This window comes from Ornithorhynchus anatinus, chromosome 18 (assembly GCF_004115215.2).
Source record: "Ornithorhynchus anatinus isolate Pmale09 chromosome 18, mOrnAna1.pri.v4, whole genome shotgun sequence".
NCBI lineage: Eukaryota > Metazoa > Chordata > Mammalia > Monotremata > Ornithorhynchidae > Ornithorhynchus > Ornithorhynchus anatinus.
The window spans coordinates 6,861,061-7,131,536 of record NC_041745.1 but is presented as its reverse complement, the minus strand read 5'-3'; the positions used below and the strand labels follow the sequence as shown (position 1 = coordinate 7,131,536).

The 270,476-nt window shown below is 44.4% G+C and overlaps 4 protein-coding genes across 11 annotated transcripts in view; 3 read left to right on the top strand and 1 right to left on the bottom strand.

Annotated features, from left to right (window-relative positions):
* LOC100080601 (trefoil factor 3-like) overlaps nucleotides 1-18,528 on the top strand; it is a 22,480-nt gene extending 3,952 nt beyond the window's left edge. The window contains exons 3-5 of the mRNA XM_016227350.3: nucleotides 11,165-11,273; nucleotides 15,906-16,052; nucleotides 18,515-18,528. Coding sequence (XP_016082836.1) covers nucleotides 11,165-11,273; nucleotides 15,906-16,052; nucleotides 18,515-18,528 — 270 coding nt within the window. The remainder of the gene's footprint in view (nucleotides 1-11,164; nucleotides 11,274-15,905; nucleotides 16,053-18,514) is intronic.
* An 8,547-nt stretch (nucleotides 18,529-27,075) lies between these two features.
* Nucleotides 27,076-198,913, bottom strand: ABCG1 (ATP binding cassette subfamily G member 1). 6 transcript variants are annotated; one of them, XM_029083363.2, is made up of 22 exons: nucleotides 198,889-198,913; nucleotides 189,930-190,069; nucleotides 185,692-185,840; nucleotides 155,284-155,399; nucleotides 151,082-151,221; nucleotides 140,532-140,644; nucleotides 130,408-130,665; nucleotides 128,429-128,541; nucleotides 106,246-106,489; nucleotides 53,903-54,020; nucleotides 50,556-50,688; nucleotides 49,637-49,687; nucleotides 43,950-44,095; nucleotides 42,452-42,575; nucleotides 41,503-41,617; nucleotides 39,076-39,260; nucleotides 38,817-38,918; nucleotides 37,897-38,065; nucleotides 36,316-36,416; nucleotides 35,604-35,762; nucleotides 34,550-34,668; nucleotides 27,076-33,591 (listed from the first exon to the last, which is right to left on the bottom strand). In XM_029083363.2, exons 9-22 carry the CDS (start codon nucleotides 106,463-106,465, stop codon nucleotides 33,363-33,365), a joined length of 1,971 nt encoding a protein of 656 aa, XP_028939196.1. In that variant the 5' UTR covers nucleotides 106,466-106,489; nucleotides 128,429-128,541; nucleotides 130,408-130,665; nucleotides 140,532-140,644; nucleotides 151,082-151,221; nucleotides 155,284-155,399; nucleotides 185,692-185,840; nucleotides 189,930-190,069; nucleotides 198,889-198,913; the 3' UTR covers nucleotides 27,076-33,362. The 6 variants fall into 6 exon arrangements, with proteins under 6 accessions (XP_028939196.1, XP_028939199.1, XP_028939201.1 ...); XM_029083366.2 differs by lacking the exons at nucleotides 155,284-155,399; nucleotides 185,692-185,840; XM_029083368.2 differs by lacking the exons at nucleotides 151,082-151,221; nucleotides 155,284-155,399; nucleotides 185,692-185,840; nucleotides 189,930-190,069; nucleotides 198,889-198,913 and adding an exon at nucleotides 141,402-141,478.
* Nucleotides 198,914-199,807: 894 nt separating this feature from the next.
* Nucleotides 199,808-213,400, top strand: ZBTB21 (zinc finger and BTB domain containing 21). Of its 2 annotated transcripts, XM_039914635.1 has the most exons (3): nucleotides 199,808-199,955; nucleotides 205,866-208,776; nucleotides 209,001-213,400. In XM_039914635.1, exons 2-3 carry the CDS (start codon nucleotides 205,879-205,881, stop codon nucleotides 209,019-209,021), a joined length of 2,919 nt encoding a protein of 972 aa, XP_039770569.1. In that variant the 5' UTR covers nucleotides 199,808-199,955; nucleotides 205,866-205,878; the 3' UTR covers nucleotides 209,022-213,400. The 2 variants fall into 2 exon arrangements, with proteins under 2 accessions (XP_039770569.1, XP_028939189.1); XM_029083356.2 differs by having other exon boundaries at nucleotides 199,809-199,955; nucleotides 205,866-213,400.
* Nucleotides 213,401-219,022: 5,622 nt separating this feature from the next.
* Nucleotides 219,023-269,717, top strand: C2CD2 (C2 calcium dependent domain containing 2). 2 transcript variants are annotated; one of them, XM_029083406.2, is made up of 16 exons: nucleotides 219,053-219,194; nucleotides 219,453-219,877; nucleotides 226,275-226,373; nucleotides 238,918-239,037; nucleotides 240,408-240,512; nucleotides 243,066-243,188; nucleotides 243,837-243,960; nucleotides 245,413-245,521; nucleotides 249,064-249,128; nucleotides 249,748-249,875; nucleotides 252,534-252,708; nucleotides 254,078-254,191; nucleotides 257,157-257,284; nucleotides 258,023-258,332; nucleotides 261,228-261,264; nucleotides 265,234-265,319. In XM_029083406.2, the coding sequence occupies exons 2-15, from the start codon at nucleotides 219,605-219,607 to the stop codon at nucleotides 261,251-261,253; spliced, it is 1,899 nt and encodes a 632-aa protein (XP_028939239.1). In that variant the 5' UTR covers nucleotides 219,053-219,194; nucleotides 219,453-219,604; the 3' UTR covers nucleotides 261,254-261,264; nucleotides 265,234-265,319. The 2 variants fall into 2 exon arrangements, with proteins under 2 accessions (XP_001511393.2, XP_028939239.1); XM_001511343.5 differs by lacking the exon at nucleotides 261,228-261,264 and having other exon boundaries at nucleotides 219,023-219,194; nucleotides 265,234-269,717.
* The last annotated feature ends 759 nt before the right edge of the window (nucleotides 269,718-270,476 follow it).

The window sequence follows — 270,476 nt, the reverse complement described above, 5'->3', positions numbered from 1 at the left end:
GCCTCAAAAAGTTTCCAACCTGGGCTAGACAGAGCAAACCAAGAAAAATACTGGACATTACACCAGCAGTGAGAAATATAAAAAAAGATTTGTGAGTTCATGAAGGGCAGAGAACTGTGTCTCAAAGATGGTTAGCATAACATCGTGCTTGTTCAGTACATACGACAAAAATAATTATTTTTTTAATCAGGCAAATTGGTTATTTGGCTTGGAGGACAGAGCCTTGGAATCCGAATCCTTACCAGTCCCTGTGCAGACCCGCTGTTCTTGTCTGATCTAGTCAAGAGTTTGGCTGAATGCTTGTCTGTTGTGTGGCTTTTTGTGGAGCACCACTGCCCTCCCCTGGAGGGAACACTCAGCCTCTTCAGCGTGTCCCTGCCCACCACAAGGCAGAAAATGTAGACATTTGAGGAGGGAGGGCGTTCTAGGAGGCAGGACGTGGGCTAGGGTTCAGCGGTGAGAAAGGAAAGACCGAGGCACAGTGAGAAGGTTAGCATTAGAGGAGTGAAGTGTGCGGACTAGGTTGTAGAAGGATCCCATGCTCCAGCCCACGCCACCACACTCACTGGCAAATCTAATCATAATTGTTATATTTGTTAAGTGTCTACAATGTGCCAGCCTCTGTTCTAAGCATTGGGGAAGATACAAGATCATCAGGTTGGCCACACGGGGCTCAGAGTCTTAATCCCCATTATAGAGAAGAAGGAACCGAGGCACAGAGAAGTGATTTGCCCAAGGTCACCTAACAGACAAGTGACAGAGCTAGGGGTCCTTCTCATTCCCAGGCTAGTGCTCTATCCACTAGGACACGCTGCTTATCTCATCTAGGCCAGGGGCTAGGAGCTCGCGCCCTACTTTTCAGCAAAGATTTAGCGGCTGCAAGTTATGAAGGGACTTTCGAGTTGCCCAGATTGCAAGGATTTTACCAAATTTGCAACAACTCATTTAAGTCACTGAGGTATGACCCAAGGGGAACCATTAAAATGGAACAACTCATTACAGGAAATGAACAGAGCACATAACCTGCAGTGTCTAGTCTGCTTTATCGCTAATCTACAAATATGCCCTGCCAACATCAATGCTAATTAGTTCATTTCTACTGTGTGTCGTATCCTGCTCCCTTTCAGTGCATTTCTATAACCCCCCAAATGCTTCCACGGATTCCGGTTCCTGTGGGTACTAAATACCTCATGTCCTTCCACTTACTCCGGCTGAGGGCAAGGGTCATGTCTTAGCAGCTTGATTGTATTGTAATCTACCAAGTGCTTAGAACAGTGCTCTGCACACAGTGAGCACTCAGTACATACCATTGATTAATTGCTGATTCTAAAGCCAGACATTTCAGAAACTCCAACTATGCTGACACCTGCCTTTCCCATCCTTTCTTTGCATTTAGGGTATTCCCAGAAGCAGCAGTATGGCCTAATGGATAGTACACGGGCCTGGGAGCCAAAAGGACCTGGGTTCTAATCCCTGATTTGCTACTTGTCTACTGTGTAATCTTTACCTCTCCACTACCTCATCTGTAAAATGAGGATTAAGATTGAGTCCTATGTGGGACATGGACCGTGTCCAACCTGATTAGCTTGTGTCTCCCCCGGGGCTCAGTCTGGTGCCTGGCACAGAGTAAGTGCTTAATGAATATGATTCAAAAAAGAATTCTGCCTGAGAGCAAGGACAAGGTGGGAGGAGGAGTGGGGGGCAGGGTCCCTAGCAGCACACAAGTCTGGATGTCCCTTTTGCTCAACTCCCTTTCCTCTACCCCACCTTCCCAACCTCACCTCCCAGGACTGGACAGAGGACCAACCAGCTGAAAACTGCATGGCTAAGTATAAAACTGGACAAATGACCAACTGAAACATCCCTTTATCCACTTGGGTTTTCCCAAATGCTGCTTCAATCCGTGGACAGACTTGCTTTCTGATCCTCCAATATCCTTCTGTCCTCTCTCCCAAATCTCTCTTTCAGATGCCTCCGTCAAGTCTCTCTCCTCCAAACCTTTCTTAATGCTGATGCCTCATTAGTGCAGTAGGTAATGCATCAGTCTTATAATCTGAAGGTCGTGAATTTGATCCTCACACGGAGCACCTGGAATCTTTTCCTCTGGACTGTCACCTCCTTATGGGAAGGGAACATGCCTACCAACTCTGATATACTGTACTCTCCCAAGAGCTTAGTACAGTGCTCTGCACCTAGAAAGTGCTCAATAAATACCATCTTCCTCCCTCTCCCTCCCTCCATTCACATCCCGACCCCCGCTTCCTTTGGAGTATTACACTCTGAGTCCACTCAAATTCAATCTCACTGGATGACATCTTTAATAATATGAAAATAATAGTATTTGTTAAGCGCTTACTATGTCCTAAGCACTGTACTAAGCTCTGGGGTAGATACGAGCTAATCACGTCCCACATAGGGCTCACAGTCTAAGTAGGAGGGAAAAGAGATATTGAATCTCCATTTCGCACATAAGGGAACCAAGGCAGAGAGACAATATGTGACCTACTCAAGTCCTTTGCTCAGGAATGCGCCCAACTAGTAAATATTCCATATTCTTAGTGGGTAAGCAATCAACAATAGCTGTCTGACCGTACTGACAAAGGTTTTAAGACTTTTGCAGACAAGGGGCCACAAAAGAATTTAGTCTGGTTATTACTACACCTCTTGATTTATGGGTTTGCCTGCCAGCACTCAAAATAATGCCACTAGAAATATTCAGAAGTGGGTACATAAGGTAATAGCTAAATCGAGAAATCAACCTTCTAATGCATTTGGCAGCCTCATGTGATTGTTTCAATTTTGCTTCTTTCCTTAATAATTAAACACCTAAAACGTTAAGTATGTAAAGGCAATGATATCACCTCCTTTGAAACCCCTGAGCTTGGACGGAGTGTGACTAAGCACGAGATCGAGGCTCATTTGTTGCCCATCATGAGCAGGGAGCTGTCCGGAGGAGAGACTCCATGTCAAGTACTTATACCTTTGGGACTGTCACCACTGGCTGTGTAAACTGGATCAGGAAGAGGAAAGGAGGAGAGAAGGTGAGTAACAATTCTAGGGGGAGTGTGTGGAAGAGAAACATCCCCTGAGCATTCCTAGCCTGATACCAGAGCTCTGAGGTCAAGGAGGAGGGAGGAAGGAGTGAGATTGACCAGTGGGTGCTTCCACTCCAAAGGTGAGCCTTCCCCCGACCCATTCTCCTCAGGGCTCTGGGGTCTCTGTCAGAGGAAAAAGCACTATTGGACTGGATGAGAAAACCCAGCACAGGGGGGTAAAAACTGCAACAGCTGGGAGAGAGCACACACAAGACTAACAAGGGAGAAAATACCACTGTCAAGAAATACCAGCCCCCTCGGGCACACGGGGAGAAAAACCAGAGACTAAATTAAAAGATTCCACTCTACCGGACAGCAAGACACTGTCAGAGGAGAGCAAGAAGCTACTGCCTCATAGATGCCAACACAGCCTTCGGAAAAAGTGGGAAAGGGAATTCAGGAGCCCCTGAAGGGAAGCTAAAAATAGGTCCAGAAATCACTATCCTGACAAGACAGAAAACACCTTACTTCTTGCCCTGGTCCTATAACCACAAGGGTTAAAACACAATCAAGGCCAGACTGTCCCCTAGTGGAGAGCAGTCCCTCCAGCCAGCGAGCCATGCACTTTCCCTACTCCCCAACTGCCCTCTGTCTCCTCCTGTGTCTCTCTTCTGACTCCATCTTGCCTATACCTCTTTGGGTTTTATCTGCTTCTTTCTCTGTGTCTTAGAATTTCTCTCTGGTTGCCATTATGGCTCAGTCTCTCTGCGTCATTGTCCCTCCTCTCTGTGCCTCAGTCTCCACCACTCTGCCTGTCTCTGGGTCTCTACTTGTCCGTTCCGGTCCTTCTCCAGGGTGCCTCTCTACCTCTGCAACGGCCCTGCCTCTTTCTGTCTCTGAATGTTTCCATCTTGGTTTCTGTCTCTCTGCTCTCAGGGTCTCCGTCTCTTTGACTTGTTCTCTGCCTTTGTCAGCGTCCTGTCAATCTGCCTCTATCTTTCTGTTTTTCCCCTCAGTCTTTCTTCCTCTCAGACTGGCTGCCTTTTCCTGTCTCTGTCTGTGACACCTCTCTGTTTCCCTTTCTCCTTGCTTCTGTGGGTTTTCTTGTCACCTCTTTGGAGAGCCAAGCAATTCCCCTATTTCCATCTGCCCTGCTGCTCCCAAGGCAGACAGTATTCAGCACAGAAACAGAGTTCCTCGATCCATCCCTTGTGGCGGGGGAGACTATTTGCTTTGTTTCACTGTTTGCTGGGTTCCTCTGATGTTTGCTCTTTCTAACCTGGAGAACTCTGGGTGTTGGTAATCTCACCTGCCCTTTTCCTTACCTCCCCCACCTCCAGTGTAGACAGAAGCCTTAAAGGGGAGGGATTGCAACCTAGCTACACCAGCAGTAATAATAACAGTATTTATTAAGCACTTACTGTGCAGAGCACTGTATTAAGTGCTGGGAAAGACTACAGATTTGGGAATTAGACACAATCCCTGTCCTTCCAGGGAGGAAATCACAATCTAAGTCTTTTATGAATGCTTCTGTACAAGAAACATACAGCCACAGATGGTTCCTGAGAGTTAATTCAGTCTTGGACACCCAGAGGTTTGTTTTAGGACTGCAAACTAGGAACAGGATGTTTGAAGAGTGACCTCAATGTGTGAAAGATAAGTCTCAGGGAATTGAAAAATCACATTAAAAAGTGACAGCACAGCCTATTTCTTTTCAGATGCCAAAAAAGCACTTGTCCTTTTCTTCAGGGGAGAAGAATCTGTTCCTATGGACCCAGAATCAGACTCTTTCAATCACTCGATGGTATTTGAGTTCTTACTGTGTGCAGAACACTGTGATAACCACTTGGGAGAGTACAATACAACACAGTTGGTAGACACTTTCCCTGCCCACAATGTTGCTAAAGGTAGTGCTTTGAGGGGGAGAAGGAGGTGATGTAATTGTACGAGAGAAGTGATGATGTTCAGCAAATATTCGCTAGAAGCAATGTACTGTAATGAACACCTAGGAAATACAACAGAAGCACAAGACACACTCTCTGCCCAGGAGACAAAGATAGCAGGAACACAGTCCATTTAAAAAAGTCATTTTCAACATGCCATACTTATTTAGGGCTTTCTCCTGGCCTGTGATAGGCAGAGAAGCAGTGTTGCGTAGTGGACAGATCACGGCCTGGGAGTCAGAGGGCCTGAATCCTAAATCCTGGCTCTGCCACTTTGCTGTGTGACCTTGGGCAAGTCACAATTTCTCCAGGCCTCAGTAACCTCACCTGCAAAATGGGATTGACTGTGGGCCCCAAGTGGGACATGGACCGTGTCCAACCTGATTAGCTTGCATCTACCCCAGCATTTAATACAGAGCCTGATGCATAGTAAGCACTTTAACACCACAAAAAATTTAAAAAAGGGAAAGAGAATTAAGTGGGTTTGGGCAAGAGCTACTTGGGTGACAGTCCTAACACTACTTGATTTGAGCTCTCCTATCAGACAGCAAGTAGCAGTGAATTATTGTTATCATTAATCAGCATTTGAGTGCCTCTTTGTGTTTTCCTTAAGTCTTTATTATAGTGCTATCTGCAAAGAGGCTATAAACTAGAGGCAGTCCCTATCCACAGAGAGTTTACAATCGAGGGAATAAAAGATTAGAGACCAAGCATCCGCTCTGAATGCCTGGTCTCAGTTGCTAAACTCCACTGCAGGAACAAAATGGAAACTGAGACTTGCAATCTTTGATGCCCGCAGCGGGCTCTGTAGAGGCGGTCTTTCTGCTGAGCCCAGCCCCCCCGAGAGGACCCAATCAACTGTTGAAGCCACAGGACCTTTTCTGACTAAACACTGTGTTCCAAGCGAATGTCCCATTACATTCCAACAGAATGCCTGTTGTTCTGCAGAGTACAACCAGGGGCTGGTACCTTGGAAAATGAAATCTGTTAAATTTGCTTATATGGTTGCTTTGGCTACCGTTACTTGCCAGTGTAAAGTGTGATTTCCTGGTAGCAAACAATGGGTTTCACTCACCTCAGAAACTGACTACACCAGGGGCTAATATTTATATCGATCAGTTCCAAGAAGTATTTCCAGGGACTCAGTAAGCATATACCCAGCGTGGCTCGGTGGAAAGAACACGGGCTTAGGAGTCAGAAGTCTTGGGTTCTAATCCCGGCTCCACCACTGATCAAGCTGTGTGACTTTGGGCAAATCACTTCACTTCTCAGTGCCTCTGTTCCCTCATCTGTAAAATGGGGATTAAGACTGAGTCTCAATTGGGACGACCTGATTAAACTGTATCTACCCCAGTGCTTAGAACAGTGCTTGGCACATAGTAAGCGCTTAAGAAATACCACCATCATCATATACACACACATGTGCTATCTTGTTGGGTCCACAGCATCAAAGTTGCACTTAGAAATCTCGGTCATTAGATCGTTGCAATACTGCCCATCATAGTCAGTTGGGCAGATCAACTTGGATTTTCCAAGTTAAGGAACTCGGGCAACAGATCCCATAGAAACCCTTGAAGAGGAATTGTAAAAATACTAATTGTGGCATTTGTTAAATGCTTATTATGTGCTAAGCACTAGGCTCAACTCAGATTAATCAGGTCAGATAGAGTCCCTGCCCTCACAGACCAAGAAGGAGGGAGAGCAAGTATTTAATCCCAATTTTACAGGTGAAGAAACTAAGGTAGAGATGTCAATTGAGTGGCCCACCAGATAAATGGTGGGGTCAGGATTAGAACCCTGTCTCCTGACTCATCATCATCAGTGATACTTATTGTGTGCTTGAGAAAGTACACCAGAAGCCAGTGTAAAGTTCTTTCCCCCCTAAGTGGAGTAGGGATACAGGTATTTATTAAGCTCCCACTGTGTGCCATACACTGAACTAAACACTGGAAAAAGTGTCGCAGAAATATGAGATGAAGAGCTTAACAAAAGAGGCAGACAAAAAATATATTTACAAATAGAATAATCGGAATAATTGACTAGACATGATCCCCTTATATAGATCTTACTATATTCTCCCAGCCACTTAGTACAGTGCTCTGCACTCAGTAAGTGCTCAATACCACTGAGTGACTACTTAAGAAAAATATAAATGCTCAAATACAGAATTATCAGCTGGATTGATATAACTCAGCATGTTGGGAGTTACTTGGAGTGCGACCCTCTTAAGCCGACCTACTCACTTGTGCCTCACTCTCCTCTCTCTTGCCAAATTCCTGCTTCCCTTCTACTTATACCTCCCTCCCCCTTCATATCTGATAGACTATCACTCCACCTTCAAAGCCCTATCTGAAGCCCATCTCTTCCAGGATGCCTTCCCTGATTAATTTCTCATCTCCCTACCCTATTTCTGCCCGTTCAGAACTTCCACATCTCTTAGACACTTGCATCCTCACCTCCCTGTCCCCCATAGCATTTTTGTCCATCTCGTTAAACTGTTTTCTTTGCTGTACTTGTAATTAATTTTTCTGTCTTCCCTGTTAGACTGTAAGTCTTTGAAATCTACTGTACTTATCCAAGCACTTAATTCAGTGCTCTTGCCAGAGTGCCTGCTCAACAAACACTACTGATAGATTTTTTTTTATGGTATTTGTTAAGCACTTACTATGTGCCAGGCACTGTTCTAAGTCCTGGAGTAGGTACAAGTTAATAAGGTTGAACACAGTCCCTGCCCCACAACATGAAGCTCACATTCTTCATCCTCATTTTACCGATGAGGAAATTGAGGCATAGAAAAGTTAAGTGACTTGCCCAAGGTCACTCAGCAGACAAGTGGCATAGCCTGGATTAGAACCCAGGTCCCTCCAATTCCCAGACCCATGCTCTATCCATTAGGCCTGGCTGTTTGAAGAAGACAGACCTTGAATGGCACAAATACATTAGTGCAGCAAGGATCCAACCTTATATGCAAATGACATGAAAGGAAGTGTCAGTCACATGACAGGATCTGTAGCCACACTTGTAAGCATGGAAAGGATTTCTCTATTCGTAGTGTTTTCAAAGGCCAAGGACAGTTACACACAGAAATTTAGAAGTAAGGGGTCTTAGGTGGACATCCCTAAACTGTAGAATGGGTGCCTAGCTGAGTATCGGTCAACCAGACATCCTGTTACTTGGGTCAGAGGCAGAGCCTACAACTGCGTGGAGCAATGGTCTGACCTAGTAATGGCACTGCTTATGTCCTTATTCTGCTCCTGCTTCCGTCTTTTCACTTAGTCTGGCTATCCCTAAGACAAGGATGGTTTGGACTTTTTTTTTTTTATAGTAATTCAGGGGATAATTATTGGGGGCTGGTTAATTTGGGCAGAAACAAGATTTCAATTTCAAAATGTAAATTACTTCAGGCTTGTTCTACCTTCTCCTTTGATGACAAACCCGCAGTAACATCTGTGTGACAGATGGCTCTTTGTCAGCATCACTCTTGCTTGGCATTGGTAAACGAAGCAAGTGGCAAAATGAATGATCAATGACATACCTTCTATTGGCAAACAGATCCACATGTGTTAAGGCAACCATGTTTAATTCAAGGTAGCGGGCTCTGCTGTCGATTCAAAGCTTAACCTCTCAATCTAGGGTTTCTGGACTGGAGTCCTGGAGCAAGAATTCATTTATTCAATCGTATTTATTGAGCACTTACTGTGTGCAAAGCACTGTATTAAGTGCTTGGGAGAGTACAACCAAATTAGCATATATGTTCCCTGTCCACAATGAGCTTACACAGTCTAGAATGAGCACCTTCCCCTGACAGAAGATGAAAAAACCTGACTCTTGGGACCAGTTACCCAATGAAAATCCAGGGTCATTCTGGTTGAGAGGGAATATTTCTCCTCATGACATATTTGGGCACATTTTAATATGAAAAAGAGTTATGGATTACAGCTTGGTACACAGAAAGAGCTTAACAAATACCATTATTATCATTATTATTAAGGCAGCTCGTTGTGTGCTCACCACAGTGGGTTCTAATCCTGACTCCTCTGCTTGTCTGCTGCATGACCTTGGGCAAGCTGCTTCACTTTTATGTGCCTCAGTTACCTCATCTGGAAAATGGGGATGAAGACTGTCGGTTGTCCCATGTGGGACAACCTGATTAATAATGGTGGTATTTAAGTGCTTACTATGTGCAAAGCACTGTTCTAAGCACTGGGAGGATACAAGGTGATCAGGTTGTCCCACGTGGGGCTCACAGTTTTAATCTCCATTTTACAGAAGAAGTAACTGAAGCGCAGAGAAGTTAAGTGACACGCCCGAAGTCACACAGCTGGCAAGCAGCGGAGCTGGGATTAGAACCCATGATCTCAGACTCCCAAGCCCGTGCTCTTTCCACTGAGCCACGCTGCTTCTCTCTTCGCTGATTACCTCGAACCTACCCCAGTGCTTAGAACAGTGTTTGGTTATGTAGTAAGTGCTTGACAAATACCATCATTATTATTAATAATAGACATTTCCTGCCCATAATGAGTTTAAAATCTAGAGATGAGCTAGCGTGCAGGTGTTGAACTGGGAAAAGTTAATCAGCATGTATAGTATGATAGAGAAGCAGCGTGGCTTAGCACTTGTGTAGATAGACGATCATCAAGTTTGATGCAGTCCCTGTCCAACATGAGGCTCCTAGTTTTAATTCCCATTTTACGGATGAAGTAACAGACACAGAGAATTTAAGGACAATGTCCCAGGTCACAAAGCAGACAATTCATTCATTCAATTGAATTTACATTAATGTCTGTCTCCTTCTCTAGACTGTAAGTTCCTTCTGGGCAGGGAATGTGCCTGTTTGTTACATCGTATTCAGTTCAATCTTATTTATTGAGAGCTTACTGTGTGCAAAGCACTTTACTGTTGTACTGTATTCTCCCAAACGCTTAATAAAGAGACACATTCCCTGCCCATATTGAGCTGTCTACTCTCCCAAGCGCTTAGTACAGTGCTCTGTACACAGTAAATGCCCAATAAATAAGATTAACTGATTCAGAGAGCAGAGGGGCTCTGAGGCAGCTTCTCTCTGCCGCCTACGCCAAAAGCCTGGCTGGGCATCCACGGGGGCTGTAGCCCGAGTTCCTTGGCCGGAGGCCGCTGCTGAATCGTGTGCGTGGCAGCAGGGCGATTGTTCTCTATTTAAACTTCCCAAAGAGAGTTGGAATGCCTCAGTCACACCTGCCACAGTTATCAGCACTGATGGCCTGAACGACACAATGCCTTTTTGGTATCCTGGTCTCAGGGCGTTGGGATATGTTTTTATTGCAGCCACAGCAGATGGGCCTGATGCAATATTCCATAAACACAATGCCTGTAAAATAATCACCTCCTGCACTGAGGCGATCAATCCTTGCTGACTTAACAGAGCAACTTTTTTTTGCTAAAGTTCTCAAAGCATCCTTCCCCGTCCCCCCACCATACATACCTCCATCCTTAATAGGGGTTCTGTGAAAAAGGTAGTGAGTAGGCAGAGGGGCTCCATTGAAAAGATGGGGAAACAGAGGCAGGGAAAGATTCACTGGATAGCTTCATAACACCCTGATAATTCTCAGTCTATTCTGCGTGGAGTTCTGTAAGCGGGGTAGCCATGTCATATTCGGAGTATTGTGTTTAACCCACCCTATTTTAAACCTTTGTATGCCTCCATAACTATAATTTTGCTTAGGTGTGATTTCCTATAGAAGAAATCTTGATTTGTTCAGTCCGTTTTTACAGGCCTCTGTAAAACAAGAGGGCTTTCTTTCAAAAGGATCCTCAAGTCTGTGATACAGCCACAGGGATAGAACTTCACCCCATATTTAACCTCAAAGCGACCTCTTTTTTTAAGTTTGCTAGGAAATGAGAATTTGTGAAAATAGCTGGGATTTAAGCCAAGCCCTTCAAGTTACCTTCACAGATCTTCTAGCACCAAGATAAAATGCACATGACAGATTTTTCCTTTTGGGGAACGTAAATTCTTGCAGGACCACTAACTTGAGGTGGAATTAAAAAAGCACCAAGACAAATAGGTGGAGGGAGGTTATGAAGAGAAATGCCCTCCCAAGATAAACATTATTGAAAATGACTATGCAAACACCAGGGGTATAAATAACTCACCTGAGGATTTTGCACCTTAGGTTATATGATTCCCCACGAATTTGGGATCTGAAGGCTTGGGTGAGAGGGTGGCAAGTGACAATGGAATTCAAAGGCTTCTGGTTCTTGGCCATTGTCCTAATTTCAGGACTCTCGCGCACTTCTACTGAATACGTCGGACTCTGTAAGTACCACTGCACCTTCTCGTTTCCCAGGGGGACAGCATTGCTCTCATCATAAAGAAAATGAGGGTGGGACAAAGGAAGATGGGCAGAGGGGGAGGGATAAAAAGAAACTGGAAATGACTTAAATGGTCTCTAGGCAAAATGAAACTGTTAACAACTGAAACAGAGTATTGGAAAAAATGACAGTTCCATTTCTCTGGGCTTAAATTAACTTGAATCAATTTGGTGGTTCAAATCTATAAAGTCTGCAAATGAAAAGCAACGATTCCAGGATCAGGCTGCTTCCAAGATCAGGGCCAGGTTATTTCACAGACAGGTGCCATGTCTGTGGCAGCACCAGGAGACGATGTTACTGCAGTTTGCTAAAGGCATCTTACTCACTCCTTGCTCCTTTCCCACCTCACCCCATCTTGCACACTTCACGCCTCTCAAGCTGCTTGCTTCTCATCTCTGTCAATGCCCACCTGCCCTCCCTCCTGCCTGGCGCTCCCTCCCCCTTTTCATCTGACAGATCACTGCTGGAGGCACCTCAAAGGCAGGCAGGGATCACATCTACCAACTCTAGTGTACCCTCCCAAGTGCTTAGCACAGTGTTCTGCACAGAGTAAGTGGTCAGTAAATACCATTGATTAATTGAAACTAAAATCCCATCTCCTCCACTCTCGTCTCCCCACTCTATTGGAGAAGCAGCGTGGCTCAGTGGAAAGAGCATGGGCTTTGGAGTCAGGGCTCATGAATTCGAATCCCAGCTCTGCCACTTGTCGGCTGTGTGACTGTGGGCAAGTCACTTAACTTCTCTGTGCCTCAGTTCCCTCATCTGTAAAATGGGGATTAAGCCTGTGAGCCCCACGTGGGACAACCTGATTCCCCTATGTCTACCCCAGCGCTTAGAACAGTGCTCAGCACATAGTAAGCGCTTAACAAATACCAACATTATTATTATTATTATTTCCCCTACTACTGGCACTTGGGCACTTACACTTGACCTAAGCACTTGGATATTCACTCAGTAGTATTTATCGAGCGCTGTGTCCAGAGCACTGTACTACACACTTGGTAGAGTACAATACAACAATAAGCAGGCACATTCCCTGCCTACAATGAGTTTACAGTCAAAAGGACGAGCTTGCAGTCTAGAGGATAGTCACATACCTTCAGAGTATACTCTGTACCTTATTTCTTCCCCCTGCCTTAAGTGTATTTTAATGTTGGTTTCTCCCACTAGATTGTAAGCTCCAAGAGCACATGCATCCTACCTACTAAGCCTACTATACTCTCCCATGCACTTACTGCAGTGTCATGCACACACACAGTAGGCGCTCAGTAAATGCTACTGCTGGATTTCATCCCTACAGCAGAGCATGTGTGGGGTGATGCCCCACAGCAACAGGAGAACCCAGGAGACCTGAACCAAGCAGGAAACTGAGGCCGAGGGGGGGGCCCACCTGCAGCCCCGAGGAAGGGCTGTGAGCTCGGAAACTGCTCCCCTCCTTCTCTCCCCCTCCCCGTCCCATCCGGCCCGGATAAGGGGCTCCCACTATCCCCTCTCCCTGCTCCCCTAAAGTGGCAGCTTAACGTTAACTTCCACCACTAACCTGGAAGGAAATAAACAATTGAAATAAAACTGACATGCTAATTTTCTTTATTTTATCCTTATTATGCTGTACTATGGATCCATCACTACTTCCTGGGACCCTAGAGACACTAGGCCTACAGCTCTTCAGAGCACATTCGATAAGAATAACAACAATTGTAAAGAGCTCCCTAATGTGCTAAACACAAGATAATCCAGTTGCACAGTCCCTGTCCCGCCAGGGGCCCACAGTCTAAGTGGGAGGAAGAACTGGCATTTAATTCCCATATTAGAGATGAGGAAACATGCAGAGAAGTGACTTGTCCAAGGTCACATGATAGGCAAGTGGGAGAGCCAGGATCAGAGCCCAGGTCCTCTGAATCGCAGGGCCAGGCTCTTTCCAGGAGACATGTGGCTACTGGCCTCTTTCTCAAACACTGCTCCTTATCCCAGGCACTCTGGGATTGTCATAGAATTATTTTGGAGACCCTGAATTTGACTGAATTCCTTCCGGTTGCTGGTCACCTACAGAGTACCTACCTAAACACCCCTGGGCCGCTGGTCTTAGGATTCGGTAATTAAATAAAATGCCCAGTCTTTCTCCTGCAACACTAGTGTGGCCTAAGCCAGCACACAAGAATCCTGGACTCCCCTCTTCATGTTTTTACTTAAGTCCATCAGCAGCAACTATTAAAATATCTAAAATAGAAAGCCAACGTGTAGTTTCCTGGTGGTAAAGCCTCGGGTTTGTCCTTCTGTCAGCCCACTCCTGGACTAAATCAGAGGTTTCTTTATTTTGAAACTGATAAGAAGGCAATGCTCATCTACCCGCGCGGATTTGTGACCTTTGGGCATTCAGTATTTGCCCCCTCATCACTATAAGCTATAATTTATAAATTTATATTAATGCCTGTCTCCCCTTTAGCCATAAGCTTGGTGCAGAGTTGCCTACCAACTCTATTGTATTCTCCCCTGCACTTAATACTGTGCTCTGCACAAAGTGCTCAATAAATACCATTGATTGAATGATTCTTCTAATCTCAGTGAAAGGAGCAGACCTAGTTTACCTGTGCTACATAAGCAAGGGTACCAATAAGGACTTACCCAGAAAAGGTTCTCTGTGGGAGTTTGCAGGACCTATACCAAGGCCGGGCATTAGAAAGAGAGAGAGTGGACACAAGTGTAGCTGCTGATAGAGCAGTACCAGCCAGGGGCCAGATCAGCTGACCATTAGACTATCAGTATAAAACCAGGCAAATGGCCACCCATCCCCATCTCTCAACCTGCTCCCTACTCAGAATTCCGGCACCCCGGGGTTCCCAAATTCCAGCCATGCTGGCAAGATGAGGTTCAACTGCTCTGCTTGGCCTGCCTGGTCAGAATTTGGGGCAACCCTTGGCACAAACGTGTATAGACCATTTCTTTTAATATCGCTTTGTGTTGGGTCTGGGTGGAAGAATGGTCCTGAGGCCTGTGATAGTGCTCTCTCCAAAACCTAGGAAGGAAACATATTCTATGGAAGAACCGTCTGGTGGAAAGAGTCCAGGCCTGGGAGACAGGGAGCCTGGGTTCTAATCCTGGCTCTGCTATTTTCTTGGGCCGTGATTTACTTCTCTGTGGCTGAGTTTCCTCATCTATAAAATGGGAGATAAGATCCCTGCTCTCCCTCAGACTGTGAGTCTTGAGTGGGATAGATTTTATCTGATCTGATTATATTATTATTGATCCAATTATCTTTTATCTGTCCCAGTGCTTACTACAGCACTAGGCACACAAAGTATTTAAAACACCATCATTAAAACCAGCTGTAGGTTTAGGCTGCAGAATCCTTTTACCAGGGCATGACCTAATTCCCCCCAAAATATGACACTGCTGTTGTTCGGTTGCCTCAGTGTGGAGAGGTGTACACACACACACACACACACACATCGAGGAATGGCTTCTGGAAAGGCAGAGGCAGTGTGACCAGTTACTGCAAAGGTCAAACAGGTCAACACAAGGGCCAGCCTTTTTGGGTGTCCAGTGTGACCTGAACTAGGGTAGCTACAAACTCAGTGTAGAATAATGGGGCGTTCTGGGTGTCTCTGATGGAGCTATGAGAAAGAGAGAAACTTGCAGGCTGAAGCAGAAAAGGACCCTCAGGGGCAGAGCAAGGAGGGCCGGGGGGGAGCACTGACCTGCCCACCCTGCTCATCAACATCATAGAATTAAACGCAAAGCATGACCGTTCCTCTACTACACTGGCAGGGTCCAAAGCTGAGAGATTTTTCTTTTTGATGGTACTCATTAAGTGCTTATGTTGTAGGCACTGTACTGAGTGCTAGGGTAGAGACCAGCTAATGAGGTTGGGCACAGTCCCTGTCCCACATGGGTGCAACAGTCTTAATTCCCATTTTACAAATGAGGTAACTGAGGCACAGCGAAGTAGCGACTTACCCAGCGTCACACAACAAGCAAGTGGCAGAGCCGGGATTAGACTCTCAAGCCCTTGATCTTTCCACTAGGCCACAATGTCCTGTCTTGAGTAGTGGAGTGGCTTTGCTTCTGTAATTTCCCCTCATTAATTATTGACAGAAGACCACCTTTGCAGAGGAAGTGCAAAGAGGGGATTGGATGGGGGTGGCAGACAGACACAAAGCAAAAGGAGCAGTGTGGCCTAGTGGACAGAGCATGGGCCTGGGAGTCAGAAGGCCTTGGGTTTCAATCCCAGCTCCCCCGCAAGTCTGCTGTGTGACCTTGGGCACGTTACTTCATTTCTCTGGACCTTAGTTACCTCATCTGTAAAATGGGGATTAAGAGTGTGAGCCTCATGTGGTACAGGGACTGTGTCCACGCTAACTTGTATCTAGCCTGGCACATCGTAAGCACTTAAGTATCATAATAATTATAATGTAAAGTAAGCAGGAAGCTCCTTGTCCTGTAGACTGTACATTCCTTGTGGGCAAAGAGTTGTGTCTACCAGTTCAGTGGTATTGCACTCCCCCAAGCGCTTAGCACAAATGCTCCACCCAGTCCCACTGACTGACTGTTTGATGGCCTCACTCGCCCTGTGTTTCAGCCCCTAACCAGTGCGCCGTCCCACCAAATATGAGAGTGGACTGTGCCTATCCTGGGGTCTCCCCACAGCAGTGCAACAACAGAGGATGCTGCTTTGATTCCAGCGTGCCCGAGGTCCCCTGGTGCTACTCTCCGCTCCAGGAAGAAGGTAATGGGAGCACAGGCCAGGAATGGCCTGAACCTACCTGGGATAGGAAGTGGGGCCCTATTGGTTGAGCACTGGGGGCAGTGGGAGTTTGAGGTACCGTTGTTCATGGTACTTGTTAAACGCTTACTGTGTCCAGCACAGTTCTGAGTGCTTGAGGAAGATATAAGCTAATCAGATTGGACACAGTCCATGTCCCACAAGGGACTCACAATATAAGTCAGAACTTGGTACATCCCCATGCACCCCAACTCTAAGGATTGTTTTCTAAAGTTCTTTTTCCTCAGAGCACAACACAGAAACACAAAGTTTTCAGCCACTGTGAGATTGACTCTACATCTTCTGTCGAATAGCAGCATGGCTCAGTGGAAAGAGCCCGGGCTTGGGAGTCAGAGGTCATTGGATCGAAGCCCGACTCTGCCCCTTGTCACCTGTGTGACTGTGGGCAAGTCTCTTCACTTCTCTGTGCCTCAGTTCCCTCATTTGTAAAATGGGGATGAAGACTGTGAGCCTCACATGGGACAACCTCATTCCCCTGCATTTACCCCAGCGCTTAGAACAGTGCTCTGCACATAGTAAGCACTTAACAAATACCAACATTATTATTAATAGCCCTCTCTCAGAGTTTTACCCACCTGGATGCAAATATCAGGACACTTGGCAAACGATGCAAGGGCAATCTTTTTCCATCAGTCTGAAAGAACACTTGAGCCCTGTGAAATGGCCCTCAGTAGTCCTATCTTTGAGTCCGGGGCACAGGGAACAAAGTCCTCCTTCCCATTTCACCTGTGATTGAAAAAAAATAGCAATTTATCTAGGACTAGAGGATAAGACATCCAGCTTTAAAGACTTGGTTTACTGGACAGATGTTCTGAAAGGAAATGGAAAATATCTACCCTGACTTGCCCACACCCTGGGGCATGTGAATAGCCCCCTCAGCAGTCTCCCCAACTCCACAGGACATCATGGGGAGAGTTTTTATCCTGTCAGTTGGGTGGGGTGCAGGACTAGATTTCAGACACTTCCTCTGGGAAGATGAGTCCATAACAAAACATTTCTCAATATGGGACAAATTACTTCTTGCACCCGATTTCTCTTTTTCTGAGCTTACTCCTTCAACCTTAAAAGTGTACATGGGTGTTGAGATGACTTTTGTTCCCTTTTAATCCCTAATTATTTCTGCCACCATCTTTTCCGGCATCTTCCCTTTAGCCCTACACCAATAGCTAAACTTCCTGCATTTCCATTCCTCCTCAGAAATGAGTTCCAGTGCACACCCTTGCACTGGCCTACTCGAAAGGGTGCAGGCCTGGGAGTCAGGAGATCTAAGTTCTAAGCCTACTGTCCACCTTCTTCCTGCTAAATGACCTTGGACAAGTCACTTAACTTCTCAGCGCCTCTGTTTCCTCATCTATAAAAAGGGGATGAAATACCTGCCCTCCATCCTTAGGCAGTGACCCCATGCAGGACAGACACAGTGGCTGATTTGAGTATTTTGTATCCGCTCCAGCACTTGACACACAGTAAGCGCTTATATCCCACAATTATTACCATTACGATTGATTGCTCAGACCCTGAGAGATGGTTCACTTTGTTATTTTGTAAGAGCGCCTGCTTTCATCTTTAAGACTGAGAGGAGATGGAGATGGGGAGGAAGAAGGGGGAAGGAAGGAGGAAGGGGAAAGAGGAAGGACTGATTTCAAGTGGGGTCTTCTCTGTCATCTTCATCCCATGATGCCATCTCCCGCAATGTTTCTAATAATAATGTTGGTATTTGTTAAGTGCTTACTATGTGCAGAGCACTGTTCTAAGCGCTGGGGTAGAAACAGGGTCATCAGGTTGTCCCACGTGAGGCTCACAGTTAATCCCCATTTTACAGATGAGGTAACTGAGGCACAGAGAAGTGAAGTGACTTGCCTACAGTCACACAGCTGACAAGTGGCAGAGCCGGGAGTCGAACCCATGAACTCTGACTCTGAAGCCCAGGCTCTTTCCACTGAGCCCCGCTGCTTCCCCTAACAGAACACGGCCTGGGAGTCAGGAGGTCATGGGTTCTAATCCCAGATCTGCCACTTGTCTACTGTGTACCAACTGAAGCTTCTTGGAGAGGCTCCTTATACCATGCTGTGCAGGTGGGCAAAGCAGAGTTGGTACTAAGAAAAGCATCACTCCTGCCCCTGACTGAGAGGGTCGAAGGACAGTTTGGCCTTTGATATAGCACCTGTGTAAGCAGGGCTCCCTCACCTGCTTTATCTCTCACCATATGGCAATTGAAAATACCTGGAGTTTAGTAAGTGGGTGTTCTCCCAAGGTGGGAGGCGGCACTACTGCTTGGGGAAAACAAAATGATTACGGGTCTTATCTTTAAACATGGCTTTGGCGGTTGGCATCGGCTGTTGCCCAGGGAAGAATGCCGCCTGGTGGATGTGGATGAGAAAACTGATGGCTCTTTGTTTTGTTTTCAGAATGCATATTTTAAAGAGACTCATTCCTCCTGAAAATCTTCCACTGTGAAAATAATCCATCTACATTCTCTGCTGATTCCAGAGCCATTTCGGCTCTCATATTTTCACCCTTTTCTTCAGAGCATTGACTTGGGAAAAAAGGAGTTTCATATTTCATTTGGGGAGAACGTGTTTAAAAAAAAATAAATAAATAAAGGAGGCAACCTTAGCATTGGATCATGCTTGATTCTTCTCTTCCCACCGGGTGCTTTTCCCTCTCTTATAAAGATCTGGTTTTACCAGGTCTCCTCAGTGGGGTAGGGAAGGGAGCAGGAGTTATTGGCAATATGACATTCAAAGGAGCAGAGATGCCGTTACTAAGCCTCCTTATGAAAAGCAACGAAGTCTAGTGGAAAGAACAGTACAGGATGAGACCCGGTTTCTAATCCCAGCTCCACCACTTGCCTACTGCGATCTTGGGCAAGTTACTTAACTTCCTCATGTCTGTTACCTTCATCTATAAAATGGGGATAAAATACCTGTCCTCCCTCTCAGAATGTAAGTCCCATGAGGGGCAGGGATGGTATCTGTTTGCATTGTATTGACCCCAGTGCTGGCCCCACGGTAACAAACAACAAATATTACAACGATAACCATTATTATTATGGGGAGAAATGCCTCCTGAGAAGCCAAAGTCAAAGAAGTCTTCCAAATTAACAACTCGGATAGTAAAGAAGGGTTTGGGGTAGTGTTGCAAAAAGCTACTTTCCACAGTGTTTGGCACTACAGTAAGCATGTAAATACCGCTGGTATTACTGAGAAATATCACTTGAGAAGCCAAATGCCATAAAAGGAATTCTGAATATTAACAACACAGACAGTAAAGGGCTCAGGGTAATCTTGCAGAAAGCTCCCCACTAGAGTAGCACAATTTCCCCTGGCCCCCACATTGAGAATACCATATTTATGATATGGTATCACCTGGCAAAGAAGGAAGCTGGCCAGGGAAGCCTGTGGTCCAGGATTTGTACTTTGCAAGGTTGGTTCAGTGGAAAGGGTGTTTGGGGGTACATTCAAAGGAAAGAAAAAGAAAACTGATGCAATGAATCCAATTGACCGAATCAGTTTCTCAGATGAAATCTTGCTTCAGGACTTTCCCTATGAAATCCCAGCAGCTTCTTAATTTCCACCCTCATCCTCATTTAAACAAAGCCCAAATTGCCACTCACTAAACCTGACCAGTCTCCACAAAAGGGCCTACTGCCTTGCTGGCTTGAGTTAAAAGTCAACTGAATCTGTCTTATTAGATTTGCTTCTATTGCATACATTGAGTCGGACTCATAGCACAGATTTCCAAAAGTATTTTACTAGAACTCAGGTATCTCTCAAAAGCACACTGATGCCACCACTTACCAAAAATAGTATTTTCATGGGGCTTGGGCTAATTAGCCTAACGCTTCTCTCACAGTGGAGAAATGAAAGGTAACTATTTCTACCCCCAAAAGGCCCGGTGCTCTCTTTTAGATGCTAATGTAGAATTTAAACATTAACCAAAAGCACTTTAACCACAACGGATCTATGTCATACGGTTGATTATTAATGGCCGTCTCCAAGGACACACACTTGCACTTTGTGAAAACTCACATCTCTATTTCTCATGCCTTTTCTCAAACTTACCTGATTCACTATTGCAATGCAGGCAAGTGAAACTGACACCTCAGATCCCAGATGAAAATGTGGAATCACTAGGAGAGTATCTAATCCCGGCTCCACCTCCTGTCAGTTGTGTGACTGTGGGCAAGTCACTTAACTTCTCGGTGCCTCAGTTACCTCATCTGGAAAATGGAGATTAAGACTGTGAGCTTCATCTGGGACAACCTGATTACCCTGTATCTACCCCAGCGCTTACAACAGTGCTCGGCACATAGTAAGCGCTTAAATACCAACATTATTATTAATGGAACACAAATCGTCTTTGCTCTTAAAGAGGTGTGGGTGCCAATACATGTTAAAGGCTGCTGCTATTGCCAATAAACATGCTGATACTAAGATTGTAGTTATTATTAATAGCAATTATAATGTTTTTTTAAAAAAACCCCAACAGTTTGCACGTCTCGACAAAAGCAACAACATTCCCCAAGACCAATTCCCAGATCCCTCGGCCACCGCTCCGGCCTCCAGCGGGAAAGATCCTGGAAGCCGCGTTTAGTGACTGAACGGCGCCACCTAGTGGAATAGACGAGCGGCGCAGGGCAGGCTTTCGGCCTTTCCAAGGACTTCAAAGCGTAGCCCCAGGCGTCCAACAAATAGCCCGCGTCCAGGGCACGTGCTTCAAACAAAAAATAAACCCTCCAGGGAACAACCCGAGCCAAGGGGCTCTGCTCCCCACAACGGGAACTAAGAGGCCGAATGGGCCCGTGCGGAGAGACAGAGGATGGGCTATGTTGGCGATTCCTCTCACTCTCATTCCTTCAATAGTATTTATTGAGCGCTTACTATGTGCAGAGCACTGTACTAAGCACTTGAAATGTACAATTCAGCAACATATAGAGGCAATCCCCTGCCCATTGACACGGGCTTACAGTCTGGGCTTAGTTCACATCAATAAATAATAATAATGTTGGTATTTGTTAAGCACTTACTATGTGCAGAGCACTGTTCTAAGCGCTGGGGTAGATACAGGGGAATCAGGTTGTCCCACGTGAGGCTCACAGTTAATCCCCATTTTACAGATGAGGTAACTGAGGCACAGAGAAGTGAAGTGACTTGCCCACAGTCACACAGCTGACAAGTGGCAGAGTCGGGAGTCGAACCCATGACTTCTGACTCCGAAGCCCAGGCTCTTTCCACTGAGCCACGCTGCTTGACGATGATGATGTCATTTGTTAAGCGCTTACTATGTGCCATGCACTGTTCTAAGCGCTGGGGTAGATACAATAATAATAATGATGGTGGTGGTATTTGTTAAGCGCTGACTAGGTGCAAGGCACTGTACTAAGCGCTGGGGGATACAAGGTGATCTGGTTGTCCCACGTGCGGCTCACAGTTTTAGTCCCCATTTTATTGATGAGGTAAACTGAGGCCCAGACAAGTTAAGTGACTTGCCCGAAGTTACACAGCTGGCAAGCGGCGGAGTCGGGATTCGAACCCATGACCTCTAACTCCCATGCCCAGGCTCTTTCCACTGAGTCACGCTGCTTCTCCAACAAGGATACAAAGATACATGGTAATGAGGTTGTTCCTCGTGGGGCCCATGGTCTTAACTCCCATTTTATGGATGGGGATTTTACAGATACGGAGAAGCGGCGGGGCTCAGTAGAAAGAGCCCGGGCTTGGGAGTCAGAGGTTGTGGGTTCTAATTCCGCCTCTCCCACTTAGTCTGCTGTGTGACTTTGGGCAAGTCACTTAACTTCTCGGTGCCTCGATTAACTCATCTGTAAAATGGGGATGAAGACTGTGAGCTTCATCTGGGACAACCTGATTACCCTGTATCTACCCCAGCGCTTACAACAGTGCTTGGCACATAGTAAGCGCTTAAATATCATTATTATTATTACAGATGAGGTAACTGTGGCATAGTGAAGTGACTTTGCCCGAAGCCACACAGTTAAGTGGCAGAGCTGGGATTAGAACCCACGACCTCCGATTCCCAAGCCCGTGCTCTTTCCACTGAGCCACGCTGCTTCTCAGCACAGACTCGACAGAACGATAATAACTATGAATAATAATAATAATAATGAGACGTTGGAGGTTATTAGAAAATCCCAGCAGTGGACAAAGCTCCTCCTCCAGCTCCAAGCCCGTGCTCTTTCCACTAAGCCACGCTGCTTCTCACAACAGACTCGCCAAGATAATAATAATTAATAATAATAATAATGAGACGATGGAGGTTATTAGAAAATCCCAAGAGTAGACGAAGCCCCTCCTCCTGCTTCAAGCCCATGCTCTTTCCACGAAGCCACGCTGCTGTTCAGCACAGACTCGACAGGACGATAATAATAATTAATAATAATATGATGAGAAGCAGCGTGGCTCCGTGGAAAGAGCCCGGACTTGGGAGTCAGGGGTCATGGGTTCGAATCCCGGTCCGCCACTGCTCAGCTGTGTGACTGTGGGCAAGTCACTTCACTTCTCTGAGCCTGTAACCTCATCTGGAAAATGGGGATGAAGACTGTGAGCCTCACGTGGGACAACCTGATTACCGTGTATCTACCCCAGCGCTTAGAACAGTGCTCTGCAAGTAGTAAGCGTTTAACAAATACCAATATTATTATTATTATAAGAAGATGGAGATTATTAGAAAATCCCAGGAGTGGAAGAAACTCCTCTTCCTGCTCCAAGGCCGAGCTTTTTCCCCTAAGCCACACTACTACTCTGCATAGATTCGACAGGATGATAATAATGATGATTAATAATAATAATAATGAGACGATGGAGGTTATTAGAAAATCCCAGGAGTGGACGAAGCTCCTCCTCCTGCTCCAAGCCCATGCTCTTTCCACTGAGTCACGCTGCTGCTCAGCACAGCCTCGACAGGACGATAATAATAATTAATAATAATATGATGAGAAGCAGCGTGGCTCCGTGGAAAGAGCCCGGACTTGGGAGTCAGAGGTAATGGGTTCGAATCCCGGTCCGCCACTGCTCAGCTGTGTGACTGTGGGCAAGTCACTTCACTTCTCTGGGCCTCAGTGACCTCATCTGGAAAATGGGGATGAAGACTGAGCGCCTCACGTGCTGATTACCCTATATCTACTCCAGCGTTTAGAACAGTGCTCTGCACGTAGTAAGCACTTAACATTACCAACATGATTATTATTAAAAGAAGATGGAGGTGGTTAGAAAATCCCAGGAGTGGACCAAACTCCTCCTCCTGCTCCAAGCCGGTGCTCTTTCCCCTAAGCCACACTAGTTCTCTGCACATATTCGACAGGATGATAACAATAATAATAATAATGAGACGATGGAGGTTATTAGAAAATACCAGGAGTGGACGAAGCTCCTCTTCCTGCTCCAAACCCGTGCTCTTTCCACTAAGCCACGCTGTTGCTCAGCACAGACTCGACAGGACGATAATAATAATAATGAGGCGATGGAGGTTATTAGAAAATCCCAGTAGTGGATGAAACTCCAAGCCCGTGCTCTTTCCACTAAGCCACGCTGCTGCTCAGCACAGACTCTACAGGACGATAATAATTAATAAGGAGACGATGGAGGTTATTAGAAATCTCAGGAGTGGACGAAGCCCACGCCCGCGCTCTTTCCACTAAGCCACACTGACGCTCAGCACAGACTCGACAGAATGATGATGATGATAATAATAATAAGATGATGGAGGTTATTAGAAAATCTCAGGAGTGGACGAAGCTCCTCCTCCAGCTCCAAGCCCGTGCTCTTTCCACTAAGCCATGCTGCTGCTCAGCACAGACTCGACAGGACGATAATAATAATAATGAGGCGATGGAGGTTATTAGAAAATCCCAGTAGTGGATGAAACTCCAAGCCCGTGCTCTTTCCACTAAGCCACGGTGCTGCTCAGCACAGACTCTACAGGACGATAATAATTAATAAGGAGACGATGGAGGTTATTAGAAATCTCAGGAGTGGACGAAGCCCACGCCCGCGCTCTTTCCACTAAGCCACACTGACGCTCAGCACAGACTCGACAGAATGATGATGATGATAATAATAATAAGATGATGGAGGTTATTAGAAAATCTCAGGAGTGGACGAAGCTCCTCCTCCAGCTCCAAGCCCGTGCTCTTTCCACTAAGCCATGCTGCTGCTCAGCACAGACTCGACAGGACGATAATAATAATTAATAATAATAAGGAGACGATGAAGGTTATTAGAAAATACCAGGAATGGACGAAGTTCCTGCTCCAAGCCCGTGCTCTTTCCCCTATACTACGCTACTTCTCAGCACAGACTCGACCGGACGATAATAATAATTAATGAGACGATAAAGGTTATTAGAAAATACCAGGAGTGGACGAAGCTCCTGCTCCAAGCCCGTGCTCTTCCCACTATACCACGCTACTTCTCAGCAGAGACTCGACAAGACGATAATAATTAATAATAATGAGACGATGGAGGTTATTAGAAAATCCCAGGAGTGGACGAAGCTGCTCCTGGCCCGGCCCTCTGTGCGACGCCTCACCTGCGGCAGCCCCGAGGCCTGGGGGTGAAGGATGTCCGGTCCTGAGGCAATGGCGGGATGTGTGAGGAGAGGACAGCTTCCCTGCCCCCCGAGGCCCCTCAACTTCTAGCAGAAGCGGAACCCACCTTGGTGGGCGTTGGAGGAGCGGGTTGTGGGGCCAGCGGGTTTGAGAAGGAGAGCGCCTGAGGTAAAGTTTCCAACGCCCCTGCGGGGCCTGGCTTTGTCCCCGTCGTGGCCGCTGCTCTCCCACCATCCTCCGCGGCCCTTGCCCCCCCTGACAGAAAAATGCTGAAAAATCCCTTCACCTCCCTCATGCCTTAAATCCCTTGAAGGCTTCTCCCTTCCTGGGCTCCTCTTGTTAATCGCAGCGAGCTCAGGTGACCCGTCCGCCCTCCTCCACAGCTCGCTGGGGAGTGGGGGCAACTGAGGCAGGTGAGGCAAATTGGCATCGTTATAGGGCAACTGGGGGATCAGCTGAGCCCCAACCGCCTCCTCGCCCAGAGGCTCCGATGGGATGACATTATCCCGTCCCCACCCTAGACTCTGAGCAGGGAATTGTCCCCTTCTGCTGTAGTGTACTTTCCCAAGCGTCGCTTACTCCACTGCTCTGCACACAGTAAGCGCTTAATAAATACTCTGTTCCCTCTACCCACCTTCACCTCTCCGCAGCTAAACCCTCTTCTCCCCCCTTTCCCTCTCCTCTCCCACCCCCTCAGCACTGTACTCGTCCGCTCAACTGTATATATCTTTATCACCCTATTTATTTTGTTTATTTTGTTTAATGAGATGTACATCACCCTGATGCTATTTAGTTGCCATTGTTTTTATGAGATGTTCTTCCCCTTGACTCTATTTATTGCCATTGTTCTTGTCTGCCCGTCTCCCCCGATTAGACTGTAAGCCCGTCAAAGGGCAGGGACTGTCTCGTTCTGTTGCCGACTTGTACATTCTAAGTGCCTAGTACAGTGCTCTGCACATAGTAAGGGCTCAATAAATACTATTGAATGAATACAATACGATCAAATGAATGAAATGAGAGGCCTCTGGAGCATCCGGATGGGAAAGTCAAATTCCCCAATGACCCCTTACCTTTCCCACCCCCATACACGTGTGTGTGTCTCTATATATACATATATATATATACACGTGTGTGTCTATATGAAAATATAGACACACACAAGCTCCAGTTCCCTTGAAATTCCCCTAGTGGTATCTGGAGTTAAAGCTCAAGGTACTACTAGGGAAACTTCAAGGAAACTGCTGAACTCATTTCTGCTTTTTATCCCCAACATGGTACTTCTTGGATGCAAAGGGATGCTGATCTATTGTACTTTCTTTTTTTAACATTTTATTGGATTTCTCCCGGGATACAGACCTGAAGTCAGCAAAGGCTTTAATAAGAGCAGGTTCCACAGAATTTCCTGACACGTCCTGGAACGTGAAGAGCGGCTCCAAGCTGAACTATACTGAATGAAGGATAGGCCCGCGAAGTGTGTTCGCCCTTAATTGTGTGTATGCTCCCACTTTTGTGTTCACACACACTTTTTTTATGGTATTAAGTGCTTACTGTGTGCCAGTCACTCTCCTGAGCACTGGGATAAATCAATCTGTGGTATTTATTGAGTACTTACTATGTTCAGAGCACTGTACTGAGCCCTTGAGGGAGTACAACAAAATTAGTATGCACATTCCCTGCCCCAAATGAACTCACTGTCTAGAGGGAACTTTTACAAATTAATCGGGTTGGACGTGGTTCTATGCCGCAAAGGGCTCACAGTTGTAATCCCCAATTTACAGATGAGGTAACTGAGGCACAGAGAATCTACCCTAATGCTTAGTACAGTGCTTGGCCCATAGTAAAAGCATAATAAATACCATAAAACAACTTATATTTTCTGGAAGCCATACCTGAGGTGATAGCCTCCCTCAGAACAGCCAGAAGAGTGAGCTCCCTCCACAGCACTTAGAAAGGATCCAGATTCCTTCAATTCAGAGAGGGAAACTCCTGGAGGCCCTCCAATCAATCAATCAGTGGTATTTATTGATCATTTATTATGTGCAGAGGACTGAGAGAAGCAGCGTGGCTTAATGGGAAGAACATGGCCTTGGGAGTCAAAGGACATGAAATCTAATCTCAGCTCCACCCCTTGTCTGCTGTGTGACCTTGGGCAAGCCGCTTAACTTCTCTGGGCCTCAGTTACTTCATCTGTAAAATGGAAATTAAGATTGTAAGCCCCATGTGGGACAACCTGATTACCTTGTCTCTATTCCAGGGTTTCGAACAGTGCTTGGGCCATGGTAAGCACTTAAATACCAACATTATTATTGCTAAGCACTTGGGAGAGTACAATACAAAAGAATTACCTCCATCCACATCCAACCTCCAAGGCATGTGAAGTGTGAACAGAGAAAAAAGCAGAAGTCTGAAAATAATAATGTTTTATTTGATTCTGTCACATTATCATAAATGTCTATTTTCAGAAAACAAAGCCCTAATCTGGAAAAGGTGCACGTACAAATCTTCTACCAGAGTTAACTATACAGAAATATACAAAGCATGAACCATCTTTTTTTTAATATGTAGTTAGAATGCCCCACATCCTAAAGTTGTTCAGGTATATTGTTCCAATGAGTACAAGCTACAGAGGTAACAAGCGACCTGAAAGAGACAATGTTATCTTTACATATATATATATATAATATCTACAACAGTGCAAATATAACACAGCGTGCAAGCAGCAGAAAGAGAACAAAGTTGATTCAAAGAAATGCAGATGGCATCATAAAAACAGGTATTATGTAATTATCAGAGATATACAGTATATGCACACCTTTGCACGCTGATTAAAAAGTTTACTTGCATTGACTCTTGCTTTTTTGGAGGAGGGACAGAAGAAAACTCAAATTTTAACTCCTAACCAAATCAAGTATTTCACTAAAGAGCTCAACTGGGATCAAGTATTGCACCCATAATTCTAAAATAACTTAAGGAGACAGCGTCAGTTACATCCACTATGTTTTGAAACATACATGGTCATTATTAAAAATGATCCTTCCCCACCTCTAAGAGGGAGAATATAAGTGAAACTTCATAACTTTAATTTTCAATAGCAGTTTAGATGATAAAGGCTTAAAAATTGCCAACATCTTAGCCCCCCAAACTTCTTAAAATAAATCAATCAGGGGCTAAACTCCCACAGCCCAATTTCTTGCAGAGTGACCAGGTTCCATTGCCTATTCAAAAACTACAACAAAAAAGGTACCATGATCATTAAAAAAGCATTTTTGGAAATTTCAGGGCATGACGGCTTTGAGCTAAAAATTTGTCTATCTGCTGGTCCTATGGAGTTCAGGTTCTGTCTCTGAGCCTTGAGACCACTCTCCTTTGGCAGTTAGTGGGGGATTGATAACACCTGCCCTCTCAAAGTGTAATGAGCTGAGTGAGAGAACCTGGATGCAAGCCCCAGGATTTCTGGCAGATGAGGGCAGTAAAAGAGCCAAGAGGACACTGGGTTGGTCTTAATGATGCACTCCTAATCCACATGGCTGGGGAAGGACTCCTTCTGATGAAAGACTCCTTTCTCTTCAGCCTCCATTTTCCCACCTCATCATTGCCCACCCTGTTTCCTGAAATCTATTAGCAGGTCCACACAGAACATACAGAGACAAAGGGTGAGGCCATAGAGATCTAGCCATTAGACCCAATTTTTTCAGTGAAGAATTCAGCTGGATGTGTAAAGGACAATGATGTACACACTCATCTAAACTATTACAATTGGGCTCTGGGGGTGGGCAGTGGTTCACCTATTGGAGATAACCTTTCAGGGGTCCTTTCATGGCTAGGATCGAATACTTTTAGTTTCATAGAGCAAGCTATGAATGGGATGGTCTGCTGTTCCCCAGCACTATACAGTCATCATAATGGCCCCTCGGATGCTATTACATTGAAGTAATGACATTTGGCATTAGGTAAATGATGACATCAAACCTTTTATGCAACGGAAAAGTAAGTTTGTCTGGGACTTTCATGTTCTTAGCTGACCTTGCGGAATAAAAAGTGGTATACAAAATCATGTATTCACGTCTCCAAAGATCACGTCTGAACCAAAAGAATCCAGTGGAGCACAGCTCAAAAGGACCGTCAAGTTTACGCTTGCCATCTCTTAAAAATGAGACTCGCGGGTACCATGCTCATTCATTGTAGAGCCGGGGAAGAACAGAGTGTGTCAGTGTGTTTCAGTCTGTTTCAAATGTAACATTTCTATGCTTTGTTTGGTCTAGGAGTAGCAAATATATTTCTTGGTTTACAATCAAATGTAAATATTCATGAAATATTTCACAAATCTCCTGAATTCATGCTTTTTCATGCAAGAGGTTTTCTGCCTCGGTGGACAGCTGTGGAGGGTTGAAATCAGTCCAGTTCTTTTGGCTGCCTATTCCACACTGGGTTACCCAAAGGGTAGTGCCTCCCTGTCCTCCTACCCCATCCCACCCCCTTGTTCTGTAAAGAAAAGCTTCTTCTAGCACTACATCAGGATGAAGTCACCGGTCCATATGGCCCCAGTCTTCTAGACTCACTGGTATAGGTGCATGATAAGGTTGAATTCCTCGGGGGCATAGAGCATTTCTAACAACTCTGTTGTGGTGTACTCTCCCAAGGTGTTAGTACGGTGCTCTGCCCACAGTAAGGCCTCAATAAATACCACGGAGTTATCACGGGTCTTATGATGACTCAGTGACATTTCTCCCCATAAAATCCAAAGAACGGGCTTGTCCCTCAAGCAACAACTAGTTTTGATGATGAGAAGACCAGAAAAATGGATGTTCTGCATCACCAGAGCCCACTGGTACAGGACAGAAATGTTTCCCTCCTTGCACTGAACTGGAATGACTCATCCCGATGAATGAGCAGGACCGCTGGGTGGGGAACGTGTCTATCAACCTTGTTATATACGACTCTCCCAAGTGCTTAGTACCGTGTCTGTACTCAGTAAGCACTCAATAAATACCACTGATTGACCATTGTAATCTCAGGGAGAAGAATCAGGGGGAAAATGTGGAATAAGCTGGCATACCCTGGTGCAAATCAAAGTCCCTATCCTCATCAGTTTTGAGGATCTTCAACACAAGACAGGAAGGTATGGAAGTTAGGGTTGGGAATCTGAGGAAGAATAAGAAATATTCAGAGCGTGTGTAGAGGGCTGTACTAAGCCATTTGGCAAAGTACATAACAACAATTCTAGATATGGGGAATTTTTTTTTTAAAGTAGAATATTTTTTGGTTTGACAATCTTGCCGTAACAATTTAACTGTTGCCTTCTCAGGCACACAGAAAGAGAAAAGGAGGCCAGGAGGTTCTATAACAACATTCAGAAAAGGAAAAAAAAGGATAATAAAGAAAAAAGAAATCCCATTGAGGTTTTCAATTTGGGAATAACAGTGGTGAGTTTCAGAAGAAATGCCTTATTGGTTAGTTAAGATGTTATGGTATAGCATTAGAAGGAAGTGTTAAGTAAAGAACAATAAACTGGTTCAAAAGAAACATGCACTTGGACAACCAAACAATATAGGATGATATTAGCAAGGCCACATCTTCTAAAAATCCCACTACACTGAATGCACATCAACAAAATCAAAGGACTGACAAATCCTATCTCAGATAAAACAAGAAAGTTAGATTACAGGCTGAGGCTTCAGTGAAATGGGGAAAGAAGTACAGGTAAAAAGCGCTGTCACCAAAATGTCCTGGGTAGACAAGCTAATCATTATTTCTGAGGTTTGCCCATTTCCAACAAGCACCAAACTGCAGAAACCTGATGAGTAACACTGAACTAAGTTATTCTTCACAATTGATTTCTAACTTGACGATACTTTATATTTCAGTTGGCTATCTCTAACAAAATACTCTCAAACAATACTGTTCACATTTTGAATTCACATCTATGTTTCCTCTACCAGTCAAAGTCTACCAGCAAAGCCTTGCCCTTCACCCTGGGGGACTGTTTCTGGCTTTTGTAAAGGAAAACCAAAGGACCTTCTGCATTGTCTTCTAGGTTACAGACTGCAGAACACCCACAGAAGAATTATCTTGCTCAACTTACTGCCCCAAATCAGCAATGATGCACATTAAAATCTTTCATCATTCCAAAGCAAAGCATTCTAGAAAAATGACCTAAAGCAATCTGGGAGATGAACAATGAATTTCTTCTTCCTAATACTGTTTGTGTTTTTTATCAGCTTGAGATTTCTCAGGCCAAAATCAGATTCTCTAACTCCAGCAACCTCTTGAATCCGAGTCTACTTTTGCCAAAAAACAAAGGGTTCACTTTGGTTGTTTTTAGCCAACAAACTTAAACTCGGTCCCTTAAAACAACCTCCTGGGTGGAAAGGTGATCTTCAAGAATTTGCAAATCACACCTGCTGTAGTAAAATTAGACTTCCCCAATTCTCTAAAAGAATCAACATTTTTTTTCTATAGCTATTAAGATTACAGGGCCTGGTGTCTGGTATTTTGAGGATTCTGGAAAAAACACAAAGAAGTGGGTGGTGATTTAGAGCTGTGTTGTGAGTCGTCACCTGGCTTTTGGAGGGCCTGTGATACAATTACTACCAAAGCTAAGAGACGCCTCAGCCACGTCAGAGAGGGAAAGGCAAGCAAGATAGCACAGTGTGTGTTGGAGAAGACTCAAAGGGGCCTTCTTTGGCTCAGGATCAGGATTCTGCTGAACCAGGCCCAGTGGAGTCTCAATCTGGCCCACAAGAGAGGCAAAGCTGACCACCTTGCTAGAGTCTGCTCTTGGGTAAAATTACCTAAACTGGAAAGATCATCTCCGAACAAATCCACTGTCCTGTGGAAAATGCTTGCAGGAAGCAGTCCTGCTTTAAAGGGGAACAGTATAGTTGCATGCAACATTAGGAGAGACTCCCAGTCCCTGCTAGATTAAAGTTTACTTTGATGTGAATGTTCACCCCTGTGATGGCTAAGGGGGTTAGGCCAAGAGATGAGAACCTAAAGAGATGATAACTATTTCATTCTATTTATTCAAGGGCTCAGAGAGCACTAGCTCTCCTGGGACCTGTTTTCCACTCTGTGGTTTGAATCAGGCCATGAAATCACATAAAGGATTGTCTTTGATTTAAGGAAACATTGCCAATGGTCAGAAAATACCTGAATGTTTTTAAAGAGTCCGTGCCATCCGAGAAAGCAATCACTCATTCAAACTTTTGGACCTTGGAGTGTAGTTTTACCAACAGAACTGGCACATGAAATGATAGCCTGTGCCTTAGGCAGGCAGGGGCCTGAGCCCAACTTGCCCACTGATGATGGGCAAGACTAAGATGCAATACAGTGTGCCAGGACAGGAGTTCTGCTACTTAGCCACTCAGCTGGGATTCTGACTTGATGCTGTCCTGGGCTGGGCAAGGGAGGGCACCACCCCTGGTTTCATTGCTGGGCATCAGACCAGCTTACTGCCCCTGTCTTCTTGCCCCTCGAGTGTCCACCCTGCATATAGGTTCTGACAAAATGAGAATATCCAATGCTGGGTAGTAAAACCTTGACTGGTATAATGTAAATGCCTTAGGTAGGGATGTGATTGAGTCAATGTCTAATATTTTAGATTTATATACCTTTAGTTACTCCTACAATAGGGGTGTCCAAGGTTTAACTTTCACAGTTTTCAATGACACTGACCTCTGAGAGCGAACTTTTCTAGTTGCATTGGAGGTAGTTGAAGTAGAAGAAGGTGAACAAAGAAAGAGCCATCAACCTGAAGGATAGCACACTGGACCATGACACGCTTTCCTTTTAGATGCTAGGAGGTTTAGCAGTTGAAATAAAAATCAAACTCTCTGGAGGATAAAATACATGGAGGGAACTAACCAAGTTGTATCTTTATATCCCTAAGTTTTGAAAAAATTTTGATCCTCAGTGCTTTCCATAATTTGTTTTAAGCATGTGGCTCAAAGTTCATAGTCATCACTGTGAATTTGTGTTTTTCACCCTATGGCAAGTTATGACTAAGTGAGACCAGCTCATTGAATAAAATGCCAGAATCCTTTGGACAGTCAGAGTTAGATTCTTTGCCCTGAATAATGTTTCCCCAATGGAATTAAAAAGACACTTTTGTGGGAACATTAACGCAGTCTTCACACTTTCAGCTTGGAAAGTGACTCCTTGTGGAAACAGTTGCCAAGAGACAGACAACCTTAGAAAGATGAAACTCTGAGTGATTAACTAGAAGAGACAAGCCCCCCATCTCTGTATCTGGTCCCCGGTTTATGACATGGTGACCCTTCAAAACAGAATCACTTCGTGAAAAGGTCACTGTATAAGTCCACTCCCAGACTAAAAGTTCACCTCGTTAAAGAAGGACTTTGCAAAAACAAGGAAAAAAAAGAACAAAAACCCCACCCAACTTCCCATCACCGTGCAAGGTGCACCATGTTGGAGTTTTGATTCTGCATGGTAAAAATTCCCTTCTCTGTCTTCTTCCTAGTTAAAGCTAGAAAGGGCAGTGGAGGAGAGAGCGGCCCGGCCCAAAGGGACTGATTAGCCGAACACTAGACATCCACAAACCCAATATGGTTTCTAGGAGTTGGGTCAGGACAGTTGCTGAGGAGCTGGCACCGGCCTGCCCCGTGAGACAATTTTAACAAGTGCCTTCTATTGCGAAGTCTACTTCTCTCCCTACTGGAATTGGGTCCTTTTTACCTCTCGGCCCGGATTTTGTACCTCAGGACAAAATAGGCAATGAGGCGCAGGGAGATGAAGAAGATTCCAAGTACAATAAAGTCCAGGTAAAGTTTGGCATTTTCCACATCCAATTCTCGCAGGATGGCCTCTGACTTCTGAAAGTGGCAGGTTTCGTCTTGGTCGCAGTGAAGATCTTCTCGATCCAAGCCATAGATGGAGAGAATTACGCCCTCAAACCCATACCTGAGAAGAAGGGTAAGGATGAATGGAGAGTATGGATTACCACCACGCAACAAATGACTTTCTACACATTCTGGCTAATCTGAAGTCTTAGACACAAAGCCAGTGGGTGGAGGACATATTTCAGGGTGTGTTCCACCCACTCTGTTCCATTTTTCCTTACCTTGAGTGCTTTGGATGCCCCTCTAAGTCCTTCCCTTCTGTGCTTTCCTGCCCATAACGAAGATTAATCAATATGCCTTAATCCAGCAGAACCTTCATATTGTTTTTAATTATGGAGGGATAAAACTCGAGACCTTGGGAAGTATACCCTCCCTGTCTTTATTTTCTGAGATTTGGTGTTGCACAATAGCTGAAATTGCTTCATGTCCCACAGCATTGTCCAATGGGCAGTAACACACACTCTGAAAAGAAAGCCAACGGTCTCTAGTTTCTTGGGCCTGGAGAGCAGACAAATAGCTGAAACTGTACCTCTCTCATTCCACCTCATTCCTTGCCTCCCACTCGCCCACTTCAGGATAGTCCTACTTGAATGAATTTTCTAGAAATGAATAGTTTGTTTCTAACTTATAAGTCATGGGGAAGTTGTCTCAACTTGTATTACAAAATCCCGGAGGAACTAATCTATCCATGTAAATCACGGACAAAGGAAGGTGCAGTGAAGTAAAGACCCTCTTGTACCACTAGGATCCTGACCCAAATGTTTTTTGGGGGTGGAAAGGATTTTTTTAAAAAAGAAACAAACATTAAAGCCCTTTGATTTCATCTCTACTATTTTTCCACTCACATCCCTGTCGGTGTCCCAAAGGGAGGGTCTGACTGAGAGGACCAGTCTATTACTGATGTCCAAGAAGGGATTATGGCTGGTTTGAAACACTGCAGCAGTCAGTAATTATACAGAAAATTAAAGAGGGGAGGAAAGACAGTGAAGTCACAGAGCAGCTGGTTCCACATTCATTACCTGACATAGGAAATGTAGGACATCCACTGCAGGTATGCTGGAATTGTGTCAAAACTGACAAAAAATCCTGAGAAAAGGAGGACCGGGATGGCTGTAACAGGACCTACAAATGTGGCCACCTGGAAAAAGAGGAGGGGAAAAGGGAAAGAGATGAGTAGGTATCCATAGAACGGGTTGAGCCTACCTTAACCACCATCTTCTCTTTGCAACATGGTGCTGGGGGAACCACTTTCTAAATCACAAGAGAGAATAGATATTCCAAAGAACAGGGCTAGACAGAGAGATCTTAACAGTATTCAGAACAAAAGCATTTAAATGCTGCTTTGGTTCAGTCATTATCAGAGTGATCTCTTACACTTCCTTTTTCATCCTGATTTAAAAATATATATTTAAGAGAACTGTGGTTTCTTGGCTATTATAGTGCCAGGATTTATTCTTTGACATGCTCTTCCTGCAGATTTCTAAAGCCTCCATCTCAAATACCCTGATAATGGGTTTTGGGGGATGTTGTGAGCATGCTTAAACTTGCCTCCATCTTACAGCTAAGACAGGGTTCCGTTCAGAGTCACCAGCAGATTGACTCTTGAGATTGATGAGACCTAGAGGGAATGAGTGGTAGGGCCATGGATGGTAGGAGTATTTATTGAGGTTCTACTGGGTTCGACACACTGTACTAAATACTATTAATTGATTAGAAGAGGAAGGCTGTCTGATCAGCCATGGTGGACCCTCTTGTCCCACCAGGAGTCCCCTCACTCTGTGATGCTGGGGAAACGCCCAGTTCAAAGAGTTAATAATAATAATGTTGGTATTTGTTAAGCGCTTACTTTGTGCCGAACACTGTTCTAAGTGCTGGGGTAGACACAGGAGAATCAGGTTGTCCCACGTGGGGCTCACAGTCTTAATCCCCATTTTACAGATGAGGTAACTGAGGCACAGAGAAGTTAAGTGACTCGCCCACAGTCACACAGCTGACAAGTGGCAGAGCTGGAATTCGAACTCATGACCTCTGACTCCGAAGCCCAGGTTCTTTCCACTGAGCCACGCCCAATACCTGTAATGATGTGGATGCTGCTCCAATCAGGAGACCCAAAGATTGAGCCACCAGTGACGTCATCGTCCCCAGAGCTGCAAACAGGACAAAGCGCAGGGCATCAGATGGCTGGGAAGTCATCCAGTACACAATACTGCAATAGGCTACAGGAAACATGATCTGAAAATGAAAATACGGCCTTTAGTTCACACAGACTAGTGTCTTGAAAAGTTAATAAAACGCATGTTTCCCATGCTAGGTTGAATTCCCATTTTTAAATGAATATGACCTAATTAAATCACATCTGTTTTCTAACTCCACTACTGAGACATGATGGTACTTCTTAGCCTGGTCCAGCCAGCAACCACATCCTGTCAAATCTCTCATTCCCAGTTGCTGGGAACTGGGGAAGATCTCACATGGTTCCCTCATAAAAGCCAAAGCAGGAAAACCAGCAAAATTCCATGTCCTTTCCCATGGTCTTTATTTCCTCTTCCCTCAGTCAAATCCCCAACCCTGAGGTACTGCTGTCTAAAATCAGCCAAGCAATCAATCAATCAAATTTATTGAGTGCCTACAATGTGCAGAGCACTGGACTAAGCACTTGGGAGAGTACAAGCCCAAAATAATTCAACATTTTCCATCCTTTCTGTATTTATGGAGGTGTGGGTGAAGCGATGAAAGAATGCCAGGTTTCCCCTGAGAACAAATGTCCTCTGTGTGCTTAACTTACCTGAAAGGGAACATCGGCCATGGTCTTGGCTAGGTAGTAGGCTTTCAGACTGTACCAATAATTCAAATGTTCTCTCAGAAAAACACCCATCTCAAGAGGAACTAAGTAAAGGATAAAAATTAGAAATCAGATATGGTAGGGAAGGATGCAGAGCAAGTATTCAGTTCATGGATGTCTAGAGTAGGGTTTGTGAACCTTAGATTCACTGCTATCCTAAGGCTCTGAAGGTTGTAGTTCAAGTCAGCCTGAGCGGTTTAACTAGACTTTAAAAAATTTACTTCTAAATATCAATGATGCATCAATAGCAGTGAGCCTCAAAATCCCAAAGCCTATGAGTGTTGCATGGCACTGCTACATTTTAAATTTAAATTTCTACCTGTCCACAGCCTGATGGTTTACCAGATTCTTTTCAAGGTATTTGTTAAGCTTTATTAAGCCATACTAAGCACTGGGGTAGATACAAGCTATTCAGGTTGGAAACAGTCCATGTCCTACCTGGGGCTCATAGTCTTAATCCACATTTTTACAAATGAGGGAAGTGAGAAACAGAGAAGTTCAGTGTCTTGCCCAAGATCACACAGGCAGACAAGTGGCAGAGTCCGAATTAGAACCCAGGACCTTCTGATTCCCATGCCTATGCTGTATCCACTAGGCCACAGTACTTCTCTAACTTTTTTTACTAATCTATTCTCTAATAATGCTTTACTAATTTTCGTATCTGGAACAACCCTATGTCTCCGATTCATCCCACGACCTGAAATGCCATTTTAGTTTCCAAAGAAAGTAGGGACTGGGGAGAAGAGTAGAGAGAGAGGAGCTGTCCTGTTCACACCTCATTACTGAGGTTACTCTGGGCAGAGCTGGGTGAAAACCATCATCTAAACAAGACACCACAAGCACATAGCTCCAGTCAAAGCGATTCATTCCCTGGGTGAGCACTGCACTCACATGATGAGTTGAAAAACTATCCCTCCCCACTTCAAAACCTGTTCTCAGGGGACACATAAATATCATGAAGTCATTTAAGAGGCAATGTTGCTCAGTGGAAAGGGAGTCAGAAACCCCAGGCTTTGGTTCCAACCGTGTCACTGGCCTCTTGGGTGACTTTGGGGAAATCACCTAACCTCTCTGGGCTTCAGTCTCTTCATCTGTAAAATGGGGTTGAAATAGATTCAGGGTCACGGAGGAAAGAAGAGGGGGACAGGGACTATCCAATTTAATGGCACAGTGGATAGAGCATGGGCCTGGGAGTCAGAAGGTCATGGGTTCTAATCCCAGCTCCACCACTTATCTGCTGCGTGACCTTGGGCAAGTCACTTAACTTCTCTGTGCCTCAGTTCCCTTATCTGTAAAATGAGGATTAAGACTGTGAGCCCCATGTGGGACAGGGACTGTGTCCCATCCAATTTGCCTGTAACCATCCCAGCCCTTAGTACAGTCCCTGGCACATAGTAAGTGCTTAACAAATACCATAATTATTATTATCATCTTGCATAAATTAAGTGCTTAATAAAAGCCATAGGTACTATCAGGAATCACAAGAAGTTCTGGGTCAAAATGCTGTGGATGGAAGGTACTTACATGTGAGGACGGTGGGCATGAGAGCAGCGAACATGAGAAACAACATGGAGAAGAACAGGAAACCAGAGTTGCTCAGGACTTTCTTAGCCTCATTTCCAATCCCTAAATATAGCAAGCCTATGAGAAGTCCAATTCCAATGTGGGATGTGATCCGCAAGTGTGTCAGGACCTGCGGGCGAGCACAGTTCGTGTTGGGAATGTTATTCCAGGGATTCTTGGGAGTCTATGAAGCACGGTCCAAGAAACCTATTCTGAAATATTGGCTTCTGAGTGCTGGAAGAGTATGCCACTCCCTAGAAGCTGGTCCTTTACGGCCTAGATCAACAGCAACACTTCCTAGTTTCCTCACCTTGGACAGTTCCTGAAAAATCAACCTCAAACCTCCCCTCTCCCTCCACCCCTCTGCCCCCCAAAATCCTAGCTCTTATGGAGACTGGGAAGACCCGGTGAACTGACCAGTCCTGGAAACCACAGCAGGGGCTTCCCGTGGGTGCGGAGTGGCAGAAAGGAGAGACGTTTCCTTGGTCTCACCCATTTCAGAAGGAGCTCTGAGCAGGTGTTCTGATCTGTCCTGCTAAGGGTTGCACTGGAGAAGTGCAGGGAGGGATGGGGAAGGCCAAGAGGTAGGGGAAGAACTGACCACGCAGAAGAGGTGGCTTGGATGGGAAGGGAGCTGACTGACGATGGCTAGAAAATGAGGTAGACAGTGCTGACAGAGTAGCAGGCAGGGCACTGGTGAAGAGGTTGTGCCCAACTCTGTGGCAGTAGCCTCCGGGCTTCCACCCCCAAACCCAAACCTCTCCCAAAGTCCCCGCCAGAGAAAATGCTGCCTGGAACCAAGCTAAGGCTAAGGCACGCAGACCTGCTGAATAAACGGTCGGAGGCTCCTTAAGAATATAGGTACTGACACAAATCCTTACCGAGTCTCTCATGATGCTGAGAAACGTCCTCTTGAAGAGGATGCAGAACTGGGTGAGGCAGCTGGCCGAGAAGCTGTGGCAGCCTTCGGTGGAGGTGGAGTCCTGAGGGGGCAAGGGCAGAGAGACCAGTCAGGCCCTCGGCAGAGCCGCGGCCCGCCTTCGCTAAGAGACTCTGCAACTTCATCTCATGCAGCGGGATGCAAAACCCAACCCGTCCCGCGCCCGCCTTGGTTTGGTTTACCCCCGCGATTCGCATTACCTTTCTCAACCCCTTTATTCGTTTTGCTTGCTTTACCTCTTCGGAGGGCCGGTGCCAAAGGAACGGATTCAAGTCGGGGTCGCCCCCCAGGTCTCGCTTGAAGTCTGTGTCGCACATACCCTCCCTCACTGCTCGCACCAGGCGACTGTTCTGGTCACCGTATTCGCCGGAGGCGACTTCCATGACTGCACAGAACATTGAGAAATAGTGAGTTAGTCCCAGGGACCATGGAAGGGGGCTCACCGTCTGCACAGTATTAATGGTCCAAGCACTCCATGGCTACCCAGGAGGAAGGCATGTCTTAGTGGGGGAAGCGGGCATGCACACTTGAAAGTTTATACACCGAGACTTGGGTTTTAAGAAAATACAGGATCATAATGCTGAGATATCAATCAATGGTATTTCTTGAGTGCTTACTATGTGCAGAGCCCTATAATAAGTGCTTTAGAAAGGTAGTAATAATAATGATGGCAATTGTTGGAGTGCTTACTATGTGCCAGGCCCCGTACTAAGCACAGGGGTGGATACATGCAAATCAGGTCGGACACACTCCTTGTCCCACATGAGGCTCACAGTCTCAAACTCCATTTTACAGATGAGCCGCCTGAGGCAGAGAGAAGTGAAGTGACTTGTCCAAGGTCACATGGCAGACACATGGCAGAGCTGGGATTAGAGCCCATGACCTTCTAAGTCCCAGGCCCGTGCTTTATCCATTTGGCCACGTTGCCATTTGTGGCTGCACTATGTCAACCACATCCCACTTGTCCAGGAAACATCATCTTAGACTGCTGCATTGGACTGAGCTGGTTCGCCCACACAGAGCTCCCACATTAGAAAACCTCCATAAAACGAATGTGGGGAGGAGGAGTTAAGGTGGTTCACATTTCCTTAGATGCAGTACTGCTGTCAGGGTCAGATATAAAGCCATGATCTGCTAGAGTGAAGAGAGAAAGGATTCCTAAGAGAGAGGATCCCAGAGAAGATCTCTGGGAGATCTAAGAAGGAGTTGTTCAGAGTTTGGACCCCAGTTTCTAATCATTATCTGACATCCTGAAGGAGCTTGGACAAGATAAAGTGTCATGGATTTTTACATTATTTTAACAACAAAGCAAGGGCAGCTTGAAGCCAGAGTAGAAGCTGCCAGATAATAAAAAATTATTCAGAGAAATGGCTGGGAGAGGGATGGTGGTGCAGGAAGCCCGGCGTGGGTAGGGACTGTCTCTCTTTACTGCTGAATTGTACTTTCCAAGTGCTTAGTATAGTGCTCTGCACACAGTAAGTGCTCAATAAATACAATTTAATGAATTGGTTTGAATGATTTCTAGAAAAAAGCCACCATAAAACCAGGTATTTCGTTCTCTGCCACTTCCCTGCCTGCCTGCGTCGCACTATATGGAGTGAGACTGCAGCCTAAATCGTTACATCTTTTCAAACCCACTCTAAGAGTAGTCATTGTTGGAAAAAAAAATCATTAGAAATGATCTTCTCAATTACCAACACACCCAGCTAACAGCCATGAAATTTCTGAGAAAGAGAGTTAACCGAAAATAATACCAACCGAATCCTTGGGCACTGACAGGGACATACAAAAGAAGCAGATAATTACTTCAATTAGAACGGAAATAAAACCTGCCCCTCTCACAGAGGATTACTAGTGTATTACTAATAAATGACTATTAAGTACTTGCCCAGAGTACTCTGCAAGTCCATAATAATCACAGGGTAAAGAACCTGGCTTTAGGCAAAAAGTGGGGATGGTTCCCCTTGTGGGCTGCTTTATTAGAAGCAGCGTGGCTCAGTGGAAAGAGCACGGGCTTTGGAGTCAGGGCTCATGAGTTCGAATCCCAACTCTGCCACTTGTCGGCTGTGTGACTGTGGGCAAGTCACTTAACTTCTCTGTGCCTCAGTTACCTCATCTGTAAAATGGGGATTAAGACTGTGAGCCCCACGTGGGACAACCTGATTCCCCTATGTCTACCCCAGCCCTTAGAACAGTGCTTGGCACATAGTAAGCGCTTAACAAATACCAACATTATTATTATTATTAGTCGAATATTACATGCACCACTTCCAGTTAAATGTTCACTGACATTTCCCTCGGGAGGAGGAAACTCTTTGTAACTAAGTTTGGAATCAGGTCTTTTGGGGTGCTAAGTTTCCAGAGCTCCCTCTAAGTCTGAAATTTCTCTGAAACTTCTCAATTCCGAAGTATTTCCATTTTAGAGAGAAATGCGCCATTACTACAGCTCGCTTGCAATTCCACCACAAGATGGCACTTTAGGCATTCAGACACTCTAAAAGTCCTCTCACTGGCTCTGAGGCATCCAGGCAGTTGTTAAAATTGAGAAGAACCACCTCTCCTTTTCTGTTCTTCTCTGCTAGTCAGCAGTGAAGGAAGGAAAGGTAAGGTCATCCTGTGGTACTTACCAAAGTCTGCTGGGTTGTGGTAGGTTGGACAGTTCAAACCCAAATCCCTTAAGTAAGGGACTAAATTGGACACTTTTCCCCGATAGACACACTGTCCCTGGCTCAGGACATAGAGCTGAAAAAGAAAAGGGGGTGGTGTGAAAAAAGAAGACCTTGGGTGAGTACCTGTTTTCCCATAAGGCAAGGGGGACCCGAGTCTGGTTCTCCCCTTGTAAAATACCTCTTGGGTGAGAAGGTTGAAGCAACTTCACAAGGAATCAAGAAGACGGTGTGGTCATAGAAATATCAAGAGACTGGAACAGAGAAGGCCCAGGGCTTGGTCCAGTGAGAAGTGTCCAAGGGTAGAGGGCAGTGGGAAGTTGAGGGCGAGGAAGTCATAAAGACCGGAAAAGGTTGGTACCGTCAGTTTAAGTTTCATTTCTAAGACAGCAGTCAGTTTTGACTTTCTTGGGAGGAGGCTGTGACCTTTAAGCTCACCCCTGTTAGGTGGGGAACTCAGAGAGTAGCTTCTCCTTGCAAAATTTTACCTCAAATTTTACATCTCGGCTTCTACTCAAGTATAAAAGCAAAGACTATTGCACACCAAGGGCCTCTTCCCCGGATCATGCTAGAAGGCAGGGTGCCTAGGATCTAGATCTAGCGTGAGAAGCCTTGAAAAGCCTGGACTTTGATCAAGGGATTGTCCCTCCCTCTTCCCCATCTTCTCCTAGAAACACTGTCAGTCAGCACTCTGTCAAAGCAATCTGCCTGGTCCCAAGAAGCAGAAAAGTCCCAAAATATTTCCAGTCACAGTCATCTACAGAAGGTCTTTTGGCTCTTCCAGACTGGGAAGGGAGTCGTGTTTGAGAGTTGCTATTTAGGGAAGACCTCAAATGGTCCACTGCCCGTATGATTTATGAAGATCCCTCCCTCACCCAAATAGCCACTCATGAGGCAGAACCCCTCGTACCTGATCGAAGAGCTCAAAGAGCTTGGCACTGGGCTGATGGATGGTGCAGATGATAGACCGGCCTCCCTGAGCCAATGCTTTCATCAGGGAGACCACCTGGAAACAGGATGCACTGTCCAGGCCACTGAAAGTGAAGGACAGAGGATGAGGACCCTAATAGCTCACTGTTCCCCACCCACCCCAAGACTTCTTGGAGTGGATGGGTTCTCCGGAGATCCCCTAGGATGGCCTGGCACCCTGCCTGTGGGGCTTTGGAACGTGCGCCAGTGTTGCGATTCTCTCTCCCTGACCACCCTGGAAGGGTTTTCTGGCCAGGGAGTATCGTGTCTCCTATTTCTCACTCAATTTCTTTTCAATTAAAATAATGGTGCTTCATAACAAACGACAGAAACTGAGGGACCGATATTCTTCCTGCTGACAAGATGAATGACGGGGAGAACCCACAGTGATCCTGGCACCAGGACACTCCAGCAGCTTGATGAGCTTGAGTAACTTCCCCCCAAATCTACCAGGAATGGAATTCTAATATTCCAGTCATCCACGCCCCCGTGGTGTGCATCGTTAACAGTGGTAGCAGGCTCGCCAAGTGCCAGGGAAGAGGGAATATTGGCCCTTGAGCCTCCACTGGCCACTTTCCCCTCCTGTCTCCCATCTCCATTTCCTCTTCACTACATGCACTTCAATTCCTTTAGTGACAGGATGATTCAGTCAGGTCCCAGACAGGCAGTCCCAGGGAGTTAGCCAACCGACCCGGATCGATATGGTGTTTTTGCTGGGGATGCTATTTGAAATGGTCCATTTCATGTTTTTATAAGGTTTTTAACAGCTTTCTATTAAAATTTAACTAGAATTTGGAGCCAGCTTCTCTAAACGTTATCTGTCAGAATCAAACATGGAGTAGAGGAGGGCTGGAGGCTGGCAGTGCCTAGTTCCTTCATTCCATAAGCAAATAACCTTGCTGCCTGGCTTCCACCACCCCACTCCTCCGTTCCTTGATTCCTTCTCAACTGGGGCTGCAATATGGACCAAAAGGGAGACCCAATTATAATGAAATCACGTAATGTCCCCCAGCCACCTGAGCCAAGTCCTTTGAGATGAAAACTCAATGAACAACTTAAAACCTTTTTCTTAGGCTAGTTAAATGCCAGGCAGCCTTTGGATAGAGGCAGGTGAATGCTAGGAGAAGTTTAGGACCCATCGGGGCCATATGGCGGGTGGAATTGGTGCTTTGAGACAAGCAGTCAACCCTTTCTTGCTTAGTACTCTCCCAAGTACTTAGTACAGTACTTCGCACACAATAAGCATTCAACTTCTAGACTGTGAGGCCGTTACTGGGTAGGGATTGTCTCTGTCTGTTGCTGAATTGTACTTGCCAAGCGCTTAGTAGAGTGCTCTGCACACAGTAAGCGCTCAGTAAATACGACTGAATGAATAAATACGATCCTATGAATGAATGGTTTCAGTGCTCCTTCATCACTTACGGTCGCTTCACTCTTACCTGGTAGGCTCGTCGAAGAACATGACAGGTGGGTTGTTGACCAATTCCAGAGCAATAGCAAGGCGCTTCCGCTGGCCCCCAGATAGACTGCCAGTTCTGGTATTGGCACAGGCCAGCAAACCCAGGGCAGTAAGAATCTCCTTGACCTAGGAAAACCAAGGCACCGGGGTCATTAGACGGTCACCATAAATGGCCCTCATGCAACAAACAACATCTATTTTGGCAGAAAGACGGATATCAAGATTGATCTTTGAGTTATCTACCTGAGCTCTTCTCCAGGTCAGTTCTCACCCACTTCTATAAATTCAGTTCAGAATTGTGCATATTCATCCATAATATCTATCCATTATTGTCCATCAAAGCTGGTACACATTTTTGTACTGGGCACATTTTCTCCTCTCCTGTCACCTTATCTGAGGTCTTTCAACAATGTACAAAGTTCTGGGCTTTTAAAAAAACCAATACCACCTATTTTTTGTACATATAAGGCCAGTAGAATCTTAGAGTTGCCTCTCTAAGGCCCAGGCAAGGGAAAACTGACATGCCTTTTTTAGCAATAGAAGTAGCAGTTAGTTGTGCCACAATTTGGTGCAAAATACAGTCCTAGATGCTGGTGGGGTAGTAGAAGACAAATGTAATTAAACATCCCTTACAGTCTAAGAGAGAGGGAGAAAAGATACTTTCATCCAAAGTTTACATATGAGGAAACTGAGGCATACAAAAGTTAAATGACTTGACCCAGATCACACAGCAGGCAAGTGGTGAACTGGAATTAGAAATCAGGTCCCCTGACTCCCAGGCCCATGCTCTTTCCACTAGGGCATGCTGCTTCTCACTCAATGTATTTATTGGACACCTTGTGAGTGCAAGTGCTGTTCTAATAATAATTATGGTATTTGCTAAGCGCTTACTATGTGCCAAGCACTGTTCTAAGGTGCAAGGTAATCAAGGTAATACAAGGTAATCAATGTCTCACATAGGGCTCACAGTCTTAATCCTCATTTTACAGATGAGGTAACTGAGGCACAGAGAAGTGGCTTGCCCAGCAGACAAGTGGCAGAGCCAGGCTTAGAACCCACGTTCTCTGACTCCCAAACCTGTGCTCTTTTCCCTAAGCCACAATGCTTCTCTAAGCATTCTAAGCATTTGAAAGAGTACAAAGGAAGCAAGACAGCTGCTCCCTGCCCTCAAAATGTTTACAATCTTGTGGGAGGAGTCCATGATCTAGTGGGAAGATCTTGCAATCTACCACTCTCTTCCAACTCCCCTGTTGCTTTACTGCCTTGATCTACATTTCTAGCCATGCCCGGGGCCAAGCTGGGGACAGAGGTGAGACAACTCCATCCTGAGGATGTTGATCCTGAGGGATCCCGTTAATGTCAGGGAATGAAAAACACAGTCTCCTATTAATCCTGCCCACCTTCTCCATCAGGCTAATCCATCATCTGTCATGGCACTCTTTCATTGATCTATTTTCTTGCTAATTGTTTATTCACCTGCCTTTATTATTTATGTCTACTACACTGCTCTTAACCATGCCCTATTCTGTCAAAAGTATGATTTCTGTCTCTTCTTTTGGACTGCAAGCTTTTCGGGGGCAGGGATCACATTTTTTGCGGCGTTTGTATGTTTTCCAAATATCTAGTTCTCTGCTCTTTCCAGGAGCTCTCAATAAATACCGTTTTATTACACATTGTTTACTGGGAATTTCAGTAGGTAAATAAGTTTGCCAGGGACAGAAGAGAAGCTTGTGTCAAAGCAGATATTGCATAACTGATAGGACTGTCTGTGCCCTGGAAAAAGAATATTCACTAGGGTCTCCTGAACAAGATCCAAGTCCTTGATTTGTTGGGACTCAGTTCTCTGAAGAATGTGATGAAATGAGACCGGCCTTGCGCAGTTCTCAGAATCCAGAGTGGGTGCTGGGGGGGGGGGGAGGAAGAGAAAAGGGAGGGAAGAAAGGAGGGAGGAAATACGTATGTGTGTGCATGCATGCATGTCCGTGAACTTGCACTTACGAGCACATACACATCCCTCATATTTGAAAGGGATTTCAGGATTCTGGGGCGAGAGGAGGGCAAGAGTACTTCAAGGGAAGAGACTGCAACTCAAACCTTTCTCCTAAGTCTGATTATTAGACCAATCGAAAGCATTCATCTTGAGCCAAGTGCTTTTTCTTTCTAACCCTTCAATTAGTCACTTCAGCATTATGTAAAGGAGAAAGAAAACGAGAACAAAGGAAGCCTAAAGGTTTCCTTTCCCCCATAGATCTACACTCAATTTCGTCAGAATCCTTCTCTCCAGCAGTCTCTGAGGTGAAAGTGAAGCTTCAGAGACACCCCAACTCCTGTCCTTCATGTGCACCGTTAAGAGATAAAGAAAGAAAAACAAAATCAATGGGCCATGTTAGTTTATGCAGTTAGAAACTTTAAGCCACCCCCTTAAATGCTTAATCAATCAGTGGCATTTATTGAGTTCTTCTTGTATGCAGGACACTGGACTAAGTGCTTGGAAGCATACACTATAACAGAGGTAGTAGACATTTTCCCTGCCCACAAGCTGAAGGGATCTTTTTTGGGTCTGCTTCAGTAGCCTTGAGCTGCTGACATGAACACCTAGAGCATTTCCTTCTGAGCGAACACACTGAAGAGCTTCCGGTGTAGGCAGCTTTTCTGGGAAACAGGAGGTGCAGGCAGAACACATTCTACTCTGGGTAACAGTGTCTCCCTCTATTGTGTCCCTTAAGGACACAAACAGCTGGGGCGTACCTATTTACCCTGGACAGGAGATTTGGAGGAATGGCAGGTCGGGAGGGAGAGAGGAAGAGGAAAATGATTAAAGGACCTGAAATCCATGACTATCTCTTTGGAATAGGTCCACTGATACATGAATGGCAAGACTTCAAAGGAGCCTTGAAGAAAGGTCTTGGCCAGTAAACACCAACCATAGATGTCACATTAGTGAGTCGGCTCCACCTTTTCTGCTACAATAGGCAACATTCCCCAAAACAACAGGACCTCCTGGATCCATCCAAACTTGGTCAGTCCCATGATTCCCCAGAAGGAGAAAAATACCATTTCCAGTTATCGCCTTCAGCCATGACTGAACGACACAGATTTGGGGGTGAGAGTTCTTGCCGCAGAACAGCTAAGAGCAAAGTAGATGAATACTGTACTTAGCCAACGCACAGTCTGTAGGCACATAGTAGGGCCGTTTGAGAGAATGCATCCTTCTCGTCACAGGGAAACCAATGCTTACTCCTACCCGGAGGTTTCGGCAGTAAAAGCCACGTTGTTCCTCCAGCTGGGATCCCTTGTTCTTAGTCCTGAATCATAGATGATAAAATACAGGCACGTACTATCTGGCTTGCAGATAAGCTGGTCCCATGGCTACCTGTGGGCCCAGTGAGCAGTTGTTGATCTCATTTCCTAGATAGCAACCTCCGCCTTACTGAGGGCTGGATATTCAGTTAGCCAACACCGGCTGCCAGAAGCAGCACCTAGCAGATGTCAGATGAGGCAGTCTATACTGACAGAAACATTTGTTGAGAAGCAGCATGGCCTAGTGGATAGAGTATGGGCCTGCTAGTCCAAAGGACCTAGGTTCTTATCCTGGCTCCACCACTTGTCTGCTGTGTGACCACAGGCAAGTCACTTCACTTCTCTGTGCCTCTGTTACCACAACTGTAAAAAGGGAATTAAGATTGTGAGTCCCATGCAGGGACTGTGTCCAATCTGATTAGCTTGTATGTACCCCAGTGCTTAATCCAGGGCCTGGCACATAGTAAGTGCTTAACAAATACCATTTAAAAAGAAGGATAGAGACAGAGAGGGAGAGAATCTGCCTGCAACTTGAGAAATCATTTTTTCAGTGGAGTTCACAAGTGCACACTTTTTTCAATAAAACCCACTTGTGGAGGCGAGTATTCATGCTGCTACTTACAGAACGTGGTCAATTTGGAAAAAGACGAGAGGGGCCTGCTGCCCCACTGTATTTATGGAACACATTTGTTCTAATGAACTCCAAGTGGTGGGCAGACGTTATCTAATTTAGCTTTACAACATCCCCATAAGGAGGAAAGGGGTGGGAAGGCTCAGTCCCATCACTCGGGAAGCTAGGAAACTGCAGCCCAGAAGAGTGAAGTCACATGCCCAAGATCAGACAGCTGGAAAGGACCTGGAGAGATATCATAGACTGTTTCCCAGAGAAGCTGCATGGCTCAGTGGAAAGAGCCCGGGCTTAGGAGTCAGAGGTCATGGGTTCTAATCCCGGCTCTGCCACCTGTCAGCTGTGTGACTTTGGGCAAGTCACTTAACTTCTCGGTGCCTCAGTTATCTCATCTGTAAAATGGGGATTAAGACTGTGAGCCCCACGTGGGACAACCTGATTAACCTGTACCTACCCCAGCGCTTAGAACAGTGCTCGGCACATAGTAAGCGCATAACAAATACCAACATTATTATTACTCCCCAATCTGAATGACTACATCCTGTTTCTCAAAGGGAAGAGATGCTGCCTTGGTAACTGACAATCCCTCATTGACCTGATATTCTTCCTCAGTCTAACCTAAATCCTTCATGCTCCAACATAATTCCCTTTTGTTTGGTTGTCAGTGGAAATAAAAGAAGAGGTGCTCACAATCTCTGTACAGCAATCCTGCATTCTTGGACTGCTTTCAGAGTCACCTCTCAGTTTCTTCTCTTCAGGAGAAAAAAAATCCCAAGTCCACTAGCCTTTCATCATAAGGCTGATTTTCTCTCCTCTGAACCTTCTCTCCATTCGTAAACATGGCTGCGCCCAAGGCCAAAGTAAAGGTGTGGGCCATGTTCAGAATAATAGGAGATTTACTTCAAGGTTCGTTCATGCTCTATTCATGCATCTCTGTCAGCATTGTGCCTGACGTTAAAAAAACAAACCCACACAGAACTAGATCGATGACTGAGATTCAGTTTGCGATCTGCTATGATCTATGGATTTCTTTCTACCCAGCCTGCGTTCTCCAATTTAAACACTACCATCATATTTGATTCCGAGACGCTCTGCCACAGCAAGGACAGCTGCCTTTCGCTTGAATCATGCATCAGTCCCTGTCACATGTACCTTCATACTCCTTGAACTTCACCCACACAAAGACACTGGGATGAGTTGCGAATCTAACTCACGTTTTAAAATCCCCCATAATGAAAGGGAAAACCCACCACTGAACCTTGATGCAAGACATGGGCATTTGGTCTTTTACATAAAGGAGTCACTGTTTGTATTTCCTCCTTACAAGTTAACATATACCTACTGGGTCCATTCAGTGCCATTTTGGATCAAACACTGAAGGGTCTGATTTTGCCCTTGATTTTCCACCCTCTATACAGGGAAGCTGTGCCTTTTCGTCCAAAGGTCTAACTGGGCCTAAAGATATGATAAAATGGCCTAGTGAACTTGTACAAGTCGTCAGCTTCTCTGAATCTCAGTTTCCTCAACTGTAAAATGGGGATTACATATCTGTTATCCTCTTAGACTGTGAGCTCCATGTACGACAGGGACTGTGACCATCCTGATTATCTTGTATGTACCCCAGGGCTTAGTACGGTGCCTGGCACACTGAAGTGTTTAGTAAATATCACAATTATTAGTATTACTATTATTCCTGATTCCACAAGGCAACCTGGAAGAGGAAGAGCAGACATACTCACCATCTCCCGTCTCCCTTCATCTTTCTCTTGAAGTTTCAGATGCGCTGACACCTAAAACAGAAGCATGTGGTTACCTCTTCAGGAGCTATGGATGAGTCTCTTGGAGACAGGGTGAGCAGCAACGAGGGCCAAAATCAGCTGTGATGAAATGACCCCATACATGGCGAGCCCAGAAACTGGAGGACAAACTTGGGTCAACAGTCAGGTGTACATGAGTAGCAAACTAGGAGCTCTCCCTGATTACCCACACAGTTACCCAACCTTCCCATTCATTGTTGTGCTGGACCACAGCAGGGCAATAGTGAACCTTTGGGGCAGTAGGAAGCTGGCACAAGTTTCAGGCTAACCTCCCAAAGGCCCAGTTGTTGGCACCAAAACCTGGATTTGGCAACATACATCTCAGGAGCCCCAGAATTTGTGCAGCACAGAAAAGTTCACAGGATAATCTTTGAAAGGGCTCAATAGGATCAGGACTGTGGGTCCCACATTAGCCAGCTCAGTCACATAAGCACAGACTTTCCTGTGCCTCAGTTACCTCCTCTGTAAAATAAGTCAGTCAATCGTATTTATTGAGTGCTTACTGTGTGCAGAGCACTGTACTAAGCGCTTGGGAGAGTACAATATAAGATCATCCCAGCATTCAAAACAGTGCCTGGCCCATAGTGAATACTTTAAAAATACCAAAAGACAGGTGAATTTCACAATTGGTGGCATCCTCTTAGAGCTAGCATGACAAAAGCATTCTCCCCTCCACCCCCATTCACTAAGACATAGGAAAAGTTCCCAAGTGGCTGGTGTATTTCTCCATTTCTGAACATTTACTCCCTGGGGGATGAGGATGATGCTGTGGGCTCACTGGCTGCCTTCCCACAGCCTTACTCATAAACCTGGGGTCTGGGGATGTGGGCTGGACACTCACCATCATGGCCTCCTGGATGGTGAGGTGAGGGAGCAGCATGTCATCCTGCATGATGTAACAGGACACCTTGCGGAAGCAACGCAGGTCTCGGGGCTGCCCATTGATGAGGACGGTGCCCTTCATCCCCGTCTCTCTGGAACACAAATGGGACAAGGATCCAGTCAGCCACACACAGCAGCCGATTCCATATTGGGCCGCTCTTGCCTCGAGGGCCCAGGGACGCCCATGGCACCTGCTGTTCCCTGGGCCCCAGGCAACCGAGACCCTCAGGCCAGAAGGGCACGGGAGATACTAGAACGCTCTGCAGCCAGTTGGAGAAGGAAATTAAAGGGAGAAAGTACAGAGAAGATCACTGTTCACAACAGAAAGACATCTGCAGTCACACACATTACAGTCTTCAAGTTAAATGTTCACCGGTGCTTTTCAACAAGGGCCATTATGTTCCTCTAGTGATTCTTCCTGCCCATCCCGGGCAACGTGGCAAGAATCACTGAGAATCAGTGTGGCGTATGGGAAAGAGCATAAGCCTGGGAGTCAGAGGTCCTGGGTTCTAAACCTGGTTCTGCCACGTCTGCAGAATTCCCTTGGGCAAAATCTCAACTTCTCTAGGCCTCAGTTGCCTCTTCTGTAAAATAGGGATTATGACTGTGAGCCCCATGTACGACATGGACTGTGTTCAATCTGATTATTTTGTATCTACTCCAGCACTTTGTACAGTGCTCTTAGCACACAGTAAGTGCTTAACAAACACTATCAAAAAAACCCACAGGAGTTTGTGCATTATGAAGGCAGGATGAAGGTAACCTGTTCACTTACAGGTTTACTTTAGATAAATGTTGAGTCTTCTGTGTGAAGGGGTAGTTTGTTGTTACAGTTTATTCCCAGCTAAATGTTGATTTACTCTTCCATTTTAGGAATATTAGCTATTCTTCTTTCCCATCAGAACGCCTACAGTGATATAGATTGGGGAGAAATAACACCAAAGTGGTCCACTTTTTTTTGAAAGACTTTCAATCCAGAGGAACACCCCCACCCCATCCCCCATGGATTTTACACTACATTTTGCTCTAACAGATGCTTAGTGAACATTTAGCCATGAGCTGCATACTGAGGTTTCCATCGTAACTGTCCTGGGCTCATGAATAATGTCTCCAGGGGCTCAAGACATCTGACACTGAACAGGTACAGAGAAGCAGCATGGTGTAGTGAAAAAGGGCATAGGCCTGGGAGTCAGAGGACCTGGGTTCTAATCCTCTCTCCACCAATGCCTGCTGCGGGATCTTGTGCAAGCCACCTAACTTTTCTGGATTTCAGTTTCCTCCTCTGTAAAATGAGGATTCATTACCCATTTTTCCTCCAACTTAGACTCTGAGCCAGTCCCATGTGGGACAGGGACAGTGTCCGACCTGATTATCTGGTATCTACCCCTGTGCATAGCACAGGGCTTGGTACACAGTAAATGCTTAACAAGTACCACTATTATTATTATTCTCATTATTCAGAATATTTCATAGGAAAACAGGAGTGCCTTCTCTCTCTAAATGCTTCGATCCAATCACCATGTGCTATCCCTGAGGGTGGAGTTGGCAGTGTGGCTTCTTTGGGACTTAGACTGGTTTGAAAATATATATAAGGAAAATGAAGAACTGGATCCTGAGGTCTAATCCAGGTCAGTGGGGGGCTCTTTGCCCAGGGCCCTGTGAAAGAAATTAGGATCTGACTGTCCACCAACCCCTACCCCAGAGAAGTTTTAGTTTCCAATTTGACTCTCTGTCAAGGTTTCAATCATGGCAGTGCAACAGGATAAGGGGACTCCTTCCAGAAGAAAATGGTCAGCTACAACCCATTGTTTCTTTCTGGCCAACAGGCATCCTGCACTCACCTGGAATCACTGGTGCAGAGACGTGGTGCAACCGTGTCATTCTCAATACTACTGAATAAGTACCTGTGTGTGTACTAGACCCTTGGGGAACACATAAGAAAACAACAGGAATCCTGCCCCCCAAAACCAAACAACCTAGAGGGTCTGCCTGTAGGCAGAAATCAGCAAATATGCTTGGGTTGAGAGTGAGAGAATCCAATACCACAATAGACACAAGTGAATAAACAACAACGCTTGAATCCTGAGGTGGCTGATGAGATCAACCATGGAATGCTTTCTGGAGGAGGTGCATGGTTCTTACTCACTGGAACTGACCTACTTACTAGATGAGTATACTGTTCCTGACCGATTGTTCCAGACCTTTCCTTCAGCCCCACTGCCCTAGTTGTATTTTTTCCCCTCTGGAGTCTTGGAAGAATAGAGGTAAAACATTCCCGCTTGTGTGGATGCTAAATTGCTTTCTAGAGCTTAAATAGTGACTCTTAAGTGCAAATGTTATAACTTGGGACTATGCCCTACTCAGATCATGACAGAGTGACAGTGGGTTTTGCAGGGTTTTTTTTGTTTGCTCTTTTTTTATAATATTTGTTAAGCACTCTCTATGTGACAGGCACTGTTCTAAGTGCTGGGGTAGATGAATCAGAGTACTGTTTAGTGCTTACTGTGTGCAAAGCACTCTACAAAGAGCTTGGGAGAGTACAATATAACAATATAACAGACACAATTAGCTTACAATCTATTGTCTAGATACAAGGAATCAGATTGGACACAGTTTGTGTCTCTAATGTAATCCCCATTTTACAGTTGAGGTAGCTGAGGCACAGAGAAGTTAAGTGACTTGGCCAGGGTCACAAAGCAGACAATCACTAGGCCATGTTATTTCTCTAGTTTTTTTAACCTAATGTTCAGCCTTGAGAAGTTAACGTTCAAACCTTGTGCCAAATCAGTCAGGAGACTGGATCTTTTTCTCCTGGTCCTTAAATCAAAGAATGGTGATTTGTTTTGTGTTTGGTATTGGTATTCTACTTTCTAATGTTAACTGATCTGGTGAAAATTGCAATTTTGCAACAAAAAGGGAGCGATCTCCAGACCATTTCAATACTTCTGAGGATTTTGTTTTCTAGAAATTCAGAAAATTCATATTTATGATACCTCTGACTTTAGTTTTCCTAATTCCACACTAAAGAGTCAATCAATCAATCAGTAGCATTTATTGAGCACTTACTGTGTACAGAGCATTGTACTAACCACTTGAGAGAGTACAACAGAGTTGGTAAACACACTCCCTGCCCACAATAAGCTTTCAGTCTAGAGGTTGAGCTTAGAATCGGGAGGATTAGATAACTCATGAGTGAAAACCACAGAGTGCGTCTAGAAACATCTCATGGTAAACTGGGTTCACTTTATTCTAGAGACATTTACTAGATTGTTGGACAAAAGGTCCTCCTGCTGCTGTTGCACTAACCTGTAGCCTGCCAGGATGTTCATGAGGGTAGATTTTCCGGCTCCAGAAGGACCCATGATTGCAACAAGCTCTCCGCTGCTGAACCGCCCCGAGATTCCTTTCAAGAGGGTCTTGTACCCTGAAAGAAAACAGAAAACCTGGTCTCAACCACCACTGACGCTTGTGTGTTATTTAAAGTACACTGGGTGTGTACATCTCTCTCTCTCACACACACACACACACACACACACACACACACACTCTTTCTCTCACAGCAGATGAATTAGTCCCCAAAATCGCTGCCCCACAGTATGGAGAAGTTATCAACACTGTGGCCAACTTCTGGAACAAAATGGGTAATGCCCATGCAACATGATAGTTCCTGCCAGGAATGAGGGACCCTGATATTTCTTTAAGTGGTTTTCTTTGCCCTTGAATTTCAGTAGCATGGGAGTTGCTTCCAGGGCAATTTTCAGTTCTAAGCATTTATTCTCTCGATTATTAAAAAAACAAAAACAAAAAACAAACAAAACCTCCTCTGGGTTGCTGTGGATAGACATAAACAAGCAATCTTCATTTTGCCAAACAGAAATGGTTTAAAAACTCAGTGAAGAGCAAAACTGGGAGATACCATATTTTAAAAACAAACAGCTGGAAGTTTTTCCACGTCTCCCATCTATATAACACTTAATGGAAAAGGTATTCTTGTTCCTCAAAATGTCAAAGGGGTAGCAAAGCAACCTCTTCACTGGATTTGAAGGGGGGGCGGAGGAGGGGGGCGGGCAGGGAGCCGGACCGACTGTAAGACGGACTGTTTTCCTTCTAATTCCCCCTACCTGCACATCCAGCATTTGCCTTCCCTAGATCCCAGAGAATTTTGGCATGAGAATAGATTGCAACTCCCTACCCTTCTCCAGTCTTCCTAAGAAGACAAAGCCTACTTCTATTTCTCGTTCCAAGCCTAGGTGCAGTGCCACAGATTTCAATCAATTAATAGTATTTATTGAGCTGAGTGCTGTACTAAATATTGCTGTACTAAATACTTGGGAGAGTATAGTACAACTAAGACATGACCCCCTCCTTCAGGGAGTTTACACTCTAGTGGTTTCTAATGGAAGTCCCCAAGAGATGCTCAGAGGAATGAAGAGCACAGGGCAAGGCAGGAACCTGCCCCATTATCCTGCCTCACTACTGAGAGCGAATGTCACTTGGGCAGTGTTGGGGAGAGTTTCTATCCAGAACATCAGGCTGGACCAAAAAGCAACAGGTAAAATAATCACAAAAATAATTTATGGTTAATAAGTACCTAATAGGCTAGCACTCTCTCCCTATCATGAATTGATGGTAGAGGATGGAGTTCTACTTTCTGCCAACTTGTGAGGTCTTTGTGGGCAGGGATTGTGTATACCAACTCAACTGTATTGGACTCTCCCAAGCACTTAGTACAGTGCTCTGTACACTGTAAGTGCTTAATGAATACCATTGCTCAATTGATTGCTTTCATTTCTATTTATCAGAAGGAGTAATTCCTACTGTCTTCATTCTCTCATTGGATGACCTACGATTTTTTTTTAGGGTATTTGAGCACTTACTATGTGCCAGGCACTGTACTAAGTGCTGGGGTAGATGCATGTTAATCAGGTTGGACACAGTCCCTGTTCTACATACAGCTCACCATCTTAATCCCCATTTTAGAGATGAGGTAACTGAAGCAGAGAGAAGTGAAGCGATTTGCTCAGGGTCACATGGCAGACAAGTGGCTAAACGAGGATTAGAACCCAGGTCCTTCTGCCTCGCAGGTCTGTGTTTGACGCATTAGGACACACTGCTTCTCTGACAAGGATGAAAGGTCATAACTGTGCAGTTCTTGACAAAGGATTGGGAATACATAGTTTGCAGTATGCTGCCAACTGGATACATCTATGACATTAAGAAGGGAAAATTAAAGACACCAATTCCAGACCATAGGGATTGGGGCTCATTAAAGGCTTCAAGCCTACTGAGACTTAAATTCAAGGTTACTTCCAAGCAAAAGCTTGCTTTCTAAATAATGTTGAGAGCTGACCTCCAGTTAACTTCCACTTTTAAAACCAAAGCTGCACTGTACTTGGATGGAAAACCCCTAGCTATCACTGGCTAATTGGATTCTCTTCATAATCTGCAATCCTGACTGCAATCCTTTCAACTCAAAATTGGGAGCAGCTCCTTGCCCTCGAGTACCCTGGGGTGAGGTTTGAAAGGCCCGGGTTCCACTAGTTTTTTTTACGGGAATACTGAACAGAACAATTTTGTTAATAATAATAAGAATAATCATATTGATGATAATGGCATTTATTAAGCACTTACTATGTGCTAAATGCTTGTGTAGTTATAAGATGATGAGATTGAACACAGCCCCTGTCTCACAAGGCAGTCAAGATCTCTGAGATAGGGAAATCAGGTGCTTTATCTCCAATTTACAGGTGAGGAAACTGAAGCACAGAGAGGTTAACTGATTTTCCTAGGATCACAAGACAGGCCAGTGAGAGAGCTAGGACCAGTACAGTATTTTTTTAAGGGTTTACTATGTGTCAAGTGCTGTAGAGAAGCAGCATGGCTCAGTGGAAAGAACCCAGGCTTGGGAGTCAGAGGTCATGGGTTCGAATCCAGGCTCTGCCACTTGTCAGCTGTGTGACTGGGGGCAAGTCACTTAACTTCTCTGTGCCTCAGTTACCTCATCTGTAAAATGGGGATTAAGACTGTGAGCCTCATGAGGGACAACCTGATTACCCTATATCTCCCCCAGCGCTTAGAACAGTGCTCTGCACATAGTAAGTGCTTAACAAATACCAACATTATTATTATTACTAGGACCCAGGTCTCCTGACTCCCCACCCCTTGCCCTTTCCACTAGATGATAACATCACAGCAATCAATCAGCCATATTAATTGAGCGCTTCCTATTTGTGGAACACTGTATTAAGCCCTTGGGAAGGTACAATTAACAGAGTTGGTAGACACATCCTCTGTCCACAGCGAGCTCACTATCTAGAGGATGTCAAGCCTTCAAATTTTAGTTGACATTTGTAACCCTGAAAGTAAGAACTACCCTAGTGTTCTAAGATCTTACAGCTGCTTGAGCTCCTATTTCCTCAGCTTTATGAAAACAGTGTTCAAGGAACCCCCAGTAAAACTGCTAGCACATTCAGAGACAACATTAGGGAGAACCTGGACTAAGACGGGGAAATCCTAAATGAAAATTCCCCTCGATCACTGACTCTTTGGGACCATGGTCAATCACAGGACCTCTCTGAACTACTGGGGACCAGCCTGTAGACCTGGGACACTAAAAATCATCAGCACGGTTCTGGTGGAGAGAATTTAAGAAAATTGACTGGAAAATCATCTTGAATTCTTAGAAAAGCATCGTGTGATGTCCACACACTAGTATAAAGTGAGAGATAGGCCTCTGGATTCATCTATACATTTCTCTAAGGTCCCATTATTTAGAGATATAGGCATACACACCCCATATATCAAAAGTTGGAAGAGAGGTGATTTTCTACTTGCATGATTCCAATATGTAAGTCAGATTTGTGTAACTGCTTATTCACCTGCTTATCTTATATATGCTGACCCCGCTCTGCTTGCATCACCATAAACAAACAGGGTTAAGGGTTGCTCCTTAATGAATCTTACTTGATGATTTAAAACAAGCAAAGCCCTCCAAGTACACAGAGTATTAGGTATCCAACTGCTTTCGTTTCAAACTCTCCTTCCAGGGGAAGTTCTTTGGACAAAGAGCATCAGGAAAAGTAGAGGGTGGGTTTTCCTTTCCACCGCTGAAATCTGGAAGGCAGTGGTGGCATACAGACCAATAGGACTTACTGCAACAGAGAAAGGAGAGGCTCTTTTTGAGCAGAACTTCGAGACGATTGGTAGTCCAACAGCATCAGGCACTGCAATCAACTAACATGACAGCACTAAGAAGGATAGTCTTTGAGCCGGCACACTGTGGTCAAGGCAGTGGGTCCCTACTGCTCCCCCCGGGCTCCACACGCTGTCACTCTAATAATAATAACTGTGGTATTTGTTAAATCCTTACTGTGAACCAGGCACTGACTGTACTTAACACTGGGGTGGATAGAAGGAAATCAGGTTGGACACAGTCCCTGTCCTGCATGGGGTTCACAGTCTTAATCTCCATTTTTACAGATGAGGTAACTGAGGTCCAGAGAAGTGAAGTGAAATTCCAAGGCCACAGCAGGCAAGTGGCTGAGTGGGATTAGAATCCATGACCTTCTGACTCCCTGGCCTGACCTCTATCCTGTAGTGTCTTTGAATATGAACGACAACTACACCGACACATGCACATTTCTCCAGTTCTTGCCAGAGGGTAAGCTCCCTGAGGGCAGACATCATGTCTACTAACCCTACTGTACTCTCCCAAGTGCTTGGTACAGTGCTCTGCACAGAGTAAGAGCTCAACAAATACTATACTAAATAAATGCTGAGAAGCAGTGTTGCCCAGTGAAAAGTTGCAAGCCTAGGAGTCAAAGGACCTGGGTTCTAATTTTGACCACCACTTACCTGCTGTGTGACCATGGTTACTCCACCTAACTTCACTGTGCCTCAGTTCCTTTGTCTGCAAAATGGGAGTTAAATACCTGTTCTCCCTCCTTAGACTGTGAGCCCACGTGGGGCTCGATTATCTTATATCTACCCCAGTGTTTAGTATGGTGCTTGGTGCACAGTAACTACTTTAATACCACAATTATTATTCTCCTTCTTACTACTAATTATCCCTCCTATAACAAGGGAGTTTTGCTCTTGGCAAACCCCATGGTCACAGCATACATACTGCCATGCCAAGTGTTTGACACCTAGTAAGTGCTTAACAAATACCATAAAAAGAGGAAACATATTGCCAGTTTGGATGCAATCATCAAGGAGAAATCTATAGAAGCAAAACAAGGTATCAGTAGAGAGTTAAAACATCGGGTCTTTGCATATCCCAATTATCTCCTTGTATTTTTTTTTCCCCAATGCGTAATACAGAGCTATCTATTGAGTAGCACCTCAATAAATCCTATTGCTGGATTCATTTACTGAGCTGTGTTCTGCCCTTCTATTTGGGTGCACTGTAATAATAATTACGGTACTTGTTAAGTGTTTACTATGTACCAAGCACTGATCTAATTGCGGGGGTGGATAAAAGCAAATCAGGTTGGACATACTCCCTGTCCCCCGTGGGGATCACAGTCTCAACCCCCATTTTACAGATGAGGTAACTGAGGCCCAGAGAAGTGAAATGACTTCCCCAAGGTCCCAGAGCAGACATGCGGCGGAGCTGGTATCAGAACCCAGGTCCTTCTGACTCCAGGCCTGTGCTCTACCCCCTAAGTCAAGCTCCTAAATGCCTGGACTGTCGCTAAACCCAGGAAGAAGTTCTACTGCATTGCTGGAAAACCAAACAGGAGCCCCACCCTGAAGGGATGGTCGGCCAGAAAGAGCGGGGATGAAACAGATGGCAAGAGAGCAGATCAGGTACTGGGCAGGGAAGGGAAGTTGTAAGCATTTCCCCAGTGGTTCTTCATATTCTGGAGGAGTATTTTCAAGAGCTTTATTTACAGCTCCTCTTCCACTCCTTTCCTTTCCCACGTAGGAGAAAGACGGGCTGAGAGAAACAGGAGGGAGGGGGGAGAAGGGAAACAAAGACAAGAGAGGAGAAAAGCAAAGGGACTTGCAAGTAGCCCTAGTTACAGCTCTGGCCCGAGATGTGACGGTGCTCAGATTACCTCCTGGTGATTAGAAAGCCACTCCTTCCCTTGACCCCACCTAAAAGCACAAACTCTGAATCAAAAAACTAAAACATGGATTCCCAGCAAGTACCAGTGTCCTCCTCCCTCTCCTATCCCTGCCTTTTCCACTCTAAGAAGTAGTAATAGTATTTATTAAGCACTGTTTGTGCGCGGAGCACTGAATTAAGCACTTGGAAAGAATACAAAGGTGGATATTGGAAACAGACCCTGTACCTCGGGGACGGAGGGTCACAATCTAAAAATATGAAGGGAGTATGAGGATTGGTGACAGATACATAAAGGGAGACTAGAGCACTGGGGCCCCAACATTTTCCCCTGCCCTCCCTTTCAGAGGGGAGTATATGGGTTTGGGGCTGGGCCACCACAGTCAGGACACTATCCACCACGCAACGATGCTTTTACGCAAATGCTCCGGCTAACCGTAGGGACTACAGCCCTCTGCGTATGAAACCACTGCACATTAGTAACAGTAAACTTTAAAAATAAAGCCAAGGGCCCACTTTCAGGCCCCATTTTCAGTGGGGGCAACATGAGCCCCACCACCCTAGTCTTGTTACTTTCATCTGAAACATATAATTGAACCGAAGTCTGCTATGGATTTTCCAGTCTGGAATGGGGCCTGGGAGGCAAGCATTGGATGAACTCCATGTCTCACAGGGTGTAATCATAGGTTAAGAAGGGAGCCCAGAACTGCCCCAATCTGAGTTCTCACCTAGAAACCCCAATGGCTAATTTTGCCCTTGGGAGTAATGTTACAAGAAAGGATAAAAATGGAATTTGTTTGAGACTACGAAATGTCCCTCCTCCCTCAAATCTGACAGATGGGTCCCTTCCCACCTGCACAGCCCTTCTAAAAGATCTCCTCTTTCAGGAGGTCTTCCCTGACTGAACCCCAACTCATCTTATCATCCCACTAGAGCACCTGGGCAGGAACCGTTGATTTAGTCCACTTCTTTCTTTCTTTGTTATGTTTATTTGTTCTACTTGATCCTATCCAAGGTATACTGACTGGGCTGCTGGTCTTAGCAAAAGTACAATATTGAATTGGAGGGCAGGGACCCTATCTTATTCAATGTTCTCCCAAATTACTAGAGAAATGTTTGGCACACATTACATCCTGAAGACTGACTGACATCATTTGGAGAATGACATTATTTTACATGTGTGTGAAATATACATACATACATATAATTTAATGTCATACATGTGTATGTATATATAATCATTCCCGATCTTATTATAATAATAATGGTATTTGTTAATCGCTCAATATGTGCTGAGCACATATATACATATGTATATAAGAGAAACTGCAATTTTAGAAGCCTGCCCTATCTAAGATAGACTATTCTCATTAGATTATATCATTGTCACCTACTGGAACGAGGCCCAGAAAAGTCCTCCAGCAAATCAGGAATAATTTTTCAGGCCAGAAATGCCAAATCTTGCCTTCTGAATTTGGCAACTGTCAAACTTAGGGGAAACACTGTTTCTGTCACAGTTTGAGATTTTTTTGAAACAACGGAGATAAAGGCACCTGCTCCAAAATTACAAGGCCACCAGGTCCAAGCTAGAAGCAGTATATATACACCCAAGGAATTCACTCAAGAGATCATCAGCAAAGAGCAATAGCTTTAGTACCCTATGTCAATTTTTTTTTATTTAAGCATTTATTGTGTGCCAGGCACTGTTCTAAACGCTGGGGTATATATATATATACATACAAACTAATCAGGTTGGACGCAGTCCACGTCCCACTTGGGGCTCACAGTCTTAATTCCCATTCTACAGATGAGGGAACTGAGGCACAGAGAAGTTAAGTGACTTGCCCAAGGTCACACAGCAGACAAGTGGCAGTGCTGGAATTGGAACCCAGATCCTTCTGACTCCCAAGCCCGGTCCAACCCTTAGGCAACACTGCCTCATACTTCTTCTATTGAACCTGCTTAGCATTCAGAGGGGCCCATACTAAAACATTACTGAAATCCCCACCAACACTGGTTCAACTCTAGATCAGAGGCAAGGCTGAGCCACCGGGGCATTGAAATGAAGGCCACCTTAAGACAACAAAAAAACCACACCCCAGCACTCTGTAAACACCACCTACTCTTTTCTCTTTGCAGGGAAATTGAAGAACCACTCTCCTACGAATTACTAAATAAATGTCAGCCCTGATTACCTTTCTCTTCTCAGTTGACTCTCACTTGAAAATCTGGAGATGTTGTTGGACTTCTCACATGAATGCTGATTTTTGCTTTAAAAATCATTCAGTCATACAGCCATCAATGGCTAATAGTACCCGATTAAAATGCTTTTATTCCCCTTGAAATAGCTACGAGTCCATACCTGTTGGTGTTTAAATTTCAGAATTACAGATCTAGTAGAATCCCTAATATCCTAGGGCTAGAGGGGGCTGACTCTGGGCAACTGTATAATTAAACCACTAGGCCAGGTGGTTGCCTAACCTTGTCTCAGAGATCTCAACTACCTCCCTTGGCAGGAAACTGCACTGTGCTACCACACTATTAGACATAAGGTCTTCCTCCTTCCCAACCACAACGTTTCTGGCTTTGATCACGTTTCCTCCATTGGCCCTTGGTGGGGAGGGAGAAGGGCTGGGTGGCACCCTTATAAACCCTCACCTTGGAGAATTTCTAATGCTGTATTTAGTTTCTAGGATTCAGGCACAATTCTGCATGCCCCCCGGCTCAGGCACTGCACTGGGCAAATGGGGTTTTTTTGGTTGGAAGGACTTCTTCCCTACCTCCGGACCATTTATCCAAGCTCCCAGTGGCTGCTGCTGGAGTTCTCCCACTCTGGGAGAGGGATGAGAGCGGAGAGCAGGAGGGGAGAAATCCTCAGGTGCCCTACCAATCCTTGCTCCTTTGTCAGCCCCCAGTGTTCTCTGGCCCTTGCTTTGGGTTGCCTCTGTTCTGCAATTTCCATTAGAGGGCTGGAATGAGGGGGAATAGGATGAAGATCACAAGTGTACGTCCTTCGGTAAAAAATAAAATGCTGGAGTCTTCATGAAATGTGGGGCCGTGAAGGAGATTACGGTGGGGTGCACAATGTATTGCCATTTTTATGATCTTCTAACCTCTGCCCTCAGATTATAAACTCCTCGAAGGCAGGGACATGACCTATTACTCCTACAGAATGTCACCTGAGCACTTATTACCATGCTCAATACACAATAGGAACTGAACAAATGTGATTGATAATGATATGACTTCAAGATGGTCGTTAAGTCACTTTAGTTTTCATTTCTCTAAAGCTTCAGAACACAAATGATTCGGTATTTTTTTTACAGTATGTGTTAAGTACTTACTATGTGTCAGGCACGGTACAAAGCATTGGAATAGATACACTATGTCCATGTCCCCATTGGGGCTCTCAGTCTTAATCCCCATTTTACAGATGAAGTAACAGACACAGGGCAGTGAAGTGACTTGCCCAAGATCACACAGCAGATGAGTGGCAGAGCTGGGATTGGAACCCAGGTCCTTCTGACTTCCAGGCCAGTGCTCTATCCACTAGACCATGCTGCTTCTCAAAGGACCTATTTTCCCATCCCTTCTATCATTCTGGTCTCCCTTCTCTGTTTCTCCCCACATCCTTTGGAGAGGATGTGTTTAACCTGTTTAAGTTAGAGCTGATCTATACATGTTGCACTCCTGTTGCTATGTAACAATATTTTTTTTTAATATCAGCACAGCCTTGAAGACTCATTCAGCTGTTCCTACGGTCCTGAATTTTTTTCTACCACACTTGGGCCTATCGAGCCTTCAAACAATCCCTCAGTCAATCAATGGCATTTACTGAGCACTTACTGTGTGCAGAGCACCCTACTAAGTGCTTGGGAAAGTACAAGTATAGAGTTTACAGTCTAGACGGGGAGGATAAATTAAAATAAATTACAGCTTGGGGAAATGGCAGAGTATAAGGATATATAAGTGCTGTGGGAGTGGATTATTTAAGTGCTTTAAGGGGTGCAGACCCAAGTGTGTAGGTGACTCAAAAGAGGGCAGAGGGTGAAGAAGGTGGGGAAATGAGGGGTTCATCAGGGAGGGCCTCTTGGAAGGGCTTCTCTTACTAGGGTTTTGATGATGGAAATAGTGGTGGGTACTGGGCTTAAATTGTATATTTTTCATCCCTGAACACACTTCCTTGCACTTATCCCTGTTGAGGTTGTGTCCCCTGATGAAATCTTTTAGTCTGGGGGCAGGTGGGTAGGCTAAGGTCCAAGTGCAGCCATAAGAGAGCTGGGGTTCATAGTTGAGCAGCTGTGAATCATGGAGCCTACCAATAGAGTAAACTGTTCCCTTCCTTCTCTACTTTCCCTCCCTCCATCTTGCCTTCCACACAAACAAATTGGGAAAGCTTGAGAGCTAGAAGAATCTGTTCTTCTCTGTTCTTACCAAAGAGTGATATTTGCTTTGCTTTGTTTTTTAACTTTGAGTTAAAATTACTCTACTGTGTCTCAAGAACGCAACAAGGAATCCTGCATTGATGTAAAATAGCTCTGTGGCAACTCCACAAGACACCTTTTTCCATAGTGCATCATTATGTACCCAGATGAGCAGTTAAAGACCTCTGGAGCAGTTACTCACTAAGACAAGAAGATGGATGGCTTTGAACAGAACAGCATCCAGGCAGCCGGCAAGGAAGAGAATGGGCTAAACTGTTTACATTTCCCATTAAGTGCATCACTGTTTGGCTGAGATAAATGAGCTGTCAAAACCCAGCCTACAAAGCCACAGGGTACTAAAAGCAGCAGAATCTCCATCCCTGATAACAAATCATTCATTTTCCCCCTTCCAAGACAACAACCAACCTGTACAGCACTTTACTGACCCACTGGAGACTCACCTCGAAAGAGAAAATGGGGACACGGATTTGGGTGGGGAGGGAGGCAGGAAAGGGCCAATCCTAGACAATGGGAGTGGGCACCATCTTCTGCTGGATACCCCTTCCCTCAACCTTCCCCGTGCACCTCATAATCCACTTATTAGATCACCTTTTTGTGGGGTGCTCGATCCAGCCCCCTGAGAAGTGGCAAATTTAAGTGGGGTTGCAAACGGATCTATGCAAGATTTACTCGGATCTGATCAACAGGTGGGTGTGCAACTATTTAGAGGGCAGGCTTGGTGGTCAGTCCCAACGGTATGGCATTTTGAGATCCCGGTTCCCAAGAGCTGTTAACTCACGCCCTTGGTCTATTCTCTGCCTTTACACTCCAGGAAACCTCCTACCTCCTGAAGGCACACATACACAGCAGTCCAAAATTCCTTTTTCCACTTGACCATTAGGGGCAGATAGGGTCCCAGTTATTCTGGGAGTAATGGCACCTATTGAGTATTAGGCACCACGTGCTTGGACAGATACAGAGGAGCCATGAGACACATTCCCTGGACACATAGCACTTATATTCTAAGAGGAAAAATCCCACCCTAACCCTGCGAGTAAAGCAACGTTATGTATTCATGCCACCTGAAATATGCACCTACCTCAGCAAAAAAATTTGGGGTTATAAATCAATGCCAGAAATGCTGGGAAACTCTACAATTACGACTTACCAGCAAAAACCTAATTTTCAGTCTTCAGTGTACAAAACTGTCTGCCCAAAGGACATCAACCTGCCAGGGGTATTAACTGTTGAGCAGACAATCGAGTGATGTCTGTGTTTGGACAGAGTGTTTCGGTCGAAGCCACGTTGCAATTGATGGGTCCCATTTGAAAAGGGCCAGAATGCAGAATGGATTCCAAAGTGGATTCTGCTAGCGGGCTTGGTTCCCTGCCTGTACAAGGCAAAGGAGAATTGTGTGACAATGCCGAGTTGTGGATACTTGGATTGTGGCTCCTTCACCAAAAATGGCAACATCTTTTCTCAGTTTGAAATGATATATACCTTACTGGCCTCTTGGGGTTCTGACCTTCCCATCACACTGAAAAAAAAAAAAACCCAACCTCCACCTCAAAATGCAAAAACAATTTGAACCACCACCATGATAGCAGGCATCGTAATGTAGCTGTAGAAGGTACTGAGAGCAACTCAGAGGGTTTTAAGGATCTCTAAGTGTTTCACTCCAAGAAGCAGCATCATCCTTTCTACAAAAGAAGGAGAAAAAAAAACAGGGCAGGCATAGGATGCTGTGTTATGTGCCTTATAACAAGCAAAAAGGCCCAGAAACAAGTTCTGAGAGGGTCCAGTCTACTGAAGGCTACTTAAGATGAGAGAGGCACTAAATGCAAGATGGAGAGATGGCAGCAGCTCAGATGAAGTTCAGCAGCACAGCGGCTGGGTGTCTGGGGAAACCTCAAACCAGTCATCTGACTTCTTTGGGGGCTCAGTTTCCTCCCATTGTAAACAAGGGTGATTAATGTCCCACCCTGACCACGAAGCTGTCCCGAGGTTTATCGGTAAGTGCTGTGCCACTGTTTCTGCAAACACTGCACCTGAGTTAGACTGGGCTCATCCTTGCCTTGCCCAAGAACGGGGCCCTGCATCTATTTAACTATCCTGTAGGGATTCTGGAGGAATACTGGGGTGGGAGTGAACTGCACTACACATTTTCTCAATAGCAATTAATTAATCAACCGCTAGCATTTACTGAGTGTTTACTTTGTGCAGACCACTGTATAAGTACTTGAGAGAGTACAGTACAATTCGTAAACATGACCCCTGACTTCAAAAAGCCTGCAGTCTAATGGGGGAGAACAGTCAACAAACTCAAGGATCCCTGGGAATTTAGAACCTTTTCTTTGCACAAACCCCCTTCGCATCTCCCTGTGTTTTAAGCAGTTTTTACAAAGTGGATGAACAAAAGGTTAATTTTCTAGAAGTATTAGAGGGAGAGGGAAAATGAAATGCATGGGTTTTGAGCGAGGCGTGTAAGTAAGAATTGCATGGAACAAGTACTGACTAGCTCTGAAAACAGCAGTCCCCTTTCTTCCTGGCTCTCCGCCTGTCCCACATTTGAAGAAATTCAGTGGCTCCGGTAACATTGCCTTCTTAAATACATCAGATGTTAAACAGTTGGTTCTGATTAGGTGCCTGGATCCTGCCACTTGACTTTAGCTACTTTGGGTTTACTCAGACTGTGAGCCTCTTGTGGCTCCTGATTACCTTGTATCTACCCCAGATTTAAGTAAAGTGCTTGACACGTTGTAGATGCTTAACAAGTACCATTTCTACTGCTTGTTAGCCAGCAGCAGAATAGATGGCAGATTTCACCCCCTGCTCTTTGGCCTGTATCTGTGAAGGTTCTAATGGCTCAAATAAAGATTGGGCGGTAGACTGGATTCGACAGGACTCCTTCTAGCCATGATTTCTCTGCACCTAATCAGAACCAACCATTTAACATCTGATGTATTTAAGAAGAAGGGAATGTTACCCGAGCCACTGAATTTCTTCAAATGCGGGACAGGCAGAAAGCCAGGAAGAAGGGGGGCTGCTGTTTTCAGAGCTAGTCAATACTTGCTCCATGCAATTCTTACCTACATGCCTCGCTCAAAACCCATGCACTTTATTTTCCCTGTCCCTCTAATACTTCCTTCTAGGAAATTAGCCTTTTGTTCATCCACTTTGTAAAAACTGGTTAAAACACAGGGAGACGCAAAGAGGGTTTGTTCAAAGAAAAGGTTCTGAATTCCCACTGTGCAAGAGGATGAAGTAGGTACCGCCCAAGTGACAAAAACCACTTTGCCTTTATCAAGAGGAAGTGTACAAAGTGAAGAAGTTATCATGATATAAGGGGCATGCAGCAAAATCCTGGAGGATATTTTCATCTTGCAACTTCACTTTGGTGAAGTTAGTGAACAACTGATGGGTGAACTGTGGGAGTAGCAATGGGAGTGTGGGGGTGGGAAGTCCAGCCGAAGTTAAGTAACTGTAAGACACTAAGGGAGCAGATTGTAGAATACTGATGAGGCTAGAAAGATGTTTTTGTCCTTCTCTGGCCTCCATGACATCTGAATTAGACATTACATTTCCACTTGACATTGAAACTGACCTATGTTGCTGATTAGGAAAATTTGAAGTAGAGTTGGTGGGCATTTGAAACTCCAGAAAGAGCGTCTTGAATGTGATGTGAACTCCCCATTCAGCAGTCTCCCTTAGGCCTTGGTAATTTAACCACAATGCTCACCTATGGGGTAACTAGCTGTGACAGCCTGCTGGGGAAATAAGACCTCTTACATGTAAGTTTTCCAACTTCAAGGTCTAACAGATAGTGACCTCAACCCATTGGTGGTCCCAGGGGCAGCTGTTAGTGGGACCCTACTCCCATTTTAGCCAGGGGAGAAGTGAGCCCACAAAGCTGGCCTTAGAACACAGTTTCCTCTAGACTGTAAGCTCATTGTGAGCAGAAGATGTGTCTACCAACTCTATTATACTGGACTCTCCCAAGCACCTAGTACACTGCTCTGCACCCAGTATGTGCTCAATAAATATGATTGATCTATCGGAACTACTATTCCATAAACCCCTACTTCACACACAGCAGAAGCCACAGGCAACACCACATTTACCAAGGCATCAAATTCCTGAAAAGGGAAAATCGACTTGAGCCAAATAGACTTCTGGAACTTACTAAGTATATTCCAAAGCTGAACAACACTCCACTCACGGAAAGGTCTCTGAGATCACGAAAATGCCACTGGGTGGGATGAAAGCACTCACAGTGGTTTTTAGACTACTATTCCTATGATGTCTTCTAGAAGAGAATTGTTTGCTTTTGTGTCATTGTGCATCACTGAGAGCCCTGGCAGTGTTCATATAAGTGTGTGAAAATAGCACTGTATAATAATAATAGCCATAATGAGAGCCAGAAGAAGAATAAATGGCCTAGTGTCACCAGCTGAGATAAAAAGCCCAACACAAGCTTCTTTTGGCACAGTACGCCAGAGGGTAATTAATTATGAGGGAAAAGCCACTGGGTGTTGTCATTTTCCTTGATTTTATGGAAGCTGAGGGATAGGAGCTGAGGAGTAACTTTCTAAAACTCAACTGGATGGAGATGAAGAATAATTTACTTAAATGTTTTGTGTTCAAATTCCTGTGTTTATGGGCTCAATACATGTAAAAGGTTTCTTTAGCTAGCTCATGCTTGTGTCCTGCCGTCTTGCCGTCTCTCCTCAGTAGGCCAATCGACAGTATTTATTGAGCAGCTACTGTGTGCAGAGCACTGTAGGCGACATTTGGGGGAATGCTGCCTTTGTACAGTGGAATTAGTAAACACAATCCCTGTCCTCAAAAAACTTACGGGAAAGACCAACATTAGAATATATTACAGGTAGGAGGTAGCAGTAGAGTACAAAGGTGGGTTCATGAGTGCTATCTTACGAGTGTTAAGTGCTAAGTGCTTAACAAATACCAACTCTTTTAATCTGGGGGTGGTAAGTATCCAACTACTTAAATGATGGCAGTTGGTGGGCGCAAGGGGACTGCAGGGCAGGGAAGAAGATTAATCAGGGAAGGTTTCTGGAAGAGATGTGATCTTCAGATTACATCATCTCAAATCTTTTCAAAACCCAACAAACCAACATATGACCCCACAGAATGTACTTATTGGGAATTTGGGAATCACATGTGGAAGTTAGTTTGTATTCCAGGCAGGATGAACTGAGTCTGAACCTACCATACATACAGGTTTACACCAGTTACAAATAGTTAAACTGGCTTCCACAGCAGGTACCTACAGCTTTCCCATTCACAAGGCTGAAATGGAATCTTCAAACATGTTTTGTACCATATTGACGGAAAGGAGTGCTAATCTGCTAGGAATGGAAATTATACCTATCAAAAGGTGGTCTTAGCCACACGACACTGTCATTCCATGTTATTTGCAATATTTCTGAAAGAAGCAGGAAATGGCATTCAGCTGGAGGAATGCAAAGAAAGCAAAGTGGAATGAAAAGTGCACAATACTGCAGGAGGGCTTATGTCATCCAATTTGGGGGAAGGAATTCCATTGTTGCGTAGGTTGATTTGAGATCTCTATGAAAAAGTCCTTCTCTACAAGTTTTCATGAGTGTTGTTTGGCTCTGATTGCAAGGAGCTTAATCTGCACTTTATTGTCCTTAAACCCAGCACCCAGTTGGTGATTCATACACAGTGCTGACAGATGAAGATACTCACATTTTCTGCATAAGTACTCTTTGCTGTGCAAAGAAAGAATACTGTGTACATTAATTTGGGTGCTTATTTACTTGTCACCTTTCTTAAATGCCCACAGTACTTTAAGGGCTTGGGAGATTCTCATCTATCAGTTCAAGATTAAGTTTCTATGGTTTTAGAGCTGCCTTTAGACCAGGCCCCCTGGGCTCCTACATACAGTTGGGAGACTCCTCTCTCTTAGCTCTATTTCTCTGTTTCAAAGTGAATCCAGGCAAATGGTAAAATCTATTATGGAATTTGCTATTGATAAGAAAGGATCTAAGAGAATACAATAACCCAGAGCTAGGAAAGTATTTGTGGCTCTTTCTGTAGGGGAACAACTACAGAAACAAGATATTGCCTTGAAGGAAGAATCTTCTTGGTGTCTGCTTACATTTGAAGTGAGAACTACACTGTAAAACAGTACTGGACTGAAATTTCAACACATCATGCAATGTCACACTGGGTTGCAGTGGTTCTCAAATACCCAGTACCTGCATGCTTTATGAGGACTTTGACATATCCCTAAAAAGGACTGCTGGTCACCAGAAAAGCTTCCTATATATAGTAGATTCCTGGGAAACTGATGTATTGGCCCAATAAGTTCTTTTCAGTTTCTCCAGAAGATGTTGTTTACTTGTAGGTTGTGATTATGTCTCCTGCATCTATTGTATTCTCCCAAGTGCTTAATATAGTGCTCTGCACACAGTAGGTGCTCAATAAAGACCCCTGATATTTACTTTGCTTGACTCATGAGCACCACTTGAGTAAGCGCTCAATAAATGCTATTGAATACTATTGAATGAATGAATGGTTTCAATCTCAGAAACAATGAATGACTTGAGAAATCATCTTGAAAACACTAGAGAAAACTTAAATCCACGGCTGCCCCACCAGAACCATGAAAAGAAGTCTGATGGCATAGCCACTCCTCAATAGGAAGGAAAGCAAAGCAAGGGGCATTTTGCTATATGACTCTGTGGTGACATCATGTTCTTTCTGGAGGAGTAGCAGAAATGGGATTGCAGTGGGAACAGGGCTGGGGTGACTAGTTGAGTGGATGTACAACCCATCTTGCACAAAGGCTACACCCAAAGAAAACCTGAACCCAGCTGTGATAATCTGAGAAGTTGAGACTTGGCCGTGTTTACTATCCTCGGCTGGAAGGCATAAGTGTCCAATGCGCTTGAAGGACTCCTGGTCAAACTCTGTCTTCTCAGACATGCTGGTGTATAGATCCAACACCATTATCAACGGGTCCTTATAACACAAAGTAGGGAGTCCTTGGATAAGCCCCAGAGATTCAGGGTGCTTATCTAACAAAGGACGAGCCAACGGAAAATTGGTTGGCAAAAGGTCTCAAAAGTCCAATCGATTCAAATCTCTGGTCCACAGAGCTGAAGGACAGAACCAGCAAGCCTTAAAGGAAGAGTAAAACTGCACTGAGTTCCCTTCACCCTTAATAAAGGTGAGATAGAAGGAGAGGGGGAAAAAAAGAGTGAGAAGGCAAGAGAAAATGAGAGTCTGTCTGGAAAGTATGTTCATGTGTTTGCTCAAGCCCTTTGCAATCACGCCCCAACCCCCGGCCAAAAAAAGGCTCTGGGAATTCCTCCCTAAGAATGGCCACGGTGAAAGCACTCTAAACCTAACTGTTTTGTAGAGAAACATATGAAAAAAATTAACTTTCTAACCCTAGAAGCTTTTTTATCTTTTTACTCCTTCTAAAGACTCCACCTAAGAGACAAAAGCGAAAACCTACCCAACACAGAAAAACCCACATGTTCCTAGAAAAAAATGGCAGAGAAGAATCAAAACTATAGTGCAGACTCTAAAATAAAAATGAAAATCACTTCACATGCCAGCTAAGCAGAAGGCATTTTCCTAACACTGTGAAATTTTTACACTTCTAAAAGTATAAACAGTATTATTCATGAGCTTCTAAAACATAGAATATTTTTAAGCCACTTAATTAAAAAATATCTCAATCCATCCAACTATTAGAGTTTCCATATGTTAGTTATTAAAACTGTTCTAGTAAGGGATAAATGTCTTTGGGGTAGGTATAAGATAATCAGGTTAGATAGTCTTTGTTCCACATGGGCCTCAGAGACTTAATCCCCAATTTACAGATGAAGTAACTGAGGCACAGAGAAGTTAAGTGACTTGTCCAAGGTCACACAGCAACTGAGGGGCAGAGCTGGAATTGGATCTGACTCCCAAGCCTGTGTTCTATCCACAGTGATTACTGTGTGCAGAGCACTGTACTAACTACTTGGAAGAGGACAATACAACACAGTTGGTAGACACATTCTTTGTCCACAATGAGTTTAGAAAAACAGGCATTTAATCCCAAATCACAGATGAGGAAATTGAGGCCCAGGTCCAGAAAAGTTAAGTGACTTACCCAGGTCACAAAGCAGGCAGGTAGCCAGTGGCATAGCCACCTCTCAATAGGAAGGAAAGCAAAGCTGAATCCCAGACCCATGCTCTTTCCACTAGGCAACACTGCCTCTCTACTCATTGTGGGCAGGAAATGTGTCTGTTTACTGTTACACTGTACTCTTCTAGGCACTTAGTGCAGTGTTCTGCACACACTAAGTGCTCAATAAATACAATTGACTGACTTTTTGATCCAAAACATCAACTTCTCTGAGGCTACCAGGACCCAAAAAACAGAACCATTTGCTGCCACCTCTGTCTTGCCCCAGTGCTGCTGACCACAGAACCCAAAATTCAAAGGGACAAAGAAGGTTTTTTTGTTTAAAAAAAAAGTATTTGTTATGTGCTACGTGGCAGGCACTGTACAAATCAATGGGGTAGATGGAAGCTAATCAAGTTGGACATAGTTCCTGACCCACATCAGGCTCACAATCTGAATCCCCATTTTACCAGTGAAATAACTGAGGCACAAAGAAATGAAGTGACTTGTTCAAGGCCAAACAGCAGACATGTGGCGGAGCCAGGATTAGAACTCAGGTCCTTCTAACTCCCAGGCCTGTGCTCTAACCAATAGACCTCACTATCTGTCTATGCTCTTGCAGCCCATGGTCCTGGTGCAGTATAGGAGAGGGCAGAGTTTATAGCTTGGATATCATCTCCTCCCACCACAGCCTCTAAACCCTCATGCCAAAATTCCTGTCTGATCAAGGGACTCTGTTCTCCCAGATAACGGCATTGGCAACTGAACTCTCTCCATTTCATTTTTATAACTGGAGGAAGGTCAATGCTCTTTTCCAAAGACAGAGAGACAACACTCTCTATGCTCTAGGTAAGATGGCTGATAAAAGTATCCCCATTAACCTGATAAAGTGTGAGTGGAGACTAGAGTGTCCAACACAGAAGGGATTTTTTTTCATGGTGGAAAAATGGGGTTCCACTATCTGTCTTTCAAAAGACAATCAAAAGAGCACATCTATTCCAAATATGTTATTATTGCAACAAGTCCCTGGATCATTGTAGTCATTTCCTGTCTAAGAAGAATAATTTAATTTGTTTGGATATGAAAGATACTATTGGATTTCAAACCAGTGTTCTACTCTCAAAGTCAATTTTAGTAACAAAGCAACAGGGTTTCACATCTATGTTCTTGGTAAAGCGATTTAATCAAACAACATACTCAATACCATTATAACCCAAACCTCCCCATTTTTTCTAACTGCATCTTAATCTTTCTCTTGCCTTTTGCATCGTATTTGTATTTCTAGTCCTCCACTATTCTGTTGTTCCTTTGGTCTCTATCTCCTTTCCTAGTACCCACAGTTCAGCCATAGCCCGCATTTTCAATACACGTTTTAGCTAGAAAGTAATTAGAGAATTAGGGAATGTTCCTTTGACATCGTGAGCCTGTTTGAGGTCAGTGTGCTGTATTATGGAGAAGATGGCACAGGCATGGTGCCTTAAAATGGCAGGAGTTCTATAGCACAATCTTTCCTGAATGTGAGGTTCTGCAAGAACATGACCCTCACGTTACTGGAGAGGTAGGCCTGGTCTTCTCACCACTCTCTTTGGCCTCTCTGCCTTCTCTTAAGTGCTCCTTCACCAGCCCAAAATTATCCCTGCCATCACAAACCTACTGGAGTTCAGCCTCATCTTCAACTGAACACAAAACCATAAGTCACATATGCAGAAGTCACAAGAGTCATTGCCGTGTCTGGGAGAAAGGAGAGTCGGCTAAGTGTTCCTGAGAGCCAGGGTCTGCTTACATACCCCAACCAGAAGTGAATGCTGAAGTTTCCCAAATCAACTGCACCTGTTTTTGCTTACTCCAGCCACAGAAAGGAGTGATGGAAAACAGGGTTCATTTAACAAAAACATCTTTATCCCACAGGTATAAAATTACTGTGTTTGTGCTCCCCAAAATGTATTGAAAAATAGCAAAAATCTGTTCAGGTAGCTTTGGATAGTTTCCAGGACTCAAACTGTGCTCTTACTTCTCCAATTTTCTCTCTCTTACTCCATATTTACATAAATGAAATGTCTCAAAAGACATTTGGGTGCAGAGCAAACCATCCAGATTCCCCTCCAAAACATACTGGAATAGAATGTTAATTGCCATGTTTAGCAAGTGTGTTGTAGGTAAGAGGGGACCACATCTACTATGCATAAAGCTAGAATTTCTACAATGGCGTTAAAATAAGCAGCTTTCTCATCTTTGTCAACCTGGCAACAGCATCAGGGTGCCTACTGAGACTAAACCAACTTCTGGGTCTCCATCCATTTGTAAGAGCCTCTGCTGACCCACATTCACTATTATGGATTAGTGCTTTGGATTGGCTGATAATGATATGCTCGAAAGCTTTGATTCTCACCTCCTGTTCTGAGGAAGAACAGTACTGTACTTTAGAGAACCTGTTACTCCCAGAGGGAATTCCACCCTTCAGATGTTTTTGCCTAATTACCCCTAAACAGAGGGTGGGTAAGAAAGAATAGATTTTTTTTTTTAGCCAGTTTAAGGGAAACAAAATAATTTTAATTTGAAAATGACTAAAGAATCAGCCACTCAGTCTCTGTGAGTACTAAGTATATAGTCACAAATTTAACAAAAAGACAAATGAGGCCCTTTCAAAATCATCATCATCAATGGTATTTGTTGAGCACTTAATGTGGGCAGAGCACTATTCTCACCTCTTGGGAGAATAAGATACAACAGAGTTGGCAGTCACATTCCCTGACAACAGTGAGCTTACAGTCTAGGGAACTTGCTTACACACGGATGAGGCCCTGGGAGAACCCTAATGGAGACCACTGTTTTAGTTCCTGGCAATACAGGTCCAAAACTACAATCTGATCAGTGACTAAGAAACAAGGGATAATTACCTATCTAAACCTTGGCCTATTTTGAGTTTCCATACCATTTTAAGACTAGTGTTTTCTACACAGCAAGTTACGGAGTGATGGGATTGTAATATTCTTGGAAAGCAAACTCTTGAGGGGAAAAACTTTGCTGTTTTTTTATGAACAGTGACTTCTACACTTCATTACATTGTTATTCTGTAAACCTGGGAGCACAAACTTTCATTCAATAATAACAATTATAATCTATATTAAGCTCCTATTGTGTGCCAAGCACTGTAATAAGCACTGGCACTGATAAGTAGATCAGACCCAGTCCCCGTCCCACATGGAGCTCACGGCCTAAGAGTGGGATTCACGATTAGATTTTGGTCATTTCCATTTTCATTTATTTTCCCACATCTTGTTCGAGGTCAAGGTTGTTTCTTTGATTTTTTTTATAGAAAAAAACAGTAAATAATATATTTTTAGACTGCAAATTCATTAAGTAAGAAGTGAATCGAATCATCTTCAACTATCAGTGGTATAGCCTGAAGACCTCCTTTTTGCCCAGCACTGGGGTAGGTGCTGCGGTCTAAATGAAGTGCTGCAGAACCCCTTGTTTGTGTTCAACAACTGATGAGGATAAGAGTAATTCTGATTCAGATTTTGGCAATCTTCATGACAAATACTCACAGGTATGGAAACCAGTAGCTGACGCTTGCATGTGAATCACCTTTATGATATTTAATTCAGAAGATGAAGAGAAGTTAAATGCACAATGGAGAAACCTGACACATTCCCACTAAAAACAATAAAAATGAAATGTTTTCATTATTCCATTTATTGGCTTCTTTGATGTTTGAACTGTGAAATCTTCCCTGCCAGCCTAACCCTCCAAACTTCTGAAATCTACCAACTCTGTTATAGTCTACTCTCCAAAGTGCTTAGCATAGTGCACTGCACACAGAAAGTACTCAAAAAGTCTGGTTAATTGACTGATTAAAATAAAAGGACTTTCGGTTTCTCTGACTGCTACTGTATTTTACCTGCCATTTCATTCCCTCCCTCCAAAGCCCGGCCCACACACATCGCTGTGGAGAGGGAATGAAACAGTCACAGAAGCAGGGGAAATGCCTGCTGGGGCTGCGCCATCAGTGGTGAAGGAGTCTGACCAAAGATCCACCTAGAGCATCTGGCCTGTGAACAGGCCCAGCTGGCAGACTTGGGCAGCAAAGCCTGCAGCGGATACCAAGGCGTCTCTCCTGCCAACTGCCCGCTCATCTGTGGCACTCTGGAATGGTGTCGGCACAATGTTGTTGTCACTTTAGCTCTGAAGGGTGGTAAGGGTAAAATTATTGTGTGCACTGAACTGTGAGCTGCACCTCTACCAGCCTACTCGTTTGGGGTACCCGCCGCCCCAACCAGGATCATGACTGACAGGGCTGAGAGAGTGTCAGTGGCCCCAGAAAAACCTCTATCACTACAGTCACCGCCCCCTCCTCGGTCCCGAAGTCTGAGTGACCGGACCGAGGCTTGACCGTCATTTATGTCGGGAAGCCTCAGCATTTAAGAAAATCGTCAGGCCTCAGGGATCTCCCAAACCCGGCACAGCAATCAAGAGAGACGAGAAGAAAAGCATCAAAGGGGCAAACTCCAGGCCACCGCCGCACTTCAATAAGATGCTATTTAGGGCTTAGCAGAGGAATGGCCATGTGGTCAAATTGACCTTTCCTCCTAGACCTTTACCACTGTGCCAGTGAGACCATCACCTCATCACCGACACCAAGCTTGGCTCTGGGCCCGCTACCTCCCTCTGATGCCCTGGGCTGCCCGGGAGCTGAGACCGACGAACGTTCTTAAGAACAAAGTATGAGGAAAGAGAGGAACTGCAGTAGGCTCCCTGTGGTGTGAAGAAAACTCTTTCCATCAGCATATTTCTGCCAGATGGATGAAAAAGCCCCGCTAAGAACCAACTGTACAGGATTCCTGACACTCTTGCTCAGCCTGAAAGCAGCTTTCACTTTTGAAGTTAAAAGTCAGAAGTGTAAGACACATGGCTGCAAAATGCTCAGCCTCATATGACTTACTCCCTTTTGTCTAGGGTAAAATGATGCTACCATGCTATTAGTCTTAAGACAAGGGCTACCAACTTCTCCCAGTATGCTATTTGGGAATTTTTTTCCACTAGATTGTGAGCTCCTTGAAAGCAGGGATCAGAACTACTAGTCAGACTAGTAGTTCTTACTGTACTCTCCTCTGTTTTCAGCATGGTGTTTTGCCCAAAATAGGTGCTCAACAAATCTTCCGACTTTTTCAAACCTTATAGCAATGTCCAAGATATGAGACTGGGTGATCCAACCAATGTAAATGCAGGTGGAGAAGGATTCATATGTGGAGTTTTTTCATTGGTTTTCTCAGCTCAACAAGGCGAGTGGATTATGAGGACTCAATAGTTTACACTGTATTTAGTTCAGGAAAAGAGCATCATAACATATACATCCCCCTTTTGGAAAACAGACTCTGTTTCATCCAGGCCTGGAGGAAGGAAGAAGAGAGTGGGGTACATAACCCAGGACCCAATCTGTGTGCCCTAGTGGAAAGAACCGAAGCCTGGGAGTCAGGGGACTCAAATTCTAATCCTGGCTCCGCCACTTACCTGCCGTGTGACCTTGGGCCAATCACTTTACTTCTCTGTCCTTCAATTTCCTCACCTGCAAAATGGAAATTGATTACCTGCTCTCTATCCCCCTGACACTGTGATCTCCACGGGAGCTCAGAACCGTGGCTGATCTGACTGCACCTACCCCAGTGCTTAGTACATACTAAATGCCTCACAAATATCACAATTACTATTATTATTATCTGGTCTGTTGGTATTAGTCAAGTGGGAAGTTTCCCCATAACATAAACAATAGTGCTTTGTACCTAAGGCCTGACTTTTCAAGTAAGGAGTCGCAGTCCGAATAGCCTTCATCTATCTGACTTAAAGTAACCTGGTCGACACAATGGCTCCATCACCTGACAAACCCAGTCTCTGACGTATAGGAGTTGAAGGGCCTCGCCCAAGGCATTACAGCCGGTCACCTGTGGGGCTAGGAACCTCACTCCTCCCCTGTGGGTGATATCTACTAGCCCACAGCTACCACCTCTCCCTACCAGCCGGGCCTGTTGAAACATTTCCATCCACCTGTCACAAGGAATCTGTGTCCCATTCGTAACTCTCATGCCTCAGGACTCTTGGTTAATTTAGAACATTCCTCTATTGAAGGGAGGCACTTGTAAGAAGGGTGTTGACCGCCACACTTTTGAACAATTGTTATAAGCCTGTGTGAACTGATTTAACGACATATTTATCAGGGCCATTTAAACAGTAGTTCCCTGACCCAACCGGAGCTGGTATGTCAGTGGAATGACTTCAAGAATGGCAGCCCCAATTCTCTGTATCCCTGCCATGTTCCTTTCACCCATATAGCTGTTTTTACTGAGGAAACCTCACTGTGGTCTGACTGTGGAGTTGTTGGTTCGGCCTCAGCTTCGACTCCTCAGCTTTCATGGCTCTAACAGAGCTGTCCCTCCCATTCCTCCTCAGATTTAAACTGGAACTTGGTCTCGGCCCCGTTGGCTCCCGATTCCCTTAAAGAAATGTTCATTTCTCCTTTCCTTATTAGGGGACTTTCCAGTGTTCTGCGGTGGGGCAGGATACCAGGCTGCTGCCCTGCAGGGGCCGGCATCGAGAAGCAGCATGGCATAGTGGATAAAGGGCAGGCCTGGGAGTCGGAAGGTCATGGGTTCTTAATCCCAGCTCCACCACTTGCCTGCTGTGTGACCTTGGGCACGTCACTTAACTTCTCTGTGCCTCAGTTACCTCATCTGTAAAATGGGGATCGAGACTGAAAGCCCAAATTGGGACAGGGACTGTGTCCAACCCAATTTGCTTGTATCCAGCCCAGTGCTTAATACAGGGCCTGGCACTAGTAAGACTTTAACAAATACCATTATTATTATTATTATTTAAAATCAGCCTTCCCCAGAGTAGGAGCTTAAGATGATGATTTTTTAAAATGGGCTTCACCCTCCCTTTCCCCCTCCCCGACTTTAAGGAAGACTTTTAGTTACGTACTAGTTCACCTCAAGGCACAGACAGCATTGTGCAGGTGCAGTATTTTAAAACTACGACAACTACCATTTCCTAAACACTGGGCCTGACACCAGTCCCCTTTCTCTCATTTTTATTTCCTGAGGGACAGGGATTGTGTCAAATTCCCACCTGCATATTCATTCCCAGTTCTTAGTACAGTGCTCTCTGCACACCGTAAGTGCTTAATAAACACTATTTAAGAAAAAACCAACTAACCTCCCACCTTTAAACAATGGACATAGCTTTGCAATTATTCCTTCCCTGATTCTTGAGAAATTTTCTCTGATATTTTCCCTAGGATCCCTGGAGTTCCTGTGGGACACTGAGGTTTGGCTGTGGTAAAGGTGCTAAAGAAAGGGGCTGGAAAGGGGCATAATTGGATAGATCAATGGAGTGGAGCAGACAGGGCCATGACAGTGAGGCAGCAATAGATTTTGCCCAGCTCAGGGGTACTGATCCCAGTTTAGGGAATGAAAGGTTGCCTGAAAATATCAGAGGATCAACTGTGATCCCGTGAGTCTCTAAATGAGGATGCTGCTGACTTTGTGGTTCCAGCTTTGCTGGGTTTCCTGGGAACTGCTGATCTTTTGTTAGGCACCCGCAAACCAATGCACGGAATGTGTAACAGCTTGGAATGATTGCTAAATGCAGAGGTAACTCCAGGTCATGGATTCTCAAACTCTCTGATCCCATGACATCAGCATTCACTCCTGCCCCAATATCACCACTCCGCATGAAGAAAAAGTAAGTCAGGGTTGACAAGGGAAGAAGGAGGCTTACATCAGTGAGGCTCACTGGGAGGGAAATGAACTACAATGGGGTATGATGAGGGATGGTGTGAAAAATGGAGGACCAGGAACTCTGAAATGGCTAAGGGAAAAAGGGGAGAAATGCCCTCCCCTAATGGGGTAGGCAGGCGAGGGCCGTGGGAAGAGTGCTGCCAAGAGAGGAGTTGGGGGAGGAGGGGAAACAGAGGGACCACATGCTGCCATAAACAAAACAGCTGCTTGGCGATCTGCAGCTTGGGCCTTCAACCCCTACTCAGAATTTCTCTGAATTTTCAGTTTGAAAAATCATCCTTTCGGTTGAAAATGGAGATTTCTATTTTCTAAGGAAGCCTTAAGTAGAGATGCAGCCTGGGACTGGAAATTGAGATGCAGTTTCTAATTCCAGTTCTGATTCTAGCCTGCTGCGTGACCTTAACCTCTCTGGGCCTCATGTGCAAAACTGGACAAGAAACCTGGCCTGGCTCACTCTCCCTCCTCATATCCAACAGACAATGACTCTCCCCAACTTCAAAGCCTCACTGAAGCCATATCTCCTCCATGAGGTCTTCCCTGACTAGGCCCTCATTTCCTCTTCTCCCACTCCCTCTGTACTGCCCTGATTTCTTCCTTTATTATTATGCACTTCTGTACACATATCTGTAATTTATTTAATGTCTATTTCTCCATACAGACTGTAAGCTCGTTGTGGGCAGGGAATATGTTTACCAACTCTGTTATTTTGTTATATTGTACTCTCCGAAGTGCTTAGTACAGTGCTCTGCACACATTAAGTGCTCAATAAATACGATTGATTGAATGGTTGATTGAGATCAATTCTTTCTATTTCTTAGATTGTAGACCCCACGAGGAAGAGAGACTATGTCTAGTCTGATTATTTTAGATTTTACGCCAGTAAGATTGTTCTTGATACCTAGAACACCCTTAATGACCTAATAATAACCTATTTTATGCTAAATGAACTACTGCCATATATAAATTGTCACCACTTTCCAAAATGACTGAACCCAAATCTTCCAACTGGCATAGGACAGGTTTTCATTTGGGCACAGTAATACCAAAACATGGGCTGGTTCAAATGTTTGACAGACTTCATCTCATCCATGTTTTTTTTTATGGTATTTGTTAAGGGTTTACTATTTGTCAAATATTGTTTTAAGGGCTGGGGTAGATACAAGTTAATCAGGTTGGACCCAATCTCTGTCCTATATGAGCACTGTTCTAAGTGCTGGGATAGATACAAGGTTATCAGGTTGTCCCAAGTGGGATCACAGTCTTAATCCCCATTTTACAGTTGAGGTAACTGTGGCACAAAGGAGTCAAGTGACTTGCCCAAAGTTACACAGCTGACAAGTGGCAGAACCAGGATTAGAACCCACCACCTCTTATTTCTAAGCCTCAGCTCTTTCCACTAAGCCACGATGCTTTTCTGGTTTACCCACCCTGGTGGAGGTGTTAATGGAGTAAACCCAAACAGGAGGGGAAAGGAAGAAGCAAAAGGCCAAGACCAGGAAGATCTAGACTGGATACATCCTCTCTCTGGTACCCTATTTCAAAGTCCTGAAGGTGGAGTCAGGTAATGGAACTCAGTGAAAAGTAGCAGGTTTTGCCTCATTAGGTGCTCCATCGCTTCGGCTCTCTACTCTACCCAGAGGCTACTGCAAGAGAGAGAGGGAGTATGTAGGGGAAAGAAATATCTGAGGAGGGAAGATAGAAGAAAGAAAAGGTACTGAGTTAGGGAGTAAGTGGGAAGGTGAAGAATTCAGGTAAGATTTTGAGAAAAAGGATGATAATTTCTAGAAAAAGTTGAAAATCCATGACATAGCTCATCAACTCAATAGATAATCAGGCTCCAAATATTTGAGTTGGCCTGCAGGGTCTCGGGCCCAAATTAAGTACATGGATTGGGGAGGGTGAAAGGGAACTGTAGTGCTCTGAGTTGGTTCCCCTTCCTAGAGGCCAGCCTCCCACCCCAGAACTGCCACTTCCCTTCCTCCCCAACACTACCAGGATGATTTTTTATATTTTTAGTCCCAGAAGGGGGTCCAAAGTTGTGGTAAGAGAGAGGGAGAAAAGGATCCCAGGAGTAACTGTCTAACCCATTAGAGTGTAAGCTGCTGCTGGCAGACAACATGCCACTTTCTTTTCTAGTGCCCCAGTGCCTACTACAGTGCAGTGCATCAAGTGGGTACTCAATTAAAAACTACTTCTATTCATGAGTGCCCACACCTTCAGGATCCAGCTTGCAGATTAATTGGCTCAATGGTCCAGCTCTTTATGTCTCATAGAACCTTAGTCCGTGAGTGGAAAGACCTCACACCCTGCTTTTCCTTTTTTTTTGTATTTGTTAAGTGCTTACTACATGCCAGGCACTGGACCGAATGCTGAGGTAGATACAAGCTAATCAGGTTGAACACAGTCCCTGTCCCTCATGGGGCTCACAGTCCTAATCCCCATTTCACAGATGAGGTAACTGTGGCATAGAGAAGTTGTGATCTACCCAGGATCGCACAGCACACAAATGGAGGATCCAAGATTTGAACCTAGGTCCTTCTGACTCCCAGGCCCATGGCTCTATCCACTACACCACTCTGCTCCTACTTACAAAAAGAATCCTGTTACTCAAAGTCACATTTTAGTTGGAAAGCAATTAAGTACCCTGTTGTACTCCCCCAAATACTTAGCACAGTGCTCTGCAGAAAAAGGATTCCATAAATACTCCTGACTACAAGCAGCAGTTTTTTTCCCATTCAGAATCACTGGCTTGTGAAGGAGGACGGGGAGGGTCAGGGAGGGGTGCAGGTGAATTCACCTGGTTTACTCAAATTTGAATCTGCCTGGGATTACTTCTCTCATCTATTTTCCTATGACAAAGCCTATCTGATCTGGAAGTACCCAGAGCCTGGCTCTCAAACCCCACAGCTCCTTTGATAACCCATGTCCTAGCTAATCTCTTGTTCTTGCAAGCCTATAAACTAACAAGGTCCTACACTCTAACCCAGTTGTCAAAACGCCATATAAGAACTAGGCTAGCTGATGGGTCAATTAGATGCCAAAAAGGATTTCAGCATTCTTCTTTCTCAGCCACAAACAGACAGGGAGGGAACATTATTCTGTGATTTGCTTTTCTTTGAATGGTTACTCATCTTGGCCCACATGATCCTGCCACCTATTCATACAGTCAGACAAATTCCTCACTAAAAATAACGCTTCCTTGATTAGACTAAGATAAGGACTAAATCTGCACCTCCTTAAAACAGTTTAACTTTGAGAGGGCACTTCTGATTTAATATTCATGAGCTTGAACCCTAGATTCCCTGTTGAGAGATAAATTCAAAGTAACTCCCAGAAGTGCCAGAAGAGTCCATTGTTGGGTAGGGATTGTCTCTATGTGTTGCCCAACTGTACTTCCCAAGCACTTAATACAGTGCTCCGCACATAGGAAGCGCTCAAAAAATATGCCTGAATGAATGAATGTGCTTGGTCCTTAGATACCATCGAGGCTGAAGAAAAAGACAGTGGGGATGGTGAAGGGGCAGGGGGATAGGGGAAGGGAATGAGAAATGTTTTCAGTATTTTTTGGTAGGGCACAGTAGACTATAACCTTCACCTTCTGTTTTATACTCAATCATGCCCAATTCTTAGCCAATTCCTCTTAGGACTCTGCGATCACTCTCAGCTTGTTCTAGGAAATCAGATTGTGAAATCCTGAGAGCTAGGGCCTCTTCTGAGTCACAAGAGCAAGGCTTACTGTGACAGCCACTCTTATTTCTCCCTCTGCTGCCTAGAGAATAGCAGCCAAGGTAATTTCTCATTCCAGTTACTGAAGTTTCAGGTACAGCACCAAAAGGCACTTCACTTTCATTGGCTCCAAATGCATTATTTCTTTAGATCCTCTCAGACATGAACAAAGCCTCTCAGGCAAAGTCAAATACTCAGGCACAAGTGAATGACTCCCTTTAAAGGTGAAGGGGAGTCCCTCATGGACCACTAGTGTAAGAATGTGACTTCACTGGGAAGGAATGAGATGCCCCAGTGAGATGCCACTACAGGACACACAGTGAGGCTGTCAAGAGTTTGCTCTCCCAGGGCTCGAAATGGAACAAAAATCCCTAAAAAAAAAAGATACCCCAAAGATCCTGAGCCTGTGCCTTTCTTCACTGAGATTTCATATACTCTACTGAGAATGTTTTCCCCATGGCTTAATAATAATTGGGACATTTCTTAATAATTTATTTATGTGCCAAACACCATCCTAAACTCTGGGGTGGATAGAGGTTAATCAGGTTGGACACAGTCCATTTCCCGCATGAGGCTCATAGTTTAAGAAGGAGGTAATGAATCCCCATTTTAGAGATGAGGAAACCGAAACACAGAGAAGCTAAGTGACTTGCCCAAGATCCATAGCAGGTAAGTGGCAGGCTCTTGTGACTCTGCCACATTGTGTCTCTTCTTCTAGACAGTGAGCTCATTGTATTAATGTGTCTACCAACTCTGTTGTACTTTACTCTCCCAAGCACTTAGTACAGTGCTCTGCACACAATAAGGGCTCAATAAATACAATTGATTAGAACTCAGGTCCTCTAACTCTTTGGCCTCAGCTCTTTCTTTAAGCGAGGCTGCCTTCATTTCTTATTCAAGTACAGGGTTCATGTCCAAAAACACTCTTTGCTTTCCCTTCCCCAACAAAAAAAAAAAAACCACCCCCAAAATTTAGCAACTATATTTATGTATACATGGATAAAATAACCATCATGCTGTTTGAACATGCTTTTGTGAGATTTTTAAAATGAAAATAAATCCCAGTCTTAGCCCTAGTCCTGCATTTCCAAATCAACACTCAAGACTATAAACTCACTGTGCTCAGGGAATGGGTGTTTTTTATTGTCATATTGCACTCTCCCAAGCACTTAATACAGTGTTCTGCACAGAGTAAGTGCTCAATAAATATGACTGAATGAATGACCACTTGCCAGATCTCCACTCAGCATTCCTATTCTGGTTTTCACACATTCCAACAGCAAGTTGGAAACACGGCCAGTGTATCACAACAGGAAACTCATAGTGCTAGTGGCTGCTCACAGGTTGATAATTTATTTCAAATCTCATTTTGCTTTAACATAAGCAGAAAGTTACTCTATTCACAAAAAGGGTCATCATAAGTTTGAAGGAAAACACGTGGGGAAATTAAGATATATGGTGGTAAGTTTTAAAACAGAAGAATATTGCTAAGGCCTACAGGAGTGAGAAAGGAAGCCCATGCCCCATTTAACTGTTAATTCATGTCAAGAACTTAATCGATTAACCAATCATACTTATTGAGCCCTTATTATGTGCAAGAGCACTGTACGAAGAGCTTGAGAGAGTATAGTATAGAAGATTTGATAGAAACACTCCCTGCCCATAATGAGCTAACAGCCTAGAGAGGCAGACAGACATTAAAATAAATAAATTACGCATATGAACAAAAGTTCTGTGAACCTGAGGATGGGGTAAATAAAGGGTGCCAATCCATGTGCAAGAGGGATGCAGAAGGGAGTAGGGAGAAGAGGTAATAAAGGTTTAGTTGGGGAAGGCCTTTTGGAGAGATGCAATTTTAATAAGGCTTTGAATAAGGGGGAGTGAATGTCTGTTGGATATGAAGGGGGAAGGAGTTCCAGGCCAGACACAGGACACAGGTGAGAGGTTTGTGGAGAGACAGACAAGATCAAGGTACTGTGAGTAGGTTGGCATTAGAGGAGTGAAGAGTTTAGGCTGGGTTATAGTAATAATAATGACGGTATTTGTTAAGCACTTACTATGTGCCAAGCACTGTTCAGGGAATTGAGCTAGAAGAGGGAGAGATGATTGAATGTTTTAAAGCCAATGGTAAGGAGTTTCTGTTCAATGCAGAGGTGGATGGACAATCACTGGAAGTTCTTGAGGAAATCAACACACTTCACAAAGCTATCGATAGCAATCATAATTTCCCCACTGCACAGACAGAGAAACTGAGGCACATGGGGACAAAGGAGTAAAAGATGATCTCTTTGGAGAAGCACAAATAAGCCAGTGAAATTCCAGTCTCCCCAGCTCCCCTACTTTCACTGAAGCTCTCCTTACTGCCTCTTTTCCTTCTCTGAAACTGAAAGTGGCTGGCTAGCATTTTCCTTAAAACAACTGTCTGCTGTCAGCCTGCAGAACCAGGAGTCGGCATGGATCCAAGGAGATCCAAGGCATTTCTGGCTTCTACAGACCTGTATAGATTTCGTAACTCACTGACTCTCCAGAGAGTGTGCAAGAATTTGAATCTAGGTCAGGTCAGGTGCATTTTATCTGGGGGAGTTCCATCATTTGGAAATTAGCCAAGCTCATCTGATTTGTCTCCTGGCCCTGCAATGAAGTATTAGTGTTTCTTTCTCATTTTATGCCCCCCTGAGAGACTCTGGATGAAGGATGCTTTATAAAAAATAAAATGCCTGGATCTGGGTTAACAAAGGGCTCTGTCCTAAAATCTTCAGACTTGTGTTACCTTCTCTCCTGGGGGATTTCACCCACTCCAACCCCTCTCTCATTTATCAGATCTTCGTTTCTAAGCCCCACCCTGCTCTCCACTAGTCCTGCCCAACTTGCATGTCTTTCGGACACTGTCCCCAGTTGGCACCCCAAAGGAACTTGCAGATAAGCAAAGACGGAAGCTCCTCATCTCATCTGCTAGACTCACCCTACCTGGTAGGTTGTCACGGGAGACGTTACCATAGCCTTGGGCCTCCAAGCACGGGTTGGTGAAGTCATCTTTGATATTTCCCTTTCTTTCTCAATTCCCGCTCAAGCTGAGGAAGTGGATGGGCGCAGAAAGTTAGGAAAGTGTTCTGGACACAAACATTTACAGCCATCGGCCATGGCTACGTGTTAGTCCGATCTTTTCCACTAGAACTAATAACGTTAAGGTGACAGGTCGGTGGCTCACTTTATCCATCACGGTTCATCTTTAAATGACCTGCCTTCTTATAATCACTTCACTATAAAAATGTACAGTGGAACTGGAGTTCATCCATATTTACTGGAACGAAATACTGAGCTTTTGCCAAAATTTGAAAAATAACAGATAATGGAATGGAAAGGCAGAAAAACCTAACTATGAACAAAAGCCTCTTTATCCCAGGTCACTCTTGAAGTTCAATGCAGATTAAGAATCTGGACTTGAAATCATTTCACTTATTAAAGGGGAATAAGGGATTTTTTAAAAATAGTTCTTTTAACCTTCTAGTCAAACTGGAATGTTGAATAACTAAAAAGGAAGGCTGAAAATAACCTTTTTATTTGCCCAAGATTGAAACAAGCCAGTTTCAACATATTTATAAAACCTAACATGAAATTAATCAGGGACATGAGCTAACAAGCCCCATGCTGGGTACAGGCACAATTCAAAATGGCTGCTCTATTTGCTTATCAGTTGGGCAGGGCCTGTATGAACATATAATTTTCACTTGGTAAAAATTCAGCCCCAGTCTTCAAAAATTTTTACAAAAACAAATAAACCAAAAAAAACCCCAAACCTGGTTTCTCAAGAGCTAGTAAAATCTACTATCCTCCCATGGTAACTTGTCTTCATCTATTCTAAATGCCAAAATGGTCTCAATTGCAAATACAAAGAGATGGGCAGAGAAATTACAATTGAAGAAATTTCCTTTATAACCCCATGAATAAGATGGCTTAAACACTCTGCTCTCAGACCCTCCGAGGCTTAAAAAAGTAACTACAACCAAAGTCATCATCCAACAGAACTAAAAACACCTTCATCTTCACAACTCTCCTGCTACCCTGAGCAATAATAACTATAAGTGTATTACAGATTGATGAGACCTTATTACAATATGACAAAGATGGAAAATGTGAGAAGCAGGATAGGAGAGAACATGTGAATATGTCTTCCATCCTAGAGGTAGGTTGGAACTGGAAACTATCTGAAAGATACTTGGGAGATCAACTTCTGGTGAATTATTTGACTAGATTGCAAGCTCCTTGAAGGCAGGGGTCGTGCCTCCTAACTCTGTTCTACTCATCCAAGCACTTAGTACAGTGCTCTGCACACAGTTCATGTTCAAAAAATGCCACTTACTGAAATAATATCCCTGGAACCCGAGGGACCAAGAGGTCCCACAACTTGTCCCAGCTGAAAAGCAAGTCTAAAAACAAGTCTACTTCTAAGCGGCATCAGGGATGTATTCCACAGAGAGGGAGTTTGTGCAAGGGGCTAAAGAAAAAAATTGGATCCCACGCAGTACAGATGCCCCAGATTCCACAAGCAGGCCGCCTGATACTAAGGAAGAATAAGACCGGAAGAGACCACATTTACTCCACATCTCTGCCCTGTTGCTTGGCCATGTGGGAGCTTCACAACCTCCCTAAAAACAATAATATTTACTTATCTCTTTGGCAAACTATGAAATGCTATTTAACAGATAACAAAAGCAATATAAGGATCCGCTGGATCACTTCCCTGTTGTGTGACCTTGGACAAGTTTGCTTAATTTATCTGGGCCTCAGTTTTCTCATCTATAAAATGGGCACTTAATACCCATTCTCCCTCCCACTTAGATTGTGAGCCCCGTGTAAGACAGGGTCTGTGTCCCACCTGATTACCTCATCTATCCCAGCACTTAGAGTGCTTAGCACATAGTAAGAGCTTAACAAATACCATAATTATCAATTATTATTACTGTACAGCTGAATCATTACTTCGTGTCCAAACTGACTTTTTTGCACCAACCCAGTGCTTAGCAAACAATATGCACTTAATAAATACTACCAATCATCACGGCTCCCTCGCCACCCTGCAGGTTTCATCTTCCCCTACCCCAGAAGCTAACCACATATAGCATTGGTGGCCCAGGGCCAGGAGAAACAAACTACGGAGTAGCACAACCCTACTGAATCCCTCGACACCTCGAGATGCCCAGAAGTAAAGTCTCTTTAAGCCCACCATGGGGACCGGTACGTTTGAGACAACATTCTCCTTCCTCCTGTCTCCGCTGCCGCCAGCTAGACCTGCTGGCCGGGTGGTGGGCTTCCTACACAGTGTCTTTCCTGCCCAACTTCCTGGGATGAGGAAGGGTGAATGTTTTGTAAAAAAATAAAAACTTTAAACCACCCTCCCCTGCGGGTCCCTCATTGTACTGCCACTTTGCCTTCACAGATTTTGCAAACTGGACAAGCTAAAGCTAGCTTATGTTACTTCGGTAGTACCTTTCCAAGTGCTTAATACAATGCTCGGTACTCCGAGGAGCTCAATAATAATTTCAATCTTTGTGGTATTTGTTAAGCACTTACTTGGGCCAAGCACCAAACTAAGCGCTGGGATAGATATAAGATAATCAGGTCCCACACAGACCTCACAATCTAAGCTGGAGGGCAAAGAGATATTGAATCCCCATTTTGTGGATGAGTGAACTGAGGCACAGAGAAGTTAAGTGGCTTGCCCAAGGTTACACGGGTGATAAATAAATGCAACTGATTTACCTAACTGAGGCTTGCCGTTTTGGTGGGGCCCAGTCCATTTGGTGGCACCTTGGCTTCTCGTGGCTCAGTGGAAAGAGCATGGGCTTTGGAGTCAGGGCTCATGAGTTCGAATCCCAGCTCTGCCACTTGTCGGCTATGTGACTGTGGGCAAGTCACTTAACTTCTCTGTGCCTCAGTTCCCTCATCTGTAAAATGGGGATTAAGACTGTGAGCCCCATGTGGGACAACCTGATTCCCCTCTGTCTACCCCAGCGCTTAGAACAGTGCTCGGCACATAGTAAGCGCTTAACAAATACCAACATTATTATTATTATCCTTTCAATAACAGAGGTCTTGCCTTCTGCTGAGAGAAAGTGTCCTGCATGCTTAAAGTTGCACTACCCAGTTCTCCATTGAGATGGCCACACTTTATTGAACCAACACTACAGAAAGCTGAGAGTGAGGGAGGCTTGCGTAAGCCTAAATAGGACAAAGGTGGATCCTTCAGAATGATCTGGAAAGTACATTTCAAAACCACCAAGAACAGAAAGCCTAATTTCCTGTAGTTGAAAGTACATTTAGGGTTTTACCACAGCCAGCAGACACTTCTGAGCTTCCATTTTTGGCTATTTTCATCTACTGGTTTCACACACATAGAAGTGCAATTCAAATTTCCCCTCCCCAACCTACCAAGCCCAGCAGAAAAATCCACTGAATCCTAGCAAAACCATTCCCTTCAAACCTCCCTGACTCAAATAAAGAATCTGGAAGATTAGGGAATGCCCTTTACACCAGGTGAACTTCGGCAACACCCTCAAACTAAACACTGTGAAAACAGTCAGAATCAAGTCAGTCTGTCTGTCTCCCTTCCTTCCTCCCTCAAGCTGGCAACACATTTCACTTTCTTGGGTTCCATCAACAATTTCCCAGGTCCTAAAGAGAGCCTGGATCAGACTGTGTTAGATCTAATTATGCATTTACTCCACCTTAGGACTAAGCATAGTACCTGGCACAAAAGCATATAATAATAATAATAATAATTTGGGAAATTTAAAAGGCTGATGGAAATTATGTCCCTGAACCTGACTCGAGGCAGGTGATAGTGTGAAGCTTTACTATATCAAGTTCCTCCAACTCTAAGTGATGCCTTGAGAAAATGTAAAAGGACTTAATTGTTGTGCCTCGATCACCGTTATCTACTGTTCATGTCTTTCAACTGACCGAGCATGAAGAGATGACAATAGAATTGGCACAGTTCCCCCAATTCCAATTAGCCCATTCATTGCTCAGACAAAGATTACCATAATTCCAATATTTAAGGACGCGCTAAAGCTGTTTGTTCTACTGGCTGCTACCCCTTCTTCGATCACCCCATCTTTTTCCAACCCAAATTCATAAAACAATAATTTTGTAGGTCTAGATTTCATAACCATTTCTTCTCGCTATAAGAGGGGGAAAGCATTTTGTGGTCTAGCTGTGAGTCCTTTAAACGGTCTCACAGTATGCGTTTTACTAAAAACAACTCAAGTGGCAAGAATGGGAAAGAAAAAATGGTGCAACTAAGCACAAACAATTTCTCTGATTTTGCTAGTTTTAAAAAACTTCTTATTGTAACCATTTGTCTACTCCTAGTCTTTAAGTGGATCCCAAATGGAAGTGTAAACACAGAAAGAACCATCTAGTAAGACATATTTCCATTCATCAAGTCAATGTTGGTATCCAGGTGGGGCAAAATTAAGCTCATGGTAAAGTTATTACTACCAGCTTTTATTAAGTGCTTAAAAGGCATAAACAACACACTAAGCCCTGGGGTAATTACAAGAAAATCAACTAAGATATGATCCCTGCCCCACAAGGAGCTCACAATGTAAGGGAGGGGGGACTGACACATATACTAAAAATATAATGCAAATCACTATGAAAATAAATTAAAAATATCTGGATGTCATTTCTGCTTACTAGTCCTGAGATTAGACATGCCAGGTCTTCAGGACATGTGAGTCTGGAAAAGTCACATATCCTATGCCATTTATTATGCAAAAATGCAGCTCCTGCTTAAATATGGGGAAAACGATTTATCCATCTGCTCTGATAAAGGCAGGAAAAACTACACTGAGCAGAGAGGTTTTGGGTCTTACTGTTTAGCATCTTTCCTTCCCATCTTAGCAACAGTGCAGATTATCTGCCAATGAAACCTACTTCCTCCAGCTCATGCATCACAACCTGAGGTTACTGTAGTGCATTGACCGGCAGTAACCGGGGGAAGCTGGCAAGAATGAAAGCGGAGGAGGCTGTAAATGCGGTACCTCTGCTGCAATGCACCTGCTTAGAGGAGGACCAGCTTTTAGCAACTTCGCTCCTGAGGGTTAGCACATCATCTGGGGCAAATGCTATTTCTGATTATCCAGAACCCCAAAACGCACTGGAAAATTAAATCCACCCCCACAGCGCAATGAACGTTTTGTGCCTAGATATATCTGTGATGATTATTCTAGCAGAGAATTAGAGGGAGCCTACTCCGTTTCACTTTATTGGGATACAGTGACAGTAGGATTCAGCCCAAGCCATCTATGTTTTGCACGCTCTTAGCAGAATGGGGTTACCACAAGGATAAAGTCCCTGAACTCATCACTGCAAAACTGCTAGCATTTCACCTCTGTCATTACGACTTACCTTAATAAACTGGTAAAGATTAAATTCTGCAACTCCAATTTCCCTAAGGGTGATGATCTAATCACAATATCACCCAGTCTGAAGAGAGGACAGAGGAAAAAAAGAGGAGATGCCCCAAAAAACATCTGTTCAATCCACCAGCAGCAGGCTCTCAAACAAAGTACGGCAGAGCTATTGTGACAAAGATGAGGAACAGCTGAAGTGAACGGGTCAAAAGTCAGGAGTGGACCCTAGCACGACCAAAGGAAATCAAGTCCTGAGGGACTGGTCGGCGGCTTGGCCAGCAGAGTGTGAGGTCAACCGTGGGAGTCCAGAGGGGAGCAAGAGGGAGGATTTTGAAGAAGGTGCGGATTCGCAAAGAGTTTGCTTTGGGTGTCCCAGGTTAAATGGATACGGCTGCAGAAAAATGACAGTATGGAAAGCGAGCCTCCCCACTCCCAACCCCATGGCCTGGCAACTAGATCCTGCTGCCTCCCCTGCTGACTAGAGACTGGCAGAGTGTCCAGGAAAATAGGATTAAACTCTAGATCCCTTCAGGTGGGTCTTGGTGATGCTTAGGCTTAGAAAGGAGCTTGAAATGAAGCTTCCTCCGGGGGGTAGGAGTAAATAAGGACACCTCGGCGGTAGAAGAGGAGGCTGGTAGGACCAGTGAGCGACCTTTGGGTTCTGGCCAGTTGACAACTGGGTAGAGAGGTGGCCACAGGACCAAGAAAGAAAGGAAGAAGGAAAATATATTTGATCTCTCAGGGAGACTGACTTGCCCTCTCAGCTACAGTGACAACCTTGAATCAGACAGGAGATGTTCTCTCTCGACAGAGGAAATTAGCTGCATTCCCCTTCATCCAGGTAAAAGGACATCAGATTTAAGGACTCTGTTCTTGAAGATGATGCTATCAATCAGTCAGTGGCATTTATTGAGTCCTTAGTGCAGAACACTGTAATTGGTGCTTAGGAAAGTATGATAAAGTAAAAAGGAATCCCTGCCCTCAAGGAGCTTACTGTCTAGCTGGGGAGAAAGGTATTAATAAATTACAGGTCAGAGGAGTCAACGGAGTATGATACAGACAGGAAGATCTTAGCCACATGGCCAGATGCAGGTTCACTGGACATGGTCCCTTCTAGTGACCCTGGCCGGTGATTGGTGAGGAAGGTAGGCAGGGTTTAGGACTCCTTTTCAAACCCTGCTCCACTTGGGGTGACCAGTTTATCCCTCTGGGGCCGCTCACTTACTCGGAATGATGCTGAGTCTTGCTGTGGCCCCATCGGCGACTGAGCAACCAGCTCTGCAAAGAGCGATAGGCATTCTGAAAGGGGCCAGGTGGCAGTGTGGTCTGATGGAAAGAGCACGGCATCAGGAGTCAGAAGATGGGTTCTAGTCCCAGTTCTGCCACTAGCCTGCTGTGTGGACCTTAGGCAAGTCACTTCACTTCTCTGCGTCTCCATTTCTTCATCTGTAAAACCGGGATTCAACACCTGTTTTCCCTATTTCTTAAATTATGAGTCCCATGTGGGACAGGGGCTGTGTCTGTTATGACCTCCTTGTCTCTACCCCAGCACTTGGCACAGAACTCGGTACCTAGTACGTGCTTAATACCACAGTTACTATCATTTTATTATTCATCCAAGGCAAGCAACAGTACCTGCCAGATGAGTAGAAATACACTCTGTTTTCCCTTATTTTACTGAGTGTGTTTTTCCATAAGCAGTGGGGGGAGGCGTAGCTAGTTTTTTTTTCCCCACTTTATTTTTAAGGCCAATTTCCAGGGATAAAAATGGGCTAAAAGCCAGCCAAAAATAATCAAAGTTGTCTTTCTAGTTTCTCTGTCCTCCTCCTCTTCCTCTTCCAGAGTTTACACTGTGGGGCTGGAAGTGAGTTTATCAAAGTGGGCTGTGCACCCCAAGGGCTGTAATATTTCCTCAAACAGATGTCCAATCCTCTCCTGAGCTGTGGGTGCCCAGTGTGGAAATAATCTGAGGCTTTCCTGTTGGAAACAGGCAGCCAAAAATCAATACATTTTTCCAGAGTGTGCATTTACTGGTCTAATTTTTTTGTGTGTGGTCAGGGAGGAGGGCAGAGGGAGAAGGAATTCCCCGGAACTCAATAGAGTCATTTGGAGAAGTGATGGATTTTGGAGCAAAAGACCCTTCACTGGTTTGGTACTTCTGCTAATTTAAAAAATGCAGAGTATGAGTCCAGCTATTTCCCCTTGAGAATTGGGAAATGAAGACTGCTACAACTAGTTTGGAGACATAGGGCCATCACGGTATCTGAAGAAGCATAAGATTCTCAGAACTATGTAACCCGGCTCATAACCTTCACATACCCTGGATGAAAAACAAAAACATAAGCACATGTGCTCTCTTTAAATCAACTGAAAATATCACCTTTAGGATTCCTTGACCCTCAGTGCTGGTCTATGGCAAAAATATTGTTTCTGAAAGATAAGGGCACAGCAAATGGGAGTGGGTGAACAAAGGCGGGAGGTGAAGGGGTGAAAGCAGAAGGAAAAAGAAGAGTGGGAAAGGGGGAATGGAGGTTAAAGGAAAGGAGAAGAGAGAGGCAGGAAAGAGAAAGGGGAAGTTGGAAAACAGGGGTGATAGGAATAGAGGTTGGAGGAGGGGGAAACTTCCACGGCCAGTGACTGCTGCAATCCCTGCCATCTGTCACCGCCGGGCCATGCCAAGGAAGGACAGCTCCCACCCAATAACACTTTTGTTCAGATTCATCTGAAATTTATTTTGGTGTCTGCCTCCCCTTCTGCTCTGTAGGGTCCTAGAGGGCAGGGATCTTCTCTCCCTACTCTATTGTATTATACTTGCTCAAGTGCTTAGCACAGTGCTTTGCACAGAGATTGACTGATTGAGGCTACAGTGCTGCACGCTGGGTAGCTGAAGCTCTGAAGAGGCAATGCAGGTGGGGTTCCTGCCTCCTTGTGGGTGGAGAACATGTCTTCCACCTCTATTATTCTTTACGCTTCCAATGTACAGTGCTTTGCCCACAGTAAGTGCTCAATAAATACCATCGATTAACTGGCTGATCTGATTTTTAACCTCTCCAGAAGATGTTTGGACCAGTCTCTTCTCATCATCTTAGTCCCATCCACACATCTTAAGAGGTTTCACTCTGCAAACCTTTGACTTGTTTTCCCGATGAAGATCCCGTTTCAAGCGGGCTGGACCGAAGGACCACAAGCCTGGTTGGGAGCCAATGCCCTCCTCGGGGCATTCCTAAGAGGGATTTGTTAATGGTGCATTCCATTTATTTTAATGAGCTTGTTATTACAAGCACCTGCCTTGTGAAACGATTGTAAAAAGAAATATGTTGCATTAAAGAAAAAGAAAGCAAGCTGCCACAGGAGAAAGACATTCAAGAACATTTTTACAGTTGACGGGGCAAACCAATAAAGACACTGTGACTAGGCGGCCATGGTCCTGTAAACTCTGGTTTTTGGCAGAGTCGCTACTGGGTGGCTGGATTTCAAAGTGGTGGTTGATAATACAGGCCATATGGCTTTCATTGTTCTTGAACAATGAAGTTGGCAGAATGGTATCACAGCAAACTTGTCAAGGAATGTTCTCTTTAATTAGTTTGGTTCTTAACCTGAGACTTACCAGTGTGGTTTGGAGAGGTGCATGTAATTTTGAAGACTTATTGATTTATTTGTTTGAGAACACCAAATCCTTCAAGCCAGTCTCTTTGTAAGTGGGGTCATATGTCAACACCACTTTCTGATCAAAGTTTCTTTCCCTGGCCCTGACAGTGGACAGGGAACTCAGTGAGATCTGGAAATCAGAACCTTGCTTGCTGCATTGAGAATAACTACTAAGCCTAAGTAAGAAGGTGATGTGGTGTAGGATTTTCCCCTTGGGTCAATCCTGAAGGAGGCCCAAGGGGCAGGGGAGAAGCCGGGGGCATGTCGTTCTCAAGGCAGTAGCTTTTGGTCACTGGGTGGCCATTTCCAAGGCCAAGCTTCTAGGCCCTGGGGCTCCAGAAACCTCTCTCCCTCCCGCAGGAGGCAGCAAGATCTTGGGTGGGAGGGAGGAAGGGGGCAAGATCATCACATCTGACAATCAGAAGACCCTCATTTTAGTCTTGACTCTGCCACAGACCACTACATGGCCTAACGCAAGTCCATTATCCTTTCTGGACCTCAGTTTCCTCATTTACAAAATGGGGAGGATCGCCACCTTCCAAGAATACAGCAAAATGAAGTATATAACTGATGTGAAAACACTTTAGAGAAAAAGAGCTGCCCTGTAGAGCCATAGAGGTGGGGGCGATCAGTAGAGGGGTCTTGGAGGTGCAGCAAAAGAGCCTTCAGGGTGGCATGAAATCCTGGAGCTGTGGGGAAAACCAGCACCCCTGGCACTCATTCCAGAGGCTGAGTGGCCAAGCTGTGGGGCATGTCACTCTTTGGCCTGGTAGAATGAGACACTGATGACTGTGGGACATTGGGCAAGTCAAAACCTTTCTGTGCTAGAGTTTCCTCATCTGCCCCTGCCTGCTTCACAGGAATGTTATTAGGATAAACCAGATAAGCATAGGAATTGCTTTGAGCTGCTTGGAAGAAAAGAGACACACAAAGGTATCCCTGTTTACTTTTTTTAATTGCCACTAAAACTCCCCAACCCGCTTAAATATTCTACTCTGAAATTGAAGTCCTATTGAGATGTTCATTATTTTAAAAGCAGGAATTATTCTAATACACATAGTAAAGGAGAGGAAATCCACACTAGCAAAACTTTTGTTAGTTTCCCCACAAAAGAGCTTTCCACCTGGACAAGATTAAGCCTCTCCTGAGCCTAGCCGAGAAAAGAGGGTGGGGAGCAAGCAATCAATCATATTTATTGAGCACTTACTGTGTCCAGAGCACTGTACTAAGTATTTGGGAGAGGACAATGGAACAGTGTTGGGAAACACGTTCCCTATCCACAATGAGCTTACAGTCTAGAGGGGGGGACAGACATTAATATAAAGTAGGGATACGTATGTAAGTGTTGTGGGGCTGAGGAAGGGGTGAATAAAAGGTGTAAATTCAAGTGCAAGGGTGACCAGATGGGAGTGGGAGAAAAGGATATGAGGGCTTAGTCAAGGGCAGCAGGCAAAGCTTCCCACTCTCTGGATCACCTTCCCTGTCCCAGTGGAACCCTGGTTATGGCTGTGGTGCAGGTAGAGGAGATCTTAGAGTGGGTCACCAATCAATCAATCCTGGGGGATCAACAGGGCAGCTCCTAGTTCCCCTTCCCCCTGGGCTCCAATCCAATGGCATCGGACCAGAGGGTGGGAGGGGAGGGGAAGGAACACCCCTTTGCCGACCGGGAAACAACAAGCAAATGCATGCTACACTCGGAACGTGGGCTACATATTTAATAGCAATAAATGGGCTCAAGAGATGGAAATTTGCAGAAATCTGCCAAACCTACAGCATGTCGCTGGGTAGATCCTAACCCTATCCCTTGTCCTGGAGCCATCCATTTCCCCTCCCTATTCCTAGAGACACAGGCCCACTGCCAAGCCAAGTGTCTAAAACAAAAATATCAGACATAAAGACTCTAGGTACCCCAACGCTTCCACTTGGGAGTGAACAGCTAAGAAACAGACTGTGCAATATAAAACTAAACCTGTGCCTGTCACATGGGTGCCACACCCACAGTGCAGGCTCACTGTGGCTACTCGAAAAGAAGCTGCTGACTGTAACCCATATGTGACCAAGTAAAGTTCTTGGAAAGATTATTCGTAGAAGGAAGTTGAAGCTGATGGGGATACTTTGACACAGCAGTTCATGTTAGGAGCAAGAAAACTGCCCACGTCGTCAAAAAAAATCAGTCATCTTTTACATCTGAAGGGGATATGTGATCACTAAAACATTCTTCCAGATAGGAGTTAATTCCCTGTAGTAAATTAATTATTTCACAAGAAGTATATGGTGCTCTCCTTGGAGTTTACTTTTTTCTCTTGAGAATAATTCCTTTTAGAATTATGTTCTTGATTAGGAATCTATTATATAAACCACTTTTTCCTCCAAAGAGATCCTTAATCATCTGTAAACAATGTGTCTTCCAATCAAAAATGCAAGATGCTGTGTTTGGTGTCACAGATTAGGCTTCTCCTCAGGCCACCACAAGATTTTCTCACAGGGCCAAGCTGGCTTCAATATCATTCCCGGGAAGTCCCAGTGTGAATGCTTGAGAGGGAGTGGAGGAGAAGGGGGGAGTTTGGAACGGCACTGAAGTTCCATTGCTTCCATCCACTGCTCTCCCACTTGGCAAGGGGCTACTCACAGCTAGGCATGGCATGGAGCAGCCCTCATGGGCATCAGCCCATAGGGATTTTCCAGCTTCCCAATCTGGGCCAGAATTTAATGGTGTTCTATAAATAATGCAATACTGCTTGCTTCTTGCTCTTTCTCTCTCTGTGTATATACATACATATACATGTATATATATATATATATATATATGTATGATATATATATATATATAAAACACACATACAGATGCTGTTTATATATATGTAGATAATGTGATCAGGCACACAAACACAGAATACCATCTTTCATTCAGAGTTATACTTCTTGAATCTGCATCATCCATCTATCAGCCCCACTCAGCTCTGCTATTCCATGCGTTTCAATCCCCATTTGGGGTAAAATGTGGTCAGGCGTTGGAGAATGTCCATCCAACAGTGTTAACTAGTGAGGAGACAGCAGAGTGCGGCGTCAGAAGAAATGGTCGGTGCACACAAGCACCCACGCTGCTTTTTCCAATATCGTGGCACCGGACACGTAATCAGCATCAGGCACTGGAAATGCTACTCCTCGGCTTTTTCCTTATTGAGGGGTTTTGCAGGATCACCACTCTGCATCTTATGAGAACCGGGACCTTCTTGAACAGACATTCTGATAGGGATGACATTATTTTAACAATAATTATAAAGTGTTGAACCCCGGGAACTCATCTGATATGAGGAGATGGAGTTCACGTAATGACAGTTGCTGCCTTAAGGGTTATATCCATCGTCTGAAAATATTAACAAGAAAATCCACTAAATCACAAAATGAATACAGCTCAACTATTTAATTACAGATCCTTGTGGAAATCATTTAGGTGACTGAAAAGGAATAAAGAGAACGAGAGAGCAGAGGAGATAGGCTGGGAGTTGGGGGAACTGTAACCAAAAGGAAAAAATCAGCTATGAACTAGAAAGAAGCAATCACATAGCTAACGAGGGTGAAAGACTTTGGTCAAAGTGGCACCCGCACCTGATCAGGGCTTTGTAGTTCCAGAGTCAACCTTGAAGCCAAGGAATTAATGCAAAATGGAGCACTCCAATGGCAGAATGCTGAGACTCTGGGCTGGGTACTGAACAAACTATTAGTCCATTCATCGGGGAGTTAAAAAAGTCATTCATTCAGTCCATCATATTTAAGGAGCGTTTATTGTGCGCAGAGCACTGTACTAAGCACTAGCGAGAATAGTCTGTAGGCTCATTATGGGCAGAGAATGTGTCTACTAATTCTGCTGAACTCTCCCAAGTACTTAATACAATGCTCTGCACAGAGTAAGTGCTCAAAAAATACCACTGACTGAGTGCTATTAGCAGGAGTTCAAAACACTAGACTATAGACTCACTGTGGGCAGGGAACAAGTCTACCAACTCTGTTGTACTGTACTTTCCCAAGTACTTAGTTTAGTGCTCTGCACAGAGTTGAAGCTCGGCAAATACCACGGATGATGAAACACGTTATCAACATAAAATGAAACTGCGGAGGCTGGGAAACTCCCAAGTGAGAGTGACAGATGAGAAACTGAGCACTCAATCCCATGCTGCTAGGATTTCACCCCTGGGAGAGGTAACTCAAGGTTTCCCAAGCTGCAGTGTAAAGGCCTGCAAGGAGATAATGGTATTTATTGAGTGCTTCCTGTGTCCTGAGTACTGTACTAAGTACTTAGGGAAGTACAATACAACAGAACTGGCAGGCACAATCCCTGCCCACAAGGAGCTAATGGCTTACAGGGGGAGACAGATGTTAAAACAGTGGAAAAAGCATGGGCCTGGGAGTCAGGGGACCTGGGTTCTAATCCTGCCTCTGCCACTGTCTTCTGTGTGCCCTTGGGCAAATCGCTTCACTTCTCTGTGCCTCAATTTCCACATCTATAAAATGCGGATTACAACAGATTCCCCTGTGATCCAGGGACCGTGTCCAGCTCAATTATCTTGTATCTACCCCAGTGCTTAGTACAGTAACCAGCATATAGTAAGCGCTTAATAAATACCACTAAAAAAAAAAAAGATTTGGGATAGGGAGAATAGTAGCGTACAGATTTGGGCAGAACCTAACAGAGCTCTCCCTGATGCTACAATCTCAGAACTATTTATGTCAATGTCTGTTTCCCCCTCTAGACTATAAGGTCAATGTGGACAGGGAACATGACTGCTAACTCAGATGTATTAAGTGCTTAGTACAGTGCTCTGCTCACAGTATGTACTCAATAAATACGATTGAATGAATGTATTGTACTCTCCCAAGCACTTAGTACAGTGCTCTGCACATAGAAAGTGTTCAAAAATACCACTGATAGATTGAGGAGCGCAGCTTCCCAGAGAGTCATTTCTCTGATAGCACTCTGGCTGCCAGGGTCAAGAGATTGTGTTCTGCAGCGAGTGGTTCAAATGACCCCAAGTTCTCTAACTCGGGAAACCCGAACAATGGGCTGTGCCACACTGACTGTCTCACCCCACATCTGGAGGGCTTGCCAGGGGAAGTGACTGCTTCAGCTACCTCTAGGTAAAAAAGAGGTTTTTGCCTGGTCCGATAGCGCAATGAATAGATACCAAAAATCTTTCTCTCCAATTTAGAAGCCATTATCTAACATGCAGGCAGGTGGGAAAACTTTAACCTGAGTCTCCTCTTCAAAATGTCTCACTTTGGCCCTGCATGCACAAGCCTGAAGGGGCTGACGTCATTCTGAACGTGGGGCGAAAGGGGGGCAAGAGTTGGAGGGGAGAGTAGGAGAAAATTATTCCCCAGCTTGGGAGGCGGAGGAAGATTTCAAAGAGCCATGGATCCTAAAAGCCCAATTTGAGTCCTTTCAGTCCCCACAGAGCCTTCTCCTCTGCTCATTCCACACCAAGGCTCTTGGACCTTGCAAGAGACCCGACATGAGCAAATCTAAAAGCTGTGGGGACAGTTTGAAACCCATGGAGGCCACAGCCTCCCATCCCAGGGGCCGGGCAACCGGCTTTCACAGCTATGGGAGGAGATAGTGGAAGATGTAAGAAAACTGGGAAAAACCTTTGGCTTTAGGCCCCTCAATTGGCTCTCTTTCCCTTCTATTTATCCCCAGTTCTCTCTTACCACAACCCAAGACGCCCACCTCGCCCTTTAACTCCAACCTAATCACTGTGACTCAAGGTGAGCTCCCTTCCTGCTGACTACTTTGCTCACACTCTCCTTCCTTCCTGGAGCTCCTTTCCCCTTCACATCCAGCAGGCCACTGCTCTCCCCAGCTTGAAAGCACTACTAAAATGTTATCTCCTCCAAGAAGTCTTCTCCAACTATCTCTTTTTCCCCAGCCTACTTCCCGCCCCACCCACCCCCTGCACCACATCACATATGCACTCGAGTTCTCACCCGCTAAGCATTCAGGTCCTCACCCCTACCCACAGCACTATATGCAGAGGACATGCAGATCTACATCTCCGCCCCTGTCCTCTCCCCCTCCCTTCAGGCTCGCATAATAATAATGTTGGTATTTGTTAAGCGCTTACTATGTGCAGAGCACTGTTCTAAGCGCTGGGGTAGACACAGGGGAATCAGGTTGTCCCACGTGGGGCTCACAGTCTTAATCCCCATTTTACAGATGAGGTAACTGAGGCACAGAGAAGTTAAGTGACTTGCCCACATCTCCTCCTGCCTCCAGGATGTCTCCACCTGGATGTCGGCCCGCCACCTAAAACTCAACATGAGCAAGACTGAGCTCTTCATCTTCCCTCCCAAACCCGGTCCTCTCCCAGACTTCCCTATCACCGTGGATGGCACGACCATCCTTCCCGTCTCTCGGGCCCGCAATCTCGGTGTCATCCTTGACTCGTCTCTCTCGTTCGCCCCACACATCCTATCCGTTACCAAGACCTGCCGGTTTTACCTTTACAATATCGCCAAGATCCGCCCTTTCCTCTCCACCCAAACGGCTACCTTACTGCTACGGGCTCTCGTCATATCCCGGCTAGACTACTGTATCAGCCTTCTCTCCGATCTCCCTTCCTCCTCTCTCGCCCCGCTCCAGTCTATTCTTCACTCCGCTGCCCGGCTCATCTTCCTGCAGAAACGATCTGGGCATGTCACTCCCCTTCTTAAACACCTCCAGTGGTTGCCTATCAACCTCCGCTCCAAACAAAAACTCCTCACTCTAGGCTTCGAGGCTCTACGTCACCTTGCCCCTTCCTACCTCTCCTCCCTTCTCTCTTTCTACCGCCCACCCCACACGCTCCGCTCCTCTGCCGCCCACCTCCTCGCCGTCCCTCGGTCTCGCCTATCCCGCCGTCGACCCCCGGGCCACGTCCTCCCGCGGTCCTGGAACGCCCTCCCTCCTCACCTCCGCCAAACTGATTCTCTTCCCCTCTTCAAAACCCTACTTAAAACTCACCTCCTCCAAGAGGCCTTCCCAGACTGAGCTCCCCTTCTCCCTCTATTCCCTCTACCACCCCCCTTCACCTCTCCGCAGCTTAACCCACTTTTCCCTCCATTTCTCTCTGCTCCTCCCCCTCTCCCTTCCCATCCCCTCAACACTGTGCTCGTCTGCTCAACTGTATATATTTTCATTACCCTATTTATTTTGTTAATGAAATGTACATCGCCTTGATTCTATTTAGTTGCCATTGTTTTTACGAGATGTTCTTCCCCTCTACTCTATTTATTGCCATTGTTCTCGTCTGTCCGTCTCCCCCGATTAGACTGTAAGCCCGTCAAACGGCAGGGACTGTCTCTATCTGTTGCCGACTTGTTCATTCTAAGCGCTTAGTACAGTGCTCTTCACATAGTAAGTGCTCAATAAATACTACTGAATGAATGAATGCAGAGCTTTAAACTCAGTTGTTTTCCCGTAGCCTAAATTTCCTTCAGTGGCAGATCCCCCTTGATTTTGAACTCTCTGAGGATGCAAATCATGTCTAACTACTGTACTCCCCAAGCTTACAGTACAGTGCTCGGCACAGAGTAATCACTCAATAAATACAATTGGTTGCTCTCACCAGCGTTCCTAACCTCTCTCCTCTAACCCTTCACTTGAGCCCTTGGAAGTTGGCAACCACTCAACCTGCCAGGGCCTCCAACCCTACAGTAGGTGTGGCTCTCGGGGCACTGACTGGCCACGGTTTCCACCTCCATTTCATTTTGCACCGTGCTGGTTGAAGCACTTCCAGCCTGGAGAGTGTTCCAGGGACTTCCCTTTCATTTTTTAAAAATAATGGATAAAATAAATCTAACAACCTAAGACAGCAGCTCTAGCTAGCTCACAGGGCCAAGCTCGCCATCTGATTTAGAGAAAACAGGCCAAATGTGACCTCAGGTGCACACTTCAGTCCATCATGATTATTTAATCATGAAAGTTCTTGTCTTTGGAGAAGTACAAGGTGCAGCATCCGGGTTGGAAATCCAATGCACTCAATCGGGGGCAATCTCAAGGCCTGTCGGGTAACAGAACCGCTTGTGGGAGGTGAAGAAGGCCGGCCCTCTGACATTGTACTGTCTGAGAAGTCAAACCCAGATAGCATATTGGCACACGATCAACTGGTCTCAATATGCCTCGTGGTTCCCCGCTCCGCGAGTCTGGTCCTACAATCCTCTCTCCTGCTTGAGTCCGTTGCTCATATCACCAGGGCACCAAGAGGGGAAGTGAGAAGGGAAGGGGACCGTCGAGTTGGGCTCCAGCCAGGGAACAGGGCCCAGTACTTCAACCCCTGGGGGTGGTGGGGAGGCGGCTTTGTCAGGCCAGAGGTGAGCAGAGACATTGGAACCGACTGAAACTGCTTCCAAGTGAGCAGTCGCTGAGGCTCCCCATCTCAGAGGGCCCCACCCCTTTGCTTCCCCCCACTCCAACACGTCCACATTTGGCCAGGGTACCACTTGCCCGCTGTGTGATTTTGGGCACGTCACTTAACTTCTCTGGGCCTCAGTTTCCTCAACTGTAAAATGGGGATTCAATACCTTTTCTCTCTCCTACTTAGACTGTGAGCCCCATGTGGGACAGGGACACTGTCTGACCTGATTAACTTGTTTCTTTCACAGTGCTTAAAACAGTGCTTGACACAGAGTAAGTACTTAAGTGCCAAAATCAAAATTTCCATCTTCTCCAGGAAGACTTCCCTGACTCATCTCCCCATGCTACGTCCCACCATACTGCCATTTCAATACTTCTGCATCACCTATGCAGGTGAGTACTCATCCTTTGAGTAGTTGGGTATTCACCCTGTCCCTTCCCCACCACAGCATTTAGGGATTGTTTCTACTAACTCTATTGTCCACTCCTAAGGGCTTAGTAGAGTGCTCTACACTGAGTAAGCACTCAGTATATACTATTGATTTATGAATAATGAAGAGCCATTGGTGATCCCATTGTGACAGACCTGAAATGCAGGAGTCGAATCTACTTGTAGACCAAAGGGATTAATTGCTAAAAACTCACAAGCAGCACAGCTTTTCTAGAAGGGTTTTCACAAACACTCCATGCCACTCACCCTTCCTATTTTGCTGCTTTCCAAGCTGCTCATTTATACTTACACTCCACCACTTGCTAAAGAGCCTTTTAAAGATAAAGATCTTAGGCTATTACTTTCTAAGTAGGTTACTCTAGGTCACTAATTTTGTACGTTTAAAATTAGGTAGGCCTCCCTGCCGTCAATGTATTCGGGAATGTGGGAAAATGATTCTTCTAACAAAAGGAAGTGCAAGTCCACTGGCCCACCTGGCAATCACTAAATTATAAAATTTGGAAAAAAAAAATCAAACATGAGTTTTCCTGTTTAAAACAAAGAAAAAAACCCCATGGATCCAGATCCTACCAATCATTGATCACCTCTAAACCACGCTTACACATCCAAAAGTACCACACTATTAAAAGCTACATATGTTCTCTGCATTTTAAGACTTTTTGTTTAGGCCCCCCTTTTTTAAGTTCCCCCATAATCTTACCCTCTTCTAATTGTCTTCTGTTGCTCCCATGAAGTCACTAATTCACAGAGCCAACAAGGAGACATGGGGCTAATTGTTCCAGTGGGGAATTACTCAAGTTTCCCTTCTCCTCTCCCCTGTGGACCATCCTTTGGACATTTCACTGGCAGTCAGCGGTGCCTCCCGGGGAAGATGGATAAGAAGAAACCCAGGTCAATCAGCCCCTTGGGCTCCCAGTTAACCAACTGGTAACAAAAAAAGTACTGTGAGAGAGCAGGTGGAAATTACTGGCCGAAATGGGGGATTTGGATTGCCTGTGGATTTTCTTCACCTGTGTTTTGTCTCACATGAGCCAACTGAATGGTTAGTGTGGAACTGCTGGACTTAGTAGGGGGAAAAATGAACGCTGAATAATAGTGCTGAAAAATGGAACTAGGAGCTCACTGCCAACCAATGTACCCTAGGGGAAAGAACATGGGACTGTAAATCAGGAGACCCAGATTCTAGTCCCAGCTTTGTCAATGGTGTGATGGCATGTGACCTCGGGCAAGTCATTTATCCTCCCATCAACTGTAAAAATGGAGATAAGATACCTGATCTCCCTCCCTCTTCAACTGTAAACCCAAGGTTTACATAGTGTTTAGCTGATTGTAAACACTTATTATTATCATCATTACCATCATTATTAGTGAACTAGACTCCAGCAGAAAGAAACCAAAGGAAAGTTATAATGAGAACAAAAGTGATCTGAACTCTAACCCTCTGTCCCTTGGCTTTGCTGAAGTCAGTCTACGACACTAATCCTGAATGAACCAGCACAAACTACTACAGAACCCGGGGGCTGGTTGCTCCTGATGTTGCTATTACCCGATTAGCTTTCCTTACCCTTCTTCCTCCACCATGGTCCTTCCGGGACGGAGTATGAGAGATCCTTAAATTCGATGTTCACTGCCGCCCTCCGGGGCAACGAGGAGAAACGCTGAGCTTCCGTCAGAGTGTTGTCCACCTTTTTCAAGTGTCCATTCAGCAGATGGGTCTCCGCGTTCTCGGTGCCATTGGAGACCACCTCGTCCACTGAGACGCACACCGACTTGGGCTCAGTCATGGTGGTGGAGGAATTGATGGCATTCTAGAAAGAGGAAACAAGGACAGGCGGTTAAACACATCAACACACGTGGTCACGTGGCCTCCCTGGCTTCTCATTTGGGAGCAGCAGCAGGGCCTGGCAGAAAGAGCACAGGATTGAAAGTAGGAAGACCCGGGCTCTAGCCCCGGTTCTGCCACTTGCCTATTGTGTGACCGTGGGCCAATCACTTAACTTCTCTGGGCCTCCATATCCTCATCTGCAAAATGGGGGATTAAATACCTGCTCTCCCTCCCCCTTCAATCAATCAATGGTATTTGCTGAGCACTTACTGTGTGCAAAGCACTGCATGAAGTGTTTGGGAGAGTACCAACAGTAGAGTTGGTAGACATGTTCCCTGCTCACAATGAGCTTACAGTCCATAGGGCACAGTCCCCTTTAGACTATGAGCCCCGTGTGGAATCTGACTGTACTGTACTGTATTAAACCCAGCACTCGGCACAGAGAAAATGCTTAACAACCTGATTAACTTGTATCTGCCCCAACGCTTAGCAGGATGTTTGGCACATAGTAGGTGCTTAGCAAGTACAATAATAATTTATTAACAAATTCCACAGTTAGAATTGTTATTAGTCACTGGTTATCACGCATTCCAGAAAATTGCCATGTAAATGGATTTTTACTCTCTGATTAACACTTTTTAGATTCAAACGTGGAAAAAACACATCCAAGTTCTAAGGAAGAGAGTCAACTGCACAGAGCACACATTGAGCAGTTCTCTCTCCAAAATTTAATTTGGAAAGATTTGTATTTTCTTCCTAATCGGCATCTAGGTGATTTTGGTTGCCCTTTGCATGGAATCAGTCATAACAAGAGAAGCAGCGGGGCCCTCTAGCCTGTAAGCTTGTAGTGGGCAGGAATGTGTCTGTTCATTGCTATATTGTATTCTTCCAAGGGCTTACTACAGTGCTCTGCACACTGTAAGTAAAATTGACTCCATTAATGGCTCTGTTCCTCAATTTCCTCATCTGTAAAATGGGGATTCGATACCTGTTCTCCTTCCCTCTTAGCCTGTGAGCACCATGTGGGACAGAGACTGTGCCTCATCAGCTTTTATTGTGGCTACCCTAGTGTTTAGTGCAGTAATTGGTACAGAGAAAGCATTAAAAATACCACAAATACTATTATTGAGTGTCTCATTCTGAGATTAACTTTGCGATATACCCGCTCATTGGTGGCGGTTTCGCAGTACTTGAAGTGCTAAGGATTAAGATGCAAGGAAAAGTCACTTTCTGAAGACCAATGCACAAAACCTCTGGCATCTCAATCGACCTGAAAGGACCCCAGACCTGGACAGATATTGTACTACTCTGTATTTACAGTACACATACGACTAACAAGAACTGTCAAGTAGAGGCAGCTGCTAGATCTCCAGAAGAACGCAGGGGTAATAAAGCTTTTCCATTCTGCTGGAGAAAGCCTTCCTGTTCCATGAGATTTTCCTTCCTAGCATTAACAAGTACCATAAAAATCCCCGTGTCCATAGAAAATCGTGTTTTTGTAACCCTAAGAGAAAAAACTTTATAAAAAGAGACTGTACAATCCCAGAGTCTTGACCAAGCAACATTTCAGCTAGCTAACATGAATAATTTAAAAAAAAAACCCTTTAGGATAAAACACGGCTTATTACGGAAATACAGTCTATCTCTAAGAACCAAAGGCAGGAGGAAAATATGGCAAACAAATCATGGCTTCTGCCAGGTCCAAAGCAATTGAAGTGTTTTAAGCACTCAACCAAAGCCCTGATTTATTGATCCTGAATTAGAATAAGATTCCTGGCAAGGGCTGCTGGACTTCAGGCAGTCTGGACTGCCACTGGATCACACATACATAATTTCCCTGGATCAAGGGAAGCCCTTAGACCTACAGTGCCCATACCTGGGGAGGAGTGAAGTAAGCAAGAGCTTTCATGAAGCACTCAAAATCAAACCCATCTATCTGCCAAGCCAGCAGATGCACCAGGGTCTTTGTTGAGACTTTAAGTAGTTGATGGTTACTACTGTAATGAATTCCAAAAGATGCATCATCTCTATTCAAAGAAATCCACACGAACAGAATCGCCGCTGGAAACTCACTTATGTAGGAGATTTAGAGGTTGTTGGTAATTATTTCTGTGCCATGGATAGTGTGCGAAATTTTGCTCTTTTCGACCCTTACTGGGAGAGGATCCATTAAAGAAGATTATCCACAGCATTATTTAGAACTGTCATCAGAGAACATCCCTTCACCCCCACAGAGCAATCAATGATGGACTCTCCCATCAGGAATGATTGATGAGCCTCCATCTTCAGATTACAGGGTTGAGAATTTCTTTCCATGGGACTAACGGTCACACTGACCCCTAAACAAATCTCCGCTCCCAAGAAAAAAACGCAGTCAAGGATGATAGTTTTGCTGACATAGGCAGACTGCACATTTCCCAGGCTGTTTAATCAGAATGGTGAGTGACTTCACCTGAATTAAAGAAATCATGAATATACATATAAAATACGCTACAACACAGTATTCTGCCACTCAAATCCAGACCAAATTTCTGGGAGAATGTTCTTAGCAAAATGTTCCCAACTCTTAAGGGCATTGGCCCTTTCTCCCATTTCCTAAGCTCATTAAGGACACTCAGTTTTTAAAAGTTGATCCTATTGCCATTCTCTGGTGTATGCTTCGCTGTTAGAGAAGCAGCGTGGCTCAGTGGAAACAGCATGGGCTTGGGAGTCAGAGGTCATGGGTTCGAATCCTGGCTCTGCCACTTGTCAGCTGTGTGACTCTGGGCAAGTCACTTAGCTTCTCTGTGCCTCAGTTTCCTCATCTGTAAAATGGGGATTAAGATTGTGAGCCTCACGTGGGACAACCTGATTACCCTGTATCTCCCCCCAGCGCTTAGAACAGTGCTCTGCATATAGTAAGTGCTTAACAAATACCAACATTATTATTATTATTATTCCCCCCGTTTCACTTGTGTGAGCTGAAAAAAAAAAAAAGGTAGGAGCAGTGATAATTCAATTCTTTTGTAACATGCCTGAGTGTGACTAAAATTGGTCCAACTCCTGCCTGCTTATTTAAAAAGGAATTTCTTTGGGTACCAAGCAAAATCTGGGGGGAGATTAGGATACCTGGCTAACTAGCAAAGATGGTTTAATATTTCAACAAACAATCCACTCCCACCTACTTACTGCCTCAGTGGGGAAACATTAGGTGAGAGGGTGGGGCAGTTGAGTGAGGGACCTTTGAACCTCTTCTCTTTGGGAAGTAAAATAACTTATTTTATAGCATTACGCTGGAAACAAGGTGAGGAGAAGGCAGAACAAAGACGGACCTAGAGCAAAGTGGTCAGGAACTTCCTCCCCTGACACCCCACTCGATAAAGTTCTCTGCAGCATGACAGACAATAATAATTACTATTACGGTATTCGTTATGCCAATCATCGCCCTTAGCAATTAGGTAGACGGAGGATTATCAGGTCGGACACAGTCTACCGACTCTCTTTCCCTCCAGTCAACAATCTCTTCTCTCTCTACTAGGTCAGAACTTCTTCGTTCAACTGAGTTCATTAGCCACTAGCAGGCTCTGGATCACTTATCTTGCATATTTTTTGCTCACATCTCCTTGGCCCTTGCTCTAGATCTGGCTTATGCTTTACACAAAGGCTTTTAGGGCCGAATCAGAAAAAAGCAGGTTGAGACAGTAGTTCTGAAAAATGAGCTATCACCATCATTACCCCCCCACCACCCCCTACCCCCCACCCCCCCCCCGCCTCCGTCACCAACCAGGGCCACAGACATCAACTGGGAATTTCAGAGTGAGGATCACTGTCCCTCCCCAAAAAAACACAACCCAAAACAACCACATTTTTCACTGGAAGAAAAAAAACAAACCCCACAGTTTCCCTATTGAGAACAAAACATCTCAGTTGTGTGACCACCGTGTAATCATAAAAAAAAACCTTACGTCTAAATAAAATATGAATTCTACGTTTTCATAGCTACGGGCTACTTTCACAGCTGTCCCAGGATCCCATCAGAACAATTTAGGAATCCGGGACAGTGTGTCTCATGAGATAAACGAGCACCGATAAGCTCATCAATGGCAACCCCGAGACCATCATCCAACTAAAAACCATTTCCTCTGGATCTGCTAAGAAATTTGCTATCCGATCTCCTCCCGACAACAAACGGAACAATAAAAGCTCGAGAACACTCCCAAGGAGCGATGCTGCCCTTAAAATCCTGCCATCCCGACGTCTTCACATCCGACCTATCTAAAAATTGCCACCCGCTCAATTCCGTCAGCTTTCTACAGAACCACTGTAAAATGTGCCGGCGAGGCGAGTGTACATATCTGCTTATAAAATACAGCTCCCCGACAAACCTAGTTGGAAATCTCAGGATGCAGATGTGCCAAACTGAGCATGCCCAGGAAACAGTCTATTTTTTTTTTTTTTTTTAATGTGCTCAAAGCAAGAGGTAACTGTCGGTCAGATCCCGCCGGGTGCAGCTGACTTCAAACACAGGATGCTATAAATGAATTTCCGAAAAAAAGAAAAAGCGGCGCATCGTGTGCGCTGTCTGCCAACCGCCCCCCCGTAGCTCTGAAGCATCTTGCCACTTAGAAAGATCCACCCCGCTCGGACGAATTTCTGCACGTCAAGCGGGGGGGCCAAAAGAGCAGCCTGGAGGCGACCGCGATGTCGACGCATCGCGGGGGAGATCTCTCCTCGGACGTAGGGCCGAAGCCCTCTAAATAAGGAGGGGAGCGGGGGAGCAGAGGAAAGGAGAAGGGAGAGGGGCCCTGCCCTCCGGCCCTCCTCTCCTTGGAGGGCGACGGCGGCCGGTCCTGCCCCCCATGGCCCGGTCCGGCCCGGCCCGGCCGCACCTGCGGGACGGGAGGACGGGAGGACGGGAGGACGGGAGCAGCGGAGGAGCTGCGGGGAGCCCCGGCGGTTCCTCCCGTGCCGGGGCCGCAGACTTACCAAGGCGGTGCCGACGGAGAAAGCTGCCATCAGACATGCCATGCCCCGGGGCCGGCGGCCGGGGCGCAGACGATGGGGCGGGGAGGAAGGGGTGGGGGGCGGCGGGGTCCTCCGGGCTCCGGCTCCGGCCGCTCCGCCGGCGAAGGTGGTAACGGCGGGGGGGGGGGGGGGCGGGGGCGGGGGGCGGGGGCTCCCGTGCACGCGGCCGCCTCTCCCTCCCCGCGCTCGCTCCTCATTGGCCGCGCCGGAGGGAGGCGGGGCCTCTTCCCTCCTCCCCCTCCCTCCTCCTCTTCTCCCTCCTCCTCCCTTCCTCCTCTCCCCTTCCTCCTCTCCCTCCTCCTCCTCCCTTCCTCCTCCTCCCTTCCTCCTCTCCCTCCTCCTCCCTTCCTCCTCTTCTCTCCTCCTCCTCCCCTCCCTCCTTCTCTCCCTCCTCCTCCCTTCCTCCTCCTCCTCCACCTCTCCCTCCTCCTCCTCCCTTCTCCTCCTCCTCCTCCACCTCTTCCCCCTCCTCCCTCCTCTCTTCCTCCTCCTCCCTTCCTCCTCCTCCTCCACCTCTCCCTCCTCCTCCCTTCCTCCTTCCCCTCCTCCCTCCTCCTCCACCTCTCCCTCCTCCTCCTCCCTTCCTCCTTCCCCTCCTCCCTCCTCCTCCTCCCCTCTCCCTCCTCCTCCTCCCCCTCTCCCTCCTCCTCCTCTCCCCTTCCTCCTCCTCCTCTCCCCCCCTCCTCTCCTTTCCTCCTCCTCCTCCTCCCCTCCTCTCCTTTCCTCCCCCTCCTCCTCCCTCCTCCCCTCTCCCCAGGTAGAGGTGGTGGGGGCCTTCCCTGCAAGGAGCCTTTTTGCCTCCTCTCCCCCATTAATCAGTGTCACGGCACCATAATAACACTACTAATAATGCCAGTATCTCTTCGGCGCTTACTATGTGCCGAGCACTGTTCTAATAATAATAATTTGGTATTTGTAAAGCGCTTACTATGTGCCAAGCACTGTTCTGAGCGCTGGGTAGATACAAGGCGATCGGGTTGTCCCTCGTGGGGCTCACAATCTTAATCCCCATTTTCCAGATGAGGGAACTGAGGCTAAGAGAAGTGAAGTGACTCGCCCAGAGTCACACAGCTGACAAGCGGCGGAGCCGGGATTAGAACCCACGACCTCTGACTCCTAAGCCCGGGCTCTTTCCACTGAGCCACACTAAGCACTGGCGTAGATACAGGCCCCCCGGCCATCAGTTTGGCCCCCCGGGGGCTCCCGGTCTTCGTCCCCCTTTTCCAGATGGGGGTCACCGAGACCCCGAGAAGTGAGGTGATTTGTCCAAAGTCAAACCGCTGAACTCATCTTCTTCACCAATGAGTACTGGAATGAGACCTACCCGACTGTTGAGTTTGATAAGTTCCAACAGTGCCTCGGGTGCTCTGTGCGTTCAGGGGCCTGGAAAAGCCTAGGAAGTTGGTGATTTAGTTTTGGAAAGCATTACCTTGTTCCACCAATAATCGCAGGGAAAGGTGAGAGCAAAATGAAAGGGTGAATCAATGTTACAAGATGAGGGAAGAGACAGAGAGGGATCTCCAAAGATTTACTCTGCAGCGCTATGTTCTCCGTGGGGCAAAAGCAATGCGGCCTGATAGAAATAACACGGGCCTGGAAGTTAAGAGCACGAGATTCTAAAGCTGACTCCACCATTTGCGTACTGTGTGACCTGGGGCAGGTCACTTAATCTCTCTGTGCCTCAGTTTCCTCATCTGTAAGATACTCAATACCTATTCTCCCCCCTCCCTTAGACTATGAGCCCCGGGTCGGAAAGGGACTAAATCTAACCTGATTTTCCTGTATAAACTCCGGAACTTAGTATAGTGCTTGGTGCCGTAGTAAGCACGCAACAAATTCCACAATTACCTATTTAAAAAATTTGAGAAAAAAATAAAAATAGGGCAGCTGGCACATGATAGCTAATTCAGACAATGGCACATATACAATGGCTGTCCTCTGTTGTGCTCTTGTCTTCATTGTTTGTAGCACCTAATGTTATTTTTCACATTTGCCTCTGTCTCAAAATCACCTCAAAGCTTCTGCTCAAAAGCAATCCTGTAAGTAGTAATGATATTTGTTAAACGCTTTGTGCAAGCCCAATGCTAATCTCTGGAGTGATTATAATAGTAGTGATAGTATTTAAGCACTTTCTATGCATAGAACACTCTACTAAGCTTTGGGAATCTAAATATAAACCACTAAAATTAAAGTGAGGATGGATATGAGGACAGACACAATAGGAAGGTTAAAATAATATAAATACAAAACAACATAAGAGATAATTCAGAGTCAACAAGTCCCGTGGTAAAGGGGACCTTTCAGAGCTCAGGGTGCAGTCACCCAAGTCATCGAGAGACCACACACAATCACAGCTTCCCAATGTGCTAAAATGTGTCGAGGCCTCATGCTGCTGCAACTTGAATCCCCTGTGGCCCTGCACACTCAGTGTGGCGAGTGGAAAGTACCCGGGCCTGAGAATCAGGGGACCTAGATTCCAACCCCGGCCCTGCTGTGTGAGAGACCTTAGGCAAGTCACTTACCTGCTCCGGACCTCAATTTCCTCCTCTGTAAAATGGAGGTTCAATACCTGTTCTCCCTCCTTAAACCGTAAGACCCATGTGGCACAGGGACTAAGTCTCACCTGATTATTTTGTATCTACCCCAGTGGTTAGAAGAGTGAGTGACACATGCCCAGCACTTAACAAATACCATATTTGGATGATAATGGTATTTGTTAAGCCATTACTATGTGCCAGGCATTGTAGTAAGTGCTGAGGATACAAGCAAATCAGGTTGGATATGGTCCCTGTCCCACGTAGGACTCACAAGCTCATTCCCCATTTTATAGATAAGGTAACTGACTTGCCCAAAGTCACACAACAGACAACCGGCAGAGTGGGGATTAGAAAGCATGGCCTTCTGACTCCCAGGCCCCTGTTCAGTCCAGTAAGCTATGCTGCTTCTCATGATAATATTTACCATTTATTATCTTCACTATTGTTACTGGTATTATTGTGCTCAGGGAATGTTGGGAGTGGGGCTCCTGAATGTGATGATGGGAACATGGCAAGGGTTCCCAGTAGTTTTTCTTGGCAGTCCACTGGAGAGAACGGTAACACTGTCCCTGCCCCACATGGGATTCACAGTCTAAGGAGTAAGCGGTCCCATAGAAGAATGGTAGGAAAATACGAGATGACAACAGTAAACCACAAAATCAATCAATCAGTGGTATTTATTGAGCACGTACTATGTTCACAGCACTGTACTAGGCGCTTGGGAGATTACGGCACAATAGAATTAGCAGCTACATTCCCTATCCATGACAAGCTTACAGTCTGGAGGAGTCCTGAGGATCAACAATCCAAGATAATAATGGAAAACGAAATGACTAAACGCAGTCCTTGGAGGGAAGATCAGTTGTATTTACTGAGCACTTAGTGTGTGCAGAGTATTGTACTAAGCGCTTGGGAGAGTAGAATATAACAGATTTGATAGAAGCATTCCCTGGTCTCAAGGAGCCTAGAGTCTAGTCTTCCGTTCGCCCAGCACCAAAGCTCAGTCTTTGGTTGCAAATTGCTGCAGTGTTTCCAGTGTTCAAACCACTCTGAAGGTTCTACAGAGCAGAGGGGCTTCTGGCTGATGTCCATAGCCTAGGACTCTGGAGAAGAGCCTTCTTTCACAGCCTGGATGGTGGTCCAGAGAGATCCAAAAGCCTTTACTTTAGGAAAGATCCCATATTTCCCCAGTCCTTCTTCACCTTATATCTTCCACCAGAGTTTGGTCAACACAATCGCATCCTAATAGTACCACCCCTCTATCCACTGAGTTCTGTTAGAATGTGGGTTTTCACTCTGTGTTTTGCCTAGAATATTCTTGGGGGATTAAGGAAAGTCCATCCAACAACATGAACCGGTTTGGATGATCTGGGTGCCGGCAGCCGGTGTTTGACCTAGTGAATACTAAAACACAAATTTCCTTAATGCCAGATTTTGCAAGAACACACACCTGAATTATTGGAAAATTCTAAGGTAGAATGTAAACTCTTTGGGGGCTGGGATTATGTCTATGAACTCTATTGCATTGTACTCAGTCAGGTGTTTAATATAGTGCACCGCACACAGTAAGCGCTCAAGAAATACTATTGACTGACTGATTCGATCACTGACTGCCCAGGGGCACTGGGTGATATGATCAAACACAAGGTACTTACATTTTTTGAGAGGATTTACATGGGGTCAAAACTAGACAGATTTGAGGGGAAAACAGAGAACCATCTGAGGAACAAAGTAAATCTACCCCCAAAACTAAGACATTGGAACATCTGCTTGACTGATGGATAGAATATCAACTTTTTCAACTGTTACCCTTACCCTGCTGCCTCCTGGGAGGAGGAGGAGGGGTCTGGGGATAGGCCCCTGAGTCCAGGTAGTTGGCAGTGGAAGGTGAAGGAAGCAGCATGGAACCCCTAAATGCCTTTAGGCAGTCACTGTCGATCAGTTGCACCCCAAAGGCCAATTTGGATTGCTCTCACAAGTCCTAAACCACCCTGCCAAAGATCCCCATCAGTACAGGCTCAGGCTATTCAATCAATCCAGTAAAATGAAAACCAAAAATCTTAACCATAAGCACCTGCCAGAGTACAATGCAATAAAGTTTGTAGACATAATTCCAGCCCCAAAAGCGCTTATCAGCACCCCCAGTCATTTCACGGTAAATGAGGGAGTAAAGGTTTGCACCATTAAGAAAGCTGGGGGGGTGGGGAGAGGGGGCTTTTTTTTCAAACAAATGTTAGCTTTGCCTCATGTAATCACAGCCACTAACTTGTTCTCCTCTTATCCTCCCACTTATAATTGCCTAGTTTCTCTTGTTCACGGTTGCTTGCCCTCTTGTCCTGCATTCCATTCCTGGTTGAGCCTCCTCCTCCTCTTCCACCACTTTCCCTCTCCCCCACCCTATTACCACATGGCACCTCCCAATTTTATACTCCCATCCCTTCAGGAGTAGCTATCGCATTCTTGGTAATGCAGTCCTACCAGTCTCATTAGTGTTTATGTGTATCTGTTTTTTCAATAACTTGCTTATTTTCATTTGTATCATTTGTATCTCTATTCTTACTCTTTGACCAGCGGTTTACTTGGCAATATATATCTGTTACTCCCCCTTAAACTGTGAGCTTCCTAAGGCCAGGAACCCTATCTTTTACTTCTACTGTCATTCTTACTCTTTGACCAGCGGTTTACTTGGCAATATATATCTGTTACTCCCCCTTAGACTGTGAGCTTCCTAAGGCCAGGAACCCTATCTTTTACTTCTACTGTCAGTTCCTGGTTGCCTAGCCCAGTGCTCTGCACGCAGTAGCTGCTCATTAAATGCTATTGTTGGTGGTGAGGATGAATGACGACGATGATTATGGTGGCTGGGAAGGGGTGGGAGGGAGAGTGCGCCATCCCAGTTAGATGTCCTTACCAGAGAAAGACATACATGTTACCCAATAGATGCACTGGAAAAAATGATGTGGTACATTTTTCCTTCTTTGTCTATGCCTAGAATAGGGGTGAGAGGTGGAAAAAAAGATACAATAGAGGTTGTAAGAAAAGGTAAGTTGAAATATTATTCTTCTGAACAAAACTAGGAGCAGAAGACAACCCAAAAGAGTCAATGCAGTGGATAGGCAAGAGGAAAAATGGGAGACATAAAAGGAGAGCAAAGGAGCCATAGGAGATATATTTATTTATAAGAACATTTTTTAAGCACTTACTATGTGCCAAGCACTCTACTGAGCATCTGGATACTGACACAATCCCTGTCCCACAAGGGGATCAGAGCCTAAAGGGGAAGAGAACAGGAATTGAATCCCCATTTTACAGATGAATCAGTCAGTCAATCGTATTTATTGCACGCTTACTGTGTGCAGAGCACCGTACTTGGGAGAGTACGATGCAACAATAAATGACACATTCCCTGCCCACGAGGAAACTGAGGCACAGATAAGTTAAATGACTTGCCCAAGGTCACACGGCAGGTAAGTAGCAGTTTATCAGGATAGTTTCCTTGTTATTTGCAAAGATGTTCTGGAAATCTTTCCACCAATACAGGTCACTTGACAGAGATGACAACTGGAAAGAGAGGTAGCTGACCTGGGTTGTGGCCAGCCGTATGCCACTCTGTAGTACAGTCAGTTCTTCTATTACCCGGAGTTGTGTTTTTGAAGAATTTGGCATTAGAGAAAACTCACATAACAGTACTCACACCCTGACGGATGCTGCATATATCCACAAAACTGTTTCTTCCAATCCCAAGTCGGCCTTTATCCAGACAGATGTGCATTTTGGGAAGAATATTCCTCAACAATGTCCTGGCCAAAACGTTTAACAAAAACATGCACTATAGAAGAACTGACTGTGCTACCATTTCTGTCCCATTTATCCATTTTACTGATGAATGAACATCTTCTAAGGAAAGAGGAAGTGTAGGAAGGGGAGACAAAAGGGTAAGAAAAGGAACAAGTGAAGAGGGGGAATACAGGAACACCATCTAAAGTGGAAAGAGGGAGGAAAGGTGAAAAAGGAGGGAATTCAAGATGCAAGGAGGGAATAAGAAAGATGATTAAAAGTTTAAGAAGTAATCAAAGGCATTTATTGAGCACTTACTATGTGCAGAGCACTGTACTAAGCACTCAGGAGAGTACAATAGAATTGGTAGATACATTCCCTGCCCATAATGTGCTTAGAGTCTAGAGGAGGAGAGAGAAATTAATATGAATAGATAAGTAATTTATATTATATAATTTAAAGATATGTACACAGGTGCTGTGGGGTTGGGGATGGGGTGATTTATCAAGTGTCCAAGGGTCACAGATCCAAGTGCAAAAAGAAAAGGTAGGCGTTTAAAGTTTAAAAGAATGAAAGCAAGGTTTTCCATTTTTTATCACTTGATGTATGCCACAGGAGGGCTGGCAAAGGGCCAAGAATCATTCCCTGTACAGAAGAGAATAAACATCATTGGCCTATGAGAACTCACCAGCAAAGCCCAAACACAGGGTAGAAAGCCTGGAGACAAAAGCAGAGTTGGAATGGGATTGGAGAAAGCAGCTGGGAAATAAACAGACAGAGGAAGTCCTCTTCCTCAAGGCGGGTCTGGGTCACCGCAGAAAGCCCCTTCGAATATTTGTGCCAAGAGTACAGCCTTACTTCCCCTGTCCATTCTTCCTTGCCAGGACTGCTCAGTTGGGCAAGGGTGACCGGCAGGACAGGCAAGATTGTGATCCGGGGAGGAATGGAAATATATCTGATCTGCTTATCTTGTATCTGTCCCACAATTTAGTGGATATCAAGTGCTTAATAAGTACAACAAATAAATACATTTACTTGGGAGGTCAGAAGTGAAAGCTATTGACTGATGTGTCCTGGACCCACACAGACTAGGACAGGCGTTATGGGTAGGAGATCATGGATTCGTCCGTGGTTGAGGGAGAGTAAGACTGGATAGGAAAAGGTCTGAGGTTCGGTGGCACTATTTGAATGCCACTTGGTAGATTCTGTATCAAAATTGATTTTCCAAATAGTTTCTGTACAGGAGTTTTAACTTCTACAAATAATATACCCTATGTAGTTACTCTCCTGTCCCCCTCTATAATATACCCATCTTCTATCTTAATTCCATCTATCTAACAAAATCATGAATCATCTGGTAAAATTAGTAATTTTAATGACATCTATGAGAGCTCAAAATTTAACGTACCTTTGCCTCTCCCCAGTCCTCACTTAATGGAGTTCATCAGTTCTAAGCAACAGTTTTCTGTGAAAGTTAATTAAGAAAGTAGAGCACATAGTATTCACTTAAAACAGCTTAACGTAGGAAATGAAGACTACTTTATCCTGGAGAAGAAATCAAAAGGATAAAGTAGTCTTCATTTCCTATGTTAAGCTGTTGTTTCACACTGATGAAGATTGGGGTTAAGGAACTCTAATGTGTATCCATAAGAAATATAATATAGCATCTAGCTCCCCAAAGAGTTAGCTTGGTGTTTTCAATCATAAAGTGTTATTTACTGTCCAATTAAATTGGGAAAAATTGCTGCTCTACCTGCATTTAGCTCATTAAATTAATTGAAAATGCTCACATATAAGATATTTCCACTTACAATTTCTTTCTTCAGTACATTACTTGTATATAAAAAGAAAAACTATTATTTGGTGTCCTTATTATGCCTTAATGGGTATTATTTAAAAATAAGCATGATGTAATCATCCATGTGATAACGTTACACAATGTAATTGTCACCACAGAAAACAGGAGAGGGTTACTAAAGGACAAATCTCTCTCTGCCAAGTTTATATTATGCATAAGATGGCTCCTATATAGGACATAATTAGATAGATAGAAAGATAGATCGATACGGAGATACATAGATGTTTTAAAATCTACCATTTCTCTTTCTAGTTTAGCTTTAAACGTTGGAATTGGTGAATATGTCATTGAGGATTTAGTTTTTTCACACATATGGAAACCATCTAAACTGAGCTAAAAGTGAAAATTAGTCAATGCCCACAACAAAGCCCCCGGGAATAATTTAAATATTTTCACTATTTTATTTTGGGAACAGAAACTGATTTAAACAGCGGCATCTAGTGGCGGTTTCTAGTATATAACTGTAGGCTATAAAATGAGGCGTCGTAGAGGAAAATCTTATTAATTTGAAACACAATGACCAGGAAAAGACTGAAATTTGAATTAACTTGGTTTGGATGACTTGATATTTTGATTGAATATTAATAGGGTGACTATCCATTTGTGGAGCATTTGCTTTGAATTGAGTGCTGTATTAAACGAACAAATACAGACTTAATGCTGTTTAAACTCTACTCTAACCCTACATAAGCATGCTAGATTATTTGAGAATGTATTCTGTGATCCTGAGATTTTTGTAAATAATTTGCCCCCTTCCGTGGAAATAGCATAAGATTTTCATATATTCTATTTGTAATTTGATTGCTTTTCCTTTCTTATTACTTGTAAATGCTTATTATATATGCACAGCTCTTGACAGTCATTCTTGCCCATCATTTTTACACTCAAGGCCCCAGAAAAGTAGCTGGAGGGAAAGGAAAACAGAGATTCAGTTTATTTAACTATTTTACGCAAAAATGCTTGAAGTCAAGGGTCGGTTGATAAGGGCTGTGACTGGGGAAGGCACTGAGTGATTTGTGGATACTTCATGTCATTGAAATATACAGAATATGTCATGTAACATACTGTTATATGACACCTTTTATAAAATTCGGTAGACCCTAGAATCCCCAAGATCCCTGGGAGACTCCTGTCCTACCCTAGTAAAAGTAATTGTGGTGTTTGTTAAATGCTTATGTGCCATGCACGTTCTAATCCCAGCTCTGCCACCTGCCTGCTGTTACCTTGGGTCAGTCATTTAACTTCTCTGTGTCTCAGTTGCTCTTCCTTTAAAATGAGGATTCAATATCTGTTAATAATAATAATGTTGGTATTTGTTAATCACTTACTATGTGCAGAGCACTGTTCTAAGCGCTGGGGTAATAATAATAATGTTGGTATTTGTTAAGCGCTTATTATGTGCAGAGCACTGTTCTAAGTGCTGGGGTAGATACAGGGTAATCAGGTTGTCCCACGTGAGACTCACAGTTAATCCTCATTTTATAGATGAGGTAACTGAGGCACAGAGAAGTTAAGAGACTTGCCCACGGTCAGCTGACAGGTGGCAGATCTGGGATTCGAACCCATGACCTCTGACTCCCATGCCCGGGCTCTTTCCACTGAGCAACGCTGCTTCTCTAAACTGCTTCTCTCTATTCTCCCTCCTACTTAGACTTTGAGCTCCAAGTGGGACAGGGACTGTGTCCTCCTGACCTGACTAACATTTATCTACCCCATTAGTACAGTGCTTGGCACAAAGTAAGCACTTAAAAATACCAAAATTATTATCATTTTTACATGTTGCATTCCTCTCCCAGATCCTTCAAAATAGCCATGCAAGTCAGCTGCTGGAGTGATGATGGAGGGAAGTTAAATGATTAAAATGAAAGTACCAGAAATCAATGTTAAACTTGCTTGTAACACTTTTTATCAGAAAAACATTTTAAAATAGTGTCTCTAGTAGGTAAAGATTTTCTCATTATTGACAATTATCTTTTATAGCGATAATTAAAAATAAAGGTACTCTTTAAGAATAATATACCTAAATTAAAAGTATTCATGAGTGTTTCCTTCATGTATAAAGCAAAATATTAATTGCAAGCGGTAACCTTTCTTTATTCCTGAAAGATATTCAAGAGAGCTTGCTTTTACTGGTAAAATTAATATAATAAATCTGGCTATATGTAGATTCCCTGATTTCTTGGAAGCTTTTATTCTATAAATATTAGTAACCAATAGAAATATCTGAGAACTCTTTTAAAAGGGATGTTCATGTCAGGATAGTTCTCCATAGTTCCGTCAATCAATCAGTAGTATTTATTGAATGCCTGCTGTACTAAGTGCTTAGGAGAGCAATAATAATAATAATAATTGTATTTGTTAAGCACTTACTGAGTGTTAGATCAAGCTAACCACGTTAGACACAGTCCCTGTCCCTCATGGGGCTCAAAGTCTTAATCTCTACTTTACAGATGAAGTAACTGAGGTATAGGGAAGTGAAGTGACTTGCCCAAGGTCACACAGCAGACAAGTGGCAGAGTCAGGATTAGAACCTATGACCTTCTGACTTTCAGGCCTATGCTCTATCCACAAGAGCACTATACAACAGAGTTGGTTGGGGCGTTCCCTGCCCACAGTCCAGAGGGGGATACAGACATTCATATTACAGATTACAAATTACAGATACTACTGACTTGCTGGGCCACTTGGGGGAAATCACTCCACCTCTCTGGGCCTCATTCCTCCCCTGTACAATGGGAACAGTGGCTGCCTCCACCTGTTCTCTGACGAAGACCTGAATCCATGAGGTAAGTCTCCTTAAGGTAATCAGAACGCTGTACACAAATGTGACCTACATTTCAATAATAAATGGACAGTTCGGAAAGGAGATATAGGTCACCACAAAGAGATTAAGATACGGGGTGTTAGGGCAGTCCTCAAAAGTATACACTGGTAATAAGAGTTGAAGAAGTAATAGTGATAATAATAGTAATAGAAGTAATAGTTACAGAGTTAGCGATCGTAGTAGAAATAGTAATGGTTGTCTCTAAATCCTGCTGGTTTTCCTCCACTTCCCCTTTTATCCAAACAACCGCCATCCTGGTTGCTTGTCATGTTCAAGCTAAAATACCGTATAAGCCTCTTCACTAACCTTACTGACTGAAGTTTTTCACCCTCTAATCCAAACTTCACTCTGCTGCCCCAGTCATTTTTCTAAAGTATCATTCTTCACATGCCTCTCCACTCTTTACAAATCTCCAATGGCTGACCATTCCTCTGGGCTTCAGACACTCCTAAGCAGAGGCTTTAAGACACTCTATCAGCTCTCTTCTCCACTATATCCCAGTTCACACTCTGTTCCTCTCATGCTAGTCTTTTCACTGAGACTTCTTGACTTTCCCACCTCTGACCCCTTTCCCATTTTCCTCCTGACTAGAACTCCATCCCTCTTCAAATCCACCAAGTCTCAGCTCTCCCCCATCTTAAAAACCCTCCAGAAAATCTGCAACCTTTTTCAATAGTATTTATTGAGCACTTACTATGTGCAGAGCACTGTACTAAGCGCTTGGGATGAACAAGTCGGCAACAGATAGAGACAGTCCCTGCCGTTTGACGGGCTTACAGTCTAATCGGGGGAGACGGACAGACAAGAACAATGGCACTAAACACTAAACTATTGCTTCTGCATACATAGAACTGAAGGTTTGAGGGAAATGCTGGCTCTGGGATGCTCCCTAATGGGAATCTGGAATGATGTGGGCCCCAAGGCACTAAATTGGAACCTGAATCTGGGAGAACCTGGTCCAATCCTGACCCACAAATCCACAATCCAAGAGCATGGACTCCTGCCTCCACCCTCCACTGCCACCACCATCACGATGAGTCTGGGAGGAACTGGATCTAACCCCGGTTCAGGTGCAATCAGATTTTGGGATACTGTGGGGGAGAGGCAGCAGCCAAGTATAGTCCCTGGTTGAGCAGCAGAGAGAGAAGGGAAGAACCGGGGAAATGAGGAAGAGGGAAGAAGTTAAGTACGAGAATGTCCCTTGTGGCTCCATTGTTTTAATATCCACAGGGCCTAATGCCATTTTTGTTTCTTTCCCTTAGTGACCCGATCCTCTCAAAACCGACTTTCTAAAACAGGTGAGTAGTGATGAGCATCGTGTCAATACTGATGGACCATCCTGCAATCTAGGACCTATTTGTTTATGATCCTGAGAGGTTCGTCCTCTGTGGGAGGACCGCAAGAGGCAGCGAGGGGCTGAGGGAGAAGGCTGGCTTGGATTCCGTTGGGTGGGAGCCCTGGTTAGCGTGGAGGGAGAATTATCCGTGAGGGGCAGGGATACAGATTGTGACCATACTGGCATGCTTCTGTATCACAGCTAGAGGCGCAAATTTATAAAAAAAGATAAAAATCAGGTAAACTACAGAATATTAACCACATGGTTGGTCAGGGTTTAATCTCAACTGGGGGTGACTTTTCTGCATTCTTCTATAAGGAATAATATTATCATAGCAAACTTCTAGGAAAAATAAACACAAAAGAACGAATGGTCTGGAATCAAAACTGAGGAGTCTTTTGCTGGTTTGAACAAGAGCCCGGCGACCCAATCCCAGCTCTGCCATTGGCCTGCTGGGTGATCTTGGGAGAGTCATTTAACCTCTCTGTGACTCAATTCCCTCATCTCTAAAACTGGGATAAGATACCACCTCCCTCCCCTTTCAGATCCAGAGCCCCATTTGGGGCCAGAACTGTCACTGATCTATTATCTTGTATCTAGCCTGGCATTTAGAATGTATTACGTTCTTCCTAAATGATTACTCTAATCATTATTTTTTATCTATTTTGCTTTTGTATCCAGATGGAGATGGTTAACCAGATGAGGAAACTGAGGCTCAGAGAAGTTAATTGACTTGCCCAAGGTTACACAGCAGACAACTGGAACAGCCAGGATTAGAACCCAGGTCTTCTGATTCTCAGATGATTAACAATCCACTTCCTTGGAACTGGAATAACCTTGGGCAAGTCACTTAACTTCTCTGAGCCTCAGTTTCCTCATCTGTAAAATGGGGATTCAATACCTGATTTCCCTCCGACTTGGACTCTGAACCCCATATGGGACAGGGACTATATGTCAGACCTGATTAACTTGCACCTACACCAATACTTAGAAAAGTGCTTGACATAGTAAGCGTTTAGAAAATACCATTATCCTTCACCACTATATAAAGATGCTTTCCATTTACTATTGGCTCTAGGGACTCAGTTTTTAAGATGCTAATATTTTGACCTCAAAACTTCCACCTGGGAATGTGGCCTGCCACATTCTGCATACAAATCCAAATCCCTCTATTTGGATTTCTTGTATAAACAGCATTGGGAAAGGCAAAGTGGGAAATAACCGCTCACATTTATTGCACGGGAAATGTTACATCCATTTTAGGAGACTGGCCGGGGAATGTGAAAAAGCTAAAAAAAATTTTCCCAGTTTCTTTTGCAAAGACTCTGCACTAGCAACCATCCGAACAGACTGTCGGCATTTCGATCGAAACAAAATATTGTACCGGTATGACCTTGACCGAGTGTCCCAGGACACCCTAAAATGACATCTGAACACAGATGTCACCCTCTTTTCGTTCACGCTTATTGTAATCTATAAGGGAAATGAAAGAAACGGCGAAATGGCCATTTACCGATACCACGATAATCGATGCAATGAGAACGACGCAGTCCGTGCCCGGGTCTAAGCAGTGGGGAAGGACCGCTGAGGGGGTTGTTTCTCACTACGGGAGGCGTGAGAGTGCCACCACATGGAAAACGTGGGACCGACCAGGACAGGGGAATCTTTGCCTCGTTTGGGGCCGGAACTTTGTATCAGGATTGCGCACGTGCCCTCTGTTCTCCAACCATCCGGCTACTGCATTGGGTTGCCGTTCAAAACTTCTGGACACGAAAAACTGAGGCAAGACTGGGTCGGGGGGCGCGGGGGGGCTTTCTGTCAGTATTCCTGCTCCACTGCCAAATGGTTTCTGTTGTCCACTGGGAGATGGATTTTTTATCTTAAGGGGCATGCTGTACACATTTTTCATCCATCAGCTATGCCCCGTGCAGGCACTAGAGGACACTGCTTAACTCTGTATCCACTAAACAAACCCCACCGCAGGTTTTCCGGAGGCTAAAGCACCGGGGGGGGGGGGGGGGGGCTTTCTTCTTCCACACTGTCATTTCTAAAATGCAGTTTTTCATTCCGACTTGGAGGGAAAACCCACCTTTCTGCCGGAAATTTTTGCTTCAGATCACCACCCCTGAAAAACCGTCAACCCACCAAGAAGTATCGGCCTCCCTGTCCGGGCTGAGCTCAGTTGGGAGGATGCGACGTTAGCTCAGCAGACGAAAAACGCACATTTCGGGAGGAAAGCAGCAACTCCACCGGGTGCCCTTCTGCACCCAGTAATGCCACAAGGAGCGGGGAGGAGGACAGGTCTGGGAGGGAAACGCTGCTTGACTGGCTTCTGTGCCTGCAAGAGAAGCAGCATCATCTACTAGATACACCACGGGCCTGGGAGTCAGAAGGACCTGGGCTCTGATTCCCAGCTCTGCCACTTCTCTGCTGTGTGACCCTGGACAAGTCATTTAACTTCTCTGTGCCTCAGTTATGTCATCTGTAAAATGGGGATTAAGACTGGGAGCCTCATGTGGGATATGGACTGTGTCCAACCTGATTAGCTTGAGCCTACCCCAATACTCGGTACCATGTCTGTCACATGGTAGATGCTTAACAGATACCATTAAAAAAAGGAGATGTGCGCCCCTTCCAACAGATAACTCCACGGGGCAGGGCTATGGCAGAGACACGAAAGTGGCTTCGAGTTGTGAGACTGCGGACTTGAAAACATCACAAAATAGTACGGCCTAGTGGAAAAAGCACGGACCCATCTGCCGGGTGACTTTGGGCAACTCACTTAACTTCTCTGTACCTCAGTTCCCTCATCTGCAAAATGGAGATTCAATCCTGATCTCCCTCCTACTTACCGTGAGCCCTATGTGGGAACTGATTATCTTGAGAAGCAGCAGAGCCTAGTGTTAAAGGGCAAGGGTCTAGGTGTCAGAGGACCTGGGTTCTAATCCCAGGGCTGCCACTTGTCTGCTGTGTGACTTCAGGCAAGGCACTTAACTCCTCTGTGCCTCAGTTCCCTCATCTGCAAAGTGGGGATTCAATACCTCTTCTCCCTCCTTCTTAGACTATGAGTCCCACATGGGACTTATCTTAGAGCCGCCCCAGTGCTTAAAACTGTGTCTGACACATAATAAGCCCTTAAATTCCACAATTATCAACTTCACTGCTCGGTGAAAGGGGTGGCAGAGTGGCTGCTTCTTCAGGCTGGTCCAAGAAAATCACCAGAGGGGAGAGTACAGCGGCTATCCCGAAGAAATTTAGGTCACCGCGAGGGTCGGGACTACAGGCACGGTGATGAACACATCACGTGCATTTCTGTTTCCTGTATAAATCATTACGACAATGCTGACTGAAATATGGGCACCGAGGAACGAGCACAGTACTAAGCACTGGGATAGATACAAAGCCAGTCTCTCTGGTGTTCTCCCTGGAAACTGGAGACTTTTCCTGACTCTTCCCATGAGGCAAGAAAATAGAGAGAACCCCACCCCAGCCCTGTAGGGCAGGCTCTGCCTGGTCATGCCATCTGTCCCAATGCCCTCAGCCAGCGGGCCGGGCGGCCGGCTCACCCCTTAACAGCCTGGGCCGGACAGACAGGCAGCGAAGCCCCTTTCAAGCTGTGACCCAATCAAGGAACTGGGGATGCAGCCATTCTCCAGCCCCGCCCTCCTCCTTCAATGACTGACAACTGGGAGCTAGATAAGGAATGTTTCCAGCTAATGTCACAAATGGGCGAGGAGACAAAAGGAGCAAAGACCCTGAAATAGCCCAATTCTCAAGAAAATGAGGAATGGAGAAGTGGGGGGGGAAGGGGTGCTGGTGGGGTTCTTCCTGAAGCCGACCAACTGTGCCCATTCTAGGAGAGCCGATCAGCCTGCTCGCTGGCTGACGTCTGCATCGAGAACATCTGCAAGGAAGCTGAGGTGTCAGGAGACAAGGGAGTGCTGCACCATACAGCTCTCCTCTCCCACGCAATTCCTACATACCAAATCAACATGATGCAGAGCAGATTCCCTGGACAGGTTCTACTTTTTCATCCGTGTGTTTGGCTTTGTCCAGTCTGACCGAGACTGGGATGGAAATTATTTCTTTCATTGTATTTCTTAAGTGCTTACTATGTGCCAGGCACGGCACTAAGTGCTGAGGTAGATACAAGCTAATCAGGTTGGATGCAGTTCATGTCCGTCGGGGGCTCAGATTCTTATTCCCCTTTTTACAGATGAGGTAACAGAGGAACAGAGAAGTTGAGTGACTTGCCCAAGGTCTCACAGCACACAGTGGTGGAGCTTGGATTGGAACCCAAGGCCTTTAAATCCCAGGCCAATGGCCCTGCTTCATGTCATTATTTCTGCTGGGCTTCTTTTTAGCAGGGGTTGTGTCTTTCCAATTATACTGTAATTTCCTCTGGAATAGGACAGTGCAATTCTGCAGTAGAATTATCAATTTACCTCTTTAGATTGCAAGATCTTTGTGACCAGAGAACATCTATTTGGCTTGTGCTGCACTTTCCCAAGAAATTAGTATAGTGCACTGCACACAGTAGGCGTTCAGTAAATACCGTTACTACTATTATTCCTATTACTACTTACAGTCCGAAGGAACAGCTGAGTGAAATCTGGATATCCATTGCTGCTTGAATTACTGAGAGCTTGTATATAGCTGACATTTGTTATTCTCACTAGTCCTTTGGGTTTCTGGACCACTGCAAAACAAGAAGAAAAATACTGAGAACTTAAGCATATCTGCTCTAGTAGAGATAAAGTTTCAGCATGGAAAATACGGTTCTCCTTCTGACCACTGAGAAAATTAATCAAACACTGAATTGGTAGACTTGAGTCCACCCCAGAGAAACCATATCCCAGGAATCCCAACTCTCCAGGGCAAGGGAATTCTTGTTTGGGGTCAACTTTGTCCTTTCAATTCATTTTCATTATTCTTTTAAGGGATTCCATTATTTTGAGGGTGTTTAATTCCAGGTCATTTCCCAATCATTAGGTTTTCTAGTTGTGCCAAAATACGTCAGGACACCAGGGACATACCCCCAGCCACACAGCACTTATGTACTTATGTATTTAGGTACAAGAAGCAGCATGGCATAGGGGACAGAGCACGAGCCTGGGAGTCAGAAGGTCATGGATTCTAATCCTGCCTCTGCTACTTGTCTGCTGTGTGACCTAAGGCAAGTGACTTAACTTCTCTGGGCCTCAGTTACTTAGTCTGTAATGTGGGGATTGAGACTGTGAGCCCCATGTGGGACAGGGACTGTGTCCAACCTGATATGTTTGTATCCACCCCATCAGTTAGTACAGTGCCTGGCACACAGTAAGTGCTTAAACAAATACCATTATTATTGTTTTTACATATCTGTAATTTATTTATATTGATATCCGTCTCCCCCTCTAGACTGTAAGCTCATTGTGGGCAGGGAACGTGTATGTTTACTGTTATACTATACTCTCTCAAGCGCTTAGTACGGTGCTCTGCTCCTCATGGGCAGGAAAGCTGCCTTGTGTCTGTTGAAATCCACAGGTGGTCTTTCTACACCATTACTATTACTGCTGCTGCTATCAGCAAAACTAGCTTTCTTCTTAGCTCTCCTAGGATGTCTTCTCCCAGTTTTGAAGTCATTTCCAGTCCCATCCCAACTCCCTTCTTCCAAGAAGCTAAACTAGTTAGTCGGGCCCTGGAGCCGTCACTCCCCCACACCCAGGAAAGCCACCAGCCTAGAGGCGGACAGCCAGGTGACTCTAGCAAGTGTTGAACTGGTAAGATAAGAAATGAACTATCTAATCTTTAAGCGCCCACATACACCTGGCTCTCTTCTGCCACTCCCTCCCTTTCCACACTCAGATATGTAAGTTTCTTTCCTCCATTTTGAGTTGCAGCTGTCTATCCCGCCACTGTGGCTCTGTCAGTGAAGCTAGATCAAAAGTCAAACACAGCCTATATTCCCACCTACAAGCTCAGAGTTCTGTGACATGAGAAGGGCAGATTTCAAAAGGTTTTGCTGCCACAAAGCTCCCTTTTGGCCACTCCTGGTCCCACTCTCTCACCTAACCTGGTGACTTGAGGAAGCTCAGGTGACTGGAGACAGCTCTCAAGAGGGGCTTGGCCAGAGAGATCTGGGTGTGAAGAAGGCCTTGAAGGCAGAGTGGCAAGAGGGTGGACATCGTTAAATGAGCTAAGATACTAAACCCGTCGGGATTGAACTGAGACAAAATGTTCAACTACAGTAAGGGAAATAAAAGGTTAAGGCAAATTCTGCTCCTGGATAATTCAGGAACAAACCTCTGTGTTGTCAGCTCAACTTTCCCTTTCCCAGTGCAGTGTAGACCCGAGCTCAGATAGGATTCCCCTAGATCTGAACTTCTCCAGATGTTCCTTACCTAACATTTCCAGGGAAGAAATGAGGGGACGACTGTGGGCTAGCAACTGAATGGAAATGTATGACTCTGGAATGTTTCCGTCTCTTTTCAAACAAACCTCTCTCCAGCTAAAAATTCTTTTCACCTTACGTTTTTCCGCCTCTAAAGAACAAACTACAAGATGCGTTTCTAGACAAAATTACCGGTCTTTATGTTCTGGAACACTTTGGTAGGTTGGTTTCCGTAAGCTCTGGTCAGAATTTGAACCGTGTATAGGAGCCCTGGCTCCAGCTGGGTGAGAGTGAGGCTCCTGTTCTGAGTCTCCAGGGTCAAAGTGAGGTCATGTTGGTGAAACAGCGCAAACTGGAGAGAGGGATCTTGAGTAAAATCCACCGGCCACACCAAGTGAAAGCTAGTGCTGGTCACATTGGAGACCGAGATCCTTTTAATGGGGACAGGCCCTGTGAGGAAGTTTCGAGAAGGAGAAATTACAATCAATCAAATCTCTCAGATGAAAACAAAAGGAATTTTCACTCTATGCGGAGCATCAAATATTAATGCTCTTGTGCCACAGTCCAATAGATCCTGCTGCAGCATGTCTGCATTTGAAGCTAAATTATAAATTAGCGGTATTTACAGGAAGCTTAGTCCAATAATCTCAGGGTCGCATGACTGCTCCGGCTTCTCCTGAAGCCAGCCACAAAAGGTTAATACTGGACTTTTAGCAGCAAAGAAAAGTGACACAAGACTGGCTCCTCAACTTCCTGTCAAAAATGTCTACTGGCAAAAAGGAATGGAAGAAGGCCACGCTTCCAGTTGGAGGGAGGACAGGAGGGAGGGGTTGACAGTGACAGGGACAAGGCTTCGATGACAGGTTTCCTCCCAGGATTTTGAAGCACTTCAGGAACATTAACTTAGTCCTTTTTAGCTAATGGAGAAATTGAAGCGATAAAGGACAAGTAACTTTCTCCAAGGTCACAAATGAAAGATAGATACACAACTATAGACACACGTGCACACATACACACACTCCTGGGAGGTCCATTTCAGTGGGCAGAGCACTGTCCTTGTACTACACATTCTATTGAGCTGCTATTAATATTGGACTCTGGAATCTCAATGTGACTCTATAGTCTTGGGCTACAACCATTAGATGAATTAAATCTTTATCAGTAAATCTCAGTATCAATATTGGCGGCTTCTTGAAGATTGAGACCATGGCTCTTCTTGCCTCTTGGTCTCCATCCCCTTCCCCATGCAGGAGTTGAAGGCCCTCCATGATTGGGGCTCCAGGTTCTATGCAGGAGCAGCATGGCTTGTGAGGAGTGGATTGGCCCAGTGGAAAAACCATAGGTCTGGGAGTCAGAGGACCTGGGCTCTAATCCCGGCTCAGGAACTGGGCTCTAATCCCAGCTCCACTGCTTGCCAGCTGTATGTTCTTGGGCAAGTCAGTTAATTTCTCTGTGCCTCAGTTTCCTCATCTGTAAAATGGGGACTCGATCTCCATTCGCCCTCCCACTTGGACTGTGAGTTCCATGTGGAACAGGGACTGTGTCTGACATGATTTAACTTGTATCTTCCCCAGCACTTTGAAGAGTGCCTCGCACCAGTAAGCACTTAATAAATACCACAATTTTTATTTTATTTAACCATTTCCTGAACTCCCCCCCACCCAAATGCTGCTTCCTCCATCTTCACTTTCACTGCCTTTTGTATACCAGAGAACCAGGAAAGAAGCCCAGGGTTAGGCTTTTGTAAATTTCTGAGGCATCTCCCCATGACAGACCTTTAAGGACCATAATGTTAAAGTTTCCTGTTCTAGGTTTTTGTCTTTTTCTAGAACAGAAAAGCCTCTGGATTAACCTACCTTGGGATACCTTGTAGTAAATGCTCCCAAAGGGGAACTGCAAGATAAGTGTGGCAGCCCAAAGATCCCGCCGAGGGACGCAGTTGACAGGCAGACCCCCACCCAGGTGCCCTTCTGACAGAAAGGTCCTCCAGCTTCCCGCTGTCAGTAACGGCTCTAGAGAGGTGGGCCCCAGAGGGGTTTTCAGACCCATCAGTCATCAGACAAGCTCTGAAGACTGGCAACGAGCAGCTCAGAGGACTTCCAGTCTTACAAACATCAATCAATGCTATTTAGTGAAAGCTTACTGTGTGTCAAACACTGCAAAGCCCTTACCCCCATCTCTGCCCTTGTGGGCAAATGAACAGAGAGTGTACTGAAAAGTAAAATCACCCTGCACTTAGTGGGGCCAGGCTGCTTCGGAAAAGGCTGTTCTATCGCTTCTCTTAGGGAACAGACACAGTCAGGTAGAAGTAGCTGGTGGTCTTGAGGGGGGCTATCAAACTAAAATGAGGGCCCCTGAGAGGGAAAGACCAACAGTAGGGGGTCTGATTTTCCAGGTGGCCTCGGCTTTTCCGTCAGCATCAGCTCTGAGGTGTTTGGGAGTCTGGGACACAAAATTCCTCTGAATTTACCTCTCTGAATAAATATTAGACTGGAGCAGCAGCTGGCATGGAGGAAAGCAGCCAAACATTTCAGGAAAGGCCCGAGGACACACCGAATCCAATTGTTCCAGTGGCAAAAGCTACTCCTGGTTTGTCACTTAGACACTTCGGGAGGAGAACTCACTATTTCAGACCTCTGAGGCTGGGTGAGACCTTACAATGATGCCCTAAAAAGTCCCTCATGGACTGAGAGAAAACACCAGAGGGTAGCTTAAGGCACTGGGAGAATTAGTCCTACAATGACCTAAATACATCATGTATGAATGAAAAAATCAAAAGACAGAGTGGGATGGGGTCAAGATGAGAATGTCCCCTGGAAAGGCAAGAAGGAAGGTGCACAGATCACTGTCCTTTCAAAATGCAAGTTGGAGAACCAAGGGGAATTTGACTTTTTCCTACCCACTGAGTGGCTAAAGGGTCACCTGGGGGAGTTTAATCAAATAGATATGACAGAAAGGGTTGTTCTGCTAAAAAGTTATGGGATTGAGAGGAGTAGGGGAGGGAATAGAAGAGGACGGGAAGAGGAATGTGGGGAGGAGGCAGAAGGTGACATGGGGGTTATGGTGAACTATCTTGGCCCAGGAGGGGAAAGGAGAAGGAGGAAGGAGAAAGCTCAGTGCCGGATTGCCACCTCTAAGCCTCATCTGCCTTCCCAGATGGAGACTGAGACTGCATCTCCCAGTAGCCCTAGCATGGTGGTCCAGTAGCTGAAAAGCCAAGGCAGAACTGGTAGGAAATGTGGTCTTCCTGAAAAAGCAGTAGCATTTGCAGCCGAGCGTGCCCACTGACTGATGGCACATCGTAGTATCGGATGTTGAGACACATGTGACCTCATATGCGTCACGCCATGCACGCCGGGTGATGTCATGATTCCGGAGGTGCCATTTTGCAGAAGTACACCAAGCTCGCCTGAACCTACAGCAAGTCTCCATGGGGACCCTGATTCCTCCAATTCACACCAGAGTCACTGTGTTCCCCTTCCAGGTCCAACACAACACAGGCACCACTTCAGAGAAGAGGAGTTGAAGGCCAGGGAGGCTGGACTCTTGAAATAACAATACTGAACACAAAGTTATCTAGTGCTAAATCCACATTGGAGGCAGGCGATCCCTGACTGCTTGGTATCAAGCCAGACAATTGGCCACACTATCATAGCTCCACTGACCCATCTTTCCTACAAATAAATCCACCACAGGAGAGACCATTAGCCAAGGGGAGCCAGAGTCTCTCAGGCAAGAAGACTCCCTGAATGGCCGGGGAAGTCACCTGAGCTGTCTCGGGCCATTAAGATGCACACTTCTACATTATATACATATCTTTAAATTATATATTATAAATTATTTATTTCTATTAATGTCTGTTTACCTCTCTAGACTATAAACTCGATATGGGCAGGGAACATGTCCACTAATTTTGCTATACTGTACTCTCCCAAGCACTTACTACAGTACTCTGCACAGACTAAGCGTTCAATAAATACCATCAATTGATTGATTGAAGATGCTAATTAGTTCCCTGGCCCAGAGATAGCATCAGTGATCTGATTTCTTATACAGCAAGTCTACCAGAATGTGTGTTTCATTATGAGTTTTGCTTAGCACGTTGTTAGGGACAGCTGTTGCTACGGAAATGGGGGATGTTCATCCAACGACAGGAGCCGGTTTGGCTACAGAGGCACCACAGTGCCGAAAGAGATGGTTTGGCACATGCAAAGCCGGGACATAGCATGGACTAGTGAAAAGAGCCCGGGTGGGGAGGTTAGAGGACGTGGGTTCTACTCTTGGCTCTGCCACTTGCCTGTTGTGTGACCTTGGGTAAGTCTTTTAACTTCTCTGTGCTTCAGATTCCTCATCTGTAAAATGGGGGTTCAATACCTATTCTCCCTCCCACTTAGACTGTGAACCCCTTGTGAGACCGGGACTGGATCTGAATCGATTAATTTACATCTACCCCAGTACTTAGAACAGTGCTTGACACATAGTGGTTTAACAAATATCATAATTTGCTCAGAGCGTCAGACACTCACTGTGATGGCGGCAGTTTTCCTTGACATTAAGGGGGGTGAGAACACAACTCCCACGTTTTAATAGACCTAGTATGTTTCTCTTGCCAAATCTCTCAGCATCTAGTCCAGACATTACTAAATAAACATTACTCCTGGAGAAATTACAATACTAGGGTCCCATCAAAGTAGACTGCAAAAGAGAGACTCCTAAAAAGCATTCTACTTATCTGAGAGCATCAAGGGGACTTGGGTTAAAGCAGTTTGGGAACTAAGACACTGAGTCAACAGCCTCCGCGATGCAGCAAGAGACACAGAGAACCAGGTTAAAGGAAACACAACATGTGGTAAACTGTTAGTATGAGTCCATAATCCCTGAGACAAAGCCAGGAATAAACTCTCTAAATAATTTGACGTAACTACATTGCTTGCAGTAGGAATCTGCAAATACACTCTCGGGCGTTTCAGGGGCTGTTCCTCTTGCCACGGAACGTACATATTGCTGGCTTGATCCTTGGGATCTCATGGCTCGAAGGGTGAGGATAGGCTCCCTAGCTGACAGTGTCTGAACCCAAGGGTTTTGAGTCTAAGGTCTGACTGAAGAGGATTAAGCAATGGACTAAGTGATGCTAGGGAGGCAGTGTGCCAAAGTGGGAAGAGGCCGAAGCCTAGGAATCAGAAGACCCGAGTTGTTTGCCCAACTTTCCCACTTGCCTATTGTGTGACCTTGGACAAGTCAATACCTCAGTGGCAAATCATAATCATTTTGGCATTTGTTAAGCCCTTACTGTGCGCTAAGCACCGGAGTGGATGCAGTCCAATTAGATTGGACGCAGTCCCTGTCCCACCCAGGTCTTTTAATCTAAGCAGAACAGGTCTTTAATCCTCATTTTACCGGTGAGGAAACTGAGGCACCAAAAAGTTAGGAGAAGTGTCCATGGTCACACACAGCAGGGAGATGGTGAAGCTGGGAATAGAACTTGGGTTGCTGAATCTCAGTCCTGTGCTCTTCCCACTAGGCCATGTTCTTTCACAAGGTCTCCCGTCGGTAAAGTGAAAATAAAATGCCTATTCTCCATCCCCCTTTGACCAGGAGCCCCAAGTGGGATGGGGACTGTGCCCAATCTGATTACATTTTATCTCCCTCATTGCTTAAAAAAACAGAACATGTTTAAATCGGTTTTGCTGTTATTATTATTAAGAAGAAAGGGCCAGTGACTTTTAAATCTGCCCTTCAGGATGCAAAACTTAAAGCGAAGGAGTGAATAACCACAATGGGATGTCAGAAAAAAAGAGGATGTGGGTTCTGATCCTGCCACTGCCACTTGTCTGCTCTGTGACCTCGGGCAAGCCACTTCACTTCTCTATGCCTCAGTGACCTGATCTGTAAAATGGGGATGAAGACTGTGAGCCCCACATGGGACAATCTGATTACCTTGTATCTACCCTAGCGCTTGCAACAGTGCTTGGCACATAGTAAGCGCTTAACAAATACCATTGTTATTATTATTATTAAGGCAGAGCGCCCCCCCACCCCCCACCCCCCAGGGTGGCATGTGCCTAGCCCGCTGTTCCGATCGCTCAGTGACAAGTTCTGGGGAAATCACTGACTTGAAAATGTGAGGGGGTGGGGGAATCACTGGGTCGAGGAAAAGCATGAGGTAATGGTAACATGGTTTCCTACACTGGCTTCCAATCAACCACAATTTCAGGGGATTTGAACACATTGACTCACTGTCAGTTTTTGTTCCAAAATAACCCCAGGATTCCTTGATTGCAGTAACAATACCGTTTCTATGTGAACAGCAAAGTTAAAAAAGCTCTGTTTTCTACATAGAGCAGATAGCAGGTGACACTCCCCTTTTCCATAGGATGGGAATGCACAGGATGCATTGGTCCGCTGGATCTATATAAAGAGGAAGAGCTGGCACTAGCATTCCAGCATTACCTAGTGGAAAGAACAAGATCCGGAAGTCAGAGGGCTGGGTTCTAATTCTGGATCTGCCACATGCTTGCCGTGTGATCATGGACAAGCCACTTGACCTCTCTGTACCTCAGTTTTCTCAACTGTAAAACGGGGGCTCAATCTCTGGGCTCTCCTCTTCTTAGACTGTGACGCCCATGTGGAACAGGAACTATGTCTCACTTGTTAACCTTGTATCTACCCCAGAACTTAGCACAGTGCTCAACAGACACAGGAAGTCTCCACAAATATCGCTATTAGTAGTAGTAGTACAACTGCGATGCTTGTTGGGGGCTTAGGGGTGGAGATTAGCGAGTAGAAGCAATCTGTTGCATCAGTAGTTCCATTTCTTCGACTCTCCTCACCCCAGACCAAGAACGGAAGGAATAGCTTCTGCAGGTCCACCCCACCCCAGGCTCCATCTGACAAGGGGAGAGTGTAAGCTGAGTTATGAGATGCCTGAAACTCTGCCCCTCTAGCCACAATACCCTTTCGCTCTTACTATAGTATTTATAATAATTACGGTATTGTTAAGCACTTACTATATGCTAAGCACTGTACTAATCAGAAGATAATCAAACTGGACACAGTCCCCGACCCGTATGAGACTCCAAGTCTAAGCACCATAGCCTTTGTCTTTCATATTGTTATTTTTCGTTATTTCTTATTTTCCATCATCAAACCCTTTCCCTCTACTGATTCTTAAATCGTGAGCCCCTTGGGGGCCAGGGACTAGGTCTAAGTGTCATCAGTGCTTAGTTCAGTTCTTTTGCCCAAAGTAGGCACTCAGTCAGTGTCTCCTCTTCTTTCTCTTTCTCCTCCTCCTCCTCCTCCAGAACAAGGCAATTAGATGGAGTAATCATCCTACACCTTAAACTTTCCGCTATGCCCTGAGCCCGAGGCTGCCAAATTTTGGTTGGTCCAGTGCTTCTCTTTTAGCAACAGACAATTAAGGGTTAACACTGATTCCCTCAGCCTTAGCCACTTTAATAATAATTATTATTATTGTCACTGTATTTGTTAAGCACTTAGCGTGGCTCAGTGGAAAGAGCACGGGCTTAGGAGTCAGAGGTCATGAGATCAAATCCCGGATCTGCCACTTGTCAGCTGTGTGACTGTGGGCAAGTCACTTAACTTCTCTGTGCCTCAGTTACCTCATCTGTAAAATGGGGATTAACTGTGAGCCTCAAGCGCGACAACCTGATTACCCTGTATCTACCCCAGCGCTTAGAACAGTGCTCGGCACATAGTAGGTGCTTAATAAATACCAACATTATTACTTATTAGGTGCCAAGCACTGTTCTAAGCACTGGGGTAGATACAAGGTAATCAGGTTGTCCCATGTGGGGCTCACAGTCTTAATAGCCATTTTACAGATGAGGTAACTGAGGCACAGAGAAGTTAAGTGGCTTGCTCAAGGTCTCACAGACAAGTGGCGGAGCCGGGATTAGAACCCACATCCTCTGACTTCCAAGCCCGTGCTCTTTCCACTAAGCCACGCTGCATTAATAAATGAGCCATGGCTCTGAGACTTCAAGCCAACACTCTGGAGTTTCTGTCTGATGCAAAGAGGAATGGGTAACCACTGAAGACTTCTGAAGAGAGAAGTGTTTTTGGATAAGCAGCATGGCCTAGTGGAAACCCGGGGCCTGGATGTCAGAGGACCTGGGTTCTAATGCCCGTTCCACCCCTTGTCTGCTGTGTGACCTTGGGCAAGTAACTTCGCTTCTCTGGGCCTCAGTTACCTCATCTGTACAATGGGGATTAAGACTGTGAGCTCCATATGAGACATGGACTGGGTGTAACCTGAATAGCTTGTATCTAAACCAACACTTAGTACAGTGCCTGGCACATAGTCAGCATTTACATATCAATTAAAAAACAAGAGAGGGGCGACATGCAGAATGATGATCAGGGCAGAAGCAGGAATAAGGACTGGAGAGGGGAGAGGCTAGAGACAGGAAGGCCACTGAGGAGGCTGATATATTGTGAACCCCCAATTCCCACCTGTGCATTCTTTCCCAGTGGTTAGTACAGTGCTCTGTACACAGAAAGTGCTTAGTAAATACTACTTGGGACCAAGACCAAGGGGATGAACAATTGGAAAGAGAGGCAGGTCAGAAAACTGTTGGGGAGGAAAAACTGGGAGGATTTAGCTAGAGCTAGATTTTGAGAGTTGAAAGGGAGTAAGAAGAGGAAGGAGCAGCTAGAGAGGCAGGAGGAGACTGAGGTCAGTAAACCTATGTTGGATAGTATTTTCAGGAGAAGCAAGTGGCCCTCGGTGTCAATGATGGCCGAGAGGTCAAGTAAGAAAAAGATAAATTAGACCCTATTAGATAGGCAAGGAGGAGATCATCAGTGACCTTGGGTACGGTCTCAGTGGAGTGATGGGGGCGGAATCCAGACTGTAGCAGGTCAAGAAGGGAGGATGAAGGAGAGGAAATGCAGTTTGGAATGGAATGAGAGCAGGTAAATGAGAAAAATGCTCCAAGAACTATTCAACAAAACCTAAAGCCAGAGACAGAGTCTTATCTTGTCTTATGCTGTCAAATCATTTCCAATCCACAGTGACACCACGGACACATCTCTCCCAGAACGCCCCACTCTCCATCTGTAATAGTTCTGGTAGTGTAACCATAGAGTTTTATTGGTAAAAATACCGAAGTAGTTGACCAGTGTCTCCTTCCGTGCAGTTAACTTGAATGTCCACCCTCAACTCTCTCCCCTGCCTGCTGCTGCCTAGCATGGGTGAGTTCTGACTTATAGCAGATTGCCTTCCACTTGCTAGCCACTGGCCAACCTAGGAATGCCTCTGCTTGACTCTCCCTCCTATAGTCATGACTGGGAGAGTACTGGAAACTCTCCAGGTGCGGCCCTGAGAGGGAATTTATTATTTACTTAAATAAGTGTCCAACATTTTGTCTTTATTAGCTCAGAATGAAGTCACCCAGCTATATGATATGGCATGTTGATCTAATTCTTCCATCTCTAGGAAGAAACGACTCCCTCCAGCTACAAGGAAATTACTCAGGAATGGAAGAGCCGGAGTAAAGAAGCCATTGTGGACTACTGGATAAAGCACAGGACTGGGAGTTAGAAGGACCTGGATTCTAATCCCGGCTCCAGCACTTGTCTGGTGTGTGACCTTTGGTAAGTCACTTCACTTCTCTACACTTCAGTTACCTCATTTGTAAAATGGGGATTGAGAATGTGAGCGCTCTGTGGGACATGAACTGTGTCCAACCTGATTAGCTTGTATCTACCCCAGCGCTTAGTACATAGGACCTGGCACATGGTAAGTGATTAACAAATACCAAAAAAATACCATAGTGACTAATTAAGGCATTTAGAAGAGCAATTCGGGTTTCCCCTAAGGCAGAAGCTGAAGAAGAAAGGAAAGTGTTAACAGACTCCAATGTATCAAAGGCAGGGTCAACACTTGAAAATCAGGTCTCAAGTCAAGTGGAGTTTAATTGGATCTGGAATATTATTCCTATATTCATTTTAAATCATAAGCTCTCCACCCTCTCCTTCTTCCCACAACATAGCTCAAAAATCTGAAATCAGAAAGAACTTTGGATCACCTTCATCCAAAGTAAAGATGAAATATAGATCAAAAAATAAAAATAAAAACCAATGTTTAGCACTTTGCTCCAGAACCAAAGCTCCTTTGTAACTCTCCTGTGAGGTTACTTTTTTTGCCCTTGATTAATAAATTCACCACAATTATAAATTCAGCTGTCCTGTGGCTATTTGCTGGGCTTTAATGGTTACAAAGTGCCACACAAGTCAATTTACTGTAAGCGATGGTAAGGAAATCCTGTGATTGGACACATCTTTGGCTTAGTTACCTCATGAAACAACAGCTTTGAGAAGTCCTGATATTCCACACTGCTAGTGTTGAGCAACTTTTCAGTGAAGTAGCAGTTTGTGATCCTTACTGTAAGATCAAATCTTTGAGTACCTAAGGAGGCAATAAATACAGAGTAGCAGGCATTGGTCAGAAGAGAAGACATTCTCTGTTAAAATGTACTATAATATACATTTTTCCTGGAAAAGAAAAATAGGCAGATGGATTTGTAGGCAAATGGGCAAAATAATCACTTTGAGGCAAGAAAAATAAAAAAGATCATCAAGAACTGTTTTTGTATCATTTTTTAAATTAAACCATGAAGCAAGCTTACACTCAGTTATTTGGATTTGACTTGAATCCTTTACTATTTTTAGAAATTTATCTCATCGATAATCAGGCCAACAATGTGATGTAGAGTTTTGGGTTTGGTTTTTTTTTAAAGAGAAACATGTCAGACAGTCACCTTCTGCTTCTTTGATCTGAATAATAAATCATTTTCCAAAGACCAATTGTGCTAAGTGGGATAAATCAACAAAAATCGTCTAGGTTGTAGCATTAATTATTGCCCATGGCAGAATGGTGAGTCTCTTAGGTCAGGGGAAAGTCACAGTTGGGCTATATCTCGCCATGGACAAGAAACAATTCTGTACCAAAAAATCGACTGCAGCTAATCGCTGAGTAGAGTGAGTGAACCATAGCACCACCAGGAGATGGCCAGGTGCCCTCTGAGGAGGGGGAGGCACAAGAAGTGGTAGCGGTGTTCCTTGGGGTTGGTCCTGAAGCTGGTACTACTCGTTATTATAATGGTATTTGCTAAGGGTTTACTATGTGGCTAGCTCTGTACTAAGTACTTACTGTGAAAACTTACTGATTGATGATTTCCATGACCCAAAGACAGCCTGCTCATAAGCTAAGAAGCAGTGTTGCCTTGTGAAAGAGCATGGGCCTGGGAGTCAGAGGACTTGGTTTCTGATCCTGATTCGGCTACTTGTTTGCTGTGTGACCATGAGCAAGTCACTTTACTTCTCTGTACCTCATCTGTAAAATGAAGATTAAGACTGTGAGCCTTATGGGGGACAGGGACATTATAAAAGCCCTGCTTTAGAGACTACATAAACTCTGGAGGCACCTTCAAGCCTTGGATTTCTTGCTCTCCTTAGTCTTAAGATTGCAACAAAACAGTTCATTCTGTTTCTACAACCCCACAGAAAACCAATATTGGTGAATCATTGATTGGCTGAAAACAGCAGATGGGGAGCACAGAAGGGTTCGGTTCTCCCCTCATAGCCCCTTCCATGTAATATCAGTTAACTGTGCTTTCTATCTCAAGTTTGGATAATCAGGAAGCTTTGGGATCAGCAAGTTAATGTTGTCACAATAGCTTGTTACCTCTGCAAGGCTGAGAAATGTGGCTTGGAATTTTCCATTTGGAGCCCCTCTGAAAACCATAATAGCTGATATTTTCACCAACTCGGTAAATACTCCTTATCAGTTCAGGGTAGACATTTTTTCATCTGACAATTCTCACAAAATCTTGCCCAGAATGGTCAACTCTCCAGGATGGCAAAAGTAGCTCAATGCCCTGCCAGTCCATATTTATTGAACTCAAAGTCGTGGGGGCGGAGGGCATTGCATTAAACAAATGCCAAGCACGAGGCAGGACAGAGTCAAGAAGTGATTGATCTGCCTTAATCGGACATGAGTGAATAAAGAGGGGGTAGAACAGTTTAGGTAAATGGGCTGGTTACCTAAACAGAAAAGGAATTTTGGCTTCCTGGCTGTCACCATTAGGAGTGTACCATCTTGTCATTATCGGTCAGTTCTGATATTTATGGATCAAAACCAAGTGCCAAGAGGAATTTAAGGGAAGAACAGAACAGAGTCCCTGACCTGAGGAAGCTCAACGGCAAAAATACCTTTTACTGGTGCTGATGTTCTGAATGGATAATAATAATGGCATTTTTTTAGTGCTTACTATGTGCCAGACACTGTACTAATCGCTGGGGGGGTGAATATAATAATAATAATAATAATAATAATAAATAATGATGGTATTTGTTAAGCGCTTACTATATGCCAAGCACTGTTCTACGCATTGCCAGGGTACAAGGTAATCAGGTTGTCCCACGTGGGGCTCATATTTTAATGTAATCCCATTTTATAGATGAGGGAACTGAAGCAGAGAGGAGTTAAGTGACTTGCCCAAGGTCACACAACTGCTAAGTGGCAGTGGCGGTAGTAGAACCCATGACCTCTGACTCCCAAGCCCGGGCTCTTTCCACTGAGCCACGCTGAAAGCAAATCAAGTTGGACACAGTCCCTGTTCCATGTGGGGTTCACAGTCTCAAACCCCATTTCAGATGAGGTAACTGAGGCACAAAGAAGTCAAGTGACTTACCTGGGCCACACGGTAGACAAGAGGCGGAGCCAGAATTAGAACCCATGACCTTCTGACTCCCAGGCCCATGCTCTATTCACTGCTCCATGCTGCTTCATAGCTGACCTTCACTGTATTTAGCTGTCCGCTTTCAGTCCCAATACCTCTACCTTCATCCCTTTGGTAACTGCACTTCTGATCAACTCCTTGTCCTTCTACACTTGGATGTGGACTATGTGGCTCAGGGGGGAATTTAAACCCAGAACATTTGAAATTGGTAAGACTGAAGATCCGGTGGTTTCTAATTGGAGGGCAATCTATAAAAAACCAAGAGATTGTTTCCAAAAATGAGAGAGAAGCATTCTGTTTACTTGAGCGAGTGGCATAAATATACTTCCTATTTCTTTATTTACACAGTGAAGGTGTACCACAGTCACCTCATCTCCCAACGATGAGCATTCCTTTTCCATCCACCAACAGCCCTCACTCCTGCCCTTGGGAGGCTAATCAGAAATGCTCCCCTGAATAATAGGCCTTTCTGGGCCCGTGGGTTCCCAAGCCTGTTCTCTGAGGATCTTTAGGAAGACCTTTTAATTCAGACAAGTGCATAAACATCCCAAAAACATTCAGTAGCAGGAAAGGGCACCACCCAATCACAATTCCAACCCCTTATTCACCCAAAATAGAGCTACGACAGATGAACAAAACTTCTTTTGAAGGATGGAAAGTTTTTTTAAAGCAATAATTCACTACAGAGACCAGTTTCAATTAGACAGATGTATTATTCTAAGAATAAATGCTCCCTTGACCTTTACAGGTACATAAGGCCCTTTTAGCTATTTTTACCACTGGGCATCACAATTCTCAGCCCTAGCGACATAGGAAAAAAAAACAGAAAAAGGCACTGAGATGATAGCGGTTCTAATATGACTGAAGTTTCTGCTTCTGGTTTTTTAATAGAATTGCACATATAAGGCAGCAAGAGATGTAAAAGTCAGAGATATGGGTAGATTTCTAGGTCTTAATGACTTGAAGTCATTCTTTATAACTTGTTCTTGGCACCCAGAAAATCAGATTTGGTTCAGAACAATTCCTCAGCATCCAGAAGACTTCATTAAGATCTCTAGAGCTCAAGCAGTCAGAAGAAAAAGAAGCGGAGCAAAGGGAACAAAAATATTAAGCTTTTTAAGACCACAAGAGTTTTGGGGTGATCACACCCCACAGCTCTTCGACCGGAACTCCCAGCTTCGCTCACCCCAGATCTCAGACAAGACCTGAGAGTTTCCTGTCACGCCTGAGGTGACCCAGACTGGTGATTCTCTGGCCTGTTAGGTCTCTGAAGCCTGCCTCCTCCCAGGGCTCATCCCCCACTAAAATTCCTGTCCCCTTCTTAACATCACCCTCAAAATGAAAAGCTGGAACTTATGATGTAAGCAACCCAATAGTGTCACTTAAAACTCACAAATAATTTCAGCTTTCTGAGTGGGGAGAAATTATATCTGACCAGTGCTGTATAAGGTGCTTACAAGAACAAGAAGGAGATTCTATCTAAGGAAAGAAGGCTGGCTGGCTTTAAACCAGCTTCTGCTAATCTGGAAGCATCATGACCCCTTTCAGACCATAAGGGTGTCATGGTGTCATTTCAGCACTGAAATAGATAATACCACCATCTTCCCTATCTCACAAGTCCATAACCTTGGCATTATCCTCAACTCATCTCTCTCATTCAACCCACATATTCAATGTCACCCTCTCCTGCCAGTTTTACCTTTGCAACATCTCTAGAATCCACCCCTTCCTCTCCATTCAAACTATCACGCTGATCCAAGCACTTATCACAACCTGCCTTGACTACGGCATCAGTCTCTTCGCTGACCTCACTTCCTCCTGTCTCTCTCCACTTCAGTCCATTCTTCAATCTGCTGCCTGGATCATTTTTACAAAAACCACTCAGTCCACATCCCCCCACTCTTCAAAAACTTCCAGTGGTTCCCCATTCACTTCTGCAACAAACCAAAACTGCTTACTATCAGTTTTAAAGCAGGGAAACAGCTCTCCCCATCCTACCTTACCTCACTGATCTCCTACTACAACCCAACCTGCATACTCGAGTCCTGTAATGCCAACCCACTCTCTATTCCTCGATCTCTCTATTCCACTGATAGAGAGATTGCTCACACTGCCCCTTGCCCACATCCTCCCTCAGGCCTGGAACTCCCTCCCCATTCAAAGCCAACAGACTACCACTCTCCGCATTTTCAAAGCCCTACTAATATCATATCTCCTCCAAGAGATCTTCTCTGATTAACCTCACCCTATTTGCCCTCCCTTCTGTGTCACCGAGGCACTTGGATAAGCACTTGTTAATCATATTTGATACTCACTCCAGCCCCAGAGGCCTTATGTGCATATCTTTATACTTTGCCACTTCCCCCATCTGTAACTTTTTTTTAAGGTCTGTCACCCTTTTAGATTGTAAAGCTACTTATGGGCAGGGATCATGCCTACCAACTTTATTGTTCTGTACCACCCCAAACACTTAATACACTGCTGTGCACACAGTAAGTGCTCAATAAATACCACTGATTGGTGGATTGACTGACTGAAATAGTCCCCTGAACTCTAAAGCTCCTCTGGGAGAGTAGCAGGATGGATGTTGGTTGGCCACAAGCTCCTAGTGCATGAAAATGAGTTTCTGACAACCATCCAGCATCCTGCTACAGAAGTCTGTTGTAGACTACCCTGATTGATATAACATATGTCTTCTCACATAGAGTACGTTGACACTGACACTTAGATATTGCCAAAACACACTTTTTGGTCAGAATCACCCAGCTCTTTCAGGCACATGGAGATTTTGAGGCTTAAACTAGAACCATAATGGAAATGAATTACATAGATAATTCTAAGAATACCAACATAGGTTGGGTGTATGTTTAATCCTCAGTGATCTGGATTATTTGCTTGATGAATCCAAACAAAGACAGAAAAATATGCCATTTTAATACAATTCACTGATGAATAGCTTTACCATTTTTTCTAACCTTTCAGAAAGCCTTTGGTTGAGCAATTGCTGATTTTGTTTTTATGGAGAAAAGCGATGTTTCATCAACCAAGAATCTGTCTGTCAATTTTATGATTTTTTTCTTAAATTGTGAAAAGTCAGTGTGATTATCAAGTGCCATTCAAATGTTAACAATTACAAGCTTCGAGCGCTCACTCTTTTCACACCACTCTCTGAAACATGTTCTCGTAATGTCCCTTTGGAAAGTGAATCTTAGGGGGAAAGACCATGTTCTAAGTGCTTCGATAGGATGGGAAGGAGTTAAGATGAGTTTTATTGCCGATGCGTGTGTCACTCTGAAGACAGAGAGAAGTGCCAATGAAATGCAATAAAACTAGGCTAAAAGCAGACATTGTAAAAGCTGTGCCTGAATTGAGCGGAACAAAATTTATACACTTACATTTTTGAAATGGATCCAGGGTGTGTTCATGAAAGGAGGTCAGGGGTTTGTTGGGCCAGATATTGCCCCTTTTGCATTTTGTTTTTCCAATTCACTCATCTAATTGCTGTGTTTAATCAATCAACCAATTACAGTGTACAGAGCACTATACTAAGCACTTAGGAGAGTGCAATATAAGAGAGTTGGCAGGCACGTTTTCTGCCCACAACAAGCTTACAGTCCATCAGATTGAGATGCAGAGGCAAGGACCATGATCGTTTGCAGGACTTTGAAACTCCCATAGGTACAGTATTTCTCCTCCTGGATGAGAAATCACCAAGGAAACCCCAAGTAGCTCATGGATGTGATGTTAAGGGTAGAGGGCTCCCAACAAAGTCAGTTAGATTGTCAATAGTATTTATTGAGCGCTTACTGTGTGCAGAACACTATACTAAGTGCTTGGGAGAATGCAATATAACAATAGACAGGCTTGAAGCCATCAACCTTTCAACATGGGGAAGAAGCACAGCCTAGAGGAAAGAGCATGAGCCTGGGAGTCAGAAGACCTGAGCTCTAATCCTGGCTCTGCCAGCTGCTTGCGGTGTGACCTTGAGCAAGTCACTTCACTTCTCTGGGCCTCAGTTTCCTCAACTATAAGAAGAGGATTTAATTTCTGTTCTCCTTCCTACTTAAACTGTGAACCCCATGAGGGACAGGGACAGTGTCCAACCTAATTAACCTGTACCTACCCCAGAACTTAGAACAGTGTCTGACAAATAGTAAGCGCTTAAGTAGTACCATAAAAAATATGGAAGAACTTTCATGAAGCCTTGTACAGTGCTGAGTTGGGGCAGCCAAAAGCACAGGGAATGGAGGAAGCCCTTTAAGGGCCAGACAAAGTGTCAGAAACACTTTAAGATTCTGACAATGATTACAACCACAGACCAGCTTAGGGCAAGCAAAAACAGAGCAGCTCCTTTGCAGCTGAAGCTTCGAGAGGATCGTGAGACTAAAAGGCAAAACCAGAAGCAACGCCAGCCCAACAGAGGATAGGTGTCCTGTGTAGTAACGACTGTTGATCTTGAATCAGTCACAGTCACGGCCTGAAAATCATCACCGGTTGCACCTTGTTCAAATATAAATACTGTGGGATGGGTACCAAGCCCAAACCAGAGAAACTATGATGTGAATATCTAGGCCCTCAACCATATGGATGCTTCAGGTGTCCAGGGCTCCTAACAAGCAACCCTGAGACTAGCTGGGAATTTCTTCTGTCAGTGGGACAGAAGGTCCAGCAGAAATGGCAGCATGGCCTACTGGATAGATTAGTTAAAAGTGCTTAACAAATACAATAAAAAAGTACTACTGCCTGTCCCCAACCAAATGGCCCATATGGTTCTTCTCTGGTCACTTCTGGTTTGGCCCAGCTTAGGTGGAAGGGTGAAGACCCATGCTTGCTTCTGAAGCCAATGTTCAAACAGGCCCCAGAAGCCAGGGGCCCTGAAGGTAAACTGCCCTCTCTTGACTCCCATCACTACATCAAGGATGTGTGTCTCATGGACAATTTATCCCTCTGGAGGCACATTTCCTGCTCCGGACTCCCACTTCTTGAACCAGGAATGGAGAAGGAGTGAGATATAGAGTCCTGAAGATGAAAATCAGCCAGGAAGACATCGCCCCAGGTGCGGAGCTGATCCTGAGGAACAGAGAACCAGCCCTTGTCTCCATTACTTTTCTTGGAGTGTTCACTATCTAACCCATTTGCAGAATCATCAACCCACAAGGAAGCCCATATCGTAGCATCCAAATTACCCCCCTGGAGTGATTTTGGCAGATCTCTGGCTACAGGAATAGATCCTGGACCACCCTGGCTTAGGCACCACCCCCCTCAACCTCTCTCAGTTTGAAAACCAAGACACTGCTAGACATATTGTCTTTGCTATGACTGTATGTTTTCTCTTTGCCCCTTATGAACTATAAAGATGAATCCTTGAAAAGAAAATATGATAAGATTTTGATCTTTGGCACTAATCCTTTGGAATTTGAGAGCATTTGGTCTCCTTTATAAGGAGAGGGTGGTCTGACTTGATATCTTAGCTAAATTTAATGTCTTTAGTCCTGAATTCTCACTGATATTTCAGGTCCTAAGACCAAGAGCATCTCAAAGGGAGACCAAGAGCAAATGGCCCAGAGGAGGGCTCTGTCAAACTGGAGAAATGGGGGGGTGAGGATTTAAAGAGGGGAATTTCTACCTTTAAATCTCCCCTCCTCACCCCCAAAATTCTCTGGGAGGACCTGGGGCTATGTGCCCTAGGGGCCCATGACCCTCCCTGCAAGGAGGACTCTAAACAACGGCCCCACATTGTTCAGGGAAGAAGTGCAGAAAGTTGGCTGAGGCACTGGTGACTTTTTTTTATAATGGTATTTGTTAAGCACTCAGTAGGTGCCAGGCACCATTCACTAAGCACTGGGGTAGATACAAGATAATCAGTCTGGACAGAGTCCATCCACACGGTGCTCACGATCTTAATCCCCATTTTACTGATGAGGAAACTGAGGCACAAATAAGTTAAAGGACTTGTCCAAGGTCACAAAGCAGACACGAGGCAAAGCCGGGATTAGGACCAGGTCCTCTGACTCCTGGCCTGTGCTCCATCCTCTAAGTCATGTGACTTGAGTATATGGCCTCACCCACCTTTTTCCCACCTTCCCATGTGGTGGTAGAGCTCACTCCACAGTGCCTCTTGCCAGGAAGGATGAAACCCCGCTAAGGCCAGGGACTCTTGCCATAATTCTCCCTGCCCTAGGGAGGGCTCTACCAGTGACAACCTTTATGTTCTAATTGTTGATTTTGAATAATGTTTCCTTATTACTATCAAGTTATCACATTCCAACCAGCAATGACTGTCTGCCAGGCCCAATCGAGTGATTCTTGGATATGCAGTTTCAATCTAATAACCAAGCCCACTAATACGCTACTGAGTCAATTGTGCAGGTGGGTTTTTTTTTAACAAATGTTTATTGTTTTATGGACTACTAGAGCTGTGCTTAGTGTCTTAGACACATTACTAATTTAATGAGAAAGCTGTTTGAAATTTGTGCCATGTTTTCCAGATTTATACTTCTTGCCATTTATGTGAGCAAATTACTCATTTTTACTAGAAACTCAATCCAAAAAATATTCAATTCCTTGACTGATGACCAAAATTCTCGGTCAATTTCTGTCATCCAATGGTTGACTGCTTCTCTTCTGTATGTTGCATTTCTTTGCTTTATAAAGAATGGCAAAAGAAAGATGGACTAGGCATTGCCAATTTTTCATATTCGTATTTAAGAAATATATATTTATTTTAAAAAATTTGGTGACTTCTTGTACCAGAAAACAAATTTGTTGACACTCATACCAATAGGAACAAAGTTTGTAGAAAACTGATTTGAAAAAAAAAATATATTGTTGGTGTTAAAAAAAAAAGTTTGTTCCCAACTCACAATCAAACTTCATATGACACCTTTGAAAAAGGCTTTTAGTGGATGTAGTGTGGCCTAGTAGAAAAACATAGGCCTGGGAGTCAGAGAACCTGGGTTTTAATCCCATCTTTGCCACTTCCCTTCTGTGTGACCTTGAGCAGAATCACTTAATTTCCCTTTGCCTAAAATTCCTCATCCATCCATCCACATCCATCAATCAACCATTTGATGGTATTTATTGAGCACTTACTTTGTGCAGAGCACTGTTTTGGGGAAAGTACAATACAAAAGAGTTGGTAGAAATGATCCCCTGCAGGAGCTGAATCTCCTGATTTCTTTATATCTATGCCAGCACTTAGGAAGGTACTTATCGCATAGTAAGCACTTAAGTGCCACAATTATCATTATCATTTATTATTTAAAATACCACTAGGCTCACTGATAAAAACGATTCCTAAATTAGGCAAAATTCCAGGTGGTCAGCACCTTTCTCCTCCCTCCAGCCACTCAAAGCCTTTGTATAGTATAGTGTACAGCTATTTTAATAGTAATGGCATTTGTTAAGCACTTACTATGTGCCAAGCACTGTTCTAATTAATCAGAGATGTGAAATTACCTTCGTTTTCTTGCTCCCTGGGAATCCAGAGCTTCCAACTACACATCTGTGTGTTCACTGAAGGGGTTGAAGGACCTAGTTTTTCATTCCTGTCTACTGGATATGGTTCAATTCACTCTGCTCTTTCAAATACTGTCACTCTAAAGCAGTACTGTTGAGAAGCAGCTTGGTCTAGTGGATAGAACACAGGCCTGGGAGTCAGAAGGACCTGGGCTTTAATCTGGATCTGCCACTTACCTGCTGTGTGATCTTGGGCAAGTCACGTCACTTCTCTGTGCCTCAGTTACCTCATTTGTCAAATGGGGATTAAGGCTGTGAGTCCTATGTGGGACATGGATTGTGTCCAACCTGATTAGCTTGTATCTACTCTAGAGATTAGGGCAGTGCCTGGCACGCAGTGTTTGTATGCTCATTATGGGCAAGGAATGTATCTGCTAATTCTGTGTATTACACTCTCCCAAATGTTTAGTATAGCGATCTACACATAGTAAGCATTTAATAAATATTACTGATTGATTAACAAATACTATTTAAAAAATCCAGCAAAACAGAAGGCTTTGGGGCCTTTTCTGAATCAGGAGGGCCTGTTTCATCGATAAGTGAAAACTTTGTTACCCAAGAGAGATTTCAGGGAATTAATTTACCTTTACATCCTCTGTCTTGTTCACCTGGGGTCAGCGTAATATACTGGTACTGACAGACACATCTGTAGGCTCTTAAAGGTATACACCACGTTCTCTTCCAGAGCGAGCATTGAGTTCAGGGTAGTCACATTCATCCACGTCTACAAAAGGAAAAAGCAGTTTAACAGAGAATTCCCAGAAGCCTTTCCAACTATTACTGCTTCCAAGAGAGCCCCCACTTGCCCCCCGACTCCAACTTCTCCAAGACGTAATTTCATAGTTGAGGAAATTCTTTGGGCCACGGTCTGTTTTGAGAATGTTTGAAGACAAGGTATGAGGCTGCTTCAGTTTGACCACCTTTCCAATCAAGAGACCTCCATCTAGATATTTCAGTACAAAGCAATATGCTTTTCTTGAGGGTATTGTTGGCTGCTAGACAGTAAACTTAGCTGACTCATCACCTCTTAGGGGCACTCTGTCATCACTAAATAGCCCAGAGTAAAGAAACATCTTTAGCTCAAAGCCCTTGATCCAAAGTTCCCTGCTCCAACAATAACCCCAGGCAGGCAGGCAGCAGTGGGCTAGTCATACCAAAACACTTCTGCAGAATAGAAACCACTCCTGGCTTGGGAGCCCTTAGCATATTTTGGGGGAAATAAATGCTTTCACAAGAGCTCCCTTAGTGCCAAAAAAACATTGGCATCATTGTGATACACTTCTCATTACAAAACTGCTTATCACGGAAATTGCTTCATTAACCATTTGTATATAAAGAAACACTGAAAATCAGGCAACTATATTGCCACAAAGTACCAGTGCCCCAGAAAGAAAGTCTATGATACTTGAGTGTCTAAGTGCTGCCTCTAGCATCGGCAGCATGAGGTTAGATGCCTTCCCTACACAAGGGAGGGAGAGGAAAAAATACAACCTTTCACTTGGAGGCTGATGACTTCACCAACCCGTTTCTCAGTGTCTTCCAGCATCAAAGAGACATTTGCTGGGGCACTGGGTGGGTCAATTCCAGCAGAAGCTGGGATGCCAATGTAGAGGGCTCCCCCCTGGCAGAGAGGAGGTGATATATGGTGGAATCCCATAGCCAAATGGCACTTTTCAGCATGAGAGATAAATAACCTGTGTTCATTTAACTGGCTTTAAGCAATTCCTCCTACCTATCGCCCTCTATCAAAAGAGTCCTCCTGCCTTGATTTTTCTTTCAGAAAACAAGTCAGTGCCAATACTTCACAAGTATGGGCCTTGCTTTGTCCTTCTCTGAAATTCCCCATATCCCTAGTGCAGTGCTCTACACACAGTGGCCTCCCATAGATTCACGGCTGGCGGTTCAGGGAGGGCGGAAAATCAAATGTCACGGTCACGTCACGGTCACGGTCACGTCCCCTTTAACAGCGTCCAGCAGCATAGCCTAGCATAGAGAGCATAGAACAGGGAGTTGAGAGACCTGGATTCTGATCCTGGCTCTAACATTGCTTTGTGAGCTTGGGCAAGTCACCTCACTTCTCTATGTTGCAATTTCCTCACTGACAATATAGGGATCTCCCTCACCCTTATATCCTCACCGACAATATGGGGATCTCCCTCACCCTTAGACTACGAGTCCCATATGGGTCAGCACCTATGTCCAAACTGCTTATATCGCATCTGTACCAGCACTTAGCCCAAGGTTTATCATTGTAGAGAAGCAGCGTGGTTTAGTGGAAAGAGCACTGGCTTGGGAGTCAGAGGTCATGGGTTCTAATTCTGGCTCCACCACCTGTCAGCTGTGTGACTTTGGGCAAATCACTTCACTTCTCTGTGCCTCAGTTACCTAATCTGTAAAATGGGGATTAAGACTGTGATCCCCATGTGGGACAACCTGATTACCTTGTATCTATCCCAGGCGCTTAGAACAGTGCTCGGCACATAGTAAGGGCTTAACAAATGCCATCATTATTATTATAGGAAGCCCTTAACAAATATTATAATGATTATTACTGTTTATGAGAATGCATCAGATGGCAGGCAGCACCAAACTCCTGAAGGGGCCTGGACTGCATTTGCAATTTAAAATGAAATTCTCCTCTGTCTGTCACACAAACACACACACACACACACACACACACACACAAAAACCCAGCCCCACTGGATGTTTTTGGCCCAGCTTCTGAAAGCTCTCCAGAAGGAAGTTGATTTAGAATCCCGAAACTTGGGAAAAAAGTGGAGAGCAGCAGTATGTGGGGCTGCTCAGGATGAGGGAGGCCTTCAGAAAGGGCTGGGGCCTTAATGCTTGCCAAGAAGCCGGCATGGCAAATACTTCTAAAGAGCAGTGATGATCTGGGAGATTGCTACTTCAAGAAGAAACCCAGGCAAGGAAAAAGGCGCTTGATTGAAAGGTTCTCAAGAGGATGCAGAGGATTTCTAGGCCATATCCTGCTGACCTACTGCACTCTGCCAGGGCCTCAACCATTGTCAAAGGCAGGAAACTACGCTTCACATGCACCCTCAAGATACAGAGAATCTAGAGGGATTCCGGAGGAGAGGAACAAAAATAACCAAAAAGTTGGAAATGGGCCCTGGGAAACTAAAGGTAACAGAGGTATTATTTAACTTGAGGAAAAACCATCTAATACACAACTCTGCACAAAGTAGGTTCTTAATCAATCCTATTGACAATAGGAAGTTATTGGGAGAAATTTAATAAGGCAGTAATAGAACTAATGATATACCACAATTATTGTACACCTCAGCTCTTAATACAGTCCTCTGCACATAGTAAGCACTTGACAAATACCATAAAACACCATCCTCCCTCAAAAAAAAACCTAATGAATGCAGTTCACAGTTCTAAACGCAAAATAAAGATGCAATGCGTCCTCTTACTCACAAGAAATTACACTCTCATTTCCTAGCTAAGGCGAGGCAAGATGAGATTGCAGTGGGAGGAATTAAGGTTGGACTAGAAAGAACATCATGTTGGTAAAGCTTGTGAGAGCCTGGAAGTTTTCCCCCTGAGAATTAGTAGAATACTCTCTGGAGATTTTGAGGAAAGGGAAGGCAGCTATTGTTCTTGAGGAATTGAGGTAAGGTGGTGGGAAAAGGTGGTATGCTAAAAAAGAGGGCTCTTCCTTCCTTCTCCTCTCCTTCCCTACAAGGCTTAACCTCCCTGGAGTTTTATGTTGTAGTTTGGACTGCAGCTCAATAGTCTTGGGGGTTAGGAGCTGCCTCTCGCCTCTCTCTTCTCCCTTTCCCCCATTTCTAATAGCTTGGGTGGCCCTCTCAACTTCTAACTCAGCCCATGGTAATCTTGGCTTTTAAGCCTTTCTGCCCTGAGGGATTCTGGGTCTTTGCCCTAACAGGTGCCTGTCTCTCTAGGGATGCTGGTTCAGTGGTGAATCCTCAGATCCACTATGCCGAAGCATTTCCAAACCACCAGGAGGACCGAGAACCAACTCCAATTCTTGTCCTCCTGAGCCAGTTGGAAGCCAGAGATGCCCTCCCGGAATGGTGTGTTGGAATTGACTCCCTGAACCTTACCCTGGCTTGAACCCACTGCCCTGGAACTGCCTTTGAGAATAGAGGAGAAGGCTGCCTTTGGTTGCCAGGTGCTTGACCAGCCCACATCCCTCCAGTTTTATCATTCAACACCCCCTCTGGGTGGTGCCAGATTACCACAATTCTGGGGAAACTGCCTATAGGTCCTGGACAAAGAGAATCCAGAGACCCCTAATAAGAAACCCTTAACAAACTCAATATTCACTGCCTTACAATTTTCTCCCCATTTTGTTTGGTTTTCATAGGAACTGGTTGAAGATGGGGGATGGCAGCAGGGGGGACACTGAATGTGTTTGCTTCAGGCTGATGTTTGTGTTCTCTTGGCCTGATGTTTTGGGGAGCAACAGAAATGGGGGTGTAGGGAAGGTGTGGGGGTTTAGAGAGCAGGAGTGGCCTTGGGAGAAGAGATGGGGCCAACACAAACTGTTATGGAACTAATTCCTTTTGCAAACCATAGTCCAAGTTGGGTACATTCTCGTCTGAGATTATTGCACCTTCTTATTCATTAGTGTGCTGAACCCTCACTGGTTGAATGCTTGAGTTTAGTTGAGATTCACATCATGCACTGTTTGCTTCTGAAATCGCTAACCTGTGTTCTCTTGATCCACCCAAAGGCGATCAGGCTACCCAAGGAGTGAAAGAAATCTTCGTACATGACTGACTTTTCTCATACCTACCATGACAAGTAAGAGACAGAAATGGTTCAGAAACTTTGGATCCACTTGCTTCAATTCGCTGAAATCTATTTTCATCAGGATGGTCACATTGTTACAGTAATTCGTCTGGCTTCTGCCTGGAAGTGAAGAGAGGAATACACCTGGAGTGTTAAAAAGGTGCCATGCTGAGCCATAGCACGCCTGTGGGGTTTGGGGAGGCAGGCCCCAAGAACCCCTGAAAGGAGGATTGTTAAGCCAGTGAAAAAGGGGGCTAAACTGGGGGACCAAGGAGAAGATCTCCAAGTCAGGACGGGAAATGAGTGGGCCAGTTTGGTCCTGAATTCTACCATCACCTCCACCTCCCTCCTCCTGTATAAGATGCCTCCAATACTTGGACCTTTCTTAGACTGTCACCTCCCTCAGTATCCACTACAGGAGGCTCCTGCAAATTTCTTGGAGAGGAAGGAGAAGCACTTGGGCCAAATGGAGAGAACACAGGACTGAGATGTTGACTGATTGATTGATTGATTGGTTGAATCTAATTTGGCTTTGCCTCTTGTCTGCAGGGTGCCCTGGGGCAAGCCACTTAGCTCTGGGCCTCAGGTTTGTCATCTGTAAAATGGGGATTCAAGTTCTGCTCTCCTTCCTATTTAGACTGTGAGGCCCATATGGGACAAGAAAAGTGTCCCATCTAATTATCTTGCATCTACCCTTAGCACCGTGCTTGGCATAAAGTGCATATTTACCAATATCACAATTACTGTTATTTTACTTAGGGAGCAGGAAACAGCAGCAGTCAGAGGTCAAGTTTTACCTGCCCCTGGGATTGCTAACAATGTCATCTGACCTCTAGACTATAAGCTCCTTGTGGGCAGGGAATGTGCCTCAAACTGTGTTGTAATATATTCTCCCAAGTGCTTAGTACAGTGCTCTGCACACAGTAAACACTTAATAAATACCACTGATTGAATGAATGAATTGGCCCAAGGCCTCTGTGTACTGGGGATAGGGCTCAGGCTTTTATACCAATTTCTCTGTATTAGCAAACATTTCTGACAAAATTTAAACATTACTTAAAAGAATTATGTCAAGAAGCATCCCATGAGCAACTACACTTTGTGGTGTGTTTCTACACATAAGCTGGAAAAAAGGCCCAATTGAGAAGCAGTATGGCGTAGTGGATAGAGTATGGGCCTGGGAGCCAGAACGTCATAGGTTCTAATCCTGGCTCCGCCACTTGTCTGCTATGTGGCCTTGGGCAAGTCACTTCACTTCTCTGTGCCTCAGTTACCTCATCTGTAAAATGGGGTTTGAGACTGTGAGCCCCACATGGGACAGGGATTGTGCCCAACCAAATTTATTTGTACCCATCTCAGCACTTATTACAGTGCCTGGCACATAGTAAGCACTTAACAAATATCGCAATTATTACTGACAGGACAGAGGCAACGGCCAGCTGTTATTCACTTTTCACTTGGGTTGACTCCCCCCCATTGTTGAAGAACGCTATCTGGATGTTAAGTTTGAGATCTGTTTTCCTCAGTCTCCTTTCAAAAGTTATACGGTCTTTGTTAAAAGGAAGTAACTCTGAGTGTCATCATTTGGAAAACCACTTCGGTACAACTCTTCAATTTCATTCATTCATTCAATCGTATTTATTGAGCGCTTACTGTGTGCAGAACACTGTTCTAAGCCCTTGGAAAGTACAATTCGGCAACAGACAGAGACAATCCCTACCCAACCACAGGCTTACAGTCTAGAAGGGGGAAAACAGACAACAATGTGCTAAACATGAAAGTGTATTGGGTGGGTGACTGTGACTTAAATTGTGAGTCATATGTAGTCCGAGAAAACAGTGCAGATGAGGGAAATGCTACTGAATACAAGCTTTGAAGCCTGCTGGCCATTTCTTCAGGTTCTAGAGGTGACTGGCTGAGGGAAAGAATGGTATCGTGCACCATCTCAGTTTAATCATATCAGTAGCTTTTGAAGCTAGCTTATTGATTTAATTCAGATTAGCAAAAGAGTCAACAATCTACCACCACCAAACTGTCTGCTAAGAAACACTCTGCCATAGGAGGAACACCCACCAATATCCTTCTACTAGTAGGAAACAAAACCTCTTTGCCTTTCTCCAACTTTACCCAAATAATGAGACAGAAATACCCATTGCCTAGCAACCAATAGCTAAAAACCAACTTACTGCGAATGACAACAGCAACTTCTGTTTCAGCGACTGAATCAGCAGCTTCCTGGGGAAACGATGCTAAGGGACATCATATTAGCTCAACAAAACCTTTCTCTCTCTTTCCCTTCAGTGTTGACCTGGTCAAAACATGAAGTCAGGCTGTTCTCAAAATTGTCCCTCTTCTCCTGCTCACCCCACATGGACCAAAGTTTGGGGATGTTATAATGCTTGCTGTCTTGAGGATGGAAGTGGGGGATAATTGAGGGGGCTGGATTCGTGAGGAGAGTTGGAGAAAAGATAGGCTGTCTTTGGAGTCGGCAAGAGAGCATCAGGTAGTCAAACCCGCTTCTTCTCATGCCACCTCCAATGCTAAATGATACAACTCCTACAGAAAAGTGTACAACAGATAAGGAAAGACTCCCCCGATAAAAGAAAGGAGAAGTGGGCTTCCACATGTCAAGAGACAACCGAAATAAAAGACCAGATCAATCAATCATTGGTATGTATAAAGCACTCACAGTGTTCAGAGCACTGTAATAAGAACTTAGGAGAGTACAATACAGTTGGTAGAACTGATCCCTGCCCTCATGGAGTTTAGTCTGAGATTCTGGTCATTCTGGTCATTCAGAAACTCTCTTGCCATTGTTTCTGATGACCTATTTCCAAAAAGTACATTGTTCTTTGACAAACATGATCTGAAAAATAATCAAATATTGTTGCTGCCAAGAAATGTGCTAGCTCTCAATCCTGTTTCTGAGGAACAGGCTATACTCTTCCAGGGAAAGGAAGCAGAGTAGTTACAGAGGTCCATCCATGCTAAAAGCTTTTTATACCCCACTTTAGCTAGTTGACACTCCCTCTGGGACAAACGGCAGAACACACTACAAATACACACTTGGTAATTTCGTATCTTATCTTAGAGTCAGCCATGTCTGAGTCCCATCAACGGGAAATTTCCAGATGAACGTGCAATTAAATTGAAAAATTTGGGTTAGAAGAGTAAATTGTTCCAACTCATAGGTTATCCTCTATGGCTGCTTCTTCCCTTTGCCCTAGGCTTTGGGTCTGAAAGACCTCCTTACATAGGCCCACATCCCAGCTGGGGGAGAGAAGCAGAGAGGGACTGAAGTGGCAAAGTCAAAGAACACTTTCATTTTTCAGTGAAGCTAACGTCACCTGGGTGAAACTATTTCTATGTTTGGGAGATTTCTCCTCTCCCCTAATCATATTTCCCCAACTGCTACTTAGGCACTATGCAGCTGGGTACTCACAACCTCCATAACATTTCTGTTCAAACAGTAATTCATATACATATACAGATCTACTTTTCCTTCATCTTCCTACCTGTAAATTATTTTATCCCTTATTAGATTATAAACTCTGTAAGGGTAGGGGCCATGCCCAATTAATTCTACTGTAGTCTCCCGAACACCTAGTAAAGTGGTCTGAGAAGAATAAGCACTCGACAAATATTTTTGATTTAATGATTGATTGATATGAAACAGGAGATTGGATGGAAGGGAAAGCATCTGCTGAAGAAGCAATTCTTGGCAATGTATTCCTAATAATGCTATCCAGGAAGTCGACTGCATTTCTAAGACTACAGATCTCCGAAATGCTAGGGACAGAGAAACTGAGGGGTGGTGGGGAGAAAGTAAGGTGACCACAGCACAAAAGAGAGGTCACGTGTCACTGCTGCCACAGCTGAATGTTTGTCAGCCACAGCACGGCAGATATATGAGGTCTGGCTCATGAAAACTGGTTCAACTGTCTTGTGGTGGCTCAGTTTTTAGGGCAAAGCTGTGGAGGTGTTTTCCCAGAGACCCCTGGGAGAAAACCCCAGCTCTCTGAAGAACGACAGCCTGACGTTCTTTCCCTCAAGTGGGAAAGGAACCTGGTGAGTTTGTACCTTTTTAAGATGGGTGTTTAATGTTCGTGAAACTGGCTAAACTAACAGCGTTTGAAAGCAAGTCGCAAGCCCATCTGTTTATCCGGGCCATGTTTGGTCTCCAGCCACAGTCACAATCACCACCACAACATCCAATATCCAAAGTGAACAACAGAGGTAGAGTCCAGGAGAATCAGATGCTAGGCTAGGGAAAGATAAAAGACAGGAGGAAGATTTTTACAAAGCTCGTCCGCCACTGACCCTAGACAGACAGCTATTCAGAGTCCCCTGGCCCCAAGACCACTGTTATTGAGAAATATCAACCTCCTTACACACACGCACTCCCGCCCCCTCACCTGCAATCTCACAGTCAGCTTCAGCCCCAGACATCACCACTCTTTAGTAAACAACAATGTCTTAATCTGTAGAAAGGCCACGAGGCTAAGAGTCAGGAGGTCTGGGTTCTAGTTTCGACTGCAATTTCTGGCTGTGTGACCTTGGGCAAGTCACTTAACCTCAGATCCCTCTCCACTGATTGTTTTGCAACTACCCCAGCCCTTAGCTCAGTGTTTGGCACAGAGTAAGCCGTTAATAAAAGCCATCCTTATCATTAAAGGTTCCACCATTGCCAGAGATAGAAAATGGTCCAGGGCCCTCGTTCTCCTTGCAGGGAGGTCCTAGAGAGAGCGATGGAGATGAGTTCTCACCCAAAGACTGTGCTGTTTCAATGGATAAGCCAGATGGAATGTAGTCAAGAGCACTTTATAGCATTCCATGGTGGGAGGAGAGCGGGGCTGTGCCCAATCCATCTCTGGTCCCCTGCTCCTTGCAAATTAAAGGGTGTCTGCCCACCACCAGGAGACCACTTTGGCTTGCTTAGCATATACTGCTGCAGTATCCAAATGACCCACTTCCCACTGTTTAGTGAAAAAGGCATTGCACCAAATGAGGCTTCAGAGCCTGGAAGGGTTCCTTCATTTCACATGAGGGACCACTTAACTCCCCAGACATTGACTAACTCAATCTTGCCCACTACAGGGACAGGCCTCATATTTTCTCATTGCTATTTAGACCCAAATCGTTCTCTACAATAGCTAGAGCACATCACCTTAAAATCACAATCTGTTGACCTATAGTGAATAACTAGGATCCTTCATTTTCAGTTTAATTTTCAGAAAACTCCCAGGATTTGCTGAAAATATCAGTTTTTGCTGCATTTTCTTCTGAATTTCAGGTTATGCAAATATTTTGTTTCAAATTTCAAATGAGATTTTAAAATGAACACCAGTAGCGGGATTCATGCATCAAACGCTGGAACTGCAAATATTTGGCTACTCAGCTATTTCAGATCCCCAAAAGAGGAGGCGGAGGACCTTCAGTCCTGTTCTGCCCCAGGGGTAGGGCTCAGGCTGGTTAACGGAACGTTGCGCCACCCCCCTTCACCTCCCGAGTCGTAACCTACGAATCCCAGCCAACAACTCCAGTTCAGGAGTGGTGTGTTGCAATTTTAGCCCGTCTCTACGATGTTCTTCCACACCTTCAAATAAATTCTGATATTGCCCACCATTTCTCACATTTTCTTTTCGCCTCTTTTCATCCATTTTTGCTTCTGAGCCCTGATCGATTTCCAGGAAAGTACTCCCAAAAAAGGAAGGTCCCCATGAAGAGTAATTGTGGAAAGTGAGGATACCAGCTAACGGTGCATTTGACGGTTCCCGGGGAGCAGATATGGTACCTGCCTGGTCTAGTTTACTCTCGCAGTGGAGCTCGATCTGTTCGTGTCCTTCGCAGCAATCTGTTCAATTCACAGCCTCAGGGACTTCAATAGTGTGGAACTGTGTTTTATAATACGTCTTGGGACACAAAAGAAGCCGGATCCAGGCTCTATAGGAAGTGCGCGTCTCACAGGACTTCTGAAAGGTCACCCCTGGGTGGACATTTTGGGTCACACTGTAGTTGCAAGGGTTATAGCCTAGTAAGGAGGGGCCTTTCTCTGGGGTAGGAGAGAAGAGGAGGAAGAACAAAAACAAAGAAAAGACAATCATCAGAGTAGATTGCTGCTGGTGCCAAGACATCTCCTTCCTTGCAAAAACCCCTAACATAGAGGATGATCATGTCTCGCTTGTGCATTTTGGTGTAGGATCCTCTCATTCTTTAAGCAGAGTTCACTGCATTCTTACGGGCCCCTATGATTCATCTTGGCACCTGGAAGCACCAAAAAAGTTATTATATCAAAATAGAAGAAAATTAATAACTGCAATAATGATTAGTGTCCACAAAAACCATTACCGGCAGGGTCTATTGGCCCAGAACTCTATTGAAAAATATCTTCAGCCCACGGTTACTTTTCAGACTGGATGTCTCACTTACCACTCAGCCTACAAAGAAATCATAGTGAATCAACATGGCTCTATAGAGCCAACCTAGGTTCTAAAATAGTTCTAAAACCAGGTTATTTGGCAGGTCTATAAAGTCTTCCAAATTCAATCAATCAGTGGTATCTATTGAGCACTTACTGCATGTGGAGCGCTGTACTTAGCGCTTGGGAGCATCCAATATAACAGAGTGTGTAGAATGTGTCTACACATTCCCTGCCCAAGTCTAGAGAGGAAGCAAACATTAAAATGAATCACAGGAGAAATGGCAGAGGGAAAGGATAAATACATAAATGCTGTGAGGCTGACGGAGGGATGACCATCAAGGGCTTAGGTCGGGGGGTGAACATCAAGAGCTTAGGGGTTTTAGGTCCATGTATACAGGTGATGCGGAAGGGAGGGCGAGTAGGAAAAATGAAGGATTAAGTCAGAGACGGTCTCTTGGAGGAGGTGTTATAGTAATAAATCACTGAAGGTGGTTACGGTGGCGGTCTGTCTTAAATGGAGGGGGGGGTGGAGGGGAAAGGTCCAGATCACAGAGAGGATATAGACAAAAGAGTAGGCAATGAGACAGATGAGATCAAGATACGGTGAAGTAAGAGAGCATTACAGGAGCGACGTGAGCAGGCTGGGGTGTAGGAGGAGATCATAGCAAATAATAGAAGCTTAATAAGTACCATAAAAAAGGTTGAGGCTTGGCAGGGTGCAGGCTATCATGGCAGGGAACATGCCATCACAGCAGGGTAAAGAGTAATTTGCAGTTTCCACACCTGCCAAACAGCCCAGCGGGGGAAGAACCTACAGCCCGCCCCATGGGCCCCTGATTCTGCATCTAGTTGCCAGTTTGTTCTGGAATGGTAATAAAGCCTTGGAGACAGTTAAAAGTAACCTTTTAGGTCTGGAAGAGAAGCCTGGATGATTTGGGGCTAATGATGATCAGAGGACGCCAATTTACTAACCATGTCAAACTGCGTGGAATAATGGGAGTGCCCTGGGGACTCTCAGCTCGGCTCTAACCAACTTCATGGTAAATTGGGAGGTGGTGCCAGTTGGACCCCAAACAGGGCAGGGCTCGCTTCTCCTGGGGACTACTGTTGCTCAATGCAGTTTGGCCCATTTAGCAAATTGGTGTAGTCTGATCATTCCCAGGGTGCAACGGGGACACTTGGAAGTGTCCCCTGCAAGGAGCTCTTTTTAAATCCTATCTGAGCCCCCCCTCGTTTCTTAGGAAAGCCCAAGAATGTCATGGATCGTGAGCCCTGGGTGGAGCAGAGGCAGTCTGACCTGATTGTCTTACACCTACCCAGGCACTTAGCCCAACACTCGGCACACAGTGATGATGCAGTCTCCTTTTCTGTTAATGGCATCTATTAAGCACTTACTACTTGTCAGGCATTAAACTAAGCGCTGAGGTAGCTGATGAGGTTAGACACAGTCCATGTCCCACGCGGGGCTCATGGTCTCCTGTCGAAACCGACGGATGGGCCTCAATCCTCAGAGTTTAGGACCGAGAACCTGGGGGAAGTTCATAGTGCCCACCAAGGGGTTTTTTTTACTGCCAGACACATTTATAGCCCAAGTGTCTTTCACCTTAGTTGGCATTATTATACCAACTAATAGGTATTCCAACTAGTAGGTATAAATTATACCTACTGTGTAATATTGGGCAAGTCCCTTAACTTCTCTGTGCCTCAATTCCCTCATCTACAAAATGGGGATTCAACACATGTTCTCCCTCCTACTTAATCTGTAAGCCTCATGTGGGACCTGATTATCCAACATCTACACCAGTACTTAATACAGTGCTTGGCACATAGAGAGTGCTTAATAATTACCACTATTATTATTGTTGTTGTTATTATTATATTAAGGTGCTGAGGAGGATTATAAATGAATATATAATAATGTTGGTATTTGTTAAGCGCTTACTATGTGCCGAGCACTGTTCTAAGCGCTGGGGTAGACATAGGGGAATCAGGTTGTCCCACGTGGGGCTCACAGTCTTAATCCCCATTTTACAGATGAGGGAACTGAGGCACAGAGAAGTTAAGTGACTTGCCCACAGTCACACAGCCGACAAGTGGCAGAGCTGGGATTCGAACTCATGAGCCCTGACTCCAAAGCCCATGCTCTTTCCACTGAGCCACGCTGAGTGTAGAGGAGGTTGAAGGACTGCCATGACCCATCAGAAAGAGAGCAGGCTGGTTCCTCAAAGAGAAGACATATAGAGCTCACTCGTCCAGGACAAAGGGAACCTGACATCTCCAGTGGTCCTGCCTGAAGTCATCCACCTGAACCTACACAGACTCTCTCCTCACCTGTGAAGTCATGGGCTTCTCCTGGCCCCATGGTGCTCCCCAAAGCCGAACACTTTGACAGCCATGATCCCGCTCATCTTTTGCCTCTTCACGTTGTTGCCTCCCTTCCCGGACGACTCAGTCTTTCGATTATTTTATTGAACTGCGGTTTATCCAGCTCTATGGAGTCAGAAGAAAATCATCTAGCCTTTCACCTTAGAGGAATGGTGACAGCTACTTGTTTCAGAAGCACTTAGTACAGTGCTCTGCACACAGTAAGCGCTCAATAAGTACGACTGAATGAAAGTGAGAATCCACGGAGCTTTTCACTCATATTGCCTCAATAATGACCTCTGACTCGATCACCTCCCCGGGGAGCTCCTGTTCCTTTCATGCAGATCACACCAACCACTGCAGTCGCTGGTTTCCAAACAATGCGTATCCTTCTCCCTGTCTTCTAGGGCAGTCTGGTCCAAGACACCCTCTTTCCACATAAATTATCTTCATTCAATAAAGGTAAAATGGGGTTTTGGCCTTGGCGAGAGAGAAATGAATCTCAAAATCAAGTTGGGAGAAAAAAATTCAGCAAAGCATTTAATTATTTTATCGGCATCAAGCCAACAGTGTCTGGGTTGAACAAAACAGTGAATGGCTGTGGCTATCCCTGCCTCGTTTTGTACCCAATTCAACACAGCTTCCCGTTAGATTGGAGAGCTAGAGCAGCATGCCGATTGGACAAATGACCTTTATGTGTGCCTCCAGACTGGTCCGAGAGAATGAATGACTGTCAGTTGATATCTGACATTCAGGTAACCCTACTGCAACCATATCTAAACAATGATATTTGTTGAGAGCTTAGTTTGTGCAGACCACTGTACTAAGCGCTTGGGAGACTACAATATAACAGTGTTTGGTAGACACGTTCCCTGTCCACAACGAGCTTACAGTCTACCCACCCCCTCCCCGGTCATGTCCCTGGGATGCCTGGACTTGGGAGCTTATCTGAGTCTACCGAGACTGGCTTTGGGGAGGGGAAAGATAAAAGAGGAGGTGAAAAGGCTGGGAGCTCTGATCTCTCAGTCAGAGCAACAATAATAATAATTAAGAGCTTACCCTGTGCCAAGAACTGTACTAAGCACTGGGGCAGGTTCAGAGAGAAAGAAAGCAGGAGAGGACAGTGTCAGCGAAGCTAAGGTTTATAAAGTTTCAAGGAGCGGGGGTGGTCCACAATGTCGAAGGTCGCTGAGAGTTCGAGTAGGATGATCCATTATTTAGTAAGTGAAAAACTCCATTGGTCGTCACGAGCTAATATTTGGCACATTCACTGAGGAGGAGTTGGACAATGCAGTTTCATTTTTCCAATTCCCTGTTATCCAATGGTTCCTCTCCACAATGCAGCATGACTGCCCACATGTACACTGAACTAACCCAGGAAAATCAATTCATTAGGCAACGTTATTTCTGGGAGGAGTTCTTTTGGAATCTTTCTTGCTCCTCTTTGGTATTAAGGGTGTATGCACTGGTGATTGGGTCACGGTGCTTTGTTTCCAAGGTAAGGTAGAGGGTCATTTGGTGCTCACTGCTTTATGGCACTAATATCATGGGAACATCTTAAAATAAAATAGAGTACAGTGGGTGTGGAAAGCAGTATTAAAAATATCAGAAACTGCAAGTTTCATAAAGGAGATGAAATTTCATTAGCGCAAATCCAATAAACAGAAAAAGCATAATCAGCCTAGCTAAATTTTGTCTTGTTAAAAACAAATGTCTTGTAACAGTGTATTATTTTTTGCAATCACACTGTTGCTACAACTCACTAAAACCCCACAGTGAGCCAGCAACAACAACAAAAAATAGCTCCGGGTTCACACAGGATCACACATACACACACACACGGGCACGCACACATTTTGTTTTAATCTAAATGAAAGTACTTTGCTTCTGATCATTGGGGTAATTCATGCATATTTTCCACATGAGTGTAATGGGGTTTTTCCACATTTGCTTTTTCTGTGTAAACATTCTTCTGAGAAAATGACCCCTCACAGCAGGATTGTCTGTATTCTTTCTCACATCTTGTAGTAAGCTGCTGCAGTGTGCTTGTGTGCTGTTGGATAACTGACATATCCCCTTTAAAAGAACATGGAATTGACTGTCTAGACTAGTGTGGTGTGCTTATGCCGGTGAAGATATGCAGTCTAGCGTACAAAATCTAGTGTATGTGGGCAGTGTAGCAAATTGAATTCAGTGTCTTGACTCCAATATAATACTAGACCTGGAGAAATAAAAGCACACATACCTCAGCTTACCAAATGTGCAAGACTACACAGTTTGAGGGAAAAGAGAAAGTTGGAGTTGGAACGAGGAAATACTTCCTAACCTGGCAAATCGGTTTATGTTCTGACACCCGTGATGTGCCCAAAGGACGGGGCATTTGTACCGAACATCAATCCAGTCTCTACATGTTTTACTGAATATAAAACTTGCTTATTTTATAGGATTTAATTGTGTGCAAGTGAGTCTCTCCTGCTTCAATACTGCTGCCTGCCTCTGGAACATTCCTTCTTTCAAAGATATCCTCATCTATTACTAGTCGCGTTTGCTGAGCCTAGGCCATCAGTAGTGAAAGCTTCTGCCTGAAGAAACTGAAGACCCAACTGGGGTGTCCTGTGAGGGGGATAGGCACAGCAGGAATTCTGAAAAATAGCTGACTACAAGGGCAGTGAAGCGCACAGCATTTACTAAGGCAACCACTTGCCAGGTTATGGCAGTTCAGCCTAGCTCTGGCACTGTGCTGCAGCCACTTTGGCCTTAATGGGGGTCCTGCTCATTAAAACTGGGTGCAATCAATCAAACCTATTGAGTGAATACTGTATGCAGAGCACTGTACTAGGTGCTTGGGAGAGTGCAATAGAACAGAGTTGGTAGACACACTGACTTCACAACGTGCCGCACCTTGCCCGCCTACTGGACGGTTGCATTCTGTGCCCCAGGAAGAACGTGGCTGGCAGGGACCGGATGGTACAAGTAGCTCAGTTAGAACCACTAGCTCTTTAATCAATCTCTTCAGGCAGATTCTCAGTCCTGACCTCCTCGATGGGAGGCTCCATCATCAACCTATCGGAATGTCTAACGTTTTCATAACTGTTCAAGTGGTCGGCGAGAAGTAGCCGCAGTCAAGTCCTCTTTTAAAGTGTATCTTCCACTTAGAGGAGCTCCCTGTTTCCTTGGCCCAGGCATAGCATTTCATCTCCCCGATTCACGTCTCTCATTCGAACCACATATTCGGTCAGTCACATCTCTAGAATCCACCCACCCTCTCCAAAACTGTTACTACGCTGTTCCAAGGCACATATTCAGCCTTGTCTACTGCGTCGGCCTCCTCTCTGACCTCCTTGTCCAGTCTCTCCCCTTTCCAGTCCATACCTCACTCTGCCGCCCAAATCATTGCACTTGTGTACTCATAACATTTTGGTACCTATCGGTTTACAGAGCCGACTATTTAAGCACCAACTCATATAATAATTATAATCATAACTGTGGTATTTGTGAAGAGTTTTTTATATGCCAGGCACTGTACTAAACACTGGGTGGGGGGAGATATAAGCAAATCCAGGTTGGGCATAAACCCTGTCCCTCGTTGGGCTCGCCTTCTTAATCTCCATTTTACAGATGAAGTAACTGAGGCAAGGGGAGTTAACTGACTTCTAGACGAATGTCACCCAGCAAAGAAGTGGCAGAACTGGAATTAGAAACAAGGCTCTTCTGATTCCCAGGCCCATGCTCTACCTACCCACTGGAACACACTGCTTCTCTATTATTATCATTTATTATTATTATTATTAGAAAGCTCTTAATAAATACTATTTACCGCTTCAGATTGTGACTGCTTGTACCTCATCGCTGGTCATTGCTGCTTATTGCCCATCCCTTTAACTAGGATAGTTTTTGCATGACAGAGGCCTAATCGCTCTCCTGGACCCAGGCTCAACACCGCACAGTTGGTTAGAAGTCTTGGACCGTGCCCTCCACTTTACTTGACTGCTGAGCATTTGTTCATCCCCACGTGAATGGTGGGGGATAGGGAGGAAGGAACGGATGAACGCACTGGCTGGGAGAAAAGAAAAGATCAAGTGCCACTAAGAAACACCATGACTGTTTGACAAATTATAGCTGTTCCTTTCTTTTCAAACACTATCTACAGGTTACCCCACAGGCTGTCTTCCTTAAAGAGATTCTTTGTGTCCCCAAGAGTAGCAAATAAATAAATAAATAAATAAATAGAATCTCTCTTTTAGGTCCTCTTTCAAATGAGGCCCATACCCTTTTTCTCTCAATTGAATTTGGAAAAAGTCATCCTCTCCTCTCTGCCTCCCTCCTCCCCACCACCCCTCTATGCATGACCCTTTTCTGCCAAGAGGTGCCCCACCCACTCAAAATACAAATGCCCAAATATTAGGGTTTTTGCAAATATACTTTACCTCAGCCTTATTTGATTTAGTTTCCATTTTAAAAGTATTTAGTTGCTCTCCTGTTGCAAGAGCTTCAAATTTCCCAAGGTGGAAATTGAGGGATTGCCCTTCTTGCCTTGCCTAAGAATCATTTGGGGAGGGATTCAACATCCCTGTAGCATACGGCAATAATAATTAGCAGGTAATATGGAGAGGATTTTTATATATTGTTTTTAAAAAACTGGGCAATCATTAGCTAACCCCCAAAATGCCAGAACAGAATTGTTCTCACTATATCCCAATTGATCCACTGAGTGGAAGGAATTTTTGGTCACCACTTCACCACTCTTAGGGGTGGCACAGATGGAGGGAGGAGTCCAGGTCCTCCTGTCCCTACATAGGGATCTGCATATTATGCCACAGAGAAATCCAGGTATCATAAACCTTCCTTTCCAGCTACATGGAATAATGAAAGACTGTATTTTCTCGCAACTCCAAAGTGAGCATAGGGAATCGTTCCTGCAGACTCACAATGCTTACCCCTAACCATCTCACACCATCAATCTATCTGATATTTGGAGATGCAATTAAAAATGATCTCACCGTCTATTAGGTGGGAGAGAAAAGAGTAGTAGATCAAAGTGAAAGTTGGGGTGAGAGATCCTAACTCGTAGGGATTTGCCCTGAGGACTAAAGAAAGGCAAATTAGATTATGAGAAGCTGTTCTCCAGGCTCTGGATATGGCCATTACTCATGCTGCAGATAGCCAAAAGGAACTAAGATGGCGGTAGTTTGTGGGTGGAGGTGTACTAACTGCAAACCAATTTGGCCCAGAAAAGCCTGTTACTTAAGTAAGTGGGAGCCAGTCTGTTCTGAAGGAGTTTGAGAGAGCAAGATGGTTCATTCAATAGTATTTATTGAGCGCTTACTATGTGCAGAGCACTGTACTAAGCGCTTGGAGCGTACAATTCAGTAACAGAGACAATCCCTGCCCAATAATGGGCTCACAGTCTAAATGGGGGAGACAGACAGCAAAGCAAAACAGAACAAAAAACAAGCAGTCTAGCGCAGACATCATCAAGATAAATGGAATCATAGAGATATACACATTATTAACAAAATAAATAGGGTAATAAATAATATATACAAATATGCACAGTGCTGAGGGGAGGGGAAGGGAGAAGAGCAGAGGGCGGGAGGGGGGCAAATGGGGAGGGGAGAAGGAGCAGAGGGAAAGGGAGTTTCAGTCTGGGTTGCTTTGTGAGAAATGATGTTGCTGTAAAAATGATGTTGCTGTAAACAGAGGTCCCAATTTTTCAATGAAATATGGGGAAGAAAAGTGGGCAGAGACTTTTCAGAGACTGGATATGGGGTCACGGAGAAAGGAGAGGAAGGCTTCAAAGAGTTAATAGGCTAGAAAACCACCATTTTGGGTCTTTTCAGCCCTTCCTGGGAAGTGTCAGGTCTCATTGGAGATCTGTGGTGAGCCGAAGCTGAAAGCCCATATCAGACAGTTGTGGGAGAGGTTGTCCCCACAATAACCAGGTAACTGACTGCTGTCGTTTCTTACTGGCAATGAAAATCTGCCTCAGCTACTGGACCTGTCTGGTCCTGACCACTATAGAAAATGGCTTACAAGGAAGGGAAGGCGGAAGGGGAAAGGGAGAAGTTTGCAGAAAGCTTTTTCTGCCCCTTAAACAGGAATTAGCCACTTAACAATAGTGGCTGGCTATTTCTAGCTTCCAGATGGACAAAGGTTTTGTTTGGGCTGTGTTGGCCAAGGAGCACAAATCACTTACCCTGCAGACAGAACTTACATAAAGGTTTTTCTAAAGAAAACAGTATCCAGCCCTTCATTATAATCAACAAAATGGGCTTCAACTACAGCAGAAGGAATATAGGTCAGTCATCAGGGTTGTTAAGCAGTGGAATGATTTATCAAGAGAGCTCCTGCTATCTACTCCCTTGGAGATCTTTTAGAGCAAGACAAAAATCACAGAGAGGTTACTCTAGCTGAATTTACCTGGGATTGGGAGTGAGAAAATGGACCCATGGACCCTTGATGGCCCTGTGATCTGGAAAAGGAAGGAGTCCTAGCATCCAAGGCTGGATTTGGTTTCAGGAACATGCCTAGGGCAAGAACGTGACAATGACAAAATGGCAACCAGTTTGGTGACAGAAAGCTCATTTGAACTGGGACATGTTCCTACCCTGAAGCTTGGAACTCCGGCTGTGCCTGACTAGTGTTAAAGTGGCTAGTGTCATGCGTGAATAGTACTGTTAGGTGCATGTTCCTGTTACTTTGCTTTGGGGACAGCACTCGAGCTAGGTACAGTTAGTCTGATCTTGTGAATCTTGTGACTTTTAATAATGTGCTGCAGACTGCAAGTAAATCCAAGGTGGTGGGAGGAGGGGGGAAAGGAGGAGGAGGAGATGGCTGAAAGTACAAAGATACCCAATTCCAAGACCTCCGTGCTCTAAGTAGATCTGCACACACTAAGCACTCAATAAACACCACTGATTGCTTATCATTTCATAGAATAAAATAACGGCACTCAGAGCTCCCAGGGTGAACAACAACTGTTCAAATGGCCATGAGGAAAATTTTTCATTCCTGTAATTCATGACTCAGATGAGCTCTCAGAGCTCTCCTGTTTCTAAATTCAGTTTGGCAATAAACAATATCTTTCCACAGATGTCTAAAGTGGCAGGTTTTAGCTTTCCACAATCCTTCTGTAGAGCAACATACAGAGAGGGGAAACCATCCTCAAACTGTAGCTTTTCATTCCATTAGACTATGAATGTAAAATCTTCCTAGTTGGCTTCCTTTGGAAAGGTGGATTGTCAGTTTTCAGAATGCACAAAACTCTGAATTTGGACTGTCCAGCAGAGCTCTCCTGCTTGCCAGTTTCTGTGATGGAAAAGACCTGGGTCCTTCAAAGATTATGCAATGGGGTGAGTTTCTCCACTCTTATTACACTGGGGGAAAGTCTGACTGAAAACCACCATGAGGGATTTGTTTGCAAGTTCTTAAAACTTGGATGTTCACTGTTCATTAGCAAGTTTGTGGATTATCCAGTGTTAGGGGAGGTTTTAGTTCCAAAATGTGTTTTAAGTAGTGCTGGGGGAAATTGTTCCCTTCAGAATACCTCAAAGTATGTGAAGATAATCCCCCCACCCTGTTTTTTTGACATTCTTTGGACTGACTGCAAGAGGCTAGGGAGAAGAGGTCAGTGGGCTTTGATAAAGAATGTTTGTTAAGTAAAATGTTCTGAGCGATTTGGTGGTTGTGTAAAGAAAAGACATGACTGCTGACTAAAGAGACTAAGAAGAAAAGATCATCTTGAAATGTCTGCTAGAGAAGAAAGTAGTAGGAAGAGTCTTTCTGTGGTCTAGAAGGAAACTGAAAACGCAAAATTTCCAGCCCTCCTTCCAAGGGATTCGCTGGGCTGGTTTGGAATCAAGAGGCTAGCCACTGTACCAATCTCTGGGAAAAAGCTGTCTCCGAGTATCTCAGAGGGATGTTTTGAAAATGTGAAAACAGAACATGAAAGCAAAAGCAATGAAAAGCAAAACACAGAAGAAGACAGTCAATAGTGGGGAGAAGAGGGGCAGGACCACTCAGGAGTTCAGACTTGGCACCTTCTGCATGGAGGAAAGAAACCAGGGCTAGGAAATGTCCTTTCAAAATGACTTAGTCTGAATCAGGATGCAGTTCCTTTTGTTTTCGCCTTTAAAATTCATCCATTACACACTCACAAGTGAGTCCCTTTGACTCCCTCCCAAAGTCAAGTACCTGAAATGCTCCAGAGTTGTCAAAAACAATTGTTCTACCCCCCAAAATTTGTGCATTTCAAAAAAAAAATCAATTTAATCTGAAATATCAGTTGGATGATGAAAGTGAGAGGCACGTGGTTGATTTTCTCCAAAATCAGCCCAGTCTCTAGCTAAACACCACTGAACTTCATGGGCACTCTTAATATGAGAATGTGCCCACAGGTTCAATCAGCTTATGATCTGAGGCATGAAATTGTAAGTCAATATTCACAGCAAGGCAGACAAGACACCAAATATATTAGGAAATGACAGGAGGGAAGTAGCATTCAAGCCAAAAATGCTTAGTATCGTGCTCTGCATAGAGTAGGGCTCAATAAATACTGCTTATTGAATTGAAAGAAAAGAGACATAAAGGAAGCACTATGGTAGTAAAACTCTTGGAGCAAGAAAGTAGGTAGCTGGGAGACAGAGAAAGGAAAGTTAGCAACAGAAGATTGGAAATAAATAGCTTTACTTCTCTTGGTTCCACTGTCAGTCAAAATACTAGGCTGGAGGCAATTATTTTAGTCTGTATCTCTCGTGACATGTAAGCACTCTGAAGGCAGGGATCATGACTTCTTCCTTTAGTGGATTTTCCCAAGCACTCGGAACATTGTTATGCATCCAGAGGGCTATCAGTAAATATTTTTGATTGATTAGTCTAGCGAAGTATGGGATTTCATCAATCAACCAGTGGTATTTACTGAGCACTTACTATGTGCTGATCAGTGTACTAGGTGCTTGGGACAGAATACACTCCCTGTCTACAAGGAGCTCCCAGTCTAGAGGGGGAGACAGACATTAACAAATATTACTTACAAATGTCATATTTTATTAATGATTATTCAATAATACTAAATATTAATTGATAAAGTGCCCACTGCTAATTTATCAGTCCATTGCATCTGTTCTTACATTCAGCTGTAGACTTGAGCATTAAATAATTCAACTGAATCTCGAGCCCTCTTCCCTCAAGTTTCTGCAACCCTGCTTCTGTTTGTCGCAGTATTTGTGGGGAAAAGTAAAAGGTCCCCAAAATAAAAATGATCTTCCCAACACATTCAACAAGGTCTAGCCGCAAATTTCAAAACCTGCTACGGGCACAGGGATCCTGCCTTTTTGACTAGATAATCAGTCAATGGGAGAGTACGATAGAATTGGTGGGCATTTTCCCTGCCCCCAATGAGCTTACAGTCTCAAGGGAGCTTTCAGCCTAGACACACATACATAGGTCTAAAAATGACCTTTCCATCGGCTTTAAAGCACTCAATCACCTTGCCCCCGCCTACCTCTCCTCATTACCTTCCTACTACAACCCAGACCACACACTTCATTCCTCTAAAGCCAACCTTCTCACTGTACTTCAATCTCATAAGACTTAAGACAATCTCTTAAGACTCACTGCCAACCTCTTGCCCGCATTCTGCCTTTGGCCTGGAATGTCCTCCCTCTTCATATCTAACGGACAGTTTGCTCTCCCCACCTTCAAAGCCTTATTGAAAGCAATCTCCTCCGAGAGGAGGAGAGCAAAGAGAATGCCCTCCTTTCCTCTTCTCCCACTCCCTTCCGCATCACCTTGACTTGCTCCCTTTATTCATCGCCTCCCCCTCCCCAGCCTCACAGCACTTAGGTACCTATCTGCAATTTTATTAATTTATATCAATGCCTGCCACTCCGTCTAGAGTCTAAGCTTGTTGTGGGCAGGGAACGTATCTGTTATATTGTACTCTCCCAAGCTCGCAGTACAGTGCTCCGCACACGGTAAGCGCTCAAAAGATACGACTGACTGACTGATCTGTTATCTGGGCACAAGCTAGGCACGCTGCATGCCTCTCAGTATCAAAGAGAAGGTTACTAGCACGGGGTGCCCAGCTTGTACTCTGTTATATTGTACTCTCCCAAGTTTTTAGTACAGTGCTCTGCACACAGTAAGTGCTCAATAAATACGACTGTTTGGTTGATTCTCTTTTTTGCAGTGTGGGTGAACAACTCTCTCTAAATACCTCAACTGCATACTGGAACTTCCACTTCTTTTGCCAGGACAGATGCTGCCTCCACATTGTTTTGCTGTGTGATATTATGGCACGAAGATGGTTTAATTAGCATTCTCTGGCTCTGTGCATGCCACAACAAAGAGCGTCTACCTCCAGGTCCTAGAGGAAGAGCTGATGGGATGCGATGGAGCTTCTGATGCAGGGGCTTTTCTCCAAATTACCAGCCCCAACTTGTCAATCAATCAATCAAAGGTATTCACTGAGCACTTACTAATGTGCAGAACACTTGGGAGAGTACAACAGAGTTCCAGACTGATGTTGACTTTGAAGAAGATGGTGCGAATGAAGAGTGGGATTTTACTAGCTCTAAGCACAAGGTCTGTGTCCTCAGGAAAAAAAAAGATGCTTAGAGATCGGAGATAAAACAGATGCACTGCCTTCTCTGTCTCCGTGATCTACCAACAACCCCCCTGAACCAGCAGTCAAAACAATATGGGAGGAAGTTGCGTCGACTGAGCAGGAGGCTGGACATCAGGTACTTTGAGCTTTAATCTGGATTTACCACTGTCTAGCTAGGTGACTGAACAAGAGTGTTTAATCTCTGTTTGCCGGAGGATCTCTCTTGGTAAAGTGGGAGTGTTAATGCTGGCCTTCCTCACTGACTGAGCTGTTTGGGGAATGACTCTAAAGTACTTTGAAGTGGTAAATGGTTGGTGTCTTTGCAGCTGTTACCATAGAAATCAGAGAGGAGAAAGGCAGCCTGGGTCACCCGGGCCATCCCCATGATGGGGTCCTAAAACACCAGTACTAAGAACTAGGAGGAAGGAAAAAGAGGGTGATATACGGGCGGCTGGGATCAGAATCCAACTGGTAGAAAATGGGCTTGAATGCTAATCCCAAAGCCAAAGGAAAGATGTGGCCTTGCGAATATACATTTCTGCAACGTGTGGCATTTCAGGTGTCCCCAAAGAGATGCTCAGAGAAACAAGTGGCAGCTACCTCCTCTGCCATCGCTGTGCCTGTCCCTGGCGGGAACTGCAAGTGAAGTTTCCCAATTTTTCCTAAAGGAAACCAGGGTGAATCCAAAGAGGGCCAGGAAAGCTCTACCACTGGACTGACCCAGGTAAACAGTTGCAGAGGAAGATTCTGAAGACACATTTTACTGTATCAGCTCTATAAGAGGGACAGCTGTCTTAGAGGAGGGCTACTTAGTCAATGCTGCTCTGCTAAATCTTCCTACTAGGGGGGATTTTAAAATGTGTTTCTGATGGAAGAGCCCTTTTATGTTAGTTGTGGATGGTGGGGGTTGATTCTCTGTCCCAGAACACATTCCAAGCTCTCAGAGACCCACAAAGAGAAGTACCTCTCCATGTGACTTACTTTGTCACTTCTTACTCTTTTGTGCAATGAGTTTCTACCAGAAACTGCAGGCTGCCATTTGTCCGTAGTACTGCAGAAATCAATAACACACACGCAACCCCATTGTTGAGCATACTCTATATCCTGGATGTTGGCTGCCCTCATTCAAAGGTTTTCTGTTGTGGAACCTGTGTGCTTGGCTCAGCAGGCAAGAGATGGGAAGAAACGCTGCATGAAGGGAAAATTGGATGAGGAGGGGCAATTGGATTCGGGTGATTTATTGGAATTTAAATTCCAAAAAAACCCCTCTGACCCCCCCCCCCCACAAACACACACACACACACACACACACAGAGACCCAAGTGATGGAGAGTATTTAGAAGTGGGTCCGAAAAAATAGAAACAGCAGAGACTATGGTTCAGCTTGAATAAGGCCCACTGGGGGCCGGCTAGGACGTTATTCACAAGCTGAGTCACTGAGGCTCGTTTGAGTGAGGAGACTCTCATTCCTGAGCTGCAAGATCATGGGGAAGCCAAAACAAACCTAAATAGCAAGCATGATGAATGCCCCCTCAATGTGCAGTCCCCCTGCCCCAAGACTGGCCCCACAATCCTGAATAGTTGAACCGAATGGCTGAGGCAGAAATTGGACTGTGGTCACTTATAAAACCTTGATTCAGCGGTTGAAATTGGCTCTTAGACTTGGAACACGTCTAACAGAGAAGAGAGAGTATCCCAGGGGCCAGGAGGACCCCTGTGAAAAGGAAGCCTTGTACTACCTTATAAGAAGCCCCTGCTGGGCCAAGAAACCATTAGAAGAGGAAAAGAGAGACAGGCTAGTCAATCAGGAAGCTGTCAGCCAATTGTGGCGTTTCCTGAGCACTCAATGTGTCAGATGACTAAGCAGCCCATGTGAAGTGGGAACAGCAGATTCACCCCTGGACTTCTACCTCCAAAAAGATAGCCACCAGGCCCCTCAGAAGACCCTCTTCCAGCCAGCCAAAGCTGTGGTAGTCATAGGAATAAGAGCAGCAAGAGAGGAACAGCAGCTGATGTCACTACCCTTTCATCCCCCTACACATTGGCACCGTGGGACTGCAGCCTCTGCCTGCTTGGAGTTTCTGCCTCCACACGACAACTCTGCTCCACTCCAGGGGCCAGGGCAGAAACTTTAGCCAGTTGGCAGTGCCACTGACAGGGGCTGCATCAGCTGCTGTTCCTCTTACCTCCTCCTGCAGCTGCTGCTCTGTTTACAGTTAGTATGTATTTCATGCCTATTTGGGGCCCGAATGTCTAAACGTGTGTCTGTCATTCCTGCTTGTGTCCCTGTTTTTCTGGGTCTCTCTATTTCCCACTCTCTTTTCCCCTCCCTTTGGCCCTATTCCCAGATACTGATCTGGGAAGCAGCAGCATGAGAAGCAGCATGGTGTAGTGGAGAGAGCATTGGCCTGGGAGTCAGAAGGTCATGGGTTGTAATCCCAGCTCTGCCACTTGTCCACTGGGAGACCTTGGGCAAGTCACTTCACTTCTCTGTGCCTCAGTTACCTCATCCATAAAGTGAGGATTGAGACTGTGAGCCCCATATGGGACAGGGACTGTGGCCAACCCAATTACCTTGTACCTATCCCAGTCTTTAGCACGGTGCCTTGCACAAAGCAAGCACTTAACAAATACCATAATTATTATCACTCATCCCTCAAAGTTCCTACTTCTCCCTTCCCCACTGTCCCACTTTGAGTTTTAGAAACTATGCTCATTTTATCTCTATATTGAGCTTTCCTGGGTATATCAATCAACGAATCTAGAATATGCATTGAGTGTTTACTCTAGAGAGAGCACTGTACAAATTATTATTTCTGTTGAGCATTTATTATGTGCCAAGCACCAGGCTATGTGCTGGGATAAATGCAAAACAATCAGACTCAGATGGTCCCTATCCCACTTGGGGCTCACAGTCTAATGGGGAGGGAGCTTTTATTATTCATGGCTGGTTGAGTGTCTTGCTCAGGGTCGTATATCAAGCAAGTGAAGAGAAATGGCATAGCCTAGTAGATAGAGCATGGACCTGGGATCCAGGGCGCCTGGGTTCTAAACCCAGCTCTCCTACTTGCCTCTTCGGTGACCTTGGGCTAGTCATGGCTTCTTTGTGACTCAGTTTCCTCATCTGCAAAATAGAGATTAAATGCCTGATCTCCCTCCCATTTAAAACCACGAGACCCATGTTTGACAGGGATTGTGTTCGACCTGATTATCAAGTATCTATCTGAGCACGTAGCACAGTGCTCGGCATGTAGAAAGTGCTTAACAAATATTATCATTACTATTATTATTATGAAAGTGGTAGAGCTGTGATTGGAATGCAGTGCAGTCCTGTGCTCTTTCCTCTAAATCATGTGGCTTCTCTGCACTTGGGAGCAATAAGAGTAGATATGTTCCCTGCCCTCAAGGAGCTTATAATCCAAGCAGGGTAGACAGATACTAACATAAATTAAAAGTAAGGGAAGCAATAGGGGTAAAGATATCGTCCCATGGCATGCTGCCCAGGCAGAGAGCACCTGCCTGGGGCCCGTCCTGGGAGTTTCTTGTCTATCTCAGCACATCTCCCAGGAGGTTGATTCTGGATATCCAACCAAAATGCCATCTCAACTCCAGCCCACACTGGAAATCTCTGAATCATCACTAGCCAAAGTTCCCTCACTTCACTGCAAAGAAAGGCTGTGAATAGGGCAATGAAGAAGTGACAAAGCATATTTGTGAGGTTTGTCTCTGTAAACACTCGCTTGAAATCTTCACCTACCCATACAGCTCTGGGAGACCTGTTTCTGCTTTATTAACAAGTCTTTACACGTGAAGTGAAAAGACAGGTCCCACAGCACCTCATTAACTTGTTTATCCCTTCCAGTCAGCCTACAGTGCTCCCCAGAATGCAGCTCAGGTTAGATTACATTTAATTGGGTCACCCTCAGTAGGGTTTGGGGGATAAAATCAGATGCATTTTGATTTCACATTTTTCAGGATTTATAAACGGCTGCTTTTTTCAGAAAAAAGACAGATCCCACTAATATGCTGTTCAAAGCCACATTCCCTAAAGGCACAGAAACCACATATTGAAAGAGGAGGGCACCCACAAAATCTACTACTTCTACTAAACTCTGAGAACTCCTTAAAGCACTCTACAAAATGTAAAGTAAAATTATTTAATAGAACAGGTTCCCTGGCATTGACCTTATCACTTTGACTCAGAGGATGAGGCTTTTGTTTTAGAGAAGAAAAACATGTCTAAAGCATATGACTAATATAAGCCAACATGATTTGGTAATTTCAGATTCTTAAGCTCTGGCTTCAAGAATCTCAAGTTTTGTGGTCAAAGACACATGTCCAGCCTCGTCAATCCCAACAATCCTCTGTCATGCCACCCGGAGCGGGAAAGGAATGAAAACCTACCGGCTGAGCTGAGGGTGAGTGGCCCGGTTTCCTCTTGCTTGGCCCAACTCTCTACAAACCACTAACGACAATCATACTCGGCTTCAGGTCGGTGCCCCCCGCCCATCCCTCAAAGACATTGACTCGTTCTCAAAGTTCTCAACCAACTGCCCTGCACAGAAAAGGATGGTGAGAGGCGACATGATTTGCCAGCAGCCTCTCTGTGCAGGGTGATGAGTGACCAGATGCTTGGCTCTGATTCGGGGATATGTCTTGCCTTTTGAATCCCTCCCTGGATGTCAGTACTTTCCCTAAATGTGAGAGCCATTATGCTCACGAGGGGAATTCTAGAAAAGGTGACGTGCCTGGCTGCCTAAAGGGTGAGCTGGCCAGAACTCCAAACTCTGAACTGGATGTGGGTTCTTTGGCGGCCTGGTCACAGTCCAGTGCCAAGAGAACCTGTTTCACACCCATAGTTTGGGGGCACAAGTAGGGGTGAAGGAGGGAGTCTCTGGTTACGCAGGCAATTATATAGGAAAATGACAGCATATGCCCATCAATCCTAGCTTTGGGAGATCAATTCCAGATGCCTTCCAGCATCTATGCTGGTTTGTGTTATACTTCTCAGAATCTGGAGGAGAGACTTGAAGGAAGAGGAGGAAGAGAAAGCAAAACTAGGCTTCCCCGGATTGGGACTAGAGTACGAAGCTAGATGTTTCCTACTGGTGCAGTCAGGCAACCAATTTGCCTGTTGGGGAGGGCCCAAGGACAGGCAAACATTGTGGTTTGGTCCATTTCTTTTTTTACTATATAAAACATAGGTCAGTTAGAAGCTCTCAGGCAAGTTGCCAGAGCCACCCCCCACCCCAACCCCTGTCTCAAAGTTGCGTAACCTGAGGTTGCCCTTAAAGCAGGAAATCAATCTGATTGTTACTGTGAACTCATTGGGAAAATAAATGTGGCCACAGTCTCCCTTCTGCATTTTTACAGCTCCAATCAGTGCATTACCTCAGCACTCATAACAACCTGAACCCTATCACTAAAAGCTTTATCAAATGACTCTTGAGAGGCTGCTTTATCTAGAGGAAAGAGCCCAGCTCCTACTAGTTCTAACTCTCCTCACTGATTAACCTCAACGCTTTACAAATAATGGCCTCCCTCCAATTGTCAGGAAAGATGTACTATCTCAATGCTAGGAGTGACTTCTTCTCTGTCATCTCCCCTTACAGGGTACATTTATCCTGCTGGGGTAAATAAGCTGCAGGGAATTTACTATTAATATCTAAAACTAAATTACATTTTTATCAAAATAAACTTCGAAGATCCATTTGGTAAAGGAGTAGTCTTGATTTTAATTGTGGGATTTTCTTTTCTTGCTACTCTACCCAATTTAATCATCTGCAACATATAGCCAGGAGAAAATCAATAGGCAGGCACAGACTCCAATCTAAAAACACTTCACCCAACTCTCCAGTCTGCTCGATGAATTTCGCTGTTTGATTACACTAGATTTAATGAGCATTCCCAACATTTCACTGCATATGCAAAATAAATCATTTCAAACCATGGAACAGGGCCCACGTCTGTCATTCGTATTATTTTAGATTTTTTTTCTTTGAAGCTGCCATTTCCAGTTCCCAGTGAGGGTAGGTTTGAATTTTTTAATTTGAATGTGAAATTCAAGGGACCACTCTTATCCCCGCATCCACATGTTTGCTGAAGTTCTGTTCAGATTTTTAAAAGACCTGATTAGCAGACACATTCAATTAACAGTGTTTATTGAACACCTTCAGTGAGCAGAACATCAAAGGAGACTAGGACATAGGACAAATAGCTCTTAGGAGAGTGCAACAGAGTTCATGACCATGATGTCTGCCCTCCAAGAGTTTATAATCTAAAGGGGAATCAGACATTGAAATAACATATAAATGGAAGGAAGCCTCATATGAATATGAGTTGGTGATTACAATGTAGGGTGTGTAAACTGGAGAAGTAGAGAAGTAGTCAGTCACTGGAGCTGATGTAGAAGTCCTGAAGGGGTAGCTGAGGGGCTGTAACCTGGGGAGAAGACTTCCTGGAAGGCATATGATTTCAGTAGGGCTTTGAAGATGGGGAGAGCTGTGGCCTGGTGAATCTGAAGAGGGAGGAAGTTCCACATTGGGTGTAAGCAAGAGGTGACAGGCAGGAGAGAGGAGAAGCTAAGCTTTTTTTAAGAAATTTTCAATTCTGTTTTGTGCTAAGTATCACCTAGTATTTCCCCAGGAAGAAAGGCCCCACCAGAGCTCTGTTGATTGAGCCTCCTGAGTGCCTGCTCTTCAGTGACAAGGACCCCTATTGCTCGGAGCATAATTTATCAATAAATCAGTCATATTCAAGAGGCCAAGGAAAGTGTCTCATTATCACCCATGTATCTTTATTCCCAGTGCTAAGTACAGTGCTTTGCACTTAGGAGGTGCTTAATAAATACTATTACTACCACTATTATTAGAGCTCTGTGTTCTGTAGATAATTCTCTCTGGGGATTGGTTTGAGAGCAGAACTACTCTCTACCGGCCAGCTCGCAGGGCACAGAAGTGGGGACAGCTCAATGCAAACCATCCCCATTGAAGAAAAAGCAACTCAAGTGCATGCCCAGCTGGTGGTGGGACAGACCTTTCCCTCTTAATCATTCCTATCAGACCAATGCTCACTTCAAATGGCAAAAGGCCAGAAAAGGTTCATTACTGCGCATTCAGAGATACCATATACAAGGGATCCTTTGCCATGGTTACCATCATGGTTACAGTCTCAGCATCAGGTGTGTCATCTTGGAACAAGACCACTGTGGCTAAACGTTGGGGAATGGTAGCTTGTCTGGTCCTGTCTCTTTGGCTTACAAGACTCCAGAAGGATTGATGGGAAGGAAATGTTAGTTTGTCACTCTCTCTCCAGACAGGATTGGGAAGAGGGCAGGAGATGCTTGTTCTGCTACCTTGTGGACCTGGTGACCTGGCTCTCTCTCTAGACTTGAGTAGAGCAGACAGGTAGCACTGGGGAGGAATGTGTGGATACTGGGCCAGGAAGCTCAGTTGCTGTCAGTCTCTTTATGCTTGGTCATCACTTAGTCAAAGACCAAGATGTATAAATTTGAGTCTTTCTATTCAGACATGCTATTAAACTGACGGTAAACTCTCCTTCTGTCACAGTTATATTATTCTTCTTTGTTGTAAAAATCCCTTAGTTGCCAATTTAAATTTGCACAAGTGCATAAGAATCACTTTTAACAATGCGCTACTATCAAGGCTTTAAATCCATCTCTCACCTTTTACACTCATTTTAAAGCAACATTTTGCCTCTGTCAGAAGCAGAGATCCTACCACACATTCTAAAGTTAGTGTTTTTACAAACTTAAGAGCTGTGTTCAATCAATCATTAAGGGATTTCAGCTTTCAGCAGAAAGAATTCTATTACTTCCCCTACCTGCAATTTATTTTAGCACCTGTCTCCCTAGCTCAATTGTAAGTTCCTTGAGGTCATGGATGGCATCTTCTAAATCTCTGCCCTCCACCAACCACTTAGTACAATGGTCTGCACACGGAAGGTGCTCACTGAGAAGCTGCGTGACCTAGAGGAAAAACAACGGGCTTGGGACTCAGAGAACCTGGGTTCTAATCCCGGTTCAGCCCGTGTCTGCTGTTTGATTGTGGGCAAGTCACAATTTCTCTGTGCCTCAGTTACCTCATCTGTAAAATGGGGATTAAATCCTACTCCCTCTTACTTAGACTAAGTCCCACATGAGCCAGGGACTGTGTCCGACCCGATTAACTCGTATCTACCCTAGCGCTTAGAACAGTGCTTGTCACAGAAGAAGTACACTAATTGTTATCAAATGCTATTAATACTGATGATGATGATGATGATTATAATGGGAGAGCTATACATTGCAATGCTGCTTCCTTCCCCTCCTATCAAGAAAGGTCAGTGCTACATGTTTGAGCAGGATCCAGTGCTTACCCCAGCTAAGATCTCACTGTGTCTCAGATCCAGTTCGTTACTTGTTTTCTGCGTGACGGACTGTTGGAAGCGCTACAGAAATGCAAGGAATGAATGCTGTTTTCACTGTCTTTGTGGGCTTAGGAGGAGGAGCTGGAAACTGCAGTCTTTGCAGGCTTGTGGGAGGGATGGGGGGTTGGGGAGGGATTTCTGCTTTTTGGCACAGTGATTAATGTGATAATTAACATGCGTTTGATTCTGAAATGTTTAATCACCTGATGTCTCTATCGCTGCGCGATGGAAAATGCACCACTTTCTATTTTAATCTCCATAAAGATTCTGTCAGATTCAGTTAAGTGATCTGCAGTGATTTCCTCAAAGTCTTAGGGCCTGCTGCTGCTGCTCTAATCATTCCAAGACCAAAGGGTACAAACAGAGAAGGGTTTAGGTAAAGTGGGCAATTGTTAGGGATGGTGATCGGGAAAGTATGGGGGGACCCCGAGATATATGAGGTCCCAAGAATCTGTCTGGGAAAGAGGGGGTGGTAGTGTTTTAAGGAAAAGAACTCCTGCCCCGCTAAGGAATGTCACCCCTCGAGCATTACTGCAAGGCCCACCTTCACTATCAGACTCTTACTGGGCCCAATCCAGATGTAGGGCTGTAAATTTGGATGATCAAGCGAGAGTCACCAAATCTCTAGGGCCAACCCTGGGAGTAAGGAATATGAGATATGATTCTCAGCAATGCTATGCAAGTGATTTGCTAGAATGTAGTTTGTAAACTCCTTGAGGGCAGGGATAAATGCTTGGGAGTGTACAACAGATTTAGCAGACAAGATCCCTGCCCTTGACTCTCTAATCTAAGTGTTTTGTACTTTCCCAAGCACTTACTACAATACTCTACCCCCAGTAGGTGCTGAGTAAATATTACTGATGACTGACTGATTATAGCAGCCTCTTATACTCTGCCCTCTCATTTAAAATGGGAAAGGATTTTTTTTTCTGTCTTTTGTGATCTTACAGTTGGAGAAGCAGTGTGGTCCAGTGGATAGAGCACAGGCCTGGGAGTCAGAAGTACCTGTGTGAGCTTTGGCAAATCATTCAACTTTTCTGTGCCTCAGTCAACTCAACTGTAAAATGGGGATTAAGAATGGGAATTAACCCCATATGAGACATGGACTGTGTACACTGCCTGGAACATAGTAAGCCCTTAAACACCATTAAAAAAAAGGAACCTACCAAATTGAATTAGGGCCTCAACTAACAAAGGAAGGAGAAACTAACATATTTCTGTAGCATCTTAATTCTGTGCTTAGCTTCCTAGTGCCTTTGTCGGCTTGGAAATTTCAACAGAGTCGCCCTGCTAAATATAAAATCTGGAAGATGTGTTTGGGCTTGGTTCCCACTGCTCACCGCACCTAACTAAAAGCAGCGGCAGCAGGCTCAGGCAAGGCCTGAAGGAGCCCGCAGCTAGGGACTCAAATGATGCAACCACTGCAGAAAAGGATGAGCTGGCGATGGTTCAAAAATTCCACGTGATTATGTCACCTCTGCTTGCTTGTAAACATGTATTAGTGTAAATTAAGATCTTAAATCCCTTGTTCGCCCTGGTGGGTGCAGATGTACTTTAATATAAGGTCAATGGCAGTTTACAACAACCATGTTTACAGTTTACAGAAAGCCATGACTTATGTTATTGTGGATGTTATCCATGCCTGGAGATTAGAATTCTGGAGCACTTGAGCCAAGTGCTTTCTTTGAACTAGTTAGTTATAGTCATGTGGTTTATTGTATGTCTATTCATTTGTCAAGCACTGTGCTCAGCACTAGGATAAATTCAAGAAAGTCAGATCAGATTCAGTCCCTGTCCCATGTAAGGCTCACAGTCTAAGAGGTAGAGAGCACAGCTACCTGAGCCCCATCTTACAGATGAGATCACTGAGTTCCAGAGAGGTTAAGTGACTTCTCAAAGGTCACAAAGGAGGGCGGTAGACGAGCTGAGATTTAGAACCCAGGTCCCCTGACTGCCAGCCCCATGTTCTTGCCAGAAGGCTTGGCTGCCTCTCATTTTGCAGACCTGGCTCAAGCTGAACTACTACTGAAATGAACATATTACTTCCACGTTCGTCCTGGGAAACCAATAGGAATTTTTGCCCCAAACTGCACAAGATTGGGCCTGGTGTGAACTGCTGTGCCCACAGAGCCAGGAAAAATCAGCTCATTAGCTTGTAAATTGGGGTATTACTTCCTATTGCGACCCTCACACACAAACAAATCCATCCCGTTGAACATGACCAACAACTTCCCCATATAAAAACCCTGAGAACAGAGTAGGATTTAGGAGGAGGCAAAGGTGGGATCAGAGAGTAAGAGATCATCAACGGGTGAGTTCAAAATGTCTGGCAAGAACAGAGAAAAGGCAAACAGTGAATCTCCTGGAGGACCAGCAAGTGGAACTCATAAGGGGCCCGAGACTGGAGGAGTGAACTTAGCCAGAAGCCCAGAGCTGACTACAGCTCTCTTGCTGGCTTTAAGAATGCCTGCTCTCCTTGTAACTAGGAGGACCTACGGGAAACAGGATCAAAGATATGACTCTTTACTGACTTACAATTGGTTGATCATCAGACTATCCACCTGCCCATGGCCAATAATGAAGAGCGTCATTACTGGGTATGTAGCTGGCAGCTTCCTGGAGTTATCAGGGTCTCTCATGATAGCCAAAGGCTGTCGGGTGGACTGCATGTAGATCTTGTCTTTTGGACAACGCCCGAAGCTTCTTCCTGCTTCTTCATGGTCTGACCTCCAGGTTTGGTCCCCTACAAGACATTTTGGCTTAAGTGAGGCTCTAGTTTGCTTCCCCACTGCTGCTATTGTTGCCAGGGTGCTCATGTGGATGTTATATTGCCGGGCATTCCAATTGCCCTTCTTCGATCCACTTCAGGGCAGATAAATTATCATTACAGTCATTCACACCCACAACCTTTCACCCATTTCAGTGAAGTGGTAATAAAGCATCAATGCTCAGTGAATCATTGGGTTCCAAAACCAAGTTATTGGAGACACTTGGAGGACAGCTGTAGGGCAAATTGCTATCTGACATCAGTTTCTGCTCTTCACTAGCTTTTCTAAGCCAGGCTATATGTGTGGTATCTAATTCCCTAAATGTTCTTTCTATCTGAAGATGAATTTGCACACGTAAAGGCCATTACCTGTAAAGTTGAGGCATTTACCATTTCAAGCGCCTGGCAATGTTTTGGGATTTGCTTCTAGGCTTACAATCCTCTTAAAACTTCTCCCAAAGAGCCAATCTTCCTTGAGTTCAGCTCACCAGACTCTAACATTCTACTCCCATAATCAGAGCCTGAAGCTAGTATTATTAATAATAAGAATTAAAATAGTTAAATGCTTACAAAGTACCATGCACTGTGCTAAGCACTGATGTAGAAATAAGAGCAGAAGATGGGACACACTACCTGTGACACCTGGAGCTCCCAGTCAAAATGGGAGGGAGAACAACTTTACAGATGAGGTGATTGAGGCACAGAGAGGTTAAGTGACTTGCACTGGCAGGTTAATTAGAACCTGGGCCTCTTGACTCCAAGGCTCATTCTCTAACTTCAGAGCCTCTTTAAAGTTTACCCTGCCCTCCCTGCTTTGAGCCACCCCATTTCAGCTCTCCATAGAGCTGCCATTTTGGTTACCTGCCATTGCTCATTCTATCCCTATTTCAACCCTGTGAAGTGATGAGGTGAGCACTGTAGATGAGTAGGTAGGCTGACTGCATTCCAGAACTTCAGAACGGGAGATCCGGCCTTCCTCTGGGACGTGAAGTTTGGCTCACTGGTGACAGTGACGAAACTGCTCTAGAAACTCGATGGGATGCCTGGGTTGGGTCTGATCTCACTGCCACACAGAAGGTTGGACTGTACTACAGCTCTTTTATTTAATCTAAAGCTCAATGCTCAGAGGGCACCATGCTCTCCCAGGGGGCACACCGATTTTCCTGATTTGTTTTTTCTACTTCTTTGTCTTGGAATAGCTCAGAGTATGTAAATGACTAGGGATACTTCAAAGCATTAGAGAGGGACAGCCATTATGATGGCCAACGGGGTCAGATCCTGGGAAGTCCAGTTGGCCCAGGCTGGCAGAAGCAGCCATTAGATGGAGCAGATAAATGACAGCTCAAGATCTCTATCCCTCTGGGCAAAGCAGGGAACTGGGGCACGTTGAGTTGTATGTAGCATCCTCTACTAGGACAGAAGATGCAGCACAGGATGCAGCATCGCCTAATGGCTACAGCATGTGCCCGGGAGTAAGAACCTGGCTTCTAATCCTAGATCCACCACTTGTCTGCTGTGTGATCTCGGGCAAGTCACTTCCCTTCTCTGTGCCTCTGTTACCTCAACTGTAAAATGGGGATTAAGACTGTGAGCCTCATGTGGGACATGGATTGTGTCCGACCTGTTTATTTTGTATCTATCCCAGTGCTTAGTACAGTACCTGGCACCTGTAAGTGCTTAACAAATACCATAAAAAAGCACCCTTTTCAGGCACTTTGCTACGTGGTGTTCTTCTGCCCACCTACTCACTCGTTGCAATCCACATCTCAGTGGAAATACAACTGGCAATGACAAGAGAGCACAAGTGGCATTTATGCAAGCCACTAGCACTATAAAATTATTCATCATCATCAGTGGCATTCATTGAGTGCTTACAGTATGCAGAAAGAGCCGTGGGCTAAGCTCTTCTTCTACACAGGTTCTCAGTCCTGAAGTCTCAGGACTAAGCCTTGTCAGTTTTCCTCATTAGGAGATTCCACCCAACCGGAGTCCACCCGGAAATCAGTTTAAAGAACTGATCGACAAAATCTGGCCTATAGCATCTGGAAAAGCAAGTGCAGAAGCAGTCGTGGAGGGGGTTGGAATCCATCCCTTTCTTTCATTCAATCCCACTGAAGCCAGAGTTCACAAAGCCAATTTCACTACTCGTAAGTTCTTATAGAAATGTCTGTGTTGGCATTTGAGAAGGGCTGCTAAATGTTTAACAATATTTTGTCTGTGAGTATGGGTATTTAACATGCAAAGAAGATACACACTCCAACATTCCCTTACTAGACATTCTGGGTAATGCTTCTGTGCTCAACTGGACCATAAGAGAATTGTAAAATTGGACTGCCTTCACAAAAACAAATCATTTTATCCTCTTAGTGTAAAGAATTGAATATTTACAATAGTTCCATTTGGAATACTCCACTGAACCCAGATGGATAATACACACATTGATGAACACAGTAGTCCTTCTTCAAATCATTAGAAACCCTTTTCTCTTCCAAAACTAGGATTTGAGTTCAATGCGAAAGGCTGGTATTAGAGAAAGGAAAAAGCTCATGTCTTAAAATGTTCATTTATGTTAGCTCAATAATATCTATAAACTCTTTCTTGAGACAAATGAGATGTATTCCTGGTAATCTGTGCAAGCAATTTGAGTCATTAGCCCTTCACTGCAGAAAAGATACACATAATTAATCCACAAAGATCCAAGAAATTGATTGTTTTTAAAAGCAATCGTCATCAATGGTATTTACTGATGATCTGCTGAACACAAAGCACTGTACTAAGCTCTTGGTAGAGGACAGCAGAAGCAAGACTAACGTTCTTTGTCAGTCAAAGAGTTTACAATGTAAGGGGGAAGCAGAGTCAAAACACGGTTGACAAAGAGTGAGAACAGGAGGAAAACCAAGCATATAATAGGAGTAGTACAAACATGTCAGTATGAATTGAGTAAATAATTCACTGAATATACCCATGTACAGAAATGCTGAGGATGGGACTAAGCTATGAAAGTGTTAAAATGGTTGTAGTGTTGGCCTGGCTCTGGGATGGTGAATTAACTGAGGAGGGCTTCTGGACAAGGTGGGGTCTTATGAGGCCTTTGAAAGTGAAGAGGTCAATACATATCCATGTTATTCTTCACACTGTCCATGGATTTTGAAGTGGGGAAGGTGTTTGTACATGGAAAGTAAAAAAGGTTTGAAAGTTGGGGTACTACTACCATTTTAAGCCTTTTTCACTTTCTGGAGAGCAATCTCACAAATCCACTTCTTTCAGTACTGCATCCACCAATTCAATCTACCAAACAAATGCTCAATCACCAAACAAGAAAGGCAAATTATCTTATGGGAGAACCTACAGGGGAAGAGACTGTGGCATGGGCGGGGCCAAGAATGGTGATCAAGAACAGAACCCAATGCTATTTATTACTATTATTATCACCACCACTATTACTTATTAAAACTCTTGCAATAGAGTTGCAGGTTGGAGAAGCAGCGTGGCTCAGTGGAAAGAGCACGGACTTTGGAGTCAGGGCTCATGAGTTCGAATCCCAGCTCTGCCACTTGTCGGCTGTGTGACTGTGGGCAAGTCACTTAACTTCTCTGTGCCTCAGTTCCCTCATCTGTGAAATGGGGATTAAGACTGTGAGCCCCACGTGGGACAACCTGATTCCCCTATGTCTACCCCAGCGCTTAGAACAGTGCTCGGCACATAGTAAGCGCTTAACAAATACCAACATTATTATTAATAGGCAAAGCTCTTTATTAAGATTGTAGTTCCACAAAAATCAGTTAAGACTTGGTTCCTATCCCACCCAGGTTCATGATTTAAATGGCCACTTATTGTTAATTCATATTTATTCTCACCTTCCAACACCCACCCCCAGCACCAGCACTTACATTCATGTTATTAGACTCTTCTCCCGACCTGGAATTTGGTAGTATCCGTCTTCCTTGCTAGACTTGCTCAACTCCTTGAAGGCAGGGATCACATATACTAAATCTATTGTATTCTCCCAAGCGCTTAGTAAAGTGCTCTACGCAAAGTGCTCAATAAATACTATTAATTACTTACTGTAGAATGTCCAAAGACTCATTCTGTACTGTTGTACCAGTCTTCTATTTAATGCCACTTCCCAACACCAAAGGTTGGCATTCTGGTCTGCAGAGACTCCTCAAAATGGTTTTCAGGGGAATATTTTCAGCACCCCTATCCTTTCCAAAAAAGGAAAAAGAAAACCCCGTCAGAAAGCCAAACATGTTCAGCAAGTAAAACAGTGCCATGATATCAAGATATGATGGAGAAGCTGGGTAACTGGTAGCAAGAAACACTGGAAGAGAGATCACTGACAAGCCCATTGTCTCGGTCGAAACATAAGAGCCACTCTGCTCTGAGTACAATCCTCATTTATCGGTTGACTCTTGAAGTTGATATTTGAAAAACTGCTTACAGAAGTTCTTACGGTTTTATTAATGTGCTGTATTTTTGTACAGCAACAGTTTACAGAATAGTAAAGCATAAAGGTTAGGGAAGAAGTCAATGATGGCCTGTGTTATTTCAGTGGAAACATATCTCCAGGTGAATTTCTCCAAAGATGGTAAGTAAATAGGGTAGCTACTTATCCAGTTTCCTATGAGGCATCCCAGTTTTCAACTGGCCTGGGCCCCTGCCTGGTACTGATCTATATGGTGCCAGACACTTTTATATCAGACATCCTGTCTTTCAGCACTTAGCAACCTGCTGCTAAGCTCTGTGGCTCAGATGCAGCGTCCAGGTTCACACGGACCGGGGAGTGAAACTTCATACCTCTTAAGAAGTTGTCCGGGGTGGGGGAAAATGTCAGGGTACCCTAGAGAAACACTGTTGTTTAGGACCAATTGTAGCTGAATTGGGCAGACATCTGTAAAATGACAGCCACGTGATATCATCACACTACAAGCTGGTGTAGCTTGTGTCAACTCACATGCATGTCGGGGTCCAGATTTTTCATTGGCTGTTGCTGGCCACCCTAGTGGGAAAGGCCTCGTCAGCACATGACTATAGGAAAATACATAGCTTGTTCAGCAAAGGAGGTAATGTCAAACAGAGGGATCTGTGAATGGAATCAAGCAGGATTTCACCAGGGGCCCAATCTTTAGACTGCTTTCGAGAGCAATTTCACCAATTGACTGCTGTGGCTGCAGACTCTTAATGGAATGTTCTATTCCTGACTCTGCCACTTGCCTGCTGTGTGACCTTGGGCAAATTACTTAACTTCTCTGTGCCCCCCATTTCATCTGTAAAATGGGGATTCAATATTTGTCCTCCCTCCAATTATGAGCCCCATGTGGGACCAGGACTGTGTCTGACCTAATTATTTTGCATCTATCCCAACTAGTGTTTGGCTCATGTCTCTAGACTGAAAGCTTATTATAGGCAGCAGACATGTCTGATAATTCCACTGTACTGTACTCTCCCAAGTGCTCACTACAGTGTCCTGCACATAGTAAGTGCTAAATAAAGACCATTGATTGATTGCCACAAAGCGTTTAACAAATACTATTATTATTATTATTAGCTGCCTTTCAGGGATATGGTGCCCTTCCATTAGTAGAAAGAAATAGCTTGAAGGCCTTTTAGAGAGAGTTTTCAATTCCAAAATAAATAACTAAATAAAAAGCTGCACTTGTCTGAGATTTCTTGCTCTGTCCAGATAGTACTGAGGCAGTGAAGAATGGCTTCACTGTCATGGGGCTGGCAACCATTTTTATTTCTGTTTCTCAGTGCTGTGACCTGAGAGTCTCTGCCTTAAGACAGCCTCCAAATCTCAGGGATCCCAATTATTCCAGTGAAAAGCATGTCTTGTTTTTCAGCCTTCAGCAGTGTAGAAACATTTGTATATTTGGACTTTTATCTTTTTTTTTGTTTTTGTTATCAATTTTCCTATTTGATGCAGACTCTTTGCCCCTCCTCATTTACCTCAAATGTCCCATTGGATCCCCCTCCCATATCCAGTACTCCTAGACTGAGTCACTTCACTGGAACTGGGTCAATCTGAGGTCTTGTGCTTTTCCCCTCACCAATTTCCCCCTGGTTTCCCATTTAGAAATTGTCCTGCCACTTACAAATGGTTAATTCCAGCAGTCAGGTGTTATTGTAGTGGAAAGAGTACAGGTCTGGGAACTGGAGAACCCAAAAAACTCTTACCACATCCTGTTTGCTGCTTAACTGCTTCAAGTCTCAGTTTCCTCATCTACAAAATGGGGATAACAACACTTACCTTTTCCTATCTCACAGGGATATTTTAAGGACAAAAATTACCTTAAGTGATGTGAAAGTGCTTTGGCAATAAAGGTGCTACAATTAAATCAAGATATTTTAATTCGGGTTGAGTCCGTCTTTCCCATATAAATTTCACCTAACCTCCAAAGTCTCTCAGGACTTTTTGTATCTACAGCCTCACTGCCTCATCCACGCACTGAGACTTCAGAGTTCTTACTGGCCTCTCAGGTTGCAAGTTGGACTGGCAATATTTTGGAGAACCTTGACTAAGGTCTCGTGCCTAGCAAATTAAATTTGCCCTCCAGTATCTCCTTTCTCAATGTTATTGGTACCAAGAGACTGCAAGTCCCATCGAAGGTCAGGGATCACTTCTAATTCCCACCTGGGTATTCTCTCCCAGCACTGGATACTGTCCTCAACGCTATTACGACGGCACTGACAACAATGACCTGCAGATTCTCCTCCCCAGGCACCTCTAACAGTCTATCTGCCTCAGACGGGCCACTCTTTTGGCACCCAAATAGCACATCATCACGCAGCTTTTTGGACAACTGAAAATTAGTTGTATAGATGTCTAATGATTGCATCGATTGCAACCTTCTGCTTCTGTCTATCCTGTAGGGACTTCCCTCCCCTACTTCCCCTTCCCTCCTACACTTCTTGGAGTTGTGCCCTCCGTGCAAGAGGGCACTATGATATCAGCCGGAGGGTGGGGCACCTCTAAGAATTTGTTCCTGTTCTCCCTCCTATTTAGACTGACATGCCAAGGGACAGGGACTGCATCTCACCTGATGAATTTGCATCTCTCCCAGTGCTTAAAACAGTGTTTGACACAGAATAAATGCTTAACAAATACTGTAATTATTATTTTGCACTAAGTAGTCTCTTTTTCTGGGGCTTTTTTCTCCTCGGTGGTCTAAAGACTGTCACGGGAAAAACATCCCTGAAAGCCTCATCGATAAATGTTTCTCCAAACTTCTCCAGTTCACACTTCCTTCCCTGAAGAGAATACACCTGCTTGAGGATCAAGAACTAATTGTGCCTGACATGCTGGTATTTACAGTCGAAGTCTGAGGGAGGAAAATTTAATGTCCATTTTACAGATGCAGTAAGTGAGGCAAAGAGAAGTGAAGTGCCTTCCCCAAGATCACATAGCAGACAAGTGAAGGAACAAGAATTAGAACCCAGGTCCTCTGACTCCCAGATCTGTGCTCTTTCCTTTTCCCAAAGAGGCTCCTCCAAAATAGGTCCTCTATCTTTATTTCTATGGTATGTTCCCTAATACAGTGCTACACATGTATTAGACACTCAATAAAGGCTTTGGATCTGATGATGATGGATTTCTCCTTCCATTTCTTGAATATATGATTATTTTGTCCAAAATCATTTTTGAACTCTATTTTCCCTTTAGTATTCTCTCCAGTGCCATCACAACTACAAAAACTAATGAAAGAGTTGGGCTTAATGGGAAGATAAGCTCTCACTTTAAACTCATCAGTCCTCTTGGTATTTTACATTAAGTTCTATGGCACTTCATCAGTTTAAATACCTGAGCCTTTAGAAATTAAAATCAACCATGAGGTGCCCGCCAAGAAAGACAAGAACTGAATAAATTGGGATCTCTCCAGCCCTGCTTCTTTGCTAGGCCCTACATTTGAAGGTGACACTTATGACATTTTGTGCACATGGATGACTGAAAATCGTGATGTACAAACAATATCCCTCCCTTGCCTGCAAGTTTACATAGCCAGGGAGACCTGTTGTCTGGGACTTCCAAGACAGAATGCAATAATGTTAACTATTAAGAAAAAAATATTCTTCAACAGATTTGAGTTTATGTGGGTGGGTAAAGTTTGAAAGACCCAAAACATTGGCATAAACTCATGGTTTCGGTTTTTTCTGGTTTTAAAATAAAGCTCACTTGGTTTAGTGCTTTGGAAAGTGTGATTACTTGTAAGGTGTTACTGATGTTGTATGTTAAAGGGTATCCAAATGCCACCAAAAAAAAAAAAAGCCAGAACTTTGTGGTATTCTGTTGACTGGTTTGGGGAGAGGTTCAGGGGAGGACGATGGGCCATCTTTGCTTCTATGGTTGAACTGACAGTTTGGTGATGTGCAGGGCACTTGGCTGACTTTGTCCCCTCACAATATTTATTTTTCCTGAAAATTATTTGAACTCCCCAAATGACATACCTTCTACTCCTTGGTTTTGGATGTGGATGTACTATCTTCAGCTCCAGAGTGGGATAGTTGAAATAAGCATGATCTTTGGGTCCTATTTTAATGTCTAATGAAACCATAACATTTAATCGGTGGCCTGATCATACTTTGCATTTACCTATTATTATCAGAAGCTGGGAATGGTGAGTGATCTAGTGGATGGGTACAGACAGGGTAGGATACTGGGAAGAAGTGTTCAGAAGCAGCAGTGGGAGCAAGCACTCTTTTCTCCAAATGATGTTAAAAGGGATGACAGTCCCTTAAGGGCATCAAAGCTACCCCCTTTCCATTCTCCTTTTGTCCATGGCTACACTGGCCAACTGCACAGAGACCTCCTTAGCTTCGCCTGTCCCTAACTGCCCTTCCAAGTCTTTCCACTGTGTGATCTCTTTCTCCCACACACACGTGTTCACAGGTGCACCCCTGGCCAGCCTGTCAGAAAACAGTGGATGTTAGACCAGCAAACCTGAGTATTATCACCATCTGTATTACTGCCACTTCGGGACACCTCACTCTCGCCAGTTTGTTCCTAGTTTGGTTCAGGACACGAGTCCCTACAGCAACACTCCAAGAACTTGGAATGGCAGTACAAGAGGGGGTGGCAATCATACTTCCTTCAGCTCTTCCAACTACATGTTTTTCCCGGGACCGCCACCCTGGTCCTGACAGAACCCTACCCTCTCTGTTCAGCCTGGTAAAACAAAAAGAAAAAAAAATTGTTGCCCATTTCTGTCCCACACTCTTAGCTCTTTCAGAATGATGAGGTACTGGAACACTCTAAGTTGTACCCTTAGTAGCCTAAAAGTTTCAGCACTTTCCAAAACATCTAATGCATCAACAGGGAGGGAGTGACTTTTGCTCTAAGGTCCATAATGTCTTAAATCCAAGCCTTACTACAAAATCCAAAGTTTCACTCCCTCAAACATTTAATTAATGACGTAACTCCCACACCAATATACTTAATCACAACCGATGTGTCAATTAATTAATACTGTGTTCAAAAATTCACCTTAAAATAAATTATATTGCCTAGCTCACTAACACGACAAAATCGTCTTAAAGAATCTGAAATTACTTGATCTTTTTCACTTCAATTTTAGTGCCTTTTTTGCAAAACTAGGAAACTGTTAACATATAGTAATTTTGGTATTCTTTGAAGATTACAGAACCTTGATCTGATAGTGCCCATTTGTTTACGAGTATTTCCTGCATGAGGCACATTACATTTGGCTCTGAACCCTGAAGGGAGTCAATTTAATCTATATGTGAAAACCTCATTTTAACCTATAAATCCTAATATTGTCCAGGTGCTAGCTACCCGGCAGATGGCTTCTCTCCGCCAAGACACCTGAAAACACTTACTGACTAGCCATCCCCCTCCACACACATATGCTTATCTGAATAACACCATCAAGTAACAAAGTCACACACACAGTAAATCATCTTCATTGTGAAGCATGGCATAGTGGATAGAGCTTGGGCCTGGGAGTCAGAAGGTCAGGGGTTCTAATCCCAGCTCCACCACTGTCTGCTGTGTGACCTTGGGCAAGTCACCTCACTTTTCTGGGCCTCAGTTACCTCATCTGTAAAATGGGGATTGAAACTCTGAGCCCCAAGTGGGACAGGGACTATCTCCAACCCGATTTGCTTGTATCCACCCCAGGGCTTAGTAAAGTTCCTGGTACACAGTTGAGCACTTGAATACCACACTTATAATCTTCAGTTAGCCTAATATTAAACAAGGGTATTTTAGTTCCTTCTTCTTATATGTTAATTATTCTGGTTTGGCATTTTGAAGAGAAATACCCTGAGTTTTCTAATCAAGTTGCCAAAGAAAAACCATTAAAAATGGGTAAAAATGAGTGAATCAAATTATTTGAGCAAAGCTGCATTCTAGAAAATAAAATGGATAGCAAGCAAAGAGTATTGATTGCACATTGATGTATCATACATTTTTATTAGCTTAAACAAATGCCTAGATAGGTAAAATTGAAGGTGGTCTCAAGCAATATAGCTTGCATGTTGCAAACCCAAGGAAGGTCAAATTTGGGCAAGTAAGATTACAAATTTTGAAAAACTACTAGTTTACTCCAAATTTTACACCAGGCAGTCCTTTCGGATGACCAGAAAATTTCAGGACGAAGTGGGAAATCTCAAGACTTAATTCTTAACCAGCTCCATATCCTACAAACTTCCCCTACAAACTGAACTTCCTAGTATCTCTTGGGGCTTCACACTCATCGAGCTCTAGAGGGAATCCATCAATGAGGAAAAGGGGGAAAAAAGGCAAAACTCGTTGTTCCTGTGCTCGCTAGAAATGGTGGTGATATGTCTGGATTAAAATACTGGAGAAATGACTTTAGGAACTATTCATCAAGGAGACAGGGTGGGTCCCTGATTACTAACATACAATGCGACGCTGGATTTCAGTTCTATCCTCAAAGATTCCCAAAAGGCGGCAAATCAGTTGTCAGGTTTTCTCATCTTGGAATACCAAGCCAGGTAAAAGTAGGAAAAGGTTACGTGCCAAAGCACCTATTGGTGGCTCCGCAATCAAAATTTGGGAGCTTCAGGGATGCAAAGCTACCGGTGGCTCAATGGAAAGAGCCCGGGCTTGGGAGTCAGAGGTCGTGGGTTCCAATCCCCGCTCTGCCACTTTCCAGCTGGGTGCCTTTGGGCAAGTCACATCACTGTGCCTCAGTGACCTCATCTGTAAAATGGGGATTAAGACGGTGAGCCCTATGTGGGACAACCTGATCGCCTTGCATCACCTCCCAGTGCTTATTAGAGTGCTTGGTTGCTCAGTGGAAAGAGCATGGGCTTGTAAGTCAGAGGTCATGGGTTCAAATCCCTACTCCACCGCTTGTCAGCTGTGTGACTGGGCAAGTCACTTCACTTCCCTGTGCCTCAGTTACCTCATCTGTAAAATGGGGATGAAGACTGTGAGCCTCACATGGGACAACCTGATTACCCTGCATCTACCCCAGTGCTTAGAACACTGCTCTGCACACAGTAAGCGCTTAACAAATACCAACATTATTGGCACAGAGTAAGCATTTAACAGACACCACCAGTGACCTCATCTGTAAAATGGGGATTAAGACGGCAAGCCCCACGTGGGACAACCTGATCGCCTTGTACCACGCCCCACCCCCAGCACTTATTAGAGTGCTTGGCACAGAGTAAGCATTTAACAGATGCCACCATCATCATTGTTATTTTCCAGGCATTTCACTTCTGACCTCCTCCCCGCTCTGTAGGGTTTGTCCTTATAACATTGGTATTTGTTAAGCACTTACTATATGCGGAGCACTGTTCTAAGCACTGGGGTAGATACAAGGTAATCAGGATGTCCCACATGAGGCTCACAGTCTTAATCCCCATTCTACAGATGAGGTAACTGAGGCTGAGAGAAATGAAGTGACTTGCCCACAGTCACACAGCTGCCTGGTGGCAGAGCCGGGATTCGAACCCATGATCTCTGGCTCCCAAGCCCAGGCTCTTTCCACCGAGCCACGCTGCTTCTCACTTGTCCTTATAATAATAATAATGTTGGTATTTGTTAAGCACTTACTATGTGCAGAGCACTGTTCTAAGCACTGGGGTAGATTCAGGGTCATCAGGTGGTCCCCCGTGAGGCTCACAGTTAAACCCCATTTTACAGATGAGGTAACTGAGGTGCAGATAAGTGACTTGCCCACAGTCACACAGCTAACAGATGGCAGAGCCAGGAGTCGAATCCATGATCTCTGACTCCTAATAATAATAAGCAATTACTATGTGCAGAACACTGATCTAAGCACTGGGGGAGATACAGGGTCATCAGGTGGTCCCACGTGAGGCTCACAGTTAATCCCCATTTTACAGATGAGGTAACTGAGGCTCAGAGAAGTGAAGTGACCTGCCCACAGTCACACAGCTGACAAGTCCCAAGCCCGGGCTCTTTCCACTGTGCCACGCTGCTTCTCCCTTGTCCTTTTAATAATAATGTTGGTATTTGTTAAGTGCTTACTCTGTGCAGAGCACTGTTCTAAGCGCTGGGGGAGATACAGGGTCATCAGGTTGTCCCATGTGAGGGTCACAGTCTTCATCCCCATTTTACAGATGAGGGAACTGAGGCACTGAGAATAATAATAATAATGATGTTGGTATTTGTTAAGCGCTTACTACATCCAGAGCACTGTTCTGAGCGCTGGGGTAGAGGCAGGGTCATCAGGTTGTCCCACGTGAGGCTCAGTCTTCATCCCCATTTTACAGATGAGGGAACTGAGGCACTGAGAATAATAATAATGTTGGTATTTGTTAAGCGCTTACTAGGTGCAGAGCACTGTTCTGAGCGCTGGGGTAGATAGAGGCTCATCAGGTGGCCCCACGTGAGGCTCACAGTTAATCCCCATTTTACAGACAAGGTCACTGAGGCTGAGAGAAGTGAAGTGACCTGCCCACAGTCACACAGCTGACAAGTCCCAAGCCCGGGCTCTTTCCCCTGTGCCACGCTGCTTCTCCCTTGTCCTTATAATAATAACAATAATGTTATTTGTTAAGTGCTTACTCTGTGCAGAGCACTGTTCTAAGCGCTGGGGCAGGTACAGGGTCATCAGGTTGTCCCACGAGAGGCTCACAGTTTTAGTCCCCATTTTCCAGATGAGGTCACTGAGGCCCAGAGAAGTGAAGGGGCAAGTCCCCCAGCTGACAAGGGGCAGGGCCGGGAGTCGAACCCACGACCTCTGCCTCCCAAGCCGGGGTTCTTTCCACTGAGCCCCAATGTTTCTCACTGAGGGGTTGAAAATCTTGCGGTGCCGCTCTGGGGGCTTCCTGATTTTTCGGCCCCCCGGGGAGGGGGAGGGAGGGGCGGCTTTTGCAGCTCTGAGCGAGGCCGGGGGTCGAAATCCTGCGGTTTCCAGGTGTTCTCGAAGGCAGCCGGCCCCCGCTGCCTCGTCCTCTTGCCGTTCGTGTGGGGAAGGGTTGACCGTTAAGCTGCGGTTGGGGCTTCGGCGTCGGCCCGCTCCTCTGTCGGCCAACGGTTTCTCGGCCTCGCCGAAGCCGCCCTGCGTGGGACCAGTCCCCCGGGGGGGGGAGGGGGGGGAGGGGCGGTCCGGGGCCCGGCTTAGCGGCCGTGGGGATCGTCGCTCGCTCGGCCGGGGCGGGTTTCTCTTTTCGAATAACCCGGCTGCCGGTTGAGGGAGGGGACGGGGCCGCCGCCATTCACGGGGCTCCCCCCCGCCCCGGGCCGAGAGCAGCGGCCGGAGCAGGGCGGGCCTCGAAGGGGGTGGCCCGACCGACCGACCGACGGCCTCGGGGAGCGGGGGGCGGCGCCGTGGGGGTCGTCGAGGAGCCGGGACGGGGCCGGGCCGGGGCCGGTCCTCGCCGCCCCCTCAGCCCGGCGGGAGTCACCTCAGCGGCCGCCCGCGCGCCCCCTCCCTCCCACCCCTCGCCCGCGCGCGCGCGCGCGCGCCCCGGCCAATCGGAACGCCGCGCACGTGACGAGGGCTGCCGGCGATGACCTCATCCCTGGTGTGGGATGACGTCAAATTCAAGATGGATGGAATCACGGCGGCGGCGGCGGCTGCGGCGCGCGCGGGCTGAGCCCGACGGGACCCGCCTCCCGCCGAGGGGTCGGTGAGTAACGGCCGCGTCGCGCGTGTGTCCCCCCTCCCTCCCCCCGCCGCGGTCGGGGAACGGCGGGGCCCCGGAGTCGGCTCCGGCCTCCCCGGCCGGCTTGGCCTTTCCTGACGTAACTCTGAGGTGATTTCTCTCCTCTTTTTTCTCGCCACCGGCGGGTTGCGGCGCCCCCCCCTCCCGCCCCGAGGGCCGCAGTACGCGTGCGCATGCCCGACGCGCGCTCGCCCGGCCCTACTGCGCAGGCTCGGTGCCCTCAGCGGGCTTCGTCCTTCCTAGTGCGCATGTGCCGTTCCCCTACCGGGCTTCACCCCGCCCTCTGAGCCAGTTCCCCTTAACCCTCCCTCCCCCGCGGGCTGGCGGCGCGCGCGCCCCTTGCGTAGAACGGTTGAAACGCCGTCATGTGCGGGGCGCGTGCTCGCGCGGCAGGGAAGAGCGCAGGGGCGCGCGGCGCGCCCCCGCCAGGGAGCGAGGCAGGGGCATCCTGGGCATGCGCGGGACCTTCTGTGTTAATGGCCTGAGAGGTTCCCCCCCCCCCCAACAATCTCCCCAAGGGATTATAATAATAATAATGGTGCTGTTAAGCGCTTATTACGTGCCAAGCCCTGGCCTAAGCGCTGGGGTAGGTCATGAGGTGGTCCACAGTCTCACAGTCCCCGTTTCCCAGGTGAGGAACCCGAGGCCCAGAGAAGTTAGGTGACTTGCCCAAGGTCACACAGCCAAGTGGAGGAGCGGGATTAGAACCCACGGCCTGCGACGCCAAAGCCCGGGCTCTTTGCATTAAGCCACGGTCTCGTCCAACTTCATCGCTCCATTCTTCCCCCTCCACCCCGCAGACGCCTCCTTGCAGTCTTGCTCGCTCTCATTCCTGCACCCGGCTTCCTCCTCCTCCTCCTCTGCAGCAGCAGCTCAGAGACCGTGCAGGCGAGCGGATGAGGTGGCCGGACCTCCTCGGGGTCCCCCCCCCCCCCAATTCGTCTTGCTCAGACTCTTAGGGGGCAACCCTACCTCCCCTTAGGGTCAGCAAGTGCCCTGTCCTCCCGGGGCTGTCCTAGTTCGAACTCAGGTCAGCGTAAGGGGCATCCCAGGACCTGGTTCTGCACCCCAGGACCGAGTTCTGCACCCCAGGCGAAGTTTGGGGGGCCCTGAACCCCAGCCTCTCCGTCCCACCCCCCCAAACTTCGGAGCAGGGCGGTGGCCACCATCAGTAACTTCTCCACCATCCCTTTGGGGTTGTAACCCACCCGTCCCCGAGGCGTGGGGCATCCCAAAATACCTCCAAGTGGGTCATTTAAGGCTTGGAATAAATCTATAGACCCATCTTAAAAAGTCGAAAGGCCGGGATCCAGCCCCGTCTCCGATGGCGGTTACCGCACTGGCCACAACCTCAGCCCCGTCCTGCTGTGAACAACCCAGTGAGACTTTGGAAAAAAATAGTAACAGTGACATTTTGCCCTTCTAACCGAAGAATACCAACTACCCCTCCTGCTGCTTCCAAAAACCTTATTCGGATAGGTGATACCGTGGAGATCCAGAAGCGAACGGTTTTGCTCGTTAATTTCAGGAGGCAGAGTTGCCTTTTGAATAGGGGTAGCACCCACCTCTCATCCCAGAAGTTGTTTTAATGTCTCGCAGATTACCAGGGTGGATCTGAACTATTAAGAGAGTGTTTGGGGGAGAGCTGAGAATCATAGAGCCTGCCTGTTAATGTTTGATTTTACAATCGTATATTTAAAAGTAGACATTAAATTTTAGTAATTAAGATACAGCCGCCTAAAACACCTCTGTGGGAATCCCCTCTATTTTTTCATCTGTCAACCGCAGCGCTCCCTATCTTCTAAATCCTTCCGAAAGCATATCCCCTCCAGAAGGCTGTCTCTGATTTTCTAATTCCCCCGCTTTACTTTTCCCCTACTTAACACTGACGTGTCTGTCTCCAGTCCCTTCTCCCCACTTATACTCCTGGCTTGTGAGCCACCCCCTCCCCGAGGAACAGTAACCAGATCTAATTCCCCTCCGAGTATTCTCCTCCATTCATTCATTCAATAGTATTTATTGGGCGCTTACTATGTGCAGAGCACTGTACTAAGCGCCTGGAATGTACAAATCGGTAACAGACGAGACAGTCCCTGCCCTTTGATGGGCTTACAGTCTGATCTGATCGGGAGTGCTTCCAACAGTTTTCTGATCACAGTACGTGCTTAATAAATACAATTGCTATTCCTACTACTGAGACACTGGGGCATTCACACAGTAGTGGCACTTATCTTCATACCCTATTTCTTCTATCTCTAATTTTAGTATCTGCCTCCCGTTCGAGACTGTAAGCTCTTGGAGAACAGGAATCATGCTCACTTAATTCTGTTGTATTTTCCCATCCCCTTATTACAGTGTGTGCACACATTATGCCCTCAATAAATACTGTCGATTAATTTGGTTTGACTATGACCGTACTGTCTGGTTACATCATCACATTGTGACTATAACCAGTGGGATGGGGGGGGGGGGAGGTGGCAGGAAGGGAGGGGTGTTGGTGGGGGAGAGGAGATCATCTGCAATTGACTAATCCTACTAGACTGTAAGCCTTCCCTCTAGATTGTAAAGGTCTTGTGGGCAGAAATCATGTCAACCAACTTTATTAAATTGTACTCTCCCAAGCGCTTAGTACAGCGCTCTGCACATAGAAAACACTTAATAAATACCACTGATTGACTACAGTCCAGAGTACACCTAACATTTATATGTACTATGTCACAATCACAGGGAAAGTATATAATAGCAGTAGCAAGTGTAAGGGTTTGTGGTTTTTGTCCTTTAAACTTAATTTTAGGGTAAAATACTTAAGTTTTTAATCATGCGATGAATAATCCTTGTAATGAAGAGTTGCACTTCTTTATAGGATTAAAAATGTATAGCTTTTGTAGCTGTGAATAGCTTAGGCAATTCACTTATTTTAGCTCGCTGCTCCAGCATCCTGCACACTTCTGGCGGAGACAAGTGGCAAACCATTAGCGTTTGTAATCAATTCCTTCCCACAGGGTCTTCAACCTGATGCCTCGGGCTCTTTCACCAAACTCAACGGGAGAATCCATCCCCATTTAGTTTATCATAAAATGTTTATTGTTCTGTGCCTCGTTTTCAAAATATTCAATAAGTTAATTCTTAAGATCTTCCTGAGAGGGAGAAATGCCTAAGTTAAGAGTTTGATTCAGGTAGATTCTCACGGGTTCTGAGCTCTGATTTAGTTTTTTTATTGGGTGAGGAGAATAAAGGGGAATGTCTTTACCATTGAACAAAACTGAAATTGGTTACCAGGAATGCGCTATATTAGTATATCTTGTCTTGATTTCTCACTAATAGCAATAGACAATACCTAGAGCTTCAGAGAAGGATAGAGAATATATTGTAAGGATGCTAGTTGTGTAATATGGTATGTGGGTCAGGGTATGAGGCGTTCCATTAGGACTGCAGGGAAGAGTTCACCCAAAAAGGAGAGAACTTTATTTCTCCTATCTCAATGTAAACGAGTGTCATTAGAATGGCAAAGAAACCAAGTGCATCCATGATGTAACAAGAAATAAGATTATAAAATGAAGTAATTGGAGGACTGTAAACAGTTACTTGCCCCAAGACTTCATCAACAGAATTATTCGACCACATAATTTCTGGTCAGAGGAGAGGGCCAGTCAAGTTCACCACACATCAGGCAGTGAACAGATCACCTTAACTCCCAGGTAGGAGCATAAATTGAAGTCTGCTTGTGAAACTGAAAAGTCAAGTACCATAAGTTTAACTGTACTCATAGCATGACAGTTGGGTGAGGAGACGCACTGCCAAGCCCAGCAGTGTTCAAGTTGGCCTTTATTCTGTTTTGAGAGGACTCACAAAGATTTGAGAATTAAGCCTGTTCAGCCAAGTTCAGATGATAATTGTAGTAATAATAATGGTATTAAGCACTTACTATGTGTTAAGCACTGTACTAAACCCTAGGGTGTGTGACATATACACACACACATATATGATAATCAGTTTGGACACAGTCCCTGTTCCATAGGGACAGAAGGATCTTCAGAAGGATGGAGAGCAGGTATTAAATCCCCCATTTTACAGATGAGGAAGCCGAGGCACAGAGAAGTGAATTGACTTACACACAGCATACAGCAGGCAAGTGTTTGAGTGGGGAGTAGAACCCAGGTCCCCTAATACCCAGGCCCTACTACAAGATTTCAGTGGAGAGTGAGCTAACTTTCCAAAGAAAATCAGAATTTAGAATCCTAATTACAGATTATAATTAAGAGGTGAAGATAGCACTTTTTCACCCAGATTTAAAAAGAGACTATCAGAGAAAATGGCAGATAAGCGGGGACGTGAGTAGGACCTTTCCTACTTGATGCAGTACACAGCGAACACCCTCCCACAAAACAAAACAAAAAAAAGCCCATCCCCAAGAATTCATCTAGAAAAGCAGACACACGAACACAGAAATAAAGAAAAAAAATCAAGTTAAGAATACACTGTTCATTTCTTAAGAAATGCTTGTCCATTCTTTTAATTGGAGACCCTGAGGCTTAACTTCTTAATTCCCAGTTATAAAATGAAGCAAATAATATGGTTTTGCATTACAAGTATTCCGAAAAAATGCAAAAAGTTCTATGTAAGGGTGTTCATCATTGAATGAGCCGTGAGCTCTTTGGGAGCAAAAACTTTTTCTTCTCCTTCCTTCGTTCAACCTCATGGGGTCTGATAGAATGCTCTGCCCAGAGTGGACTTTCAGCTAATGTCGCTGATGGACAGCCATAATTTCACCCTCTCTAAATTTTCCAGAAGTGAAAACTAAGCTAAAGAGTGTATATAAAACATGCTGAACCTGTTATACTCCCCCCGCGGCTGCTCCTTCACTGTGCCTCCGCTCCTACCTCCAAGACCTGATTTAGGTCCCCGATACAACTCAAGTTCAACGTCCGGCTGTACCCAGGAAGGATGTCTGATATACCATAGGTGTGAAGTCTGCCTAGAGGAGACAGAAGAAGTCCAATGCCCATAAGATGTTCCTCAAATCCCACGCTTTCTCCTCTTCTCCGTCTCACCTGCTTGGTTTCAGTACGGCCTCAACAGTCCCGAACCTCGGCTGTCTCAGCGCTGGGGCTGCAGCACGCAGGGATTGTTCAGTTCCTCCCTGGCAGGTTCAGAGCCAGAAGCTACTGCACTTCCACCCGCTGCAGGCCTTAACCAGCTTCAAATCTGCCACTCAAACCTCAGCTACCTCCGAACCTTGGGCCTCCAATTGCAACAGCAGCTTCGGGGCGTTGGGAAAGACCTGGCAAGGCTTTGGCGAGTGCCCCTGCGGCAGGCTCAGAGTCTATTGGGAGCGGCAGAAGGGATTGCGGTCTAGTTATATTCAGCCTTTCTTTAAAACTATCTTTAAGTGGGAGTGGAAGTGTGGCTTAGTGGCAAGAGCACAGGACTGGGAGTCTGGAGGCCTTAATTTTGCTCTTGGCTCCCACACTTGTTTGTTATGTGATCTTGGGTGAGTTATTTAACTTTTCTTTGCTCCAGTTCCCTCGCTTCTACCTTAGACTGTGAGCCCCATGTAGGACAAGGGACTATACCTAATCTGATTATGCTGTATCTACCCGAACGCTTGGCACTTAGTAATGCTGAACAGATGCCACAGTTATTAATCAATCAGTGGCATTTAATGGGTGCTTACTATGTGCAGAGCACTGTACTAAGCCCCTTCTAAGCCCACTGTCCTATTTATCATTCTTTAGTTCTTTGGATTCTTCAGTGTTAATGTTAGCTTGGGATACAATGTGTCTGTATCCAAAACTTTGAATTCTTATGTACACGCGCTGTCACAGATTTTTTTTTGTCGGATTGTTCATAACACTGAATGCTTTTGTCTTTTAGATAAAGCCAAACAATGGAGGGACTTCTGCACTATATAAACCCAGCACATGCCATTTCTCTCTTAAGTGCACTAAATGAGGAACGTCTCAAAGGACAACTGTGTGATGTTCTTCTAATAGTGGGAGATCAAAAATTTCGAGCTCATAAAAATGTCTTGGCTGCCAGCAGTGAATACTTTCAGACTTTATTCACAAACAAGGAGAATGAAACCCAGTCAGTGTTTCAGCTTGACTTCTGTGAACCAGATGCATTTGACAATGTGTTAAATTACATTTATTCTTCATCTTTATTTGTTGAGAAAAACAGTCTTGCTGCTGTACAAGAACTGGGTTACAGCCTAGGTATTTCCTTTCTTACTAACATTGTTTCCAAGACACCTCAAGCCCCTTTTCCAACCTGCCCTAGTAAAAAAATAGCATTTCAAGAAGAGGATGAAGGCAGCTCTCAGAAGAGAAGTGTCATTGTTTGTCAGAGCAGAAATGAAGCACAAGGGAAGAGTGTCAATCAAGCCCAACATGACCTAAGCCATACCTTAAAGCTTCCACCCTGCATTGCCGTCAAGACTAATGCTAGCAGATCCCACGTGACCAAACCCAGCGAGCCACTTCACACTACGGCAGTCGGCGAAAGAAGGTGGTCAAAGGAAGGTTCTGTCAGCTACGGCAGCCTTCCCGACCCTCCTGCGTCCCTGGAAGATCCGAACCGAAGTGGGTTGGGGAAGAGAAATGCAGCCTTGCCTTTGAAGCCTCTACAGGACAGAGAAACTGCAGATGAAAAACCAGGTGGAAGTGGCCAGCTCCCCAGAGGGAAACCTGTGGAGCTGTCCTCCAAGAGGTCCCGGCCACCGGTTTTGACTCTCCGTGGCTCGGCCGAGGCCCCATATGTGCTGCGAGAAGTGGGCAAAGGGAACGATCAAGGAGAAAACAGAAACTTGTTGTACTACTCCAAATTAGGACTGGTGATCCCATCTAGTGGGTCTGGTCCTGGAAGCCAAAGTATCGACCGGAGTGGGCCACTTGTCAAAAGCCTCCTCCGAAGGTCATTGTCGATGGACAGCCAGGTCCCTGTGTATTCACCTTCAGCCGATTTGAAGTCGGCGCCAGGCTCGTCTTTGGGGACAAGCGACTCACCGGGGAACCCATTTAGCGCGGCATCCCACAAGCTGTTGGCCAAAGATCCTGCAGAGAAAACCGCCCCCGATGACAAGGTCCAGGTGGTCCACCCCCATCGCCTTAGGTCCTTCAGTGCCTCTCAGTCGACAGACAGGGAGGGAGCATCTCCCGTTACCGAGGTCCGAATAAAAACCGAGCCGAGCAGCCCGCTCCCTGATCCTTCTGAAATCATCAGAGTCACGGTGGGAGATGCTTCGTCGTCAGCCAATAAAGACTGTTCTTTTAAAACAGAAGACGATCACAGGGATATCAGTAGACTTCCAGCCAAAAGGCGCTTTCAAGCAGACAGGAGGTTACCGTTAAAAAAACTGAAGGTGAACGAGCAGGGTTCTCCCGGATCGGAGGATAATTTCGAAGAAGGATCCAGCCCCTCTCACCTCGATGCCGACTTCCCAGATTCTGACGTCAGTAAAGATGAGTACAGTGAGTTGGAAGAAACCAGGCCAAACAAGAAATTTAAATGCAAACATTGCCTTAAGATTTTCAGATCCACCGCCGGTCTTCACCGTCACGTCAACATGTACCACAATCCAGAGAAGCCCTACGCGTGTGATATTTGCCACAAGAGATTTCACACAAACTTCAAGGTGTGGACCCATTGCCAGACACAACATGGGATTGTGAAGAATCCATCACCAGCCTCCAGCTCACACGCGATCTTGGATGAGAAATTCCAAAGAAAACTGATTGATATCGTGAGAGAGCGAGAGATCAAAAAAGCTCTGATCATAAAGCTAAGGCGGGGCAAGCAAGGCTTTCAGGGACAGTCCACTTCACAAGCACAGCAAGTCATCAAAAGGAACTTGAGATCCAGAACCAAAGGAGCCTACATTTGTACTTATTGTGGGAAAGCTTATCGTTTCCTCTCCCAGTTTAAACAGCACATAAAAATGCACCCTGGAGAAAAGCCAATCGCTGTAAATAAAGTGGCGAAGCAGAAAGAGCACGTCCGCCTTGAAAATCCAGTTGAAAGCAAGGAGGTTTACCAGTGCCGCCTCTGCAGCGCGAAGCTCTCCTCTCTCGTAGAACAGGGGAACCATGAGCGACTCTGCCGAAACGCAACCGTCTGTCCTTACTGTAGCCTTAGGTTTTTTTCCCCAGAGCTGAAGCATGAACATGAAAGCAAGTGCGAGTACAAGAAGCTGACTTGCCTTGAGTGTATGCGTACTTTCAAATCTTCCTTTAGCATCTGGCGTCATCAGGTCGAAGTTCATAATCAGAACACCATGTCGGCCGCCGAAAATTTCCCCCTACCCGTCCTCGACCACAACGGTGAAGTCCCTACCGCTTCAAGGCTACAGTCCCAATCGGAGCCTAATAAGATCAATCACCTTGCCACCCCAAAAGAAGACGGGGTATTCAGCGATTCTTCGGAACAGATCAATTTTGATTCAGAGGATTCCTCGTGTCTCCCGGAAGACCTGAGCATCTCCAAGCAATTCAAAATTCAAATCAAAGAGGAACCCGCAGACGACATGGAGGACGACGGGGCCGAAACCAGCGCAGCGCCCAAGGAAGCTGCCCCCAGTAAGGACAGTGGGTTATGGCCCTGTGAAAAATGTGGAAAAATGTTTACCGTTCACAAGCAACTGGAGCGGCACCAAGAGCTCCTGTGCTCCGTGAAACCGTTCATCTGTCACGTGTGTAACAAAGCTTTTCGCACCAACTTTCGTCTCTGGAGCCATTTCCAGTCCCACATGTCTCAGGCTACGGAAGATCCTGGGCAGAAAGAACCCGAGGTGTGTCCCCCCGCTAATTCACCATCTCCGCCACCTCTGCCTCCACCTCCACCATTGCCCAAAATTCAACCCCTGGAGCCTGACAGTCCCACCGGGATGACCGAGGGTCCAACTACTACTGAGAAATTATTCGTCCCCCAAGAGTCAGATACCCTCTTTTACCATGCTCCTCCCCTTTCGGCCATCACATTTAAAAGGCAGTATATGTGTAAACTTTGTCACAGGACATTCAAGACTGCATTTAGCCTTTGGAGTCACGAGCAGACGCACAATTGAAAGAGCCAGGCACCTTCTCCCTGCTGTCGAAGAATCGGAGAGACCGTTTCTAAGATATTTCAGAAGTTTTGTGCTATGGGTTGCAAAATGGGTAAGAGCCCAAAATGTGTGTTTGGGGGCGGGCGGGGAAATAAAGGTTAGAACTTGTTATGCTGCTTCAATTTACGATTTGGGGTAATGATGGAGTTAAGTAGAATTTTAAGTAAACTTCTGAAAAACAAAGTATTGTGATCTGGGACCTTCTAGAAACAGAATGATTTAATATAATGGTGAAATATCACATCCTGATCGTATGCATGGTTCCACGTCCCATGGTATCAGTATATATTTTTAAATCTTGGCTTTTGACCGTGCGTTCAAATTTAGTGGAATTCTGTAACAGACTTCTTGTTTTGATTCTATTAAACATATAAGCTCCATACAAATCCAAGCCATGCACTTGGAGTCTTGACTTTCTAGGGAAGAAGTTGTTGGAGTATTTTTGCCGTACTGATTTAGAGTTAGTATCCTTTAGCAATAATAAATATAAACCTCAACTTTTAGGAGTTCACCTGACACTTAAGGAAAATGAATGTTTGGCATTCTAAGGTCACGTGAAATTGTTTTGTTATCACATGGACATCGTGCAAAATTTAGAAAAAGCTAACATCAGCAATAGTAATACTTGGATTTTTATATACAAAGAGCAGAACACCTGTCAGCTTTTAATACCATAATTTAAAATGGCCAAACTCTAAGAAAGACTCTGGAAATGAAAACGTACTGTTTTGTGAAAGGCCTGAGGCCAGTTTAACTGTAGGCACCTCAGTAACTATAGTAATTGTAACAAAACAGCACTGTGACTCAGCTGTGTTGTCCTATTACAAGCTATGGTTCTGTTTATTAATGCAAAATAACATTTGGATAGGTAGAAAAGTTTTGTGTTTCCTCTGTTAAGAATTTTGAGGTGGAATGTATGAAAACAGTAACTTGAAATGCACAACATAGCCTTGAAACAAAAGGCAATACCTTTATATGGGGCACTAATTTTGATTAAGACTACCAAGAATAATTTCCAGGGCTAGATTGGAACAGGTATTGGCGGAGATACCGGACATTACCCTGCATAAAATAATTTATCAGACTTTCTAATAATTTTACATATCTAGCTTCAAGCAGAGGAAAAACACACTACAAGTTTTTATGTTTTTCAGATACCATATATAAAATATGAGAAGTTTTTTTCTGCCACATTTTGTCATTTGTCTGGAAATTTTATACTGTAGGGTTTGCTGGTGTATCTTTTTGGTTTCTTTAAATCACAGGAACAATTGTGATTTCCATATCGAAACTGTAATACCATCCTATTGCTCCGAGTCACACCTGGAAAAGTTAACGTTAGTAATGCTATAGGTATTGCTAGAACAACAGTATGCGTCCAAAACTAGTTTTTGCCATTCATTTGGATTTCCATTATTGATTGGAACCGTCAATTTTAGCCAAGTCTTTCTCGTTTCTGTAGGTGTGGCTGGCAGTATGGAAATATACTGAGTAAAAACGATGCGGTCTATTGCAAATGATGCATAACTATGGTCATCCATTTCGGTATTCCAGTTAGGCTTTAAGATGGAGTGGGGTGGAATAAAATTAAAATAGTACAATTAACACTACACAAGTAATACTAGAGCCCAATCTGATTAAAATTCAGATGCTTCTCAGATGCATGAGAAACTGCTGTAGCTAGGAAATAATTTTCTGTGCTTACGAAGCTATTGCTGTGGCTGACCAACATTACGCCTATCTCAAGTTTTCCCCACATTCCAGTTCAATGGTGTGAAGAAACTATTAGGCTTTTTTAAAAAACATAATTCAGTAAGTATCCACCAGGATCTTTGGGGAAAAGGCACGACGGAATTCATTATGTTTTCACAATAGCAGATGAAACAACATACTTTCCCTGAAATAAACTAATGCAATAGAATGTCAAAACACCACATAAAATAATTACATCCCTTTCTTTTCTCCTACTTTTAACTCATTTTTGTATAAGAACAAGTTTAATTTATAGGAGAGTGAAACTAAGCCACATTTTAGCCAGATTTGACAATTGCCATTTTTACAATTGCCCGGGAGAAGAAATCTATGCATCAGGTAGAAAAAAATTGGAAGACATGCTATTCTTGAGAAATAAGAGGGTCCCTGGGTTTTCACTTCAATAAACCCTACTTTGTATTCTTAGTAAACCTGGAGTATGCTTAGCCTCAAAAATGATCTCTCACCCTCAGAGAGATAACCAGCGTAATTATTAAAATCAGATTAATTTAATCTGGAATAATTCTTTGATACTATATCTTTGGCCTTGTAGAATTCTAAATACAGGGACCTGAAACTTTGCCACATTTTTGAATATTTTTTTTTCAAATGTAATATGTATTGTAAAATATTTTTTATCTAAATAGTCTCTCAGTTTGTCAGATTTGAAAAAGTTTCTAATTTGGGGGATATTTTGCCTTGTGTCATAAATTAATTCCGATTTTGTCCAGTCAAAGAACACAGGAGCTCCAAATAGAATTTTGAATCTGAAACATTTATACATAGTTCTGGTTTTTCTATTGCTTTTTATACAGTACCTTAAAGGCATTGGGCTGAAAGAGTGTGTTTATTTTGGAGAATATGAAATTAAATATGCTTCCACTTGTGTAATTTTAATGTTTAAGAGTAAAATAATGGAAAAGAAATGTTAACTGCTTATTATTCAGTAAAGAGCTTTTAAGGATGTTTAGCTTGGCCATAACCAGAATAAAAGGCAGATTGTTGATACAAAAGAAGTTGTCTCTCATTAATTCAGTAATTCTTAATTTTGATGTTAAAATGTCCACTTGGTGAGGCCTTCCTTTTCTGTTATTACCTTTAAAAATATACAGAGCTTATATTATTCCTTGTGGTTATTCAGGATGCCTGTTTCTTAAAGTGTTATGGGACGAGCATACATTTGTTTTCATATCTATTTGTTACACTGAGAATTAAGTTCCTGAATGATTGTTTTCTTACAAAAACAAAAAAGGTCTTATGACAAATCCTGCAATGTTATATCAACCATTCAAAGTAAGGAATATAACTGAACACTGGTGGGTTTAACAGAGCAACACTAGAAATTTCATGCAGTTGAGTGTTTCATTTAAAGCTAATCCTATAGTTTATTGTATAAATTTAAAATTTTGCCAAGTATGCAGAGAACATTCTGGTAGGAGTACGTCACTGTATTTGCCTTAACTAATAGATGATTTGTCTCCAGCCGTTATATTCTGGGAAGCAGTGGGTCGAATTTGAATGTAATTCCAGTCTTCTTGTTCCAGAAACTAAATTCTAATAATATTTTTGCATGAAACTGCTGCTGGGTACTAATAAGAGACTGGATGAGGAACAAAGGTAGAATATGGCTCAATATGGAACAAAGATAGGGTTTAGGATAGTCCAGTACCTTTTAAGGTATGATTACCTAGATTTTTTTTTTCACCACAGTAAGATGACAATGCGATGCAGAAATAGATTTTGGCATATTGCACTTAGTATATTGGCATTGAGTTAAATATGATTGTATTAGTTTTTAATGTCCATTAATGTATATTTGCCGTTTTTTAAAACTTAAAGGGACATTGAAGTAAAAATGATTTTAGTAAATATTCTTCTGTATAATACTATAACTTTTAAACTTGAAAAAAGTTTCAAAATTTAGCTTTCTCCCTATTTACATTTTACTCATTTTGACTAGCGTAAGTTAGCTCATTGCTTTGATTTTGTTTAGTTTAATTCCCTAGTTTGTGAAGGGTATTCAGTACTCCTAGGGAAAGGTCAATTACTGGACCTTTTTCATTTCATGATATTATCTATGTATTATATTATGTTTTGTCAAACGTTTTATTGACAACTCTCAAGTGTCTCATGGTAACCCTTTTAGAAATGATTCAGTACTGTTTGGTTAATTTTTTTTTTCTTTTAAGAGGTTGCCACTGTGTAGACACAACCTAACCTAAAACCAATCTTCAAGTGAAAAATCTTTTGAAATTACCTTCACTATTTCTAAATTTCAGTAAAATGGTCATGAAAGGAAGTCAAATCAGGGGAGCAATTTTATAATACTGTATATTTTGTAGCTATTGTATATTTTTCTTGATATAGTATATCATTGTTGAATTTTAATTAGGAATAAAGTTTTTTGAATTAAATTTATAAGTATAGGTTACTCTCTTAATCTGATGTTAATCCATTGCTTCTTTGTATCACTTTTCTACTGTCTGTGTTGTTTCCTTTGCTTAGATCTTGACTGAAATTGTTGGAGTCCAATAAATTTATACTTCGTTTCTTTTGAGTTTTAAGTGTCTCTCATTGGTAGGGTTTTGGAGCAATTCATCATAATTCATTTATAATTTCTGGGGTGTGTGTGAAAATATTAGTCAAAGGTAGCTCCTTCAGTTCTTTTGAGGCAGCATGATCATTTAGCCGTTTTACAGGTCACTTGAATGGAACAAGTGTCTTGGAGAAGGCATTTATTTGCTTTCTATGGCAGTTTTCCTCTGAAGAGTCTCAACTGCTTGCTGTTCATAGAGTTCCATATAAATTAGCCATAAAAATTTGAAAACCAGAAGGAGCTTGGGAGGGAATGGGAGAGTTAAAAAAAAAAAAGTCAAAGAGGAATCCAGGTGATAATGGAGGCTGACAGAGAAGCAAGTAATCCAGTTATTCAAAACAAGGGTGGTCTGGGTCCATTTAGTCTCCTCAGTTACAGCTTTCTCCCAGTTCACTTAAGGAGTGGCTTCTGATGACTCAGCATACCTAGTTTGTTATTCTTTTCAGTATTCCTAAGGGCCATTTGACATGTGCTTTATTTCATTAAAATACATTAGGTTACTCTCATATGGAGGCTTTAAGGCTAAAATGTCATTTGCTGTGCTCCTGAGAACAGAATCTGCTTGGTTGGGTGCGAAAGATAGGGGAGAAGTAGCCAGACTCCCTACCACTTTTGCTCCCTGCCTCCTGGACCCAATCTCTCTTTTCCTCCTCTCCCTTCCACCCCACCATCAGTTTCTTGGGCTGTTTGGCTAATTCCTCACCTTTGTATGGCTTTGAATTTTCAAAAACAAACATCAGTAAATCTTTTTGGTGAATTATTCTATGGTATTTGTAATTAATATTAATCATAATTACAGTATTTATTAAGAAGTTACTCTGTGCCAAGCATTGTACTATGCATTTGGGAAAGTAGAATACAAAATAGTTGGTCGATACATCCCTGCCTTTGAGAAGCTTACAGCTTATAATCTTTAACCCTCAAATCTCCAGGAATGTCAATGCTGATGTTTGCCTCTTCTGCCCATTTTATCCCTCACTATATGATAATTGATTTTTCTAGGTGCACAGAATACCACCCCAAACTTTCTATTGTGAATTGTCAGTTTTTTGTTTTTTGTTTTTTTCCCCATGCACTTGGTCATGTTTAGCCCAAAGTCACCCCTCCAAATGTCAGGACATTTCCTACTGCACTTACATAGGTCAAACGGGTCATTCCAAAGTTTCACCGGTAAGTACCACCTCCTCCAGGAAACCTCCAAACTAATTTTGGTACCTATGTACTCTATTTTATTCCTATCAGCATTATACCTATATTCATAGGTAAGCTAAGAATAATAAACACCACTAGCTAAGTGTTTTATGAAACAATCCACCCCATTCTGGTTTAACAAATTAGATTTATTATGAATGGATAATTACATAGCGCCAACTCCAAGATACTTGGAACACTTTAAAGGTTTGGCATTTCTATGTAAATACAGTAATAAAGAATCACCTGTCACGATCTCTACTGACAGTGGGAGGAGAGGGAGGACAGATGAGAAAAAGAACCTTAAATGAATCATCAAGGAGCAGGGGAGATGAAGAGGAGGAGGAGGAAAAGGAGGGAAAAGAGAAAAAAACCTAATTTGACTATGCCTTACCTCAAGTCAGAGTTAAATAAGCAGAGTGTAGTGGGCTCTCAGAATGGCTAAGTAGCATAGGGTAGGAGTCTCTGAGGGCCAGAAGAGCCAAGATGGGGGGCCTCAGGAGAAGAGAAGGAAATCTCTGAGGGGCCAAGAAGGGCAACATATACCAGAAAAGAAACTGAACCAGAGACAGACAATGGAGGAGGCAAGAGATGAGATAAAAGCAAGATAATGAGTTAACTGCGAATATAAGCAGGCCATTCATACAGTCTCACACTGAACAATCTATGTCTTAGCGGGTCTGTCTGTGTCCAGTATGGATATGCCACCGGATACCTTCACATCCAGTATTTCTCTGTAAGCACCCAATCCTCCATGCCACAGCCCCTGTCACCAAGTCCCATGGCTTGCAAGTGGGTGACAGTGTTCAAAGGGAAAAGGGAGGCAAACTCAGGCTAAGTGATTTGTCAAAGGTGGTAAAGCAGTTTATGCTGTTGGAGTTGCCATAATTGATTTATATAAAAATTAAGAATAGAAAAGGCCAAGCATCCCCCTTGTACACTGTAAATTCCAGACTCCCAGAAAAGCTGTTGGAAATGATTTTTGGATGTGAGGGGATTTATTTTTTTTTTAAAGTAGAGCTGGTTAACTAGTGTGTACTGTCCTTGGCTGTGATTGAACCACACTATATTAATATTTAGTTAATTACATTCTAAATGCTGGCCTCATTGGAGTAGAGGGGTTTTCTCCTATCAAGCCTAAATGATAGTGACCTCTTTCCAGGGCAGAACGGCACTGCCATGCATTCCAGTGTTACTTGTTTCCTACCCAGTCCCACGACTGCAGATCTGAGACCCGCCCCTGCTCACAGGCAGCTGTTTCAAAATCATTTGAGGATTGTCATGTTAGAAATGGATGTGTCCATTGAGCCACAAGTCTTCCCTCTTGCTTTTCTGATCTGCCAGACATCTGAAATAACCAGCAGTTATCCTTTCTTGGAAATGACTTTGGGGGCCTGGGGTTTCCACTAGGTGAAAAGTAGGGCAATATCTCGCGTGCAAAGCTGCAGTCTTGCTGATTGGAAGCTGCTCTGACAGACAGGAACCCCGAAAAGAACTGGAGAATTCAGCGACGTGTCTAGCTAGCTTCCAAAGCATCATGACATGGAGTAAATGCAGCCATTCCTTCACCAGGATATTCCACCTATTTCTAAATAATTTCAGTGTCTGTCTCCTCTATTAGATTGTAAACTCCTTGAGAGCAGAGCTCATGTTTACATGGGTGGCAGAGGAAATCATGTGGGACCATGGGTCTGGGAGTCAGGAGACCTGGATGCCAATTTCAGATCTGCACCAGGCGCACTGTTTTGACTTTGGTCTTTACCTCCATGACAATCCAGATAAGGCCTGTTCTCCCAACCTCTTAGACTGTGAGCCCTGTGTGGGACTGGGACTGATTAGATTATTTTCTAACTGAGCCCTTGTCAGTGTTTGGCACCTAGTGATTGCTTAATAAATATTACTATTGTACTCTCTCCCAAGTAAGTAGTATAATGCCCTACATACAGTAGGCTAAGTACTACCGATGAATTTCTTTTTTATTGTTAGCTGAGAACTTACAGAGAACATTTTCATTTCATCAGGTTAAATACATTCAAAGGAGTGACAGAAATAGTTTTTAAATTCACTGTAGAAGTAATAACCTCATTTTACTTATTACTAAATTGTACATCTTATATCTTTTTATCTTTGTATCTTTTTCCTCCTGTGCAATGCCACTGTTCCAGAATTGTGTAGTTTCTGATACGTCTTTCCAAAAAACACTTCAAACTTTTTATGTGACTCTCGTTTGCAGTTGTAATGTGAGCTAGATTATATATTCATTAAGGATTGGGATCATGTCTAGTAATTCAATTGCACTCTTCTGAGTGCCGACTATAGTGCTGTGAACACAGTAGAAGCTCAATAAATACTGTTGACTGAGTGAAGTCCTAGACTTACTGGATTCATCTTGGGGGCCAAAAATATGTACCTAACCATTTGAAAAAAAAATGCTGCATTGGAAACAACACACAAGTATAAATATATGACCCAGGCTACAGAGTTGCAGATATTTAGGTATTTCAGGAAAAAGATTTTTGGGATGTTGGATTTTTTTATTTGTTCCTCTTCTTTTACTCAGATAATCGTGGCTGCATGGAACTGAGTTGTCGAGCTGATTTACTGCTTAATTTCCCAATTACATAAATTTAAAAAAATTGGCAAAAATTCTTCTAATGTTGGGTCCTGGTTAATACTTAAATGATGAATGTGTAAAAAGAAGTGACTTTGGTCATCTTATTTATACTAGCAAAGTTCATCTGTGGGCTGAGATCTAAAACCCAGTGCATCACTGAGAGTGAATCTTCAGGAAGAAGCCTAAAAATAGATTTAAAAGAATTGCTAGAATCAATTATCTACCACAAGGGAATGAAGATGGATTACAAGAAGTTGATTCAGGGTGAAATGTCAAAATTTAGCAAGTCTAAGGTAAAGAATTTCTTTGAAATTTTGTTTTATCATTATTCAAGCTTCATGATAAGATTATTCCTAATATTAGGGTCATTAATCTCATTAACTCAGTGAGGTGCAAAGAAATATCTTTTGCTACAGATGGAAGAAACTGAATTCGTATAAGTTCAGTATCTCACTCAAGGTCACTCAGTGAGGGCCCAAGTACTGAAAAACAAAGTACTGAATTTAATATGAACAGTCTTGGTCAAAGGATGAATACTTTACCAGTAGACAGCATGAACTATTGTTTTACATTTTCATAGTCAAAAATTGAATAAAACTCAGTGGGTTTTTCAGTGCCTTCTCTTTAGAGTCTGCAATTTCGGGGTGGGCGGTGTGGGTAAGGGAAAAGACACCATTGGCTCGTTCAAAGAAAGTAATCCAGAGCCTTAAAATAAGACATTAAAATCCAGCATCATCAACCTTTTCTCCGTCAGTAGTATTGATTTGAGTAAGTGCTTGCTCCGTGCATGGCAGTGTAGTAAACACGTGGGAGAATGCAAGAGTTAGAAGACCTGCTCCCAGACCCCAAGGAGCTTACGATCTAGCGAAATCAACTTACGAAGTATCAATTACAGGTTGGACAGGGACCGTGTCTACCAGCTCTGATATATTGCAGTCTGAGTGTTTAGTACAGTGCCCTACACATCGTAAACACTCAATAAATATAATTGAGTTTAAAGATGCTGCTCTCATCTTACAAGTAGAAATTCCCGGTTCCCTCCCCTGAGGGGGTTATTCATTTCCAGGGAATTCCCTGAATCTCTAAGCGATCCCACACGGTTTCTCGCCAGAGGACGATTTTCTAGGAAACCACCCTGGAAATAATAACAACAATAATAAAACTAAAAGTATCTGAAAGAGTCGATGTTAGGCTTTGTATTGTTGTGGCTGTGATGTGTGTGTGTTCTTTTCTTCGGGGAAAGCACCGTGGCCTCATGCCCCACGACGTCACGTTGGAGTCGTGTCAACTATGATTCAAGGAAGAAGCGCTAAAGCAATGAAGCCTGGGCCCAAGCCCCGCACCCCCGCACCCCCTTAGGCGCAATGCCACGCGTGCACCGCCCCAAAATAAAGAGTTGCGGGGCGGAGATAAGCCCACACCCCCCCAGCTCGGGCAGAGGCGGTGAGTGGCCGTGGCCCTGCGGGAGGTCGGGGGCAGCCCAGCCTCGGGGTGTTGAAGAGCCGGTGGTCAGGGCCGGGCTGTGGCCGTCGCTTCTCCCGGTTCTTGGTGGAGAGAAAAGGAGGGAGGGAGAGCAGGGAGGGAGGGAGAGCAGGGAGGGAGGGAGAGCAGGGAGGGAGGGAGGGGGTGACCAGGCCCCTAAGCCGGCGGGGTCGGGCCGTGACCCCTCGGCTGGTCCCGGCCCGGGGCCGCAGGAGGGGCGAGCCCGGCCCGTGCTCCCCGCGGCCTGCAGGGGGCGCTCCCCCGCGGCTCCGCCCCCGCAGCCCGCGCCCACTGCTTGGCCGCCCCCAGACCGTAGAGGACGCCGCGGGCGGAGGAGGCGGCGGCAGCAGTTGCACGCCCCGCAGCCGAGCTCTTCCGTGCCACCGGGCTCCCCCTCTCTCTGCACCAGCTCCTCGCCCAGGAGCTCCCCCGACCCCCAGAGCGGGGGCGGCGGGATCCCAGCGCCGGGTGAGCGCCTGCCTCCCCTCTCCGCCCTGGCCACTCGGTTGCGAGCTCTTTGGGGGGCGGGCGGGGGGCTCTCTGGGCGACCCTCCCCTCCTCTCCTCCTCTTTCTCCCTCTTTTGCACACCCACCTCCCGCGCCGACTCCCTTCCCCAGCACAGCCGAACCTCAGTCCCGGGGGTGGCGAGGGGTCGGGTTCTGTAGAGCCTCTTAGTAACCGTGGTCATTCCTATTCTCCGCCCCGCACCCTCCTCCTCATTGCAGCTGCGGGAGTCGGCGTTCAGGCGACGGGCCCCGGGCCCCGGAGAAGCGGACGCCCGGACCCCCGTCCCGGGGGAGGAGAGGAGAGGATCCCCGACCCGGCCACGCCGCTTCTTCCCGGGACCGGCGGCGAGAGCGGCCGAGCATGTCCCACCATGTCGAGCCTGGGCTCTTGGCTCGGTGAGGTCCAGTGGCCGGTCCTGGTGACGCTCTTCCTGGCCGCCTTGGCCACCGTGGGCACCTACCTGGTGCAGTATGTCCTGGCCGCGGCGCGACCCCGGGGCAGGAGGCGCGAAGGCCCCCCGTCCGCCGACCGGCTGCGGGAAACGGACTCGCTCCTCAGCTGGGTGCTGTCCCTCAACAGCTGGACCGGCCAGTGGCGGACCGCTTGGATCGCAGCCCTCAATGCCGAAGCCCAGCGCCGAGAGGTGAGTCGGAAAATGCAGAGCCCACCGTGGCCTGTATCCCTAATAATAACCAGTCTTGCCCTCATGGCATTTGCCCTTCATAACAATGGTATGTCTTAAGCCCTTCCTTACTGTGTGCCAAGCACCAGGTAGCTACAAGGTGTTAAGCGCTTCCTTGGTGCCAGGCAGTGTCCTGAATGCCAGCAGATCGGGTCGGACACAGTCCCTGTCGTCCCCCCCCCCCCCCCCCCGGAGCTCACGGTCTCGGTCCCCGTGTAGCACATGAGGTCACCGAGCCCCGGAGAAGCAAAGTGACCTGCCCAAAGTCACACACAAGACAGATGGAGGAGCCGGGATTAGAACCCAGGAGATTCTGACTCTTTTGGGCTTGTTTGTTTATCGTTATTTGGTTTTACTGTCGCCTTTGGCGCCCGCCGGAGAGCACTGGAGGGGCACCGGCGGGGCCTTAGCTTAATGGTAATTTGAAATAATAATGGTCGAATCTGTTAAGCGCTCACTGGGTGCCAAGCACTGTTCAAAGAGCTGGGGTAGAGACGAATAATGAGGTTGTCCCACGTGGGGCTCACAGTCTTAGACAAAAGTGAAGCCCGGGACGGGGTTTGTGGCACGGTAAAGTGGATAGTACACGGGCCTGGGAGTCAGAGGGTCATGAGTTCTAATCCCCGCTCCATCGCTCGTCTGCTCTGTGGCCTTGGGCTAGTCACGACACTTGTAGGCCTCAGTTACCCCATCGGTAAAGTGAGAATTAAGATTGTGAGCCTCAAGAGGGACAGGGACTGCCTCCAACCGATTTGCTTGTGTCCACCCCAGCGATTAGTACAGTGCTTGGCCCATTGTAAGCGTTTAACAAATACTACGATTATTATTTGGAGGGGAGGGAAGCGGGGGCCGAGGCTGCGTGCCCAAAGGAGTGAAAGAAAATGTGGGAGAAGGGGAAAAGACAATGGAGAGAAAGGAAGAGCTTGAGGAGGAAGGGGAAATCCAACACAAAGAGGTGAATGAGGTCAAAGGTGAAGAGGGCCAAAGCAAGTTGCCGAAACTACTGCGTATCCAGTCTTTCTTTGGCGGATTTCTTCAAGATGCATGGCCTTTGAATGAGATTTCCTAAAATGCCGGTTCATGGGCTCGCATTTATTTTCTTTGGGCATGTTAAATTTAATTTAATGGCATCTTCCAATTCCTGAGAGTTGAACTTCACCAAGAAACCCCTTTACATTATGTAACTTGTCCTGCCACTGTTTAACATAACTGCCCAAAATTTTTCCCTCTTGAAGATCTGCTAATTTGCAGTAGCCAAAACCAACCTTCTCCTACAGTAGGATAGCCTGCTTGTTCAGCTACTTAGCCATCTTTTCTCAATTTTGTAATATTTCACTTTATGTTACATATTTCAGTAACTTAAGAAACACTGTGGGAGGCAAAGAGCAGAACTGGGGTTAGATTATTGGTTCAGCACAGCGATGGCACTGCTTATGCTCTTATGCTTCGCCCACATTCTCTTGATGTTTAGTTGGAATTTCAGGATACCAAGTGCTTAACGTAATGTACTGCACAGAGTTAGGTGCTCGATAAACACTACTGATCTATTTTTCACATGGGATCGCATCTTCTAAGTTCCTTGGTGTGATTTTTCAAAAAAGAATGAGAACTTTCCCATCATCCTTGACAAAAAGGGTGTTTGAGATCTATGCTGATTTTGATTCTAGGATATTTATTTTGAAAATATATTGCTGATTCTCCACATTAGCCCCTGCTCCAGTGTCGGTGAGGAACTGCACAGGTACAAGGTGCAACAAGCTGTCCCACTTGAAGTGACGTGCAGGGTTGCTCTAGGCAGCTTGAGAGTATAAACTCGGTGGTTTAGTCACCTCAGAGGCCCAAGGTTGAGAGGGGTGAGTGTCACCATCAGCACCCTCCCCAACAATGCTGGGGGTTGGGGATATAGGGGCTAGTTCCTGGGAGTGGTTTGTTGACACTGACATCATCCCATTAGTTACATGGCCTACTACTATAACCATGCTGGGAAGAATGCAAGCCTGGAATGTATTTGCAGTTTTTATAAAGGTTTTCATTGTTCACTGGCCCTACGGGTCACCAGCGCTGGGGTTTTGAATATTTCAGAAAGCACCGTTTCTGAATAATGACAGAATGAGAACCAGGTAACAGAATAAATAGGAAAACATTTACTTATTTTGAATGGGAGTGGATTCCATTGATCTAGCATTTGTATCCATAAACGGGGTTGAGGTGGCAGGACCTAGAAGATGATGACTTCCAGTATCTATTATGGTCTGGGTCTCTAGCAAGTGAAGTGGGAAATTGAGGAAAATATTTGGAAAATTAAGCCAAACTACCCTTGAGGTATTAAAGCTAAAAATTTAAACGTACTCTGGGTCAGAACAGAGCTGCTCCCAGCCTTTCATACAGTTCCAGTTGAAGCAACAGAATCACTGGAAGAACAGTGGGATGGCTGTCCTCTTTGACATCCATTCCCATGTGCCTTCTTTTTCCTCTGATAATCCGTTATTGATCTATCATGCATTAACACTGTCTGTTCTCATGACCTTTCCTATGATTCACTTTTTCCATGTGGTTTTTGACAAGAAGCATGATCAGAGAGTGCCAGTAGACCTCTTTATTATGTCCAAAGTCAACTGTCAGGGACAGGCAAAAGTATATAAATAAAACCCCGTGCTTTTTCAAATGGCGATCTAGACTTCTTTTTCTTAAGTCATGAGGAGAGCAGGAGGGACCATGTTCTTAAAGATTTGTGAGATGCATATTTTGTAATGCTCTTTGAATTTCTCAAAGGAAGACATTATGCCAATTCAGATTGTATTTCTTGAAAAATAAATGACTAGATCAGAGATGTATCTCAGTGGCACTTTAAAACATTCAATAAGAAAGAATTGGTTAAAAAAACATCTTTTTGTAGGTGTGAGAGGGATGCTCTCAAGGACTCATGGTTAATTCTCTGTTTGCTTCACGGTGCTGATGCAACTACCATCATGACTGACATGGCCATTACTAGTATTACTACAACTATTACTGTTATTATTATTATTGTTATTTAGTGCTTACTATGTGCCAAGCACAGTACTAGGAGCTGGGGTAGATTCATAATAATCAGTTTGGGCATAGTCCCTGTCCCACATAGAACTCAGGTTCAGTTAGGAGTGGGTAGGATTTAATCCCATTTTACAGACGAGGAAATGGAGGCACAGAGAATAGTGACTTGCCCATGTCACACAGCAGAGAAGTGGCAGAGCCTGGTTCAGAAACCAGGTTCTCGGACTCCCTGTCTCGTGCTCTTTCCACAAAGCCACATTGCTTCCCGTGACTGAAAGTAGAATGTTTACAGATCCTGCCAGGCTCAGAAACCAAACTCTTCTAGCTGTGGCAGCCATGATCGGGAAGAGTGAGATTGCCACCTTCCTTTGCCACCTTCCTCAAGGCCATTTTAACCACAGCCTTCTCTGTCAGAAGTCAGTACTGCAGGAACCCAACTCGGATAGGGGTTGGGGAGAAAGGGGGAGAGGAGAATGTACACCTCTCCATTCCCAACCATCTTCCTCCTGGAAGCTCTCCGAGCCAAGCAGAACCTTCAGATGTGGCAACCGAGACCTTTTTTTAATACAGAGAGAGGATGAAGTTGTGGGAGGGAGAGGAAATTATTGTTGACCCCAAAGCCAGTCAGTCAGGATGCAGTCTTAGCAAATACTCTAACTGGCTAGCATTGTTCTAGACCTGTGGAGGAAACTGCTGGAAACTGAGTGATCAGTCAGGAACTAACTGTTTTATGTTTGTCAGCTACAAACTAGCACTTTTTTCTATGCCTGGAAAGACTTTAAACTGGACTTTATCTCCACTCATTTAGATCCAAATGATCCGTTCCTACTGTGACCGTACCTCAAATGCAGCCATCTTGGGTTGGGGCTAGTGAATTGGGGGTGTTTGGTCCTCAGCTTTTCCAAGATCTTTAAAACCACTACAGCATCCTTCCCCGGGGGAATTTGATGACCGATTATGGGGGGGTAGGAGGTTAGGGAATATTTGAAAAATCTAAAAAATGGCATGTGATACGTGCATCAATTGGAACAAGGGCCAACACCTAAACTCTGACCTACTGCAGATCTTGGGTGTGTCCTGTTTTTTGAACGCCACTGGTCATTGACTCAAATCCCACACATGCATTGAAAAAGAGGTGGTGACAAAACACACCTCTTTAACCAAACTGTCCCAAATGGGTTGTTTTGTCATTTATCATAGCCTGTATGCTTCAATCTTGTCTCTTCAGGCTTTAGAGAACTGGTAATAATAATAATAATTGTGGTATTTGTTATGCACTTACTATGTGGTAAGTATTGTGCTAAACACCAGGGTAGAAACAATCAGATTAGGCTCTGTCACACTTGAGGCTCATAGTCTAATCCCCGTTTTACAAATGAGGAAATTGAAGTTCAACAAAGTGACTTGACCAAGGTCATACAGCAGCCAAATGGTGTAGGTGGGGTTAGGCCTCAGGTCTCCCAGCCTTTTCACTAGGCCACACTGTTTCTAAATGAGGGTACGTTTGATTCTGGAGAAAACGTAACCTCTCTGGCCTTTACACTCTTCATTTCCCAGATTCTTTCAGGTTGTCCCCTGGGCAAATGAGGGAAAATATATGAAATACGGTGTGTTCTTTGTGAGGAAAAGCAATACATAAAATTAAAGTTATTTTATTTATAGCCATGTCCTTTGCCTTATGTTCATTCTGAAAATAAATATTTTAAATGGAACAAAAAAACCCCAACATTTCAGAACCAAAGTTGAGCATAATGACCTCTCTGGATTCCTTCCCAAAAATCTAAAATTTCTTGATTGGATTCTGGACTACAGCAGAGGTGGTCAACTTGTATAACTTCTCTGTACCTCAGTTGCCTCCTCTGTAAAATAGGGACTAAATCCCTAAGAGACAGAGACTGTCCAACAAGATTGTCTTGTACCTATCCCAGTGCTTAGTTCAGTACTTGGTACAAAGTAAGCCCTTAGCAAATACCATAAAAAAGAACAAAACTCCACAACACAGGTGGTAAAAAAAAATCCAGGATATGGGGCTACTTCATCCCTCAAGCACACAACTGATGTGTGGACTTAATAGTAAACTTTATTCCTTTAACTTGCTTGCCTCTGTATGTAAAGCAAAAACAGTAGGGGAAAGTGAGGAGACATTGGTAATTTTATTAAGTGAATCCAGCTTTACCCTGGTACCAACTAGTACAATGCCTGGCACATTGCAAGTGCTTAACAAATACCATAAAAAAACACAGGATTTCAGTGGCAAAAATCTTAAAATATTTAAAAGCATTTGCAAATGTATGTGTTCCCCATGTTGCAATAATATTGTAGGTTTTTTTTTTTTTGAGAGATTAATACAGAGGGTAACATTGTCTCACACACCCAATAGATATCAGGGCTAGTCTTTCCTTTTAATACATTCTCTGCCTGGCACAGTGCTCTGTTTCTGTTCTCCCAGCCAAGCTTCCCAGTTTACAAAACAATGTCAGCAGCATCACAAAGCTAATGACATTCCTTTGCTTGTGTGCTTCAGCAAAACAAAACTCAACCCTAAGAGATCAGTTGAGCAGCCAACCCTATTGCAAAGTACTGTCATCTCAATTACTGTTTTCTCAGAAAACATGATTCACACTGAAGAAATACATTTCTGTCTCGTTGACTTTTTTGGGGGGCGGGCAGTGGTGAAAAGGGGATGGGAAGGGCAAGAGACAGGAAAATCATTGCAGCAGGGTAAGGCTAAAAATATGTAAATGAAAACAGTTTGAACCTTTTAGCTTTTAAGTTGGCCATTTGGCCTTCTTAACGGTTAATGGCTTATAACCAGAATTATTCATAACAGCTTTAGGTCTTTTTTGACATTTATGCAGCCATTTCCTGTGATTTTTTTTTTTTTTTACTCCATTCCCCCAAAGGCAGTTTTTTGGGTTTTTTTTAGGATTCAAAGTGCTCTTGTTATTACATTTTTGGTCACAAGTGGGTAACTCCTTGTTCTTTAGCTGTGGACACTTGCCTTTTGTTTATGTGTTTCCCATCATCCCTTTGGTTGTTTTTGTGTCTGTCTAAATGAATTGTAAACCTAAGGAACAGAATCTGTGGCGGCTGGTGGCTTTTTTAATAATATGACTTTAGATAAACTTAACATTCAGGATGTCAGTCAGTGGTATTTATTGAGTACTTACTCTGTGCAGAGCACTCTTCTAAGTGCTTGGGAGTGTACAGTAGAGTTGATAAATGAGATCACTGGCCTCTAGGAATTTATAATGTGTGTGGTGTCGGGGGTGGGGAGAGAGAAAGGTAATCCCCTTAATTCCTCATTTTCTCCTCTGCCTTGTCTCAGGGCCCGCTGTTGCTCAAGTTTGAAGAGGACCAGCTTCAACCACCTTTAGAACTAGCTGTCCGACAAGTTGTGAGCATTGTCAAGTCTGCCCAGGAGAAGGTAAGTGGAGCCTGGAGCTGCCATCTGGGCTGGTGGACCCAAGGGTGAATTTATTTAAAGATGATGGATAGATGTTGGGGTGTGCAGATTCCAAAGACATGGAAACCTTGCGGGTAGAACGCTGAAAGGATTTCTAGTCTTAGCAAAGTTCTGGATTTCATGAATTTTTGCAGTCATTATAGAGCTTCACTGTTGCCAACAATTGATCCTCAGATTGAGCTGATCTCGGTTTTTGTAATGTTTGTAATGTTTTTGCTGCTTTAAATTGATACCAAATAATCGATGCATTGAAAGAGGTGGATGTTCTGTGAACTGGTGATGATTATGGTATCTGTTGAATGCTTACTGTGTGTCAGGCATCGAATCCCCATTTTACAGCTGAGGAAACAGGCATGGAGAAGTTAAGTGACTGGCCAAATAGGAAAATGGTGGAGCCAGGATTAGAACCCAGGTCCTCTGATTCCCAGGCCCATGCTTTTTCCCCGAGGCCAAGTTGCTTCCCATGACTCAGAGGTGGGCAAGGACTCTCTTTCCAAATCTGTCTAGGCCTGGGCTGGGGTGGGCTAGGCCCTAGTGACCCTGTAGCCTATCCCATCTTTCCCTAATTTCTCCTACCCCATTTAATTCCCAGCAGCCCCTGGGGAAAACCATTCCCGATTACTGCACACTGGGTGTGGGTACACTCCCTTTCTCCTGTGATATTTCTGCACCAAGGTTGGACTTGGATTCTGGAATGCTAGGCCTGCCTTGGCTCAGACTGAGCAGGTTGGGTCAAGTGAGCCAGACGGGGAAAATCCAGTCTGTGCCAGGCTGTACTCCTGGGGATTAAGAATCTGGTGGGGACACGCTCGCATTGTGCCGCACTGCAGCTTCCTCTTCTCTTCCTCACCCTGCCAACCGTCTGGGAAAGAGAGGCCCGGGCTACCTGGGTTTGGCCAGCTTTTGGGTCTCACCCAAATCCTCGTTCCAAGGGTTTGGCTTGCGCTGGGCCTGGGATTTGGGGCTGTAAAATTCTCCCTCATAACCCCCAACCATAGACAGGAGGAAATACAGTGAATTCTGCCCCTCACGTGGTGCAGGTGAAAGGGGCCAGAGGAGGTCAAGCGAGACCACTGGGCTGAATTACTTTTCTCCCATGGCTGACCTGTCCCCTTGATGGAAGGGTGCCTTGAGAATTACTCATGAACTGGGAGCTCTTTAAGAATTGTAATGGGGGAAGCACATGGTACTAACAAACCTGGGGCTTTGTTGAGGGTGGCTTATGCTACCCATGCCATGGTTTATTGGAAAAAGGCTCCCCTCTCTGGTTCTGAGTGGGGAGAGGGGCACAGAAGGAGGTCACAGGTTCCCACTGCCGTCAGCATCTACCACCTCTCCTTTCCTCCCTTCCACATTCAGTAAATGGCCAGCAGAATTGGGACACAAGGTGGGGAAAAATGGCCAGTTCGGTAGGTCGAGCAAGGTGTATACCTGTGTGACGGTCTGAAGGCCCAACGCAACATTTGCCCCCTCCCTCCTACTGAGCCCTCTGCACTGCTGAAAATACCCCTAGAGACAGGAGGCAATGTCAGATTCTGGCTCAGTGGAAAGACCACAGGGCTGGGAATCAGGGGACCTGGGTTCCTATCCCAAGTTGGCCACTTTCTGGTCCTGTGACCTTTGCTAAGTCACTTCCCCTCTCTGTGCCTTAATTTCTCCATCTGTAAAATGGGGATAAGATATCTGTTCTCCCTCCTAGTCCTCTCAGGTATGTTAAGCACTTAATGCCTGCCAGGCACTGAACCAAGCTAGATAGAAGCTAATCAGGTTGGACACAGTCCATGTCTCACATGGGGCTCACAGTCTTAATCCCCATTTTGCAGATAAGGTACAGAGAGCTTAGTACAGTGCTCTGCACATAGTAAGTGCTCAATAAATACTATTGAATGAAGATAAGGTAACTGAGGAAGAAGCTGGAATTAGAATCCAAGTCCTTCTGACTTCCAGGTCCTTGCTCTGTCCACAGGACCACACTGCTTTTCTAACTCAATCTGATTATCTTGTATCTGCTTGAGTGCTTGGAATGAGGTCTGTGCTTTATAAATACCATGATTATTTAAATTATTTATGAGAAGCAGCGTGGCTCAGTGGAAAGACCCCCGGCTTCGGAGTCAGAGGTCATGGGTTCGAATCCCGGCTCTGCCACTTGTCAGCTGTGTGACTGTGGGCAAGTCACTTCACTTCTCTGTGCCTCAATTACCTCACCTGTAAAATGGGGATTCACTGTGAGCCTCACGTGGGACAACCTGATTCCCCTGTATCTACCCAGCGCTTAGAACAGTGCTCTGCACATAGTAAACGCTTAACAAATACCAACATTATTATTATTATTATTATTATTAACTAGACTTAAGCCAGCCCCACCTACCACTCTCTTTACTGTAGGTTTTTATTAAGGGCTTACTATGTGCTAATCACTGGGGTAGATAAGGTTATCAGCCTAGTCTTTGCCTCATTTAGAGCTCACTACCTAAGAGATCAGAAGAAGCCCCTCATATATCCCCAGATCATCTTCTAACTACACATGCAGTAGAGGCACTTTCCCTCCTCTGTCCTGGAACCCCTTCTCTCCTCCAGAAAAATTTCCCAGACTACAGCTCTCCCCATCTTCAAAACCCTCCCCAAATCCCACTTCCTGCAGGAAGCCTTCCCTGGTTAATTCACAACACCCCAGTCACTGTATTACTCACTGAAGATGTCAGGAGTAGGTACTGGATACAGACTTTCTGGGGCAATGTCCACAATTTCTTTTCTTTTTACATCCAGTGGACTATGAGCTCATGTCTACTAATTCCATTGGATTGTATTCTCCCAAGGGCTTTGTACAGTCTTACAGTGCTTACAGTCCTCTAGACTTTAAGCTCCTTGTGGGCAGGAAATGTGTTTTTGTTTCTTGAGAAGCAGCGTGGCTCAATGGAAAGAGCACGGACTTAGGAGTCAGGTTGTGGGTTCTATTGCCACCTCCTCCATTTGTCTTCTGTGTGACCTCGGGCAAGTCACTTAACTTTATTATGCCTCAGTTACCTCTTCTGTAAATGGGGATTAAAACTTTGAGCCCCATGTGGGACAACACGATTACCATGTATCTAACGCAGTGCCCAGAACAGTGCTTGGCACATAGTAAGCGCTTAACAAATATTATCATTATTATTATTATTATTATTATTATTATTATTATTCTTTTATTGTACTTTCCCAAGTGCTCAGTACAGTGCTCTGCACATAGTAAGTGCCCGATAAATACAATTGAGTGATTAGAACAGTGCTCTGCACCCAGTAAATGCTCTCAATAAACACCATTGATGATGATGATGACTGGTAGAACATGTAAGAATTGTTAAGATTCTGAGCCAAGGAACCAGGAGTTAAGAGTTTGGTCTACTCCCTATCACTCAGTCAGTCAGTTGTATTTATTGAGTGCTTACTTTGTGCAGAGCACTGGACTAAGCATTTGGGAGAATATAATACAAAAGAATCAGCGGGCATTTTCCTTTCCTCTAGACTGTCAGCTCGTTATGGGTGGGGGGGGGGGGGGGGGATAGACAGCTAGGATTTCTTATATTCTGTTTCTGAAAGTGTCCCTAAGCATGACTTGATCCCATCCCATCTGTTGATCCAGCCCTCAAGCGAGATTGATGCTGTTTGACTTGTGTCAGGCGTGTTGCGTGACTTGATTCCTGAATACTCTCTGATGCATGCAAAAGAAGTGCAAAGTAATAGCTGTGATGTGCTCATCAGCAGCACAGCTCCCTCTGATGAGCCCTTTCTAAACATCTGGTGGAGTCAACATTTTCCTCTTTCATTTTAATCTTTAAACAGCTAATGGGGCTTAAATACAGCCCTTCACCTAATTTTCATATTTAATGATGTGATACGTTAAGAATTGTGGTTCATTCTTTCTTTCCATTTTGTTGTGGTGCCAAAGAGCATCTTTCAGTTGGCTAAAGGTTTGTTTATATGCCAATGACTACTTGGGTACCTAAACCATCAGTCATTTACACCATATAGCTGTGATTTGCATCACTTCTCCATACACACATGCACACATATGTGCAAACTCTTTTTCTTGGTGGATTTTCTTTTTTTCTCAAATCGATTATTTCTTTAAATCTTTATTTTTTTTAAGTGGTATTTATTAAGCACTTAATACGTGCCATGCACTGTACTAAGCACTGAGGTAGATACAAGTTAATCAGGTTGAACACAGGCCATATCCCATTTGGGACTCTGATTTTTAATCCCCATTTTACAGATGAGGTGAGAGGCACAGAAAAGTTTGGATTTGTCCAGGGCCACACAGCGGACAAGTGGCAGAGGCAGGATTAGAATCATTCATTCATTCAATAGTATTTATTGAGCGCTTACTATGTGCAGAGCACTGTACTAAGCGCTTGGAATGAACAAGTCGGCAACAGATAGAGACAGTCCCTGCCGTTTGACGGGCTTACAGTCTAATCGGGGGAGACGGACAGGCCCAGGTTGTATCCACTAGGCCAAGCTGCTTCTCACGGCATTACCTCTAGACCTTAGCTTTTGACACTTTTGAAATGGGAAGTGTGATTTCCTCTTCATTCCATTGCTAGTGATTAGGTTCCAGTTGAGTTGGTCAGGATGCTGGAGAGGGATGGCATTGATTGAAGTCTGCGATCTTGTCTTTGCAAACCAACACTTAATTGAGTTCTAATACTGCTGTGTGGGGCTTAATGCTCATGAAGCAACTCTCTGATTCTTGGGATGTTTTTATTTATCTTTGCCCAGAAAAGATACATTTTTGCCCAGAAAATCAGAAACCAAATTTTCCCGAAGTTGCATTGACCTCTAGAATAAGGACTCAGTTGCTCAGTGGTGGTGATAGAATAACTGGGGTATTTAAGAGTTTACTATGTGCCAAGCACCATACTAGGCAATGGGCAAGATAAAATGCAATCAGATGAGACACAGTCCCCATCTTACGCGGGGCTCACAGTCAAATTAGGTGGAAGAGCAGGTATTTTATCCCCATTTTAATGAGGAAACTGGGTTACAGAGAAGTTAAGTCATTTGCCCAAAGTCACCCCGCAGGTAGGTCACACTCAGTGCAACAGGGATTTGAACTCAGGACTCAGTACTTGCAGTCGTGTGCTCTTTCTACTAAGCCTCACTGCTCACCTTCCTTTATGCAGATCGGCAAATCTGCTTCCTGGTTAAAGGGAAAACACATTGCTACATTTCTGTCTTTTTCTCTCCAGCCAATCCTGCATTCACTTTATTTCACTCCCACTGAGTTTTGAAGCTGTATCAAAGCAGCAGGCTTCTTCCTACTTTCTCCCCACCACTTCCTGGGAGAAAATGGGACCAGAACATTTGTTCCAGAAACAAAAAGCTTTTCTGCACATACTTAAAGGAGATAGAGTATTTCTGGTAGCAAATCATAGCTCCTCAGCATTTCCATTACCAGACCATGTTCCCTGGAATTTATAACATGGCTGAAGCTGATCATTGAAGGCCTAAGCATGGCAGGGTCAAAATGTACTTATTGGAAAACTCAAACCCCACATTTTCAGCGTTTTGAATGTTGGAATGTTTTACTTGGACAGTGGTTTTGAGTGTTCTTTATTTTCTCAAGGAATCCCCAGTTCGAGAAACATTGAATCAGTGGTATTTGAGTGCTGTTGCCCTGTGCATCATAATTATTGAGTGCTTACTGTGTGCTAAGTGCTTGGAAGAGGACAATTCAACTGAGCTGTATTTGCAGTGTAGAGAATCTGTGGAATAAACCTGGGAATAAGAGGCGGTTTTATTTGAGGAAACATATATTTCACCTGCAATAAAACTCTGGGTGAGCCCAGAACTACACTGTTGCAACTAGACTAGTAAATCTAGTCTGTAAGCTATAAGACTGGAAGCTCACTGCAGGCAGGGAATGTGTCTGCTACATTGTTATATTATACTCTCCCAAGCGCTTAGTACAGTGCTCTGCACACAGTGCTCAATAAAGATGATGGATCGATTTGATTGCATTCAGTGGTCCAGCTAGAGCTTCCATTTTTCTTTAGGAGTTTGAGGACATTACTTCATTTGGCAATTTTTAAACAGTTTATGTGAAGCAATGACTTCCGATTTTCAAATTAATACTATTGTGGGTCAAAGTTTTAAGTTCCTTTTTAAAAAAATCAATCAGTGTTATTTCCTGAGTGCTAATTGTGTATGCAGCACTGTACTAAGCCCTTGAAAAAGTACTTTTGTTACTTGAAATAAAAGTGGAAGAGTTTTATAGCTCTCCAAATTCCTTCTCATGTTTTTGATGAGTTTGTGGAGCCATAAGGAGGCAGCCCATTAGTCCCTTTCTCCTAGCATCTATTACTACCTGTCAGAGAGATCATCAGTGTGGATAGGGCATCTGTTCAATCCAGTATGGATTTGCCTATATTCTACTCCTTGAGGGAAGGAGAGAGAGGGAAAAAAAAGAAATAAAAGGTCAAGAGGCAGTACTTAAAATTCAGCCCCTCCCTTCTGTCCCTGACTACCATCTTCACCCCACTGACTCCTTTCTCACTGCTATCAAACACTCATGTGTCCCCATCCTTAAAAAACCCATCCCATGACCCCACGGCTCTCTCCAGTTATCACCCTATCTCCCTCCTAGTATTCTTCTCCAAAATCCTTGAGCAAATTGTTTCTCTTCCTCCTCCCCTCCACTTTCTCTCCTCCAATTCTCTCTTTGACCCCCTCCAATCTGGCTTCCACCCCCTTCACTCCACCAAAACTAATAATAATGTTGGTATTTGTTAAGCGCTTACTATGTGCAGAGCACTGTTCTAAGCGCTGGGGTAGACACAGGGGAATCAGGTTGTCCCATGTGGGGCTCATAGTCTTCATCTCCATTTTACAGATGAGGTAACTGAGGCACAGAGAAGTTAAGTGACTTGCCCACAGTCACACAGCTGACAAGTGGCAGAGCCGGGATTCGAATCCATGACCTCTGACTCCAAAGCCTGTGCTCTGTCCACTGAGCCACACTGCTTCTCTAGCAAAACTACTCTCTTTAAGGTCACCAATGACTTCCTCCTTCTTGCCAGATTTTATCTCTAGTTGGTAATGTGTCTATCAACTCTGTTGTACTCTCCCAAGTGCATAGTACAGTGCTGTGCACACAGTAAATGCTCGATTGATTTTACAAGGATTCACTTGACAATCACCTGTCTTTGACTGCTTCACCAGGGCAAAGTGAACTTCGTCTGCATGACAGTTTTTGCCTTCTCATTTATGAAAAAGCGACTTGTTTCCCAGGAGTATATATTGCTATACATTTTAGTCTGAAACTCTTGAGTTATTAGTCTACCCTGGGATTCCCAGATACAACATGCCTGTAAAGGGCAGGGGTTACCTGGTATTGGCCAGAGAGAACTATCATCAACACGAAAAGTATTGATTGAGGGGGAAAGCAGTGAGGCCTAGTAGAAAGAGCAAGGGCCTGGGAGTCAGAAGACCTGGGTTCTAACCCTGGTGACGCTATTTGCTGGCTGTGCGGCTTTGGGCTAGTTACTTAACTGTGCCTCAGTTTCCTCATCTGTGAAATGGGAATTCAGTATCTGTTCTCTCTCCTACTTCGACTGTGAGCCAGATGGGAGACAGGCAGTCCAAACTGATGATCTTGTATCTACCCCTGCATTTAAAACAGTGCTTGATACATAGTAAGCATTTAATAATAACTGATATTATTATTATTGAGTCTAGAACATTGTACTAAACACTTGGGGGAGGACAACAGAAACAAGACACATGTTTCCTGACCTCCAGAAGTTTAAAAATGAATGAAATGGGCAGACAAATTTGTACAAATAGAGGGAGCAGAAGAAAGAACAACGGTATAGCAAAATGAAGTACAAATGAATCAAGATGAAATAGCTGAAAAAGTTAATTAATTAATGTTGGTATTTGTTAAGCGCTTTACTATGTGCAGAGCACTGTTCTAAGAGCTGGGGGAGATACAGGGTAATCAGGTTATCCCACGTGAGGCTCACAGTTAATCCCCATTTTCCAGATGAGGTAACTGAGGCACAGAGAAGTTAAGTGACTCACCCACAGTCACACAGCTGACAAGTGGCAGAGCCGGGAGTCGAACCCATGACCTCTGACTCCGAAGCCCAGGCTCTTTCCACTGAGCCATGCTGCTGAGTGTACAAATGAAAACACCTATATACACAATATCCCAGGGTGTCCCTGGTGCATTTATAGTCTTGTACTGAACAGTGCCAGACAAACCTGACCTCCTGAGAGGATGTTTTCCCAAGGAGATTGACAAATGGGCCAGAAGGATGTGATGTTTTTCGGTTTTGAAGTTGCATCATAGACAACCCAACCAATAAAATTCCAAGGTTTTTTTTCCTTTTGCATTAGCCTTGCAATAGTATTGTGTGTACCCAAGGGAAAACTGGATTGTAATCATTAGAGTGAGGTTTTATTAGTCAGAACTTTTTTACCTGTAACCATGTATTCTGTGAGATGTTTTAGAGGCACATAACAGTGTGGTCCATCAAAAAGGGAGGATTTAAAGGTGAGATTCTAGAGAAGCAATGCCATTCATTAAAAACCAATATGACTTCTTTTGGAGTGAGAAAAGATGGGGGAAAGTAACATTTTTTTATTCAAAAGTGTAAGTGGATTTTGAAGAGTTTTTACTTTTGGGCAGTCCTCTGGGGAGAGTATAATTAAATTTAAGTGCAAAATATTCAATAAAATATACCATTTAGGTTTATTTTTAAAGCTTGTTTCTTGTTCCCCAGGGAGAAGAATATAATTAAATTATTTTCAGCTCTCTAGAGGGTTCTGGGAAAAGAACTAGTAGCTAGGCAGCGGGAGGGGAGGCTCATAGTATTTATCAGCTTACAAGAGGCTTTGGATCATAAAAGAGAAAAGTGTCCTGGAAGCAGAAATTAGGAAAATTACCTAAAATATTTGCCTTTCAGAGCCTAGAGCCATCTGGTACTTCCACTGCGCCCACCCCTCCCCCCCACTCACCGGTGCCCCAAGATTGAAACCACTTTTACTATTAACATCTCTTCCTGTCCATCCCTCGGCTTTCTGAGGCTAACACAGTGCTTTGTTCATCAGTCAGTCAATCAGAAGTATTGATTGAGTGCTTAATGTGTGCAAAACACTCTACAAAAGTGCTCGGGGGAGTACAGAAATAATTATAATTGTGGTATTTAAGTGCTTACTCTGCCAAGCATGTACCAAGCACTGGGTTATAGACAAGATAATCCAGTTCCACCTGGGGCTCAGAGTCTTAAGTAGGAGGGAGAATGAGTACTGAATCCCTATTGTGCAGATAAGGAAACTGAGGCACTGAGAAGTTAAGTGACTTGCTGAGGTCACACAAGTGGCAGAGCCAGAATTAGAACCCAGGTCCTCTGACTCCCGGGCCCTGGCTCTTTCTATTAACCCATGCTGCTTGTAAGTCAGTAGAACAAGTTTATAGTGTACATTCCAGTCTGTTCTCTTGGAGGAAAGATGTGGGGAAATTTTTAGGACTGGGGAAGGGTGGGGCAGCTGCCTTTAGCCTTCACCAAACAAGGCCCCAAATGGCCTGGAAAATGGAGAAGTGTCCCTGAGCTATAGAGACCAGCTGCTCTCTCCATGATCTCTGGCACTGTCCCCAGCTATGCAGGTGGCTCCCTCTGCAACTAGGGCTGTGGCCGGGGTGGAGGTGGCATCCGAAGGAAGCAGGCAGCCGTGGAGGTAAAGGGTCATGACTGTCCTCAGTTTAGCACCACCTCCAACCAAGACTAGGTTGCCGTTTTATCTGCTCACCTCTGTCTGGGCTTTCCCGGCCAGAAACCCAGGATGGGGGGCGGAGATCACACCATTTTAGAGTGCGACATCTTGATATCACAGTCCTCATAACTCTGCCTACCCCCAACCCCCTTCTATAGACAACACTGGCTTGACTGGCTCTGGAGCTCTTAAAACAATATATTCCTCTGAAAAAGCATGTATTAGAGCCCATAAAAATGCAGGAATGAGAAGGAGAACATAAGGGGCGCTGGGAATTTACAAGATGACATAGTTTTCCTTTGGGGAAAGCAGCAGTTTTATGAGAAACAAAGAGTTACAGTACTTTGACTATTAGAAACCTGAAATTCTTTGGCTCCAGAGAGTTTTACCAAGTCAGATTCTGGGAGAGAAAACAATAATCCAAGAGAGGAACTGCTGCTCCTCTCCCGATTTATTTGCCAAGATTAAAAAATGGAGTGACACACAATCTCTACCACTTCAGGGAGAAACGCCTCCCAACGTAGTGGAGAAACGAATTGAATAAGGGGGTGGCCGGCCTCCTTGGTTGAACAATTAGATGTTTTTGGTAACCAGCACATGGTTCTTTCTGGCGTGGAACTTTGACCTCCTCTCCCATCTCTAGCCATCTTCTTTCTGTGGATAGTGGGTTCTTGGTGTTTGGTGCCGCAGGAGGTCTGAGCTCTCCCTGCTTGTTTTGTAAACATTCTCGCTGCACGAGAGGAGCATGGGAGTTATCAAAGGTGCTGCCATTCCCACGGTTCATGATCTCATTAAACATTTAGGAAATATTATTAGCATGGCTGCGTGACACATGGCAAACCCAAGGGCACTAGCCATGCATTCTGAGCCCTGGATGGTGCTTTTACCCCCCGGCTTTTCTGGCTGTCGTATTGACATCGCCACAAAATTATTTCAAGAGAGATTTGAAAACTTGGGCTGTGAAGGCTGTGTAAATGTTCTGTTAAGCTAAGCAGCCCTATCTGAAGATGGGAACATTACAAACAGGGATGATTATTCTGGAAGGCCCCTTTCCCTTGGGGGGAGGAGTTTGATTATGTAAGCAAACTCTCTAGAGACATGATTTATTTAAGGAGTGAAATTTGACCCTTTGGTCAGCACAGAGGATGGGCCATATTAGACTGTTTGAAGTTGTCCATTTTGATAAACTTTACTCTCTTTCAAAAAGTCCAGGGACTGTGTTCAACCTGCTTAACTGTTATCTACCCTCACACTTAGTACAGTGCTTTGCATTTTAGTAAGCACTTAACAAGTACCATCATTATTATTACTCAAATCAAGCCTTCCCCCCTATTTTTCCCCCCAATTTCTCTTCAGCGTAACACTGTCGTCCCCTCTGGTTCAATAGGATGGAATCTGCCCCATTATTATCACCTTCCAATAAATGGGTTTGTGTGTAATCATTTGGATTTTATATAATTTTTTTTCAATGAATTGTAATTTTTAAACGTGGGGAAGGGCATGGGATTGAAATAGGGAAAGAGGGTGGAGTTTTTTCAGAAGGAAACTCTGGGGTAAATTAGACAATTTGTTTTTAGGCTTTAGTAACTTCCCACTTGGGACATTTTTTAATCCTGGGAAATGCTGTCCCAGATGATTCGTACATCTTGATTTTCTTTCTTCTCTCTATCCAATAAATTTCTAGATGTTGTTCACCATCTTGAAGTTTTTTTATAGGGATGTGCCTTGCTGATTCTCAGTCCTCTGGTAACCAAAAATAAATCTTCACAGCCCAAGTCAGTTGAGTTTATGGTTTCTTGCTGTCTTTCCTATGAGAATAATCCTGTGGATAATTCTGTAATCCTTGTAATCCCATTTCCTTGGGGTTTGGCCGTGTGGTGTGAAGGAAATTCAGGAACTTCATATAAACTCTGAACTGTGGATTTAGTAGTCATCTTTGTTTCTATATCATATATAAATACAACTGAATGAATATATACTGTGGAATTCATTATATAAATATATGTATGTATTTGTATTTACATGCTTATACTATGTGTCAAGCCCTGTTCTAAGTGCAGGGGTAGACAGAAGTAATCAGGTTGGACACAGTCCCTGATCTACTTGGGGCTCACAGTCTAAGTAGGAGGAAGAACAGGTATTGAATCCCCATTTTACAGTTGAGGAAATTAAGGCACATAGAAGTTAGGTGACTTGCACAAGGTCACACAGCAGACATTCTTATCCTTTACAACAAGATAGTCTTGGAGTCAATATAGTAGGGCCCTTTTGTATGGAGAGATAAGATGACCAGTTGCATTTTCTATATTAAAAGTGGGACTCTCTAAGGCATCTAGAGATACAAGGTGTTGCCTCCATTAGGAGGAGGTCGGGGGAAGAAATGGGGGTTGGGGAAGTGGTCTTCAGAGTACCTTCAAAATCAGCCAGTGAGAATTCTCTGACATTTGTTTCCCCGGTATAGTAGAACCACATACTAGATTATCTTTATCTGTTCCCAAATTGTCCATTCCAAGCGCTTAGTACAATGCTCTGCACATAGTAAGCGCTCAGTAAATACTGTTGAATGAATACTAGATAGAATGCATCAAACTGAAGATTTTAAACTCTTGTCCGTAATACATTATATGATTTTGATTTCCCTCTTCTCTCCTCCACACCCCAAATGCAAATAATGTACCTTAAATTGTTTTTATTTAATAGTCATCCTCTAGAAGAGTTTCATTTGCTATTAAATGCTTTCTTTCTTAAGGTGGTGTCTTGTAATGTAGTAGGTGATTCGATCCAGTTCACTGTCAACGTGCTGCCTTCTTCCCCTGCTTTCTCAGGAGACCAAGCTTTCAGGGTGCTGCTAGCACCTTTTCATTTGCAGGTAAAGTGGGCTGATTTTCATTTCCCTATCTTGGTCCTGGAAGAACAGTGGGACAGATTAGCCTGAGCCATACAAACAGAACACATTTTTGGGGCCAAGAAAATGGGTAGGATGGCTTCCTTGAGCAGGGTGTGACCTTCGACCCCAGTCTGCCCATGAAAGTCCCGATATTTGGGACTTTCCTGCCACTTCATCTGGTTGCTGGTAAATCCAACCAAGGTCCGTTGCTTGGATTTGTGATTCAGGATTTGGGAGTGGGAAGGAATGGCGGTGGGGGGGAGAAAGGGAGGTGATTTATTAATGCTCCCACCCTGTCCTCTGAGTCATGCTCTGCTGCGTAGCAAGGAGAGCCAAGAACCCGTTCCATCCCCACTCCCCACAGCAGCTCCAAACCAGAGCAATTATAGATTATATTTTTCCTCCTCTCACCTTCTGTCCATTTCCTATGCTGCTAGAGACCAGAGTAACCTGAGACTGGTCTCCTTTCTGACCCAGGATTGGGGGTCTTCAGCCTCAGATGAGGCTGGGGGTGTTAGGTATTTTCCACACTGAAAACACTGCTTTTAAACAGTTTAAATACATCATACACCTGAGTACCGAGCAGCTGTCCCTCATTTCTGGTTGGTAGTAGCACCACTGTTTTTGTTTTATTATTTTTTTAAAGACTCAATAAATTATTCATGCTAAGAGCAAGTTGTATTTCCCAGTTCTCCTGTGTGCTTGTAATGAAAGATGTAATGGTACTGGTAATCAAAGGGACTTTAGCTCCTAATATCCTGACCTCTTGTGAGATTAAATTTGCTACAGAGTTGCTACTGTTAATGGAGCTACAGTTTTTGGTCTTGCATCATTCTAGGAGTTATAGAGGAAAAATAGTGGAGGCTGGGAGATGGACATTTGAGCAGAGTAGAAAATACACCTCAGGGTCTCCGTGTCATAAATTATTTTGTGAGAATGAAGAGTCCCAGTGTTCTAGTCAATCAGTCAATCGTATTTATTGAGCACTTACTGTGGGAGAGAACAATATAACAGACATTCCCTGCCCACAATGAGTGTACAGTTCTTAGGGAGCACTGACAGAATTGATACAGTCTCTTCCACAGTCTTGCTCCTTTGATTGGCCAAAAGATGCCACATGGAGCAGTATCCCTGTTGGCATGACATTTGGCTTTAGTGTTTCCTTGATCCCTTGAATTTTGTGGTGACCGGGTTGTACCTGTAGTTTCTATGGGTATGGTGAAGTAGTTGTAGGTATGCCTTTTCAGCCACTGCAATATTAATAAAGACTGAGAGACCTGATGAAATTGAAGTCAGTAACCTCATGGTGGTTTTGGTTCACCTGATCTAGTAATCAACTCTCTTTTTGACAGTTGGAACTTAATATGAAAGAAAAACGGGAAGACATCCAGATAAATTGGTCCTTCATTAATGCCCCAGAAATGACTGTGGAAATCCAGCCTAAAGCAGTGCAGGAGGTCAGTCAGTAAGTTTTTATTCTTCTACTTGAAAACAGTCTCTACATATCTCTCGTCACAGCACTGTCAGACCACAACTGCAAAGACCTTTCTCCTTTCTTTTGTAGCTGTTCTGCTGGGCTGCAGTCACACCCCAGCTTCATGCACTAACTCTTTGCAGCAAATTTGGGTTTAACTATAAGAGAGTTTTGTTTTAGCAGAATGACCCTTTGTGTTATAAATCAGTCATCAATCATTCAATCGTATTTATCGTGTCCTTACTGTGTGCAGAGCACTGTACTAAGCACTTGGGAGAGTACAATCAGAAACATTCTGTGCCCACAATAAAAGTAATAATAATAGTATTAAGTGCTTATTGTGTGCCAAGCATTATACTAAGCACTGGGGCAGCTACAAGGTGATTAAATTGGACCCCATCCCTGTCCCACTTGGAGTTCAGAGTCTGAGGGAGGGAAAGCAAGTATCTTTTCCCCATTTTCCAGATGAAGAAACTGAAGCACAGAGATGAAGTGACTTGTATGTAGTCACACAGTCGGTAAGTGACAGAGCTGGGATTGGACCCCAGGTTTATTGACTCCTAGTCCTGTGTTCTTTCCGTAAGGTCATAATGCCTTCAATCAGTGGTACTTATTGAGGGCTTACTGTATATAGACACTAGACTAAGTGCTTGGAAGAGTACAGTAGAATTAGTAGACATGATTCCTGTCCTCAAGATCACTATTTTGTTGAATCAACATTAGTTTTATTTGAAAGTTCTCTCAGTGTATTAAAAGCCTGTCTCCTTGATTGAGTATAAGTATTCCAAGGATATTTATTAAGAAACTGCTTTCCTCATTCAGTTTCCCTAAGGGCAAAGGCATCTCTCCTTTTCCTGAAGACACTCATTCTATAGCTTCTTCGAGTTTGTTGTAAAACGTGAGACCAGGGCAGTATTTCATTAGGGACTTTAATAGCCCCAAATTAGCAGCTCAGTCTGTTGCAAAGGTGAACAAGCTATAGGGTTCTGGATTGAATGAAACAGAGTCTCATCCTCTTCAGTGCCATACCAGTTCTCATTTGAACTTCCTTGGTGCTCAAATCCTTTACGTCCTTAAGAGCTGTGCTGTGGCTTGGCAGGAGAAAAAACTCAGGATGCTGTCAGAGAGATCAATAACTCTTGGTTTTTTAAGAGATTAACCAAAGGACCTAATTGAACATCCTGGCAATAGTTTATTCACCTTGTTTTTCCTGCCTCCTTGCTCAGCTGATCTGAGGGGAGCCTGCAGCACTCACAGGGTCACAACTTCAGTTGCAGAAGCTGAACTTGCAAAGGGTTCATCCTCTCGGGTAGCAAAGCGTGGTTACTGGTGGCTTTATAAAAACTCCTGCGCCTAGGTCTGGAATTTCAACCAGTCAGTGTCTCTACTGGCTCAGAGACAGTTGGGACAAGAACTTCAGAGAGACGGGGGAGTCTTCGGGAGCTGGTAAGAAGCTGTCAGACTCAGAATCCCCCTATCTGGGACTCCTCCTGGTTTGGCAAGGGACTAAGTGACAGCGAAGAAAACCAAGTGCCCCATGGTCAGGACTTTTCCAGATTCTTCTCCCCCTCTACACTGTGGGTAGGGAATGCGTCTATCAACTCTCTTGTCTTATTCTTTCCCAAGTGCTTAGTACAGAGTTCTGCACACAGTAAACACTCAACAAATACTATTAACTGATTCGTTGATTGGTATTGTTCAAGAATGGCTAACTGTCTTTTAGTAGTCTGAAAGAATTAAAGCTCCTCCTAAGGTGCTTTGGCATTTTAGGTTTCAGGAGATTTTGTACTTAACCGAATGATATAGAACAGATTGTTCTATATTACGATCTCATCTGAACCAAGCTTGGGGAAAGTAATTGGACTTCCTTACAGAAAATAAAGCTGTGATTACATCTCCTTACCTTAATTCTGCCAATGATGGAAAAAACAGACGAGCTATGTCTGTTTAACTTATTTATAAAATAAAAGGTCAAACTAATATCTCCTTTCTGACTCCTTCCATCCTGTCTGCTGGCACTGGAGTGCTGCTGCGCACCCAATCAATCATATTTATTGGCTCGATCCCTTGAATTTTATATTGGGAGAGTATACTAGAACAGGATAATAGAGTTGGTAGACACTTTCCCTGCCCCCAACAAGCTTATAGTCTAGAGGGGTGACAGACATTAATATAAATAAATTATGGATATGTACATAAGTGCTGTGGACTGATGGAGGGGTGTATAATGGGAACAAATCCAAGATCCAGGGCTTTGCAGAAGGGAGTGGGGGAAGAGGAAATGAGGGCTCAGTCAGAGAAGGCCTCTTGGAAGAGATGTATCTTCAATAAGACTTTGAAGGTAGGGAGAGCAGTTGTCTGTCAGTTATGAAGAGGGAGGACATTCCAGGTCAGAGGCAGGACATGGTCAAGAGATGGGCAGCGAGATAGACGAGACAAGCCAAGTCTGCTCTGGGTCTAAGGGATGTAGCTGAAATTTGGTATATCATGTTCATTTCTCTGAATGATTAGTAATGACGCTTCTATCTTTCATCAGGGCAATATGGCTGGGACAAATGCAGTGTCTGAAACCCTTAAAGACATTTTGAAAAATCTGGTCAGCTCAGTCTCCCCATCAGTGGTTTTGAGTACCAAACCTACAGATGTGAGGGATGTACAGGTAAATCTTGGCCAGGTGGGCTCACTGTCTCCTTTTGGGGTAGGCATTTATCTGTCAGGGGAATTACTCTGTAAAATGATCAGCGGGGTAGCTCTCAAAAAGCTGTGTCCAGGGGAACAGACTATACAGTCCCAGGAAGCCAGCTGGAGTGTGCAGAAACCAGCAACAGGCCCCAGGGTTCCCCAGGACTGTGCCACCTGCAGATGGGTATGTGGTGGCCGGGAAGAGAGACTGGGAGAGAGCTAAGGTGTCTTGAGGTCAGATCTTGGTGAAGGCCAGGTCAAGCCCTCCGAGAAGGGGTCAGTGGGGATGCCAAGCGATATGTAGGGAAGTCAGGCCAGCTGAAAACAGGAGAGCATCCCAAAAGTGGGTAACAAATGATGGGGCCAGGGGCTGAGGGGCCTCAAAGTGTAAGATTACAGCTCTTCTGCTGTGGCATGAGTTGCCAAAACCCACGGTGTGGAGGAGAGTAGTACAACAAATAGACTTTTCTGGAGTTGAAAGCAGCAGACACACCAGACTTTCAGGAAATAGGGCCAATAGTCCAATAGAGATGGGGGAGAGGGTCCAGCAATAGAACAAGCCAAGAACAGACTACTGCTCCACAATACGAGGGTAGATCACTCCGCTTTTGTTTTCTTTCCACAGGCTCCCCACCACACAGCACCCATCCCCCAAGGCACCTGCCCCCCTAAGCCCCCAAGGGCTCATGAACTAAAACTGCGGGTAAAGAACATCCAAGCCAGGCTGCTGGCCGAAGTCAGGACTGCAGGTAGGGAAAACCCAAAGGTTTTTAGAAAATTGAAAATGATCCCGGGCCAGTTGGCATAGAAGCATTGTGGCGAGGCAGGGCACAAAGTGGGAACAACTTCAGGGCTTAAGTTATTGCTAGGGCAGTTCATTTTGTCTGGTCTTCAGAATTCCAATCTATGTGTCCGTTGGAAGGCTTGAACTCAGCAAATGGGACGTTAAGAAAGCCTCTCTGAATGCTGCCAGGAGTGATCCTTGCTGCTCCAGCATTTACATCCTCCCTGGGGTCAAATAAATTCAGCCCGCTACCTTTTGCCTTCTTCCCAGAATAATGCAGCTACCAGCACAGATGAATGTCTTTAAGACTCCATCACTTCCTTTAGCGTTTTTTCATATTGTAAGCTAGAAGTCTGCGTAGCCCTGCAAGAAAAGGAGAGGAGAACAGATGAGGTTTTAGTTCTGTTGGTTTTCCTGTTCCAAGGAAAACGAATGCTGTTAATTTTCTTTTTTTTACAGTGATAAATGTTTTTAATAGACTTAGTTGAAGTTTATATCCTTTTTTTGAAATTGCTACCCTCAGAAAATTCTGTTCTATTCAAGTTTCCTCACCTATCACAATTACGATTATTTTTACCTGCCTCAGAGGGTTGTAATGAGGGCAAGAATGAGATAAGTAATGTGAGAGCACTTGGGAAAGAAGCGCTATACAAAAACCAAGGCATTACATAAGGTAATAGTTAATACTCCCCTTGCTTTTATTTGATTCTCCAAAGGTTTCTACTTTTTCAAGGGCTTCACATTTTCCCAAATCATTAGCTTCTTTGCGGATTGAGAATTATCTCAGATTATCTTCTCCTTGGATAACCCACAAGTATTTCAATTTAAAGAAAATACTGAGACTCCACTGCTGTTTGTTTTAAAGTCATTCAGAAGCATATTCAACACCGGGTACTGCGGTGTCAAAGTATGTAAAATAGTTGGGAGTAAATAGAAAGACAGAGGACTCTTTATTTTTTGAAGCTTAATTTACAGTGCTAATATTATTTTTTGTGGGAGGATCTGGAGAAAATAAGCTATTCTTTGCAAGGCATTCCAAGTGTTTCAAAACTCTAGAAACACCTGTTAACAATATGGCTCATTTTTCATTTGTTATTCCCAAGATTTGCCGCCAAATAGGAAGTCAAGATTTTTCATCCTTTTTTTTAGCCCAGATAATTGTGCTAAAACAATATTCTCTTAAACATTTTTAAATGATCAGCTACTAAAATTCCTAATCAGGGAAATCTTCTTTATGTGAGAACTTTGCTGTTAAGATGGCTTTGAAGGGTTTAACTGAATATGAAACATGGTCTTGCCTACTATTTTAGCTAAGCTTGTACCAATTATGTTGATTCTTTGGTTTGTGCTAGAGCTATTCCATACGTTGGATGTCTGTTGTAATTTAAAACATTTGCTGCTCATTACCTCATTATAGGTAGCATTAACCCAGTGTGCATAACTCAGCTAAATGATCCTCTGCAGAAGTTCTCCAGCTCTGTAGCCAAAAATACCACAAACCTCTCTTGGGATGAGGAGTTCACCTTGTAAGTACATCTCTTTTTAAGGTCCTGCAGGGTCCCCATTGCATTGAAGATCTGCCTTCCACAAAGCAGAGAAGCATCATGGCCTTGTGGAAAGAGCTTGGATGAACTTGTGTATACCACAGTGCTTAGAACAGTGCTTGTCACACAGTGTTTTACAAATACCATAATAATAATACTCTGCCCTGGATTTCCACATCCCAAAACACTTCACAGAAATGTTTGGATCTGAGAGAAATGGAAATGGAAAGGGAGGCATCTTGTTTAGTATCTGAAATCTGTGTTAGTGATGTTCCTAATGGGAAGACGATTTTCAGAATTGATTATTTTTTTGGCATTGGTTGACAGATATTTCTAAAAGTGGAAGGAAATATAGTGCCTTTCACTTAGTAAACACTTAAATACCATTTTGAAAAAAGTCTTAATTAATTTTCAAGCATACTTTGAAATGTACAAATAAAGTGGTTTCTAGAGGAGAGTTAATAATGGAATGTTTTAAAGCAGTTACCGTGTGTCAGGCACTATGCTAAGTGCTAGGGGAACAATACAACAATAGCATTTACTGAGCGCTTTCTCCAGAACTGTACTAAATTCTTGGGAGAGTTCAGTTGTTAGTGGTCACAATCCCTGCCTTCAAGGAGTTTATAACCTGGCTACTACAAGATAAACTGTTCAGATCTGGAAAGATATTTTCAAATAGGGACTGGCTTAATAGGTAGAGCACAGGCCTGGGGGTATGAAAGAAGTGGCTTCTAATCCTGGCTCTGCTGCTTCTCAGCTCTGAGACTTCGGGCAAGTCACTTCACTTCTGTGCCTCATTTACTACATCTGTAAAATGGGGATTAAGACTATAAGCCCAATGCAGGACAGGGACTGTGTCCTACCTGACATCCTTGTCTCTACCCCAGCGCTTGGTACAGTGCCTGGTGCAAAGTAACCACTTAACAAATACAATTAATAAAAAGAAAAAAGTCATGATTCATTGGAGTCAGGTTGCTGAAAGGTTATGCCCTTGCTTTTTTGCAAATGAACAAAGGAGAATCCAGTGTGGGGACCTTGAGAAACTTTTTTTCTCAGTCATATATACTGCATGATTCAGTTGCTAAAGGCTCAGGTTTTCAGGTGAGCAGGAAAAAGAGGTATGAAACACTTCCTTGTTGGCTTTCTGGAAGACATGGTAACTGTTCAGGGAACTTGGCTGGTGAATCACAGTTCTCCAGAGATATCTGTTCTACAGGTGTCTTTGCAGCTCTGTGAATTGTTATTGACAATTAAAATCACCTGCTAAAGGTGGTGTAAATTCTCCTTTACAGTGATTCTTAGATCTGATTTTGATCTGATTCACTTTACACTGTGGCATTGTAGTATTTACTAGTGAAAATAACAGTGTTTGTTTAGTGTTCACTATGTGAAAAGCACAGTACTAAAGTTCTAGGGGAGGTACAGGATACTAAGGTTGGATACAGTCCCTATCCCATATGGAGCTCACAGTCTAAGTAGGAGAGAGAACAGTTTTTTTAATCTCCATTTTATAGATGAGGAAATTGAGGTACAGAGGTCACATACAGCAGGCAAGGATTAGCACCGAGGTCCTCTGACTTTAGAGCCTGTGCTTTTTCAATGGGCCATGCTGCTTAAGCACTTAGTATGTACCAAGTACTGCGCTAAGTTCTGCCACTGGCCACTGGCCTGTGTTGTGACCTTGAGTAATTCACGTAACCTCTTTGTACTTGAATTTCCTTATCTGTTAAATAGGAGTTGATACCAGCTTTCCCTACCTCTTCTAGTATGAGCCCTGGAGGGAAAGGGACTGTATCCTACATGATAATCTCATATCTGCCCCAGTGCTTAGAACTGTGTTTGGTAAATAAATGCAATTAATTAATTACCATAATCACTATTTCCTTATCAATCAATGGTATTTATGGAGCATTTACTGTGTACAGAGGACTGTGTGCAGAGCACACAACAGAATTGGGAGATAGACTCCCTGCGTACAAAGAGCTTACAGTCTGCAGTCTACAGTTTATATTTTTAAGGTATGAGTAATTTTTCATTCTGGTAATAGATGGTTGCGTATTCTCTATGGATAAACATATAAAGCGAGGATTGTTATAGCCTTAAAGGCTGTGTCATGGTTGGTCTTCCTTTACTCAGAAAATTGCACCAGCTAGTCATCTAAAAAGACTAAAGCATTCATGTTGGCAGGCCACAGTGCTAAAATATTGGTAAGCCAATCCTCAAACATGGCTCACTGTTGCTTTGAATGAAGGATTCTGTTTTTGGCAACCTGGTAACTTTTCTTAAGAAGTCAGTCCCGCTGTCCTGACCAGATTCCCTCCAAGTTCCGTTCAAATATCTAAACTTCCCCTTGCAGTGCTGCTTGAATAATAAGGTATTTATTTCCTTTTTCAAACTGCTGCAGTGTTGTATGGCACTGATTGAAGCAATGCTGTGTTTCACCGATGAATGAGGCAAAAACTCAGTAGTTTTCCCATATCAGCATTTGTAAAGATTTGGAGAGGAAAGGAACTTTTAACAGTCACACGCATTCTTGGATTTTGAAGCCATTCAGAACAAGATGGAATTATCTGCTGCTTCATTAAGTCCCATCAGTTTTTAGAGTTGCTTTTTCTTCCAGGACTTGGAAGAAATTGCCTGACTCCACTGTCCCCCCACCCTTCCCCCCGCCATATAATAATTTTAAAGTGAACTCAAATTCAAGATTGAATTCATATTAGGCTTGCTGCCTTCCTTTTAACAAAATATCAGCTTTATCAAGGGAAACTTGAAACGCAAATCAGTTCAAAGGGACAATGAAGGAAGTAACCTGAGGGCTTTTTCCTATGTGAAACTCACAAGGAGCTACCAGGAAGCCTAGGAACAATTCGGAGTTCCCAGTTACAATGCAAAGATTCCATTTGAACCCATTCCAAATGGTCATTATAGTAAGTATCCTAAAAATACATGCATCCATTTTAGCCCGTTTAGAATACATGCATATTTAATTTAAAAGAACTAGAGGAAAGTACTGAATGTAAAACACTGAGAAATGGCTATGGAAGCACAATAGGGCTCGGTCCAGAAAAGAGCCTCTGAGAGGGAAGTCCCTTCCTGAAGCTTTGCTTTGTCAAAGGAACAAATCTCTACTTCCTTAGAGCCGTGGAAATTGGTATGTAACCAAAGCCTGAGGCTAAGTATGGTGCTTTCCATCGTGACATAAAGTTTGTGGCCCCATTTGCTTGACTCTTCCTCCCTAGCCAAGATAATCATGTTAGTGTTCCTTTCTCCAGGAAGATTGGCCATTCCTACTCTAGCATAGATGTAAATGTTTAAACACTATTTGTTTAAGGTCAGCTTAGTGAATTCAGTGGAAGAACGAGAGCGGGGAAGAAATTTTCTTGATACCAGTAGGACAGTATCCAATGTGCTTAATACAGGCCTAGCACATAGTAAGTGCTTAGCAAATGCCATTATTATTGTCATTAAGAGTTAATCCATTCCAGTGTGAAGAGTGAAGGCTGACCATTTTACTCTTTCCACAGTGAATTAAATGCCAAATCAAAGGAGTTACAACTGCATATTTCAGAAGATGGGAAGTCCTCAGAAGGTAAATATTAGCAACTGCTTATTGATGTCCTGGGATATACTTTCAGTAGCTGTTCTGGAAACTGAGGCACAGACTCAGAGTCTCATAGACTAAAATGCTCCCCTCCCATTTCGACTGTGAGACTACTTCCCAAATGCAAGAGAGGGACTGTGCCCAACTGAATTAATGTGTACCTATGCCAGCAAATACAGCTAGGGTGATGGAGCAGAAGCAGGACTTTGCAACTGGATCATTTTCCCCTGAGAATTTTCATGTGGTTTTGTGCTGACACAGTCTTAGCCCTTGGGAATGAGAACTAATTTTCTGTGAAAGGGTGTGCTGTTTGGGTGGAGTTTCCTTGGGTGTCGTCAGTTCGGCACAAGGAGTGAAGTTGACTGATTCAGGATCTCTGTGATCGCTTCTGCCAGTCACCATCGTAACTCACCTCACCCCCACCCTATGGGACAAGAACAACGTGGGCCCCATTAGAAGTTTTAAGGGAGCTCTTCAGTAAATACTCCTGGACTTCTGAACCAAAGTGGTAAAGACTTCATCGTAATCCGGATTCCTGTCCACAACCAAACAACTCTAACCGTGAACAATTAATAGCTCTCACTGTGTATCTTCCGTTTTATTTTAGGTCCGTTCTTTGCTCTGGCAACCATTCCTCTGGATTTGTTCAAGAAACAGCCTTCTGGACCCCAGAGCTTTGCCCTGATCAACGTGTCTGGCGACAAAAGCCCCGTTTTGGGATCGGTCACTGCCGAGGTAGGACATCCGCCCCTTTGGCATGGCCATATTCCCAGTCAAAGGCCTGGAGGGATTGAGCTGCGCATGAACTGCCTGTCACTTCTCCAGATTTAATCTGTTCCTATCTTCCTTAGTGGAAACAAGGAGCGAATCTCAGAATAGGTGTTTGAACTTGTTTTATTTTTCTGACTGCATTTTTCAAAACGTGATAGATAGAGGGCTCCTTCCAGACTCCGGCAGTGTCTCAGGAGCGTATTGGATAGGGCTATTTCGGTCTCTTACATTTCGATATCCTACCCAGTGCTCAAGTTGAACTTTCGAAAGGCCAAAGTGGATCTGGTGATTTTTGTCACTTACCTGCTCTCTGGTCGTGCTGCTGTTCAGGTGTGGTGGGGTATCTGGCTCTCATTTCCCGCCATGGATTAGCATCAGGAGGACTCTTCAGGTCCCTATGTCAAGCTCAGAAACAGGACTCAGACTCCTCCTCCCTTGCAGCTATGGTCTCTTTGTAGGGGGGCTGGCTCAAAGCCAAAATGCAGGAATGCGTAGCAGTGCCCACTGATAACTCTGAGCACTAATTCCACCTCAGTTACGGTCACTTGCCTTCCCGTCTCCCTGCTTTAGACTGTAAATTCACTGTGGGCAGGGAACATGTCTGCCAACTCTGTTTTAGTGTACTCTACCAAGTGCTTAAGTTCAGTGCTCTGCATACAGCTCTCAGTAGTGTTGAATACCTTTGGCTGAACAATTTAACAAATGCCTATTCAAACAACAGTATTTTTTGAACACTTACTGTGTGCAGAGCACTGTATAGAGTGCTTGGGAGAGTACAATAAATCGGAGTTTACAATCTAGAGGGGAACAGAGCATGAGCAGTCTGCTGAGAACAGAGCATGAGTTTACAGTTTAACGGGGTTAGACAGGGCAAACACAAGTACAAAATACCCAGGAAGATATAAAACACCAATGTCTAGTACCAAAAGAAGTAAGAGAATGAACTAAAATCTTTGCACATAATTTCTAGAGACATATTCCTAGTGGTAGCTGGAGTTATAATAGCCACGGGGCTGGCTTAGTGGAAAGAGCACGGGCTTGGGAGTCAGAAGATGTGTTCTGATCCTGGCTCTGCCACCTGTCTGCTGTGTGACCTTGGGCAAGTCACTTAACTTCTCTGTGTCTCAGTTACCTCATCTGTAAACTGGGGATTAAAAGCATGAGCCCCATGTGGGACAACCAGATTATCCTCTATTTACCCCAGTGCTTAGAACAGTGCTTGGCACATAGTAAGCACTTAACAAATACCATAATAATTATTATTATTACTGAACTGGAATATCTTTCCTTCACAAAAGGGTAGTTGTTTTTTCAGGCATTATTCTCAGAGGTGCTATGTAAGAAGTGTATCTTAAAGCTTTTCTTGCTAACAGAAGGCAAGGACTATTGGACAGTCATTGGCCTCTTTCACGCTTACGTACATATCTACAGATCATATCCTATAAATTATTTATATTAATGTCTCTCTCCCCCTTTAGACTGTAAGCTCATTGTGGGTAGGGAATGTGCCTGCCAACTTGATTGTATTGTACTCTCCCAAGTGCTCAGTACAGTGCTCTGCACAAAGTAAGCACTCCGTACCATTGATCCAGCCATACCCACCTGTGGTGGGAATGACACCCTTGTGTCCTCTTCAGTTCCAAGGGTGATATCTGTGGACGTGTGGATATATATGAGGAACTTTTAATGTTAATGGGAGTGATAATAGAAAGATATCTTCCCCAGCAGGGGAGAGTGCTTGAACTTCATAACTACAGAAAGTTATGTGAACATAAAATATAGGTTTGAGGAGGATGTAAATTCAGGGAGAAGTCAATGATGGCTCAGAGGGAAAGTGAGATATAGAACAGAAAGGGGTGTTAAAAAGCAGTAGTGGAGTTAAATAGAATGATGAATGATAGGCTACTTAGAAGGAAAAATTAAGAATATTAGGCATTAAAATGAATGTCACGGCAACCAACACACAACCCTCCCAGCATCCTTTTGCCAGTGTCAGAGATGATTTTGGGAGGATTTATCTATGTATTTATTCATGGTATTTGTTGAGCGCTTACTGTGCACCAGACACTGTAAGCCTTGGAGTAGATACAAGATAATCAGGTTGGACCCAGATCCTGTTCCACTTAGGGTTCAGTCTTAATCTACATTTTACAGATGGGGTAACAGGCACAGAGAAGTTAAGTATCTTGCCTGAAGTCACATAGCAGACAAGTGGCAGAGCTGGAATACCCAGGTCCTCTGACTCCCAATCCTGTGCACTAAGCCAAAACTATTTCTCTGTGTATTTATTAATTTATATTAATGTCTGCTTCCCCCTCTAGACTCTAAGGTCCCCTTGGGCAGGGAACTTGTCTACTAACTCTTTTGTACTATCCCAAGCTCCCTCTAGATTGTAACTTGCTCTGGGCAGGGAAAGTGTTATATTGTACTCTCCCAAGCATTTAGTACAGTGCTCTGCACACAGTAAGCACTCAAGTACAATTGATTGACACAGTGCTATGCACACCATAAGGGCTCAATAAATACCTTTGATTGAATGGACCATTGGTCTGGTCCAGTCTAGCAGTGCTTAGAGTCTCAAATTCATAGTGAAGTAGTTTAAAATGCATGACTTTTCTCCAGTTCTCTTATATAGAACCCAACGAGTCAAAGTCCTGGCAAGGTCCTTTCCCTATTCCTGCTGCAAAAGTAGAAAAGGACCGGACAGTAATGCCCTGTGGAACTGTGGTCACTACTGTAACTGCTGTGAAAACCAAACCACGTGTGGATCTGGGGCGGTCGTCGGCACTGAACTCTGGTGAGTGAAAACGTTCAGGCTCTTTCAGGGTTCCTGACGCTGGAGATAAAGAAAAGCAGGTGAAGTGGCATGGCCTAAGGGACAAAGCTGGGGCCTGGGAGTCAGAGGACCTGAGTTCTGATCCCAGCTCCACCACTTGTCGGCTCTGTGACCTTGGGCAAGTCACTTAAATTCTCCCTGCTTCAGTTACCTCATCCGTAAAATGGGGATTAAGACTGTGAGCCCCATGTGGAACGTGAACTGTGTCCATCCTGATTATCTTGTTATCCACACTTGGGCTTAGTACAGGGCCTGGCACATAGCGCTCAACAAATACCGTTAAGAAAAAATATCCACTCCACATTGCTTAGAAGAGACTTTTAGCTGTTTTTAGGAACTGCCCCCCTGCAGGTGCAAGGTTTCAATCAGTCACCCACTCTCCCCTGAGGACTGCCCCCATCAACACACACACACAACTATCTCCATACAAGAAAATAATGTTGACAGTTAACCCTCTCAAAAATGTTGTTAGCAGTGTCATCAGAGATGATGGAGGTCAGAGGCTTCCTGCCCTCCTCTTTCTCAAAGAAACAAAGCAGTCCCTGTGTTCTGTTAGGCCAACTAATTCTCACACAGTCCAGAGCCATCAAAAGTAACCTGAATCCTCGTGAGGTGGCAAACGAATTGGAGAACTGTAGACCAGGCCTGTACTTCAAGTCCAATCAGACCTGTTTGCAGCAGTTGCCTTTGAGGGGGAAAACTTGAACACTGTTCAAAGTGTTTATGAACGCTATCTCGGCGGCAAATTGAATTGAAAACCTTTGAAACAAGGCTCCTCTAGCTGTTGAGAACTAAGAGCGGCGTGAACACCGGTAACCTGAAATAGGCTACATTCCGATTGCTTTGAATGCCTGAGAGTGTTATATTTGTCAATCTGCCAGTTCTCTGTGGGTTGTGTGATTTTTTTTTAATGTGATATTTGCAAGTCTTAAAGATGCATTTTTGCTATAATCCTTTTCACATTTAGCACAGTTTCAAGCCAGTCCGATAGTAGGGATTATATTCCGGCAGGGGAGCTCAGATCCCAGAGCTTGTGTAACACCACTTCCTTTCCTCTTCTCTCCCATTCCCCACCCTCCACTCTTACTTCACCACTGGGAATTTATTCATTCAATCGTATTTATTGAGCGCTTACAGTGTGCAGAGCACTGTACTGTGTAAGGAGACCAACTAGGCCTGAAGTCAGAGCACCCTGATTTTACATGGTTGTAAAATGAGAATTTTGCCCTAATTGATAACACAAATTATAAACTGAAATCTGCAGATTTTTTTAAATGAAGCTACAAATTCCAATTGAATGCTATTTATAATTAAGCATTTTGTTTGGCAGATTCTCCTGTGAAAACTCCCATTAAAGTGAAGGTGATCGAAAAAGATATATCAGTCCAAGCAATTTCTTGCCACAGTGCTCCAGTCAGTAAAACTTTATCTTCTTCAGATACAGGTAATGAGACTGATTGAGACCATTGTTTACCTTTTGAAACAGCTGAGGAGTTTAATGAGAACTCCCTGACCATAGGGATCTTGTCAGAGAAACAGCGTGGCCTAGACTTCGGGCTTGGGGATCAGAAGGACCTGGGTTCTAATTCCGCCTCCACCACTTGTCTGCTGTGAGAACTTGGGCAAGTCACTTAGCTTCTGTGCCTCAGTTCCTTCATCTGTACAATGGCGATTAAGACTGTGGGACTGTCTGACCCAATTTGCTTGTATCCATCCGAGCGCTTAGTACAGTGCCTGGCACATTGTAAGTGCTTTACAAATACCACAATTATTCTTCTTCTTATTTTAACTCTGTTGTCCTCTCCAAAGCATCTAGTACAATACTCAGTAGACAGCCAGCTCTCAATATTAGTGATGGATTGATTGAGTCTTACAATTTGGTAGTTCTCCATTTATAAGCACATTCATGGTGTAGTGGATAGAGCATGGGTCTGGGAGTCAGAAGGTCCATGGGTTCTAATCCTGGCTTCACCATCTGTCTGCTGAGTGGCCTTGGGCAAGTCACTTCACTTCTCTGTGGCTCAGTTACCTCATCTGTAAAATGGGAATTGAGAATGTGAACCCCAAGTGGGACAGGGACTGTGTCCAACCTGATTTGCTTATATCCACCCCAGCACTCAGTACAGTGCCTGGCCCATACTAAGTGCTTAACAAATACCACAATTATTATTATTAATAAAATCCTACTTTAGTAACCTGCAAATAAAATGCATGTATATTTTGGATTTTGATATCTCTTTACAAATGGTATAATGGTTTCTTAGATTTGTTGCACTTCTCATTTTATTGCTTATCAGATGGAGCTTTTGCTCTGTGCTTTTGTTTATCCCAATATCAGAATACCTTCGTGCTGGGACTCTTTCAAGCTGTCTAACTCCCCGCAACACCACTGCATTTTTTTTTTAGTTAAGACCTTCAGTGTTTTATCTGCAGTTCCACACATGACTGATATTTTCTGTAACACTTCCATGTCTTTTGGAACAGTCATGCTTGTAATTACCTATATTCTGTGTTTACCAAATATCACACAACCGTGCCAGCCAGTTTTCCCCTAAACATGAAATTTTTTTCAAACCCAATTTACATTTACTTCAGTTTCTTCTTCACATAAATTTTAACCCATGTGAATTCTAGTCTTTTGTCCAGGTCCTGTAATAATGTGTCCCAAAACAATGTCATCAGTTAAACTTTTGTACTTTTTTTACATCTTGCAATATTTGTTTTATGGGCGTTTTGAAAAACCTCAGTATGAGCAGAGTACAGTCCAAATGGTAGTTTTGGAAAATAGTGTCTACCGAATTGGCTTCCCAAAGTCTTCCAATGAATCTGTTGGGACCCTAAAGATGCTTCCAGAGAGGAAATGCATTTGGCCCTGCCATTTGACCAAACATTTCATCTCTCCTAGGATGGGGGAAAATGACTTTTTTTAATATATCTATTTAGTTCTTTGGGATCTAAATGCAATCTAAGAGAGCCATCATTTTCCCCTGCTATTACTAAAGAATGTAGCGTGTTTCTTTTTACATTCCTTGGTATTCTAAGTTCCTCTTAAAATTTTTCCCTCAAGTTAATGATACATTCCTTTGAGCACTTATGGCCAAAATTAATCTTCAAACTCAATTTTATAGCTTCCTACCTTTTCTAAGCCTTCAAATACTTCTTGAAATTTGCCCTCAATATATTTACACCACCTTCCTGAGGCAAATTATACAGACATTAAACATGTTTGTAATTCCCAAATTTCCAGCAATAAATTGTACAATTGCCTTCTTATTTCAAAACTTGAACTGATATGTTGCAAGAATCCACAAATGGAATATTGTTTCCAGATCTGAATACCATCCCCCAAATCTCTGGACTCCTAGCTTATAAATCCTCTCACCAGATTCTGAGCAGGTAAAACTGCTAAACTGTGGGACAATTTCTTTTCCTACTGAATGCTGCAACCTCCTGAAGACCCTCTTTTAGATTTTAGTCCACTAAATTGTTCCTTTCTGGAACAAGTCAAATTTCTGAAGAAATGGGGATTTCTAGGCATAAATACTGTCCACCGCAGATTTTTTTAAATGCATTGCTAGGATCTGTTAGTTCTGCAGCTCCCCAATACAGCCTGGTTTTGCTTCACTCCTGGCACCGTATAGCTTGTGTATCTCAAAGATTTTACTCTTTGCATATGAATCTCCCCCAAGCCCTCCTCCCTGTTCTGCTTATTTCTGCTCTCTTTGTTCTGCTGCCACTGTTTTGGCTTCTGGGACCTTCAGAACGCTTAGTGATCTACCGTACTGTCCTAATGGGGAAGGTAGATCACTATTGTAACTTCCACCTGTCTTATTCTCCATTAGGTATGTTGTGTTTTGGGCCCCAACCTCATCCCCATCCTGGTCCGCATGCCTGTGTCTGTACTGACTCTGCCCCCTTCTGGCCATGCCAGTTTTCTCTGACCCTCTCTTCACTCCCTGAGTTTGACTTGAATTTGTATCGTTAATTTTGGAGAGCAGTGTAGAAGGCATAATCATAATAATGGTATTTGTTCAGCGCTTACTATGTGCTGTGCACTGTTCTTAGCACTGGTAATCAGGTTGGCCCATGTGGGGCCCAGTCTTAATCCCCATTGTACAGATGAGGTAATTGAGGCACAGAGAAGTTAAGTGACTTGCTCACAGCTGAAAAGTGGCGGAGCCCGGGTTAGAAGCCACGTCCTCTGACTCCCAAGCCCATGCTCTTTCCGCTAAGCCACACTGCTTCTCGGGTGATGGGGGCCACCACTCCCACAGCGAATTGAGCTAAGACTCCCAGGTTTACTCATCCCAGGTCTCTGAAGAGATCTGAAACTTTTCAGTCAGGGCTGAAATAACCTATAGTGGTAGCTTTTTGCCCTGTTTACCAAATCCTATTTTCCCTTTCCACAGAGCTTTTGGTATTGAATGGTTCCGATCCAGTGGCCGAAGTAGCTATTCGACAGCTGAGTGAATCTTCAAAGCTGAAACTCAAGTCTCCCAGGAAGAAGAGCACTCTTATCATATCAGGGGTGTCAAAGGTGAATTTGGACAATCATCCTTATTTAATGCTTTGTGTTTGTGTATCTGTGTTTGTGGTTATAAGCTTGTCTCAGTCTCTCGGTGACATTTTACATGTGTGAAAATTCCCATGCTTCTTTTTTCTCCCTACTTCCTCTGTAGAAACTGAGATAGACACTTGATCATGTTACAGTAAGCCCCTATTACAAATATTCAAACCCTACTCCCTACCCACACCTATCAGTTAGCCAATTAATCAGTGTTGTTAATGAATTTGTGAAATCTCCCCCTCCAAGCAAATGGAAACTTAGAAAAATTGATGATAAATGATAAAATTAATGAACAGGAAAGCAATTTGACCTAGTGGCAAGAGCATGGGCCTGGGAATCAGAGCACCTAGTTTCTAATCCCGGCTCCTCCACATGCCTGCTCTGTGACCTTGGGCAAGTCACCTAACTCCTGTGCTCCAGTTACCTCACCTTTAAAATGGGGATTAACTATCTGTCCTCCCTCCTACTTAGTCTGTAAAGCCCCTTGTGGGATAGGGAAGGTCTGATCTGATTCACTTATGGCTACCCCAGTGTTTAGACATTGCTTGAAACAGAGAAAGTGCTTAACAAATACCACAGTTAATTTAATTAATTAATGAACACAGTCTCCCACCAAACCTTCTCCTCTTTCCCTTGCCCATTTCTGCCTCCCAAATGTCCCTTTACCCCTACTTCCTCCTGAATGATTGCTCTTTGTGGTTTTGGCAGACCTCATTAACTCAGGACAGTGAAGCTGCATTGATGCTGGACTATGCGGCCACAATGGACAGCCCAGGCCAACAGGAAGCCCCTTTTCCTCACGGGGAGGCTGTGGCCATTGACCCTGCCGATGAAAAACTGTCGACCCATACTCTACCTGCCCTGGATCCCCAGGGAAATGAACTCAGTGACTGGGAGTCGGAGAAGGACATCCCATCTGGGGAGTGGAACAGTAATATCCAGTCAGACCAGGATGTTGAAGAGATGTCTGGAAGTTCGTTAAGTGTCTCTGAGCCAGGAGTTCTAAAGAAACCCAAAGGTACCATCTTCCTCTTCCCCCTTGGCTCTCTTGGCTACTTTCATACAGATTTGCCTCTACACATTTCTCCACTGTAGTTCCTCTAACCCCCATTCTCTATTCCAGTTTTCTTCCTCCGCTCCTTCTGTTGACTTTTGCCTAATTAGAACTACAAGGAGTTGTCCAAACCAGATATCTGAGCATCATAGAAGTCTGGCAGGTTAAAATGACCAGTAATATAACCATAAGTGGTGGCAGCACACTTTGTGAAGAAATGGAGTTCATGAACTTCAGAATTATGAATCTTGATTGGGGTGCTGACACATTACTGGATTTGCTGAGGTGCGAGTTCCCATGGCAAAAACCTTAATAAGGAACATCCCCCAAAATAATAATGATAATAGTATTGGAATTAGGTGCTCACTATGTGCCAATCACTGTACTAAGCACTGGGGTGGGTACAAGACAATCAGGTCAGACACAGTCCCGGTCTCACATGGAGCTCACAGTCTAATTAGGAGGGAGAACAGGTTTTGAATCCCGATTGTACAAAAGAGAAAACTGAGGCCCATAGGAGTTGTGATCTGGCCAAGGTCATAAAGCAGGCAAGTGGCAGAACTGGGAGTAGAATTCAGGTCCTCTAACTCCCAGGACAGTGTTTTTTCCACTGAGCCGTGTTTCTCCCAAATGCAATCGTGGTGCCACTTCCTTAGGGCTTTTCATTCAAGACCATCCCTGTTCTGTATGATAATTCCCGAGGGCACTTTGAGTCGGGAATGGTAAGTATGCCTTGGAGATGCAGAAATGGAGGGGAAGAGAACTTGGTCCTAGCTTGCTGAGCCCAGACCTGGGGTCCTGGCTTCTACTTCACACATCCCAGGCAGCCCCTCCTTTTCGTGGAAAATTGCTTCCTTTGCATTTCAATGTTAGGATTCGTCTCACTTCCAGTATCCGGTACAACTTGGTAAGCCACATTCTGCTGTTTCTCTCTCTTTCCTTCCTTTTTCTGGCTCCCCGTATGCCCTCTTGAGTGTTCATCCACTCGTTCCTGTTGCATTAGGCCCATGCTTACAATGCTTCAGTTCTTATTATCCTTTCCACTTTCTGGTTTTTATCATCCTGTCTTCTTCCCTGCAATACCAGTGTTTGGGAGAAAAAAAAAGTGGTCGTTATCTTTTGGTGTGTATTTATGTGTGTGAAACAAAAACTAACCCACTTGCTGCTCTTTTGAGGGATCGACTGCCTTGCCCAGAGTATGTATCTGGCCCTGGAACATGAATTTGGGGGACCTGCTTCAGCTGGTTTCCCCTCACCCCACCTGTACTGCTCCCCTATCTCTCTCTCTCTCTCTAGCAAATTGTTCTATTTGAGATAAGCTTTGGATTCACCCTCTTATGAGCCATGTCAGGGTGTGGTATTCGGAGCCCTCACCCATCTGGCCCCAGGCTGGTACATGCAGTGGGCTGAAGGGCCAGAGGACAGAAGACTCTCTGGGAGTGCATGGGATAAGAAGGTGCACTGTCACCCTGACCTCTGCCTAGCTGCCAAAAAGCCTCTGCGTATCCCGCTCCCTCCCCTCTTTGCCCCCAACCATCTTAGCTTGAAACCAAACTTACACTTTCCCGACCTGGCTGTGGTCGGCCCCTCCTTTGCTTGTTCTGAAAATGCCAGAGACTTGCATGGGGATGGAGCCCATCGTCTTCATGGTCCTTGGTTTTGACAGTTTGCTCTTCTCTTTGTGTTTTTGCATTGTTGCTTCTGTTAGCAGCTGTCTGTTTGGGTCTTTTTCTTGAAATGGCAAGTGGATGAACAGCTCCATAAAAGGCTTGAGTGGCTATATCGACTGGCCAGCAGGAAGTGCTTATGGAACTTGGTTTCAGCATGTGGTAGCCTCTCCCATTCTACAGACTTGTCTCCTGGAATGCATCTTTTTTCCTGCTTAAACATAGAGCGTTTCATGCTGCATAGAATAGAGGGTTAGGAGAGAACATATTTGGCAGGGGTTTTTTTTTTCTTTAGAATACATTCATTCCAGTGATAGTTGATTAATCCAATTGCAAACTCTCCACATAAATGGATAGTTTCCATACTAGATCATGATATTGCAGAGTCTGATAGAGTTTTAAACATTTATTGAGTTTACAGTAAGCTTCATAAGCTTTCTGATGGCAGAGATCATGTTTATCAGCAAGGATTTAGTACAGTGCACACAGTAAGCGCTCAGAAAGTACCACTGATTGATTGAGCGCTCACCATGGGCTGTGTGCTCAACAACTTAGGGTTATCTCACCCAACAGTCTTATATTCTTAGCAAAATGTGAAGAACTGAATCTTTCTCTGAAGGATTCAGTGTGGCTCTCACCTGGATTCAAAGACTGCATTTTGATTGATTAACTAGGAATTTTGAAGGCTGCACTAAAGTGCTTGGGGTTCCATAAAACACTGTCGGGAACCTTCCTAGTTACAAAATAAAACCATTCTCCCTCGGTTTTGTGAGTCCTAGTTGATTAATAACTAGTATATATTACGCTCTTACCGGCTGCATTGTACCATACTAAACACTTGGGAGAGTATCATAAAATTAGCATATATGATACCTGCTCCCAAATTTTATAATCTACAGTGACACACTGAAGTTACTGTGGGAAAGCTATTGCCAAAATTTAAGGTTTTTTTTGGTTTGGTTTTGAAAAAGTATTGGCAAAGTTTTTTTTCCCTTGCTCCCCCTGCTCCACCAAAAAAAAAAAAACCTTTTTGCCAGATGTTCTAAAGAAAGACTTCATGTATGTAAATGTAAATCGTTCAAAAACTCATACTGTCTTTCAGTCTTGTTTTGCTCTTGCAGAGTTTGTTTTCTTTTACCTCTTATTACTTCTCTGATTCCATCTTTTTTACCCATTTCCTTTGTTAACTTAGAGGACTGCTATACCAACCAGAATTAATTACCTACACAGTAAGTTTCTTTCTTTCATCTTTTCCTCTTATAACAAAGTGTAGCCTTTTTGGGAGCAAAACACACATCCATTGTAAAGAGCTTAAAGTTGCTGTCTGCCACCACCTCAAAAAGCCCATCAATCCATCAGTAGAATATACTGAGAACTTTCTGTGTGCAAAGCACTGTGCTAAGCACTTGGGACAGTACATCAGAGTTGATATGCCCATTCCCTGTTTGTTTGTGTTCTTTGGTACTTGTTAAGTGCTTACTATATGTCAAATACTGTTCTAAGTGCTGGGGTGGGTACAAGTTAATTTGGTCAGACACAGTCTCTGTCCCCCATGGGGGTTTACAGTCTAAAGTAGAAGCTTAGTCCTCAAGGAGCTTACAGTCTATAGGAGAAGACAGACATATAAATAAATTACAGATTACATAAATGCTTGTGGGGCTGAGGGTGGGTGAGCTCTTTTCCTTTCTCTCTCTGTATTCCTCTTCCCTGCTTCCCTCCTTTTTCTTCCAGGCTTCCTTACTGGTACCAAAAAAATCCTTAAAATATTGCTTTATTTGCAAGGCCTCATGTAGATTATTTCACATGGTAAGTGCTTGGTATTTGTTGGGTACTTACTATGTTCCAAGCACTGAGCTAAGTGCTGGGCAGAGACAGTCAGCTCAGATGCAGGCCCTGTCCCACATACAGCTCACAGTCTAAAAGTGGGAGAGGGAGAACAAGGAAGAAATTGAGGCACAGAGAAGTTAACTGGCTTGTCCAAGGTCACACAGGAGGCAAGTGCTGGTGCTGGGTTTAGAAGCCAGTTCTCCTGATTCCCGGTCTTGTGCCCTTTCCATCAGGACACACCGCTTCTCAGCGAGACCAATGCTGTTATTTCACCTTCCACTAAGAACCAGAAAAAAATGTTGTGAAATGGGTAATGGTGGTCTGTTAGCTATTCCTGATCAGTCTCCCTTAGGAATCCGTTCTACCATTTGTGTGAGAAATCCAGTAGGAAAAGAAGACACGCAGACCCCAGCCAATAGCTGTTGGTGGTCAAGTTCAGATAGAAAACGTGTCACCTGGATTCCATGCACCCTGCCAGGCTTACTCATGCGTGATGTGACTGACATAGCAACTGAGCATAAGAAACAAAATCAATTTCTGTTGAGGATGTGGGCACTCTTCTGCTTGTGGTAGAAAATGAGCCGGGAGTGGGACCAGGTTAAGGCGCTAGAGTGGAAACAGGAAGCACTCGGTAAATACCCCTGATTGATGGACAAAGTGTCCCTGTTCGCTCAGGAGGGAAATTTTAGGTCACATAGACTGTAGCAAGGTCAGAAGTGGTTATGAAAAGCACTTTGGCAAGAAATGGTGGATAGGGGGAGCGGTCTTTGCTGGGTTAGAAAGGGAACAAGAGCAGAGAACTAATATGCAAAATCATGCTCTGGAACTCTTTGGTGGAAAATAGTTCAGAGTCCAATTTCAGGTCCCCAACTGAGAGAGGGGAAGTGCATCAGAGAGCCAGTAAGAAAAAGGACCCTAAGTTGCCGTTTCTTTAAACACAGAAAGGAAGAAGTCCTTGTGGTTGTCCTTTCTGCAAGGGAAGTTGAGTCCTCCAGTGCGTATTTCAATACTAACATTCATTTGACATAATAAATGTGGTATTTGTTAATCACTTAACTATGGGCTAAGCACTGGGTAGATGCAAGATAATCAGATCAGTCTCATAGTCCTTCTCCTGTATGGGGCTCACAGTCTAAGAGGAAAGGGAGAACAGGTATTTGATACCTATTTCGCAGATGAGGAAACAGAACACAGAGAAATGACTTGCTCATGGTCACGCATCGGGCACCCTCAGTCCTGTGCTCTTTCCAGGCTGCGCTTCTTCTAGGCTTCCTGACTTAGCAGTTTTTGCTGTTGGAAGTTGGGCAGGTTAAAATTGATAATTTTATCCTTTTTGACGATCTTATCTTTTCACGTGACCTAAAGGCAGAGATTATGAAAAGTTTAATTGGTCTCATCTGGATAGAGATGATTGTTTTGGATTTTTAAGATACATTTTCTAAGTATGGTTGGGTGGCTTGAAAGCATTTTGAAAAATTAGTCACCTCTGCCTGTTCCCTTTGCTGTTTATTTGCTTTTTCATCTGATCTGGTACTCCCATTCTGACCAGGAACTTGCTGGGTAATCCACAAAGGTTGGCACATTTCTCAGAAGGCAGAGAACAGAAACCACCAGAGAGAGCCTGCTTTATGGATTGTAACAACAAATGGCTGTGCCTGCTCCCAAAGTGTTTTTTTGGCTTCTCCAATCTAAAATATTGCTATGTTACCAGAAATTCAGTCCTACTGCAAAATCTAGCTCTTTGGTCCTAATCTTTTTAGCTTCAATTGGGAGACATTGTGGCCTGCTGGACAGACCACAGGTCTGGGAGGCAGAGGACCTGGGCTGCAGTCGTTGCTCTGTGACCTTGGGCAAGTCATTGTCAGGCTGCCAGACAGTTAAAGTGATGTCAAAGAATGTCACCATGAGTTCTACATGTACCCAAAACAGCAACCAGGTCAGTCTGGAACAATCCCAGGGGTTAAAGGCTAGGTTTACCCCATGAAGATTTGGATGGTGAGGAATTTTCAGTTGGAAAAATCCTTTCCCTAAAATGCATCTTGCCTCATGAAAAACCCAGTCAAACTGTATGTACCCCTTTCTTCTCCCCACTTGTCTAAGTCTGAACCAGTGGTAAGAAGTAAAATAGTTTTATGTGGGAATCTCAACTATTTTTGGGGATGAAGCCAAAAATTTCTCTATCCCCGTTTTAGAGGTCTTTGGATCGGAATTTCTGTGGTTTCCCACCTCTGTTTTCATGTTCCTTTCTCCAGTGTCCCCATTTGTCTGAGATACCTCAAAAGATCCTCTTGAAAAATCAATTCCTATTCTTTTCTGAAGTGGTGATCTTAATAAGTGAACCAGCTCTATCCTATTAAGACTTCCCTTACTTCAGTACCTTTTGATTATAAAATGATTCATAGAAGAGCCCTTGAGCCAATCTAATCCATTTCCCTCCTTCTCACCTAACTTATTTCAGACAGGTGACCTATTCCTTCTGTATTATTCCTTTGCATTTGCTGAAGTATGTCAAATACATTTTACCCTTAGGTCTGTAGTGATATGTCACTTTTGTTCCAAATCTCCACTGGTAGGGAAGAAGAGTGGTTGGAAGGGGATGGGCATAGAGGCATATATATTTTCTATGTAAACTCATTTTGGGGTCTCCTTTTATTTGCAAGTTTCTAATATCTGTACTTCATAAAGCCACAAAGCCCATATATGGACTGGTTTTGGGGTGTGGCTTGCTCCTTATTAAAAATGTCTACTGAAGCCAGTCAGCCCACATGTGGCATGGACAATGAAAATACAAGGTCTCTGTCCATTAGTGGCCACTAAACTATAGAACTTGCACAAACTGGTGATGACAAATACAATGAGTCTCTGTCTCATTAAAATTGTATTTAAAGAAAAAAACAGAACTTCCTCAGTAGAGCACAGGGAGGAACCATTGATATGAAAAATGGCCATTTTATGTGGGATAATCATGCTACCACCCTGCCTGAGGCTCATTTCAGAGATTCTTGGTTTCCATGTTATTTGTCTGCTTTCCAGGGTTTCTGGAATACCCTTGTCCTTGGGCAGTTCAAGTTTCAACTGTAGTCTCTTTTTCATTCATTCATTCAGTCGTATTTATTGAGCACTTACAGTGTGCTGAGCACCGGATTAGTACAATACAGCAATAAAGAGAGACAATCCCTGCCCACAATAGACTCACAGTCTCTGCATCATACTAAAGGAGTAGTAACTAATATGAGCACCCCAAGTTGGTAAAGGGTGTTTTCATTAACACGAACCAAAGTAAATGCAAAATAAAGAGCTCAGTCCCCTGGTCCAACTAAATCCATTTTATTCTTCTTCCCCCCACCCCCCACCATCCTTTTCTGTTTCAGGTGGAATGTTAAGGAAGGGGGCGAAACTCTTCTTCCGACGGCGACATCATCAGAAGGATCCCGGGATGAGTCAGTCCCACAATGACCTTGTATTCCTCCAGCAGCCAAATGAGGCGCAAAGAAAGGGAGCGACGCTATCCCGGATTTTGAATAGGAAGATACTTTCCAAGCACAGGAGCAAGAGTAAATTGAACGGCACTTCTGTGGATCCCAGTACATAAAGCCCAGTGCTGCTGACTACTTGAACTTGCACGTCAACTGACCAGCTGTTTACAAGGCAACACTAGAAGATGTGAACGTACAATTCGACAGGCATTAATGTAACCCACTAATGTGGTGATCCAGGAGTAATAAACTGCCTAATGGGCTAACTTTGCTTTCCAAAACCATAGTCTTCAAAAAAGAAGACAGACCAGAGCTCAAAACAGGGTTTGGCATGGACTTTTTGAAGATAATGTCCAAAAAGCCTGGAGGCCAACAATGTTCAATGAGAACTTATTCCCTACCAAAAATTTAATTTTGTGATCGTGATGGAGCAAAGAGGGGTTTGATTTTTTTTTTTAAGCTAAGGATATAATCTTACTGTATCTAATCTGATTTTGAAGAGTCAGCATTGACCCAAATGTAAACTCTGAGAAGTGCTGCGTGTTAGATATCTGGACCCTAACATAAGGAGGTGGCAGGTCTCTGGGGCTATGCATTTCTGCCCTGTTGGAATTGGTTTATCATATGGGAGAGGGAGAGGTGGGGAGAGAGAGAGAGACCTTTAGTGAAGAAAAAAAGGGGCTGATAAAAAGATGTCCAGAAACAATAAAAATGGGAATATAGATTGGCGATTTGATATAGTAGGCAAAATGTAGAAGGAGATTTGCCTTTGATATTAGCCATAACTTAAACTTGATAAATTATGCAATTACTTAATACTCTATGCATATAGGATACTAAACATCTTTTTCTAGGTTTACTTTGAGCCTACTTGCAAATGAAAAGCATTTAAGAGTTCTTAGTATTTTTACATTTTTCTCTACTGTATCAAAAGCTATACTGCCAATGCAGTAGTTAAATTCACATAGAATACTTGTCAAGCCAATGTCCTAACAAGTCTATCATAATTGAAGCTACGAGCAATAATACATATTTAATTCAGCATGTTATCCCTATGTAGGTAACTCTTCATTAGCCCATAGTTCATTTGCCAGACATTACCAAAAGCCACAAACTGAGTAGTTTGGAGAACACTTAACATCATTTTGTCTCACAGATAATAGCCTTTTAAAAAAAAATCATTTTGGTAAAAATTAAAATTTTCACTTCTGTCCATGAATTTCTGGTATCTCCTCTCAAACTCCAGCTTTGATGTTGAGAACACTTTAGTGGATTTAAATTTTTTTTCCAGAGCTAGTGAGTATCTTGTAATCAGGACCCAGAATTTCAATATTTACAAATATTTTGTAGCCTAGATGCCTATCTCTTAGTATTTTTAAATTTCTTTTTTTAATCTAACTTTATTTAAAATACGCCTAGAGGTTAAAAAAACACCATACAGTTCTTCTATTGACATGTTCAGTAAAGACAAATGACCAGAGTTTTAAGTTAAAGGATTGTGACTGTTTAGTATGGTTCTGATATCTTTCTCAATAATTAAAAAGACATTACTGGGAAATATTTTTTTTTTAATTAAATCAAGTACTTGAGTTAGAAAAGATGAGCTCTGGGGTACCACCAAATACACTTAGTTAAAATGGGCTTCTGGTCCATACCCATCTTCTATATTCCATAAATAACCAGAGGAAAGAGCAAGAGAAGGGTATCGATTAGCAGAAATTTTCTATGAACAAATAAAAATTGTAGCTAATTTTTTATAACAAATATTCTGCATTTTTGAAAAATATATATTTATGAAAATATTGGGTTCACTACCTTGTCACTCTACAGTATCCTCCAAGACACCGTACCCTAAATCAACCTAAGACACTACAGATGTCTCATGATAAATTATAATGCATAAGGATCCCTCACTGGGAAATCGGCCATTTCCGACCTCCCCCCACCACCAAGTGAGAAGTTAGGATTCAGTACTTATTTCTTTGCTTTATTGTATCCTCGCTACCAACATATCTTCTAAACTGCCATTAACTGGTATGAGAGAGAACTTGAATCAGAAAAGGTAAATTAAACCAAATGATCCTTTAAGAATCAACAGCTAATATTTGAACACCAAAGACAATTTTAGCCAAAATTTTACATCTTGCCTTTCAAGCCTTAACGTGGGATCCCGAAACACTCTAGAGTGAAAGCACATCAGATTGAGTTTTGGAGGATAGGCTTTTGGCTTTTATTTTCTAGGTATTAAAATGAAAATAATTAAGTTGTCTATATGCAGGGCTTATTGGTCCTAAGGAATCTCAAGGGTCAGATAAATTGCTTGAGTTGTAGTACGCACACCGTATTTGCCAACATGTGCACAAAGCCAATTCCCACATCGGGGTCATATCCAGTTGATAGACATCTAAAATGTGGAGTAAAAACATACTTTGCATTCAAAATTGACTGGGCACCTTCCCTACTTCTTTTGCACCTCTTTGCTACTGTGTTATTATCCTTCACAAATAACTACTTCTTATTTTTTCCTGACTTTTTTTGTACTACTAACAATTTCAGGAGCTACTGAATGCCCCTTGTGCTGCCCTGATTTTTCATCCTACTTGTTAGCCTGTACGTACCACATTCCATTAGGCTCAGAAGGGTGTTTGTATAAATGGTTAGCACTTGAGGTATTCCCAAAGTATCCTGCTATTTTTTTTTTTTTGGAACCCTACTGAAAGTCCCTTCCCCCCGCCCACTTGACTTAAAAGAAGTTTTGAACTATGTTTTTCCAACACCCATCTCCCCCTATAATGTTTTAGACCGAGTCCCATGACAAACGGGAACTGTGTCCAAGCTGAGTACTCTTGAATTTATCCCAGCACTTAGCACAGCGCTTGGCACATAGCAAGCTCTTAATAAGTAACATCATTATGTGAGATGCTTCCTTTAATGTTGAGTCCTGGAGCCACTTTGGTTTACGTTTTGGGGAATCATCCGAAAGATTCTCTGTGTGCAGGATGACAGGGCTCCCATATTGATACTGTGAATATTTGTCTACATCGAGTCGTTACCCTATTAGGAGATTTGCTGTCTCTGGAGGGGTTTGTGTGTATGTATAGTTGAAGCTAAGTTGGAAATGGGATTATACATCAAAACTTTAAATACTAATCGATCACATTTTTTCATGTGCTTCTCTTGGCTTTGTAAGCCTTTTTGAAGAGGCTTAAAAGAATTTTTTGGGTTCTAGGAATTAGTCAAGCATTGTATTTGTGTTCTTCCCATAATGTTTCCATCCTTGTGTATCCAAAGGGAGTGTGGTGCGCACATGTTTTAATGGGCTGATAACCCTGTTGTGTAATGTTTACTTTGTTTAATGTCTTTCTCTTGGAGGGGGAGGAGGACACATTGTCCTCAGAACAGTTTCACTGAGTTGGTGATCTACTGATGCAGAAAGATGTTAAAGGAATACCCTATCTCACTGCTTAAAGTGAAGATTTTTACAGGGCTTAGATGGGGCAGCTGATTGGAGATGGGTTGTAGAGCACGGCATCGTACACATCAGTCCCAACTCAAACCCAGTCCGTTCGAAGTGACAGAAAGCATTCTTGTGATCGTCACTTGTAAAATGGCTGGCTCTTGATTTATTTGGTTTCAACAGGTGCTCACTTCCCACTTTGTGTAAGCACCTCATCTGAACTGGTTTTGGACTCATAATTTGCCTCTAATTCCTCTGGGAATGAAGGGTCTGAGTTTTTCAGTTAGGCCTATACAGTGGCTGAAACCCTGGTCTCATTGGCTTCTCCCTCATCTTGCTCAAAAAGAGTGGGTTTATGTTTTTCAAAGTCATATGGAGTTAGATGGTTAAGAGATGAAGATGACAGGAAACGATGACTGCAAGCTGAACATCTTTAAATCTGAGCTAGAACTATTAGCACCCAGCCAGTGCTGAGACCTCCAAACCAACCAGGGTATTAGAGTGACCGACAGGGCCATTCCAGATTTTTTTTTGCAAAGAAAACTCAGGTTACCTTCATTTAATTTTTCTCCACTTTTCTGCTCAAGTGGAAGGGGGAGAGGGGAGATACTAATAATGTGGTAGGACTGTTCCATATGGTGGCATGACTCCTAATGCATTCAGGAACATACCACTGATAGGTTTATTAGCCTGTGGCTTTTTCCAGGTCACTTCCACAACCTTCCAAGTTTGCTGAGAGTGTGCAATGGCTTGATAATCAAGTTTTGAGAAAACTTGTCTACTGATTGTAATCCTCTACAGCACTTTTATTCACAGCCGTTCACTAAATTGGGTGCAGTTACGATCTGCATGGATTTACTAGTATAAATATGGATGGGAAGCATGAAAGAGCTTTTTAATAAAAGTATACATGAAATCTTAACCACTCCTCTCTTCATTTGATGGATTCTGTACACCGAGATTCTCTTTTCGATTCAGGCAATGTACTTTAAATGAATTGATTCCCTTAGGCTTCAAGGATTGTAATACATAACACTTTATGCCCTGACTATGATGCCTCTCTAAGAGGAAGAACTTGATCCTAGTCAGGATAAAAGGTTAAAGGAAAAGACTTATGTTCTGTTTTGATTTTTGTTTTTTTTAATCTTGGCCCATCAATGAAACTGTTGTTCATAGGTTTGAATTTGCCCTGAGTGGGGTGTGAATGCTGATCTAAAAATACTTTTTCCCTCTCAAAGGTAATTTCATTTTATGGTCACTGAACATGGCTAGCCACAGGCTAATTCTGTCTTCCTGTGACAGTGTTCAGCCTTTGCATTAAACTTTCAGGAACAGTGTGGCTCTTCCTGCTTGGTTATACATCAGTAAGCATGAATATTCAGCCTTTCTGTAATTTCATATTATTGTACTACTATTAATAAACAATGATAAGCAATGAGGTTGAAAGAGCACGGGGCTAGGAGTCAGAGGGCCTGGGTTCTAATTCCTACTCCACCCCTTTTCAGCTGGGTGACCTTGGGCAAGTCACAACTTCTCTGTGGTTCCCTTCTCTGCAAAATGGGGAGTCAATACCTGTTCTCCCTCAATCGTACTTTTTGAGCACTTAGGACGTGCAGAGCAATGTACTAACCGCTTGGGAGAGTATGATACAACAGAGTTTCAGATACATTCTCTGCCACAT

Coding starts and splice junctions, on each gene's coding strand:
- ABCG1 (XM_029083360.1), bottom strand. CDS start 111,513: ATGGCATGTCTGATGGCAGCTTTCTCCGTCGGCACCGCCTTG. Junction 41,618..42,451: donor TCTTTGAGCTCTTCGATCAG/GTACGAGGGGTT, acceptor TTTCTTTTTCAG/CTCTATGTCCTGAGCCAGGG. Junction 34,669..35,603: donor CAGCATCCACATCATTACAG/GTATTGGGCGTG, acceptor CTCTTTTTCCAG/GTGGCCACATTTGTAGGTCC.
- ZBTB21 (XM_029083356.2), top strand. CDS start 205,879: ATGGAGGGACTTCTGCACTATATAAACCCAGCACATGCCATTTCTCTC.
- C2CD2 (XM_001511343.5), top strand. CDS start 219,605: ATGTCGAGCCTGGGCTCTTGGCTCGGTGAGGTCCAGTGGCCGGTCCTG. Junction 243,189..243,836: donor CAGATGTGAGGGATGTACAG/GTAAATCTTGGC, acceptor TTCTTTCCACAG/GCTCCCCACCACACAGCACC. Junction 243,961..245,412: donor GGCCGAAGTCAGGACTGCAG/GTAGGGAAAACC, acceptor ACCTCATTATAG/GTAGCATTAACCCAGTGTGC.